This window comes from Trachinotus anak, unplaced genomic scaffold, assembly GCF_046630095.1.
Source record: "Trachinotus anak isolate AG129_WGS33_773 ecotype Australia unplaced genomic scaffold, CSIRO_AGI_Tana_v1 ptg000028l, whole genome shotgun sequence".
NCBI classification, from domain to species: Eukaryota; Metazoa; Chordata; class Actinopteri; order Carangiformes; family Carangidae; genus Trachinotus; species Trachinotus anak.
Window position 1 is genome coordinate 22746223 of NW_027273879.1, and position 221598 is coordinate 22967820.

The 221598-nt window shown below is 41.1% G+C and overlaps 5 protein-coding genes and 2 long non-coding RNA genes across 11 annotated transcripts; 4 read left to right on the forward strand and 3 right to left on the reverse strand.

Annotated features, from left to right (window-relative positions):
* The first annotated feature begins 2682 nt into the window (after positions 1-2682).
* LOC139611464 (rapamycin-insensitive companion of mTOR-like) lies at positions 2683-43048 on the forward strand. 3 transcript variants are annotated; one of them, XM_071466184.1, is made up of 39 exons: positions 2684-3165; positions 3245-3292; positions 5585-5670; positions 6487-6584; positions 7342-7406; positions 7510-7641; positions 8328-8391; positions 11285-11411; positions 11551-11720; positions 11818-11885; positions 11974-12041; positions 12220-12302; positions 15556-15643; positions 15736-15826; positions 15929-15995; positions 16067-16147; positions 16235-16335; positions 16409-16574; positions 17961-18062; positions 18246-18292; positions 18394-18529; positions 20148-20347; positions 20716-20842; positions 22078-22242; positions 22343-22419; positions 22805-22886; positions 22975-23084; positions 24039-24126; positions 26694-26786; positions 26879-26985; positions 29983-30218; positions 30292-31300; positions 32596-32773; positions 32853-32937; positions 35643-35837; positions 35963-36121; positions 36370-36493; positions 36598-36736; positions 37908-43048. In XM_071466184.1, exons 4-39 carry the CDS (start codon positions 6549-6551, stop codon positions 37977-37979), a joined length of 4938 nt encoding a protein of 1645 aa, XP_071322285.1. In that variant the 5' UTR covers positions 2684-3165; positions 3245-3292; positions 5585-5670; positions 6487-6548; the 3' UTR covers positions 37980-43048. The 3 variants fall into 3 exon arrangements, with proteins under 3 accessions (XP_071322283.1, XP_071322285.1, XP_071322284.1); XM_071466182.1 differs by lacking the exon at positions 5585-5670 and having other exon boundaries at positions 2683-3165; XM_071466183.1 differs by lacking the exon at positions 5585-5670 and having other exon boundaries at positions 22808-22886.
* Positions 22093-24389, reverse strand: LOC139611466 (uncharacterized). Its single transcript, XR_011686316.1, has 3 exons — positions 24260-24389; positions 24065-24161; positions 22093-22229 (listed from the first exon to the last, which is right to left on the reverse strand). It is a non-coding gene; the product is annotated as an uncharacterized lncRNA (long non-coding RNA).
* A 56-nt stretch (positions 43049-43104) lies between the features above and the next one.
* Positions 43105-48465, forward strand: LOC139611884 (uncharacterized). Its single transcript, XR_011686374.1, has 3 exons — positions 43105-46847; positions 47195-47259; positions 47990-48465. It is a non-coding gene; the product is annotated as an uncharacterized lncRNA (long non-coding RNA).
* An 820-nt stretch (positions 48466-49285) lies between these two features.
* Positions 49286-174945, forward strand: LOC139611858 (ras-specific guanine nucleotide-releasing factor RalGPS1-like). Of its 2 annotated transcripts, XM_071466806.1 has the most exons (20): positions 49287-49679; positions 55627-55766; positions 70388-70492; positions 72427-72477; positions 81289-81372; positions 82902-82991; positions 88110-88202; positions 96128-96254; positions 135661-135798; positions 138212-138305; positions 151314-151381; positions 162632-162758; positions 163977-164128; positions 164265-164313; positions 165404-165484; positions 166754-166859; positions 166966-167058; positions 167916-168021; positions 168115-168206; positions 168971-174945. In XM_071466806.1, the coding sequence occupies exons 2-20, from the start codon at positions 55710-55712 to the stop codon at positions 168998-169000; spliced, it is 1743 nt and encodes a 580-aa protein (XP_071322907.1). In that variant the 5' UTR covers positions 49287-49679; positions 55627-55709; the 3' UTR covers positions 169001-174945. The 2 variants fall into 2 exon arrangements, with proteins under 2 accessions (XP_071322908.1, XP_071322907.1); XM_071466807.1 differs by lacking the exon at positions 135661-135798 and having other exon boundaries at positions 49286-49679.
* LOC139611859 (angiopoietin-related protein 2-like) lies at positions 99360-122170 on the reverse strand. Its single transcript, XM_071466808.1, has 5 exons — positions 121688-122170; positions 113728-114657; positions 110275-110468; positions 105142-105412; positions 99360-101409 (listed from the first exon to the last, which is right to left on the reverse strand). The coding sequence occupies exons 2-5, from the start codon at positions 114650-114652 to the stop codon at positions 101210-101212; spliced, it is 1590 nt and encodes a 529-aa protein (XP_071322909.1). The 5' UTR covers positions 114653-114657; positions 121688-122170; the 3' UTR covers positions 99360-101209.
* Positions 174946-177679: 2734 nt separating the features above from the next.
* fbxw2 (F-box and WD repeat domain containing 2) lies at positions 177680-187332 on the reverse strand. Of its 2 annotated transcripts, none has more exons than XM_071466080.1 (8): positions 186992-187332; positions 185112-185395; positions 183705-183927; positions 181999-182193; positions 181521-181654; positions 181353-181439; positions 181099-181268; positions 177680-179363 (listed from the first exon to the last, which is right to left on the reverse strand). In XM_071466080.1, the coding sequence occupies exons 2-8, from the start codon at positions 185376-185378 to the stop codon at positions 179075-179077; spliced, it is 1365 nt and encodes a 454-aa protein (XP_071322181.1). In that variant the 5' UTR covers positions 185379-185395; positions 186992-187332; the 3' UTR covers positions 177680-179074. The 2 variants fall into 2 exon arrangements, with proteins under 2 accessions (XP_071322181.1, XP_071322182.1); XM_071466081.1 differs by having other exon boundaries at positions 186959-187330.
* A 223-nt stretch (positions 187333-187555) lies between these two features.
* crb2a (crumbs cell polarity complex component 2a) lies at positions 187556-218471 on the forward strand. Its single transcript, XM_071466079.1, has 13 exons — positions 187556-193198; positions 201979-202671; positions 204456-204651; positions 205894-206033; positions 206296-206466; positions 206541-206654; positions 208081-209034; positions 210585-211159; positions 211831-211996; positions 212935-213805; positions 213925-214041; positions 215657-215783; positions 216104-218471. The coding sequence occupies exons 1-13, from the start codon at positions 193132-193134 to the stop codon at positions 216323-216325; spliced, it is 4413 nt and encodes a 1470-aa protein (XP_071322180.1). The 5' UTR covers positions 187556-193131; the 3' UTR covers positions 216326-218471.
* The last annotated feature ends 3127 nt before the right edge of the window (positions 218472-221598 follow it).

Consider the following 221598-nt stretch of genomic DNA (forward strand, 5'->3'; position numbering starts at 1 on the left):
ATTATGGCTGAGATAAGTCTAGAACTTGATGGGGTCCACCTTTGGCAAATTGAATTGACTGGACGAAGTTTAGAAAGACACAATGTAAAGTATTGCTGGGTGTGTGAAGGGACTGGTTCCGGATTATGGTAGATCAACGCAATGAGTTGTTGGTTTAAAACAAGGTCACAAACACAGAGGATCCAGTTCATCTCATTTATTGTTTAGCTGGTTGATTCTGATGAAAAGGAAAACGAAAGAACAGCAAATATTAGTCCACACAACTCAGATATATTCAATTCAATTAACTATAAAATAAATTAAGAGTGTGTGGAACTTAAATGAATAACTCACATCAACTACGCAGCTCAACAATCAGGAATTGGGGAGGATGAGGATTAGGCAGCCAGCTCCTTTGTTCTCCAGGGCAGAAAGGCCTGCCCCAGCTGAGCTACCTGCCTAAATGAACTTCTCAGCTCCGCCCTCCAGTGACGTGAGGGGAAGGAGGAGGGGTAGAAGGAGTTGAGGTGAAGGAGGGATGTGGAAGGAGGTGGGGATTTTCTACACACAAAGATGTAAGGTCCACCCAGTTGCAACATCTGAATTCTTCCATTCAAGAAAATATTATGAATGATGTCATATGTAATCATCTTTAAATGGTATGGGTAATTAGCCAAGTCAAGTTGAGTCAACTTTATTTCTCAAGCACATTTAAACACAGCTTGAGCTGACCAAAGCGCTGTACAAAGGACAGTTACAATAAATAAGAGCAAACAGATGTAATTTTAATACGTTTGGTTGGTCTATTCCAAACGGTCTGAGCAACTGAGAGAAATGCAAAAAGTGTTGCACAGCCAGTTTTGTCCTTCAGCTCTGACACTAACAATCAAACATGTGAAGGGGGAGAATTGTTCTCCAGCAACTGCCCATTTGTTTAATCTGTAAAATCTGAGTTTGTCATTTAGATTCAGTTGGTTAGAGAAGGATGTTTTGGAAAGGGATTTAACTTTTGTCCAACTACCAGATAGATTACACCAGAGAAGCTCCATGTGCATCACTGGCATGTGAAACCATTGGACCATTTTCATTCTGAGGAAACAGGAGCAAACCCTTTTAGCCCTTTTTGATAACCATCACTCTGGAAACCTAAATCTACATCAACCTCTCTTACAGCTGAATAACCTCTGCAGGAAGAATTAAAGGCTTTTAAACAATTTTGACTCTTTACTAAATATAATACTAACTGAAGTGAGAGACTGGCACCGAACTTGCTGGAACCCAATCCTGATATTATTATTCTCTACCTTGCTCTCTTCAGCCTGAAACCCAGCTCATGATGCAAGCCAAAGTAACACAGTTGTATGAGGGGTGTATTACAGATAAACAGCAGGTCCTGACTGCACTGCTGCATGATTATTTAACTCGCTTCCTAACATGAAGCACCTGAACTGTGTTGCCCTCAAAATTCCCAGTGGTCATCTGATTGTATAGACAATTGTTTGAATCCTATCTCATAAACATGACAGTTATGTGAAGGACTCATTTGTCCAAAAATTTAAAAACATGACCAAGGTCAAGGTATTTTTGTTGCCTTATATAAATTTTATTTATTTATTTTTTTTTTCAAAATAATACCATCCTATTTATTTTTTTCTTTTGTAGATGCACTTTAATATATTTGGGACTGTTCCAAATATTTTTTATTGAGCAATACTAAATATACTGAAAATACACACAGAAAGGCGTATTTGCTCCAATTTCCATTATTTCCATTATGTGAACAATGAACAAGTGTGAGAGATAGATAGATAGATAGATAGAAACTTTAATGATCACAGAGGGAAATTCAAAATTCTAGTCCCTCACAGTAAAACATTAGAATAAAAATATATAGGCTATGTTAAGACTCTAGAAGGAGGATAGAGAGCTATTTAATAGATACAAATAAATAAAGATACAGTATAAGTATAATGTGCAGGCAAGTGCTGTTTATGGTAACTGTAATAAGTCTGTCTATCAGTCTGGAACTTGTTGCTCAGGCCTCCACTCCTCTGTCCTCCACCCTTGCCCCTTGCCCCCCAAACCCCTCCCTCCATAAATGGAGAATGCATTGCAGAAGGCAGAAAGAGAAAGGGAGAGAGAGAGAGATACGGATGGTACTAACTGATTCAAGTGGTAGAAAAAAAAACAGTAGTATTAGCAATATGGGTAGTAGTGATATGGTAGCGACAGTTAAGACTGCCACAATTGCACATATACATCCACACACATATATATGTGTTCATATCACATATTTACACATACACACATGCACATGCATGCATGTATACATACCACACCCATGTAATCAGAAGTGCACCCTTCTTTACCCATACTACATTTAAACCTATGTACATACCTACACACACATCTATAGATGCATAAACATATGTACTCACATTTACATGCATACAGAACTAAATGTCTTGTTAAGTGGTCATGTAATGGTTGGAAATAATGATGCCATTAGGGAATATTTGGGACTGTTAAATAAAAAGATGCAACTATTATCAAGATTAAGACCTCCGGCAGAACAGCTTCATAACTTTTAGAGGTATCATTTTAGTCCCCTAACCTGTCCAATCATCACTCTACATGCCTAAACCTAACACAGGGGGTGGTTTTCACAGCAGGGGGGCTTTAGTATAGCACCTATGGGTGAAAGGATGTTTGGTGAGTTTATCTGAATCAGGGGTCTAAGGACAGAGGTTGTTACAGTTAGCACAGATGGATTTATGCTATTGGGTTACATAAAAGTAACTAATTTGACCTGATCAGTTTGTCTTTAAGTATGAAAACAGTTTTAAAAAGTTTAAATTAATACACTGTATCTTCTGGCACAAGTGTTTGATGGATCAGTGGTTGTATACACCGTAAGTTAAAAATATTTAATGCTGTGTTTATGAAGATGGTTATTTGTCTATTTAATGGAGCTCATGAGTTTGTCACCCTCATCCTCAACCCTGTACGGAGCAGACTTTGCTGGCAGGGGGAGTCCACAGATGAGTCCGGGACTGTAGGATGAGACACCGCCAGGATGTGGATTCTCGCGATAGCACCGTGCTCCCACTTCACTCAGTGCGGCTTCGGTGAAGATGGCGGTTAGCAGCATCCGAGGACGGACGTCACGGAGCAGTCGGATGCGAGGTGAGACTCCGCTGTCAGCGGGACTTCAGGCCGCTCTGAGACCTGCTGGCCTCGGTCTAAACTCTGTTTGTGCCGACAGGTCGGAATGACAGCGGGGAGGAGAATGTGCCGCTGGATCTGTCCAGAGGTGGGTAGAACCAGTAGATAGAACCAGTAGGTAGAACCAGTAGGTAGAACCAGTAGATAGAACCAGTAGGTAGAACCAGTAGATAGAACCAGTAGGTAGAAGAAGGGGAGCAGCTGCTCGCACTCAGTGCTGGTCTCACCGTGGTGTGCAGGTGTGTGTCTGTGGCTCATGTCATGCTCAAACAAAGTTGAAAATAGTTCTACTTTACTGCCTCAGTGCGTGTTTGTCTGTTATTCTTTTCTTTTTATCCAAAGTCACCTGGCTCCTGACTCTTTGAATGAATCGGACCACAGACTTCAGGAATGTCAACGTTATGATTCAAATCATGGCTCCAGTTCTTCACGTACAGATTCATTCAGAGAAAGATGAGCGCTCATATAAACTGTTTTTTTAAATTTGTTGTTCTGTGCAGGTGAAAATTTTATAATAAGTTTTTTCTTCTCTCCCAAACAAACACTCTGGAGTCATCATAGGTCTTCCTATATTTGATTTCATCTCTCAGTGATCTACTTTGTCGTGGTAAAAAAATAAAATAAAATAAAATAAAAATGTAAAAAAAAAAAAAAAAAATCCCATGGTATCTTACATTGTTTTTATTATATTTGATCAGCTCTCTGTAGATCTCACTTTGAGTTTGATCTGTCTGAAAGCTACAAGATTGTAGGAATTAAGTGAATATTTTTATTTACTTTGGCACTAGGGCTGCAAGATATGCAACCCCCCCCCCAAAAAAACCATGTTGTGATTATTTTGGCAGATATTAAGATATGAGTCATAATTTAAGTTGCAATTTCAACAGTCCTTCCTTTACTTCTGGAGAATATGATTTGTAGGCCGGGGCGTCTCTGTAGCATCACAATGCTTATGTGGCAACATTGTTGTGACACATTTCACCTTTATCAAAAAAACTGCTGCACCTGCAATTTGTTTTTCTGCTCCTGCGATTTGGCTCAACACGATCAGCCGTAACATCATGACCACTGACTGGTGAAGTGAATAACACTGATTATCTCGTCACAGTGGCACCTGGCAGTGGGTGGGATATATTAGGCAGCAAGTGAACATTTTGTCCTTGAACTTGACAGAACACACAGTGCATTGCAGTGCCCATGCTGACCCGTGTCCACCACCAAAAGCGCCTACAACGGGCACGTGAGCATCAGAACTGGACCACGGAGCAATGGAAGAAGGTGGCCTGGTCTGATGAATCACGTTTCCTTTTACATCATGTGGATGGCCAGGTGTGTGGGTGTTGCTTACCTGGAGAAGACATAGCACCAGGATGCACTATGAGAAGAAGGCCAGCTGGCGGAGGCAGTATGATGCTTTGGGCAATGTTCTGCTTGGAAACCTTGGGTCCTGCCATTCATGTGGATGTTACTTTAACACGACCATCTGCCTAAACATTGTTGCTGACCAAGTCCACCCGTTCATAGAAACGGTATTCCCTGATTGCAGTGGCCTCTTTCAGCAAGATCCTGTCCACTGTAAAAATAATTCAGGAATGGTTTGATCAACACAACAACGAGTTTGAGGTGTTGACTTGGCCTCCAAATTCTCCAGATCTCAATCCAATGGAGCCCGATACAACAGCAGACCTTCAGAGGTCTAGTGGAGTCCATGCCTTGACGGGTCAGGGCTGTTTTGGCGGCGAAAGGGGGACCTACTCAACATTAGGCAGGTTGTCATAATGTGATGGTGGTGTATTGTGATTTTAATTTATATTTCGTTTAATGGTGCAGCTCTATTTGGCACCTATAACCTTTGCAATATCAGTCTTGTAGAGCCAGGAGGAGTATTTTGTCTGACAGCTGAGATGGGTAAAGGCTGTGCATGTGCAGCTGTAACAACAGTAGAGCTGCTGATGCTCTCACGACCACCTTCCTGCTGTCAGGACCAGAGCTGCTACCATCCGTGACACTGTTTAAAGAACTCTTGATATTTTGTTCTGACTTTCAGACGGTTGAGGTTGGGTTGTGATATTCGCTATTTTTCATTTCTTGATGCACAGTCTACCCTGCTGCTCAGTTGCTTAATAAAACGTTGAACTGCTGTCAGCTACAGCTAAAATATGAATATTACTAAACTGGAAGTCTCATTGTCCCCATGTCTCAAGAGGTGGCTCAGTGAGATGTTTTCTATTGCTAAGATGGAACAGATTTTTTTTATCAGACAAAATTCACAATTTTCTTCCTCAGGGTGTGGAAGCCATTTGTGACATTGCATGATGAGACCTAATTACAGTATATATCCATGAGTTTCACTGTTGTGTTGTCCTTATCCTGTATACAGACAGAGCAGTCTCATCTCTCCTGTGATTGGTTCGATACTTTGCTGTTGGGAGTTCTGGATATGAATCCTTTGTCTTTATTTACTGGGTAATTCATGTCTATTGTTTCTACTGTGTGTTTGTTCTAATGCAAAAATTTCACAAATAAAATGATCAAAAATAAAAGATTGTACACACTTTCTGAAATGTTATCACACTTACTGAAACCTGAAGAACTGCTACAGGAGCCTGTGTTAACTCACTGATTTTAATGTTTGTATGGTCGTAATAATGGATGCATGAAAAGAACAGCACCCACTGAGGCTGCTGATGGATGGGGCCAGGTTTTCAGGATGATTCTGACTATCAGGTCCGTTCAGCCTAAGCAAACATTGTAGATATAAGGCTATGGTCGCTGATTATCTGCTTCTTGCTTGAGTAGGAGAATGAGCATCTGAAGTCTCCTTAGGTCACCTGTTACCTGGGCTCAGCAGATTTATGGCAGCACAACCAAATACCCACTGCAGCTCAAACCATCATTGACATGAATACTGGACATCCACAGGAATACTTTCCCAACTCTGGCACATTTACTGCGTTGTGTACTGATAAATATTAGACTTTTAACAGATTATTACAGAGAGAGACCGTTTCACCACAGAAAGGAATATGTGGTACAGACAGTGGTAAATAATTCCTCTGGTGTGGGTACCAGTATTTATCCCCGCTGTATTTGTCGTTACAGTTTAATGTGTTCATTTTTCTTTGTTTGCTGGTAACACTAACACAATACTGTATGAGACTGTCAAATCTGACAGAGTAAGAATCATTCACTGTGTGAAGGGAATATTTCTAACATGAAGGTGTGGCGTTTGAAACGGGCTCACTTTGAACTAAAGGCTGTGCTGCTCTTCACTGATTTCAGATCCTGCAGAGAACCTTCGAGAAATCCTTCAAAATGTTGCAAAGCAGCAGGGAGTCTCCAACATGCGCAAGCTTGGTTACCTGAACAACTTTGTAAAGGTTTGTGAAAACACCAAAACGACAAAGCCACACTTAGACTTCCCTGGTGAGCATGAATCTGACCACAGAGTAAGGCGTTAGGGGGTTAGATACAAGCTCTTAAAGCTAAACATCAGCTCCCTGACATCAGACACAACCGGGCAGTTGAGGGCTACAGGTACAACAGATACAAGATGGTTAGAAATGGAGAGGTCAGGCTGTAGGTGGTATTCATTGATGAATCCCAGAGAGAAACTTAAGGCAGAGGATTGCAAACAATCATATCAGAATCAGAATCAGTTTTATTGCCAAGTATGTTTTCACATACAAGGAATTTTTTCTGGTGATTGGTGCAGTTGATCAGCAACAATATCATCGTATTAGTTAGTCAGCTTTCAATTTTTTAATGTGCATATATTTTTTATTCTCCACCTCTTCCTGTAGTTCCTCCAGAGACTGTTTCATGATGCTGTTTTGTTCACAAATACAACATTTATGGATGCCACCAGCTGTCAAACTAAAATAAGCAGCAGCTTTGGGCCTGTCTATTTTCTATTTATGCCACTTTACCAAAATTGTCTGCAATTTACCTAAATGGTTTACGACTGATTACAACAGGACAGCTTTCCTTTATGGTATATGGAGTTTGCAAACATTTTGAAATTAAGTTGAATGAATGTGGTTGTAGAGATGCTGGTGGATCAAATAAGATGCGCTAGACAACTATACATAGCTTGTATTAAAGTTATCACTTTCTCTGTGTTTCTTTGCCCCACAGCTTCTCTGCAGTGTTGGCCACTCAGAGGAGAAGCTTGGCTTCACATATGAGGAGATAATTATTTGGTGAGTATTTGGACATGTTAGCTAAAGCTTACAGTGTGTATCTTTTGACTTCTGTTTTGCAGTGTTATTGATTATGAGTCTGTCCTGACTTTCCTCTCCCAAGTCTTCGGTTAGCGTTGTTGAATGAGGCCAAGGAAGTCCGTGCAGCTGGATTACGAGCTCTGCGGTACTTGATCAGAGACAGCAGTGTACTGGAGAAGGTGCTTCGGCTGCAGGTGGACTATCTGATTGCGAGGTGAGTGAATACAACATGGTTGGAAGAGGCTGACAGTTTAAAAATTAGTATTCATGTAAAGTAACGTAGCGTTACAAAGTAGGAGGGGGCTGCTGGTTCCTGAAGTGTTTTAACATCTAAATTTCTAATTTTTACAACCTAACTGTTCCTAAATATCTCCCAGATAATTTAACGATCTGTAGGTTTATGTTATGGTCACCACTTTTAATTATTTCACCTTTGTTACTGAGAAATCATGTTTTTAGGAGACCCAGTCATAGATGTGAATCAGAATGGTTGTGAAGTCAAATACTACAAAGCACCATAGCAGATGAAATACACCAACTTTAACCCAGTATTTAAAAGTGAATTTATTTAAGCTGATGATTGAGTTTTCAGTTTTCTCACTACACTATTTTGATCTTCTTCCAGCCTTAAGCAATGCATGACGATTTTAAGTGTAATGATTGGATGTTTTTTGGTAAAATGCATCTTGGAGTCATAGTTTTTATGTAAATCAACTTCCACCTTCAAATGTTAATCAAAGAACCAATTATACTTGTTCATCTTTTGTACTGATGATTCAACCTGGAGAGTTCTATGCCTGTCCAAGTTGTAGAAGTTCTCTGTGAATCATTTAACTTTCTCCATCGGAAAAATGAAAGGGACATTTACTTCACGCACCTGTCCTCTCTGTTCTGCCCCAGGTGTATAGATATCCAGCAAAGTAATGAGGTTGAGAGGACGCAGGCACTCAGACTGGCACGCAAGGTGAGATCTACTTCCATCACATGCTCTTCCTATTGGCTATATAGGGTACTCATATAGTCACTGCTCATCATCAGAAACAGAGGTGCATCTAGCTTGACCGTTAATGCATTTATCACTCTGGTCATAAAAGTCAAGAAGATCATGATGTTTAGCAAAGTCCAAATGTAGTTTTAGGGCTGCACTCTTACCAGGAAACAGGCTGATTTATACAATTTAATAATATAATAATTAATAATTCTTTGTAACTGTGTCAAAAAACACTTGTTTGGAATGGCTTGCATTGTTAAGGAAGTTATTATGTTGTTTGTTATTTGGTGGCCCACCGCTACGCAATTATCAGCCGTGCTGCAATGCCATGAAGTTACAATCACACAATTCTGCAGAGTGCTGTTAATTTGAAACAAGTGGAGCTACGTGGTGACAGGAGAGGGAGAAAGGAAGATAACATTGACTGATTGCCAGCTTTGCTCCTCCAACACACACACACACACACACACACATCACCCACCAACAATAAAAATACTATAGAAAATGTTCATAGTCATAAACAATTCTTAAACCTATACTTACACCCCAAAAGCATCTGCCTGTGGACCACTTTTATTTAGTCTGTATTATAACGATCTGGCTTCTGTCTGTCTTAATGTAGAGATACAACGATATGCTGATGATACAGTGTTCTACACACATGGTTGCGCAAAACAGAAAGCTGCGCCAATCTTGCTAATGTAATTAGCAATACTACGGCTATACCCAGTTGTGTAAGAAAAACTTTATGTATGTTCTTCTCCGAAAAACAATATATCAAACATATATATGACTATATCCACCGATCAGCCACAACATTAAAATCACTTGCTTAATATCGTATAGGTACTTCTTGTGCTGGCAAAACAGCTCTGACCTGTTGAGGCAAGGACTTCACAAGACCTCTTAAAGTGTCTAAGATGTTAGCATCACATCCTTTAAGTCCATAAGTTGTGTGGTGGGACCTCCATGGATCGGTCATGATTTTCCGGCACATCTCACAGATGCTCCCACAGATTGATATCTGGGTAATTTGGTGGCCAATTCAACACACTTGAACTCTTTGTCATGTTCCTCAAACCATTCTAGAACATTTTTTTCTGTGTGACAGGATGAATATTGTGAAAATGTGTTTGGTAGTTGGTCCCTGGAATTCTCAGTATGTGGTACAAAGAGGTGTCACAGCAAGTGAAGGAGGCTATTATTAGGCTGAAAAAAACAAAACCAACTTGTCAGAAAGATAGCAGAAACTTAAGGAGTGCCCAAATCAACGATTTGGTACATTCTTAAAAAGCAGGAATGCACTGGCAAGCTCAACAACACCAAAAGGCCTGTGAGACCTCAGAGAACATTTAAAGTGGATGATAACAGAATTCTTTCCATGCTGAAGAAAAACCCCTTCGTAACATCTACTGAAATCAAAAATACAAGAATACAGATGAAACAAAGATAAACTTGTACCAGAATGATGGGAAGAGAAAAGTGTGGAGAAGGAAAGGAATGGTTCATGATCCAAAGCATACCACATCATCTGTCAAACATGGTGGAGGCAGTGTTGTGCCATGTGCATGTATGGCTGCCAATGGAACTGACTTACTTGTGTTTATTGATGATACGACTAATGATAGAAGTAGCAGAATGAATTCTGAATTTCTGCTCAGATTCAGCCAAATGCTGCAAAACTAATAGGTCGGCACAGATGGATAATGACCCAAAATATACTCCAAAAGCAACCCAAGAGCTTCTTAAGACAAAGAAATGGAATATTCTTAAATGGCCAAGTCAGTCACCTGATCTCAACCCAATGAAGCATGTCTTTCACTTACTGAAGAGAAAACTGAAGAAAGAAGGATCCATAAACAAATGGCAACTGAAGGAGGCTGCAGTAAAGGCCTGGCAAAGCATTTCAAGGGGGAAAACTCAGTGGTGTTTGATGATGTCTATGGGTGACAGACTTCACTGTTAAGGATTTTCCTCCAAATCTTAAAAATAATGCTTATATTTACAGTTTTGTTTGTTTATCTAATTACTTAATTAATTACTTAAGCCTCTGAAAATGTGAGTTTGGATAAAAGTAGTTATTTCTTAACAATTAGTGCAATATTTTGTTAAACACCTTGAGTTAAATCACATCTTGACTGCTTCATTTCAAATCTTACTATTGCAAAACTTTCTAATACTTATGGACCTGACTGTATCAAAGTAACCCACATGAAACCAGGACCAAGATTTCCTAGCAGAACATTACCCAGAACATCACACTGGCTCCGCCAGCTTGGCTTTTCTTCCCATAGTGCATCCCGGTGCCAAACTGTGCACATTCAGCCAGCTGTCCACAGGATGTAAAAGAAAATATGGTTCATCAGACCAGGCCACCTTCTGCCATTGCTCCATGGTTCACTTCTGACACTCGTGCCCATTGCAGGCACTATCAGTGGTGCACAGGGGTCTGCATGGGCACTCTGACTGGTCTGCAGGCTATGTAGCCTGAATGTATACTGTGTGTTCGGACAGCTTTCTATCATAGCCAGCTTGAAGGTTTTCAGCAAATTGTGCTACACTAGCTTTTTGTACACTGTACATGTTGGTACCAAAGTCAATGGCAATTCATGTAATAGCTGTAGAGACATTTGCTCAAAACCACAAATGTCAACCTCATTATGGTGTCATAGGAAAAGTCAGGATCATTTCATTAGGAGTCATCTTTGGGCTCCATGAATATCTGTCCCACATGACAGTCCATCAAACAGGTGTGGAGATGTTCCAGTCTAAACTAAAGTGGTGGACCTACAGACTCAGAGACTGACCAACGTCTCTCACTATCTTGGTAAAAGCTGACTGGATGGTATGTTTGTGCTCCATCCAGATGATCACTGTGAACGCTCTGCTTTTCCCTTCCTCTGTCACCAACTCTCTCATCGCCGTGGGCAACGACGGGCTGCATGAACGAGATCGTATGGTGCGGGCCTGCGTTGCCATAATCTGTGAGCTCTGTGAGTGAAAACAAAGTGTACACAGACACACACACACACACACACACACACGCACGCACGCAGACTCTCCCACTCTGACCTCTGACGTCAGCAGTGTAACAGTGTTGGCAGAACTCTGTGTGGCCCCTTTATTCTGCAGCCTTGAAGAACTCTGTTGTGGTAGCGCAGCGGGGCGGGCTCAGCACCATCCTGAGGAGCGTGACCGACTGTCAGCTGAGTCGCATCAATGAAGCTCTCATCACCACCGTCCTGCACCTCCTCAATCACCCTCACACCAGGCAGTACGTCCGCTCTGATGTTGAACTGGAGGTACTGACACATCTCACACTGAAGGTGTTCAGCATGCAACAACTCTTAAAGTGTGTGTGTGATGTTATTTATAAAACACAATGTCTGTGTTTCCCAGCAAATTCTGGCCCCCTACACTGACTTCCACTACAGACACACTGCTGACATAGCAGAGGGGCAGCTCAAGTGAGTTCCTCAAAGTCTGTAGCAGCAGGTGTCATAAATCTTGTAGGCTTTTTGTCATTGTTAATTTTATTTTTGCTGTTTCCTTCAGGGAGGACAGGAAGGCTCGATTCATGGCCAGTAAAATGTCTATAGTGGCCTCATTTCGTTCCTGGTCTGGTAAATGTTGAATTTCAAGTCTCCACTTTGAATCCTATGAAAACATTGTTCCCTCTGCACACTGTGTTCATCTCTGCATGCCTCATTAACATTTCATGGTTTACAGCATGCTCGGATATTTGACGGTACAGTACAGTTGGTGCTGTGTTCCTCTGACTAACTCCACTTCACCTTGCAGGCATCATTAACCTCTGCAAGTCAGGCAACTCTGGGATCGAGTCGCTCATTGGTTTACTCTGTATACCAAATATGGAAGTGCGGGTAGGTGCTCACTATAATGTAATGGTCACACTTGTTTGCTTTGTGGAAGGACACAACCTTCACCCACCAGCATGTGCTTCTGTAAAGACAGGACAGACAAGACATTATTGCATCAGTCTAAATATGAAACATGACTTCTAGTCTAGTCTCAAGTGTTTGGCTGCAGAGGAGATGTATAAATGTCTGAATGACCAGGGACCAAAAGACTTAGAGGCTTTTGAGAATTGTTATTATAGTAGGCAGAGTCAAAATTCAGTCAAAAAGTAATGTATTGGAGGGACGGGGGTCTGAAGCGGATCAGGGGCCTCTATAGGTTACCTGCTTCACTGAGCTTGGTATTGGTGATCCTGAATAATTGGTATCATGTTATCAAACTTGATTTGTCTAACACTTTTTATACAGGTTGGTGCTTCACAGATGACTGAAAAGCTTAAAAAAAAAAGGACACATCAATGAATAAAATAGATTTTAAAAGCTAATAACATTAACTAACAAAAAAACCTAACTGCTCTCAGGGAGACTGTTCCATCAGCTAAAAGCTCCTACGCCAAAGGTTTTAGTCATGCACTTCAAAACAATTAAGACTCGTGCCAGAGGACCTAAGGAGCCATACTGATTCATAGAATAAGCATGTGAGACATACATGCTGATGCAAGACAATGAAGTTTTTTAAAACGAGTAAAAGAATTCAAAAATCATTATGGAAGCTGACAGACAACCAATGTAGGGACTTTAAAACCGGTGTAATGTGCACTCTTCCTCTGGCCCTGGTCTGACTTCTGAATCAGCTGTAGATGATTAATAACATTTTTGGGTAGAACAAACAGGAGAGCATTATATATTTTATTATCATCCGTTAACTCTGGGTTTCCTTATTCAGCTACGAGCACATTCATGTGAAAGAGGCAGAATTCCTGATTGAAAGCAGCATCATCAGATGTTGAAATTAGATGATACTCATGGGGAAAATCAGTTATAGCAAAAAATTCAATTCAGTTCAATTTCCAGTTTTATTTGTATGGCATCAAATCATAATGTATATTATCTCAAGGCACTTTACAGGGTCAGGTCAGACCTGACATTACTATAGAGAAAATAGCAATAGATGGTTCTTGTCTTCTTCTATCAATGATGAATAATAGGATGTTCTGGCTTTATGGAGACTTTTTTTATACGCCAATAGGCTGTCTTTCCAAGCCTTTAGAGATTCTTCCAGGTTAGTAGAACGCCACCTTCTTTCTAGCTTCCTTGAACTTTGCTTTAAAGCTCGTGTTTCTGACTTGTACCATGGAGCTAGCCTTCTCTGACTCACTACCTTCTTCCTCAGAGGGGCCACAGTATCTAGAGTTGCACGCAGTGAGGCTACAGTACTGTCAACAAGATCATCAACCTGTGTGGATGTGAAGTTAAGAGAGCTGTCCCCTACTGCATTGATACATGGCAGTGGGCTAAGTACTGATGGGATTCTTTCTTTAAATTTGCTAATGGTATTGTCAGAGAGACACCTGCTGTAATGGACTTTTTCCCCAGATGCTGTGTAGTCCATGACTGAAAACTCAAATGTTAACAGAGAATGGTCAGATAAAAGAGGGTTTCTGGGAGAAACTGTTAGATATTCAATGTCAATCCCATAAGTCAGAACCAGATCAAGGGTATGGATAAAAGAGTGAGTGGGTTCATTAACATGCTGAGAGAAGCCAATTGAGTCTAATAATGAATTAAATGCAATACTCAGGCTGTCACTTTCAACATCTACATGAATGTTAAAATCACCCACCATGATAACTTTATCTGTGCTGAGAACTAACTCAGATAAAACTCTGAGAACTCAGATAAGAACTCAGAGTAAGGGGCAGAATAAGGCTTTCAAATGAATTATGATTAACCTTAGGTTTAGGATGTATTAATAAATTGGAGTGATAAATGGCTGGTGAACATTAACATGAGTGGCGGGTGTTGATTCATTCAGACTAACATATTCATCCTGCTGCAGCCAGGTTTCAGTCAGACAGAGCAGATCTACATGATGATCAGTTATCAGATCATTGATGAGAGTGATCTGATATTCAGTAATCCACATTTAATTATCCTGTTATTTGGTTCTGGAATAGTGCTTGTGTTCATTTTTATTAGGTTTTTATGTCTAACTCCTCCTCTGTTCACTTTTGATTTATTACATTTATGCTGAATGATATTCAGCGAGTTGTAATTTAAACGATATTATTATAAGATTAGAACAGAATAGGAAGTTGTTGCAACACTAGAAATGATATCCAAATATTAAAAGTAAGACTTAGCCTGTGAGCATGTGGGGATGATTTTGACCTGTTTTTCTGTGTTTATGGTTGTAAAATGTGATCTGATCTTCATCTGAGTCACAAGTACAGACACACAATGTGCTTCAGCTAATGTCATAGACTTAAAATTAAACAGTCACAGTGCTTGTGGAAAGAGAAGTTATACAATCCTTTGGATTGTGTTGTATTTATAATCATGGGAGCTAATGAACATGTTGAGGATTATTTTTCTCAAAGGACAGAGGGTCCTGTTTTTATTTCCAGTTATCGTGTTATCGTGTACGTGTTATTCTGACCTGCAGTGATGGAATTGGAATGTAAAAGCATCGACTCTTTATTCAGTGTGTTAAAGCGCTGGACCTGTTGTTTTTATTTGATAGACAATAGAGACAGACAGGAAATGCAGGGAGAGAGTAGGGAGTGACATGCAGTGAACAGCTTTTGTCACTTTATTTGTCCCTGTCAGGCTCTTTTAGGATCTATGACTCAGTTTTGTCAGTGAACTGATCAAGGACTGATTGGCATTCATTATCCACACCACATTGGTTTAGGGTCTCAGCTGACATTGGGTGGGGTCTACCCCACAGCGCTGACATATAGAGACAAACACCTGTTCATACTCAGTCACACCTGCAGGCAGTTTAAAGTTGCCAGTTAAGCTTCCCTGCCTCTCTCTCTCTCTCTCCTTCATAGTAAAGGCATATCATAATAAATGCCGATGCTTTTACACCAAAAAAAGAAAAAACAAGGTGAGCCACCTTCACGACACAAGAAAACCTGAGTGAAGCCCAGACGTAGCTGGGAACACAGCAGTATGTCTGTGGACCAGGCCTCTGCACCACTGTGGATCGGAGACGTGTGTGACTTGCTTCAGTTTTGTGCAGACCACTTTGTTTGTGTTGCCCCATTTGTCATGTTTGGATCATCAAGCTGACGTCATGTCTCCTCCCTCACAGAAAGGTTTGTTAGAGGTGCTGTATGATATCTTCCAGCTCGCCCTTCCTGTAGTGACTGCAGACTTCACTGAAGCTCTTACTAGTGTAGGTGGGTGTCGTGACATCACTGTGATCAGCTCCTGTCTTCTGGACTTACGTGAAGTCACATCAGAAGCTGAACTGAAACTGTTTCCTGTTCAGACCCCAGCAGGTTTCAGGACAGCTGGAGGTTCTCTGACGGGTTTGTGGCCTCTGAGGCTAAAACAATCCTCCCACATCGATCATGCTCAAGGTAAATACAGTGTGTAGCCAATAATATCATCTCTCCTATGTGTCATAAAGCATAAGGATTTAAACTGGTCTTTGTTTTAATCTGGGTCTGGTTCTGCTCCAGACTGGACCTGATGGACAACTATCTGGCTCTGGTGCTTTCTGCCTTCATCAAGAGTGGACTGTTAGAGGTACAATCATTCACCACAGAGGATTTACCACCCTGTCAGTGTTTGTATCTCACTGTGTCTGACCTCCACAGGGTCTGGTTGAGGTGATCACAAGCAGTGATGACGCCACATCCATCCGTGCCACCATCTTGGTGGGAGAAGTCCTCCATCTGGTGTGGTCCTCCTCTGCTCCCATGTACTAATCAGAACAGGAGACTCCTCAGATTCCTTTTGTGTGTAAATGTGATTTTCTCACACAGGCCAACACCATCCTCCCTCAGAGCCACAGCCACCACCTGCACTGTTTACCCACCCTCATCAACATGGCCGCCTCTTTTGACATTGCTCCGGAGAAGAGACTGTGAGTACCTTGGGTTCGGTGGAGAGAGTCACTGATGAAAAGTGATGTCTGATGTCAGGTGCTTTTTTTGCAGGAGGGCGAGTGCTGCAGTCAACCACCTGAAGTACTTTCATGAGAAGAAGAAGAGAGGATTCAGACCTCAGAGTCTCTACCTAGACCACATCCTCCGCACATCAGGAGCACTGCACTACTGTCGAGACCAGACCGTCAGACCTCAGAGAGACATGTTCATTGTCAAGGTGCACACACCTCACATCAAAGGCTGTGGTGTAACCACACAGACCTCTACACATGTAAAACTAGTCAGTTATAACTCCATACTCATCCAGTTACCAGGCCTCATCGCAGGGTCTTTGTCTTCAGCAGAAGTAACTTCTCATGTTGTGTCCTTGAAACAAACTGTAGTGCAAACATTATTGACTGAACAATGTTACCATATATGAGGTGAGCTACATTAGAATTATTGCTGAAATAGCTTCAGTCCACAACAGCAGACAGGTTCTATCAGGGGGTGTTTACAACTGCAATGTTGCTAACTCAGCTCATTGTCTCTAGATTTAGAGACTTTTTTTCAAACAGTCTGGGTATAAACCTGGTCCAGGTCTGGACCATGTATCGAAGCTGACTGGGGGCTCAGGTCCACACCTCTTGTTACAGACAGTCTACTGAGCAGCTCTGGTTTCATGTCTGCTCAGGAACTGCAGGAAGAGGAGGAGCTTCAATACATGGAAGAACTAAACATAAGACCCACCGAGCAGAGAGCATTCTGCATATCAAACAGGGGGAGTTAGACAAAGACCTACCTCTAATGAAAGTCTCTTACGCTCTGGAGTTGGAAGTAAATAAAAGCTAAACTATTGTGGATCCCAGACGGACACACAATATGTGGGAGACAAATTAAGAAAGATAGCCTGTTGGTGACAGTGTGCCCTGGTGGCTCACCTGGTAGAGTGCATAACTTTTGGGCTTGGTTCTTGCTGCGGCGGCTCAGGTTCAAGTCCGACCTGTGGCCCTTTGCTGTGTGTCACCTCTCTTTTTCTCTCTCTCCCACTGAGACTGTAATAAAGGCAAAACCCTGAAAAAATAACTTAAAATGGAAAGATAGTCTGTCTCTTCTTTCTCTCTGAGTGATCATTTTATAAGTAAATTCAGCTGAAAGTCAGCTCAGTCTTTGTCTTTATGTTATAGATGTGTTTGGTGGTCAACCCCACCAAAGAAAAATGGAGGGAAATGATCTCACATGGACTCAGCACCACCAGCTTTCTCCACACCTCTTATGTTGTATATATGCTGTCACATGTTTGAAGGTCATATATGATGTATGCTGTGGCCCTGTGTTTATTTACTCATTTCTAATTATTATTTATGCGCTGATGTTGATGGACTCTTTCTGTTACTGTACTGTACTTCACTAATGTGAATTAAAATATATTGTGGCCATAGATGACCATAATTTATGTACAAACCAACTTAACCTTCTTGTTTGAATAATGAACATTGGCTCATTGCATCTAAAAATCACAAGAAAAGAAACCAAATCCATCTCTTACTTAATAAATCAGTCATTGAAAAGCACAGCAAGTCCTTTCTGCTGTGTAACACCAGTGTCTTTTTTTGTCCTGTAGGACACTGAGGACGTGCTGATGACCAACATGAGAGACAGTTACATCCTCAACCACAAGGAGAACCTGGACTGGAACTGGTGCCTGATTGGAACCATTTTAAAGGTGAAACACAGATGACCATGTAGCTTTGAGATCTGGAGCTAAAGATGATTTCTGTCTCCAGCAGCCACTGATGCATGTTGCTGTTGTAAGTCATGGTGGATGATTGTCTCCTGCCACAGCTGTTCATATAGTATTACTGTTAAATGAAAGAAAATGTTCATGATGTTATATTCTTGTCTCTAGTGGCCAAACATTAGCCTACGTAGCAATAAGGATGAACAGATGCATAAGTAAGTATTTCTGCCCTCACATGTTCTCTTAGCTCTCATTTGACTTTCATATACTCGCTTTGTATGTATGTAAGTGTGTGTATGTACTATTGTGTGTACAGATTTGTGCAGAGGCTGCTCTTCTTCTACAAGCCCAGCAGTAAGCTGTATGGCAGCCTGGAGCTGGAGCATCCCAAGGCCAGGCAGCTCACTGTGGTCGGCTGTCAGTTCATAGAGTTCTTGCTGGCATCTGAGGAGGTGAAAGGAACTCTCTCTCTCAGCTCTCTGGAACTAGTAGCAACTCTTTGTTTCTGAGGTTTAGTTAATGTGTAGCAGCATCAGAAATCTGTTCAGGTCTGAACACAAGAGGCACGAGGAGCTCCAAGAAAATCTGTATCTAAACTGCATTATAATAAGGACCCAGAAGATGAATCCGTATGGAAGTGAGAAGATAAACCGGAGGGAAGTTTATGATTGTAGAGGATTTAAGAGATTTATGAGTTATAAGAAATGAAGACAATCAAATCAGCCACACATAAAGGCCAGAGACAAAGATAACAAAGGATAAGGAGACGACTGATAAGCAGTTAAATGAGAAAATGATATGATATCAGCTGAAGATAAATTAAATCTGTTAAAACTTAAGTCAAATCACTTGACAAGAAAATTGAATCTATTGTCTCTGATGTGCACAATCAAGCCGTGCAGATTGATTTACAAGAAAAGAGAATCAATTCTTTGGAAAAACAGCTGTAATACTGAGTTGGATTCACAAGAAAACAACAGAATGAGTAGAAACAACATTCAAGTCTTGATCATCTGATTGTCTTCGGTGACCTTTTTGTTTTAAGTATTTGAAAAATGTGATTTTCTGGCTGAGATCATACATTTTGTAAAATGGAGAATTGACATTAGAGAGGGATAGTAGACAGGGTTGTCCACTCTCCCCTCTTCTTTCTTCTCTAGCAACAGTTACAGGTGCCAGTACAGGTGAACAATAATATAAAGTTAATTTATTTGCAGATGATCTTTTAATGTACTTGACTAACTTTGAAACACGGAACAAGGAAGCTCCTCACAACGTATGTAGGGTTTCACCCCAAGTCCACCATCCTGAGACTGAGGACTAGTGAGTGTAAGGACCACTGTCCAGGATGAAGCAACCAAGATCCAGAAGTACATCAGGAAGATGGCCCCCAAAGATGAACTGCTAAGTGAATACCTCAGGCAGCAGAAACCCGATGATGATGATGAGGAGGAAGATGAACCATCAAGGAGAGACAAGCCCCTGCACGGCATGTACCACCAACAAGAGATTAATGGTACCCTCGAGATGTGCAAGCTACCTAAGCCATGGGCACTAATGCCCCCCCCCCCCACACGATCACAGATGCCGGCTTTTGAACTGTGCACTGATAACAAGCTGGATGGTCCCTCTCCTCTGTAGCCCGGAGGACAGTGTCCATGATTTCCAAAAAGAATTAGAAATTTTGATTCCTCAGACCACAGGACAGTTTTCCATTTCACCTCAGACCATCTTAAATGAGCTCAGGCCCAGAGAAGTCGGAGACGTTTCTGGATCATGTTTAGATTTGGTTTCTTCTTTGCATGGTAGAGTTTCAACCTGCATTTGTGGATAAAACAACAAACTGTGTTCACAGACAGTGGTTTTCAGAAGTGTTCCCGAGCACATGCAGTGATAGAATGGATGGTGATAGATGGTTTTCAGCCTTGTCCCTTGTGAATAGAGATTTCTCCAGATTCTCTGAATCATTTAATGATATTATGAACCATAGATGCTGAAATTTCCAAATCCTTTGCAATTTTACATTACATATGTATGTAATGTAAAAGCATGTCTTGATTTGTTTGTTAGGAAGGCCTGGGTTACTTGGAAGACTTGGTGAAGGACATTGCCCAGTGGCTGTTTGCTTCTCCTGGGCTCAAACCTGACCGCAGTCTGCAGGGCAATGGGCTGCTAACCACACTCAGCCACTACTACTTCCTCTTCCTGGGCACCCTGTCAGCCCACCCACATGGTGTCAAGATGCTGGAGAAATGCAGCGTCTTCCAGTGGTGAGTAGCTGTTGTAGAGTCTGACACCTTTACTCTTAGATTAGCACTCTCTAAGGTAATTGGGAGCTGTAGCGTAATTATATTTGGCCCCGGTGCAAATATTTCTTCTTGCTGTGCATTTACCAACATATGAGGGGTAACAATAACATTGTCATAGATTTAAATCCCTTACCCCGCTCCATAAACAGAGAATCTAGTACTCACCTGTGAAGTTCGTCTGTGGGTTCTTGTGCTTAGCAAAGTCATTAAAAACACTTCAATTCAAATGCTGTGACTGAAATTACAACCTGACCAGCCAGCTGGCTCAGTTTCACAGGGTTCACCCTTCTGTCCTTAATCAGCTGCTTTTTCCCCATTTGCTCTGTCAGTCTGTTGAACCTGTGTAGTCTGAAGAACCAAGAGCACCTGCTGAAGCTGACGGTCACCACACTGGATTACAGTCGAGACGGTTTGGCTCGAGTCATTCTGTCCAAAATCCTCACGGCTGCCACTGATGTAAGAGTCAGTTAGAGGTGCACTGATATGACATATGAGTCAATATTATGAATCAATCTCAAATATGTTTTTTGTCATATCAGCTGTTCTAAGCAGGAGTAAAAAATGTCTCCCATCCTAATCTAACTCACTGAGGAAACACTCACTGAGATTCCAGTTATTAAATAAATGAATAAACCTTGTAGGCTCCATGCTACATAGTTTTAATAATCAGTGCATGATGGGATTAAATATACAGACAAATGAAACTGATTCACTTCTTAAAAATAAGAAAATGTAAGGTAATATAATTGACTGTAATCAAGCAGCTTTGATTTCTGTTCATACAGTGAGGTCCAAAAGTCTGAGTCCCTGATGTTTTACGATTATTAACATGAAATTTCGCAGACATGTTATACAAGCAACATGTGGTATGTTTTTTGATATGTAAGGTGTGACCTGTGTGTGGATTTGTGAATGTGTGTGTTCCCTTCAATAATAGATTCACAATAATACAGTTACTCTACAGGAATTAACATTTGGAAACATTTGAAAAACATTGTTTTTGTACAGGTAAATTGGTCTCACCAGAATCACCTCTCTGACATATTTTATGACAACTTGTATTTCTGACCTGAGGATCACTGGAGATAATGTCCCAGTGTTTTTTGACCAGGTTATTAATATCACCAGAGTCTGAGCTGTAAGTGTTTACAAAAGTGACACTTTGAAATGAATACCCTTTTATTCTGAGATAATAACATCACACCAAACAGACAGAGAAATATCCAGGCCCTGCATTTTAATGATGTGAGCCACCTGAGATTCATGGGCAGGGGAGTGTTGTCACTATATGTAGGCAAAGACAGGCTGATGCTTCAGAGAGAGGCTTTTTGGATTCATACTCTCACACCTAATGGTTTAAATTAGCATTTTCCTTGACTTGTTTTTTTTTTGTATAAATCCACATGTATTGTTAACTTCCTTCTGCTGTTATATTGATATTATCATCACCTACGTGTAGTCTGATGTCCAACAGTTAGCATGCTGAGGAGGAGCTCAGCCCAAATGGTTTGTAGACTTAATAATATTTTCTGCATCAGTCACAGTGTGCCAACTTTTCAGTTTGACTTCATGCACTAAATAATCTTGGTATGAGCATAACTCTGCAGGTTAGTCCTATAGAGATTATTTCTGATGATACTGAGAGTCAAACTAATCTAATAACTCTTCTGTCTTGTCTGGGTTGAACGTAGACCTGCAGGCTGTATGCCACGAAGCACCTGCGGGTCCTGCTGCGTGCAAGTGTGGAGTTCTTCAGTAACTGGGGCATTGAACTTCTGGTGACTCAGCTTCATGACCGCAACAAGACCATTTCCATGGAGGCGCTGGACATCCTGGATGAAGCCTGTGAAGACAAGGTCAGAGAGCAAACACACACACACACACACACACACACACACAGTGCATAGAGCATTTGTTTAAATCACTGGCTCCTGATCAGCTTTTTTCCCACCCCAGGCCAACCTTCACGCACTGATAGAGATGAAACCTGCCGTCACACACCTGGGAGACAAAGGTGTGCTACTGCTGCTAAGGTAAAACATCTACCCATCTGTGGCTATGCCCCTATTCAGCCTGGGTGTATATCTCTGGGGGTGGGGTGATGCTGGTCAGTGATGCTAATCTTATCCTGAGCACACATGCGGGTAATTTTTCACCTGTGGCTCAGTAATAATTACAGCTGTGATTACTTCCTGTTTGCCAGTGACCTGGCTGGTCTTCCTGCTGGAGGGATGTTCTTGACTTTTAATGTGAATCCCCACTTCTATCTATCCTTGACTGTCCTTCAATTCTTTTCTCTTTAAATCCTCTTCATGTGTGTTCCATATTGCCTTGTGTTTGTGTTCTATTTTTTCATGTATGTTTTTGAACTGTTGTTGCTGAAAGATGCTATAACAATAACCTTGTCTGTGTTGTCAGCAGGTTTTTATCTATTCCAAAGGGTTTCTCCTATCTCAGTGACAGAGGATACATCTCTAAACAGATGGAGAAATGGCAGAAGGTACATTTCACCCAGCATTATTCTACATTTTTCTTCTGACATTAACAAAACTTTAATGACCTCTCCATGTTCATGTGTGTTCCTGCAGGAGTATAACTTGAAGTATGTGGACATGATAGAGGAGCAGCTGAATGAGGCCCTGACCACATACCGCAAGCCTGTTAATGGAGACAACTATGTACGCCGCAGCAACCAAAGGTGACTCCCCCAGTGCCGTTGACTCTTTATGAAGCAGTTTTAATGGTCTAGCAGCTTCCACTCCTGGTACTTCATCATGATAAGAACCATTATTATAGTTTTTTTGATTTTCCTTCAATATCACACTAATGCACGAGCATCACAATCATCAATTATGCACTGTTCACCATGGTTTCCAACTCTGTTCACTGACATCTTTCCAATAGATCTTAATGCAGATGGTACTCTAGTCACTGTTCCTATGGAAACACCAGCTAGTTTAGCATCTTTGAGATGCTAAACTTAGATCTTTTCCCCTTGATACAAAGTTAGAATCAACTCGGCCTGCTCAGCATTTTTATGCTTACACATCAGCAACGGCTGTGGCCTGAGGCATTAAGTTTTTAGGTTGTCTGTCTGTCCGTCCCATTCTTGTGAGCACAACATCTCAGTAACACTTTGATGGAATTTCTTCAAATTGGTAAAAAACATTCACCTGGACTCGAGGACGAACTGATCAGAATTTGGTGGTCAAAGGTCGAAGGTGATCTCACAAATCCCATTTTTGACCATAACTCAAGAATTCATATGCTACTTATGACACTATTTAACTCAAAAGGATAAAATGATGAAGTGATGAACTTTTATGTCCAAAAGGTCAAAGGTCAACTTCACTATGACATCATAATGTTCTGCAAAAACAATTCTGGCCATGATTCAGTGCTGTAACTCAGCTTGACTGGTTGGTGGAGGCATATAACCACAATGCAGTAGTTCTGGTTATACATACCACAGAGCATGTCTGGCAGGTAATTGCTTAATTGTGCCTCTGCAGTGCATCTGTGAGGAAACATCTGCATTTGTTATGTTTCTCCACTCATGTATTCGTACTTCTCCTTTTTCACCTGTCCGTATAAAACATTGTTGTAACTTTAATGGAACTTCTTACGTCTTTACTCATGTGTTCTATGGCAGGTCACAGAGGCCAAATGTTTACCTACCTGTACACTTGTATGGTCAACTGGTCCATGATAAGACTGGCTGCCAGCTGCTTGAAGCCCAGGTGAGTTAATCTGTTGGTCATTCCTCATCTGCAGACTGGAGTAATAAATGGCCACATAAAGCATATGACTCACCAGGTTCATTCATTCATCGGCACTGCTTGCAGCAGGAATGTAAATTCAGACAAATCATACCTTGTTGTGCCAGAGGCGTATTGTTTTCAGGTTGTCCATCTGTCCATCCGATTCCTTTGGACATACAGTGCATCCGGAGAGTATTCACAGCGCTTCACTTTTTCCACATTTTTTTTATGTTACAGCCTTATTCTAAAATGGAATAAATTCATTTTTTTTACCTCAAAATTCTACAGACAATACCCCATAATGACAAAGTGAAAAAAGTTTGCTTGAAACTTTTGCAAATCTATTAAAAATAAAAAACAAAAAAAATCACATGCACATAAGTATTCACAGCCTTTGCCATGAAACTCAGAATTGAGCTCAGGTGCATCCTGTTTCCACTGATCATCCTTCAGATGTTTCTACAACTTGATTGGAGTCCAGCTGTGGTAAAGTCAGTTGATTGGACATGATTTGGAAAGGCACACACCTGTCGATATAAGGTCTCATAGTTGACAGTGCATGTCAGAGCACAAACCAAGCCATGAAATCCAAGGAATTGTCTGTAGACCTCTGAGACAGGATTGTATGGAGGCACAGATCTGGGGAAGGGGACAGAAACATTTCTGCAGCCAATGAGCACAGTGGCCTCCATCATCCATACATGGAAGAAGTTTGGAACCACCAGGACTCTTCCTAGAGCTGGCCGCCCGGTCAATCTGAGCGATCAGGGCAGAAGGGCCTTAGTCAGGGAGGTGGCCAAGAACCCGATGGTCACTCTGACAGTGCTCCAGCGTTGCTCTGTGGAGAGAGGAGAACCTTCCAGAAGGACAACCATTTCTGCAGCACTCCACCAATCAGGCCTGTATAGTAGAGTGGCCAGACAGAAGCCACTCCTCAGTAAAAGGCACATGACAGCCCGCCTGGAGTTTGCCAAAAGGCACCTGAAGGACTCTCAGACCATGAGAAACAAAATTCTCTGGTCTGATGAAACAAAGATTGAACTCTTTGGCCTGAATGCCAAGTGTCATGTCTGGAGGAAACCAGGCACCACTCATCACCTGGCCAATACCATCCCTACAGTGAAGCATGGTGGGTGCAGCATCATGCTGTGGGGATGTTTTTCGGCAGCAGGAACTGGGAGACTAGTCAGGGTGCTTTCACAGAACTTCTTTAAATGTGGTACATTCACTTGAATCAAGGATGAATTGTTTAGATTTTGGTGGTCAAAGGTCAAGGTCAGTGTGACCTCACAAAACACTGTTAAGCCATTAATCAAGATTTCACAGAAATTATGACAAAGTTTCACACAAATAGTTAGTAATTTATATGACTCTGGATTAACAGGGATGTAATCTGAAACTAGTGTGAGTGGCAGAGGCAGACAACTGTGAGGCGGTAATTGTAGTTCTATAATTCTAAAATACAGCAAATAAGATATATTTTAAAATAATTAAAAAAGAAAATAAATAGGGAATTAAGTTGAAAACCTATCCTAGTCCTCAGGGTCCATCAGAGCGGGATATTTGATATTTAGACAGTACCGTTATCCTTGCAGAGTATGCCTAATTTTTTCTAACCTCAACAAACCTCTATTTCAGTAGAATTAGGTGACGGGCGAGCAGCAAACAGAATGCCAAGAAGTCACACTGGGGCTTGTTCAAAGAATAGATATCAGAGGGTATTCCAAAGAGAGCTATAACCAGGACAGGGGTCTATAGTGACTTCAAGGACTTCTGAAAGTGTCTTAAACACTGTAGTACCCGATATGTGCCCTGCACATATAGAGGAGGTGTGGACTTATTTTAATGTAATATCCCAAGTTTTCTGTATGCACTTTAAAATTAAAATGAAACCCTAATTAATAACTGGTAAAATGATTTCTGAAATTATTTAGGTGCTTATTAAAACTCAGCTTATCATATAAAATGTTAGTTCATCATTCTTATTTATGGGAGTTCATTTTTATTTGTAAATGCCCAAAAGTTTGTGTTCCCCTTTCTAAAAATAGCAAGCTCAACAACTGCTACCAGATTTAGCCCGTTAGCTCCTGTTAACCAAAGCAACAAGAATGTTAAAGTAACTGTAAATCAACCAGCTAGAGGCTGCTGCTGTGAATAAACACAGTCACAGAAAGTAACATCACCTTTTATTTCTTTAGCTTAACAAGGATGCTAACTACCTAGCTGGCTAACTAGCTGGATGCAGGTTTGGAGCTTTGTTTATTACTCAATATCAAAGTTAAGAGACAGTGTTAATGGGAGCAGCTAACATCAGCTGGTTAATTCAGAGTTAACTCAGCAGCGTTATGTTCCTCACAGAAAGACACAACTCTGCAAAGAGCGAAAACACAGCTGCTCTGAGGTAGTTCAAACCAACAGGAGCTAGCTAACACTGCTCACACTGTCTCTTCACTTTGATTACCGATTATAAACCAAGCTTGTTTATATATTTTAGGAGGGAAAGATCAAAGATGTCAGTATGGTGTCAGTTCTTCTTCTTCCCTCAGAACGTGGTTCCTGATTTAAGCCTCAGTGTTCGATCTCCAGTCCTGGACAAATGGGCGGGAATCAAACAGTTGAAGGCAGCTCTCTGGGCTTTAGTAAGTTCCAATTTCTAGATATCTAAAGAAAATATGCAATTTGAAGTGAGAGAAATCAACAGTTGGTTTTCACAAGTTATCTTTTCTTACAGGGGAACATAGGCTCATCAAACTGGGGTCTGAACCTGCTGCTGGAGGAGAGGGTGATCCCTGACATCGTGGCTCTGGCTCATGACTGTGAGGTTCTGTCCATCCGAGGGTAGGACTCAGCTCACTGCACAAAAACAAAGAAGCTTCTCCAAACCTCGTAAAGTTGTTGCACTGAGTGGGGTCAAAAAGACCTTCAGATGCTGTTATTATAGTAATATATCAGAATCAGCCTCGCAGCAGCAGATTTCAGCTGTGTCCTTACATATTATTTACAGTCAGCCTCAACATCTGCTGTCATGCTTTGTCTTGTGCTCCCACAGTGTAAAACAAATATCATGGTTAACAGAGGAAGCCATAAAGCCACTTACTTGATGAAAAATAATGCTACGTATTGTGTGGCTGAGTGTAATGTAAACCAGGGTGCACAGCAGCAGGATCAATACGTTTCATACACAGCACCTCTCTTCATTGATTATTCAAATCTCTGCACATGGCGACAGTGAGTAATTATTAAAGCTGAGTCTTTCTAAACGGCAGATAGGTAAGCTGTTACACACAGGTTCCTCAGGAGCTGTCCTCAGGATGAGTCCTGACCTCATTAGTCTACAATGTCTCCCACATAAAAAGGTTCTAACTGACTAGTCTGATGTGTGTGGAGATGAGTGTACTCTATATTGAGAAATCTGCAACTTGCAATGCTTTCACACCTGCACTGCAACTATGAGTGTATCTAGACTTTACCTGGAGGAGCAGAATGTGAAAACATATCCAGTCCATCTGAATCAGATGGAACAGACTTTAAACAGACTTCACCTTGCCAGCTCTAGACCACAGAGTCAGTGTGATGTCCGATTGAGCCCATCAGTGAATAGAAGAGGCCATTGTCTGGAGAGTTCACAGCGAGTGAGCATATTGGTGACGTTTCTATCATTTCTCCTGCACGCTCTACCCAGGCACCGCCCCTCGCTTAAATCATACAGGGTATTATCTGTAGACGAGAATGCGTCTGACACAGACTATCTCCTGTTGTATGCTACATGTGTGAAGGGGCAATGTCTCTTCTGTGGACATATGGGAAAATGGCTCTACAGGTGCTGGTCATATAATTAGAATATCATGAAAAAGTTGATTTATTTCAGTAATTCCATTCAAAAAGTGAAACTTGTATAATGTATACATTCATTCCACACAGACTGATATATTTCAAGTGTTTATTTCTTTTAATTAACTGACAACTAATGAAAACCACAAATTCAGTATCTCAGAAAATTAGAATATTGTAAAAAGGTTCAATATTGAAGACACCTGGTGCCACACTCTAATCAGCTAATTAACTCAAAACACCTGCAAAGGCCTTTAAATGGTCTCTCAGTCTAGTTCTGTAGCTACACAATCATGGGGAAGACGGCTGACCTGACAGTTGTCCAAAAGACGACCATCGACACCTTGCACAAGGAGGGCAAGACACAAAAGGTCATTGCTAAAGAGGCTGGCTGTTCACGAGGCTCTGTGTCCAAGCACATTAATAGAGAGGCGAAAGGAAGGAAAAGATGTGGTAGAAAAAAGTGTACAAGCAATAGGGATAACCACACCCTGGAGAGGATTGTGAAACAAAACCCATTCAAAAATGTGGGGGAGATTCACAAAGAGTGGACTGCAGCTGGAGTCAGCGCTTCAAGAACCACCACGCACAGACGTATGCAAGACATGGGTTTCAGCTGTCGCATTCCTTGTGTCAAGCCACTCTTGAACAAGAGACAGTGTCAGAAGCGTCTCGCCTGGGCTAAAGACAAAAAGGACTGGACTGCTGCTGAGTGGTCCAAAGTTATGTCCTCTGATGAAAGTAAATTTGGCATTTCCTTTGGAAATCAAGGTCCCAGAGTCTGGAGGAAGAGAGGAGAGGCACAGAATCCATGTTGCTCGAGGTCCAGTGTAAAGTTTCCACAGTCAGTGACGGTTTGGGGTGCCATGTCATCTGCTGGTGTTGGTCCACTGTGTTTTCTGAGGTCCAAGGTCAACGCAGCCGTCTACCAAGAAGTTTTAGAGCACTTCATGCTTCCTGCTGCTAACCAACTTTATGGAGATGCAGAGTTCATTTTCCAACAGGACTTGGCACCTGCACACAGTGCCAAAGCTACCAGTACCTGGTTTAAGGACCATGGTATCCCTGTTCTTAATTGGGCTGGGCTCTCATAACACCTGAGCAGTGCCACAGACTGATCGACTCCATGCCACACCGCATTGCTGCAGTAATTCAGGCAAAAGGAGCCCCAACCAAGTATTGAGTGCTGTACATGCTCATACTTTTCATGTTCATACTTTTCAGTTGGCCAACATTTCTAAAAATCCTTTTTTTGTATTGGTCTTAAGTAATATTCTAATTTTCTGAGATACTGAATTTGGGATTTTCATTAGTTGTCAGTTATAATCATCAAAATTAAAAGAAATAAACATTTGAAATATATCAGTCTGTGTGTAATGAATGAATATAAAATACAAGTTTCTCTTTTTGAATGGAATTACTGAAATAAATCAACTTTTTCATGATATTCTAATTATATGACCAGCACCTGTACAGTTTGTGTCCTGCTACCTTCAGATGGCTGCAGTATTTTAATCAAGTGCAGAAGCTTTTCATACAGTATGAAGCAGCTGTGAACAACAGATTAGATTCATTTATAAACACAGACTGATTTAACCACATTCAATGTTACTTCTTGATGCTGATATATAAACGAATCTGCTGGTTGGAAAAAGAAGAAGCTGGCTATCTATTTAGTTTAGTTTGTTTGTGTGAAAGTCGATTTCAGGGTCAGGAAAATAAACTTTCATAGCCCTGCTGGTGCTCACTGCTCCACCACCCCAAAATTAGGCCCATTAACTAATGAATATGAAGGAAAAGATTTGAAAATTAGAATAAACATTACTGTCTAATTTAGTATCTGCAGCTCTGTGATTAAAATCTAATTAAATTTATGCAGGGATTGTGGTATATTTCAGGGCAGCAGTAACGTTAAAATCACAGGAAATCCTTCAGCCGTAGTTGTGATGGAATGAGATGCCACCAGTGTGACTGTGGGTTGAAGCTGTCTGTGTTTCTGTGCAGGACATGTCTATATGTGCTGGGTCTCATCAGTAAGACAAGGCAGGGCTGCGACACGTTGAAGCTGCTGGGCTGGGACGCTGTGAGGCACGGCCATGGTGCACTGTGGCCTGTGGTACTGGAGGAGCTAGAGCCACAGTCCAAACCCCACAACCTGCTGCCCTCTGTCCCCGGAGTCTTCAGGGTCAATGAGCCCACCAGTCCCAGGCACAACATTGAGACAACCAACTTACAACCCAGTGAGTCCAGACCCTCCACTTAAGCCAAAGAGTAATCTGATTCCTTTGATAACTGCCTCTGTGTTATTTACAGGTGTGTGTAATCTAGATGATGAGAAGTTTGAAGGCTGTGACTTCCCAGAGGAGTTGTCTTTGTACATGTGTCCCAAACTCATGAAGGACCTAGGTCCTCTTAACATACTGGCCTCTAGTCACTTCCGCAACCGCCTTCTCCACTCACTGTCTCTATCTGGGAAGAAGCCTCGCCCCAGCCCTTACAAAGGCAGCAGCCAAGGAGGAGGGCAGGATGGAAAACAGGGGCTGAAACCTCCCAGCTTCTCATTTGCAGCAGCAGATATTCTCCCTATTTACAACACCAGTCACCTGTCTCAAAGCCCATCAGGAGGGAGGGAGAAAAAGGCCACTGAGGATGGTGGGAGCACACTCAGCATTGGAGAGGGAGAACTGGATGTGTCAGAGGTGCGGACATGTGAGAACCAGCAGGAGAGCAGGTATGAGCGTCTTGCCGAGGAAGGACCTTCGGGAGGCGGTGGCCCCCACTTCAAAAGCCGTAGCCAGAGCTTTAACACAGACACCACCACCAGCGGCATCAGCTCCATGAGCTCCAGCCCCTCCAGGGAGATTCTGCCATCTACCACAGACCCAGACTGTGTCAGCCTCAACACTGTGATAAATGCCCAAACCATCCAGAACATGCATGCATTGACACCCCAGCCCTGCTCCACACCAATCTCAATTCCCAAGTCCTGCTCTACCTCGCTCATACCTCCTGGCTCCTCCCACACCTTGCCCTGCCGAACCCAGTCCCTCAGGTCTCCTTCAGCCACCGCCCTGAGCAGCTTAGCCGACTGCAGCATCATGTGCTCCGGCTCCAGAGAGGCGCTGGGATATTCCACTCACAACAGCTACGCAAGTCCTCGGGACGCTCTGGGCTACGCCACGCTCAGGCGGCTGCAGCACCAACGCATTCAGCCATCCCTGTCCCACAGTGAAGCCCTGGCTTCCCCAGCCAAAGACATACTGTTCACTGATGCCATCACCATGAACACAAACAGCCTAGACTCCAGACTCACTTCACGAAGGTACCTTGATTTCTACAGCACAATAATGATTTACAATGATGATGATGATATAAGTTTATTCTTTAGGATAAACCCTTTGAGATGAACCATCCACCACGTTTTGAGGGGGTCCTAACACACAATATAATTACACATGAAAACAAAACAAAATAACAATTTGAAACACGTGCAATCAAATAAACACACATACATCAAAAAATAAGTACAATGGTAAGCACAACCACCAGATGGCCATAGAGAGCCCATGAACAAATGCCTGCCCAGCAAAACTCATATATTGTGCATACATAAAATTTACTAAACACAGAAATTAAAATAAAATAAAATAAAACAAAACAATTATTCTCAAGAAATGGAGACACACTATATTTAAACACGTGGAGTGATGTTATGTTTAAAGGCAAGTTATTCCAGTCAGAGGGAGCCTAAAACATAAAAGGTCTTTTTCCAATTGCTTTTCTGACTAACGGGATGGAGAACTGTTGTGTTGAATGCCTTGTATTATATACTGACGAATGTGGTTTCAGAAACTGCTCTAAGTAATGAGGATAGTTGAAATGTACACATTTAAATATTAACTGAAGCCAATGAATGTGTCTTCTTATATTGGGTGGAGGCCATTTAAGAGAGTTGTACATTAAACAGTGATCAGTGCTATAGGGACAACCAAGGACAAATCTACAAAGATAATTGTATGCTGTATTAAACATTAGGAAGTTAGTTTTGGATGTGTTTTGATAAACAACGTCAGCATAGTCAAAAATGGTAGTATAAGTTCCTCTGGGCACTAAGTGTAAAACAGTTTCTGGACTGAAATAGAGCACTGGTTCCAAAATAAACTTTACATAAAACATGATCAATGTGATGTTTAAGCCTCCTTCAAGTCAATAAAAATGGCTCCTGTAAGATTTTCTGAATCAGAAACACATCATTAGTTAGTTTTAAGAGAGCAGTTGCTGTGGAGGTGTAAATCCTGATTGAAATGGTGGTCCGATGTTGTTAGTATGAAGATACTGTGATAACTCATTAAAGATTAGTTTTGCAAATACTTTAGCGAAAGGACAAATAATTGAAATGTGTCCATAATTATTTGGATCAAGAAAGTCAGAACTTTTGTAAATTGGAGTAATATGTGAATGCTTCCAGATAGATATTTACAAGCTGATAGTAATTTTATTTACACACCCTGAGTGAAAAAATATTCAAATCAAGAAAATATTGATATTGATATGTTGAATAAAGCCTTTTTTAGTACACGTAATTGATCCTGTGAAACCTGGCTCCTGTACCTTCAGGTTTCTGAAAGCTCTGAGCTTTGCATCCCTGGATAAGGAAGACCTGCTGAGCCCAATCAACCAGACCACACTGCAGCGCTCCTCCTCCCTGCGCTCCATCGTGTCCACTGCCACCTGTGGCTCCTATGTTGACTACATAGGCCTCGCCTTGCCTGTCAACATCAATAACATGTTCAAGGTATGGCTGATAAACTATTGGAGTGCATATTATTAAGTTTTCCTGAACTGAGGGACGATTTTTTCTTGGATTCCTTCAGATTAAAGAAACAATGTATTTCCAAAAGAAGATGAGTCCGCCATCTGAGGACCCCACTGCTGAAGTCTCCTCTGGAGACTCTGATGGTGAGAATTACCACCTACACTCAGCTCTTTCGGATTAACAGGCAACTTGATCGTTTTCTTTCTACTATGTTATTCAATTCAATTCAATTCAATTTTATTTGTAAAGCGCCAAATCATAATATACATTATCTCAAGGCACTTTACAGGGTCAGGTCAAGACCTTACTTTGTTACAGAGAAAAACCCAACAGTTCCCACAAAGAGCAAGCGCTTGGCGACAGGGGGGAGGAAAAACTGCTTTTAACAGGAAGAAACCTCCAACAGAACCGGGCTCAGGGTGGGGGGGTCTGCCTCGACCGGTTGGGTTTAGGAGAAGATAGATAGAGGGGGAGGGGGGAGGAGAGAGGAGAAAAGAGAGAGAGAGACCAGGAACAGTTGTGTAGGTAATGGTGTTATCAATAATGATGACAGATAACAGTGGTTAATAGTAATGATGAGTAGTGGTGGATCTGGATCCTGCTGCTCCAGAGGCAGAGATAACTGCAGAATGAGGACAAAGAGAGGGAGAGAGAGGAGAAGCACAAACTATGGGGGAGAAAAAAAATACAAAGTTAATGGCATAAAGTAATCGAGAGAGAGAGAGAGAGAGAGAGAGAGAGAGAGAGAGAGAGAGAGAGAGAGAGAGAGAGAGAGAGAGAGAGAGAGAGAGAGAGAGAGAGAGAGAGAGAGAGAGAGAGAGAGAGAGAGAGAGAGAGAGAGAGAGAGAGAGAGAGAGAGAGAGACCCCAGTGCATCATGGGAATCCCACAGCAGTCTAGCTCTATAGCAGCATAACTAAGGGATGGGTCAGGACATACCTGAGCCAGCCCTAACTATAAGCTTTACTAAACAGGACAGTTTGAAGCCTGATCTTAAAGGTAGAGAGGGTGTCTGCCTCCTGAACCCACACTGGGAGCTGGTTCCACAGGAGAGGAGCCTGATTGCTGAAGGCTCTGCCCCCCATTCTACTCTTACAAACTCTGGGAACCACAAGTACACCTGCATTTAGAGAGCGAAGTGTCCTATTGGGAAAATAGGGAACTATAAGCTCTCCAAGGTACGATGGTGCCTGACCATTGATGGCTTTGTAGGTGAGGAGGAGGATTTTAAATTCTATCCTGGATTTTACAGGGAGCCAATGCAGAGAGGCTAACATAGGAGAGATGTGATCCCGTTTCCTAGTTCCTGTCAGTACTCGTGCTGCCGGATTTTGGATCAATTGGAGGCTTTTTACTGAATTTTTGGGACATCCTGACAATAAAGAGTTACAGTAGTCCAGTCTTGAGGTAACAAATGCATGAACTAGTTTTTCAGCATCCTTTAGACACAGAATGGGTCTGATTTTTGCAATATTGCGCAGGTGGAAGAAGGCTGTCCTAGAGACTTGCTTTATATTTGAAGTAAAGGACAAGTCCTGGTCAAAAATGACACCAAGGTTTCTGACTGTTATGATTTCAGTATGATACACAGTGCAATGCAGTTGTATGATGGAGGGTCTAATCTGGATCCACTAAATAGCAGCTGCTCAGAGGATTTGTTGAACAGATTTAGCTCTTCCCTCAAGGTTTTCTTGAACTTCACCTAGAAGAATCTCAATTCAGGTAAGACTGTACCTGCACATTGACTCAGGGTGGTGTGCAGTCCAAGCCACTTACAACAGCCACCTGAAGCTCTTTGGACTAAGTCAATTCACTGGGGTAAAGCACATAAATAGATAAACTAATAACACAAACTAATAACAGATGCACTTGACTGCCTGTCTGTTGCAGGGAACGTTAGCCAGCTGATGAAACCCAGCCCCTTACAAAACCTTTTTTTATTTGATTTAAGGTTTTTTTCCTCTTCTTTTATTATGCATATGTGTAACCACTCCCTCCCACCCTCACACCTACCCTCATACATAGTTGTGCTATACATACTGTATAGCACAGCATACACATCACTTCCTGTAAACCTGCCAAGTCCTCCACTCGCAGCCACTCAGCTTCTGTTTATAACCACATTGTATCACAGTATCACAGTCTTGTCTTATTGTATTCATGTCATGTATTAATGTCTTGCTTTGTGTCTTCTCGCTCTGATGATGTTTCTCATTTATTGTATCATGTTGCTTATGACCTGTTTCACTGATGTGGGTTTTTTAACAACTTCAGTTCGTTATCATAAGAAACTGTCTCATCTGTAGATATATCTATATCTCTCTATAAAGGTCTTTGGAAGCATAAACTCATGTCTTATTTTGCCTCTGCGCCAGTGACAGCCAGAGGCATATTGTTCTTGGGTTGTCCCTCCGTCTGTCCGTCCATCCCATTCTCATTGACACATTATCTCATTAATGCTTTAATGGAACTTCTTCAAATTTGGACTCAAGGAGGAACTCATTAGATTTTGGTGGTAAAGGTCAAAGTTCAAGGTTAGTGTGACCTCATAAAACACTTTTTATCCATACTCAAGACTTCACACAGCAGTTATGACAAAATGTCACACAAATGGTTAGTATTGATCTGACTCTGGATAAACAGGGATGTAATCTGAAACTAGTCTGAGTCACGGAGGCAGACGAACATGAGGCGGTAATTCCAGTTGTTCCAGTTGTCGAATAACATGAGTTGACCATTGAATATTTGATGTACTGTCCATGTTCAGACGTACATCTGTTTGGGATGGCACTTCAGATAGTCTGTACTAGCTTCAGCATCTCTTCAGCGTCTGCTGTGTGTGTGCTCAGGCCCCAGTGATGGGCAACGGCCAGAAAGGCTCCCATCTCAACTCAGCATCACTGAGCTGATGGCGGTGAGCCGGGAGGAACAACAGCTGATGCTGGGCTCAGAGGAGACGGGTCTGCAGGAGCACACTGATAACAACTGTCTGTACTGTGCTGGACTGTGTGTGCTCGGCTACAACTCTCAACACAGCAACTCAGGTGATTTCCTGTTTCTGGCTGAATGAAACACACGACAGCTAGTAGACGCTACAGTATCTGAATGAGCTGCAAACAGCGTGGTTTTTGTTATGAACTAGTGGAACTGTTTTCACCCTCTTCCTCAGATCTAACAGAGGTGAGCCCGATATCTGATTGGTGCAGTCCACCTCCAGGAAACCATCTGGAGGTCGTGGTCCAAGCCAAGCTGTCAGGGGTGTCTGGATTCAGTGACACTGTGTCCCAGGGATCTGGGGGAAGTGGACACAGCACAGAACTTGTTTTGGGTAGGTGCTTGGAAATAATGTGACAGTAGATAATTCTGTCATGTTTCAGATACTGTTCCTGTCCATCCTGTCTGTCCTCAGAATCAACAGTAACTGCTGCCAAAGGAGCTTCTACAAAGAACTGAATTAAGGCTCTGAATAAATTCCATATTGATAATTAGAGATATTTGATTGGAGATATATCAATTCCATATTGATATATCTCTAATTTCAGATCATTGTTTCATATTCTTTTTGTACTTTTGCAGAGGTGAAGTCCATCCCAGAGGACGCGCCGGCCGGCAGGGTCCTGCTGAGGAAGGAGGTGCTTCGTCTGATCATCAACCTCAGCTCCTCTGTGGGGACCAAAAACCATGAGGCCAGCCTGTTGACGTGAGGCTGAAGCTGTCTTTGTACCTCTTGCTGCTGCTGTATATTGTTTTCATCCATCCAGCCTGTTCTGATCTGTAAAACATTCTGTAAACGTTCTCTTGTAGGATCAAGGAGAAGTTCCCCTATGCATTTGATGACATCTGTCTATATTCAGAGGTGTCCCACCTTTTGGCTCAGTGTATGTTCCGCCTGCCCTCACGCCGCTTCATTCAGGAGCTCTTCCAAGATGTGCCCTTTATGCCAGTAAGCAGTTCCTATACATATATACAGCTTTTACACAGTCACATACATTTGAAAAGGAAACATTTGTAATGCTGCTGCCCAGCATATTTTATTCAGCCCAAAACCATTTTTCTGCATAAAGTGAGTTTTAATCAGTAGATGTTTCAGATGACATTTAGCTGCGATGAGCCCTTCAAACAGTGCCACAGGCTGGGCTACTAACTTTTCACTTTGGCTTAACCTCCGTCTGCAAGCAACATAGCATTGTCTGCTGTAAGATCCTAATAATGCTAAACTGTTGCACACTGTTGAACATGATCCAGCGCAGCAGAGAAACAGATTTGAATTACATGTTTGTTTGAAAAAGAAAAACAGTGTATGTAAGTTGCTCTTTTTTTTCTTCAACAAAAATAAATATTTTGAGAGATTTTTGTTTTATAAAGTCGAACAAAATCATCATATTTAATATTTAATGGAAAATCCTTTGCAGCCAGTGATGGCCTCAAGTTATCTTTATTGGTCCCAGATAATCAAACTTGGAAGCTGATGTTGTCAAAATGTTTTATTGATCTCTGTGGTGTGTAATCTAGGTGAGTCACCAGCAGTAACATCAGCTCTGTAGCCAGTGGTTTCCCTGGCTGTTGTGTCTGTGGTCGCCTGGTCACAAGTTGAAAAAGTTGAGACGTAGTGATGATGTTCTAATGTTTTTCACAATGTAAAACTTGAAATTAAAAGAGGAAAATAAAAATCAAGTGTTTTCAGAACATATTTACTCTAAATAAATTCAGATGATTAAATCATTTGTGAAATTGCAACAGGAGGCAGGAACAAGGGCGTCAGGAGAAATCAGTGTAGCTACAAAAATGACTGAAATAGATTTCCTAAAAAGCACTACAGTGATTTAGCTTTGCACCTCCACAAAGTTCAACACATTTTAAACAGTATTTAGCTTTGTGTAGTTTGAATTTCCATTGTTATTTGTGTGTAATTTGTCTGATTTTAACCTGTGCATCAAACTCAATTCAAGAGCAAAAGAGATTTGAAAACAGAACAATGACTGACTGAAGTTTCAGCACCTGATACAAACCTCACAACATGAAATGCAGTTATACAGATTAGTCACCATGACTTTTACTGCAAAGTACACACAAAGAACACACACATGCTGATTAACTGCCTGTGTGTTTGTCAGCTGTATGAAGAGGCAGAGAGCATCCTGTCCTTGTCACCACAGAAGGCTTCGGCTCACCGCTCTGAGCCCTGACCCTGATCTTCTCCAGCTGCTCTGTCTGCTCTTTCCTCATCGACAGCTCATGACACAGCAGAGAGGAAGTGACAACTTTCTAAAGGTTATTCTACTCACAGTGACCCAGCAAAGTCGGTTTATGCTAAAGTTGGTTTTCCTCATGGTCCTCTCACCCTGTGATGCTGGTTGTCAGTGTGAGTGTGTGTCTGCTTCTCACTTCACTGCTTTGAAAGAAAAGAGAAGAAAAAACAGAAAAAGAAGCTCAGCTTTCTCACAGTGGGTCGTTTAACTTTAACATGATGCTGATGATGATGTGCCAACACAGTTTCTGTGCTTTTGATGTAACACTAAACTTTTCCTGATTGTGAGAGGACTCGTTTGTGGTGGATGTTGATCAGTCTGATGTTTGCACACCATCGGCAATCATCAAGTTTCCTCTTCTCTTTTTTGTTTAAGTTATTATCAAATTATTATCAAATTTTAATCATACAAAATAAAAGTTTGAGCTCAGTTAATTTTTTTTCATCTGTACAACCTCTCCTCTCAGAAGCTAGCAGGTACTGAGTGTACTTAAGTTCAGCTTTGCCTGATAAATATTTGAATGACCATGCAATGGTATATGCACATTGTTGAATATGTAGTGATTGTTTTATTTATTCGTGGGGCATATACAGCATAATCAGTGCAAAATTTAGCTTTTCACTATTTTGTTGCTATAAAGAAATTTTCAACCGCAGTTATGTGGATTAATTTGCTTTTTCACTTGAGATTTGCACAAAGAGCTTCATTATGTCAAAGAATGTTAAGAATCTGAACATAATTTCTATACCTACTGTTTGATATCAGGTTGAGGTAAAGGTTTTATTCTGAGGTTTTGACACAGTTTTTATCCAGAATTGTTATAATCTTGACCTTTGGCCACTTTTTGTGTCACTGAATACAAATGTTTGGAATTGAATACAGAAATGATCTAGACTGAAGGATGTCTACGAATGTTAGGTTGAAGGCAACTGGACTTGCTGTTTTGGAGACTTGATGCCTTTCAGTTATGAGGCTGTATCAGTTCAACAGACTAGTGGAGAGTCCCAGGTGTCCCCGTGAGCCAAAAGTCACCTGGCACTGGATTCACCTGTGTCTCCTATACTTGCTTCTTGGATGTGTAAAATCCAGGAAGAACGAGCTTTGAGAGATCGAATGAGCAAACTGGACAGAAACATCAGATTTACACAGGAGACACATTAGACTGGCTGTACTGGAGTGTGCAGTACACACCAGGCATGACAGGGGAGTCACAGTAAACCTTCTCACACTGGTTTTTGACCCCCACCAGCAACTAGAACACAACATTTCAAGCAAAAGCTGCAGCAAAAATTATGATTATTTGCATAGGAATGGTACATGTGGAGCCTCATTCAAATAATTCACTCAGGCTCTGTCCAGCTACAGTTAGTGGGCTAACTGTTTAAGACAAACAGGTAACAGATCCTTAATGGGACAGGACGCTGTTCTGAGATCAGATGTAAGGAGAGATATCACTTCACGCACTGCTTGCCTTGCTTGCCCTGACGGCACACCACTGCTAGATATAAAAGCTTTTAATGACACGATCTGTATGATTCACCTGAAGTGTAGATCATATGCCACAGTAAGCTCGTCCACCCACAGTCACATGTTTGACTGACTCACTGAACTGGTGTTCTTTATCTTCATATCACACGTTGTATTCCTCCATCCACATCTGCTGTGTCAGAGGTTTGTCAAGCAAGCAACAGGATCTTTGGAACATCCTTCCAGAACTCCAAAAAAACAAAACAAAATGAAGTTTGTCACACTTTTATTTTCTTTTTTTTGTAATTTCCTTTTTTCATTGACATTCAGCATCAATCAAACATTTCCATACAGTGTGTTTCAGGTTTTAAACCGAATTTATATGACATATTTGTGTTTGTCACAGATCTCAAAGTACTTCTTTACATGCATATAAGAAAGAAGGAAAAAAAAAAGAAAAAAACCATGAACGAGTAGGGAGTGACCTTTTCTCTTTAACACAATTAACGATATGTGAAAATGTATGCCATACATTTTTCCAATTTATGATTGACAAAAGCTGTTATCTTCTCCATTTTATAAATGTCCATTGTAATTTCCATCCAATATCTGAATTGTATGCTTTTCTAAACAGTTCTGTCGGACATGTACTTGGTTTGGTTACATTTATCACTTGGTTACATTTGTCGTTTTCATATTAACATAGCATTGTGATCGCAAGTATCAATAGAAATCTTCAAAATTTCAAAACTGAGCAGTGTTCCTTCTGTAATTATTTTGCATAAAGCTGTTATTCCTTTAGCTGTCCAATCCTGAAATCTAGTATCCAATCTATTTGGTGTAAAATCTGAGTCATGTGCACACCATTTAAGAATTACAATATCTCCCTCCAACTTAAATTCATTTAGAACATTGTTTCATATTGTAAGAGTCCATTTCACCCATGGATTATCAATAGTATTTATGTAGTTCTGTAAGTTGTTGGCTAAAATTGCTTGTATGGGAGTGGGGGATATCCTCTCCTCAATATTTTTCCATTGAGCAGTGTATGGTGGGTTGAACCAGCATATCATTGCTCTCATCTGTGCTGCAAAATGATTATCTCTAAGAGGGGGCTAGTGTCAGGGCTGAACAATGGCTCGGACTCAGATGCAGATTGACACAGTAGCGAGTTCACAATGTCCTTTAATCAGGCAAAAGTCGGTACACTGGAGATCAGTCCGCGGAGCAAAGGTATCAAAATCGGTGGGCAAAGGCAGGGTCAAAAACCAAAAACTAGACAAGATACGAGTAAGGCACACGGGGAATAAAGGCTGGAACGTAGTCATACAGAACTAGACGAACTGGCACAGAAGGGAGGGAACAGTGAGACTAAATACTCAGGGAGAGGGAAGACAATGAGACACAGGTGCAGCACATTAGGGCAGGGCAGGTAATCACACAAGGGGAGGACACATGAGGGCAGGAAGTGAGGAACCTGAAACGAGAAAAGAGGTGAGTCTCAAAATAAAACAGGAAGTACAAGACAACACACTAGGGGAAACAAAAAAGGGAACTCAGCTATCCAGCTGAGGCATGACAGCTAGCCCCGCCCCCCTTTTCTTTTGTTAACTGCAAGGTTTAGAGGCGGACCCTAGGTCTTTAACCTTGCCATATATATCTTGATAACATTTTGTCCCATTCATTAAATTGGTTTTGGTTAACCTCAATTGGCAGAGTCTGGAATAGATATAACAGTCTAGTAATATATTCATTTTTATAGACTCAATCCTTGAGATGAGGCTAAAGAAAGGAATTAGGTTCCACTGATAGTTTTCTTACATCTTTTGGCATATTAATGCCCAAATATTTAAAAGAATCTGTTTGCCATTTCAATGGGTATCTGCTTTCAATTTCTCTTGTTAGGCTATATTTATATGAAAACAGCTGGGTTTTGCCTATGTTGATCTTGTATCTGGATATTTGACCATATTGTTCAAATGACTGCATTAATTCAGGTAAAGATGATGATGGTTGTCCTAGATCAAAATATCATCTGCGTAATAGGCCAATTTATGCTCTGTCCCTTCAATATTAATTCTTCTAATATCATTTTGTCTGATGTATTGAGCTAATGGTTCCAAATTTAAGCAAAGTAGTGGTAGTAGTAGTCCCCAGAGTAGTTGGGACCATGCACAGCCTGTCTTGTCTTGAGCCTGTCTCTTGTCCATTTATATTAATCCTTGCAGTGGGATTGGTATATAATGCCTGTATAGTTTTAATAATTGTATCATCTAAACCAAATCTATGTAGGACCCTGTAAAGAAAAATCCAATTAACTGAATCAAATGCCTTTACGGCGTCCATACTTATCACTACTGCTTCAATTTTATTTCTTAGTATATGATCCATAACATGCAGTGTCCTTCGTATATTGTCTTGTGTTTGCTGTTGATAAATTCTGTCTGGTCATCATGTATCAATGTGGGAAGGAACTCTTCTAATGGTTTGGCCATGATGGAAGTCAATAGTCTTTAGTCTACTTTGAGAACAGATATTTATCCTTGCCTTCTTTTGGTATGGCTCAGATTATTGCTTGTCTCCAGCTGGGAGCTGTCTCTTTATACCACTCTGCTGTATGACCATCTGATCCTGGTGATTTATTCAAATTAAGTCTACTTACTACAGTTTTTAATTCACCTTCAGTTATGGCGGTAATCATCTTTCTATTTTGTTCCTCATTTAAGGTGGGTAATTTTAGGGAATTTAAATCACACCTCCACCAGGAACTTTTGAATACAGAGTTTTATAAAAAACTTCCAAAGCTTCCTGGATTTCACTAAGCTTATTTTTCACAACTTTTGTTCATGGATCCCTAATTCTATGGATTGTATTCTCTGCTGTCTTTTTTTTCAGTTTCCACGCTAGTGCTTTCAGAGATTTAGATCAACTTTCAGTATGTAATTCCTGTAATGTTTTATTCCTTACCTTTTTGTTATATGAAGATATTGCTATAATTTTCCCTCTCAAGACAGCCTTCAGGGCATCCCATAAAGTCGAGGTTAGACCTCTCCATTGTCGTTGAATTCTAGGCAAAGTTTAATTTCTTTTTTAATCTCTTCCTTAAAAAGTGGATCATTTAGTAGATTTGAATTGAGTTTCCATGTAGTGTTCTTTGGTTGCAAGTTTAAGTCAAGTCTTTTCTTGTGTATAAAGAATGAGGATCAGAGTAGTAAGTATAATCTCTCTCCTGCTGTCTGCTTCCTCCCACTGCCCCCCAGGCGGACGGGACAGCTGCTGACCTAGGCTCTCCCTCGGTGTGATCACGTTAATAGGCAGCCCTCTATCTTTCATGTCTGCGGTCGCCTCCTGCAGCTGCACTCCGTCCTAATAGTAAACTTGTAGTTTGGCTGGGATTTTGAAAGTGGATATTTTTTTGCTTTAACACCCACTTGGCTTCAGAGTATTCCTTGCGTTTCTGCAGGACTGCTGGGGGATAATCTTGATCAAAGCATATCAGTCTTTTGTCCAAAAAGACCAACGTCCTTCCCCAGGCCTTGCGTGGAAACTCCTCTTTGGGTGTTTTTTTTTTTTGGGGGGGGGACTGACAGGAAGGGGGGTAGAGAGAGGGGAATGACATGCAGGAAAGAGTGGGACCGGTCGGGAGTCGAACCGGTGACTGCTGCTAAGAGCGTCTTGCGTTCAACATGGTACGCGCCCTAACCACTCGACTACCGGGCCGCCCCGTCCTCTTTGGTTTTATATCTTAAAACTCGGACTATTATAGATCATGGTCTGTCCTCCCTCTCTCCGGAGGGTCTCAGGCAAGCGCCCCATGTGCTCTCTCAACGTCAAGCTCTATAGGCGGGGAAATCTCCAATGCGTCCTGCAGTAACTTCTCCACAAACTCCACCATAGATGACCCCTCTGCTCCTGCGGGAACATGATAGATTATTATATTCTCCCGTCTTGGTGAAGTTTCTTTCCTGCTGGTTCATCACTTGAGCTTTGCCATCTTGTTTCTGTGTCGGAGCTGTTCTCTGCATTTTCTTCGTTTGCAGGTGCCTCAGTGGTGCTTTTTTTGTTTCCATCCTTTTTCCCCATTCTTGCCCCACTTTTGAATTAAGCGTACTCAGAATATAATTTATATCTGATGGTTTAATGGGGCAAAAATATTTTTTTTCAGAGGAGCTGTTAGAATAATAAGATGACATCGCCGGAACCGTCTTTCATACTTTTATTTTGAAGGCAAAATAATGAAATGAAGGCGGTGTGTTATACATTTTCAAAACTGCCCCAGACTGCCGGCCTGAACACATGCCCATATTTGGTTCTGCTCATAACACCACAAAATGGCTCCACAAAACATCATGTTTTACTGTTTGATGTATTCCTCCTACCAGGTCCGATAAAACCACCTCAAACATGGTCACAAAATACTTTACATACACAAGACATTGATGATGCTTCATGGCAAAAATTCTTCGTTTTCATTTAAGGGCGTGGCTCTGGCGGCACAGGAGTCATTCTAACTATTATATTTTGTCCAATCTGTTCCACTCTTGGTCAGTAGATGCATAACACATTGGTGATGCTTCCCTGTGAAAATTGTTAGTTCTCATTTAATGGTCTGGTTCTTGTGTTGGGGCCAATTTCAATGTTGCCATAAAACAGGAAGTTGTTATGACTCAAATATACAGTACATTGTCCAATCTGCTCCAAACTTGGCATGTTTGATGACAGTCTCACACTGAAGACTGAAAATGAAATGAAATGAAATTTTCATGGTCTGGTTTACACTTGATATAAAGGGACGTGATGCATGGCTGCATCACATGGCCTCCTGGCAGTGGCCCCAAGGTTGCAGTTTTGATTATATTATTTGCCGCTATACACCGGCAAACTTACTGACTGCTACTAGATTTCACTAATTATTTCCTGTTAGCTACAGCAACAACAATGTCAAAGTAATTCTGAAGCAAGATGCTGTTGCTGCAACTGAGCACAGTGCATAGACGTAGTTACTTAACCTTAATAGCTATAAGCCCTAGCTGAACAAGGCTGCTAATGCTAATGCTACCTACCTGGCTGGCTGAAGAGCCAGTGTTAGCTAGAATTAGATAAATTAAAAAACAGACAATAGACAATCATATTAATAACTTGCTTGAGATATTTTCTATTTGATTTTTATTTTAGATTTAAAATGTTTTTTTTAAATATCCATTTTTCAAACATCTGTTTGTTGTTGTTGTTGTTGTTGTTTTAACCAATTACACTGATTTTCTGTCTAGTTTTATTTCATAATCACTTTTCATGACAGTTGCATAAAGATAGCAAGCTGAAGAACTGCTACCAGATTTAGCCCTGTTTGTCCCTGTTAGCCAGAGCAACAACAGTGCCAAAGTAACTCTGAATCAAGATGTTGTTGCTGTAACTAAGCACAGTGCGCAGGCACAGTAACTAAACCTCATTAGCTTTACAGCCTTAGCTGAGCAAAGCTGCTAATGGTGCCTACTTAGCTGGCTAATCACATTAACACAGTCAGCTTGAAAGTGAAGAGCCAATGTTAGCTGCACTAGCTAGCTCCTGTCAGCTAGAGTGACCACAGAAATCAAAAGTAATATTATGAAATAAAACCGGACTGAAAATGTAATTTTAAAGTAAAATATTATGAACATGAGATTAAGCTGAAATCCAATAAAACTGTTATTATGAGTAATATTTTATAATAATTTGTTCAATTCTACATTTTAAATTATAAATTATTTTACAAATGACTGCTTCCTTACATGTTAATTAACTTATTTGACATTGAACACTTTTGGCTTCTGTACTGTGTGAGTGTGTAGTTTTTGTTTACAGCTGTTAATGGTTGCGTCACTCATGTTCTTGTTACAAGTGTTGTTATTGCTATGCAATATACCTGATTATATTTCTGATGTAATGACTGCTATGAGCTAAGAATGGACTGTTTGTAATTATGTTCAGTTTATTCAGCTGGAACTACTTTATGCATTATTTTAAAGAAACACATGGACAAGAAGTTTATTTGACTAAGAAGTTAAGTCTTTATGGGAGGAGGAATTATGAAGATACAGTTTATTATGTGATGTTGTGCCACTACTAATTAAATTACAATTAGCACTTCCCACTGATAACTTTTCTTGTTTTGTGATCTTTGTTTTGTGCTTTGTCATATTTTTACCCTCCTCTGATAAACTGCACACTGGTGAACCAATTTCAGGGAACATCTTTAAGTAAACTAATGTAAATCTGACATTTTAATAAGACAGAAAAGGTTTGGAATATTTAATTTTTGTTTACATCAGAAAAGCTCATGAGGATAATATTGTGTTATAATAAGTGTTTTACTTATGTAAAGCAGTTTGGATCATGGAGATCTATTCTGTATTGTAAATGATTTTTCCTCATTTCTCTTTACGGTACAGGAAACAAATTTCATGACTGTTTTGAAGAAGGCCCACCACACTGAGAAAAACACAAGTTTTCATAAAGTCATTTTTAAAGTCATCTGATCCATAAAGCCAACTCTGGTCAAGTCTGGTTTATTTCATTATTTGAAACACAGGCATTAATGGAGGAAAGAGCAAAATGAAAATCTGCTGACAGTTTGTTTGCTCTCTTCAAAACAGGTCTCGTATCAGGGCCTATTCCACCCTGAGCTCATTTTCAAAAATAAGAACATGTTTCATATTTCATCAATATTTGATATCTTCTGCTGCTATGTATAAACATTTCTTTAAGTTTAATTATATTGAATAGTCTTGTCTCCTTTTCAGGTTGTAGCAGCAGGTTGTGAACATTAATAGCTGCCACACAAAACGTTTCGTCTTCACCTACAAATTTTGAGTAAATCTTTTGAGTTTTCTATATTTAGAATTTCAGTAACCTTCAAAAACACAAACATGAAGATTCACTTAGATGTTTGAAAGGTTCAATAGACAGGTTTTACACTGGATTTTGGCTAAAATGCTAAAACCTCAAATGTAATTTCAAAGCCTTAACAGAGTTAATAAACACTATGCTGTTTGAGAGGGGATATATTGATGACCCACAATGCATTTCTCAGGTCCCATTTTATGCTTTGATTTGTGTTTGTTTTAAAGAAAATGATGCATATGTAAAAATAATATGATAATCTAACACTGACAGTCTGCTGCATATTGATTATGCCTCTGTGCCAGCGACAGCCAGAGCTGGAGGCATGATGTTTTCAGGTTGTCAATCCGTCCATTTTTCGTGAACATGGCATCTCAGTAACGCCTCAAGAGAACTTCTTCAAATTTCAAACGTTCACTTGGACTAAAGGATGAGAAGATTAGAATTTGATACTCAAAGGTCAGTGTGAACTCACAAAACATGCTTTTGGCCATAACTCACAAATTCATTATGACACAATTTCACACGAATGCCTGGCCATTATTCAACCCTGTAACTCAGGAAGGGGAGATTGTGACCGTATTTCCTTCATTTTGGCTGGTTGGTGGAGGCAAACAACCTTGAGGCAGTAATCCTACTTTTGTTTTTAATTTGTTGCTCTGCATGAATTACTTTGTAACTTGCTTTAGGTTATTATTATTGTTATATGAGTTTACTTTTGATAGTTAAAGTATGTTTTGATGTTAATAGTTCATTTACCTTATGGTTCAGAATCTAAATATTTCTTTCACCTTTGGAAATTGCAGGAAAAACGTATGTGAGTACTTCTCACCTGAACCTGTGAGTTCATTTGACTGACAACAATCAAAAGGTATGTTTCCTTAATGGCTTCAGCTGAGAGATGGAACAACAGATACAGAGTTTGTATAACAGTACATTTTCAGTTTCAGTTGATCATATAGACTCTATCTCTAAATTAACAAATGTTTGAAAACTTAAGATGTAACTACTGCCAGTAATCGATCATTTATTGAGCCTGTTTTAGACTTTAGAGCAATAGTACAATCTGATAAAGGGATCCACTGTAGTGGATTCTATGGACATAAATCACTATAATTGGTAGTGTGCTGTGCTGTATGTTCCCTGCACACAGTTATTTTGTGTGCCTTTCTGTGTTAGGTCTATGGATAGGGTGAATACTGCTCTTTTGTTTTTTGGGAGTTAAAAAAAACATACATTTGTAGCAACAGAAAGAAACTGTCTGTCACTATTTTCCTGTAATTTCTACACCAGTCAGATTATCAGTGAGCAGCTGTCAGCACCTTCAGACATTTCAATACAAGAGTTTGACAAAAGGCCAGAGATACTTAGTTCTCTTTAGACAGAGTCTGAGCTGCTTTTCGGAAAACCTCTACGCATTCTCAGTCAAATTTAATCTACCTGAAAAATCACGTATTTTACCTTTGAAGTTCATGTTGCAAAAATCCTGTTTTCAACATCTCTCACTTTGGATTAGGAGAAATTGTTCATTTGCAGATATGAAAGGCTGTGTATTGTGAGCTTCACAAACACAATGAATGTCCTTCACACTGTCCTCTCAGGTCAGCTTGGACCCCTCCACCATACACAATCACTGTGGGCACTGGCCGAGGCCACTAGAGGGTGCACGGGAGCACACATGAAACAGCACATGTAAACCAGGAGAATCTACAATCCACAAGGACGTCCTACTGAAGTCTGGATCCCATCCTGTTCTCCACATCATCTAGGAGTGACCTGACTCAGAGAAGTGGTGACACGTGTAGTAAAACACAATAAAGACGCTATTATCACTTTCTTTTTTATAGTGGTTTGTTCATGTCAAGGCTGTTAATTGTCAATTAGCAGTAAAGATCTGCAGAATCTAAATGTATTTGATCTAATCTGAGCACATATCTAAACAGAAGTGCTTTGGAGAGTTGCACATTATTCACAGTATAAGTTAACATGGTTTCCAGTCTGCTGTTCAGCACTTGATGTGGCTACTTTAACTGCAGTGCATTTGTGTTGCAACAACAACCATGAAGGTGTAAAATTGACTTAGAAAAAAGGCATTTTGTTGTGTAGCTCCTTCATTTGTGAGTCACATATATATTGTTATTTTTGTTATTTTTAGAGTTCATAATAACACATGGGTGGACATGTGCGACTTCACATGCCTTACATGACATGCATATTCAGTCACAGCTATGAGGAACAGAGACTGTTTTAAAAAACAAGTGAAAAAATGGATGTTGAGTGAGTTAGCATTGTGAGACTGGTGTTTGACCTTGTGTATGTTTTTATTATTTGTATGGCTATGTAATTTTGATGTTAGATGCATGTAAAATGGGATATCACATGCACACGTCAAAAAAGACAGGGGTGTGGACATGTGTGCACCAAACCACACACTTTCTTTCTTTCTTATATTGTAGCATGTGCAGAGTGTAACTAAAGAATAATATAATTCAACTTATTTGTAATTAAGACCTTATGGATCCTTTCTTTTTCAAGGGTAATATTTTCTACTAAATTATCACAGTAGAATCACAAGGCCTGAATCCAGAGCTCTTTTAGTTTATTTTGACTCAGGAGAATTTTTTCTTCAGGCATCTGGATGTCCATGTGTTTATGTTTCCTCATTTAACCTGAATGACTGAATGAATGAAGTGCACAGCGGATATTTTTAATCTGTAAAATTACAATCCCTGCTGATTTTTGCAGTTTTAGGATCAGATGGTTGTTGTGACAGTCAAACCTTCTGCATGCCACAGAGAAACTGTAGTGTACGAGCTCATAGGTAGCTCGTGAAGGCATCACAGATGCACCTGCGTCTGAAGGACGCTGGTTTAGAGCCGCTCTCTGATTGGCCAGTTGTCACGAGAGGCGGGCGCGCTGTGCGGGGCCGAGCGGGTGATTAGGCAGCACACCTGGCTGTCAGGGTGAGCGCGCCTACCTGTCACTTCCTGCTGTCGCTATTTATTCATTTTCGTGTCTTTTCTCGGCTGGAGATGGTCTGGCACGTCACTGCCATGGTTGTATGATTTCGTCTAATGTATCCCGCGCGGTTTGTGAATCCCGCGGACCAGACGTTACGACCTTGGCTTCATGTTCGGCTCAAAGGAGGAGTAACCTCCACAGACGCTGCGGGGAAAACACCGTTCGCTCTTAATCACCCACCGCAGCTGGACTGGATTTAATGTGGACTCATACTTTCTGTATCCAGAGCAGCAGCGGCGGCGGCAGCGGGGGACTCTGCCTGGAGGAGAGGTAAGCACCACAGAGGCGTTAGCACGCTGTGACCGTAGCTGCAGTGCTGATGCTCACAGCGGCAGCAGCAGGCCCGGCTCTGGGGCTCCATCGGGGCTCTAACAACCGCCGTGTCTCACGGAGCTGCTGTCGTGACAGGACGATGTTGGTGTGCGGACAGATGCTTTGTGATTCACGGACTCGGCTGATGTGTTTACGGCCGTCGTTTAGGCGCAGCTGTGTCTCTCTGCGACACTTGACGTGAATCTCAGGTGTCAAAACATGTTTGTGTGGCGCAGGGCCGGCTCCAGCTTTTATTGGGCCTTACGCAGAGTATGACCCTCCCACCCTCCACCCTCACTACACCGCCCCTGTGAGAGCTGCAACTGCAACATGTTAGCATACAGTGTTTTATATTATAAGTCCCGAAAGATCACATTAGTGACAGAGAATGTGAGAGTACAGATGATCTGTGAACAGCTGCATTATCACAGTTGTGGATTGACCACATATCCCTGATTTTTCTTTGCTGCAGCTAACTGTCCTTTACATTATGTAGCTGTCGGTTGATTATTTATTTTTAGATTAAACAGTCATCATTCTCTCTTTTTCTCTGTAAAATATTAGAAATTAGATATATGTCTATAAAAAAATGTTCCCACACAAAAGTTTTGAGTCCAGCACGTCCTCACACTGGAGAACAGGGTTGAACAATTACCTGAAATATTATTGAAAAAAGTACAATAACCAAATTGCAGGAGATGCAGTTTTTTGATTAAGGCAAAATACGTCACAACAAGCATTGTGGTGCTACAGAGATGCACCGGCCTAAAAATCATATTTTCCAGACATAAGGGAACCTGCTTGTTTGGTACAGACCCCAACAAAAATCACATCATTATTTTCATATATTTGTCCAGTGAAAATGAAAATGACCATTCCATCTTAAAGTGACTCATCACAATTGCAATATGTGTCAATATAATCTCGATATGATTTTTTTGAACATGTTCATCTCTACAGGAGAAGCTAGAACCATTTTTGCATTTTTGCTTGATGCATTAATTAAACACGTCAACATGACTGAGACATATCAGATAGATCACTGAGTAACGGTGTCTTTTATACAACCTGTTCAAGGTGGGAATGCTGTGCCCTTGTTCTGTAGGTATGAACACATAATGGGGGGCACTGTTGTTCCACCTTTATGCCGGCAGCTGTGGTAGAGCCGGATTGATGTCTGTGTAAAGGAGAGAGCTGGTACCGAGAGACTGACACTGATGCTGTTACACTTCACACCTCTGATTCCTGAACATACATACATATAACAAGGGGTTTTCTTAACTGGAATATAGAAGAGGTGAGGTGACAGTGAACACATGATGCACTCATGCACTTATTCACCTTGATTTTTATTACTTTCTACAAGTGTTTTAATCTCAGACACCATAAGACCCACAGACACCAAACGTGGCAGATAGATTCAAATTGTTAGTCACTACCCAAACCCCTTGTCCACTGACCACACTGCTGATATATTCTGAATTGCATCTAGGAACAACATAAATTCTCCCTGTGTTCTGTGGATGATTATGTATCATTGAGGAACGGGTCCACCCTCTTTGTCCATGTGATTTTCTGCCATTTTGATTTATGTCTGAAACATTTAAAAGTTTTCACAGCCTTCACTTTGGTTTTAATCTTCACCAGACTTCACACATGAAGAGTCTAGACTGCATTGTGAAAAGAAGAAACTGAAGTGAGTTTTTAAGACTTTCAGCAGTACAGGAATCAAAACTTAAAACAAGTCAAACACCAGAGACTTTGTTCTTTTTGCACCACATCACCACATGTGACAAAATTAGCATAATGTGTTAAAAAAAAACTTCACGGACTCCTTAAAACACTTTGCTGATCACAGTTGTGTGATTTCTCTTTCACCTCTGTATTCATTCCCTGTGGCCTCTTACTGAACCTCCCTGTCTTCTGACCTCACCATGACAGACTGATCACAGCACAATCGTTCATAATGGTTAGGTTTTTATAGGTCATTAGGTTATTGACACTCTTTGACTTAAATGCAATACTGTACTGACTGAGTGTCGAACTCGGTGTAATCTGATTGGTCCTGTTGATCCAGTGATCCAGACAAATGTTCTGTCATGTCCTGTCACAGCAAGGTGACAGGACATGATTCATATCCAGAATTGATCTTCCTGTTTCTGTCAACTGTTTGTTGTGACACAGTGTTGCAGTGTCTTTTTTGTTCTTGCACATATGTCAGACAGTGTGCCTGGATCCAGCTCACTGTCACTTACAGCTGTTTCTTTTTAATTATGACAAAGATACACACAGAATGGGACTTGTCAGTACTCTGGACTGGACAAACTATCTAAATGGAGTCTGACCTTCATTTCCATGCTTTGCTTACTGTACGTTGTACCTTGGTTTATGACAAATAACACTTTGAACTGTGGCAGCATTGTTTATACCTGAAACATTAAATACAGTAATATAATTCTAAATATTATTAAAAAAACCCTGAAATATTAAATATAATATTAAAATTACATATTATTAGAAAAACTGGTGAAACATAAAATTCAATAAAAATGCAATTTAAAAAAAAAAAAAAAAAAAAAAAAAAAAAAAAATATATATATATATATATATATATATTTATTTACCTACTATCTTATCATTATGAAGCCACCAAGCAAATCCCGCTTATATGAAAACCTACTTGGTAATAAACCTGATTGTGATTCTAATTCTGACTGTTTGAGAAATAAAATTTTGGATATCGCCCAAGATTCATTTAAATGCAGAACTTTCCGGCTTATCAGTTGACATATACACTGACACTGAAGCTAATATCCGCCAACTAAACAGGAACCACCATGACACTTATGAACTGAGACAGCAGCAAAAACACACAAAATCCCAATACTGTTTTCTCAAATGACTGTGATTTCTAATATTGATGTATACCCAGGTTTTTAACCCTGGTGCAAAACACATCATGTAAAGTAGAATATTTCAGTATATTAATGTTGAACAGTGAGTCTAGATCCTTCCTGCGGCTGACAAAATATAATGTACACAAGTCAGCTACACTGTAGGACTGTGTCCCAATTCCATATTAGATGCTAACTGTATAAAGTAGGTACAATGTATTAATATTTATAATACAATTATAAGTTGTATATACAATTTCAGCATTTAGGAAAAAAAGATTGACTTTTTTTTAAATTATTTTTTTTGGCCTTTATGCCTTCATTGATAGGGCAGTTGAGAGAAACAGGAAACGGGGAGGCAGAGAGAGGGGGAATGACACGCAGGAAAGGGCCGCTCAGAGTGGGATTCAAACCAGGGCCACCTGCAGCGAGGGCTATAGCCTCAACACATGGGGTGGGTGCTCTACCCACTGAGCTAAACACCACCCTGAAAGATTGGCTTTTTGACTGTTACAGGCAGGAACAGGCATATAATATGTAGTCTCTTTGCATTTATTTAATTTAATTTTTTCAGTATCTTGGTGTAAAGATCCACCACCTTTTCCAAATAATTAGGATTTTTTTTGCAGGTGTCAGTAATTTTTCAATTTCTTGCTTGTTCCTCCTGCATTGCATTGTGGGTAAGTAGTTTCCAGCAAAAGCTTGCTCACTGCCATTGTAAGGTCGACCCAAGATTACTTGAGCACAAACTTCAACAGTTAGCGGATTTGTCAAAAACAATACGTACTGTGTTATTAGATAAATACTAAATAGATAAATAAAATCATAATGACCCAAAAATGATGTAAAAAAGCTGTTTTTAGTAAAACAACATCAGTCTTCATCAAATACCAAAAATAAACGACCGCCCTCCCCACCACCCATTAAAATCTTTCTCCATTTGCTGTTTTACCAGCACCCGTCAGTTGTTTTCATGTTCCAGCTGTGAGAAGCTTTGTGCATTGCATCATGGGACATTGTGTCCATCAACAGCCTGCTCAGAAATGCATAGTGGTTGTTTGTGTGTTTTGTCACTTTAACAGTGTGAACACACAACCTGTGCACTGTGAACTGGATTCTGTGTAGGTTTAATGCAGTGGCTGGTAGATTAATGTTGGTGTGCACTGCCATCCAGTGGTCACATGTGTGTGTCAGTGTTGAGGGAACTCTGCTCTCATGTGTCTGTATTCATGTATTCTACTGTTTTTGCAGATATTATATGAATTTAAATATTGTAGGTGTCTGTGATCAGGAACATAAAAAATAATAGATTCATTATTATTGATTATATGTTCAAATTGAGGAAGTATCTACCCACAATGCTGATGTGTATGATGTAATAGTTTCAGTTTGTGACGCAGGCTGTGAAGCTGAGAAGAAGACATCATGATGACATCATCAGGGTTCATTTTTTTCAGACTGACACAGCAGACATTAGACATCAGGTTGGATGGTATCATGCTTGACTATGTGGTCCTGTACATGTGCAGGATATCAGCTGCACATTAGAGGGCGTCTCAGCACTGAAAACAGCCCCTCTGTTTGTGCTGCTGCTCATATCATGTCTGCCTTGTACTGTACAGGAAGTCCAGGTTTTGCACACTGTAACTCCTTGTTTGATTTTATCTGCTTCAGTATAACTGAGGCAGTCTAAATTTCTGTACTGGTGTCTAGACCTTGAAATAAAACAATATGCACCCTGTTTGCAGATCGTCATCATGATAAAGAAAAAAACAAAAATTTGACATATGTTCATGTTGGTGTCTCAAATCAGCCTGCTCTCATTCCTCAGTGAGTGGATGTGGATGTCTTTCTCTTTGTATCCTCACGACTGGGACTCTAGGCTAAACTGAAGCTTTAGATCATGTGACAAACTACATGCACATATTTCTTGGCCTCATCGTTGTTCTTCACATGTTATCTTGTCAGGCAGTCAGACTGACTCTGTTCTCTGTGTTAGAATGCATGCAGAGTCCCCTTGAGGCCCAGGGGTAAAGGCTACATCCACACTAATACATTTTAATTTTAAAACTGCGTTTTAAAGCTCCATACAATCTACAGGTGGATGTCCACGTGTTTCTGATTATAAAGTAGGTCTAGGTTCTATATTAATACTGTGAAAGTATGAAAGCCTCAGTCCACAGAAAAATGCACACAGCCTGTATTCAGACACTGAGCCTTAAAACCAGCCGTCAGGACTTCTGGAACTTTGTGATGTCACAACAAAGCCAAAGTTCACCGACCTGTTGCTGGAGCTTTTTGTTCTGAAAACCACAAATATATCAACAGTTCAAATAAAACACAAGAGAAATGAAAAATATGGGACCTTTTTTTAAAAAAAAGAAAAAAAAATCTGAAAGTGAAATAATCTCCACCAATATTATATTATATTATATTATATTTCTTACTGATGTAGCAGCGCAGTCAGAAAACATGTCACAGGATCTTGGGTGTAAATATTTGAGTCAACATAAACCTTACATTCAATTCAGTTCAATTCAAAGCCTTTATTGTCATTTCAAGGTGTACAACAAAACCTTCCAGTCTATATAAAGATATAAAAAAACCATAAGACTAAGAATATAGATATAAAATGAACAATAAATGGTTTAAGAATGGAGGATGTAAAAGCAGAATAAGTACATGTTATATTACACATAGGTACACTGCACATGATAATAAAGCACATAGGTATAAGTGCACGTGTACAGGATACCCTTTGAGTAATGAACTTATTATAGCCTGATTATTAGTCTAATAGCACTTGGATAAAAACTTTGTGTGCAAGTTTTCAAGGACCTGTTGCAGCAGGATGAAATACTTAATTTCGTCAAGTGCTAATACAAGCACATGAAGAAGAAATGTTCATAACTGTCAAACAGTGTGGAAAATCCGTTTTTATAACTGTAAAGCTAAGGAACGGAAAATGAAAACATGTGTTGGAAGTCAAAGACCATATCCTCTGTCCCCAGGTATGGATGAGAGGTTATGTGTGCCCCCCAGCTAAAGGCCCTCGTCGCCCTGACTTGTGCATCCCACCAGTCCCTCTGTGAGCATGTATCGCAGGAACGGGCTCTCGGATGGCACCAGCATCAACTCAGTCACCTCAGAGGTAAGACAAGCTCCATTGGCTCAGTGCTGTCGTTTGTGATAAACATACTATATTTAAAGTCTCGTGCTGTGTCTTAGTTCGTTTACTTCCAGACTCACACTTGCTGTTTTGAGAGCATAAGTGCGTTCACATTGATAAGTGTGGCAACATGGAGTATAAGTACTCATGTGAGTCACTCAAAATGGGCCGATTAAGTGTAAAATGATGGACACTTCTTACCCTCAACGGTCGCCATCTTTACTATGTAGCAGAAGGGGAGGCAGTGTTTGATTTGGGACAACGCTGTCCTGTTGATATTCATGTACTAAGCCAGTGAGTATACTGTGTACACAATGTATGTGTGAGTGTAGTGACTGAAGTATCTGATTGGACACACCGCATCAGTGTTCCGTGGTGAGCTGTCCTGAAGCCTAGTGTGCAAAGGCTGAATCAAGATGAGGGGACTTCACCGGGATTTAACAGGCATCTTCCTGGGAAGTCTGTTAGTGCTCAAGCAGATTCTCCTCCTAACAAAGTCTGGTTGGGCTGCAGACTTCACCAGACTTCACTTGGAAAATGGTAAAAAGAAAAATATGATTATAATACTAATGTCTAAATATACTAATATCTGTTTGTCTCCATGGAATCACTTGAAGCCCTGTCTCATAGAGCATTTCTTCCCCTAAACACACTGACTTGAGACTTGAATCATTATGAGACTTGCTTGCATGTGTGACTTACTCCCACCTCTGATCTAAGGAAAAGCAATATTCCAGCTTTTGTCCAAAAGTCTGGAGGAGCAGCAGCTTCTTTTGGACCAAGCTGTGTGCTGTTGTGTTTTTATTGAGCAGCTAACGTCCTGACATGTTATCCTTGTTGCTGAATAGTCGACAGCCTGACATTGTGTCATATTCAGGAACAACATTGGGCTTCTGTACAGCAGGTTAATGTTACTGTGAGTAATTCGAACAGAAGGCAACGTCATGATGTGCCTGTTCCTGTTCTAGCTGCAGTGCTGTTCATCCTTTACAGTCACTGCTGTAGAGTTCAGCTGTTTCTGTTGTGATGTTAGAATCAAACCAAACTGAACTGGATGCTGAACTGAAGCTGGGTTTTTTTTTCCAATGGAACATAGTGAATGACTCATTAGCAGTTAATTAATGGTCAGGCATTTGTAGTTGGTTCTGTTTAGACGTTTTAGACGTGTTTCTGTCATTCCAGGCAGGTGAAGGGTCCCATCTCTGCAGCTACCACAACATAGTTGATAACTGCCACATGGCCCTGATATGTTTTTCCCCAAGGGCCGAAATGATTAAATTAATTTTTTTTAAGCAAGCGTTGCCAAATGTGCTCTGGTTCCAAGATCTGCCGTCATCCTCTTACATATATCTACAGTCAACATCTTTGGCTGTTTGGTCAAAACAAAGACATCTGAAGATGTTAAAGATTTTTCCCCTGGGAGTTGGTTTTAGGTATTTTTGACAAAATCTTGACATTTATCAAATATCATCATTAATCAAATAATAGCAAAAATAACCATAAGTAATTATGGCCAATATTGATAATGATTCCAATTAATGATTCCACTGACACTTGACTCTGCGAGTCTAGAGGCAGACCACAGGCACATTCATAGATGAACCATTAAATAAAGATGGACATAGCCTTCGTAACATCATCCACAGGTTTCTGAAGAGTGTCTCTGAAGCTCAGAGTGAGCTGCTCTGCTGTCACCGTCTTGGCAGTGCCTGACTCTGCCCCTAATCCCAGCTAATCCATAAATGGACAAAGAGGTGGAGCAAGTGTGGAGCCACTGTGAATTTGGACATTTTAACGTGGGAGTCTCACACAATTGACTCACTGGTGGAGCCAGAGCACTCGTGGTCATCAGAGGAACTGCAGTTTGTAGCCCTTCAGTTTTAGCTTAATTTTTCAGCCCCGGGTTTTGATTCTTGAGGTGAACCCTTACATTTTAATTACAATACAGCTGTAGCTGAGAGAATTAAGATATAAATAAGACATAATTGATGAAAAATTAAAATGTATCTCATTATTTTTTCTTTTTGTATATTCTGTCAGTTTTTATTTCAAAATCAAATTTTTAAACATCTGTGGTTTAATCTAAAGTATCATAAGGAAATAATATTTGTTTTCATGATGGTACTGTTCAACTCAGAGAAATCTAATGTGATTGGTCGGAATAACCCTGTTAAAAAAAACCCTGTTTAACCCTGTTAAAAGGTGGAACAAAACAACATTCTAGACCTATGAGATAAATTTGAAAGTTTATTGGATAATTTTATTGTTTTACTGTAGAAATTGCAGGAAAATAGTCAGACTATTTCCTTTTGCTGCATGAATGTGTGTGAAAATTGGCGTTGCCCCAAACCAAAACAAAAGTAGAGAGAAATTCACCCTGAAAAAACGTTTTTCTTAAGAGACAGGGTCACCCCCTATCCACAGACCTGACACAGAAATGCACAATGAATAACTTGCGTGTCGAGAACACACAGCACAGCATGCTGCCAATTAGGGTGAATTATGTCCATAGAGTCCGCTACAATATATTATATTATATTTATTTCATTATTCCATCCTTTTGGATGAAATTAGCTTTATGTTTGGTTTTCAGACAAAAACAGAAATGTTCTTCTCACATGCATTAGCATCACAATCAATCAGTGATATAGATATTCAATAAATTCAATAGAATTCAATAAATCAAAGGGTTTGATGGTTCTTACTCCTGGATATAAGCTACATTAATGTTAGATATCTGAATTATATCTAGACATAGTTAATTGTGTATGTATTAAATGAGCTGGGTATTACTAATTTTTATAAATCTGTCAATGAAAAACAGTAGCTAATTACCATGTAATTATTGGTACAAAAGGCAATTGGCTGTAGTTAATACAATGACCTTCTCCTAATAGTATTGTGTATAGATCACAGTGTTGGTGTCTCCACATTATGGCCTGACGATCATGTCAGATGATACAGACGATATGTAAGGGATATCCATGTTAATATTTAAGGTAATCTGACCTGTGGTTGAGCACAATTCTGTACTTATCCGGGTAAAAAAGCAGCATATTTTCCATGTGTACATCATCATCTAACAATGACTTGAGCATGTGTCATCTTGTACATCTATTGTTCTCATTTTTCCAAGTAATATTTTAATAAAAAAAAAGGCTTTCCATTTGGTTTTGTTGATTAAAATGTCATAGCTGTGCCTCAGTAACTCTGGAAGGATGAAAGGTCAGATTCAGATCAGGCTAAATAAACAGACTCAGGGAAACATCAGAGCATTTATGCTGTATTATCATAATTTGAAATGGGTAATATGCCCGGAACATAGCATCTGTTTTTACTTGGTGGAAGCACTGATTCACTATAATAACACAGCGAATCACATAATGAAAGTCATTTTATTTTCAAGTGTGTGCTGATGTGGTTTATCCACATTTAAAATGCTCAGTATTTGCATTTTGGGTCATAATGTATGTGCAGTGATGAGTCCTCCAGTCTCCCCTTCTTTTCCTCCTGTCTGTATGTGACATTATTAAAGATAATAATGAGTGTGTCTCACCTGGGGCCTCACGTAGAAATGTTTCATACGCACAAAAATGTTGGTACGCCATCTTTCACACTCATGGTCTGATATATCAAGATTAAAATGAATATAGGAGGTAGTATTCCTCCAGGCCACCTTCATGTCTGGCATACGCACGTTTCTAATGGTTTCAGTCTACTGGTGACAGTTAGAGGTGATGCAGTGAAACTATGGACATTAGGAACTGGGGTGGGTGGCTTCTTGATAAGTAGTTAATTCATAAGTTGAATAAATTTAAAATCATTCCTCTGATGCACGCGGGAGTGCATACATCATTAATGGCTACAGACCTGCTATTTTTTTTTCTATTAAACTGGAGAACCAAGCACTCGTTTGTTTGTGTGAGTCGATTCTTCTCATTCATAAGTACTCCACCTTTAACCGAAATCATATTTAACGGTGCAGAAAAATGTCTTTAGATTGCAGCCACCTGAAATGAAATGAAAATTCCTGCACAGGTTCACACTGGAAGAAAATATGCTCTACAGTCTCACTATCCCTCTCACAAAATCCACGTGTTGTTGTTCAAATTTAATTTTACATGGAGGAAGTGACTGGATGGATAGATGTCATTCAAACTTTTAAACATTATTTCTTTGGTCTTAGGCAGGACTCGATAGGATAAATAACGTTATTTTTCTTTGCCTCTTCATCACTGTATTCTTGGTTACATCTTGAATTCCTCTCATCCATCAAATGGGTTACAGCCCATAGAATCCATGTTCCCAGAAACAACATTTTCCTGTTAGTCAGAATATACCTGTTGTTCCACAAAGGTGTATTACGTGGTATAAAAGTATGCATATATAATACGTTCCAATAAAGGAGAATTTCCTATTGGAAATCTGATTTAGTTTTTCAGTTTTACAGGCAGTTTGCATAGACCAACCAAAAAGAGTTTTTGTGCAGAATAAAGGTCTTCAGCCAATTCAATTTTAGAACTCCATTCATAACAGAGAAATCTATTCAAACCACCCTCTGCGACAGACTTCACAATGTCAGCTTTCATAATGTAATGACATTTATTTTTCGGAGTAGAATTGAAATTTATATTATTTATTAATCAAGTCATTTCATCTGAAATTTCTAGTCAAAAGGTGGGATGAATAGCTCTTGACAGAATTTCCGTCTTGCATAGTAAGACCCTTCTGAATATAGTGGTGTCTCTCTGTGAACATGAGTTCAAAATTGTTTTACATTTATCAATATTCTTATGAATGTTTTCTATCTCCTTCATTTCTTTATTTCTGGTGACAGTGACCAAGAACTTGAATTCTGATTTAACCTTTATGTTTCAAATGGAATGTTCTGTTTGATCACCTAAGGCAAATCATTTCCGTCCAAAACCAAATTGCTTCAACAATTCTAAAATAAAATGATGTTCCACTGCATCAGTGGAGGCTTTATACAAATACAAAAATATAAAAAAAATGTATTACTGTAATCAATCAAATCTAGAACCAATGTTGTTGTGAATGGATCATCTACAAAGAAAACAACATTGAGTTTCATTTACTGTCTTGGTCAGGACTTTTTTCTATTCTAGCTGCAATACATCCCAAGAACAATTTATAATCAGTGTTGAGTAATGTAATTGTTCTTACATTGACTAGTAACCTTTTATCTTTGCCATGCTTGGGAATATGTGTGATTACACCTAGCTTCATGCTTGGCATTAGTTCATTTTTCTCTATGCATTCTTGCATTGCCTTGACCAATACATTTCTGACATCTTTCCAAAAGAATTTATAAAAATCAGCTGTGAATCCATCAGAGCCAGGGGATTTGTTTAATGATAATTTTAAGATAATGCTGTCCAATTCTTCTACTCTTAGATCTGACTCACAAATTTCTTTGAAAGCGAAGCGAAGTATGCAGATGTATAAAGCTTACTATAAAATGTGAAAATGTACTTTTCAATAATTCTAACCTAATTACATTCTCATCCATTTATCAATAATGGGTTAGTCACTGTCTTATTTTTTTTATTTTCTCTCCTCCAGATTGCTGAATATGAAGTATTCTGTTCTCCCTCCTCTATTCTTTTTGCTCTTGATCTCACAAATGCACCCTGGGCCCTTTTGAGATAAGTGCAATCCAACAGAGCGCACACACAGATGCAGTGGAGAGAGAGTGACTGATATGAGGAGTGAGATAAAGCGTTGGTGCTCCTGTAGAAGTGCTGGGGCCTTTCGATCCAGCGTTTGCGTGTTTTTAAAACTTAATTTTGAAGCTGCGCTCAACTCTTTCATCCCAGTGCACAGAGTAGCCATGGTGTTTCTTGTTTGACAGTATAGTGCTGGACAGGTGACAGGTCTGTCTATTTTGACTGTGTCTGAAATATTGTGTATAACCAGAGAAACTACATAGACACAACGCTTTTTGTTTTGAAATCACTCTTTTATTTTATGTGTCCTTTTTTGACGTGTTGCTTGTACACTAGGCAAGTCCAATAAATGTGTAGTGTTTTCAAAGTCAATGAGTAATTGTGTTCAATAATGGTGATCTTAATGTCAATCAAAATAATCCTTATTATGCTTTTTGCCACAATTGAGCAGCCCAACAATATCATTAGTCTTTCTTTGTCCTCACTAATAAATTCTGGTTTTCCACAAAACTGTCTGATACCAAGAAACAAGCTGGTTCTTCTTTTATTTTTTCCTTACCAATTTTCTTACCTCCAAATTCCCATTTATTACAGAAATTGTCAATTCTATCAGTACTTTCAATTTCAGTTATGATTTCTCTTATCTTTGTGCAGAATCCCTCTTTAAAAAAAAAAAAATCAAATTAGAGTTAAGTTTCCACATTTTATGAACAGAATTTTATTTTATTTCTATTATACAATGATCTGTTAAAAGGGCTTCGGAAATGGAGGAGTCTGGGACAAGCCTCAAGACTGAATCAGCAGCAAGAAGACAATCAGTTCTGGATTTGCGGGCACTAATAGGTTTATACCAGGACTATTGTTTTTTTTCCCTGGATTTAAACTTCTCCATACATCTACCACTCAATTCCTACTAATTAATTCTTCAATTGTATCATTATAATTATGAACTTTAAATTTTGAGGACCATCTATTTTCCCATTCATCTGGTATCATGTTCCAGTCATCTACCATTAAATTAAAGTTTGTAAGATAGTGTGATCCAAGCTCTGATATTATTGTAACATTTGTTTGCTTTGTGCAATAGTTCTATGTCCACACACATTAATTAATATGAAGAAATGACTTTCAACTTTCAAGACAGCCATTAACCAGTTACCTTCGTCATCTGTCCTGTGTGTGATAATATCACCTGGAAGTCTGTTGAAACGGATTGTGACACCAGCAGATCTGTTGGTTCTATGACTAAATAAAATTTGATCATCGCACTGGTTAGTCCAAAAGTTCACATCCAGATTGGAATGAGTTTCTTGTAATAAAAGACAGTGTGATTGTCACCCTTTGCAAAATAAAAGTAAAGCCTTTCTTTTTGTCAGGTCTTTAAGACTTACATTTAACAAAGCAAGCAAAAGTTTACAAGTGAAATTAGAATAAGAGTCCAACAACAATAAAAGTGCAATTAGTTTTACGCTGATAACAATAATTAAAAAGCCCCATGTTCTTATGTTACACTCCTTTTCATAGACTGACTGTAGATCAAACCTTCACCCCATTTGTCTAATTTGCCGACCATCTATGTAACCACGTGGTCCTCGGTAGTAGGCTTGTTTCCCAGCTTGATGAGTGTCTTTGATCTGTGGCCACAGGTTTTTCCTTGCCTTTCTATCCTCCAGTGGCTGCATCTCGGTGAAGCAAATGCCTCTCTCCCAGCACACAGGTGACCGTCATATTCCCTCCTTGACAAGGCTCTGGGCAAATAATAGGACTACATGTTCCTTTTGTCTACCTTTTGGCCAACTTAGTGCACAATGTCTATGGCTTCTTCATGGTGGCGCACTTCCATGTCAGGGGTGAACTTGTTTCACAATCTCTCATCTCTGCCCTGATGTTTTGTCACTCTTCTCTGACAAACCTTTAAGTTTCAGGGCAGGGGGTAGGCCAACCCTGGAAAGGAAAAGGGCTGTAATTCAGTCATTCACTTGCCTTCAGCATCAAAAGCCAGGGTGTCAATATATTCTGGAAAAGGTTACCAGGTTTTCTGGAAAGGCTGCAGTGAACCTTTCAGGGAGAACCTCATTTTCTCAAGTCTAATGCACTGCAGGATTTCTTGAATCCATGTATTATGGGTAGGTTGGGATGAGTGAGACCATTTAAGAAGAATAAGCTTTCTAGCAAGCTTTGGGCCAGTTGGGGACAGGAAGTAGGCCAAAGAGGGCTATAAGGGGATCTGGGCCTACCATTTTACAGAGGACCTTACTGAGTGTATTGAAAATAGCATACCAAAATTCTAGTAGCCGGGTGCATGACCAGAACATTTGCAAATAATCAGCAGGTGAGTGTTTGCATCTGTTATATGCGTCAGCTCTATCAGGATACATCCTGGCAAGTCATGCGCTGGTGAAGTGGAAGATCTTACATTGCAGGAGTTTGTGTCTCGCATATACAGAGGAGGTGTGAACAAGCCTAAGCATATGTTCCCATTGTTTGTCTAAAATAGTAATGCTGAGGTCCTGGCCCCAGACTGCCCTCAGAGAGTCCAGGGAAGTCAGGTGTAGCTCAAAGATGTGCTCTATGTGTTGTACTCAATGAAAGGAGGGAATTCATCAGAGTTTTGGGAGGGCGATTGGAAAAATTAGGGAACTGAGTCTGCACAAAGTGTCAAATCTGGAAGAAACAGAATAGCTGGGAGTTTGGGAAACAAAATTTTTTTGATAAATCCACAAATGATGGAAAAAGGGTTAGGGTTAAATGCCATCAACCTAAAGGTTGTCGATGGTTAGTAGACCTTTAGTTGACAAAGACCGAAAGTCTGGGTCAGAGCAGGATGGTGAGAATGTAATGTTAATGTAAACAGGAGCTAGCTTTGGTGGGGTTTGTAGACCAAAATGTCTCATAAATTGGTTCCAAATTTTCAAAGTATCTGTTATAATTGGTTATAACACTTATCTACTTAAGTAGGAGAGGTAACTGGGAGCAAACCATAGACCACAAGGAAATGTGACAGGAGGCTAGATCCATCTAGGCCCAAAAAGGGCAGTCCTCCTGGGTGATCTTGACATTCCAGAAAAGGATTTTACTAATGTTACATGCCCAATAATATATGCGTTATAGGCAGTACCAAACCTCCCTCTAATTTGGGGAATTGCAGGATTGATTTCCTAATACGAGCTCACTTGTTGCTCCATAAGATAGAGTTTGTTAATTGGTCAAGAGCGAAAAGAAAGATTTATGAATGAATATGGGTATATATTGAAAAACATAAAGAAATTGAGAAAGAATCACCGTTTTTATAAGATTAAGATGCCCCAATAATGAGAGGGGGATGGAGGACAACCTAGCTAGGTCTGCTGTACATCGCTCCAATAAGAAATGAACAGTTTTAGCAAGTAGTTGTGTAAAAGATTTTGTAATAAAAATGCCAAGTACCTAAATCCCTCTGTCACTTTCCTAAAAGGAAAAAGAGTCGTGGCAAACGCCTCTGCGGAAGGGTTGAAAGGGAGATACTCGCTTTTGTGTAAATTGATATTGTAGCCAGATAACACCTTAAATTGTTATAACATAGTCATTATTATAGGAAGGGAGGATGTTGGGTCGGCATCATAGAGCAGAAGGTTGTCTGCATATAAAGAAAGTTTATAAGATAGGCCAAAGTGTGAAATTCCCTCTTGCTGCCATTCATATGGCTAAAGGTTTGATGGCAAGGACAAACAATGACGGTGACAGAGGACAATCCTGACAAGTACGACGAAATGACGAGTGTCAGACTTGGTGCCATTAATATTAACAGTAGCTACTGGAGATGTGTAAAGAAGCTAAATCCATGATATAAATTCGGGGCTAAAACTTAATTTTTTCAAGACATAGAACAAGTACATCCACTCCACCCGGTTGAATACCTTTTTGGCATCTAAAGAGAGTATGATTTCAGCAGTGCTATAATTCGGTGGAGAGAAAAGAATGTTGAATAGCCTTCTGGTATTGTAAAAGCATTGTCTTCCGGGAATAAAGCCAGTCCGGTCAGGGTCAATAAGACCTTCTGGAGGCGACATGACAGCACTTTAATTAGAATCTTACAGTCAACGTTTAGAAGGGAAATGGGCCTATAACTAGCACAGTGAAGTGGGTCCTTGTCTTTCTTTAGCAGTAGAGTTCTGACATAGAAGGTGGCCATCACCCTCTCACAAATGCATCATTGAAAACCAAAATCGGAGCTAAGACATTGGGGAAGGCTTTAAAAAATTCTGCCGAATAGCCGTCTGGTCCAGGTGCTTTGGAACTTTGTAAAGATTTAATTGCTGCATTTACCTCTGCAACTGTTGTGGGGGCTCCCAAGTCATGAGAAAGGTTTCTGTCAACCTGAGCGTATATTAAATGATCAAAGGGATTTGGATCTGGCCAGTCAAGCAGGGAGATCTCAGAAGAGTAGAGTGCCAAATAATAACGTGCAAAGATATTACTAATTTCCTGGGGATCAGTGATCACCTCGGCTGCCGGAGACATTGCTCTGGGGATCAGCGAGACGCAGATACCGCTTGTGCCTGGTATGACAGAAGTTTGACACCATGTTCAAAGAAATGCTGCTTAGTTTGCAACAGCTGTCTCGCAGTTTTGCCCGTGGTTCACAAAACATATTGGGACTGGAGCTGAAGTTGCCTTTTATATAAAATGGCAGAGGGATTCGTGGAATATTGACAGTCCAATGACCTAATTTCATCTGACAATTCTCTCAGCTTGGAGTGTTCCAATTTCTTAAAATGGGAGACAAAGGAAATAATCTGCCCTCGCAGGTAGGCCTTAAAGGCTTCCCAAAGAATGTCACTGCTGACATCCAATGTATCATTAACCTGAAAGTAAAAGTGGATTTGTGCCGCAAAAAATCTTTGAATTTAGGTTTGTTGCAATAGTTGTGAGGTAAATCTCCAATTAGTATGAGTATGTCCACAGATGTGGGGGCATGGTCAGAGATAACTATGCTATGATAGTCACAAGCAGCAGTATTACATAGCAACCTACCCAGTAGGGAAAAGTGTATGCACGAGTAGGTATGGTGCACATATGAAAAGAATTTTCCTTCTTTTCACTTCTTTTTACTTAGTGGACGGGAACTTGTCTCTCCAAGGATCTGATGAACCTAAGTTGTCTGCTTGAAATTTTAAGACAGCAGCTGATTTCGTGACAGCAGTATGCTTAGTGGATGGTCTATCAAGTCAAGTGTCCTGGACTTGGTTAAAATCACCCCCAATAATGACGAGATGGTCTGTAAGATTAGGAAATGAAGAGAAAAATTTGGATATAAATTTGTCATTGTCCCACGTAGGAGCATACACTGAGGCCAGGACCATAGGAGAATCTCCAATTTGCCTGAAACCATGACCGACCTTTTGGGTCCAATGCAGTGGCGGCTGGTTCAAAAGCCAGGTCTCTGTGTATGATAATTGCGGCACCCCTTGTCCTCTTTGAGAACTTTGAATGAAATAAGTGGCCCATCCATGATCTTTTGATACAAGAAATTTTGGATGTGCACAGGTATGTTTTCTGTTTGAAACAGTGGTCTCCCTTAAGATGCCGTAAGTGTGAAATTACCTTGTTGGTCTTGACAACATTGTTCATCCCTTTAATGTTCCAAGAGAGGAAACGAATATGCCAACCAGTCATTCGTACTTAGTAGCAGTGGATACCTGGGCTGCAATGAAAGGGCAAAGAGGAGAAAGGGGGGAAAAGAAAGGGGATTCACACATTCAACACAAAAATACCCCTCAGGGAAAAGTTTTTTGTATCTTACCGGATACCATCCCATAGATCTTCCGGGTCCACCCATCTCAATAAACCTTCCATTACTGTAGAAAAGTCGAAAACCCCTAGTATAATGTGCAGTACCACTTGAACCAGCAATAGGGAACCAAATCAACATCCTAGAATCTAGGCACCAGGTGTTATGGTAATAAAAATTTATTAAAGAACTACATTGATGCACGGAGGCCAATTAAAAACTGCTGTACTGCGATTAAGGGAGCAATAAAAGTGGCCTTCTTTAGGTTAGTTTCGTATCTTGAACATCAGGAGTTGTGGGTTTGTTTACAGGCCCAAAACGGCCAGAAAGAAAGAACTTTCTTTGTAAACATGCCAGTCTATTGTTGTGCTTAGACATGAAGGCTATTCAATGCAAGAAATTGCAAGGAAACTTAAAATATCTTACCATGCTGTGAACTGCTGATAAAACGGCCTGACTGATTATATTGTAACCATAACATTAACATACTAACCGTATGGTAGAATTGGGGCAGAAATTATGGCCCTAGTCATACTAAGTACTGCCGGACTAAGTATACTATTTTATTTGAGTATAGACTCAAATAAAATGTTGAATTTTAAAGTTACAATTATGTAGCTACCAAGGCTAAACGGTTAGGGTGAACTCGCCAGATTTTTAGGCATGTTACTTTTTTTTAGGCAGACACTTTTTAGTGTGGTCCACCGATGAAAATCATAGATTCTCTCCATTCTACGTCGTTATCTGTAGCCTGGCTGGGTATAAGAGCACGGGCTTAAGACCAAGTTTATACAGTTGTTACATAACCTTGAGGTAGGCCGCCTGTTGCTCCGTAACTTCGGGGGTGTAGTCCTTGTGGGAGACGATCAGTTTACCCAGATACTGCAGCTCTGCTCTTCTCTTCCAAGCCTTGCAGATAACTTTTTCCTTGGTCTTGAAGTGGTGTGAACGGGCAATGACAGGCCTCAGTCATTTGCCCTGCCTTAGTTTTGCAGCTAGCAACCTGTGAGCACAGTCCAAGTTCTTCGCCTAGGAGCTGCCAAAAAAAGTGGTTGGCTGTGGGCCTTCAATTACTCTGGCAGCCCTATGATGTGGATGTTATTGCGACGGCTACGAGCTTTTAAGTGACATGAGGTGGTCGCTTACCGAGTCTATATTAGATTCCAGTGAGGAGATGTGCTACCCATGACGGGTCAGAGTGGACTGCACTAAGACAAGTTTTGACTCAAGTGTGGAGATCATCTTGAGTTCCTCTGACAAAGCAGCTTTGTGGCTTTCCATCAAATTGTTTAATCCAGCCATGCTAAAATCATTGCTAGTTATGCTGTCCTCTTGGACTGTTTTGCTGGTTTTGCAGCCATTCCGACGAGATATTAAATGTTACTGTAATGGATACAGGCAATGCTGTTTAGTGGAAAAGGGGAGTTCAAAAGTAGAACTTGTAAAAGTTTGAGAGCGGGGAGTACCCGTGTCTACTCTCCATCTGCCATCACCGGAAGTCTATGATTCATTTTTGATAGGAAATGTCTCTAAAACACATCTGTCTCCAAATGCAGCTGCTAAAATGGTGTGTGTATGTATGTGTATATATATATATATATATATATATATATACACATATACACATATACACATATATACATATATACATACACATATACACATATATACATATACACACTTCAGATTCAGCCTAGACATAGAGACTATAATGGAAAGTGTGAGTTTTGTGCAATATTGCTGGTATGATGTCAAAATGACACCAACATGTCTTTTCTGTCTACTAGTTACTGGGGACAGAAGTTGAGAATTAGCAATAGCTATAAACTGTTTGTGCAGCTCATTAGTTTCATGATCCAAAAATATTTTGGCTTCAAGACGTGCATGTCAAGTGTGAAAAATAGGTGAGTCACCAAACTTCTAGATTTCGCAACGCAGCCACGATGCCTGTGAGACGCAGTCTCTAGCAGGCCATGTGTCCGCTCTAATCCGCTGAAGCGAAAACCAAGATGTTCTCCAGTGGCCACGCATTCATGACACATCCAGTGTGTCTCTGGCCTGAGACATTTATTTTCAATAAAGATGTTGGGGAAAAAGAGATGATGAGATCCAGAAGTGGCCAATGGTATGCCATCTGTGCAAAAGCGGCTTATGCCAATCCCCTCAGTGGCATATGCCGATCTCTCCCGTTTTCCAACTGCGGGTGCTGCTTGACAGCGGTCGGTCACTGTCAGTCTGTCACTGATAAGTTTGTCTCGTCTTTTCTGTTGTTGGGACGTGTAATGATTCTGAAATGACAGTAAAATAATTTCTTATGCTGTTACTGACTCTAACTGAGTGCAGGTACAGTAGCCTTTGGCCGCGTTCAGACTGCAGGCGAATCTGATTCAAATTAGATTCCTACTCAAATCCAATTTTTAGGGCTGACTGTCCACACTGTTTTTAGCAAGTGTCCAAATTGGTTATGGCTCTGTTCAGACTGTGCCACATTATTGACTGATCTGACAGGTTGCTGTAGTAATGGAGCGTCTGACGTCATAAAATTGCGACAGCAACAACAACAACAACAACAACAAACATGATGGAGGCAGGTCACCTCCGCTGCTGACAGGAAGAGACTGAACAGGCTGATCAGGAAGACCAGTTCTGTTCTGGGATGTCCCCTTGACCCAGTGGGGGTAGTGGGCGACAGGAGAATGGTGGCTAAGCTATCGAGAGAACATCTCCCACCCCATGCAGGACGCTCTGACAGCACTGAGCAGCTCTCCCAGTGTCAAGTTGCTGCACCCACACTGTGTGAAGGAGAGATACTGCAGATCTGGCCTTCCAGCTGCTGTCAGACTGTACAACAAACTGCACTCTATAGACCACACTCACACCAAAGACTGACGACTCACCATGCGCCATAACTTCACACACCAACCGTGCAATTTCCATTATCTGCTGCTATTGTTATATATTTTGTAAATATCTAATTGTACATATTATATTATCTGTCTTTTTCTTAAGTATTTGATACTGACATTTGCAGGTTTGTTTTCTCCTCTACTGTCCACTTTGCTGCTGTGATACAGCAAATGTCCCCACTGTTGGACTAATAAAGGCTGTCTTAATCTTAATGGCAGTTGAATGTGTGTGTGTCTCAGGCCAGCAGCAGCTCTGACTCTCTGGATGGACCCTGTGTGGACTACGCCAAGAGCTACGATGCAGTCGTCTTTGATGTGCTGAAGGTGACGCCTGAGGAATTTGCTGTGAGTACGCTTCAAATGTTTGTGCAGTGTATCGGACAGATCAGATCTCACCTGAAAGTTACTGCTACCTGATTATACTACTTATATGGCAAAGGTTCAGAGGGGGCTTGAGGTTGGCTCAGTGATAAAGCTCCTAGATGCCGGTAGCTCAGAGGTATTAACAGCTGCTGTTCTGTTTTTGGCTGAATTACCACACAGCTGCAAAAAGACATGGAGCTGATGTGTGATGTCCAAAAGCAAGCAGTTTTGGTGTACTGCAGGAAAGAACTGAACTAGAGTTTTCCCAATACCGATACTAGTATTACAAATGTGTCTGGCCCTTCCTGGAATATTGGATCAGGTATCAGCAAATACACGAGTCTATGTCCTGATCTGTTTCCATGTAATTTATTAATTATGTTTTTTTTCACTCCTGGATAAAACTACAGTTTTCCCAGAAATCAATTCCTCTTCGCTGCTGTAAGACAGTAACCTACAGAGAAGGTTGTGCTGCGCAACCACTGGCAGCTACTGTTTTAGAGCAGTGAAGAAGAATTGATTTCTGGGAAAACTGCAGTAGATAATTAATGTAACTTGAATCCACTGGAAAGTTCCACCAGTAAAAAGGCAACGTGTTCATTATGTAAGGCTTTAATTTGGAGGCATGGCACTTGTGGTGGGAGTGTTATATATTCTTACATTTAATTTTTAGGTAATGAAAGATCTGTTCATGTTTAGCCCGAGACATGTCCTACAACTATGATAGCATATCACATCCAGGGTTAGTAGTATACAGCTGGTAAAATGATTATTTAATCCATTGGTATTAGATTAGTACTCAGTAGTAGTTCAGATATCAGTGTTGGTACCAGGAGGGAAAAATGGTATCAGAGCATCACCTAGACAGATAAAAACAATAAGAAGATCAACACTCATTTAGTATTATTGAGTATTTTAAAATCAGATGTTCTTACATGTAATTCAGAATGTGTTATTTTAACACTAGAGATGGGATTTATGGCTCTTTGGAGGGAGCCGGATCTTTGGGATCCGTTCATTTCAAAGAGCCATTGAAAAGACTGGCTCATTTGGCTCATTTGGCTCATTTGGCTCATTTTTATATTTATTCACTTTTAAGAAGCCAGCTTGGGGTTAATTCATTTTATCCATGAGTTGTTGCGCTTATTTCATATGCAATGTATATGAAATAAGCGTTCCTCCCCATGCTCCTCCCCATGCTCTCTCCGTCTCACAAAGTGGAGGAGCAAGGAGAAGCTTGTGTGAGCATCTGTGTGAACCATAGGTGTGAACTCAGGGAGAGAGAAAAAAAAAGAACGGCTCCCAACCAAACGCGACTCGGTTCCCATCGTTCATGTTAATGAGCCGGTCAAAAGATTCGGTTCGTTCGTGAACGTCACAACTCTAATTAACACTGAGTCAAACAGCTGTTATGTAACAGGGGTCCAAACACACACTGAAGTCTCTGCTGCTCAGTGTTTTGGTTTAAGGACAGATTTACTCTCTGTCCCCATCATCCCCATTTCCAATCACATCACTGGCCTCATGGTTCTGAAACAGTAAATTCTCACATCACATTGTAATTGATATGACAGCAGGACTTGCACTGAAATGCATTTTAAGAATAGAACATGAAAATGTAAGTGAGAGATTTCAGTTCTTGGTTTTTAATAAGCTTGTAAACATTTATTAAAACCTGTTTTCACTTTATTATTTCTGATTATTGAGGGTTATTGATGACAATTTTATCCATTTGAAATTAAGGATCAGTGAAGGGCTCTGAGGACTTTCTGAAGACTGTGTGTGTGTGTGTGTGTGTGTGTGTGTGTATATGTGTGTGTATTCTTCCTCCATCATGATGTCATAACGGTATATCTAACCTCCTTTATGTTGACAGATAATATGAATTTCTGTCTATGTATTTCTGTGTATTTCAGAGTCAAATCACGCTGATGGATGCACCAGTATTCAAAGCGATACAGCCAGAGGTAAGAGACTCATGTAGTCAGGTGGTTGGCCTCTTATTAGGAAATTCTAGCTGTGGTGTTGTTAACCCTTCAGATGACTAATAGAGTGGTTTCCGTACTTTGTCAGTAATTATGTTTGCAGTGTTTGTGTTGAATTCTTACCAGGAAACAGAAATTCTTCTGCAGAAAATCCCTGAGAAATGCCTCCTCCCCCCTCCACGCCATGATTCCAGTGCCCTTTCTGTTTCAAATACTTCTGATGCAGCCATGATTACCTTCACAGCTGTTGCCTCTGAGCTGAACCCAGACTGGTCCTAGTGGTTGAACTCTCCACTGGAAACCCTGCTTTAGCCTCAGTTAGTCAATGAAATCCCAGTCAGTGCTCTGCCCTGTAGGATTTCCTTCCCTTAACGCAGACTGTCTGCAGGACAGCAGAGAGGGCAGAGACTTTATTGACTGATACTTAGAAATGAAATAAAGACAACAACCTCACAGACACTTGGTGTAGAGTTCAGTTCACTCATCCAACATGGTCTTCCAAGTCTTTTAATTTTTCCAAATGTGTATAAACACAGCAACACAGCCATGAACTTAATATTTCCCATTTATTCCTAAGACTGGTCGTGTCTATGAGCATGCATCCAAAACCTAGTCCATTTCAAGTGGTCAGACATGCAGTTTGGGGTATTCACAAAGTACCTCACTTACCACTAGAAGTCTTCCTACTGTGAACAACACTAAAAGTTGCAGCCAAGAGTTAAAAACCTAGTAAAACCTAATCTTCTTGATGAGAGAAACTTACTATGGATCAGTGATGTGCAGTGACTTTTACAGAGGCAATCAGAACCAAGCAACCGACTAACTCTCTTGCCCGCAACACACACAGCCCACGTACTGATCTATTCGTGAAAGGAGCTGCTCTACTCTTGTAACAATGTTTTGTCTCAAACTTCTCTTCCTGCAGATCTTTCACAGAGATGATGAATCACAGTGTATTGCCTTGAAAGACTGTTGAAGTAATTTTATGATGTGCAAGTTCAGTTTCCAACCATCTGCACATGCGTATAATGCTGTAATATCATAAATGATCAAAAAACAGTAGAATATAGCTAGTAGGCTATAGCTAATCACCCGTCAAAGATCCCAGGACACAAGACAAACGTCAGAAAGAATCTGGTCCCATTTCTGTTTGACAAGATCCAGCCTTTGTCAACAGGACACAGTCACACCCACGAAAAAGACAGAAACGATAGCTACAGGCTGGAAGTCGAAGTTGCTTCAGAGACAATACCCTGCTGCCACCAGCAGAGGGCAGTAAATTACATGATGAATGAAACAGGCATCAGATCCTTTATGGGACAGAAAGCTGTTCTGAGATCAGGTGTAAGGAGAGAAATCACTTCAACTTTAGTATCGTTCTAATTTATGTCTATTTTTAGTTTTAACTGTTCAAACACTGCTCGTCTTGTCCTGTCTTGTCCGATCCATGGTGATTAGGTGACAGAAAACCAGTCTGTGTCAGGGAATGTGGAATAAAAGATTCATCAACAGATATGAGTGTGAAGAGCACACTCCTCACACTTTTTTTTTGTACTTTATTTTTATAGAAAGAACATAAACAACATTCAGAAAAACATAGAACAAACAGTTGGTCACCTACACATTCATACAGACGTTATATTGATGGTGATACAAGTCAGTTCATACAGTGATGGCTCAGTGAGCATCTCTTGTGGTCACAAACACAATCCATTTTTCCCAGTATTGCAAATACTTATCCATCCGTAGGCTTAGCGAAAAGGTCATTCGTTCCATATTTTGAATATTAGTCACAATATCAATCCAGTCTGTCTCTGTTGGAGGTGTGGCCTGCAACCACTTTCGGGTTACAGCTTTCGTGCTGGCTACTAATAATATTTTTAAAAGATATTTGTCCCGCACCAGTAAATGGGGTGCAATATTGCCCAAATAGATTGTAGAAAAAGAGCAGTAAATTTCATTTCAGCCAAAAATATTTTGTATTACCCGTATAATCTCTTGCCAGTATGGCTGAATAGCTGTGCAGCTCCAAAACATATGAAAATGGTCTGCTAGCTGTTCTCCACAGTTCCTCCAAAATAGACCTCTGACTGTCTCCCCTGTCTGCACACATTTTAACTTAGGAGTTATGAAATATCGAACCAGATTCCGCCCGCAAAAATCTCTCCAAAGACCAGAGCTAGTGTAAGTTGACTGCACAGAGCATATATTCAACCACTCTTCTTCTGTGATGACAGTTCCAGATTCTTTCTCCCATTTTAATCTAACCTTATCTGTTGAGTGTTTCTTATTAGATTGAATACGGGAGTACAGTGTTGAAACAAGTTTCTTATTGTTCTTATTTTTGTACATGTCAATAAATATGTCAATTAAGTTGGGATCACATTCCTCTGTTGGTTTTATCTCATCATTAAAATAAGACCTGATTTGAAGATACTTAAAGAAATCAAGTTTTTCCAACCCATATGTATCTGAAATTTTCTGAAAACTATCAAATTCTCCCTTCGATGAAATTGAACAGTAAGAGGTGATTCCCCTTCTATACCAATGTTTAAACGTCAATCCTTGTGGGCTTGAATTCGGGGTCAAAAGCAACCCATCTCAGCAGTTTAGACTGTCTTTAGAATAGTGGTGATTTACATTCCTTGAACCAAATTCGAAGTCAAACTTTAGACCATTGATTCAGGCCACTAGAATGCTGCTCATACAGTATTTTACTACCCAGTATAGATTGTAACGGTATATCTAATTGTGAAATTTCCAAATCCTTCCATGTTGCTGTATAATTTGGGTTACAGCAGCATGCCAGTGGTCTTAATTGTGCTGCCTTGTAGTAGTCTGCTAAGCATGGAAGTGATCTACCCCCTTTCTCTTAGGCAGTTGCAGTGTTTTGAATTGAATTCTTGGCCTTATACCCCCCCATATGAATCTTGAGATCCACTTATCCCATTCGTTAAATTGCATTGGTGTAACCATTACTGGCAGGGATTGAAAAAGATATAAGAGTCGGGGAAGTAGGTTCATTTTTATTGTTTCTATCCTATTGTGCATATCTAAGGGCAGTTGAAACTATCTGTCAATATCTGACTTGATATTTTTACTTATGGGACCATAGTTGCTTTCATATATCTTGGATAGATCTTTAGGTATTCAAACCCCCAGGTACTTAATTTCCTTTGAGTTCCATTTAAAATCAAATTTAGCATGTCTTGTCAGGAGTGTAGTTAGAGCTTAAATTTTGTTTTTTTGCACATTTAATTTATATCCTGAGTAGGTTCCAAAGTCTTTTAGTATAGATGTCAACCTAGGGATGCTAACCTCTGGCGCTGTTATAAGCAGTAACACGTCATCTGCATATAGACAAATCTTTTGCTCCAAGCCTCTGACCATTATTCCTTTTATTACCGGGTCATCTCTAATTGACTGTGCTAAGGGTTTGATAAATAGGGAGAAAAGAGCTGGGCTGAGAGGACAACCTTGACGGCAGCCTCGCTCCAACTCAGTGGGCTGTGAGTGATGTTCGTTAATTTTTATTCTGGCATCCGGAGAGAGATACAGGGTTTTAAAACATCTAATAGAGTCATCTTTAAATCCAAATCTTCTCAGCGTCAGATATAGGTACTCCCAGCGAACCGAGTCAAATGCCTTTTCGGCATCTAGACTGAGTACTACAGCTCTGTTATTCCCCTTAGTCACATGATCAAGTACATGCAGCACTCGTCTAAAATTGTCTTGCATCTGTCTATCACACACAAAGCCTGTTTGATGTGGATCCACTAGTTCTGCTATTTTATGTTCTAGTCTTTTAGCCAGTATTGACACATACACCTAATAATCAATATTCAGTACAGAAATTGGTCTAAATGCACTACACTCTTTTCTATCCTTCCCCTCCTTATGAATAACTGAAATTATTGCTTCCCTCCATGTTCTTGGTGGATCACCTTTTGTAAGTGTGTGGTTAAAACAGTCCAAAAGTATGGGTATTATTTGCTCTTTAAAGGCCTTATACCATTCGGCCGGAAAGCCGTCCGTTGCGGGTGCTTTATTGGCCTTCAACTTAGAAATTGCCTTTTCTGTTTCCTCCTTTGTGATATCTGCCGTTAGGGCTTTATTCTGTTCTTCACCTATGGAGGGTAAATCTAGTGATTCCAGAAATATATTTATTTCCTGAGGGCTAGTTGTATTTGGTTCGCAATATAGATCTCTGTAATAGTTTTCAAAAATGTGTTGTACAGTATGTCCTCTAATTTGTGGCACACTTTTTTAGTTCTAGGGTCTCTAATTTCAAATATGGAGCTCTCTGCCTGTTGCTTCATTAGCCTCCATGCCATGAGTTTCAGGGCCCTGGGGCCATTCTCATATCTCTGCTTAACAGACTTGGCTTTTTTCTCTAATTCTCAGTTTTTGCCTAGATGCAGGGTAAGATAAACAGGCGAATGGTCAGAGACATCTTGAATCCCTATACTGCATTCTTTGAGTCTGTGTCTGTCTGAGTTATATGTAAAAAAAATAGTCGATTCTTGAGTGCACTCTGTGACTTGCTGAATAAAATGTGTACTGTCTTTCTGTTAGGTGGAGCTCCCTCCATACATCAATCATCCCGAGCTCTGTCAGCATATTCTGAATTACTCTAGCGTTGGGAGCAGATCTCTTTAATGTGTTAGAGGAGTCTAGCTTACATTGTAGCTGGAAATTCCAGTCTCCTCCACATATTAAAACCCCAGTGGCTTCAGAAGCAATCAGATCAAAAATTTCTCTAATAAAGGAATAATCCTGTCCAGGTGGTATACAGGTGCTGGTCATATAATTAGAATATCATGAAAAAGTTGATTTATTTCAGTAATTCCATTCAAAAAGTGAAACTTGTATATTATATTCATTCATTACACACAGACTGATATATTTCAAATGTTTATTTCTTTTAATTTTGATGATTATAACTGACAACTAATGAAAATCCCAAATTCAGTATCTCAGAAAATTAGAATATTACTTAAGACCAATACAAAAAAGGATTTTTAGAAATGTTGGCCAACTGAAAAGTATGAACATGAAAAATATGAGCATGTACAGCACTCAATACTTGGTTGGGGCTCCTTTTGCCTGAATTACTGCAGCAATGCGGTGTGGCATGGAGTCGATCAGTCTGTGGCACTGCTCAGGTGTTATGAGAGCCCAGCCCAATTAAGAACAGGGATACCATGGTCCTTAAACCAGGTACTGGTAGCTTTGGCACTGTGTGCAGGTGCCAAGTCCTGTTGGAAAATGAACTCTGCATCTCCATAAAGTTGGTTAGCAGCAGGAAGCATGAAGTGCTCTAAAACTTCTTGGTAGACGGCTGCTTTGACCTTGGACCTCAGAAAACACAGTGGACCAACACCAGCAGATGACATGGCACCCCAAACCATCACTGACTGTGGAAACTTTACACTGGACCTCGAGCAACATGGATTCTGTGCCTCTCCTCTCTTCCTCCAGACTCTGGGACCTTGATTTCCAAAGGAAATGCCAAATTTACTTTCATCAGAGGACATAACTTTGGACCACTCAGCAGCAGTCCAGTCCTTTTTGTCTTTAGCCCAGGCGAGACGCTTCTGACGCTGTCTCTTGTTCAAGAGTGGCTTGACACAAGGAATGCGACAGCTGAAACCCATGTCTTGCATACGTCTGTGCGTGGTGGTTCTTGAAGCGCTGACTCCAGCTGCAGTCCACTCTTTGTGAATCTCCCCCACATTTTTGAATGGGTTTTGTTTCACAATCCTCTCCAGGGTGTGGTTATCCCTATTGCTTGTACACTTTTTTCTACCACATCTTTTCCTTCCTTTCGCCTCTCTATTAATGTGCTTGGACACAGAGTCCTGTGAACAGCCAGCCTCTTTAGCAATGACCTTTTGTGTCTTGCCCTCCTTGTGCAAGGTGTCAATGGTTGTCTTTTGGACAACTGTCAGGTCAGCCGTCTTCCCCATGATTGTGTAGCTAGAGAACTAGACTGAGAGACCATTTAAAGGCCTTTGCAGGTGTTTTGAGTTAATTAGCTGATTAGAGTGTGGCACCAGGTGACTTCAATATTGAACCTTTTCACAATATTCTAATTTTCTGAGATACTGAATTTGTGGTTTTCATTAGTTGTCAGTTATAATCATCAAAATTAAAAGAAATAAACACTTGAAATATATCAGTCTGTGTGGAATGAATGTATACATTATACAAGTTTCACTTTTTGAATGGAATTACTGAAATAAATCAACTTATTCTAATTATATAACCAGCACCTGTATACACATTAACTAGTGTAACTTGTTCCTGTTCAAGGAACCCCTTAACAAATACATACCGACCCTCTTTGTCATAGGGTTCAGAGACCAATTGGAATTTCATTCTATTAGGAATCAGTATTGCTACCCCTCTTTTTCTCCCTTTCTTATAGCATGAGTAAAATGTATTTCTAAAACTATATATTTTTAACTTTTCATGTTCAATTCGGTTGAGATGGGTCTCCTGCCAGAATATTACATGCAGTTTCTCCCTTTTCATCTTTGCAATAACCTTGCCCCTCTTAATCAGATTGTGTAAGCCATTTACATTAAGGGTAACTACCCTATATTCCTGACATTGCATTTAAATCCACAGTTAACACAGGTAGGTGAATGATCTGTTATTGGTGACCAAACTTGAACTTGGTATACGCCTTTCTTTTTGCCAGTGTTTCTGCAGGGTCGTCATGGTTGAAAATAAATCCTCCTGTCGCTATAGTAGATCTCCCTCTTCTTCCACGCAGAATGCAGCACCAGTTCTTTGGTTTTAAACTCCTGAAAATATACAACCACCGACCTAGGTTGTGCCGCTTCTGGGGGTTTAGGGCCGAGCGCTCTGTGACACCGTTGTATTCCAAGTTTGACTTCAGTGAGGGGCTGCAGCTCTTTTTTGATAATATTGTCAATAAATTGCTGGATGTTGTTTTCTTCAGCTCCCTCTGAGATGCCATAAGTGCATATGTTATTACTCCTTGAACGTGCTTCCAGGTCTGTTAGCTTCATCTGTAATCTATCTTGGGCCTGCAGTGACTGGCTTAGTACCTCTTTGAAGTCCACGGTCCACTCCTCAATGTCGGCTATATGGTCTTCTGCTTCGCACACTCTTTCGATTGTAGCTTTAAGGTTGGTCGCTACTTCACCTATCTAATGTTGAATTTCCTCTCTTACGTCGGCTAGCTCCTTTTTTAAATCTTCTCTGATTCTGTCTCGAAAATTACCCAACTCTGTCTTCATCTCCATGTCCACAGTCTTTAAGTCTGCACGGATGATGGCGATGCTAGCTTCCATATCCACTGCTGCTAGCTCAGTGTGTTGTCCTTGTCCGCCATTATCGTCTCCATGTTCCTCGACTATGGCCCCTTCTGTCGCCGATTTGTCGCCCCTCTCCGCTTTCCCGGGTTGTTTACCCTTGCCCTTCTTGTGTTTTCCCCCCCTCCATCGTTGATTAGAGCAAAGTTATGCGGCCATCCGCTTCAGTCGCTCCACCGGAAGTTTCTCTTTGATGTAACTCCACAATAATATGGTAATCCAGTCATTAGCTTTATAGATTTATTTATATATTGTCGTAGTTTCCAAGCTGCAGGTAGTTGCCCTGTATACAGATGGTAATATTCACTGTATGACTGCACTCAAAATGATGGCTGGAGACAAGAATCATATAAGCCACATGTGTGATGTCACCAGCATTTTTATTAAAATGACTGTGGTCAAAATACAATGCCAAGACAGGGTTTCTCTCCCTGTTTGAAATTATACAGCTGCAAAACATGCAAATGAAATAGTATATCAAATAAATAGACCATACTAAATAAAAGTAGGCCTATTTCTTCAGTTTTTTTTTAACGATAATAACAGACAAAGAGAACAATAACAGGTTTAACAAAATGCACAGCTGTGCAAACAGACAAAAGAACTCTTTTAAATCAAAACCATCTGCAAATAATTGAAGTATTCAGCAGAGTGGACCAGCACTGGTGCTTCCTTAATGTTACAGGAGAACTTCACTTATCATTTTTCCTGATGCTTAATAAACTGGACATAACATCTTATAGTCATTGCTCCTGACAGTGGAGGCGGTCTTTATCTCAGGTGAGACAGGCCACCTCAACCACAGAACATTGTGGGAACTAACAGCCCTGTATATAGAAGACGATAGAATGCTGATGTTAGCATTTAGCTCAAAACACCATACATCCTCACAGTGCCTGGTCTTAGTCATGTTTCTCTTCTTTTGATTTATTTGATATTCATTTGCCTGATATTTAAAATAATACATACTTTATCGTTTTAGTTCTTTTACAGACTTCAGTTAACCTAAAGTCTATTAAAGTCACCTAATTTAGCTGCTCAGACTGTCCCTGCTATGTTGGGGGATAACTTTTATGTAAAATACTCTGCACGTAGCTTAAAAATAATTTGTGGTTGGTTTGAATTACCTAACATTTTTTTATCCATCTGGGTGTGAGAATCTCTGAAAGTCTGCTTCCTGATGGCTTCTCACTAGAATTCCCCCACATGGGATTTACACTTGTATTCCTGCCCACACTGTCAGACAACAGCTCTGATAGGATATGTAATGGTTTTTCATGGCTCTGTTCTAACATGAGGTTACAGTCCAGAAAGGTGTTCTCATTGGTCATCAGTTGTGTAAAACTCAAGTTAACTGTTTCAGTCTCAGTCTACGCACTCATGGTGGCGTTGGTTATTGTCACATATTTCTCACATCTGTTGGTTCATGTGATTTTCTGACTGGCAGGAGCTGGCCAGCTGTGGATGGAACGGGAAAGAGAAACACAGTTTGGCCCCGAATGTGGTCGCATTCACACGCAGGTTCAACCAGGTTTGTCTCACATGATTTCTACAGCAAATATTTCATCATTTCATCATCACAAATAATTACTCTTAACAAATAAGAGACATTAGTTATGTTTAATATTTGACTGTACAGTTTAAAATAACTTTAAACTGTACAGAGCACTATTCATAGAGATGTATTGTGAAGTGCTTTACAATGAAAATAAAGGATCAGATTAAAACAAGGGTGAATAGAAGGACAATGAAATTGGACAATGAAAAACAGTAGATGATGAAATATATAAATGAAAATAAAAACAAAGCAGTAAGAATGATAAAAATGTAATTAATAGGCAAATTGAATGTATAGGTTTTCAGGTGTTTAAAAATGTGGGAGGGTGTTCCATAGTTTTGGAGAATAGTTAAAATAAAGCCGCGCTGCCTGTTTTCTTGTGCGTATAATTTTGTGTATTTAAAAGCTAGACAGTAGAAGATCTAAGAGCTCGTAAACGATAATAAAATTACAGAGAGTCTGCAATGTCCAGTTTGTTAAAGAAAATATACTGAGTACAAAGTATTTTGGTTCGAAGCTCCTCCAGTAAGCTGATATCTTCATCCCATCTTCCTCCAATTTGGGATCATGGGCATGAATCCTGGCAACCAAACAGCACATTTCTTAAAATCGTTGACCATAATTTGAAAAGTTCATTTATGGAAGCTGTTGCTGTTGGGTTCAACCCCATCTTCACCTTTTTAGAGCGTAATTCAAATTCTTCATGCCCACAAACATTTAGCGCATTTAGAGTTTCTTTGGCCATAATTGTTGCATGTGGAGAATAACAGTGAGCCCTGTATCCCTATTTTATTATTAATCGATATTAAGGTGGTATTAATGTGGTACCTCCATGGATATTTTTCCCCTTGAGGTAGGAGAAGTAAAGATTTAATACAGTTTGTTCATCTTTAAAGCTCAATCAAAATTTTATGTGAACCAAAAATCACATTTGTAATGTGAAAGGGGAGAGATGAAGCTACAAGGATTACCAACAACTCCACAACTCCACTCAACTCCATGGAGCTTTTTAATCTCTTTCAGCCCATTTTTTTTTGGTTTTATAATCCAGAACTTTGCAGTTTGGTTGAGTGACCAGCAGCAAACAGCAGACAGATTCAGTCAGAGAGCAGCTGATGAACAAAGTGGAGCATTTAGCAGCTAAAGAGCCAGATGTTTCCCTCAGTAGCTGGTGGAGGCCAAACACAGAGCTAAAAGGAGAGTGAATATTAGACTTAGAGTCAGGAGTGGGACACATTCCACTCCAAAGCTGAGATACCTATTTAAAAGGAGCCTAATTAAAGGAGTGCTCTACCAACATGCACATTAAACTCTGTTCACTAGTCTCTTGTGTTGATATAATCCAGTGTGACACAGGATGTCTTAGCCTGTGTTACTTCGCTCACAACCATCCTGGTTTTAATCTGCCACTTGCAAGTCTCTGACTTTATTAAAGTGCAGGACTAAATCAGAGGAGTGATCATTACATCTGGACTTCTGTGTCTTTGTGTGTTGTGTTTCAGGTGAGCTTCTGGCTGGTGAGGGAAATCTTAACTGCCCAGACACTGAAGATCCGTGCAGAAATACTGAGCCATTTTGTTAAGATCGCAAAGGTGAGTTCAGATGACTGAATAGATGCTTCTTAACAAGATGAGAAATATTTATTTGCTCCTAACTTATTCATTACTTCTTCCTGATTTTATAACCATGACACTGTCTGACAAAATCACCAAACACATCAGTTAAGGACAAAGATTTCAGATATATTTATAGTGTTTCTGGCAGAGTAATTCTAGCAGGACGGTACGTGTGGAACTGAGTTAAAATAGTGTGTGTTTGTGTTAAAAAGGAATATGCCACCCAGTGCAACAGTATAACTACCTGATGTGTTTTTCAGAGGAATGACCTGAACCCAGAATACAGGGGTCTCTGTGTCAGTTTGATAGGAAAAGGATAGGAGCATGTGCCATACCTTAAAGGTTTCAAAATACCTTGTTATACTTAAATACTGTGATACTGTCCAATCATGGAGAGAGGTGCAACAAAGGTTGCTGGGTTTATGGTCGGTGTGGCGTGAACCAGCTCTGTGGTAACTTGAGTGCGCGCCCAGACCAGTCAGCAGAGGGCGCTGCTAGAATGTTTGTTCTGCTGTCATCCACGTCTTCTTCGGTGAATAATAAAAAAGTACCTAGTTGATGCTAAGTCAAGCTGGCCTCCCTCCTTACCTGAAAAGCAATACACTACACTTCACGTGGTGTCAGAAGTGAACACGCAGCGCTCTTGGAACAGTTTGTCGGAGATTAGCAGCTGGAGATGGCAAAGTTTTTGGCGCCGGAGCAGTTCGATTTTGCCAAACCGGAGGAAAGCAACGAAGCTCGCTAACGAGTCTGCCGACATCCAAGAGAGGGCGCTGATATACTCCCTGGGCCCAGGAGCGGAGCAAGCGCACAAGTCATTCAACTTGACGGAGGACGGAGGGGCTGAGGATTTTGACCAGGTACTGTGTCTTTTTGAGGAGCACTTCGTGCCGAAGCGAAACGTTTCCACTCGCGGACCCAAGGGGCAGACGAGACTATTGAACAATACCTGAGGCATCTGTGTGAGCTCGCTGCTCACTGTGCTTTTCATGAGAAAGAAGAGGAGAGACGCGACAGGCTTGTCATAGGAATCAAAGACAAAGATCTTTCACTCAAACTGCAGATGACCAGATCTCACATTAAAGGAGGCTGCGGATATGGCCAGGCATGAGTGAGTGAAGCTCCAGAACAGCGAGACCGGTGCAGCAGGGAATGTTGATGAAGTGAAGACAAAGCCATATAAAAGTAAGTGGAAAAACAAAGTCACAGAGGCTAAAGGTGGGCACAAGGCAAACGACAGAAGAAAATGTGGCAGGTGTGGTCGCACTCATAAAAGGGGCCAGTGCCCAGCAAAAGACAAAGAATGTAATAAATGCCACAAAATTGGCCATTTTGCTGCCCAATGCAGAACCAAACAAATCCAAGAAGTGACTGAGGAGATCGACAGCTTATTCCTAGGCTCCATAAATGAGACTGTTAATCAGAGTAGAACAGCAGTGGACGAAGTCATCACCGACACAGAGCCACCATGGCGAACCACGAGGTCATGTGTAGGATGCAGTCAACTTTACGATAGATTCTGGTGCAGACACTACCATAATAAATGAAGCAACATATAACCGACTTTGTGAAAGGCCAAGGGTGAGACCAGTCACATCAAAAATGGACAGTCCAGGAGGAAAAGTGGACCATGAGGCACAGTTTCTGGCCAAAATAAAGGTAACAAAAGGAAGAGGAACTAAAGACTGTTATTTCAGAGTGAAAAGTCAACATGTGACAATTTGCTGAGCAGATCAGTGGCAGCTTACTTGGGCTTGATACAGCACATTGGAGAAGTAGGTGTGTATGGAGAGTTGGGACTGCGTAAAGGGGATCTGGTCAAGATAGTCCTTAAAGAAAACGCAAAGCCATACAGTGTTGCAGCACCCCGCCGTATACCCATTCCACTCCTTCCATGAGTTGAGGAGGAGTTAAAGCGGATGGAGGAGAATGGCATTATTGAGCGTGTGACGGAGCCAACAGAATGGGTTTCACCTATGGTGCCAGTGGAAAAGTAAGGATTTGTGTAGGACTCACTAAGCTGAATGAAAATGTAAAAAGAGAAAAGTTTGTCCTACCCACTGTTGACAGCATTCTGCACAAATTAGCTGGAAGCTCAGTCTACACCATGCTGGATGCAGCCAGTGGATTTTGGTAAATAGCCCTGGATGAAGAAAGTTCAAAGTTGACCACATTCATAACGCCAAAAGGTCGCTATTGCTTCAAACGGCTCCCTATTGGAATAACGTCCGCGTCAGAGATATTCCAGAGGAAAATGCAAGAGCTGTTGCAGAACCCTGAAGGAACAGTGGTCTATATGGACGATATTCTAGTATTCGGAGCCTCAATGGAAGACCATGACCGCAATCTTGGGAAAGTTATGGAAACCAACCGCAGGTCAGGTTTGAAGCTTAACCGGCAGAAGTGTAAGATAAGACAGAGCTCACTTCACTTTTTAGGCCACGTTATCAGCCAGGATGGCATTGCTCCATGCCCACAGAGAGTTTCCGCCATCACCGCCCTGGAAACACCCAACAATGTGTCTGAATTGAAACGTATACTTGGTATGGTAAACTACGTGGGCAGATAAATACCTCATTTGTCAGACACCCTGCATCCTCTTAATGAACTGTTGAAAAAAAGGGTGACATGGATGTGGGGCCCTCAGCAAGAGGAAGCTTTCAGGAAGGTTAAAATATTGATATCTTCCGCTCCTGTGCTCCAGTACTTCGACCCAAAGCGGCCCACTGTAGTAGGTGCTGACGCATCCAGTTATGGACTTGGCGGTGTTCTGCTACAGGATCATGGAGGTACGCTCAAACCTGTAGCTTACTGCTCTCCAACACTCACTGAAGCAGAAAAGAAATACGCACAGATAGAGAAGGAATGTCTCGCTGGTGTGTGGGCTTCAAAGAGATTCTATCTTTATTTGTGTGGCCTAGAGAGCTATAGACTGTTGACTGATCATAAACCTCTGGTGACGCTTATCAACCACAGAGACCTTGATAGAGCACCCTTAAGATGTCAACAACTTCTTATTCGTCTCATGAAGTTTAACCCCGTCGCCGAGTATGTTTCAGGCAAGAACCTGATTGTGCCTGACACCCTCTCGAGGCACCCGCAGTCCAAAGTGGATGACAATGGACTAATGAGGATGTCCAAGCATATGTGGATGCTGTTGAAAAGCAGGAGAGACACAAACCAGTGTTAGAGCGCATAAAAGTTGAAACTGAAAAAGATGACTTGTTAGACAATACATCATGACAGATCTGCCACAGCATGAAAGAAATGTCTCCAAGCTTGCCACAGACTATTTCAGGGAGAGAGGTAGTTTAAGTGAACAAAATGGATTGCTAAAGAGAGCAAACCAGATGGTGATTCCTTAAGATCCGAGATGCTGGAAAGGATCCCCCACGGGCATCTAGGTCTGAACAAGTGTTGAGAGAGATACAGAGATGCCATTTGGTGGCCGAAGATCAGCCAAGCAGTGAAGGATAAAGGTGCTGTCATGCTCTCATTGCAACGAACACAAACCAAGCCACCACCGTGAACCACTCATCACCACACCACTGCCTGAGCACCCTTGGCAAAAACTTGCAGCTGACTTGTGTGAGTTTAAAGGAAAGAACTTCCTAGTAGTTATGGACTACTACTCGAGGTGGCTGGAGATACCGAGCCTCACAAGGACCACAAGTGAAGCTGTGGTGAGCAAGCTACTGAGCATATTCACACAGTTTGGAATTCCAGAAGAACTGATTACTGATAATTGCCCACAGTTTGTCTCTCAGCAGTTCAAGGATTTTATGTCCAAATATGACATACAGCACACAACATCAAGCCTGTACTACCCTCAGGCTAACGGACTCGCCGAGCGTGCAGTTTGCACAGCCAAAAGCATCATGAAACAACCAGACCCTCAGCTGGCTCTTCTGAGTTACAGAGACACAGCCACTGAACCAACCAAAGAGAGTCCAGTTAGACTTCTTATGGGAAGGAGACTACGGACCACCGTCCCTAAGCTCAACCACCTGTTGAGGCCAGCTTGACCTGATTTGTCGATTGTAAAGCAGAACGACGCCAAGGCCAAAAGAGCCTATGAAAGAACCTACAACAGGAGATATTCAGCAAAGCCACTTCCTGCTGTGGATGTGGGGGACAGAGTACGTCTCAAAACTGACATTGAGAAGGAATAGAGCCAGACTGGGGTCATACAGGCTGCGAGTTCGACACCACGGTCATTTGTTGTGAAAATGCCAGGAGGAGAAACCATCAGATGAAACTGCAGGCAATTGCAGTGAACAAAGAACTTAATGAGACTCAACCAGGGACAAACTCAACATCACCAGACAGCAGTGTTATCACTCAGGATGTCCCTGGTCCTACTGGTTTTGAATCAGAGACTGCTACAGGGACACAGACACCCAGAGTCAAAGTGACACGCTCTGGACGGGTTGTGAAACCTGTTGTCAAGTTGACTCTTTAGTTAGTTGGAAGGGAAGCAAGATGGGGCAGAATAAACCCCCTTTCCCATTCCACCAGGGAGTGGTAGTCCACCCACTACCCTGTAGCTTACAAATGTTTCTTTCTATTCTATGTATATTTGTGTTGCTGATTTGTTCTTGTTAAAGCATGTCAGATGTGAGAAAGAAAGAGAAGGATTGATAAAATTGCATATGTTTATCACCTGAAAAGGGGAAGTTGTTAATGTAATGGACTAGAAATGCAAAGTTACTCTTTACATGTTTTGACAGTAAGTAGTAAAGTTCAAAATTCATGATATAGCTAAGGTTACTCCTGGGGAGATGTGGCGTGAACCAGCTTTGTGGTAACTTGAGTGCACGCCCAGACCAGTCAGCAGAGGGCGCTGCTAGAATGTTTGTTCTGCTGTCATCCACGTCTTTTTCGGTAAATAATAAAAAAGTACCTAGTTGATGCTAAGTCAAGCTGGCCTCCCTCCTTACCTGAAAAGCAATACACTACACTTCACAGTCAGCATCTTGACCCTTAAGCCACGGGGTGCTTCACCTGTTGTTTATGAAGATAATCATGTTTTTTGGCACTGTGAGTTTTGGTTGTACTTTGTATTTTGTTTATAACATCTGTGTTTGTTCCCAGAAACTGCTGGAGTTGAACAACCTTCATTCTCTGGTGTCGGTGGTGTCTGCTCTGCAGAGTGCTCCCATCTTCAGACTCAGCAAGACCTGGGCGGTAAGACATCAGGCTCATGCACCGCTTCAAGTGAATAAATAAAGTGTCAGTACTTCCTCTTGTAAATGAGTGTGTGAATCAGCCGGTAGCAGCAAATCCTAGGGACCACATTTTAAATTTCAACAGTCTCTGTGTCTGTGCTCTTTTGGAGCTGGGACTACACTAATGTAACATTATCTACAGACAGCTCTTCACTGAAAGAGAGAATGAGGCAGACAAGAGCAGAAACACATGAGCTGACTTGTTTCATACAGTGATCCCTGGGAATTGTAGTTTAGTTAAGTCTAACAGAAATCAGAAAACCTGACTGGCAGTGGACCACACCTGTAAATAAATATGCAGTTTGCCAGACGCCTTCGCTGTTCTGGTCAGGTGACCAAGAAGCCAACAGTCTCTCTAATCCCAGGTTCAGACAACACAGTTTCAGTGCAGTAATAGTCTGACCTGATGTCAGGCTTCAGGGGTGAAGGTTGACCAACTGACCAATAGGAATAGAGATCGCTCTACTGCACACACTTGTAAACATGGAGAAACCTGCTGGGAGTTTGACAAGAGTTCAACGCACTGCAGCTTAAGAAAATGCATGCAAGCAGACAAAACGCAACCAAATGAACACACTGCAAATACAACACAACGGAAGTGTTCACAGTGGACACAAAAAAGTGATGGGGAGTGCCGCGGTGGCTCACCTGGTAGAGCGCACACCATGAAGGTATAGTCGCAACCGCAGCGGCCCGAGTTCAAGTCCAGCCTGAGGCCCTTTGTTACAAGTCCCTCTCTCTCTCACTCCCCGACTTTTCTGTCTCCCTTAATCACTGTTGCTATCAGAATAAAGGCCAGAAAATGCACAAAAATATAACTTTTAAAAAAAGACACTCTCACATGGATGTATGATAATATTGTCAAATTGATGATATTTTCTGAATTTGTGTTTCGTCTGTTTGCATTCCAGACTGCATTTAAAGGACTCTATGAATGGGATAAACTGCCCAAATCCAGGTGTGCTAAGCTTGTAGAGACTTAGGCCGGATACACATTGGATGCGTAACGTGTGTGTGTGGCGGCTGCGGAACGTCTTGGTTTAATTTTTGGTGCTGATGGTAACGGAATCTTGAAGTTTGGTGTCTCGCCTATTTTTCATGCGTGACAGGTGTGTCTTGCAACAAAAACAGACGGAGAAAAGACCTGTTGATGTTATTCTGACATCATACCAGTAATATTACACAAAACTGACACCTTCCATTACACTCTCTATGTTTAGGCTGAATCTGAATATGTTATAGACATGAAAAAAATAAAGATATTTTTTAACCATTTTAGCAGCTGCATGAGGAGACAGTGGTATTTTAGAGATATTTTCTGTCAAAACTAAATCAGAAATTACTAAAAAATGAAGAGAATCCAACATTCAAGTATCCTGCAAACTCTATGTAAACAGATAGAGCTGCAGTAGCAGTCATGCAGCAGACACACAGCCGGTGTGAACACATGTTTTTCTGCAGCAGATCAGCAACAGCAAATGCAGATTGTTGGTGCAGTTTCTTCATACAGTGGCAAGAAAAAGCCAGTGAACCTCTGAATGACCTTTTTTCTACATTAACTGGTCATAAACTGTAACCTGATCTTCATCCAAGTCACAGATGGAGACAAACACTGTGTGATAATATCACACAAACAATTATAATCTTTTTATCGTTAATAAACTCAGTCATTAAAACCTTCTCAGGGCTGGTGGAAACAGTCAGTAAACCTTGGATTTAATAACTTTAACCTGAAACCAGCTGTTCAGTAGGTGCTGATCAGACCTGCTCCATGTTCAGGAGGAAGTTTGGACCATTCTTCTTATAGAGCTGCTTCAGCTCAGACACATTCTCCGGGTGTCTGGTGTGAGCGGCTCTCTGAGCTCAGCCCACAGCAGCTCTACTGAAGAGATGTGAACCAGCTTCAATGATTCCTTTAAGCCTTCAGCTGAGACTCTCAATAAGATAAGAAATACTTTATTTATTCCTATAGGGAAAGTCACAATTATCCAGGAGCTTATTCATGTATTTAGTTAAATTAAGATTCAGTCACTTCCTTTGTCTGAGTTGTTAAATAATCTGTTGGTAGTGGGAACAAAGGATTTCCTGAACCTCTCAGTCCTGCAGCAGAGAGATGAGACGTTGGCTGCTGCTGTAGCTGCTTCTCTGGCCTGAAGGATATTGTGGAGAGGGTGGTTGGTATTGTCCATGATGCACTTCATATTACAGAGCATATCAACAGTCTTCAGTGAGTCCAGACTCCTACCAAGCACAGACCCAGCCTTTTTAACTTGCCTCTCTTTGAGTTGATAAAACATGTGCAGCATTTCACTGCAAATGTCAAAGGACCTGAGCTTCCTGAGGAAAAAGAGCCAGCTCTTTGGAGGTGGTGATGGAGGTGTTCAGAAGGAGGCAGTTCTTGTTGCTTCATTCACTGAAGGCCATCGTCAGACCCCTGTTCTCTCCTTCCTGCCCATTCCTGATACACACCACAATAGCTGTGTCATCAAGGTATTTCTGGATGTAGCAAGACTCAGAGTTGTATTTAAAGTCTGCTGTATACAGGGTGAACAGGAACAGAGCCAGAACAGTCCCCTCTGGAGCCCCATGTGCTGCTCCCCACTGTCCCTGAGACACAGTTACCAGCCTGATGTACTGTGGTCGTCTTGTGAGGTAATCCACAATCCAGGACGTGAAGGAGGGATCCACACCCATCCCTTCTAGCTTGTCTTTGAGAATGGAGAATGTGCTTGAAAAATCAAAGAACATAATCCTCACATAACCACCTGACTCATCCAAGCATCCAAGATCAGACAGATCATCCACTCCAATATGTTCCTTGTAAGTAAACTGTAGGGGTCTAGTGCTGTTCAACCTGTGGACTCAGAAGGTGAAGAAGCAGCTGCTCCAGGGTCTTCATGATGTTGGATGTGAGGGTCACTGGTCTATAGTCATTTATCTGAGCCAGGCGTCCTACTTAAGGTACCACAGGACTGGGACTCTCACTGTTTGCAGACTTAGGTTGTAGATCTTCTGGAGAGGCTCAGCCAGTTGAGCTGCACAGTCCTGAAGCAGCCCACTGTAAGGGACAGGAGACATGACCCCAGGGTGGAAGTTGCAGCTGCAGTGTCAAGGTTGCAGCAGTGTGAAGGGGATGTTGCAGGATAAGCTGCAGCTGAAGCAATGGGAGAGAGAACAGGTGAAGCTGTCTCACCTGTTCTAGAACAGATTCAACTCATTGACCTTGTCCACATCACTTGATGTTGCCTGGTTGATCTTCTCTTTATAGCTAGTGATGGTCCTCATCCCTTTCCACACCTCTCTGGTGTTGTGCTGCAGTTTCCTCTCTACTTTCCTTTTGTCATTCTCCTTCGCCTTTAATCTTCTCTTCAGATCATGTTGCACACACCTACGCTTCTCCCTGTCTTGACTGACTGCCAACAGTTCAGTATCCCGACAGCAGATCTTCTCGTTCACTGTATGACCAGGGTTGTACCATCTGTTGTTCACAAGCATAAACAGACCTCCACCTTTATTCTTTCCACATGCTCTGGCATCTCTGTCTGCCCTCACTGCAGTGAAGCCGGGAACTTCCACACAACGGTCGGGAGTGTTGTCATTTAACCAGGTCTCCATGAAATGCATGAGACTATACTCATGATGTGCTCGTTGGTTCATCAGAAGTACCTCCAGTTAATCACACTTGTTAGCCAGGGAGTTGACATTCCCCATGAGGATCGATGGTAGAAAAGGTTTCTATCTCCATCTGCTAGTCTTTTGCTTGGCCTTTAGCTTAGCACCTCTGAGCTTCTTTGTCACTGATCGTCTTTGTTGAGCTGTTGGAGTCATCTCAGCTGGACTTAGTCCTCTTCTAGAACTGAATCATCTCCATCTGTAGACAGCCTGACTGTGGACTGATGAAGCTGTAAACACTGTGACCCTTTCAGCTTCACCCTCATCAACTCTTCATCCTCAGTCTCTGAGGTCTGTGTTGTGAGGCCTGGTTCACATCAGCTGATGTTTGTCTTTATTAGTCAAAGTGTCTCTGACCCACAACCTCCAGTCTGGTTTCAGTGACTGACTCCAGCTCTGACAAATCCTGACTCCAGTCAGCTTCTTTTCATTTCATTAGTTCACATTCGTTCACATTCACATTGGTGCCGGTGACGGTCAGGGCCGGAGACGTTATGTTTTCAGGTTTTCCATCCATTCGTTCATCCCCTTCTCGTGAATGTGATATCTCAGTAACTCTTTGAGGGAACTTCTTCAAACCTGTTTTTTTGCACTCAAGGATGAACTGATTAGAATTCTGTGGTCAAAGGTGAAAGGTCAAGGTCACTGTGACATCACAAAACACGTTTTTGGCCATAACTCATAAATTCATTCACCAATTATGACAGAATTTAACTCAAATGTCTATAAGGATAAAATGAAGTGACGGCATTTAATATCCAAAAGGTAAACTTCATTGTGACATCACAATGTTCTGCAGAAACACCTGTGGTCATTATTCATTGCTGTAACTGGTTGGTCGGTGGAGGAAACAACCTCGAGGCAGGAATTCTAGTTACAACTCTACACTGTGAATGTTTGATCTTTTCAATATGGACAAGAACAACACAATGATTTGTGTGTTGCTGCTATAAAACAAAACTAAACTGAACTGAGGCTGAAGTTGTTGTGTAGGAAGAAAGAAAATGGCTGGAACCCAAAACCTAATGCTTCATTCAGGTAACAGACCTTCAAACACAGACTCACACCCTGTTTGACCTTTCTCAGCTAAATATGAGTAGATTTGTTTTGTGAATCATTCCTTGTGTTTGAAACTTTCCAGCCAGACAAATATATTGTTTATAATACTAGAATGATGGATTTCAGAAAGTCTCCTGGACCTTAGGGTTGAGTTTATTATGATGTCCTGCTGGACAGATCACGAGGTTTTAGGTGGATCAGATGTTGGTGGACGTTTCTTCGCTGTCATGGATGACCACCCCTCAGAGAAAATGGAGACAGCATGTGGTGCTTGGCTGTCATTGTAAAATGATTTTCACCACTACAAACAGATCAGATTCTGTGTGTTTATGAGCACTAACATGTGGCTGGCTGCCGCCTTTTTTCCAAACAGGGTGTTTGAGTGATTAGTTCCACCTCACAGGCAGCTGTTTCTCCTCCAGGCCGTTAAAGTGCAGACCGTTTGGTCCTGGTTTTAATGTTTGAACATGAATTCGGCTTTGATGGTGCTGGACCTAAGACCATGACAAGTGGATGCATTAGTGCCAAGACACATGGAGAAACTGTATGTTGAACAGGAAGGCTGGCTTCTGTTGATGGGGTTTTATAAGCAGTTCAGAGAGGATCTTATTGTGCCAGCGACGAGCAAGAGGACTTTCATTACACATGTTACAGATTTAGTGTGAAGAACAGGGTTTTATTTGCAGGTTCCCAACTGAGGAGACACTAGAATAAGTCTTTTCAACAGCTGTGGTACTTGATCCAATTACTGAAGGAGCTGATTCAGAACTATTATGCTTTGATTATTGTTCTGAAATCCATTACAAGGGGTGCAACTAACAATCATTTCAGTTGATTCTTCCAGAGTTTTGCTGGATAAAATGGATTCCTCACTGCCCTGGATGACGTCTGTACATTGTTTGTTTTCTCTGACCGACAGTTCAGGACCCAAAATATTCAGTTTATGATTTCATCAGACAAAGAAATCTTCAGTTTTCAGATGCAGGAACTAAGGAATGTTTAAGAATGAATTCATGACCATAATAGCTGCTGATTAATCCAGTGTTAAATAACTGACCAGTTGTGAACTATGGATGGACTCAATCCGCTGGGACTAACCACACTGTTTGTGTTGTTGTACTACAAAAACATACAAACCTCTCCTGATTATACACCGCTGTTGTACAGTGATGTTAGAGAGTCTTTCTCTGTCAAATGGTCTATAGAAACAAAAAGCACATTAACCAAGCTACAGCCAATGTTTATGGCATTAAGGTTAATTAGCAACAGCTGATTTAATCTGCCACCCTCATTTTAAGCAGTGAAAACTATGGAGAGCATAGCTCTGCACCACTCTGTCAAAAACAGATAAAAGTTGGATAAGAGAGTTGTTGCTTTGGAGCTTTGTGTGTTTTGCCAGGAGCCAGATCCAAACTGGAACCACCTCTGGCAGTGACAAAGCTGTGGCGGTCTCTCTCTGTAGTACATATTTTTACAGTCTGAAGAAGGGATTAGGGAGTATGGAGTATCATAGCCTTATTGGTCTGGTATTTTTTCCATACTCTTCCAGTTGTTTTTTTATTACCATGCAAAAACAATAATAAAGAACTTGATCAGAGTTATTTGTGTTTATGAAACAGTGATGGTTACAGAAGCTGCATCACTGTATAAGACAAATTGCTGCTGTCTCAGCTTGAAAGTCTATAAGAATTTAACAAATATAAAATATGTGACTTATTCTAAATAATGAGCACAGTCAGCTTTTGTTTTAACTCTTCTGTTGCCTAAAGGACACACTACATGGCTGAAACAGCAGCAGTGGACAGGATACAATTAGCGAAGCAGCTGGAAATATTTTTCTGCAGATACATTTTTGTTAAACACGTGTTTTAGATACATTATTTCTCATTACTTATATTTTTATTACACTTTCAGTAACAAGCAGGAAACCTTGAGTAAGTGTGAACAGATCTTTATCACTGTTGTTACCGACCACAGAGAACAAATTGTCACCTAACCGACGGCATGAAATTCACTTTGGCGTTTCGCTCCTCTCTCTTTCTCTCTGGCAGAAAACACACTCCCCCACCCATCCAGAAAACTTCCATGTGTGTGTGTGTGTGTGTGTTTTGTATCTGGAGTGGAGGGAACCGGAGAGAGTGGGAGAAGTGAGGGATTCTTGGTGATGCTCTTTTTTGTTGCCTTAAGCTCTTGTTTTTTTTAAAGGTCAAATTTAACCTTTAAATTTCAATAAAATTTAAAGGTCAATTTCCCCCCCTTTTGCAAATGTAAAATTGTTCCTACAGAAACCACTGATGAATAAACAGTAAACAAGAATGTTTGAATGCAGACAGATACTTCAGGGACTGGACTCACTTTACTGCTGAGATTTTAGGCATCAAGTGTTAAATTGCACATTTACAAATGCTTTAGATAAGATTTCAGAGTATCCAGACATCTATTATACATCCTAATAAAACCTAAAAATATTGCAACATTATTTTAAAGTATATCGCCCTATGACCATGTTAGAGGCAGCATTCACTGGTGCCTGTGATCACTATCGTCAGCTCAGGTTCACACTACTTTACTGCCTCATTAAAAACTCATTAAAAGGTTTTATTAATTGTGACATTTGTGTCAGCTTTAGACTGTGGGACAGACTGAAACCAGTCTCTGTCCTTGTTTCTGAACACAGGTCTGATTGAGCCTCCAGCATCTTCTCAGTCTTTTGTTTTGTTCCTTGATGGAGTCAGCACCACTCAAAAAAACCTCCCAGTCACTTGTGCCGGAGCAAAAGTATTGGGTCGCACATTGGCAACAAATGAAACTAGTCTTTGCCAAATTTGTCCGAATCACTCAGGATGATGCACAACAAGCCTCCTCTACCTCACTGTGCATGAGCAGTGCCTAATGAGCTGGCTGCTGCAGCCTTCAGCAGGCAAGGGAAAAACCAGAGAGATGTGTTTGTTGAGAAATTATTGTTGAGTATAATCCATTGTAAATAATCCTTGAGCTTCAGCAGTCAAAGCAGTGTAATTTTTAACAGTGTAGTTATGTGTGTTGGAACACAACACTCTGTATTCTGGCTCATATCAGGTATGGTTGGTGTTAGTTAATTCCCACTCAGGTAAAAGACTGTGAATCAAACGTGTTTTTTCTTCTCTGTTGTAGCTGATCAGTCGGAAAGACAAGGCCACGTTTGAGAAGCTGAACTATCTGACGTCCAAGGAAGAGAATTACACTCGCATGAGAGAATACATCCGCTCCCTGAAGATGGTGCCCTGTATTCCTTACCTCGGTGAGTCCTCCACCTAGGTCTCTGTATTACTTCAACATGGTCTACTTCAGTCCTTTCACGAGTTTGAACTCCAGTCATACACACACATATAGTGCGTTTTTTATTTAATTTGGAATTCCATTCAGCAAGTCAAAACCATCAAGCAGAATACACCATCAGAGGGCAGGTAGACTGCATTTGTAAGGATTTAAACATTTCTTCTATTCTATTTCTAACTCACCATGGCAGAGTCCTCCTTAAGATTTCATCTTCAAGGGTTGTTGAAGCCTTAGCTCTGAATGTTTAGCTGCATGGTCCAAGATACAAGTGTTCACCTATAGTTCTGTTGCCCAAATGCCCTCTGTTCATTTTCTTCCATCATGAAAATATACAGTTCTCCGATCACGTTGCATCTGTCTCCTGGTTGTGCCGCTTTGCTCTATACATCGGAAAAATCAGGTCTTACATGACTCAATATGTCACCCAGCTTGGTCCAGGCCATGGTTCACTCTTAGCTCGACTACTTCAGTGCTCTTCTGGTGGGGCTCCCTTCACGCACAGTGAAACCCTTACAGATGGTGCAGACCTCAACTAACTACCCTTGGCCCCTGAATCAAATACAATCTCTAATGCTGCCTTCAGAGAGACTTCTGGGTCTGAACTCAGTCATTCAGCCTGACGCTCCTTCTCCTCCACTGTGTTCCTCTAATGAATATGGTCTGTCATCACCACCCCTGCACACAGAGAGTCTCAGTCCAGGCTGTTCCGGTCTGTGGTTCCCCGATGGTGGAACCAACTCCTGAAGTCTATCAGAGCAGGGGTGTCCCTCTCTATCTTCAGAGAGTTAGGGAGGAGGACTCTGACTGTTCACTTTCAGTGCACTTTTTTACTTGATCTTCTTCATTTATTAAATACATGTAGTAATTAGTCCTTTCACCTTCTTCTTCTACCTGCAGTTGTGTTCAAAATATTAGCAGTGTGTTTAAAAAAGTTAGTGAAGCTCAAAATCCTTATAATAGCTTTTATTTCCATACACGCAAACGCATTGGGAACACTGCACATTCTTTTCCAAATCAAAACATGAAGAAAATCTTATCAAATTTGTTATTACTTTATAGCAAGTGAAGAAAAAGGAATATTAGGCTGTTCAGAAAATAGCAGTGTCTGCATTTTTCCTTACAAACTCAAACATTTACTGTATAAACTGAAAATTGCTTGAAGATTTAGCTTTCCTGTGAATCACTGAACCAATATTTAGTTGTATAACCACTGTTTCTGAGAACTGCTTCACATCTGTGTTGCATGGAGTTGACCAACTTCTGGCACCTGTGAACAGGTATTCCAACCCAGGACAATTGGACTACATTCCACAATTCCTCTGCATTTCTTGGTTTTGCCTCAGAAACAGCATTTGTGATGTCACCCCACACGTTTTCAATTGGATTAAGGTCCGGGGATTGGGCTGGCCACTCCATAATGTTAATCTTGTTGGTCTGGAATCAAGATGCTGCTCCCTTACTGGTGTGTTTGGGGTCGTTGTCTTGTTGAAACTCCCATTTTAAGGGCATTTCCTCTTTGGCATAAGGCAACTTGACCTCTTCAAGTATTTTGATGTATTCAAACTGATCCATGATCCCTGGTATGTGATAAATAGGCCCAACACCATAGTATGAGAAACATCCCAAGATCATGATGCTTGGGCCACCATGCTTCACTGTCTTCGCAGTGTACTGTGGTTTGAATTCAGTGTTTAGGGGTCATCTGACAAACTGTCTGCGGCCCCTAGACCCAAAAAGAACAATCTTGCTTTCATCAGTCCACAAAATATTGTGCCATTTCTCTTTAGGCCAGTCAGTGTGTTCTTTTGCAAATTGTAACTTCTTCAGCACGTGTCTTTTTTTCAACAATGCGACTTTGAGGGGGCTTTTTGCCGATAGCTTGGCTTCCACAGGTAACAAAAAAGTTAACTCACAGGTAACTTTAGACCTTCTGTGATCACCCTGGAGCTCATCATTGGCTGAGTCTTTGCCATTTTGGCTGTTCTTTGATCCATCCGAAGGGTAGTTTTCAGTTTTCTTCCACGTCTTTCTGGTTTTGGTTGCCATTTTAAAGCATTTGAGATCGTTTTAGCTGAGCAGCTGATCATTTTCTGCGCTTCTTTATATGTTTTCCCCTCTCCAATCAACTTTTTAATCAAAGTACGCTGTTCTTCTGAACAATGTCTGGAACGACCCATTTTACTCAGATTTTCAGAGAGAAACGCACTACAACCAGCAGGTACAACATTTGCTGCCTTTGTCCTTAAATAAGGGCCACCTGTTTGACACCTGTTTTTTCACGGAATAAATGACCTCACTGCACTCCACACTGCTATTATTTTGAACACGCCCCTTTCAATTAATGATTCAATTACACAGAACCAGCAGCATGCATGTCATGACTGTTGGGTTTGTTGGTTTTTTTATTACTCTACTACACCTACTAGTAAATTATTGGCCATGTGGAAATGTAATTTCTACCAAAAACTGTGATTGATCTGGTGAGTGATGTTGGACTGCTATTATTTTGAACACAACTGTACTTCTCACAGGGCTCACAGGCAGTGCTATGGAGAGCTGTCCTGACCTCCCTGTCATGGATAAGTCCATAAAAGTCTGATTTCCTACCAGTATAGAATTTACATGACATATCTGACCACATTGTGAGTTTCCTGATGTTTAAAGTGAGATTTTAAAAAATGATTGTCGTAGTTAACATATTCAGTCCTCTAACAGACTGGCAGAGAACATCATACAACACCCCCCACTCAGTGAATACTTAGTGGATCAAAAGAACAGCCTGTTGACATTAACGCTACTTGGATGAATTGATTTGAGAGCTAATGAGTCGCTGTAGAGTGTTTGTAAATTTAAGGTGACTCTGCTCTTTCATTCTGACTCAGTGATTTATTCTTCGTTCTCATGTCTCACCAGTGTTTCTGTTTCACTGGTTGTTTTTCTGGGTTTATGTGATGTCAGAGCAAATTCTCCTCTCTCTTAATTAAATCTGTGATTGCAGTCCAGATGAAAGAAGAGAGATCTCTGAAATCAATCAGGAGAGAGTGGAGCTGATCACTGAAGACACAAGCAGGGCTGTACATAGTTTATTGCAAGATCGATAACAGACTATAAAAAATAATCTTAATGTAAGAGCATATATATACACAGAGTACCTGGTACATTCTGTACTGTATCTGCACACTAATACAGTGACTGAAACCTTTGGTGCATAGAGGGAACAATACTGAACTGTTTGTTTGTGTGCTGTAGCTACTTCCACCTGCAATGAAACTGTATTTGCGCATTTCATTGTTATTTTTAAAAATGTTTGTGTCCACATTTAAAGGCTTTAATCTAATTCACAATGTCCACACTAGGTAGATGTGGTGGCATTAATTACTGGTCACTTTAAAGAATAATTCAAGGAGTATGGAACTGTTGTCAGGGCGTGGTTAGCCTATCTTAGCAGAAAGACCGGAAACAACGGGGAAACTGCTAGCTCTGTCCAAAGTTAGAAAATCCACTCACTTCCACCTCTAAAGCGAATGAACCCACGGTATCTGTGGACAAACTGAACTTTTGGTTTTAGGTGGAGTAATGTGCTTGAATTTCTTCTGCTCTGGGGCTAAAGGGGCTATTTGTAAGTTTTTTCTGCTGCTGAATGTGGTTTCTAGCAGGGAGCAGGTGGTGGTGATTGTTGCTTGACCAGAGCTTCAGCTTTTATAGCAGCTTTATACAAGAAGTTATAATACGTCCATCTTGGGGGCAGAATGGATGCTACAGTGAGTTGCTTTCAGAAAGTGATGAGATGGGTGGGGGCTAGCTGGTTAGCATGCTAACTTAGTGATAGAGACAAGAGTTAACACTGGTGTTTGTTTCCCACATCTGGAGACAGATGTTGGTGAGTAAAGGAATGAAGTTTGATGTGGAAATCACAACGTAGCACTAGAAAAACATACAAATAGCCCCTTTAATCAGTGAGGTTGAGACATGTTGGAAGGTGTATTTTTGACTCGCTGTTTCCTCCTGCTTCCTGTCTGTATGCTACGTCAACCATGTCTCCAGCTGACCAACCAAATAAGTTTATATTGGAGGATTTTAGTGTCCTGTTGTGATTTCACCTTTGTGAGCATAAAATAGTTAAATGTAAAGTTGGTACCAGAATCTTCAGTAACCAAAATGTTGGCAGATTCTTAATTTAACAGTGGTCCCATCTGGCTACTTCATAACTTACTATAAGGACACATTAGGCATTATAGACTCATTACAATCCACATATGCAGTTCAGTTCAAGAATCATGCATGGTTGCATGTAGTGACAAAAGTGGACGTATTGAACTCTGTTCACATTCTGTCAGAAAATCAGTTGTTTTACTAACTATTGTCAAATTCAAATATTAGATTACATTAAAAGGAAAAAGACTTGGAAAGGAAATTTCCCAAGAAATGAGACAGATTTATCTCTAGAAAATTATATCAAAATAAATAACCAGACTTCTTTCCTTTAGGATCATATACATACACAGCAGATTTGTAATACAAGCACCAATAATATTTTTAAGTATCAGTTTATTGCCAGCAGTCATTTTCTGTCACTATTTTACAGAGATATAAAATTAAAGTTGTAAGGTTTGTATTGTGTTTCAACAGATCAACAAAATCAACAAAAGCCCAACCAGAGCACAGATGAGATGGTACAGCCACTTAATGTTTGCTTGTGTGTGCTTTTGTTGATTTGTGTGTAATGTTGATTCATGAAACTAAACTAGATAAGTAAAATCTATACCATGAGCGGGAATAAAACAAAAAACATGAGCACTTTGAAGCTACGTTATGAATGTGAAGCAACCAACAGGAAAAAGAGCAGGAGGAAGTTGTGATACTGAAACAAAATCCCTTTGGAAGAAACTGTCTGTTCAGTTCTGATTAACTGAAGTGTTAGTGGAAGGTGTTTGCACTGGGTCGTATCATCATGGTCACTTTCTTCAGAGAATAAGCTCCTCCTCTGAACTCGGCCCAGTAGACCCCGTCCTGGTAACGGCTGCGGTAATGTCCGCCACGATACCACACACCATTCAGGTTAGAGTGAGCGCAGGCATTATACCACCATCCTCCCTTCTGGTAGTGGGCACAGTTACCTGGAGACGCAATGAGTAAAATCAGAGCAAACATTAAGACAGTATGAAACTGTAGAGGGCTGCATGGACAAATCTACAGCACAGATGACTGTTGGAGAGGAAGACATTAAAAACCACAAGTGATGGATATTAGTTAAGTGGCAGCTGTACAGTATGTGTGCTGTTTTCTACTTGTCATTGTTCTTGTCTTCATAAATACATTCATTATCTGATTACTGGTGTGATTTGAATGGAAGGAGGTGGATAAGACAGTGATTGGGCTGGGTGGCCTGCAGACCAATAAACTGCATGCATTCAGCAAGCATGCACTTGGTTCTGCATGTAGGCCTCAATCTCACAATGGTTGAGGATTACAGTTTCATGTATATCTTTGTGGAGTCTAACGCAGGAAGCCTGCAGTAGACCTTTTCCCATTAATACAATTCTTCTGTAATATAACACCTCAGCAACTCTCTCATCTTCTCTTCATACACTCTGACAGTGACAATGATGGTATGATGGTACACTTATTGAGTTGAGAAGAGATGTTGAATATTACAAGATTAATCGTATTGGGGTGATTGCAGAATTCCAATTTATTTAATCCATCTTAAATAAGTTCAAATAAGTGAACAAGCAGAGGTTATACATGTTCAGATGTGTGTGTGTGTGGGCTCAGTTGATTTATGGGTTACACATGCAGATTATTGACAGTAACCAGATACTACCTGGGTGACTTGGTTACCAAATCTAAATCTCCAAAATCCACATGTTTATTTTCTGGTTTATAATTGCCAGATTCAGTTTGCTTATTTGCTGCTTTGATGTTCTAAAAGTAGATTGAGCTGATTTGTTCTGCACAATCATCAACATCAACATTATTTATTTTTCTCAAAAAACATAACAGTAAGAGACACAAAGTCACACTTTGCTTCCAAACTGCTTCAACACAATAAAATGTCCTTGGAGAGACTGGACAAAGTTAGTCATCTGCTGAGCAGAGACTGATGAATCCTAACATGTCTTGTGTTTCCTATATTCAGCAATATTAAATAACTCAAGACATGACCTTTTTTCTGTTTTGAGAAAACTCTATTAAATACTGGTTGTGCCATGTACTGTCTACTGTGACTTCAGAGAGTATTCTACGGTGGCCCTGAAGGTCAAAACACAACATTTCACAAAACACAACAACAATTCACAAAACAAAATGACATTTCAGATTATGGAAAAGGCGGGACAACACCTCTTGCTTGTGATTGGACAGAGTCCCTGGTGACAATTGCATGTGATTTCCTGTTCTTCTGCGTACTCTCAACAGTGTTTTTGCACTGATTTCAAACAGAGTTTGAATCAATGGAGGAGGAGAGTGAAATTATAGGTGAATATTTTAACAAAGGACATACATATGATGTAATTCTTGATATGCTGTCAACGTATCATGACATAAAAATGTCAGGGAGGCTACTGAGTTAGCTTCCGATTTGTAGCTTCCGATTCAGCAATTAAGGGGAAAGTTAAGGGAAACTTGACTTACTCAGCTGAACGACAGATCCTCCGTTTATTGCACCTCCTACTGTTATGAATGTGTGTTGTAGTGTGTGTTAATTTGATTTCAGACACCCCTAAAGTGGACCGTACCATATGTTAACCTTGACGTTAGTTGAACATCTTTTCTCTGTGCCTCACTCCATCAGTGCCTCACAGGGTTAAATGGGTTGGGAGCCAGTCAGAATTGAGCTCTGTCTCCTAGAATAGGGTTCAGACAACTGTAAAGGTTTATCTTAAATGTCAACAACACACTTTCATAACAGTAAGAGGTGCAATAAACTTAATTAGTTAAGTAAGTTTCTCTTACCTTTCCCCTTAATTGCAAACTGAGTAGCCTCCCTGACATTTTAATGTCATGATATGTTGACAGCATATCAAGAATTACATCATATGCATGTCCTTTGTTAAAATATCCCCCTGTAATTTCACTCTCCTCCTCCATTGTTTCAAAATTCGTTCAGAAACACTACAGAAACAGGAAATGACATGCAATTGTCACCAGAGACTCTATCCAATCACAAACAAGAGGTGTTGTCCCACCCTTTCTGTAATCTGAAATGCTACTCAGGATATAAAAGCGTTTCAAAGCTTTGATTGTTCCCTGAAAAACAGTGGCCTCAGTGGTTGTAACATGGGAGAAGTTAGGAACCACCAGGAGTCTTCCTTGAGTTAGCCATCCAGCCAAACTGAGTAACCAGGCAAGAGGAGTTCAGGGAGGAGACCAAGAACCCAAAAGATACTCTAATAGTGCTTCAGGAGTCCTCTGCAGAGATGGAGAACCTGCTGGAAGGTCAACCATCTCAGTAGCTCTCCATCAGTCGAGTCTTTATGGTAGAGAGACTGGACAGAAGAGGCTGTGTGTAAAAGACATGAGACAGCCTGCTGGAGTTTGACTAACAGCATTTAAGGACTCCGTGAGCAGGAGGAACAAGTCTCTCTGGTCTGATGAGACAAAAACTGAACCCTTGGAGCCTGTGAATATTCTCATTTGTCCAGGTCATAGTATCTCAAAAGGAGTTTTAAATCGAAAGCAACTGGACTTGGTTATTTGTCAAGGAAGACGTTTCACCTCTCATCCAAAAGGCTTCATCAGTTCTTTCTCGCACCTGACCAGGCTGGGACTGGTCCAACTATCTGGTGTGGAGACCCAGGTATTTAACCTCTGGGAGGGGTTTCACAAGGCTGATGATGTCATTGGTTCCCTTTGTGCTCCATGTGCCAACGACAGTCGTTAGAGTGACTGTCTTGGTGGAGAGTTGGTTTCCACTTCGTTAGAGCCCTATTGTGTTATAATGACAGTCGTTGGAGTCACATGCCACTTGTGAACAGTTGTTTCTCTTAGAGGTTAAATTGTTGAATTTCCTGGGAAGGGATGAAAGGGCAGCATTGTAAATTGGAGATAGGTGGTGTCTAAGGCCTCCTCCCCTGTTGAGGGATGGTTTCTCTACTTTCACATAGATGGCTTCTTTCACTCCTCTTTCGAACCACCTGTCCTCTCTGTCCAGGATGTGAACCTTGCTGTCCTCAAAGGAGTGGGCTTTCTCCTTAAGATGTAAGTGGACAGCAGAGTCCAAGCCTGAGGAGTTAGCTCTCCTGTGTTGGGCCATGCATTTATGCAGTGGTTGTTTCGTTTCTCCAATGTAGAGGTCTTTGCATTCCTCATTGCATTGGACTGCATACACCAGGTTGCTTTTTCGGGTGTGTGGTGTTCTGTCCTTGGGGTGTACCAGTCTCTGTCTGAGTGTGTTGCTGGGTTTGAAATACACGGGGATACAGTGTTTGTTGAAGATCCTCCTGAGTTTTTCTGATAACTGTAGCTTGAAGCTTATGATATACTGTATATGCTGTTTTCTGTATCCATCCATCACACCCATTTGTCCTGTGCAGGGTGGCGGGGGACAGGAACTAATCCCAGGACACTGTGTGAGAGGCAGCTCATACGCTCACAGCAGTCTATCACATCTGTCTGTATCTGTCTGTCAGCTTGTCATGGGCACATAACTCAACCCTGAGTACAGACAGTTATGATTTACTTACCCTCATTCAGTGCAAAGAGTGGCATATGTAGTTTGTGGCTGGAACTGCTGTAGAGACTGACTGTGTGTGTGCTGTATTGAATCAGATTCCAATATGTTAGAAGGTCTTTCAAGTGGAAGCCCTCCTCAAGTTATCATTGCCCTCTCTTACACTATATCCACTCACCTGTGTAGACATCATGATCTTTGTCCAGTGTGGTAAACTGCTTGCTATTGTGCCAGGTAAGAGAGTCTCCAGCATTGCCATGGTATCGGCCCACCCGCAGCCTGTAGGAGTCGGCCTCTGACTCAACACGGAAACTGGCATACTCTGCAAAGGTCTTACGTCCAGTCCAGTCTTCCAGGGTCACCAGCAGCTTGTAGGTGCCCTGGTTTGTCAGCCAGTAGATGTTCTCTAGGCCTAACCAGTATTCACCATCAATGTTTCCAAAGCCTTGCTGTGAAAGGAGAAATACATTTCAATCAGGAATAATCGATCCCTACTCTTGCTAATACATGAATTAATCAGAAATGCCACAGCCATTCTCTTATTTTAAGATTTACAAGAAAGAAGCTGTTTTTTCTCCCCTTGGACACAACCGTGGACTTTGTCAAGAGTTGACCCATGTTTTCCAAGCGTCTATAAAACACTGGTATGATGTCAAAATGAGAGGCCAAGAGCAGTGGCATAATGGCAGGACGTTTTGACTTCCTCTCCATCAGACCTCACTGTGCGTCTGATTCCCTGGCTTCAATTATTCAACACATGGATTCAATCAGCAGGGAGTCCTTATCCCTGCCAAATGTGAGCGTGTAATTGGCTTAAAGTGCCTTGTTGAGTCATTGAGGGTGGGTTGGGGAATGATTGGGTTGGAGGAACAATTTGGAAGAACTCCGTTGTGCTTTGGTCTTGAGATTAAAGTACTGAAAAGAGTATCCAGATTGGGAAGTCCTCAATTTAGGTCACAGAATGTTAATCTTTGAAAACTAAATGCTTCACCCTGTGCACCCAAATTTACCTAACATTGGGTTCCACCAGTAGTAACTGGGAAATACAGTATGTTTATGAAGTCCTCAGATCACTGTGCTGGCTGCAAAACTGAGAGCATGTTTAGGTCATTGAAATTGATTTCAGCTCTGCTGTGGTGATCTCACAGATTATGTTCTGTTGAGTTTTTCTTGCATGTTACACAATGAGCTGGGTTGGCCAAACAGTTTGTTTTGTTAAAGAGATTTTTGCTGTGGGAGCTAAATGGCAGTTTAATTATTTTATCACAACAAGCAAGCAAGCAAAGTTTATTTATATAGCACTTTTCACAGACACTAGTCACAAAGAATAAAATCAAATGAAAGAATTAAAATCAAATAGGAGCAAAAATAAAAATGTTATAGACATACAAGAAGATATACATGAGGAAAACAGATGAACAAATTAAGAGCGTAAAATTCCACATGCTAACTAAAAGCCTGTCTGAGCAGATGGGTTTTTAGTTGCTTTTTAAAAGAGTCAATTGAATCCAGGTTTCTCAAACTCAAACTTAGTGGAAGACTGTTCCAGAGCTTAGGAGCTGTTGACTGGAAGGTTCAATCACTCCGGGTCTTCAAGCGTATCTGTGGTATGCTTAGAAGACACAGGGTGAAGGACCTAAGAGCTTGTCTCGTGGCTTGGGGTGAAGGAGCTCTGTGATATTTTCTGGGGCCTGGCAATGTAGAGCTCTAAAAGTGAGAACAAAAATGTGGATTCTAAAAATTAATGGGAAGCCAGTGCAGAGGACTAATAATGAGGACTTAAGGTTTTTTTTGTATTTATCTGTAGGAATTTATTTGACATCCAGTTCTTAATGGCATTTAAACAGTTGGTCAGTATGGAGAGTTTGTGCAACTCATAAGGTTTGAATGAGAAATACAACTGTATGTCAACTGCAAAAAATGGTAGGGGAGGTTGCTAAAAGCACTGATAATTTGTCCTAGAGGCAGCATGTAAGTGAAAGATAGAATGGTTCCCCACAAGTCACTGGAGTAGTATCAGATGAGAGTTCTCCTACAGACACTGAGAAGGACCTATCAGTGAGGTAGGAGGAGAGCCACTCCAGTGCAGTTCCCAAAATGCCCACTAGATGCCTCAACCTGTGGATTAAAATACGGTGGTCAACAGTGTCAAATGCTGAGCTAAGATCTAGTAAAACCAAAAAAGTGCAATCACCTGCATCTGCAGCCATTAAAAATGTCATTCGAGACTCTTAGGAGAGAGAGAGCATTTTACGGAACTGAAAATGATCACCCTGTGCAGTTCCAGTGTTTGGAGAAGTTGCTTTTCATTGGTCTTTTCTAAAATTTTGGATAAGAAAGGTAATTTGGAAATAGACCTGTAATTTTCTGGCAAGGAGGGATCCAGGTTTGATTTCTTTAATTAAGGTACAACAGTGGCATGATTAAAATAACTGGGGACACCCCCTGACAAAAGAGAATGATTTAAAATGTCAACTATGCAGTGGCCAATGGAGTTAAAAACCTTTAAAAACAGAGAGGTTGGGCTTGAGGAGGGCTTCATTTGTCCTATCACGGCTGAAACATCATCTATGGATACAGGATGGAAGGACCTCAGGATCGATGGTTTTGGGGTGCCTTTAGGGATTTCAGTAGGTAAAGGTGAAAAAATTTGCCCTGACATTTTCCACCTTCTGTAAAAAAATATTTAAGAATGGTATTGCAGTCATTGTTAGAGAAGATTGGCAGGTTAGTTGTGCTGGGTGAGACAATGCGGTTTATGGTGTCAAACAGGACTTTAGGGTTTCTCATAGTGGAGGATATAAGATTTGAAAAATAAGCAGTTCTTTCAGCCTTCACCGCATGAGTTCTCTAAGGTGTGAACCTCAAATTTTGTGGCTTTCCACAAGCGCTCAGACCTTCCGCATTTTTGTCTGAAAGTCCAGATGGTGTCATTTATCCATGGGGGAGGAACTTTGGAGGAAGTCCTCTTGACTTTATAGGGAGCCACTTTGTCCAGCATGGTGGAGCAGTGTGTATTAAATGATTGGGATTGGACCATAGTGTCGACATCTTCATCTTTTAAAACAGTTTTGCCATCAAATGCCAGGACAAAATTGACAGCTGCAGCCTTGATTATTATACAGGTGCGCTTCGTGCGGAGGTAATGCTGAGGCTCTATTGTAGGGCAAATGACAAATAAAATACATTTGTGGTTGCTCACATAAATCTCTTTAGGATTGTGTGTGTCCACTCAGTAAGGCTAAGGGACTCAGTAAGGTTAAGAAATGCAGAGGCAAGGTTACATGTAGGGTCATCTGCGTGAATATGATAAAATCTCCAAGCATTAGGACCTCCAACATTTTTATTGATGATGATCTGTTAAAAAGGAGCCAATTGGTCCTGGTCGTCTGCGGAAGAAGAAAGTGGCTTCTGGGAGGGGGTGTGGGATGTAAACAGTCAGTCCCGTGAAGCAGACTGGACAACGTGCTGCATGTTTGCTTGCTTGCAGCACAGGAAGAGGGCCAGGCACAGGTAGAAGGGTCCCACATAGCTGTGTCCTGGAGAGCTGTGCTGAGCAAGACTAACTTTTTGGATTGTTTGTGAGCCACGGAACATGAAGCTTGACAGTAATGACTCTTTCTGCTGTAGTTCATCGGAGAGTCGTCGGATGTCCTCCTTAAGGTTGGGGATCTTTTTGTTTGCTCTCTCCAATGTTTTATAGAGGTTTCTTCCACCTCAGAATAACAAAACCAGTATTTTGTACTGGTAAAAATATTAAAATGCAAACTGTTGCAAGTCGGTTTTCTAAGCTCTGTTTTATACAAATTCCATTTTTCTTTAAGGGACAGTGGTATTTCATAAGATTACTGTTTAGGACAGTGTCTGTCTTATAACATCCAACCCCCCCTTTACCCTCACCCTCTTATAGCCATGGTCATGTTAATTCTGAATTGGCCAACTATCTGGCACTGACAAATGTTGGTGCTGTTTTCCACAAAGGACACAACCAATCAACATGTCTGTAGGTTGTAGACTACCTCAAATAACTCTTACGCTCAACACAGCCTTTTTTGCGCTGTAGTTGCTCAATGCTTACTATAATGACAACGTTTCCATATTTTGATAACAAGTTTTTCAGTAATAGATTTCCATTTAGCTGAGAATGTGAACTTAAGTGCCAAAATCATGTCTCAGCTTTGAGAAACATTGAAGTAGGAAACGACATACGACAAGTGGAACTGAGACTAGTCTCTGGAAGTAGCTACCACCATCCATGCCATTAAACCAGTGGAAGGCTTAAAGACTGTCTCGACAGGAGGGCATATATCTAACATGCATTTATCAAACATGTAAACATAAGTTTCAATCAATAAAGCTGTCCGACGGGCTCATACTTCACTCATGTAGCTGCAACCCAAAGCATATTTTCTTCCAACTAACGCACAATAAAGCAATAATGCAACTCTCTAAGTACTGTGAGTTCTTAAAAACACATGTAGCAGTTCTGTGGCTCTGTGAATCTTCTGAACAGCATTAGCACAGTAGAAGCGTTCTAGTCTGATTACTGAGTTAAAGATTGGGTGACAGATTACTGGGGAAATCTTAAAAATGAGTTAAGAAACAGGATGACAATTCTTCATCCACAGGCCATGAGGGCTCACTGATGGTTTGATGAATATGAAAATGACGTGAATCTACACTATGGCCTTCGCAATCACCAGCTCTCAACCCAATTGAACGCAAATGGGAGATTTTGGAGCATGTGTTAGACACCTTATGTTGGTTTTTCCTTTAATTTGTCACCCATCTGTAACTCTGAAATAACTCAATAATAAGTGAATGTGACATTTGACATCTGACGTTTTAATTGACAGATATAATGGCATTCATCCAAGAAGATTTTTTGCACTGTTCTATCATATATATATGTTCCTTCTTGGTAACATCATCCAACATCACAGTCTCAGTTACCACTGACCCTGTTATGCAGATGATACACAATTGTAGTTTTTTTTTTGTTTGCTTTGGAGTGATTTTAGACTCCAGTGTAAATTTGGATCCTCATTTAAACAAGGTCTTGAAAACATTCATTCTTTACTTGGGAACTCACTTACGTTCTCTTAACTGTAGCCTCACAGAGCTACTTGTGTTGCTATAAATTCTTAGCATTGTTTAAAAGAATGATTCTGAGCCTGTAATTTGTAACATGTAACATGTAACTATCTCCATTTAATACAACTGATGCTGACATCTTTGCAGCCCAATATCTCAGAACTATCTTGAAGCCATACAGAAACGTAAAATTCTAAGCTGAGATCTTCATTGTTACCTTGTACGTCTCCCAGTTCCTAAAGAAGTTGACAGAGCCATCCTGACGCCTCTGAATGACAGTCCAGCCACCAGGGTCGTGTTTCTGGTCACACCAAACCTGCATGAGTCTGTTGCCGTTGTCTGGTTTTAGGAGGTACATACCGCTGGTGGTGTAGCCGCCCTCCAGAGCATCCAGACAGTCTTTGAAAGGACCTGCAGGAGAGAGGGAGCACTGACTAACAGAGCTTTGTACTGCATGTTGATCCACCAAGGCTTCAATGACTGCCATTCATTTTCACTGACATGCAGGCTGTCATCATTATTCTATTACATGTATACAGCAGGATCAGGATTGCTCAAAGGCATCTTGAGTTATGAGTAAATATATGTTAGGTCAGGTGTTGAAGTGCACATTTTTTGATATTTGTGGCGTCCACTATGGGTCAGGCTCAGTTATTGTTAATAGTTATTGGTCAAATTTGTCCAATGTGGAGTCATAGAAAGCTTTGTGTTTTGCAGCATTACTGTAAAACCCATAGCTCATAGTGTATGTGTGTCTGTGTTTTCGTAAGGGATAAACACTAGAGGGGTTCAAGTATGTGCATAGGTCAGGGTGAGGATGTTGAGTGGTGCGTACCAAAGACCATGTGGCCTGGCATCCACGTCTCCGCGTTTACTAAAAATCTGAATTTATATTTACCAGGTGCAACAGTGAAATCAAAGTGAAGGGTGTGTTTGAATGTGGGTGTAGTCCAACCCATGAGCACCAAATACTCACGTCATAATGTTGTAATGACCATTCATGGGTCAGAACGTCAACATGCTGATAGGTGTGGTAGCTCAGATAAGAGTTTTCTTATTTGAAATTTATAAAATCAATATGTGGTGGGCTGCCACAAATAAATCAATATCTGGAAAATACTACGATTAGGATAAAGTTTAATGTAGAAGTCATAAGATAAAATCTGAAAACCCAGACCCGGCTCAGTCCTAACTGCAGCAGCCAGGGGTTCAAATCCTGTGGCCCTTTGCTGCATGTCATCCACTCTCTCTCTCCCTGACTTTCCTATCACTCTTTCACTGTACCTATCTAATAAAGGCATTAAAAGCCCAAAAAAATGACTTAAAAAAAGTAATATGGTGTAATGTGTGATGCACATGAGTGTAAATTATGATAAATTTACAAAAACTGCAAACTTTTACATTTTAGTGACATCACAACTTTGATAAATCTTTCTCACATGATGAAAATTACTAGACTCCCTTCAAATATCAGGCTGTTTAATTTTGACCTTGTTATTTTGTTGACAACAATATATTTATTGTAAATGTCCTCTGGAAAATTTGTCATTGAAAGTCATATGTCCAAACTCAGTTTTTATTCAAGAAATATATATCATAAAAATGTTGGCTCCTTCACAGCCCATTTCCTCCCCACTTACTTCAAATGTCAGAAAATTGTGAAAAAAAGAAAAAGAAAATCACAGTTTTCACAGTCACAGTTTCCTTAGACACAAGCTGATGCAAGAGGCTTAGAGCCTCTCTTCTGATTGGATGACAGTTTTCTGAGTGATGCGTGGTAAAGTTTAATAGGAACCTCTTATATGGTTTGACCAAGGCTGTTATATCTTCCTGTATTCTGACATCTCCATGTTTTTTTTCTCATATGTAACTAGTCTGCCACATGCACTTTTTCCATAATCATCACATGATGATCATAAGACACCACATTTAGTGTATATGTGTTAAAAAAGGTCATTTTCAGTAAAATCAGAAGAAACAAATTCTAACTTGTGTAGTTCCAATTGATGCAAGACCCTTCATCACGCTTTTCATTTTCATTCTCTAAAACAGACGCTGCCGCCTCAAATGAAAAAAAAAAATTATATATGTGTATAATGTCTTAGCTTACTTTAAGGTTCCCTGTGGACTTTTTGACCCCTTCCAGTCCTATGGCTTCTTCATGTGTACAGAGACACATATACATGTTATACACAATCTGCCACTGATTCCACACTATTCTACTAAAACTTCACTCTGTGCTGCTACATACAGAATCACCAAGATCTCTTGAAGATGGAGCAGATACAGACACATGGTTATAAGGGGAAGATATTATGTTTATGGTCCAGAATTCAGCAGCTCATCTGGTTTTCAATAAGCCTAAAAGGTCACATGTCACTCCAGTTTACTCAGCAACCTGCCCTGGCTGCCCATGGCCCCTGAATCAAATTCTGTCTCTAATTCTGCCTTCAGAGTGAATTCTCACCTCAGTCATTCAGCCTGATGCTCCTTCTCCTCCACTGTGTTCCTCTGCATGGCCAGAACCTGCAGATCTTACGCTCACACTCTGATTGAACACATAAAGTGGTCTACAGGGCTTAACTGTTGAGTCTGACTCTGAGGTGTAGAGTTTTAAATCTGGTGTAATATTTACAGAGGTTTGTCAAACCAATCATGATCTCACATCAGATGAGATGATTTCAAAACATTTTGCTCAGTTCAAAATGCATTTGATTCTGATACATTAACACCAATGAGTCATGAGTCATGCATTTTTTAAACTAACTACCACAGGTCCACCATAAACTTCTGAAGACATATTATAAGGATATTATTGGGACTTGGATATCATTTGGAGCTACAGTAATCGATGCATTTTCTCAGTGAGGTTTGTCATTGTAGACCAGGTGTTGGCAAGTAAGTTTGACCTCAGGCCAATTTTTTCCTGATCCATTAGATGGTGGCCAGGACATAATCGAAGGCTAATTTAAGAAATTGATTGATTAAAAATGCTGTTCACGTGTGGCACCGCGGCCCACAGTCACATATTTTACATTTGACTGACTCACTTGAAAGGGGTTATTTTTTTCATATCACACATCACCTCTGTTATTTCAGAGATCTGTCAAGCAGCAACAGAACCTTTGGAATGTCCTGTAAGAACTTTTCAGAATAAAATCTCACAAAAGCTTTAACTATAGCATTGTTGAAAAAAAAAACGAACTTTCTTGCACTTTTATTTTGTTGGAAAAATCGCTAAAGAGGAAGTCATCATGTGGGTAACTGTTGCTGCCATCATGGAGCAGTTTTAACACCAGCCGCTGTGCACTGATTACAGTGCAGCCCATCGCCTGATATGAATGTTTGTGTCCGTTTTTCACTCTCAACATGAAAAAAGTATATAAGCATCTTCAGGTGGGGGGAGATTCTCTGTATGGACATTATAACTAAATGTGGAACTGTCAATCCAATATTGTAAGATAAAAAAAGATCTGACTATCAAAATAATTGGGGGAGACGGATACAATTGCTGGCAGGCTGAAGGCCGCAGGTCGCCAGTTGCTGTTAATTGCTGTAGAGGAAATATTCCCCTCAGCTTTGTAAAGTATTGGACAATGTGTGGCCAGTGTCTGTTAAATGACAGACTTCAGAGGAAGACATGAAATTGTCAGTGTGGGCAACTACTTACCTGAGGGTTTGTTTGTGAAGCTGTACGTGCCGCTTGGCATTGTGGGCAGTGGAGGTGGTAGTGCTTTGGAGTTCTGGTCACTCTGTATCTCATTAGTCATGGGGTTGCTGGTGTGGCGGGTGTAGGTTGGTGGATGGAAGGGTCTGTAGCCTCCAGGAGACAAGACAGGTCTCTGTAGAGGAGGCTGGGGGATCACATGAGGCTGTGGACGTAGAGGACGGCTCCTCTCCTGCACCACGCCGTACGAGTATCCTCCCCGCTTACAGTGCTCCTCCAGCTGCACCAGGAGAGCGCTCTGGTTGCTGGCGAGTGCCGACAGATGCTGGTACTTGTGTTCTAAGTCACGATAGCGGGTGGCTAGCCTCCCCATCTCGTTGGTGTGGTTGAGCACACGGGTCTCCAGCTGTGAGACCTCCAGAGCATTGTCCCGTTTGCGGATGATCTCGTGCAGCAGCTGCATGTACAGCTGTGTGACTCTAGAGTTCATGTTACGGCTCTCTTTGCGCAGTAGCTTGACTTCATTGATCACACCTCCATCGACTTCTACCAGCTGCTGCAGCGCTTCGATCTGCAGTCTCTGCTTCTGTAGTTCACTGTTGAGCAGCTCCAGCTCCTGCTTGTTGACCCGATTCTCCAGCAAGGCCTCGGGCTCCTTGGAGTTCACACAGATGGCCCCGGTGTTTTTCTGCTGAGGGACAATAAAGGTGTAAGAGCATTTGTCTGTCTGATGTGTGCTGTAGTCAACCACCGCGCGTTTTTGCCGGTTTGGTGCATAGATGAACTCTCCCTCTGGGAGCTCTTCACTGTTCCCAATTTCCTGAGTGTCTCCCTGGAGAGAGGACTCTGGTCCACAGAGCAACAGGAGCACCAGCAGAACCCCTACAGGCAGAATCATAGCACAGTCCTGCTGCACCCGAACCAGCATGATACCTGGAACAGATAAGGCACAGATGATCCGTTAATATTCATTCTCTCTCATCATCCGTGGAAGTCATTTGTTTCTAAAGCCAGTATTACCTGCATATTGCATATTTTTTGAGGTAACCCCCAGACCCTACTCTGTTGGCATGAGACTCCAGACTCTGCACCCATTTGCACCCATTTTTCTATTCACCTAGTGTGTATTTATTATTATGACTGTTTCATGGTAGTAACCTGACCCCACGTACTTCCATACTCGCACTTGCTATTTTGAATGCATTCACATTGACAACTACAGTAACATGGAGTGCACTGAAATGAAACGATGTAAAACAATGAACACTTTTCACCCTCAACGGTCCCCGTTGTGGCTACGTGGCAAAAGGGGAGGAACCATCAATGTATTTTCAAACATTGTGAAAATAGCGGTAGAGGAAGGAGGACACATTGTTGGTGTTGATGGGTTGCAGAACACGGGGCACACACAGGAAAGTCAGGTGAGCAAAGACGGCAGATATTTTGGCGGGTGCAGTCACTCCAGAAACACCATTTGTTGTGTTAAACAGGGTTTATCCTAACAGGTAGATGAGCTAAAGATAAACTTCAGACCCCCACTTGGCTTTTGCTCCATGCATGTCTATCAAAACAATTTAATTGTTTTCTGGATTGCATACTGTCTTGTTAACTGCCAAGTTTGATTGCTCCATATTGCTATCATTTGTGAACTACAGGAGATTTAAACAACAGACACCCACAAAGTAAAAAGTGTGGCTCAAAGTGAACTTAACTTGATCCCGTACTATGGAAACATTGCTCCTCTCCTTTAAAATATATGACTAAGAGAACTTGCTCAAACATTCTCCAGTCTTGGCTTGGAGCTTGTGTGGTGGCACGCTGTGTTTTGATGTTTCTCTTGGTCTTAGGATAAAAAATTCATCACAGCTTTGGAATGTTCAGTAACACAAAACACAAAGGAGAATCTCCCCTGACAATATGAGTGTTATCCTCTGTTGCTGGAGATGCTCGTTTCTACATCATAACATGTTCTGCCAACTCCTGCCTCAGCCAGGCCAGTTTGGTCTGGACCTCATCCATTTTCCCATCATACAGTGGGGTCTGTAAATGTCTAATTGAGGTTTTTCTCACGTTGTAAGGTTGAAAGTCAAATTCATGACTCACACAAGTGGACCATGAATGAGTTCAACATACATAGTAATACATTTTTTTAGTATGTTCATATTTCTGGCATAAGGGCTCAAAGCTTTTGTACTGCTCCCTGATTTGGGCTAAATGTCAGCCACAGGATGTTGTGTCCTGTCTTTGTTCCTCCTCAACAATTAACAAAAACAACAACAAAAAGAAGATCCTTTCTTCCCACATTTGTACTTCTCTCTCTGAACACTGATGCATATGGTTCTGTTTATACAACTGTAGGTGTTTGGTGACGTGTTGTAGATATGGGGTAATAAATTTTGGGCTGCACGTGAACTAACATTTAAACAATAGGTTGATTAATTGATCGGCAGAAAAATAATCAGGATTTGTTGTGACAATTCATGAGTCACTTAGTTCCCTTCCTCTGTTTAATGACATTGTAAACTGAATGTCCTGATCTGCAGGTGGATGGATAATGAAAAGATGTTAGTTCCAGACGTCCACAATGATGTGTTTGTGGTCATTTAAAAACAATGTCTTCATCATTTGTCCTGCTCACCATGTAGCTTGGTCACCAGTTTAATAAATTAAATTAAATATATTCATTAAAAAGTTAAGTTATCTTAGTTAATTAAAAAACAAATATCACCACATAGATCATCATTGGCCTTTTAACTTGAGAATATTCCCTTTAATACTATAGATATATTTTTTTTGTATTAGTCAGCATTGTGGTTCCATAATGTTGGGACATTAAAGAAAACAATTATAAGGCTGAAAGCAGCAGGAGTGTGTGTCCAGCAGGTCCTACATTTCCCATAATGCAACTTGCTTGCATGTCCAGTCAGATCCTCCCTGCCTGGTAAAAACCCACACCTTTCATACTGCACACCTTCAGTGTGTAATGCAGGCTCTCTGACACACACTCGTCATCTCCATGTCCAAGCTGAGGAAACATTACTGACCTCATCAGGGTTATTTCCTCTGAATTTACAAAGCCCCTTCGTTTTCACAGTAGAACTACCCAGAAGGAGTCATTTGATCTTTATGTGTTAAAAATCCCCCTTTTAAAAATCCAGTATCCAGTGTGTTCTAAAGCACCATCCATCCATCCAGCCAGCCATTCAGCCAGCCAGCAACATTTTCCAGCTCCTTCTTTGGATCCTGCGGCATTCCCAGGCCAGATGAGATTTATAGTCTCTTCAGTGTGTTCTGGGTCCATCCCGAGGCCTTCTACCAGTTGGACATATCTAGACGATCTCCAACAGAAGGCGCCCAAGGATGCACCCTAACCGACTCCTTTCAGCATGAAGGAGCAGTGGCTGTACTCTGAGCCCAGACACCCTACAGAGGAAACATGTTTCAGCTGCTTGTATCCATGATCTCATTCTTTCAGTCACTACCCAGAGCTCATAACCTCACATAAGGGTCAAAACGTAGTTTGACTCGTGAATCGAGAGCTTTGCCTTCCAGCTCAGCTCCCTCTCACCACAATGGTCTGGTACAACGTCTGCTTTACCACAGATCTGCCTTTGGATCTCCCGCTCCATCCAACCCTCACTCATGAAAGGGTCCCTAAGATACTTAAAAATTTCTTCAATCGGGGCAGAACCTCCATCTCAATATGAAGAGAGCAAAGCATCGTTTTCCAGCAGAGAACCGTGGCCTCAGATCGGAGGTGCTGACCCTCACCCCAACTGCTTAAAGGCTCAATTCACTGGTTGACCTACTTGAATGCAGACTGACCAATTAGTCCCAATATCTCTGGTGCTTTTAGTTTACAGAGATATTCAAGGATAACGTCATTGTTTCAGTGACCTCAGTAAACATAACAAAATGTAATTTATTTGTCTTCCAATCAGTTTTGAACATAAGTTTAGTTTTGCTGCATGTAACACCACCACAAAAACAACTTGTTTTTATCAAATTGATATTGAAAAGAGATTGATTGCAGTGGTGCTCAAGCACATGCTTACCTTTATTCACATGCATGTGTGTCTGTGTGTGCATGCTTATTGTTGGTCATTGCATGGCTAGACGCCAAGCAGCCAACAAGGCTTAAAACCAGAGACTGCATGCCTCTGCAGGGATGATAGTATTCTGTTTGTAGCCACAGTGTATCTGTGTGTCTGTCAGGTCTCTGGTCAGTGGGAAAGGCATCATGGTCCCATAAAACCAGTCCAAAGCAGCAGACACAAGTCACCATCTGTCAGGCAAATTTCTGAAAGGTGTCAGTGGACACGTATACGACCACAAAGAGAACAAATGCTGTCCTCTGCTGTAGACGTCACAATCATTCAGCAGCCACAGAAGTGATAAATCAATTTGTCACGCGCGCGTTATCTCCTCCTTCTCTCTTTCTGTCTGTGTCGCTGTCTCAGTTTCTGGCACCCAAAGCCACACACAATTCACACACAGCAGGAGCAGTTGCTGTTGGCTGGGACTTGTCTGTGCCACGAAGGCACGTCAGCGTCTACACCCAAAGGCATGACAGGCCTGGGGAGGGGGGCTCTCCTCATTCAGCAGATCTGGTTTAAGCGTTGGCTGACTAATGAACTTAAAGAAGCAACTGCTTAGATTATTGCAGTTTGTGTTGCTCTGTGTTTACCTGCAGCTGAGTGGATTGAAGCAGCAGAGTTCTTCTGTCATTAGTCTCTGTTACCTCAACAAGCTGCTGGTGGTTCAGCAGGCACTGAAAAGGTTTATTCAGTCTTTGGTTTGTTGTGTGTCGAAGCCACAACATCATCATGATACAGTTTCGTTCTTCACACAGTTGCACCATTATGCATTTATTTGTATATTATTGGAAGAAATGAGCTAATCAATCATCTCAAATGGTCAAGAAAAGAAAAGAATATAATTTATTACTTCATATCCCAGAGGGTTTGTTCCCTATCCCTATTCTTTATTTTTTTGCACATGGGTCCTGGTTTTGGTTGTCTCATGAACACCCTTATGAATGACGTCATGCACAGTCCTGCCAAGAGTTTGAAACTGACTCACTGATCTTCAGGAAACACAGTCACGCACCAACAAACAGGAGAGCGGGGAGAGTGGCTGCAACAATCCTGCATGTAAACAATGCAGGATGTAACATACTTAAAAAGATGACTTGAGAACTTGTGAATGTTTCATGAGGAAGGAAATGAATTCAGCTAATTTGTCAGACCTAATACAGACCATACAGTGGGGTACAAAAGCCTAAGACCACATTGAAATCTCATTTAAAAACACAAGAAGTTATATCAGATAAAATAAAGAAATGTTGAAGATTCTGCTCTGATTCTAGATCAGCAAATCAAACTGAACTTCTGTGAACAAAAGCTCAGATTTCACTGAGATGTATCCAAGTGGCAACCCACCGTGACGTCACCCATTGGAATTGCCGTTTTGAAGCCTCGAGTTTGCAATTTGGCCGCCGCCATCTTGATTTTTTTGAAACCAGAAGAAACCATATTTGGAGAAGAGGGTGGAGCTGAGGAGGAGCGAGGGGTGTTGCTGACCTGAGAGCCGAGGTCACTGTGCCCGCCCACCTAAACTGTTGACCTGACAACGGCATCAATCTTTCGGCTATGCAGTGCTGCTGAATCCGAAGTCATTTTCCATAAGTCGAGGTAAACTTTATTACGAAGTGTTAAAGTACTTTTAATAGTTAATAGTTAAAAGGTACTGCTCTAGATTGACAAGCCAAAATGTGTCAATCATACGTTAGCCACGCCCCAATGCATACCCTACTTTATCGTCTATTTTAAATTAACCCTTTTACAACCATGGGGATCACCAGTGACACCGCGGCGCATCTGCATTTAAAATTACCGTAACTCCTCCTGAATTAGATTTTTGCAATCTCAGAAATGTTCAATCTGCACTTTTCAAGAATTTATAAAAAGAAAGTTGAAGAAAATTCAATTCCGTTTTTGTCCTTTTCTTCTCATAACACACAGCTTTAGGTATTTAATTACATACGAATGGTAAATACTTGACAGATTTTGTTCTACTTCTCCTGGAAAAAGGGTTATGTACACATTTTTTGACACAATTATTGACAAAAATAGACAAAAAAGACCAGGCGTTTTAATAAATATATCTATTATTATGGTGCTTAAAGGGTTAAATGGGTAACTCAAACTGCAGCCAGTTTTCACCTGTTATAAATGAGGCTGTGCCTCAAGTTTCCAGCAGATCTTTGCCAAAATTGTTATTTTAATCACAGAGGGGCTTTCTCACAGTTGGCTCATGGACTAAAGCTTACTAAAGGGGCAGTATATGAGCTCTAAAATGCTTTGCAGAAACTGAATCGGTTGTATCCAAAGCGCGATCAGTCAGAACAAAAGTGACCACACCAATTAGAGGATCAATACATCCAGCTCAGTTCCCTGAGAGGTAGAAAAGCTGTTTCATCACAGATACAGAATTGGCTAAATGAAGAGCTCAAGAGAGAAAGATACCACGGTTAATCAAACCCACAGTGAAATATGGTGGGGGGGACCAACCTGATTCCATTCATACTGCAGCAGGACATTGACACAAACACCTGAAGACCAGAGAAGAACAAGGACTCCTGACTGTCATGGACTTTTCCTTCACAGTCACCTCACCTCACCCTCACTGAGCATTTATAAGGGCACCTGAAGACTGAGGAAGACGAGCATTTTGTGACATTACAGGAAGCTCTTGGGACCATTATCAGATCACACTGGGAGAACATGAGTCATCATGTTTTGTCCATCGGTAAAGCAAAAGGGGGACAAAGCAAATACTAAGATTCTGAAATTCATGGAACATTTTCAAAGATTCAGCTTGCTTATAATATAGGTGAATATGGTTTTGGACCCCACTGTACAGTCAGTTACATACATATAAACATATATCTTATATCTTATCTTATATATATTTCCTTTGAACTTGTTTGCAAACCGTTTTCTATTTACACAACCAGCAGAGGAACAGTAGCATTAATGTAGAAACATGTCTGTGTCACCTGATGAATCTAAGTGCAGTGTTCCCTCCCTGTGTTTGGTCTCCACCAACCCTCCGAAAATATCTGGCTCTTTAGCTGCTAAATGCATCACATGTTCATGTCCGCGATATATATATATATGTATATATATATATATGTATATATATATATATATATATATATATATATATATATATATATATATATATGTATATATATATGTATGTGTGTATAGGCAAGATTTTTTCATCAGTAAAGCAGTGTCAAATACCTACCTATAGTTTTAGCTGGGTTGCAAGTGGCATCAATTGAAAGAGGATCAGTGCTGATCCTTTGACATGAAATCTTTTCTTTCAAGAGCAGAGTGGATGGATTTTCATCATGGCTTCGTTGTTGATGACTTACATGTAACCCTAACCCTAACCCTGACCCTACTAATAAACGTTAAGCTGATCTAAGTAAATTGATGGTGAAGTTTTACAGTGCAGGTTCATACTGAATTAATTAGAAAGGAACGTCCTCTTCAGCTGAGCTGTTCCACACCACTGTCACAACCAGCTGTGCAAAAACACTAGAGAAACCCACTATGTATTTATGTGAAGTCTCTTTACTCGACCAGTCAAATATTCACTAATGGGAGGATAGTGACTGTAAGTTTAACACTTTAAAACTCAGCAACACAACAGTGTGTCAGGCAGAACAAAGTCACGCTGTGCAGCAAAAACCCACAGTGATATTAAGTCTGTGATGCAGAGAAATGATGCACTAGAATAAAAAATCAGTTTTAAATATTTTGCTCAGAGTAGTCAAAATGTGGCTTAAATAAAGGATTGGAATACAAAATACTTTATGTGGCAAACTGTCAGATTCTAGTATCCTGAAAGCTCCTTGAACATGACACCGAGAAGTAAACTGTAAACTCACCTCCTCTCGTCTGTTTCCTTATATCCCTTGCCCTTGTGGCAGGTTTGACTCGAGGTCCTCACCAGTCTGAGTCATTCCACATTCCCTCTGTTTGTCCTTTATTGTGTTACTGGAACTTTTTCATATTATTTCATAACTTGCTGTCAGAATCAACTTTCTGTGAAGACCATATGGAAACTCTTCCAGCTGTGATGATTTCTCTTCAGAGGAAGACGCTCTCTAAGTGTCCAATCAGGCACCAGGATCAAACTTCATTCATCTGCAGCACTAGTCTTTTTTCACTTTTGTGAAGTGATGAGTCCTGAGCTGAACGATCTTACTGTTTCCCCTCACACACTCTGCTTCTCCTCTTCCCAGAGACTCAGCCTCCCTCTGTCTTCCTGCCATCACAAATGAGATACTTATTGTTGCTTGAGGTAATTAAGCTGTGAGCCGTGGCAACTCCCCTTTCCCCTCCCCTTGACAACAGGGAGATCATTGAGGCAGAGCCTCCCAGTCCCCCACCTAAGCCCTTGTCCCCTGCACCCCCCCCACCCGCACCCCCCCACCCCCACATCTTTCACCCCCACAGACCTATTTTTCCACTGCTCCCCTTCTGTGGAGGAGTCCAGGGAAGCTGACCAGCAGCTGCAAGAAGGTCACAGGTTTGGAGCATGTGGATCGTGGTCTGTTCTGACTGAGGGAAGCGAGAGGTTTTTTTTTTTTGGTTTTTTTTTTTACTGTTTGCTGCTAAAGCAAGAGGAAAACAGATCCATTGACCATAGGAACTGCCAGAACCTGTATTTACACAGAGAAGCTAATCAGATAATTTCACCTGCACAGCTGCTCATATTACTGCTGTTACTTCAGTACTTTTTGTGTTATCCTGCTGAAAAATAAACAGACACAGGCTTGGGGAAGGTAATAATAATAATAATATGACTAATGATAATAATTGTAGCAGTGTGTGTGGCTGCAGGCACAGATCTGGACTTTACATCACCACAGAATGTCAAATATCAGTCAGATTTATAAGCAGCTGCAGCAAATGCAAACACTAAAGAATTACAGCTCTGTGCAAAAGTGTTAGGCTCTAAAAGTGAAGTGAGGATGCTTAAAAAAATAGAATAAAAATGAACATTATCCAAAGTGCAGTAAAGAGAAAAAGTATGACCCCCATTTGCCCTGAGACCAGCTCCAGTTCTCCTGAGTTCACCTGCTCTCAGTTCTTCGGGTTCTTGTCAGGTAGGTTGTTCCAGTGTCTTGGAGAACCTGCCTCAGTTCTTCTGTCTCAGTGTCTCTGTCTCTTCATGTGATCCCAGACTGACTCCATGATGCTGAGATCAGGACTCTGTGGGGGCCAGACCATCTGCTGCAGGACTCCTTGTTCTGCACGTCTCTTATGACTCTGAGGACATGTGACAGGGCTGTGTATGTGCTGATGAAATGAATTTCAGTTTCTTAGGGAGTTACTTAAGGTTGTGGCACAGAATAACTTAAAAAGTTTCCTTAGTTAAGAAAAGACATTAAGGCATTTGCAGCAATAAAAGAGATTTTACAGCAGTAAAATTCTATAGTTTCCGTGGTGACAAAGTTCAAGAAAAAAATGGCAAGAAAACCAAATTTATCAGAGGAGGGAAACTCATCGTGGAAAGTAAATTTGATCCTCAAATAACATCCAACAGAAAACAAAAAATGTGGAAGGAAATTGAGACAAATATAAATTCAATAAGTCAGGTGAAGAGGTCCATCCAAGAGGTACAGAGCTCACCATTAACAGAAAGATAAGAATAACTTTACTTAAAATTAACTTACAGCTTAGTACCTGTTAAGATTAGGCTACACTAACTGTTGTAACGTTTGATCAGCTAAATAGGAAATATGGCTGAAAAAGAAGCGATCCAGCTCTAGACGGTTAGACAAATCATAAATGACCTGTCGATCAAATCTATAGAGCAAGATCAATTCCTCGTCATTGAGGGTGTCCATCAGGTTCTTCAGGATGTGGAAAAATCTTCTTGGGGTGTGTTAATCCTCTTCCTTAATCACCATAAATATAGACATGTTACAGTTAAGATACAGTCAGAGGTACCTAAAGTTTTTTTCCTTAGTTTGGTCTTCTGTGCAACGGTTTAACTGAATTTAAGTGATTCCTCAAGTATAAGTATATATTTAATATCTTAAATACTTAGTGACCATTTTAAGGAAACCTTAAGGAGAAGACTTAGGGGTTATTTGTGCAACAGTTTTTATTTTAAGGAAATCTTAAGTTGGACTTAAAGGAAAATCTTAACTTAAGGTGCTTTGTGCAACTGGCCCCTGGACTTTAATAGGAACAGAGAGATGTAGTCCTCCGGCTGGAACTGGGTATTTTACTGTATTTCCCGCCTCTGAGGTGACTCAGATATGTGTATCTGTGAACCAGGCAGAGACCATCCATTCTGACAGTCTGCCAGAAGCAGAGGTGGAAGAGTTTGGATACAGTTTGTTATGTTGTCATAGTAATTACTGGTTGCATAACACCTCGACTCAACAAACACAAATATTCAGTGACTCATTGTATTTGTTTCTAATTGCACAAGATGCTCAGGCTGGAGATGTACCAGAGATAAAATCCTGCCGCGTGTCTCAGAGAGGTCAGAGTGGTGAGGACGATGGTTATCATGTCAGACATTTGGTGAAACTCGACTCTCTGGGAGGAGAAGCTCGTGCTGACTGGTACTTTTTTTCTGGGTCCAAAATCTTCAGCAGGGAAATGTTAAGATGGTTTAATGTTGTAGGCTGAATGAGCTGTGTTCTTATCAGAACATGACAGATGGAGGAGAACTGTAGAAGCATTAGTGCCAAGTCAAATCCCTAAAGGAAATATTATGATACTCATTTGTGCCTTCAGGTGAAATTGCAACATGCAGCAGAGCAAAAAAAAAGATTTTTCTTTTCTTGTCCTCTTTGTCGTGATCCTTCCTGCATGTGAGTTTTGACAAACAGGAATTCTTCAGACTCCTCCAGCGGCTTTTGTACATCACGCAGTCCCGCGTCTGTTCCCTTCCTGTGCTTTATAAAAGACAACGTGCCCTGGCCTGTGACTGCTCTCCATTCTCTGTCCTCTCTGTTCATGCACGCAGCCTGCTGCTCTGATGGGTCTGGTAATGATCTACAGCAGAGCCAGGCAGCGAGTGGTCAGGAAGAGGCAGTGGGCTGTGAAGCATCTCTGCTGCTGCAGCTCACTCTCCATTCAGATCCAGATCACAGCAGCACAGATTCATGATTATTCACTGCTTCTAGGCTGCCTTTAGGTTTCCTTCACACGCACAAATGTCTGCTCAGCAGCAAGTGACCAAGGAAGAGAGAGAGAGAGATTGATTCATGTTTTTAGCGCTAAAGTTAAGACACAACACAAACATAAACCTCAAAGATCAACCAACAGGCCAGAAAAACAGCAGCCAGCTACAATATTCTGTTATGTAATATATTGAATCTCCCAGAGAAACATGCAGTAAAAGTTGGCATTCAACAGGAAATGGATTGTGTCATTTAGCTAAATAAACAAAATCAAACAAAAAATGTAGCACAGTGCCTACAGCATGACAGCTGCTGGTGCCCGGGGTAAGTGGAGAAGCAAACAGAGTGAGAGAGGAGAGAAGTCTCCTTTCATCAGAACTTAGCTTAGAGAAACGCATACAGATATTTCATCAGCATTTTACCTGCCGCCAGCTTCACAGTCAGAGTAATTTCCTGTAGCTTCCACTTAGTGATAAAAACCTCAGTACTATGTACAACCACATATGTACATTGTGGGCGGCTGTGGCTGTGCAGAGCGGGTCAGTGGTTTAGTTCCTGACTCCTCATGTCAAAGTGTCCTGGGGTAAGATACTGAACCCCAATTGCCCCTGATGTATAACTGGTGTGTGAGTGTGTGTGAATGGTAGAACAAGTGGTATATATGTAGAAAAAGTGTGTGTGTGTGTGTGTGTGTGTGTGTGTGTGTGTGTGTGTGTGGTGAATGCTTTGATTGGTTGATAAGATGAGAAAAGTGTTACAGAAGTACGTTTACCATTTTACTTGGACATATCTAAAAAAAAATTACTTTGGTTATTAAAATCATTACATTCAAGTGCTGTATCATTACATCTATTGGTATTAAGTTTTCACTCATAATGTCAGTGTCGTTTTAAAGCTGAAGGCATTAGGTCTCACACTCACTTTGGTTCAGGTGTGAACTCAGACACTGAGCCATGAGCATGAGCAGTTACCATGGTAAAAGACTCACAGAGACACAGACAGGGAACATTAACACCTGTCTGTCCAGACAATGAACACAGGAGGAGGTGGACACAGAAAACAACAAGTTAAAGGAAAAACATTCAAATTAAAGCCACAACAGAACCTCTCCATGAGTAAGTTAAAGAGCACAGTTTACACAGACACGTATAAAGTTATGACTTCAGTTCTGATCTCCCCCTTCAATTACTGATATGTTATTTATCAAAGCTAATCATAAATAAAATAGGTTTTATGAAACCTACTGTCACAGTTAAACTTTGTAAATGACTTGTGTTAACATCACCTGATGACGAACAGGCTCAGATGAAATGTTTGGGGGGGGGGGGGGGGGCACAGCTCAGCCTAAGCCCCTGTTCAGACCTGGTATTAACATCCGTCCTGGACAGCTGTAAGTTCAGGTGTGAACGCACCCAAGATGCATTCAGGACGCATCTGAGAGCCGATCACTCAGACCACATTCAGAGGTGGTCGGGGCCACATGTGGCCGCAGTCTTTCAGCAGTGTGAATGCAGATGCGTCCTGGCCACACTGAAGGAGGGCCTCCTCTACTGACGTCCTGATGTCTGATTGGTCCTGTCACAGTTTCATAATGAACTGCAAATATTAAACTCTTTCTAATGGATAAAACCTTTTTGCACTGTAGAGCTGAGACCAGCGCATTGATTCACTCAACATCGCCATACTCCTCGCTCTCTCTCGCTCACTTACTCTCTCTCTCACTCACACACATACACACACATACATGGAAGCATGTTGACGATGGACCCGTCTGTTGGATTGGCTAAAAACAGCACCACATACCTGTGTATTTGCATATGTAAGGAGGAAGTGAGATCTGATCACAGTTGACCCCCACTGTACGTGATGGTTTCCCCCAGCACCCAGTGACCAACCTGTACTCTAGAGCTAAACTGATGGCAGAAAATTAATTGGAATCTATTTTGATAATTGATAATTTATTGATCATTTTAATTCTATATATTTATCTTTTTTATTTAAACTAAAAATTAATTGACAATGATGTTGAGTAGATACAAAATAAAAAAGGTAAAAGAAGTGAGTTCCAGGTGCTTGGTCCAAAGAGGCCAAAAGCAGCTCTTCCAAGCTCATTATGAACCAAACCATGGTTTTGTGCTCTGAGTGACGTCCACCATTAAAAAAAAATCATCCAAAGGAGCAGCAAAATGATTGGACTGGAGCAGGAACCGTGAAGCAGCATCTACAGCAGATGGACTAAGATGAAAGGGCCACAGATGGCTTCAGATACTACACACATACTACACAACAATACTCACCTACCACTATTTTAAACTGTTTTACACCAAACAAGCTGTACGTGTTTGTTTTGAGTTTGCACTAATGCTTTTACACAAACTGATAAATAAGATGTCGAGTTTGAGTTGAGTTGAACTCCATGGACATGGAGTGTAGGTCAGTCATTAGTCCTGGTGTCATGTGGTCCAATGGACCAAACTAACATGGAAGTAAGATATGAAAGCAGCTGTCTAATAAAGGCCTTGTAAATAAACAAATATTCAAATCATACATTATAATCATATTTATTTAGCATCAATTACAAACCTTTATTGATCCCAGCTTCTCAAATGTGACTCTTTGATAATTTCCCAGTTTTCTATGACAGTAAACTCAGCATCTTTGGGTGAATAAGTTAAGTCAGGGCTCCTCGGGGCCCGGCTCGTAGTCCAGTAATGACTGTATCTTGCAGAGTGAGGGTCTGACTGGTGTGATGGGCTGTTGGACACTCTGTGTCCAGGTTCTTCTGAGCCTCAGTGAAGCAGGGAGACAGAGCACAGCTGAAACACATTACACCCCGCACTGCGTCTGTCAGTATGACACAATCGGCAAATATTTGTTAAGCATTTGGTGTTGTGTTATGCAGATGTAATATTTAGGCTGGAGCTGCCAGCACAGCTGATATCATGGACAGCCAGTATCTCGAAGGGGTTTGGGTGTAGCATGGAGAAGAATGTAGCTGGAAGGGTTTTCAGCCTGGAGAGGAGAAAGGAGTTGTAGTTCCTGCTGGTTCAAACATTACTGTCTTCTCCTGGATCTGGACTCATTTGTCTTCTTGATGCCTTTGATAAGATTATTTTCACTGTCGGCAACATATCTCAACAGCTACAGAAAAAAGTCCAAAGATATTATGAGGTGTGATGAACACTGCGATCACAGTCATGAGGCTTCAGACTCTGAGGCTTGTTTCTTTCATTATTACAAACCCAACTAAAATGCTGAGCTGTCAACCGCTGCCAAGCACTGCCTGAGGTGCTGCCCAGTATTTCCACTGTTTTCCATCTCACACTCATCAATTGAGCTTTTAAACTTCTCCATGTTGGCGCTGACACAGTCTGCACACATCTTGTAAACTCAGTGTGTGATCGTTAGTGATGAAGACTCTCCCTGCTGCTTCAACCTCTGTTTGTCAAACGTTTAAAGATGAAATCATAACTTTCCACATGAAATTGGTGAGATGATTTTTTTCTCACACTGACTCAGGACATTGTTGTGTGTGAACAGCTGAATGAAAATGTCCTTAAACTGGGTCAGGCAAAAATTATGGAGCTGGCAGCGACTACAGGAACTATGTAAATGTCAATTTAAGTTTACCGTGAAGCAGGGTTTTGCTGCTAACATTCATTCATTTTATTTAATTTCACACAAATCAGAATAAAGTGCAAGTAAAAGCACTGAAAGCATGATAATAACAATGCGTGAAAACGAGGCTCCAGAAGCTTGCGAATAGGGTACTCACTGTATGTACAAATACAGTTACAGCCACAGAATTCATAGATACATAAATCCTAATACCTAGAAGCCTAAAAAGAGCGCAATGGGGAGGATACACAATCAGAAATAAATGGTAAATGAAATGGCTATGATTCATATCTTATTTAACATGGTTTTCCCACCATAAAAATAAAAATTTTGATAGGGGCTGTTCAGGCCTTGGCCCCGCCCACTACCTGCTGGCAGAGGTAGAGCAGAGAGGATGAAGATGTCAGAGGAGGAAACATCAGAGACTCAGCTTCATGTTGGAGCCTCAGTCAGACCCAGACTCAGATGAGGAGTCTGTTGAGACCAGAATCAGAGACTAGCAGACGGATCAGAGCGGTTAGCATCTTTTATCTGTTTATGTTGTTTGTTAGCTTGTAACTGGCAGTGGCTGACACAGTGTTAGTGGTTGTGCTAATAACTCTGGCTCTCTGTACTGACAAGGTTTCAGGTGTATTTAGCCCCGCCCCCGTCCCCACAAGTTGACATGATTGGTTCCTTAGGTTCTATGATGTATGAATCCCTGGCTGTCTGGATCTTTTTTTATGAGACTGTCATTGGTTCACTGCAGGTGAAACACTCAGTCATGGTGTTTATTTCACTCATATTTGAAGATAGATAGATAGATAGATAGATAGATAAAAAGAAATACTATATTAATCCCTAGGGGAAATTCAGATTGTCCAGTAGTTTATTAATGTATTAGGTTCTACACCCCAGCATTAAACACACACATATAAAGTCTATGTTGTAATAGAGATGTTGAAACAGTGACACAGAGACATTGTATGTGGTGAGAGCAGACTGAGATGTGATTGGATTGTTTTCAGCAGGGTTTTCCACAGCCTGTATTACTGATAAAAGTTATTGGACATTTAGAAGTACCTCTCACAAACACACTGATAATGAACCTGTGTATGAATGAATGAACCTGTTACAGTTGGACTAAAAACAGATGGATGTTAACGCAGGACTGAACAGGACCTGAGTGTGTTTGTGCTGATGTGTTGTATTTTCTTTGTGTTAAGGGCCTCTTTTAAAATGAGCTGGTCAATCTCTAAGACTGAAGCAGAGGTGCTGAGCTGTTGTGACTGTAACTCTGAGGTTGTGTTCTGGTCTCCACCCTGAGCTGAGCTGAAGAGATAAATCAGCAGCAGCAACTTTTGACCCTGAAGAGAAAACATGTAACAGCATCACACATCCAACAACAGAGCCAACACAAACACTGATGGCCTCTGCTGCAGGCCGGCTGTCTCTGCTGCAGAGTTGTGAAAGGCCATCCCTCGGCTCTCTGCTGTGGCCAGTGTCCCCTGTGCTCCAGTTGAAAAGGCTCTGGCCCTCTCCAGCTCAGCGATCACAGCTCTGTCCGGCCCCTGTGAGCAGGTGGCTGGACCACACACTGAGCTGATGTAGCACATGGTCAGCACAGCAAATGGACACCATCAGACAACATCAGACAACAAACAGACATATAGAAAATGACAACTGAGTCCTTAAGGTTGATCTGAGCAGAGCAGAGACAGGTAAACTGCTGTGTGTTTGTGTCCTGGTGCAGGAGGCCTGACCTCTGCTCCATGACCTCTGACCCCTGTGTGTGTGTGTGTGTGTGTGTGTGTGTGTGTGTGTGTGTGTGTGTGTGTGTGTGTGTGTGAGAGAGAGAGAGAGAGAGAGAGAGAGAGTAAAACACTGCTCATGGCACCAGATTTTATCTTGAGACTGATTCCAGTGTTTTAACATGAGACAGTGTAACTCCACATGGGTGTTTGTGTGGTGGTGTGCATAGTTAGTTTTCACTTGCTTTCATCTATCTAAGTTGGAGCTTCTGGCTCCATCAGGTTCTATCAGGATGTGTTTACAGCTGCAGTGTTACTAACTCAGCTCATTGTCTCTAGATTTAGAGACTTTTTTCAAACAGTCTGGGTATAAACCTGGTCCAGGTCTGGACAGTGTATGGATGCTGACAGTGGGCTTAGGGCTACTCTTGTTACAGACAGTCTACTGAGCCGCTCTGGTTTCCCATCTACTCAGGAACTGCAGGAAGAGGAGGAGCTTCAGTACTCTGAGCCTCACTTCAAACGGTTCCAGGAAGTGTTGAGTTTGTATTAACATGTAAGTCAGTAACTTTAACACAGTAAACAGGAGTGACTGAAAACAAGGCTTCATACTAAAATACAGCTGTGACTAGTTCTACACATAGTTAGACATAGAGACCTGCCTCTAATAAAGGTCTGTTACTTTCTGGAGTTGAGGTAAATAGAGACTAAACTATTGCAGATCTAGACAGAAGCTGTGTGAGAGACAAAATAAGTAATACTGTCTTGGGGCACGGGTTTGAATCTGACCTGTGGCCTTTGCTGCGTGTCATCCCCTCTCTCTCTCCCCAACTTTCCTGTCCCTCACTCTCTCTCTCTTACTATGACTGTAATAAAAGCAAAAGTCTGAAAAACCACCTAAAAAAGAAAAGATAGTCTGTCTCCTCTAACTTTCTCTCTGAGTGATCATTTTATAAGTAAAAACAGCTGAAATCACAGCTCAGTCTTTGTCTTTAATTTATGCCTTCAGTGAGTTTGTCTAATGACGTTGCAGTTATAGAATCAGGATTTGACCATAGGCTGTCCAGACTCTTGTAAAAAAAAAAAAAAAAACTCAATTTGACCCTGTTATCACTTTCCAAAATACCCTCTATAAAAGTTCATTATTACAGACACTGCAACATGTGCTGAGTGTCTGAAGAAAGTTTCCATACAGTTTCCAAAATGACTAACCTGAAACGACACAGTTTAAACACAGTTCAGTAAACCATGATCTTCAAAAAGACGTCCTCACACAATTAAAATAAAAAAAGAAATCCACTGACGCTCATGTACTTGAGCACACAGTGGAGTCCACACTGCTTACTGAATCACTGCACTGCAACTATACACTCCATGTATATGTCAGCGAGAACCATCATAGCAACATTACCAAGGCAAAAGATAAAGAAAAATATTGCAACTTTTTTCAAATTGTATTTTACAATATCAATCACACAGTTCTCAGTACCCCCTGAAAAGCTGATCTTATTCTGAAAATAACCACATACAGTACATTGGATCCTAAGATGAGTAATGATGATGTCTAAGCCTGAAATTGACAGAGAAAACATGTTAAATGGTCTCTACGTTTGAAAAACGACAGCATGATAATATTTTTAATGTTAATATTTTCAGGAAACCTGCTATTTCCAATGTAAACCTGCTCCTGGGATTTTCCAGATGAGAATAAGTGATAAAAATAAATAGAATAAAAATAAGTGTAAATCTAGGTTTTCAGTTTTTCAAATATTTAGTTTTCCTGCCAGTGGAAATGATACTGAGCTCTGGCAGTAAATCTCTTCCAATGAATTGTACTAACAACATTAATGAATATATTATTTAACCTTGTATTTCAAAGTTTCGCCACAAAGGAACAGTCTGCACAGGTGTGTCTGCTCCTCAGTTTATTGGAGCCCTGTAACTTTTATGAATGCGCATTCCCCAATGTGTCCACCTGTGCCCTCTAGTCTTTTCAAAGACCTATAAAATACTGCGTCTGCCCCTATTTTCCACATCATGTCTCAGCCACACAGCAGACTTATCTACAAAAAGTTTCCAGTTTCCAGTAAACAAAAAAAAGTCTGGACCGTGTGCTAAATCCCAGCCAAGGTTTGTAGTCAAAGGACAAAACATGGATGTTAATCTTCCTGTTAAATCTTCAGTAAAACTAACTTCAAGTTACATCGGCCTTGTGCACATTGGTAAATGTTACATTAGAAGCCATGTTGGTCTGTTTTTTCTGGTTTCAATAATCCTGGAGAAGCCTGTATGTAATACATCATGTGCCACAGGATGTACTGCTGTACATCCTATGGCACTTAAAAAGCCTCAGCTGCTTGGTGTGTAGTAGTGACATAGCTTGTTCCATGTGGAGATGATAAACCGCAAATGTGGTTCTGTGGAGCCTCACATCTGTTCTCCATTGATGAAACTGCATGCACACAGTTAGAGGAGATTCCCACAGGAAAACAGACAGTGTGAGAATCTACTGATTTTATGATCAACAGGAGCTCAAACGCTCAATGATCAACAGTCAACCAGAAACCAGAGCTAAAACATATGCATCAGTTAGTAGATACTTGGATTTCAACAGGACTAGACAAAGAGGTCAAGGTGAGACCTAAGCTGGAAAGAGGTGCCTGAGGAAATGGAGTTTATATCCAATAAGCTGTTGATAGTGCCATAGTACCATTTTTCACTGTGAGATTTATGTTTACAGTCTGTACAAAAAGGAAAATAGATGGAAGCTATTCATGTCTACTAATCAGTCTGCTAATGAACTCCAGCTGCAGTGATTTTCCAGTATAATGTTTAAAGCCTAGTCAGGCAGAGCAGTCAGGGGTTATGAGACACTACAGGTTGCATATTACACCACTGCTACAGGAGCTCTCACATCAGAGTGTAAGCACAGTGTAGTGATGGTGAGATGGACTCCTGCAACCTTTCAGTGTCTTCAACACAAGGATTAGCATCACAGGGGGAGATAAAAAATGTGTGCTCCTCAGTAATTCAATCAAGCACTAGCTAACCCAGCATTGCTAGTAGCATTCATGTATTTATTAGATTTCAAATTACAATCCCTCACCATGCTTGTTACTAAAAAAGTAATCAGATTACCGTAAAGTTTACAGTTGACTTCAAGCTATCATTAGCATTGTTAACATGTTGTGCATGACATACAGTTTTCCAAGAATAAGATCGTCCCAGTTCTAACTGTAGTTTGATTTCAATTATTTGATGGCTTAGAATAAAATGATTAGCATGGTAAAGCAAACTAGGTCTGTGTTTTCTATATTTGCGTATTTCTAGATACATTGTGTATAGTATAGTGTGTATATATTGCCAAACTGTGTGTTAAATCGATTGATTTGTACTTTGGTGGGCTTTCCTGGCCACCAGGAATATTTAACTTATTACGTTATATAACTTCACAATTTATTGTAAATGGTTATTAAAGTCACAAGGAAACCAGAATTAGGAGTTCTTCTTCCGTCTTGGTTTTATGGCGGGTTGTGTTATTTATAAATTGAAGGAAAGATGCTGCCAGCGCAGATTAATGTGAGCAACATGTGGCCAGTGTCAAAGAGAAGATTTGTCACTTGTAAAGAAAAGTGCCAGCATTGTGCTGGTATAGATAGAAAATGTGGAAAACACTTTCATCTGGTGCATAGTAATTATACTTTCCCATAATACCATCAGAAGTTCAGGAGAATGAAAATAAAGCAGCCAGTCAAACATTAACCACCACAACAGATATAAGACCACTCCTGATATGATGACGGATCCTATCATTAATTATTCTATTTATCTATTTATTGCATTTACATTAAACAAAATGTGCAAGAGAGGTAGGAAGCTGCAAGCTTGTACATATTTCCCCTAAGAACTTTCTGAACTGGGTATATGAATGTATACAATATATAGCAACATCGTACTGAACAGTTGAACCCCTTCACTCACATATGGAAGCCATGAACTGAAAGTAATCTAATCTAATCTAATGCAAAAAGGCCATATCAGATGTTTAATACATAATATTATTTTTTTTAAATAAAATGTGCCATAATTATCAATTTCCAGTGTCCCTTGTTGATCTCTATTATGTAATATATTAATTTGAATACGCTATATTCTGTCAAGTGTGTATACAATGTAGATTTTACGGCATATTGCATTGCAGGCTCTATAATTGTGTGTAACAACTCTTATCTCTAATTATTAATATTAGGTCAGTACTGGGTATAGCTCTACTGAAGCATTTTGAGCCCAAACCATAGGGTAAGTGGACAGATTTAAGCCAGTTTAGCTAAGCATGCTCTGTGGGCAAGTATTAACCAGAATCTGAAGCGCCATATTGATGGGTGCAAGTGGGCCTATCATATATTTGCTCATAATTCAAGATGCCTTTTTGATTGGGGGGGGGGGGTCAACAGATGGTGGAACATTGGTGCATACTTATTGAATTGATTGGTATCACTCCTTTAAACAGAATTAAACTATCTACAGTGACTTTGTTTAGCTTTGTGAAGACTTGCAGGTTTAAGTTTGGCTGATTGAGCGTCTTCAATCTGTTGAGCACAAGGCTTGAATCCAAAATTGCTGCTTGCAGCTATATTTATCATTATTTTTATCATTTTTCTGACGTGATCTGGAACAAGCTAGAAACATGAATTGAAACTCTGCCCAATCAGTGGAAATAGTGTGCAAGGCTTCTCAAGAAATATGAGCCCAATTAGTCAGATAGTGGTGCTGAAATTTGGGCCATTAACTTTAGCCATTAACTTAACTTGACATCGCTGAGGGCATTGTTATAACAACATGTATTGTTTTTGGCAGTTTCCAAACTGCTTCAGGTGTATTAACACCACCCTCTGCACTGGCATAGACACAACCCTAATTTACATGTAGCTTGGGTTTGTGTCTTAAAGCACGAGGACGAGTTCAGTCTCCTTCCATTGACCCAAAAAATCTTGTTTCTGGAGGTTTTCAGACTTGACTACAGTTCTGGAGCAACACTGAGAATCTGTTTGGCCTGGAAAGCTGCAATTTGTTGAAATATTAGCCTAATCACCTGTTAGAGCTGGGCAGCCTGAAGATTTGTTTGTTACACAACTGGAAACATTCCTGGTTGAAACAGTAATATGCTGGAGATTTTACAGAATGATGCGGAAAAGAATGTCATCATTTGGCAAATATAAATATCTCATTGTTGTGTGTGCATCTATCTGTTTGGCTGTCTACCTAGGTGGAGGCTATGAACTGAAGTCCATAAGTAAGCTTTTAGTAAACTTTTCATTGTTGGGTTTCACTAATTGATTTACGGTCTTGTGTCGTCTCATCCAGGTATCTACCTGTTGGACATGATCTACATTGACTCAGCCTATCCTGCATCAGACAGTATCATAGAGACAGAGCAACGGACCAATCAGATGAACAACCTTCTGAGGGTCATCTCCGACCTGCAGATGTCATGTAACTATGGTAGGAAACAAATGATAACATCTACATTATCCAGTGGAAAAAGTAGACTATGTAATGAGCTGGTTGGTTCTTTACCAATTAAAATAAATTTTCTGGTATAGGACAAAATTGTTTTTCCAAACACCCTCCCCCCAGCCACCACTACCCAGAACATTTATTGTTCACCATTATTAATTTCTCTTTTTTTTTCAATTGCTCCTATAGTAGTGGGCTAAAACAATAATTGAGGCTGGGAATTTGACTCTAAACAAAACCTTAGGCAAACCACAAGACTGGCAATTTTGTGGGCTAACCCTTGTCTAATATAACAGGGTACCAGACTAGATCTATTTTGAAGACTATCACGACAGTCTTCACCTCGAATGATGCCATCCTTCCACCTATCCTTGAGACCTTATGTCAGGAAACTCATGTGACTGACCATCAGGGGCTTGGCACGCCATCTAGCATCTGGGTCAACATGCCTCTTCCTCTTCCATTCATGCTATAGCTGCGGTCCGCTTCAGTCTAGCATTGGATACCTGAGCATTTCCTGACTCACACTCCATTCCAGTTGGTGGCGATAATGCACTACAAAGTTGTTCACCGACTGGTATGAAAATCAAGAAGTAGAAGAATAGAACAAGAGGAAGCCATCAAGAGAAAATGCAATGTGCAACCTCATAATGAGATACGAGAATAGGACCAGGAGTTCAACACCTTTGCATCCACTGATGCAAGGATGAGTAAGGTATGAATCAGCCTTTCCTTGTCTCATCAGAGACTGAGAGTACCTTAACTGTGTTTCTAGACTCCACTGCAATTAATTTGTCACTCAACCTCCCCTGATGTATTCACACAGTGAGTTGGAGGTGTTAGACTTTATTCATATGATTATGTTAAAATGTACTGATTGGTAGACTGTGGCCAGCTGAGCACAATCAAATCTTGTCTCCTTGGTTCTGCTATTCATAGACTCATAAACAATTTAACAGAAACTTGATTTCAAAGAAGACTTAACTAAAGACATGACCTCAAAAAAAAACATCCATCTTCAATTAAAAAATACCAGGATAGCGAGCTAAAAACATTCATCCGATAAAGTATCTATGTCAGTCAAGCAAACAATGGAAACGGAGATGAAATCCCTGCAAAAAAACGAACGATATCCCACATACTAAAGGACACACTGGAAAACCTCTCAACCCCATAGAGAAGCACATCGCAGAGAATGGCAACATTCTTCGGCCTTTAAAGCAGCAAGCGGACATTCATGCTAAGAATGTTAGCTATATCTTCAACAATAGAAAACATTCAGATTAGCTTGTGCAAGAACTGGAAAGATACTAGCTCTTGTCTTGCGTACGTGACTAACCTATGGGAGAAAATGGATGAACTTGGAGGACAGATTCAGGAGAAACTTAGCAACAGGCGCTGTGGGAAACAATCTGAGAGGCTACCTCCAGATGATGCTAACTGGATCCCAGCACTCAAGAACTCCGGCAATAGAGCACATCTGTTTTTTTCTAACAACAACTGAAGATCGCGGACCATGTTTTTCAGGCTTCTATGCTATACCAACTGGCAGGGTGTCCTGGAGGGCACGAGGGAAGCTAACCCCACTCTCCCTGATGACACCCAGCTGCAGTTCTTTGCTGACTACAGCCCTGGGACAATGCAGAAATATAATTAAGTCCTGTGATTTTGAGAGTGAATCACAAGGGCATAAAGATGTCATTGAACTAGACAGAGTAGGCAAAAGAAGTTGTGAAATCTGTTGTGCTGGGAGGTATGGAAGAAGACCCTGAGCACTGTGCACATGCTCCCCTGGAGGAGATGGAACTGCAGTAAGAGCTTTGACCAGGATGTATGAGTAGTACTCAGTTAACTTGTTAGTACAAAGATAACATGATAATGAGACGTAAGTTGGTCTAGAATATATCTAGTGTGTTGATACTCAGCACACTAAATGTTATATTTAATCAAGAATGAAGCTGAAAAAACAACTGGTTTTGATTAACTTTAGTTGTACATGTTCTTTTCAGGTTATGTCTTTAGTAGACTTAACAGCAACAGTTTCCCACAAGAGAGCATTATACTGTTTATGTGTTACACTATACATGAGACTGGAATGGTTTTAACCATATAGATTAATGATATGTTTGGCTCTTGATACGATGCAGTTTCCAAGAATGTATGAAAAAATCACATATTTGTATATTATTTGCATTTGTATATCCGTTGTCTGCTACCTGTCTTTAATGTAGGTGGACAGTCTAAGCAATAATCAGTGAGTCAGCATCTTAAAGTATAGATTTATATTTTGTTTAATTTCTGTTTCCTTTAGCCAAAATCATTGAAAGCAAAACTGTACACAGAGTAGAGTGTGAGGTGTTTTATCTTAAGTGACTCCCTCAAACCTTTCTGTCTTCAGATCATCTTGTGACCCTGCCACATGTCCAGAAGTATCTGTTGTCAGTTCGGTACATAGAGGAACTCCAAAAGTTTGTGGAGGACGACAACTTCAAGTAAGTTTTGTCTTAATGACTGGCACTGCAGGGACAGCAGTCAACATTTACAATTAGGGAATTTTCCGTGGTTATTCAAGCTCCCTGGAGCATGGCTCCTTTCCATTGTGGACACTCCTCAAGGTTTTCTTTTAGCTCTCTAAGGACCAGAAGACATTCACTTTGGTCATGACACAAGCTTTTTTCTAGCACATGGAAACATGGAAGTGGGTGTGAAATTGACGGGGGTCAGTGCACAGGAAACAGGATGTAAAACGACAGGCAACGGATTTTATCTTTCTCCACAGGGAGTTCATTCATCCAGCAGGCACTGATGACTTTCTCAGGCACCAGGCAGAGTCTCAGATCCTCCCCTCAGGAATAGGGTTGGCTCTCTGCCAGGGCTTGTGACACTTTGTTTTTATTTAGCACTTGATTTTTGGGGGCGGGATGTCATTTCGGGGCTCTGGTCTGTTTATTTCATAGGTTTACTTTAGTCAGACTACAGTTTTAGATGGGGAGTGTACTCAAATGAAACATCAGGCTTATAAATGAGTCATAATTAAGAGATCTTCATTTGGATAATAAATGTAATTATAACTTTATTGAAAGGTTTGATCTGTGTTGGAAGATGTAACTCACTGCTACAGCCTCTGTCTTATTGTCCGATTCTTATTCTTAAGAACTAATACAACCCTGTTTCTGAAAAAGTTGGGAGACTGTGTAAAATGTAAATAAAAACAGAATGTGATGATTTGCAAATCATGTAAACCCATATTTAACTGAAAATAGAACAAAGACAACATATCAAATGTTGAAATGTGAAATTGTATTGTTTTGATGCCAGCAACACATTTCAAAAAGTTGGGACAGGGTCATATTTACCACTGTGTTCATCACCTCTTCTTTTAACAACACTCTGTAAACATTTTGGAGCTGAGGAGAACAGTTGCTGGACAACAACTTTTCCAGTCTTTTGTTGCCCCATCAAATTCAAATTGATCAAATATTTTCCATAAAACAATACAATTTCAGTATCTGATATGTTGTCTTTGTTCTATTTTCAGTTAAATGTGAGTTTACTTGATATTAAATTAAATTAAATTAAATTAAATTTTACACAGTGTCCCAACTTTTTTTGAAACAGGGTTGTATATAACATGAATCAGTGCTACACACCACAACTTGTATAGTCTAAGATATTTGCTGTGTCTTTCCCCAGATAAAATACATAAAACTCAACCATAAAATACAAGGAAGTCCACACAGTGGGGCCCAAAAGACTGAGACCACTCAGTCTCATTCAAGTGAATGGGAAAATGTGAAAACAAGAGACAGACCATTTTCCAAAATCAATCAAAATTGTACAATGTAAAATGACAAGCACCAGATTCATGAGGACTGAGGGCACTTTGCAGTCCCCCGTAGAAACACCTGAAAGGTTCTTAGGCACCTGGTTATTTGGTCTTTATGAATGAGTTTAATATTTTAATTAAATAAAATTTTAATTAAATGATCATGAACATATCTAATTTCCTGAGAACATGGTGTTGATGTGACCTTATCAGATCTCATCTGATGGTTGTTGTACTGAGCTGAGGCTCTGTTACTATCCAGTATTTCACAAGAAGAAAGCAAACAATTGAGAAACATTGTACAGTTAAGAATAAACAGGATTTTGGCCCTTAGTTTCAATTGTTGACCCCTTGATGGTCCCAGAACTCAGGTTGGAGACCACTGTGTGAGGCTGTGCTATATGAAACAGTACAATATACTGTAAGAACCTGATGAGACTCTTTCAGGACACTGTGACAGCAGAGTTCTCATCCTGATTTCCTAGAGACATTTTACAATAGGTTTTGGCCTCAAACACAGCGGTTCAGAAAACATCTGCAGAAATGACACAGTGAGACAGTAGAGAAAAGCTGATGATGACATTGGCCATCCTAACACAGACTTCTCCAAACAACCAGCTAATTGTCCTAAGCTCTCCTCAGTATGTTCGAGCTGTTTTCATCGAGTTCATTGTGATTTTATTACTTATGCTGGTGAAACTACAATAAAATGCAAAATATGAAAGGAAGTAATTATTTTACTCAACAGTGATATTTTAAAGTTGCATTAATAGATGTTTTGACCTCCAATCAATACATCCAGCAGACAGAGAGCAGCATAATTATGCCGTTGGGGTCATCTTGATGAATCTGTCCAATATGGTCTCCACCAACCCTCGAGAAAAATATCTGTCTCTTTGGCTGCTAAACGTTCCACTTTGTTCTCCAACTAATGCTAGCCTTGTGTACCTAAAAACAGCTGTCTGCTGGGGCTGTGGGTTGATTGAAGTACAGTCCCTGACAAAAGTCTTGTCACTTATCCATTTTGTTGAAACAACAGCTTATAACCTGACTTTTAATTAATCCATTGGTTTTAGAAATGGCTCATATGAAAGCTAAAACCCTCCCAAATTATGTTTAATATGCTAAAATAAATTTGCTTCACTGAAGAAAGATTGATCATTTCATGAACACAGAAATGTCAGATTTTGGCAAGACAAAAGTTTTGTCGCCTACAGAGAGTAATGTGAAAATTGAACAAATAATTTACTTCAAATACAAAAATATGTTGCATAACATCAGTGAATGCTGTGGTGCTGTGAGATACATATTTAATATCTTGTATGACTTCCATGAGTTTGAAGGACTGCATCCATGCGGTTTGACAATGATTCATACAATTTATTGATGAAGTCATCAGGAATAGCAAAGAAAGCAGTCTTACATGCCTCCCAGAGTTCATCAGGATTCTTTGGTTTCGTCTTCCATGCTTCCTCTTTCATTCTACCCCAGACATGCTCAATGATGTTCATGTCTGGTGACTGGGCTGGCCAGTCCTGGAGCACCTTGATCTTCTTCACCTTGAGGAACTTTGATGTAGAGATGGAAGTATGCGATGGAGCACCATCCTGCAGCAAAATTTGACCCCTTTTATGGTCGGGAATGTAAGAGGTAGCTAATACTTCTTGATATTTTAGGCTATTGATATTGCCTTCCACCCTGCAAATCTCTCGCACACCCCCATACTGGATGTAACCCCAGACCATGATTTTTCCGCCACCAAACTTAACTGTTTTCTGGGTGAATCTCGGATCCATGCGGGCTCCAGTAGGTCTCCTGCAATATTTGCGGCGGCTGTGATGTAATTCAATCAATCTGAGAAATCCACCTCCTGCCACTTTTCCAGCGTCCATCCTTTTAGCAGGCTGTGGGCCTTGGCAAATGCCACACGTTTTTTTAATTGCCTTTTGTTTAGTGCTGGTTTCTGGGCACTGATTTGACCATGGAGGCCATTTCGAGACAGAATTCTATAAACTGTTCTGGTTGACACGGGGACTTGAGGTGACCAGGCCTGGTGGAGCTCTGCTGCAGTGGACAAGGGGCTGGCCTTGGATTTTCAAGCCAACAAACGGTCCTCCCGAGCAGTTGTCTTGCGGGGTCTGCCGGACCTGGGCTTGTCCAAAACATCTCCAGTCTCTTCAGATCTTTTTCTTATTCTTTGTACTTGACGCTGAGACACGTTGAAGGTGTCAGCCACCTCAGGAGTGGATCTGGTCTTCAGCCTCTTGATAATCAACGCTTTTGTCTCAGGGTGAATCTTAGGCATGTTGTCAGAGGTCAAGTTGCAGTTGATGTGAAGGTCTGGTGTGCTGGGGTTCTTTTTATACACACCCACTAATTGATTGATCAATTATTGATCACAGGTGAGGCTGTAATCTAGGATTGGGTGCATCATATGACAAGGCGACAAGACTTTTGTCTTTGCAAAAACTGACTCAGTGGGCTTTACCAAGCTGTGAACGTTAGAATGCTTTTCAGCGGTTTCGTTTGGCACCAAAACATTATTTCAAAAGCTGTTGGGATTGAAATTAGCCATTTCTTGTAAAAAAAAAATTGATTAGACATATATTTGAGGGGCACTTAAGGTCAGCTTGTACCCAAGCGACAAGACTTTTGTCAGGGACTGTAGTTTGCAGGCTGTAGAACCAAAACGATAAGCTAAACAACCATCATTCTAATACCATTTAACTTTTCTGAAGAATTTCCTCACAGTCATCAACAATGATACAGTCCGTTTAACAACTCACCTAGCTGTAATGCCTGTCTAAATGTTTGCTGCAGCAGTCTAAAGTGTGCGAGTGGAGAAAGACAAACATCCCATGGGAAGCTGCAGAATGACCTTTCAGAGATCACCATTAACCTGCACATAAACACTGACGTCAGTCAGAGAGGAAATACACTTTCCAGACCTGTGCATTTGAATTGAAGTTGAAATGTGAGAGGAGCTTTTCTGCAGAGCATATGTGTAGGCGTCCTCTGAGCCTGCTGTCTGCTCTGTAAGTCAATAATGTGTTAAATCCAGAGTCACTCCAGGGTCAGCTGGCTACGTCCAGCATGATAGAGGCACTGCTGAGAGGCAGTAAATTATTATCTGCTCCACCAGTTTCCATTCTTAGAGATGATGAAATGGAAAACAATAGGCCTGCATCAATAGGATTATTTACAAGCCACATGAATGTGGCATTAATTTGTATTCTTATCTCGCATCAGTTTTAAATCCATAAAGAACTAAACACCTAAGATTGGTGCTGATACTACTTATTGTGAACAGTTCAGTGCTGTGCTGTGGTCTGGAGATCACATTAAACCAAAGCCTGACACAGTGAGTTTTCAAAGTCTGACATTGTGAGCCCCCCTCAGATTAAACAGGGACAACTGTGACCTCTCACACCTCTCCAGACAGCTGACCCTCCCCACCAATATGTGTCACAACAATGTTGTTGAGGCATTTTTAACCTTAATGTCAAAAAATACTGATAGTGCAACATGAATTCTTTTTTTTAAATGTATTTTTTAAACCTTTTTTACAAAGCAGAAATACAAAATGCAATGTCCAGACACAGCAAACTAACACAAAATACAGACATACAAACTAAAATAAGGGAGACAAAACAGCTGAAATAAAAAAGAGCCAGTTCTATAAGTCATGGCTATATCCTTTGAGATTTAGTGGCTCTCAGGTATTCAGAGAAGGGGTCCCAGGTCCAGCAGAATAAAAAGGGTTTATCCATCAGGGCTGTGGAAAAGGCTACGAAAGAAGTGATACTTGTTACAGTACACAGCCACTTTGCATGACTAGGATACATTTTGTTAAGTTGTTGAACAATTGTAATCTAATACTACCAGACATGAGGGCAGCTCCACAAACAATGAAAAAATGAACCAATGGCATATTGACATTTAGTACAAAGATCTGATAGCTCTGGATTCATTCTATGTCTGGCCTCAGTAGAGGTATAAAGCTTGTGTAAAATCTTAAATTGCCCCTCCCAGGCTGAATTAGATGCTTGGACACCAGAGGGATGGCTGCACAAGGTATTCCAGGCTACTGGTTCTGATAGATCAGATTCCCACTTGCCTTTAACTTTACCAGAGCCGACTACCTTGATGCTACAAGGTTTTACATAGCTGTTAGGTAATGAATGTAAACTACAGTTGTATGAAAAAGTTTGGGCACCCCTCTAAGATTTCATGATAATTTGCTCTAACTTTATAAAAGAAGATCACAGCAACAAGATTTGATTTCCTACAGAGATGTAGACATTTAAGTGTTTTCCAGACCAAAATTCTCAGAGTAGCATTACATAGTTTTATTATGATAAATTAAAATGTAAAAAATGGTATGTGCAAAAGTTTGGGCACCCTTCTAATCACATTGATTTCAAAACCTGTAGGGATTTATAGCTGACAGGTTGCAGCACAGAATTGCTTTGACTAGCTTGTGAGACCTTCAATTACAAAGACAGGTGGAACCAATCATGAAAAAGGCTATTTAACAGAGGCAATTGCTGGTTGTGCTTGTCCTTTTTTAGAGTGTGGCAACATGGGGGCATCGAAACAACTCTCCACTGACCAGAAAACTAAGATAATTCATTATCATGAATTAGGAGAAGGGTACAAGAAATTATCAAGAAGGTTTGGACTGTCTGTCTCCACAGTCAGAAATGTGGTGCAGAAATGGAAGGCCACAAGAACAGTCCTTGTGAAGGAAAGATGTGGTAGGCCAAAAAAAATACTGGAAAGGCACAGGCGAAGGATGGTTAGAATGGTCACAGACAAGCCACAGACCACCTCCAGAGAACTACAAGAACATCTGGCTACTGATGGTGTAGTTGTTCATCGTTCCACAATCCAGCGTACTTTGCACCAGGAAAAGCTCTTTGGAAGGCTGATGCGCAAAAAGCCTTTCCTGAGTGTTCGTCACAAGACGAGTCGCATGAGGTATGCAAAAGCACATCTGGACAAGCCAGAAGCATTTTGGAAAGAATTACCGTGGTCAGATGAGACTAAGATAGAGTTATTTGGTCAGAACAAGAGGAGGTATGCATGGCGAAAAAAACACACTGAATTCCATGAGAAGAACTTATTGCCTACTGTGAAATTTGGTGGAGGGTCCATCAGGTTATGGGGCTGTGTGGCTAGCACAGGGACTGGAAACCTTGTTAAAGTTGAGGGCCACATGAATTCCTCTCAGTATCAGCAGATTCTTGACAAGAATGTTCAAGAATCTGTCACAAAGTTGAAGCTACGCCGGGGTTGGATCTTTCAGCAGGACAATGATCCTAAGCACTGTTCAAAATCCACCAAGGAATTCATGCAGAAGAACAAGTACAATCTTCTGGAATGGCCATCCCAGTCCCCAGACCTTAACATCATTGAAAATGTATGGATTGATTTGAAGCAGGCTGTTTACGCACAGAAACCAAGAAACCTGACTGAACTGGAGGCGTTTTGTATGGAGGAATGGGCCAAACTACCACCTGCCAGACCTCAGGGACTTGTCTGTAGCTATAGGAGGCGTCTACAGGCTGTTCCTGCAGCAAAAGTAGGCTCTACTAAATATTAATGGAATTATTTCTTTGGGGTACCCAAATTTATGCACATGCCTATTTTTGTTTAAATACACATAAAAATGTTTCTGTTGGACCAATGAGAATGATTTCACTACTGAGATGTTTCTGCTTCCATAAGGTATAACATATGTTAAAATAAAGTTGCTGCTTCAAAAGCTCAGCAAGTGACAAACTGATGCAATGATTTTCCTAAGGGGTGCCCAAACTTTTTACATCTCTTATCATGAAATCTTAGAGGGGTGCCCAAACTTTTTCATACAACTGTATTATTGATGTCTTTATTATTATGTGTGGCCTTTGAATCTGTGGTATGTGAAATAGACTGTAAGATGGACCACAATTACGGTTGGACGATACAGCAATAAAATGACTCACAGGCAGGTTTGGCATGTGTAACAGATGAGGCCTTTTATTCATCCCTCTTCAGGAGCAAGCATCACCCAGCATCAGACCAGCAACACACAAGTTGTTAAAATGGCGCCTTTTTATACTGTGTAGTTTTTCTTACAACCACACACACACACACACACACACATACATATCCTCACACCCCCATACACACATTCACCTCCTCGCTACCAAACGAAACAAAACCCCACATTACATCTACTACAATAAAATACACATCTCTAAACCACCCCACACCAATTTACTCTTGGTTTACCCCGGAGCTATAAAACATGGGGTCGGTTGTCTGGGGAAGCCTTTCGCCCGAACACCCTGAAGACAAAGAGACTGGTGAGTAGTTAACACACTTTATGCTCCCTCATTGCACCTTCATACACTTATCGCACATACTACACATTACATCAACCATTACATTCTTTTGGCTTAACTCTAAGCTCATTGTTTTATTCCTGAAAACATGGCTGCACATTTACTCCCATGTCCCTCTCTTTCAGGTGGAGCTGCGTGGCCTACACAGCACCCGCCATCCAATCACAATTAAAAAGGACAATAACCATGGAGACAAATATTCCAATCATCAATAGTGCAAAGTCTAGCCATACAAATGTGCAAAATGCAGTGTTATCAAATGTATTGTGCAAATCTTCAATAAAGTGCTGTTGCTCCTATTAAAGTGCTTGTGCAATTATTGAAGTGCATGTGTTTCCATACCCCTAACAGTCAAAAGTGCATGGTGCCATATTTACAACGTCAGGTGATGAAGCGCTCTTCGTCACATAGACATTAGCCAAATAGCAGTTAGGTTTGTTAACCAGACTTTCCCCCATAAAGAACTGGATTTTTCAGCTATCTTTGTAAGGTCTCTGATCATCTGCATGTAATTTCTGAATTCATCAGATGGGGAAGAGTTATATTTGATATAAAGTTCCGGCTCCAATATTTATTGCTCCTTCCTACTTCTCTTTTTAAGCCCCTGTCAAGCCAAGTTATTTACAATGAAGTGAAAATGCAAAATAAAGAGACATGGAATCTAACATTAAACAAATAGCCAACTTCAAAGAGCTTCATTCATTATAATCATTATTTTCTGTTTACACAGTAAAAACAATTTGACAATTCATAAGCGGAAATAATTGTGTTTGTCTGATCAATGTTTCCTTTAGCATTGTTTAATATTATATCCTCATTATTTATTATGAGTCATTGTATAAACTGTTTCAATACTATTTTAATACTTGTACATGTTTGTAATCTGACCAACCAATCAGTCAAATTGTGTTTCTCTTTTCATTCTTTTCTGTGCCTGATAACTTGTGGCACTGTCAGTGTTGTTGTCTGCAGACTGATGGATTAAGGGAGTGTCTTCATCCATTTATGAATGACTGTGGGAGTGGAAATGAGGCTTGTGCACATCCTCCCAATTTCTCAATGAGTGAGATTTATAGAATGGAATCATGCTACACAAGCCTTTATAACTCTGACCAAAAGAATGTGTACCCCTATTTCTGGTTTTGTGCTTACACATAGTTTTAGTCATGAATCTACACAAAGTTGTGTGCATCTGACCCCTGGGCTCTTATTTTCTTTAAAGAAATAATTCAGTTGTTCTGGTAGAAATTTTTCAAAATTAGGGTGGTGATTTAGAAAAGGGCTGTATCTCCAAGGTTCAATCTGCTTAGACCTATAAAAATGGGAACATGATCTGATATAATGACATCCCCAACACTACAGCACTTTATGGTATTTTAGGAATCAGAACAAAGTCCATTCTACTACTTGTTTTATGTGCAGTCAAGTGATATGTGAATTCCTCATCATTAGGCTATAAAGTGCACCAGGCATCAACTAAGCCAAGTTCACTGCAGGTTTCTGAAATAGCTTTAGCTCTTTTAGACATGGGCTTGGCACTAGTGGAGATCTATCCATCCCTGGAGAATAATGACAATTAAAGTGATAGTTTGGGTTATTTGTTTTTGGGCTGTATGAGTCACTCATCCATAGTCAGTGTGTAACCTGCAGTAGGTCTGGGTCAGCGCCCTCCCAGGTTGGGAGAAGCAGCCAGGAGCACTGGCACAAAAGCTAAGTGATGTGCTTCAGTGGATGAGGACAGCAGGAAAAACATACTGTAGATACCTAAAAAGCCAATAAGTGTATGCGCCAGTTTCAGTGCACATTATATCTTGAATATTTTCACTGCTTGAGCTTTATGGCCCTTTAGGACTCAATCAGCTGTTCTGCAGTGTAGGTATGCTTTTAAATAATAATAATAATGATAATAATCTGCTTGACAAAGACACCAAAAATATTTTGAGTTTTTAGTCTTGTCATTGGTGAACAAAACCATTGACATTTTAGTCAAAACCAAGAATGAGTGTTTGATTCAAACTTCAGAAACGTTTTAATTTTTAGGTTTAAAATAAGATTTTATCCATCCAGTGCAGTGTTGCAGAGACTGCATCTGCTTTGTGTATGGTCAATTTGCATTTGCGAATAGGTCCGGAACTTCTTATCAAAGGGTGTTATCGCAAACCTACCAATCAGAACAATGAAACCTGTGATGTAATGCAAACCAACAGGAAGTGCAAAGAGAAAATACCCCGCCCACTTTGTTCAATACTGTCGTGAAAGCAGATTCTTTCTCCACATCAGCAGCAACCAGCTTGGTTGGTAGTGAATGCGTCCGTGGCGCTTCTGTGTCAGTCATCGCATCAAACCTGAGCAGTTTCTGATTGGATTTAATTCAGTAGTGCTGTACCACACTGTGTTCAACTGTGTTATATAACTGTGTGGATTTGTAATGGTTTACATGACTATTTACATAGCATTGTTTTTGTGTACACTAATAACTGGCATCAATAAGACCACACTATCAAATGTGCAGTGATTAATTTGTGCATGCTTTAGCGTGGATAGCATGTCTAACACGATGCAAGAGGTTATTCAGTTTAGCTGGCCAGGCTGTTGGCTTTTCACTTTGACTAAACTCCCAGCAAGTGCTGAGCAGCACTGGGGCTCCACAGGGGACTGCTCTGGCTCCGTTCCTGTTTGAACGGAATTAAGGAACGGAACGGATTTAAATTGCTGTGAGAGGCTAATAATGTTTTAACTTATGTTAATATCAGTTAAAAAGTAACTTAACGTCATTAAACATAAGTAACATTACCTCAGTTTCTGTGCGGTGCACCTTGAGGATCTTCCATCATGTACTTTACCCATCACTGTCTGAGGCTGTCCTAACTTACCCTCGCCTCCTTTTCACCAGCGATACTATATGGAGATTCAGGCACAATTATTGTGCTTATTGTGGTTGTTCACAAATATATTTCAACTCAGTTTTCATAAACAAAATGAACACACCATCTCTCATACCTACTGCAAATGCAATGTAATAATACATGTAAACTGTGGTCCACAGGAACAATAACTCACTAACACAGCAGTTAAAGTGCAAAGTGCCAGTGAAGGTTTCTAACATGAATCAGTTGAGTTGTAAATGAGTAAAGTCTGTGTATCGTGCAGCTCTGTTGGAAGCTGTTGAGCCTGTTCCCGGGGCTGAGATGTTGAGATGGTCACAGAGCATTACTAATGACAGCGGTGACGAGAGAGAAAACAGATGCGCAGATGAAACCAGACTGATTGTATGATGTAATGTGGACATTACACATGACAGCTCATGTTTGAATTTTGTGTGGCACTCCCCTTGTGTTTTTCTTTGGAGCTAGCACAGTCATTTAAACAGTCATTCATAAACACAACCAAAGCCACTCTCAATAATTAATGACTATTTTACCCACAGTTCCTTCCACCCAATGTTTCAAGAAATACTTTCCTAATGTGGTGATGAGGGGCAGAATCCCATTTCCCAAAGAATAACATTTATTTGGACTGTTCCCTGTATATAGACCACACTGCCTCTGTTCATTTTCACTTTTATATATATTTATATATCACTGGCCATTTTATCTGGTGCACGTGTTCAACTGCTCGTGAACACAAATATCTAATCAGATATCACATCACATGGCAGCAACTCAAAGCATTTAGTCATGTAGACATGGTCAAGACGACCTGCTGAAGTTCAAACCCAGCATCAGAATGAGGAAGAAAGGTGATTTAAGTGACTTTGAACGTAGCATGGTTGTTGGTGCCAGACGGGCTGGTCTGAGTATTTCACAAACTGCTGATCTACTGGGATTTTCCTGCACAACCATCTCTAGTGTTTACAGAGAATGGTCTGAAAAAGAGGAAATATCCAGTGAGCAGCAGTTCTCTAGGAGAAAATGCTTTGTTGATGCCAGAGGTCAGAGGAGAATGGCCAGACTGCTTCAAGCTGATAGGAAGGCAACAGTAACTCAAATAACCACTGCTTACAACCAAGGTCTGCAGAGGAGCATCTCTGAACGCACAACACGTCGAACCATGAAGCAGATGAGCTACAGCAGCAGAAGACCACACCAGGTACCACTCCGGTCAGCTAAGAACAGGAAACTGAGGCTACAGTTCACACAGGCTCAACAAAACTGGACAATAGAAGACTGGAAAAACGTTGCCTGGTCTGATGAGTCTTGGTCTCCAACATTCAGATGAAAGGGTCAGAGGTCAACAACATGAATGCATGGATCCATCCTGCCTTGTATCAACTGTTCAGGCTGGTGGTGGTGGTGTAATGGTGTTGGGGACATTTTCTTGCACACTTTGGGCCCCTTAGTACCAACTGAGCATCGTTTAAACGCCACAGCCTACCTGAGTATTGTTGCTGACCATGTCCATCCCTTTATGACCACAGTGAACCATCTTCTGATGCTGCTTCCAGCAGGATAACGCACCATGTCACAAAGCTCAGATCATCTCAAACTGGTTTCTTGAACATGACATGAGTTCACTGTACTCAAATGGCCTCTACAGCCACCAGATCTCAGTCCAACAGAGAACCTTTGGGATGTGTTGGAACGAGAGATTCACATCATGGATGTGCAGCTGACAGATCTGTAGCAACTGTGTGATGCTGTCACGTCAACATGGACCAAAATCTCTGAGGAATGTTTCCAGCACCTTGTTGAATCTATGCCATGAAGACTTGAGGCAGTTCTGAAGGCAAAAGGGGTCCAACCCGTTCTGAGCAAGGTGTACCTAATAAAGCGTATATATAAAATGAATATATATATATATATATAGTCATTACTGTGTTATTACCTGAGTACTCAGTAGTTAATACTACATTATTATGTGAGGACTCAGTACCATAATATGCTTCAGGTCACAATAACATGTGCATCATGATTGAAACACGAGCAGCTGAAACACTTCCTGTGTGGACGGGCTGTTAGAGGCTGTACTCTCTGACTGGCTTGAAGCCAGAGTTAAACCAGTGAATCTCATCTTTCTATTCGCATGCAGCACTTTATAGCTGTGAATCTTATAAATCCAAGTCATGACTAAGTGAGATGCACTGGAGCCTGGTACAGATTTTTCTTTAATTATCTTTGGGTGAATAAATTGAAGCTGCAGTAAAAAGGCTTGTAACTTAGCACATAATTTTCTGGCTAATTAACTCATATAACAGCGGTGAGTGTGTTTCTTCACAGTAGTAACCATCAGCTGATCAGGGAGCAGTGCTTGGGCTTGCTTGTCTGATGGAACCATTTGTGTTGCAGGTTGTCTCTGAAGATTGAACCCGGCAACAGTTCCCCTCGCATCGCCTCCTCTAAAGAAGACCTGGCAGGTAAGACACACGTGGCCGAGTCTCAGGGAGTCAGGGCTTTCTCCTACATTTTAATAACATTGTTAGGTTTTCTTTTAACATGTCAGAGGAACAACATGAACTGTTTCCACCATCATCACAATCACTGAAGGGGCGGTAACTCTTTATGTGGCTTCACATGATCACAAGTGTAGTTCTAGAAAAGAAAAAAGGAGATGTTGGCAGAGGAGGGAAAACAACTGCAGTTTGAATGACTTTATGATACAGTGAGTTGATCTTATTAGAGGCAAAGGATCTTGGTGCTAATGGTATACAATCACAACCTGATAATCAGACTGAAGAGCAGCTTTGTTTTCACTTTATTCATTTCACATTATTCACTATGACACTCAGTCAGATGTTTTCCCATGGATATGACATGGATATGTCAGTCAACGTGGAAGCTTTAGGAGCACATCATGTTTCCTGAGTCAGAAAAAGTGGATTTAAAGGAGCAGTTGGAGAAATATAGCAGATTATATCACTTCCATCAGAGGTTGTGTTAGACTTTCTCATTGTCAGTTGGGGTTGTAAAAAATCTGTCATAATCAATCAATCAATCAATCAGTCAAAGTACTTTAATGATCCCAAACTGGGAAATTGTTGCATTGCAGCAGCAGCATAACTTACAATATGTACAATACGATACAGAAAGTAACAAAAAAGAATGTACAATATTTCAATAAGGGCACAATATCTAATCTAATATTACTCGCATTTTACTTTTCCTTTTTAACAATAATGAGACATTGCCTATTTAATTGCATTTAATTTTCAAAAACAAGTCAGATTATACATTTATGAGGCCATTGAGGGAAGGGACTAACAGAGTCACCGACCGTAGTGATTTCTTATGTAAACACCACACAAAGCAGGTGAAGTATATGTTTTTCCTGCAGTGACAGCATACGATGCTAAAACACCACAACTGTTGAGCCTGTACAGGCAAATATGAACAATGCAATTTTACAGAATTAGAAAATTACAATTAAAATATGAACAAATCCATCGAGAAGAAATGAAATTGAACTCAGTTGTAGCCTGAACTCAGACCTTCCTCCATGATTGAAGCTGGGTGCAGGCATCAAGGCAGACTGCTGCAGAGCTGATTGTCATCCTCAGACAGATGACTTCTCATGGCTGTAATTTTGTTCTGAAGGCTGAACTCGCACTCTGCTGCCACGGGAGACTGGAATTATCAGCACCACTTCAGCCATACCTTTGAAGTTGGGCAATATTTCTCCAGGGAAGTGATCAGAAGTTGACAAGTCTCTCCAAGCCTTCTGTCCATAACGTGCTGGATAGAAAGACGCGTTGCTCTGAGGGGAATTTAGTCACCTCCATGATGTACTTTGTGCACAAAATGGAAAAGGATTGTGTGTCTGCCTGCATGAGTGTGACGCCACAGAACCTGCCATCTAACTCTGCTCTGATCTGTCAAAATGACAAACCCCTGACTCTCGTGTCTGTGCACTAATTATATAGCTGCAGTTACCAGGTGATTAGCTTAGCACAAGAACATATTAATGGGGTGTGCCTTGTTTGTTTAATCTATACAATTAATTAATGCATTTAATCTGTTGTTACCCACTGAAACTGCAGTGACCTCATGATGACAACAGGATTTTAGGCTCACATGGACCCAACCCAAAAAATAAGTTCAAAACAGTTAAATTCTATGCACAGATTGAACAGATGAGATGGAGGAGATGGAGCAGCATTTCATCTTCATATGAGTGAAAGTTATGATCACGTCTCATATCTCACTGCCCTCACTTCTTTCTTCAACATTGTCCCCATGTGTGTATCTCACTTAATGACTCCAGTCATGATGATTCGCTGACCAGCATCACGTGCTCAGTGGCGTGAAAAGTTCTGAGTGAAATAAGGACATGTTGCAGTGGGCCAGTCCACTTCCCTTATTTTCCTCTCTTGTGTTGTGGCGGGATTTGGAGGGTTGTTTGGTGCAGGCTGAGATGATGTAATACTGCAGGAGCAGTCCAAGAGCTGGATATAGGTCAGGGTAATAAAGAGGGATGAACCCAGAGCCACATCAAAGACAGCACAGTGTTCTGTGGCTGCCTTAGTGAGAGCAATATACAATACAATAAAATCAGTGAGGACATTTGATCATGAGCATGATGTCTTAAAGTGGTGACGCCACTGTCCAGTCAGAGTGGACTTTGTGAAGGTCCAACAACAAGTATTTAGACCCCTTGACTTGCCCCACACTTTGTTGTAGATTTCATGTTTTCATAGGCAACAGTCTCCAGTGAGCAGCACTTCTGTGTTGATGAGACAGGACAGAGGAGAAAGGTCAGGCTGGCTGGAGCTGACAGAAAGCCATGTTACCACATTTTGGCATATTTAATGTGGTACAAGGGCGGGCCATACTCATGTGAAAACTTGAATTTAAAGGAAATCCTAACATGAGGGGTGTCTAAATGATGTATTTTTTAATGAGGAATTCAAATATGAGTTTATTTTTTTAATTGGATGACTCTAACCTACATCAATTTTGTATTTAAATAACTTATTCTACCCTTTCGAAACCCTTTGTAAGATATAAGAAGATGTTTGGGAAATTAATGGACAAATCCAATTCAGATTTCCATATTTATTAACAGGTTAATGCATGAACATTGTCAGGTTGCACAAGTCCTGCTTTGATTCATTTTTGGACATCAGTCTCCTGCTGGTTTCTTGGGCCCTGATCCCTCCATCCCTCTTTCCCTGCGAGAAGTATTTGGCAGAAGCCTCAGTCACCATTTTCACAACCCTCTCAATGCTCTGTGTGTGGCAAGGCCAGTTGGGCACCTTCATGGGGATGTTGATGAAGTTCTTCACCTCTGAAGTGCTTAGGGAGCAAGTGAGAGGTGGTTCTGATACACCCTCTGACCAGCTGATCAAGTCACCAATGGTGGAAGCATCACAGTTGATGTCCGGTGTCCTTCTGGTCCTGACAGAGGAGTCCCCCAACTGAGTGTCTGGGTCCCCGTCTCCCCTGATAGCCAGGATTCTCTCCACCCCCTCAATCTTCTCCTTCTGATCCTCAGAGCACAACAGTGTCTGGATGAGGGCTTCGCTGTGGGCATACCAAGCAGATCTTTTCACAGTTGGCATCACAATGTCCAGCACCTCCTTCCTCTGGGACTTGAGGCAGTCCAGCTGAAACAGGATGTGCCTAGGCCCTTCGATCCAGGAGTGATTGACCTTCACATTGAACCAACATGGATAGTACACTCCAATGATAAATTCCACAATGAATCGCAGATTCTTCAGGTTCTTTCCTTTAAGTCCGTGCTTTGACACCCAGAGCCTGAGAAGTCTGTTCGCTGTGGTGAGCCAACGGCTGTGGTTCACTGGTCCTATCTCCAACAGAGCCATCCTTGCAGGAAGCACTCCATCATAGATGTCACCCACCAGTTGATCCACTGGGTAGTTCCTCCAGTCATCTTCACTTTGTTCCCTCAAGTAGATGCCATACATCAGGATATCCCTCACAGTTGGCAGTTCAGACACCAACAGCTCCTGGCCGTTGCCAACAAGAATACTCAAATGTGAGCTTGATTTCGTCCTTGTCTTAACATGAGCCATTTCACTACTGCACAACTCAACACAATATGAAACCCGGACCCGTCTGCGCAAAGCTCAATTTTTACGACCGCGCGGACTCCACATATGTGTACTCAGTGTCACGCAATAGACTATTTGGTGAGAAACCTTCACATCGACCTGTTTTTAATGTGACACCGTATGCTCGACTATGAAACCTCAAACTTGCACGGACAGTGCGTGTGGAGTCTGCGCAGTACGTGCACAGTCCACCTGACTAAGTGGGAGCCTTAACTGTCAGGTGGCTCTTATGAGGTAGAAGACTTTCACTCCAGAATATCCTCTAATCATATAAAATTTAATGTTTCACTTGATAAACCTCCTCAAAATAGTAATTTTCTTACCATTTCTGAGCTAGATGGTATCACAAATACAATTCAAATCATTCCAGAAGAATAGCAAAATAACCCAAAATTTAAAAATAATCAACTGCAAATTGATGTAGGTTAGGGTCTCGCACCAAAATACATGATTTGAACACCCCTCTTAATTGATTTAAAAAAAAAAATTGAGTATGGCCCGCCCTAATGTGGTACCAGCATTTTCATACTTCAATGCATGATTTACTCTACCTGACAAATCCCATAATAATTGAAACACCGATGGCATTGTCTCTATTACTGTCTGATATATAAACTCTCCAACAACCATCTGTTGTGTTTTGGATGATTAGAGAAAATCAATTCAATTCAATTCAATTCAATTCAATTCAATTCAATTTTATTTGTATAGCGCCAAATCATAATATACATTATCTCAAGGCACTTTACAGGGTCAGGTCAAGACCTTACTTTGTTACAGAATAAACCCAACAGTTCCCACAAAGAGCAAACGCTTGGCGACAGGGGGGAGGAAAAACTCCCTTTTAACAGGAAGAAACCTCCAACAGAACCGGGCTCAGGGTGGGCGGCCGTCTGCCTCGACCGGTTGGGTTTAGGAGAAGATAGAAAGAGGGGGAGGGGGAGGAGAGGGGAGAGAAGAGAGAGAGAGAGAGACCAGGACCAGCTGTGTCGGTAATGGTGTTATCAATAATAATGACAGGTAACAGTGGTTAATAGTAATGATGAGTAGTGGTGGATCTGGATCCTGCTGCTCCAGAGGCAGAGAGACCTGCAGAATGAGGACAGAGAGAGGGAGAGAGAGGAGAAGCACAAACTACGGGAGAGAAAAAATACAAAGTTAATGGCATGAAGTTATCGAGAGAGAGAGGGGGAGAGAGACAGAAATAGAGAGAGAGCGCCCAGTGCATCATGGGAATCCCCCAGCAGTCTAGCTCTATAGCAGCATAACTAAGGGATGGTTCAGGACATACCCGAGCCAGCCCTAACTATAAGCTTTACTAAACAGGACAGTTTTAAGCCTGATCTTAAAGGTAGAGAGGGGGTCTGCCTCCTGAACCCACACTGGGAGCTGGTTCCACAGGAGAGGAGCCTGATAGCTGAAGGCTCTGCCCCCCATTCTACTCTTACAAACTCAGCAACAGTTTCTGATCCTGACTGGTTTTGTTCAGCAGGATCATCTTCACTAATGACTCCCCTTCATGATGTTTGAAGCCTAAATACAATCAGCAGCAGTAAAAAGCTCATGTTAGGCTATAACTCAACTACACTACAGTCACATGACTTCACCATCACCACCACTAAACTTCAGCCTTTTCTCCGACAAAGTTAGTAACAGTTTGTAAGAGCGAGTAGAAACAAAACGAGGCTGTAAAGGTGGACTGGTGAGGAGATCAGTTTTCATGTTGGACTGATGACGTTTAACATCCCCGACAACCTCTGTCGTCTCATTTAGACACTTGTTAGCAACCAGTCCTTTTTAACAGACGGAGAAGCTTTAAGAAATCAGGACTGAGGGATTTACTGACGGATCTGATGTCAGAGAATCAAACCTGAAAATGTCTTGAGCTGCTGTTAAACACAGACCTGATTTCAGTCATCAACCAGAAACACATTCAAACACCCAGAGACTACAGGACCAGGGAAATGCTAACTAATGTCTGGGTATTAGGACTCATTCCTGCAGCGCTCTGTAGTGATGCTATCTACATTACTCAGTGACATTAAATACCTGTCACTGCCTCAAACCATAGAGTGTATTTTTTGTAATTATGAGCTTTCACATAATTATTAGAACTGGATCCTGATATTATCCGGTAGAAAGTTTTAAATGATGATGGAGGTCGTCCTTTATTTTTTGGTGAATGCTGTGTAGTTCTGTACCTTGTTGTCCTCCACGGAGAGAAACGTGTCAGCTGCCTGTGCTTCTCGTCCACATGATGACAAACAAAAAAAAAACACTGCAGATGAACAGTCCAGATGTAAACCTCCTCAGGTTGTGTACAGTCATGCACCTGAAGCAGCTGGTTGCTCTTCATAAGCTGTTGACGGCTCTGTGTGTGATTATGTTCGTTATGAGTTCTGTTCTTATGTAGTTTGATTTCTAAGGATTTGTCTGATGAAAGGCACACAGCTGAGGAGTAGACCTTTCAGAGGTGTGCGACACTGTGGCCTCACTGTTCAGTGTAATTAATACAGTGATCACGGACTGACTGAATCTGCTTTGTTTTCAGATGAATGAGCTCATTTCTTCACATCCAGTTAGACCAGTTAGTTCTTTGCTGTAAGTCACGTACAGCCTGCAGCTGACTAAAACCTTCCCTGAGCCAGTTAACGATGTAGCTAATAGCTGCAGCTAACAGCAGCAACATGTCAGCCGACCCACAGCGGCGTCCTGAGCACAGCCGTCTTTTTCCATAGACTCATGTCTCACAGTCTGGCCAGCCACATGCTGGGATTTGTTTGCAACGGTTACCATAGTAACTACCCCTTTCTCTCTCACTTATCTCACAATTTAGTGTAATTACCATTCAGAGGATTTAGTCGTATTTTTCTTTATAGAGTCATTATGTGCTTGTCACTGGACTGACCGGAGGGGATTGTACAGTGACGGAGGAAAGGTTTCAATTTCAGTGCGCAGTAATTACAAAAGCGTTTTCTGTGCCAAGACTGTAACGTGCTGCAGTCGCTATAATAATAACACACAGGACACCAGTGTAGGAAGGAAGCATGTGTCTGAGCGGCTACATGGAAAAGTTTGGCTGGAAACATCGTGAAGCCTCAGGGGGACGTTTGGTTTCCATCACCATGACAAAAAAATGTTCAGTTATTTGTTATCATTAAGATATTTATATAGAGAAAGACTTGTTTTCATCGTCATTATGACACACCAGGTTGTCTGGTTATACATTTTTTCCATTACGCTACGGTCATATTAAATAATCAGAAGGTGTGACATGTTATAGAGAAGAGTTATTTTGGCTTCGGAGTCAGAGACACGCTGCTTCAATTTGAAACTTGACTTTTTTAAATCTGTCTCATGCGTCAACAACTTTATGGAAGCCTGATACTAAATCACCAGAGGAACTTTTGGAAAGTTTAAGCACTCACCAACAGACCCCTGTTCTTGAAAGCCTTGCCTTTTCTTCATGTTCCGTCTCTCTCAGCGTGCTTACACACTTTTTATGCAGATATATAGAATATGTATAAATACAGTGCAGAGAGATACAGTACAGTGGTGGCGGTGTGTGGCTGCAGAGCTTCCTCCCAGCCCTGACTTCAGCCTCCTGCAGGTACCACCAATCAGATGGTTCAGTTTCAGTTAAGCTTTTGTCTCATCAGGCTCAGAGTCTGTTTAGAAACAGTTTCATCAGTGATATCAGTCACTCGTTGGTCTCACAGAACAGATTTGCTTCTGTTGTATTAAATGTATCAGTCCACTCTGACTTCAAGACACGTGTGTGAGACACACAACACCACAGGACCTCGCAGGTCTACTCTTACATTTCGACATATTCAGACAAAACCAACAAGTACAACCGACTTATCATGGTCCTTACATCCTCAGTCAGTGTTGTCACAGATTAGAAAGATAACGGAGGATAACGTTAGTGACGGTGGCTTCCAAACATTTGCTCTTATGTAATGTTATAGTTCCCTCAAACATAATAACAAAGCACTAGTCTGTGAGACACCACTGGGCTTTGGTTGTGTATGGATGGACAGAACTGTAATGTCCCCAAACATACACATGTTGCCTTGTTTTCCTATAAAGAAACACTAGTTTTTACCCAGTGGACTGAAACTGTAGTTTACCCTCTGCAGACATGAACATAACTGATAGAAAGTTTTATTCACCACTCAGTGTGTAGATATCAGACAGGAAGCTGCTGTTCTGAATGAAGGTGTCCTGGTCTGAGTGATATGTGACTGTCATGGATCAGGAGCATCTCAGGACCTTTAATGACTGCTGTGGTATTCTCATGCTCATGCTGGTCAGATGATCATTTGCAGTTATATAACATGGCAGAAAAGGGCTGGTCTGGCTGTGTCCACTGCCTTGTTGGCTCATCCAGCATAAACAAGCCTCATACACCTCACATGCTGCCAAACAGAGAAATCTGGTTTACTCACTCTCTCCATGTTACAGCAAGATGATGGCAAGATGGTGGACTGAGAGGAACACGTGCAAGAACAAAAAGGAGGGATCACACGTGACACCAGTTCACATACTCCAGCTGTCTGTATGAACAGGGAGGAAACCCCTCAGACCGCAGTACTGTATGTGACCATCCTGACAATATTAGCTCATTCAAATGAGGGTCCATCATAAATCATCTATTTCGGGAAACTCGTGACTGTGTCAGCTCACAGTCTGGCTAATTCATTCAAGCTGTTTGGTAATGTCTTAGCAGCGGTTCAAGTAGCTGAGTAAGCATGAGAGCACATGTCCTTAGGGAGGAGCTGATAAGTAACATCAATCAACTGGAATATTGTGGGTTTTTTGGACATGTAAAGTTCCTGTTGTGAGACCACAGCTGGCCTGTGTGGAACCTGCCATCAACCAGCCTCATTTTTGGCAGAATGAAAATAATTATATCAGCATGAATTAACCAAAAACTAACACAATTGTTACTGAAAATACAGATGGAAGACACGTGAAAGTAAAACCCAACTGTTAGTAAGGTGTTGTTGAGCCTCTAGAGCAGAGTCAGTGCTACTTGTCCTGTGGAGAGATGACAGCATTTCTTCTAATAATTCCCATATGTGATGTTTTGATGATGATGATGGTGCTGGAGAGCACTGAACATAATTATCCAGCTGGTTAAGATGTGGTGACTGAAGAGGTGATATCATATGATTCAAACCATTCAGTGAACCCTAGCATGCAGGGACGACTGGTATAAATGGGCTGAGTATCTTTTACAATTCAGATGAGAAAATGATTGTCGATAAACCGAACAGATTCATGGTGGGTGTTGGCATGAACGAGGTGGATTATTTACTTTCACATCCATTCGATGTCTTTGGAGGAAAAAGTGAAGAGACCGAGCACACATTGTCCCCATTTCCTGTCTCTCTCGACTGCCCTATCAATAATAAAGGCATAAAGGCCAAAAAAATAATAATAATAAAAAAATGGTTGATAATGGTTTTGGTGAACTCATCACTGTGTGAACAGGAAGAATAACTTCTGTGTAGTTGAAGTGAGTTTTCATGCATCCTGCTGAGTGTGCAGGTCTCTAGACACAAGCTGCAGGGCCCAGACCAGGACCATTCTACAGACTAAGGGAAGAGTAATCAAGGTAGGATGAGGCAGCCTCTATCCCTCAGGGATCACATTATCCTGCCACATTACATGGACTCCTTTAATTCTAATTTTACCACATTGTTACTGATGATTAGAAAATTTGAGATGAGTAAAAAAATCCTCTTGTTGGTAAGAATGAGTCTAATTTGAACAAATTCCACAGTACATCATCAGTGGAAATGTATCAGCACAATCACATGCAGCTGTCTGTGTGTCCTCGGCAGCAGCTTCTACTTTTCACCAGCACTTAGCACCACAGCACACCTCATACAAAGCCCATGTGTTCCAGTCTGAACATGTTGAAGACAGACTGCCCTGCTGGGGCTGAACTGGTCACGTATATTTGATTAAATGGCCCCAGTAGGTCTCCAGTGGGAGGAACCAGAGTGACTCAAAGGTTCCACGAACTGCAACACGGCATCAACTAACCAATCTAACACAGTCCTGTCGGAAGGCGGAGCTGTGGTCAGGCTAATGACAGGATTATATAGGCAGACCTACACATTTACACAATGGCTGCTGGAGTCACTACATCAAATGAAGGCACTGGTTCCTGATCCAATAATGGTTTTCATGTTCAGCCTAATTCTTTGCGTCACTGGCTCCATCTAGTGGATTTGATAGAAATCATCTTTAATGAGGGGGTGATTTAAAATGTATTATATTTCCCCATGATAAGGAATCTCAAACACAACAACAGGCACGATCATAGCCCCCAGAATTCCCCACTCTCCTGTGTAGCAGGATTACTTAAGCATTTAAGTACGATATCAACCACTGTGGATCTTGTATTATTTCATTGTATTGAAGGCCTGACTTGTAGAGGGACCATGTGTCAAAACTGAGTTTTCTGACTTTTGTCTGATTATTTTAGTGCATATTGTTCTTTCACAGCGAGTTTCCAAAGGAAAGCTGTGTTTAATTTAAATTACAATTTGTATTTATTGTGCTTATAATTTTAATTCATTATTTATTCACCTAATTTGCAAATAACATATTTATCCAAAATATTGTTTGTATAGCAAAGCTTAGAAAGGTTGTTAGAACATTAATCCGTCTCAAAATAATTTTTTGTTTCTTCGATTGACTATGAACTGTAGATATACAGTAGATTAAGTCCTGTTTAGTGTCCTCAGATATTTCTTTCAGACTGCAGACACACCCAACAACCTCTATCAATAATGTAGGACTGACCAAATGTCGTCTAAGAGACAAGATACAGGGGAAACAGGGATCTGAAAAAAGCTCCTCTCTAAAACTTACAGTGTTAATTGTTCATGGTGAGAACTGAAGGAGACTCGAATGATCGGCAGCGTATGCATCAACTCCTCTCTCATCTGGACGATGGTGTTTGGACAGGAGGAGAAAACTGCTCAGAGAAGAAATGTAACCTGAAATTAACAATAAAGTCAGAAACGAGGGAAAAAAAGGTACAGAAAACATCCAGAAAGGATGAGCACATACATTAAAGGACCAGTGTGTAGGATTTAGGGGCTCTATTGGCAGAAATGGAATATAATATTCATAATTATGTAAAAATAGTTGTGTTAGTGTTAGCTTTGAATGAGCCCTTCATATCTGCATAGGCAGTGGGTCGTCTTCCATGGTGCCCACCTGTTGCACCACCATGTTTCTATAGTAGCCCAGAAAGCACAAACCAAACACTGACTCCAAAGAGGGCCTTTCATGTTTTTACCTGAGGGCCACCATGTGAAAGGGAGGGGTGAGGGGAGGGGTATTCATTTGATTGCAATCTGCAACCTCACCACTAGATGCCACAAAATGCTCCACATTGGTCATTTGAAAGGCCTGAAGGCCATCAGTTGTATCAGAGCAACAACACAAACATTGACTGATTCTTACTCTAACAACCACACACCTGACACCAAATAGAAGCCTTCACCCACCACCTTCATTGACCTCTGGATGTTGTAGCACTTAGCGGTGATGATGTGTTCACTGTTTCAGGTCTGTCTGAGGTATCTGCCTCTATGAGGTATAACCGACGGCCTACCTGCCCCGATGCCTCTGTGGGGGTTCACATTCCCACCCCTCCCCCCTCCCACCACAGGAAGAGCCATAGTCTGGGAAATAAGTGAGTACAACAAGGTTAAATACAGCACAAATGAAATCTGTCAAAATCAACTCCCAGTGCTTTTAGTTGTTAAAAAAACAGTATTGTTAGTTGAAATTCCATTTTTAAATGTCAGGCTTAGTTTCAGTTTGTCACAGAACAGAGTGTACTAGAGAAAATACCTTCATAACAGTGTTTACTGCGCCTCCCCAACATTTCTACATTGTATAAGTGTGCACACCTTGACAAGTTCTTAAAACTGTTGCATTACAAAGCAGAATAAGACTGCAGCTAGGTGCCTGAAAAATAGTGACAGAGTGTAACAGCATGTCTGAAGCTTGTTGAGCTCCGTACCATTGGTATAGGCAGCTAACAGCTACAGCACATAAAGCCAGTGTCACATCAGCAGCAGTGGCTGTATTTGCGCTATTTGGATGTATAGTGTAAAAACACTGTTAAGTCCTACAGTGAAAACATTACATAAACTGTTCTCATCATTATGATTATTAAATTGTTATTATTATGTGTACTATCAAAAATATAAATATCTGCTTCTGCAGAGAGAACTCTGTCACTGTTATATTTTTATATATTTTTTACTATTTTGGCATGTTTTAATGGCGTAGCTGTTCCAGGTGGAGCAAAATCTGACTAGTTATTTAACTGTTTTGTTGTTTCATCACCATTAATGGATAATATTTTATAACGTGATGACACATTTTGTCTGTAAAATCCTTTCAGGGAGATTAATCAACATTTCTGTAAATTTCCCAGTGTTCACCAGCTGGTTGTTTTTCAGCAGCTGCAGACTTGGTGATGAAACCAGTGGACAACGAGATGTTAATGAGTTAGCCAATAATAGTTGGCCAATAATAATAATAATAGTAATCATAATAATAATAATAATAACTGTTGATCTCTGTTTAGGATGATGTGGGCGTGTACAGACTGTCCCTGAGTGACAGATAAATTGTCAAAATTGTACTAGAATACCGAGTTGAGTAAAAATGTACTTGAAGCTCTGGTCACCTACAACTTCACGCTACGTTTCCTGAAGCCATGATTCCTGATGTGTGAATATTTGTGTGCGGAAAGAGTTCAAAGGCTTAGAACCTGTCTGAGCACCTGCACTTCTTGCTTGTTGTACTGGGCACCACTGTGTCTATGAAGTGCACTGTAACATCTATAGGCGCCACCTGTATGGTTCTGTTGTTGTCTCTGGCTGATGTGTTTCCACAGTATGATGTGTCAGTACGGCATGTCAGAGAGTAGGAGCGCCACGTTTCCCATAGAGAAAGCACGACACCTGCTGGACGACAGCTTCTTAGAGTCTCAGAGTCCTGTCAGAAACGATCCACACAGCACGTCTGTGTCCAACGGCCTGTCGTTAGGTATGTTTACACTGTATGATACATCATCCTGGTGAGGACCATGACATTTAGGGTCATTCTGTTTAGAATACTTCTCATGAATCTAATCAGCCTTTCTCACATACTTGAAGATTCTTATTGTTATTTTTCTTAATAGGCAGCAGTGAAAGCTCTTTTGGGGAGGAGCTGTCACCTGGAATGGAGAGGTGAGAGCCAATCATCACACATAATGTATCATTTCATCTTTAAGAGTTTTAAACTAAAGTATTAAACAGCATTTAACAGCATTAAAGTCATTTATTTAACAATATAAGAACAGACACAGCGAGGGCAGAAAAAACTGCTTCTTGTGCAACTTCAATAAACTTCAGTCTCAATGCAGTGATTATGAACCAACACCTTTGTTTCTCAGACTTCATGCATGTGGTGCTGTGTTCTTTACACTGTGACAGTTTTCCTAAAATATGATTAAAAGAATTCAGTACATCACCTTTCTTACATCATCACAATATTACAACATATTGAATTATAATCTCAGTATCATGATACATATCGTTGCACTAAATTCTTGCCCTACTATTTTTCTATTTGTCATCAAATCCCATAAGCAGACCAACACCAACAACATGTCTACTCTACTTTCTGACTTCCCTGCCCTGTCTGTGGCTCTCAGTAACTTGCTAAAACAGCTGGACATTGTTATTTTTTTATCAAATATTACTCAAACAAGAGAAAATGCTGCAGTTGCTTGGACTATTTTCAGCAGCATATGAATACGCTTTTGGTATGGGGTCATGGTGATGATAGAACATATCACTCATTGGAGCTCTGTGCCTCAGAGGAAGAAGATAGATCAATCTTTAGATACACACAGCACTTGTTTGTAGGAATCATTAATTGTTGGTTTATTCTGCAAACCAACAATGAAAAATATTTAAAAAAGACAAATAATAGACGAGAGCTGTGACACTGTTTGCACAAAGATTTGTTGACATTATGAAAATATAGAAGCGTTATCCTTTGAACTTTGTCGTAGAAATGTACTGGTATGTCACCAAGTTGTATCTGTGCCTGTAGCATATTCATTGTGTTTATGATATCAATGTATCTGAATGTTCTTACGTCAATTTAATCATATTGTATTTTTGTGTTTGTCCAAGCAACAAGATAAAAGGATCTCATTTATATGTACAAGTGGCAGATTAAAAACAGGCCATGACTGTAAATGTAAAGAGTTTGAATTGTCTTTGGTTTACACACACATTCAGACTGACTGTGACAATGTGTGACAAACAGGGGCCGCATGTATGCAACACTGGGCCCCAACTGGAGGGTTCCACTTCGCAACTCCCCCCGGAGCCGCAGCTATGTTTACAGGTACAGTGAAGTGGGAGGAGTCAATACCAGTTTAATATGAGTGAATTCATCTTTACTGGGGAGATGATGTGTTGTATCACACAGCCTGGGTGCTCATGTGATAGATGGAACAACCAAATAGAGGGATGCAGTGGTTTTCAGAGGGTTTGCAGTCATCTCATCAGCACGACTCTACTGTGTTTACTGGTTTTAACTGGTTCATTCAGAGCTGAAAGTTAAGGCATACAGATGAGTTTTAAAGGCTTTTAAAGGCTCTGCAGCCAGCAGACGTCTTTTTAACTCTGGGGACAGACACGAGAACACAGTGTGAGATGGAAATCAAGGAGATCAGGGTCCATTTAGAACTTTGTCGATCAAAGCTCCTTAAAGTCTGATCAGACGTGAACATGGAGCCAATGAAAAGAAGATAAAATTGATGTCATGTGGTCACATTTTCTGAGTTTAGTTCAAATTGTAGCTGCAGCTGCATCTGAACTAACTGGAGACTAGAGGTGAGAACATATGATGGTTTTCATTATTAATTTATCCTACATCTGTAGTTGTAGCCATTGGCAACACAGGTCCACACTGTGTGTACCACATGCATCAGCTGTCACCAGGAAAAAATACACACACTCCACAGAGAGAATAATGAAGAGGGGAAGTGCTGTTTTCCTGCTGTAACGGGCTCATTAAGGCTCTGGCATTAGCAAAATGTCCCGATATTCCTTCTGAATGACCGTTCACTGGGGTCAGTGATGAGACCAGACCAGGTCTTTGGCCTCCTTCTCTTCACTGCTGCAGTCTGTGACAGTCGCTGTGCTGAGCTCCATGTTTGTCTTGTCTCAGTCATCTCACCTTAAAAAAAGCTCTGGGAACCACAGTGTGAGTGTTGGTGTCCTGCATGCTGTCTCCATGAGGAGATGATTCACTGTGACTGACAAACACTGTAGTGTGAACACATTATGATAGGACGGTAGTGGCAGAGTGTCAGGCCACACTCAGTCTATTCTATAGATTTATACCTATGTCATTGTTGAACAGAGTAAATAGATTTTCCACTGTCAAACTCTAAAGAGTCTCATGCAGATAAATTGAATATCCACCACCCAGAAACACTCTGTGCAGTTACTCCTTTATAATAGCATGGAGTCAGTGTAGAAATGAAAACCACTCATTGTCCTCACAGAGAACCACGTCGGGTCAAACACACTGGTCTCTGAATGCTGAGCAGAGACCTGTTTCAGTCAATCATAATGTTTTTGTGTGTGAATCTTGCAACATTCTCAGCTCCTCTGCTGCCACCTCCTGCTATGGATGCAGCGAGGCCGGTGGTGTGACCATTGAAGGGCCCCTGAGAAGGAAAACTATGCTGAAGGAAGGACGGAAGCCCAAGGTGAGCTCACTTTTGGTCTCAGACAGTGTGGATTAAGCCGGAAAGGCCTTATCTGAAGAGAGAGAGGGAGGTGTTTTCAGTATATCCAATATTTGTTGCCTTGCAGTTGTCATCATGGACCAGGTTCTGGATCAGTCTGTCTGGATCAACACTGACGTTCTATGGGGCGAAAGCTCTGAGGGCCTCTGAGAGGAAACATGTGAGTTTGATGCCCAAGACTGTTTCTACTGTTTACCTCACAAAACTTTGCACCCCCGTCGTCTCTATGGTGCCCCCTAATTACCTCTAGCATTTTTGCCACTCACAAAACTTTTTACATGCGTCAGAGGTGGCAATACATCAAAATGACTGTGTGGTTTTAACTTGATTTTCTTCATTATACAGCTGCAGTGCATTCAGAAAGTCTTCAGACCCCTTCAGTCATTTCACATTTTGTTATGTTACAGTTTTATGCTAAAAGTAATAATAAAAAAATCTCTCATCAGTCACCCCACAATGACAAAGTGAAAACATTTTATGCAAATTCATTAAAAAGTTAAAACAAAATTATGACATTGACAGAAGTATTCAGACACTCTGCTGTGACTCTTGAAGTTCAGGTTCCTCCGTTTCTCTGGATCATCTCTGAGATTTTTCTACACCTGGACTGGAGTCCACCTGTGGTAAACTCAGCTGATTGGACACACACCTGTCTATACTGTATAAGGTCTCACAGCTGACGATGCAGATCAGAGCAGAAACCGTGAGGAGGAAGGAGCTGCTGCAGATCTCAGAGACAGGACTGTGTCGAGGTTCAGTGAAGGTTCAGGGGCTCACAGACTTCTTCTGATATGCAGAAGTCTGGAACAACCAGGACTCTTCTAGAGCTGGACCCGGACTAACTGAGCAATTAGGAGAGAAGGGTCCTGGTAAGAGAGGAGACCAAGAATCCAGTGGTCACTGTGGCTGAGCTCCAGAGATCCAGTGTGGAGATGGGAGAATTGTGTTATTGAGATTATGACGGCTTCAGCCTGTAGTTTTCACATCTCTGCTGTTCTAATCCTCTGTATGCCACAGTACAAGTCCAACCCCTGTAAGAAGGTATGTGTGACTGGATGGATGGTGGTGCTGCCAGACGACCCAGCCAGACCCAACATCTTCCAGCTCAACGACCCAGACAAAGGTGAGTTTCACATCGCTGGCAGAGCTGCTGCCGTTTTCTTTTTCCCTCCAGTTCAGTTCAGATAATCACACACAGTGATCTGTGTCACTTCAGGCAATGTTTACAAGTTCCAGACTGGATCCAGGTTTTCAGCCATCATCTGGCACAAAAACCTGGAGGAGGCTTGTAGGAGCAGCAGACCTCAGGTTTGTCCAGCACACACACTCAACTGGTCAGAGGAAACATTTTCCTCAAGAGATGGATGAATAGTGATAGAAATATACAGGACACGACAGTAAGCAGAGTTCAAAACATAAATACTTGAGTCATCAGCAGAAATTCTTACTTTGATGCTCATCAGACTGTTGAATAGAACAACAGAAATTATTATTTCGGCAATAATATTTGGGTGGGCTGTCCACAAGTATAAATTACAAATATAAATATAAAATGGTACTGAACACTGATTTTGTAAAATGTTAGATGATTCACTCATAGTGAGAATTTTCACCCAACTCTAAAGTTCCCATCAGCTTTTAAAAATAGGTCATAGCTCATTGTTTTGGTTTCACAGCCCACAGCTTTACCATCTTAGCTCACTCTCAGCATATTGATGTTGTTTCCAGCAACAGCAGGCAACTGTGAAAAGGCAGAAAGCCACTGTCTGCTCCCTGCCCAGAATCACACAGCAAACACACAGAGTCAGAGAGCTGGTGAATAGTGGAGCATTTAGCAGCTAAACAGCCAGATACTTCCCTCAGCAGCTGATGGACACCAAATGTTTAAATAGCTTTGCTAACACATTAAAAAAGGTAATAATACATCAATGTTGGACAGCCTCCAAGTGGTCAGATAAAATCAGTGAAAACTGCTGCACACAGACACAGAGCAGCCTCTACATGGGTCAGGGTTTCCTTTTTTGATACAACTAGCATCTCTCACTGTTTCTAATATTCTGTTCTCTCAACAGATACCAGCAAACCTCATGTCATTTGAATGAGAGCAGATGGGGGGGGGGGGGGCATCATTGTGCCAAACCCATTTGTTTGGGAAGTATAAAGTGACTACAGTAGATAATGAGAGAGCATCTGAGGAAGCTCCTGCAGCTCCTGTGGTCTGCGGTCCTGGAGAGGGCCCGTCAGTGGACCTGGTGAGGCTGTCCCTTGTTTCTTTCTCTCTGCTTCCTTGTTCACTGTCATTTGTTACGCTGCTATAAACATGTGAGCAAGCACATCATTTTTTTGGCCCATGTTGGGTTTCTGCTTGGGTGAAAAGATGCATCAGCGCACAAACATGGACAACAGTGTTAGCTAAGTGATGTTGAGCTTCGGTTCACAGACCAGTGTTAAACGGCCTTCAGATGGAGCTCAGGTTTTCCATATGGAGAGCTGAAAAAGACACATCCCAACTCGTGATCTTGGACCTTGGATCCACAGAGTGGTGAGCATGGAAAACATGACCCCATTTCAAGGCTTCATTATTACTATGAAAGAGCACTGTTTCAGCACTGCAGCAGGAAGGACAGACAATGACTCTTCATCACGTTCAGCCCTGTGACAAACAGCTGGATCCACTTTGTAGTCTTACAAAAACTATCTAGAGCCACGAGCTGGTGTTGACTTGTGGGTAAAATGAGGAAGCAGCCCTGGATCAGTTCACCTGTTCACCCCTCGCTACCTCAGTGGGTAGTCCTCCTGTAAAAGGTGTCTGCTGGTGTACATAGCAAAGGTTTACAAATAGCAACAATCAATATTTTCTACAGAACAAATCAAACACCATGGAAACGAACTGAACAAGGTGAAAACAATAATCAATAACGCAGAGAGCAGCCAGCTGTTGTCCACACCGAGGCCCAGGCAGCTGGATGAGCGAATTTAAAGCAATTTAAGATGAAGTACGGAGCTTTCAACAATCATGTGTGTGACGTGTGTAAATACTGTATTTATTTGTAAAAGAGTTTATTTTTGACAATTGGCCAACAAAGGGAAATTCACCACCTGCTGAAGGAAGCAGCTCCTCAGAGACTGTTGGTGGGAGGCCACCTTAAAACCTAGTTCTCCTGATCTCACACCGAAGAGCGCTGGGAGAAGGGAAGACTCCATCAGCATTGGTACTGTTCAATAATCTGCTTCAAAAGCTTAATGTTAAGTTGAATTTAAAGGATAATTCTGCTTCAGTACAACTTGTATCGTATTTGTAATAAGAATAAGAATAAGCTGCTGGTTTCTTTGTCAGATTTTGCTGTAGAGATGTAATGTTCTTTCTTCTGTAGCTACAGTGTTATCGTAACTGATGGAAACAAAGGTAAAAGCTCTCAGAATGAAATCCAAGCTGTAATAACCCAGAATTATCCTTTAATGTAAATGAAGTTAAATATTTACTAATGGATGTCATATTATTTCTAATGTCTCCCTGTTGTTGTAAATCATGGTAACTCTGTCATTAATGGAATCAACCATCATGGTGGCAAAAAATATTGAACAACAATAATGAAATCATCACTTGAGTAACCACATTGTTAAAAATCTAACAGGTTTAATATTCTTTTTGTTCTTCAGGAGTAGCTCATGAACCATCCGCCACCAAAATTAGAGAGGACGAAGAGATTTCTCCAACCAGTCGTTTTATTCTCCAGTATTATTGTCTGTCTGCAGATGAAGTCATGCAGACACTGGTTTAATGCCTGTTTATTTACTACAAATCAGATTTACTTTATTCATTCATTCTGCTGCTGCGTTTTAGAGACTGGAATTGACTCTTTCTACCATTCCAGACATTTTCAACAATCAGCAGACTCCTGAACCTGTCATTCAGTCCATCACAGTGAATATTAGAGCACACTGGCTTTAGACTGTATGCTGGCCAATATTAACTTCTCTCATTATTGGTGTACACTGCATGTCAGTCATTCGTCATCATTTAAAAACTGTGCACACTTCGTCCAGCAGGGGCACTGACCGGTTGATCGCTAGTCTTCAGGCTCTAGGGATGGCGATGTCAGACAGTTTACTGCTCTGGTCCAGACTGGAATATCTCTACAACTATGAGGTGAAGTGCCATGGTCATGGAGACATTCATGGTCCCGAGAGAATGAGTCCTACTGACTTTGTTGAACTTCTGTCTTTTCCTCTAGCACCACCAGCGGGTCAAAAATTCTGTTTATGCAGTACTTTATTTTGGTGGATATATTCTGATAAGATTTTTGTATATTTAGAGGACTAATTTAAAAACAACAAATGTTGACCAATGTGCGTCACAGAGAGATGACAATTACCCTCAAATAAAAACACAACAATTCTTATGAGGATCAATATGAACATCCAGAAAAGTGTAAGAAACAATAGTGTTGATTAAAATTATGAAAACAAATTAGGTGTGTAGCATAGAGGACAAATAAATACAACAAAATAGTGTTTTGACCCCACCTGTAGTTTCTGGTGGCAACAGCAGATGCTGTTTAATACAACCGGTAACACAACTCTGTCAGGAGCAAAACAAACTGTTGTTTTTGGTAAAAATTCAGGCCAAATTTCCATAATTCTATGAGCAACCATGATCTGATTTGATGCTGCACAGGGCCTGAAGTTACCTGGTTGAGAGGCTGGGGTGTGCAGCCTGTCATCTTGTCCTGTCGCTCCCTGCAATATTTCAAACTGATCTGTGGTCAGAAGATGCCAAAAATCTCACAGCAGGTGTCAACGTTTACAACAAAAAACACAACAAAGTTTGATGTCAGCAAATATGTATGTAACGTCAGGCTAATGTTACAGTGCGTCTCTCACTAGTCCAGACAATGGATGGACGTGTTGACTCCTCACAGGTGCACGAGTCAAGGTTTAGTTCCAGCTCTGGACTAATGCAGCATGGAAAACAATGGATTGACATTGGTTAAATACAGAGTTGAAAATTGGTTAATATGGCTCACAGGTCAGGAGGCCAATAGCTGTACAGACTAAAACATAGATGCCACAGTGTTGGCCCCACCCACTGACATCTCTGTCACCTTTCTCACCTTTGATGAGTCTGCGCCCCTGGAGTTTTTCCTGTAAGGAGCTGTGCTGCTTGTGTAACAATATTCTGCCTCCAACCTCTCAGACTTACTGCAGATCTCACCTACAGATGATAAATCAGTGTCATCTGCGTGTTTACTGGCTCCTGCTGCCTGTTAGGGAGCTATTTTACACCAGCCTCAAACTTCATTCCTTTACTCACCAACAGCTGTTTCCACAGGTGGAGACAAACACCACTGTTGACTCTATCACGTCTTTTCTTCTGCTGAAGCTAGCATGCTAACCAGCTAGCCCCAGCCTGTGTTGTCACTTTCCTCAGTGTGGCCTCCAGTCTATCCTGAAGACGCAGCTGTTCAGAGGACGTATTATAACCTCTTGTCTTGTAAACACAGCGACGGCTGAAGCTGTTGTCAAGTGACAATCAATGCTGCCAATGCCAAACAACAAATGCTGCCCACCTCTCTTTGTTGACGGGACATGGCCACGCTCACAAAGATGTCAGAAATGATAGTCAGCAGCAGTCAGTCTAGCTTCCAGAGATAATACCCTGCTGCTGCCACAAGAGATGAACGCAAACAAGCGTCAGATCCTTTATGAGACAGAGCGCTGTTTTGAAATTGAAGCGGAGACATCACTTCCACTTCAGTATCATTCTAATTATCATCTACTTTGAGCTTTAACTGGAAGCACTGCTTGTCCTGACGACACACCACTGCTTCAGCTACATTATGATGCAGTAATATTGTAATGTTTACAGAAATTATTGCAGATTTCCTGTATTGGGATACACCAACCAAGCAAGTTTCAAGAGCCTACATTGAGATTTGAGAATCAGAATCAAGGGAATTCAATGGCTGCCTGGCATGATAACTCTCATGGTCCATTAATACAGACCTAAACACATTTCCTCATGTTGTAATGGTAGAGATGTGGCTATACTCCTCTCACCAAGCATCACCTGTGAATGACTGAGCCCGAGTTCTTGTGTATTTATTCTTCTCTTGATAGTGCGGTTCATCTGAAAAAGGTTTTCTGCACTGTTGATTGATGCATCGCATTTTAGATTTTGTGTGGAAACAGATATTTTGCAGTCATGTCCTGCTTTGTGTACAGTATATTATTTTACACGGTATTTGAAGGATAAAACTCCAGTAACGAGGACCAGTGATATCTGTACTGGACGAACAAATGTGAAACTGATACTGATCTTTTTGTCTGAATTTCATAAAGCAGGGGTGAACAATCTGTGATATAACAAGATAAGGTGATATAATTTCATACCGGAAAAAGTTTTATCTTAAAACAGAGTAGTTTGGCATCAAGATGATATGTCATAATATCTTGTGATAACACCAGAAGCATCACATAACAGGAAACAGAGTAAATATTCTCGTCATGGCAGCAATTCACCAAGTTTTTGGTTAAAATAGCAATTTAAATATTTGACAAATCAACTATTCACCCAAAAATCATACAAAATCCAAAATTGTGATAAAGCAGTCCAGCCTATCGATTGCAACACTGTGGCTACAATGGCAAGTTCTCCCAGAGATACAGTGGCAATCTCGAAGATTTTCATTTTAAGTCACTATCTATCACTGAATGAGGTAATGCAATGGTGATTGACCCACTGAGGAAATTATATAGAAGGTATTTAACAGTTTTATGACCTGGGTGTCTGGTAGCCCCAAAAATTTATTTTTTATTTATTTATTTTTTATTTATTTATTTTATTTGACAAAACACACTTGTCAATGTTCTGTGTTTCCATTGAGGGATATTATGTGAATAAAGTGCTCTCGCGATATCAGAGGCAGAGTTCCAGCATCTCCCTCTAGGTTGAAACTGGCTCCCTGAATGTGAAAAAAGTGTTTCTGTTTCCATGTTATGCAAGCATTTACTTTTTTTTTTGGCAACGTTTGAAAGTTTTTTCAAAATTCACGTTTCCATTACTTTTAAGTCACCAAAGATAATGAAACAGAGATCTTCGAGATTGCTACTAAGGTACAAATGGTGCTGCAGAATCTTAAGTTGCTGACAAATTTTTGTTTTTTAATTTTTCTTGTCATATCACTTTGTCTCAAACCAGTTAGGTTTGAGACAAACCTAACTTGATTTCCCATTGCTGTTTGATCAGTTTACTGCTGACCTGACTTCACATCATCGGATCTGACGTACTGCTTCATGACATCTCGCTGGATAACATTGTAAAGGGATCTAGGATATTGGTGGAAGCCATCATGGACACACAATCAACAGCCAAAGCAAATTCTCCAAAATGTCAAACAAATACTTTGCCATAATTTAGCTTGGATTGTTAAATACGTGTGTGCCACCACAGTAAGTTGTTGTACTAAATGTAATTTTTTTTATAACCAATGCTGATGGAACTTTGAGTGACTGATCAAAACAGCATGAAAGTCTAACTGCACTTAATCAGTTTAAAAATCTTTTTTTTTTTGTTCCCCGTCTACTGAACACGTCAGCATGTGAAACGTAGCCTTCGTTAGTTCAGATGCAGAATGACTCCAGCAGCAGTTTACCTGTGATTTTTTAAAATAACTGGTTATCCAAATACATTTAATCCAAATGTAGTGTGCGTTAGTTTGTACATAATTACATCACTTCCTGGTTGTTTTCATGAAGTATTTCAATGAGTATTGCTTTACTCCTCTCTTTCAATTCTTTTTATATCTTGGTCAGATTTCTGTTATTATTCAGTTCCACTGATGAATAACTGATTGTGTTTTATGCGACATTGCATGTATTTTTGTGTACATGGTTTCTAGAGTTGCACCTAAAAAAGATAACCACTGGGTTGTGATTATCAGTCTGTGATTATTTTGCTAAGTTATTTCTTATCATGACATTGCTATATGTTGCTGTACTTTTCAGCTTCAGACACTGAATTGGAAATAAACTTTCTGTGCAGAAAGTTGTTGATTCTGTGTTGCTTCTGTGTTTCATCTCTACGACTTTCTGTGTGAACATTCAGATTGTGCACTGGCCCGACTGGCCCCAGATCTGCTTTGTAATAATTTTGAGCAAACACATCCATTTAGGGATATGCAGCAAAGACAGTAAACCCAAAACTGAAAAACGATTTGACGATAAATTAATAAAGGTCACAGACAGACCATGGAGACCAGGTAGTAAAGCAACATTCATGTTCATGCCCAATTCCTGATATTTTCCCATATTTTCAGTCAAATTTGCAGAAATCAGTTGACCCACTATAAGCCTGGAGCTTCAGGTTTCAGGTGTTGCCCACTTGGCCGGTAGTAAACCAACCTACCTGCAGATTTCATTTTATTACCCAAGCAGAGTAGGAGAGAAGCAAACAGGTAAAGAGTTGAACCCTAACTAAGCTGGTTTAAGTCATATTTGTCAGATAGACTCCAGTTTGTTCATGTTAATAATGACTCTTCTATCATCACTAAAGTCAGTCATGGAGTTCCACAAGGTTCTGTGCTAGGACCAATACTTTTCACTCTATATATGCTTCCTCTAGGAAACATTATTAGGAGGCACCAGATAAATTTCCATTGTTACGCAGATGACACCCAGCTGTACTTATCCTTGAAGCCAGGTGAGACTAACCAGGTAGCCAAGCTTCAGGTGTGTCTTAAGGACATAAAAACCTGGATGACCAGTAATTTCTTACTCTTAAATTCAGAACTGAAGTTATTGTAATTGGCCCAAACCACCTCAGAGATACACTATGTGATAATATACTGACTCTGGATGACATCACCTTGGCCTCCAGTGCTACAGTCAGAAACCTTGGTGTCATTTTTGACCAGGACTTGTCCTTTACTTCACATATAAAGCAAGTCTCTAGGACAGCCTTCTCCCACCTGTGCAATATTGCTAAAATCAGACCCATTCTATGTCTAAAGGATGCTGAAAAACTAGTTCATGCATTTGTTACCTCAAGACTGGACTACTGTAACTCTTTATTGTCAGGATGTCCCAAAAATTCAGTAAAAAGCCTCCAATTGATCCAAAATCCGGCAGCACGAGTACTGACAGGAACTAGGAAACGAGATCACATCTCTCCTGTGTTAGCCTCTCTGCATTGGCTCCCTGTAAAATCCAGGATAGAATTTAAAATCCTCCTCCTCACCTACAAAGCCATTAATGGTCAGGCACCATCGTACCTTGGAGAGCTTATAGTTCCCTATTTTCCCAATAGGACACTTCGCTCTCTAAATGTAGGTCAACTTGTGGTTCCCAGAGTTTGTAAGAGTAGAATGGGGGGCAGAGCCTTCAGCTATCAGGCTCCTCTCCTGTGGAACCAGCTCCCAGTGTGGGTTCGGGAGGCAGACACCCTCTCTACCTTTAAGATCAGGCTTAAAACTGTCCTGTTTAGTAAAGCTTATAGTTAGGGCTGGCTCAGGTATGTCCTGACCCATCCCTTAGCTATGCTGCTATAGAGCTAGACTGCTGGGGGATTCCCATGATGCACTGGGCGTGCTCTCTCTCTCTCTCTCTCTCTCTCCCTCTCTCTGTCCTCATTCTGCAGGTCTCTCTCGCTCTCTCTCTCTCTGTCCTCATTCTGCAGGTCTCTCTGCCTCTGGAGCAGCAGGATCCAGATCCACCACTACTCATCTTTACTATTAACCACTGTTATCTGTCATTATTATTGATAACACCATTACCTACACAGCTGTTCCTGGTCTCTCTCTCTTTTCTCCTCTCTCTCCCTGCACCCCCCCAAAGAGCACTTGCTCTTTGTGGGAACTGTTGGGTTTTTCTCTGTAACAAAGTAAGGTCTTGACCTGACCCTGTAAAGTGCCTTGAGATAATGTATATTATGATTTGGCGCTTTACAAATAAAATTGAATTGAATTGAATTGAAACCAGCTGACACTAGACTGAATGATGATGCGACACAATCTTGTCAGTTGTTTACAGTGAGTCCACAACAGTTTTCAACTACATCCTCAGTTTACATGGTCCAAACATACAGTAGGTTTTGATCTGGTCTTGTATTTGGTCTTTGGAATTCATGTAACAATGAAAAACAGCTTCTAGTTATTAAAAACAAAAGGCCTTTATCTCCAGGAAACAGATGATGCAAAACAGTAGACATGTGTAAAGGATGTTGCTGCGACAGTAACGAGACGTCGCACTAACCACGCTGCCAATAAGCTGCCGCGTATCTGTACTTCACAGATGTGAAGAAGAGAAAACATGTTGATGCACAAACTCTCACAGTCAGAGTTCACGTTCTCATTGCTGTGATTCATGTGATGGGAAAGACGGTTTCTACTGTTTTCTGCATAACATTATCATTGGATAAATGAACATTTTAAACTGACTCATTTTAAAATACTGGAATGACCAAATACAGACACAACAAAGGTGCATTTGCTACGTTGATTTATTTGAAAGAGTGTAATATTGAAGCAGACTGTGGGTGGTTGCAGGTGACCAAAGAGCTGTGGAGTAGAAGACTTCATGAAATAACACTGTACAGTGCTCGGAAGCAGTGGCAGTTACTATAAAGAGACTCATTAATAGAAACTTCTATGCCCCACATTTCTCCTTTTTTCTAATCACTTTATGTACAAATCATGTAACTGTAGTTTAAATTGTAACTGAGCTGCTGGGTGGGTGAGGGGGGGGGGTGCTGTGGTGCAGTGGTCAGACAACAGTACAGAATACAGTATTTTGGTGGTGTTTTAATTAGATTTGAAAAACCTAAACTAAGAACAGTCTATACATCTGCAGGGTACAATTATCTGTGTGAGAAACAGGTTACAGTCTGTATAGAAGAAAAACTTGTGTCATACAGTCTGATCCATTGTGATCTGTGGCCTGCCAAAGTGAAGGCAGATATGAGTGAAAAGTCTGGGTTAAAGTTTCAGTTTTGCAGACATGACGTTGAAACTGATGCACAGAATCAGGTGACAGCAGAAAAACCATCTGTTCAAATTCAAAATTCAAATAGTAAATTTACACAGACCCAACTATGTGTCGAGTCACTTCTTCTGCTGTGCAATGCATTGAGGCCTTTAGAAAAATAAACCTGATGTTTAACACAGTCAATGATTCATAAAAAGCAATTGCACTGAGCAAGTCAAGTCAGGTAGATAGCTAAAAAATTACAGACATCTCAGACTGTTAGAGCACAGTAAATATGGAAAATTCAACATAAAAGTCTGATTTACAACGGAGTCATTGCCTCGCTGCAACGTGCCGAGTTATCAGGGAATTCTAGTCTGCAACATCAAACGAACTGAAAAGGCACATCACATTTCTCAAGCTGACATTTAAACCAGACATCCCTTAGTGGAATCACATGAAACCTCACAATGTTTTACATGGTACACAACAATGTACCACACCACTTTTTAACATATGCTTCAGTGTACAGCTTCCTGTAAAAACCTTGGGGAACATCTCCCTTGAAGTCAGAGGAGATGTTCTCCATTATTTACAGCGACTGTGTTTAAGGCAACCCTGCTTTTCTACCAGGAAAACAATGTTTCTGCAAATCGGCTCAGTGACCGGCCTCACAGCACATCTGACATACAGTCTCATCCTGGTAATAAAAGGTCAATAGCCAAAGTTGGCACCTAATGACTGGACTGGATTAAAGTTTGGCTACAAATATTCTCACTGCACATTTATAAACTGATCAAAGAGCAGATTTGCCAAAAACATTTTCACTTCCATGTTTAAGTCTGTTACAGGAGACTTCATATGGTCGTTTACTTTGTTGTTGCTGACACATCTCAGACTTTCTTCCTGTCTGTCTGTGTCCAGGATCAGAAGAGCAGTGAGAGGTTTTTAAGGTTTCTGCAGAGATCAGGATGTGCTGATCTGAAAAAAGCACATCAGTGACAGTTTCATCATCATCTGTCTCAGTTTGCCTCCCATTTCCATCTCTGAGTGTTCGTGTGTGTGTGTCCAGAGGAGGACTCTGAGGAAGAAACAGAATAAAATGCTTTGGTCCATGCATGATCTATCTTGGCTGTTAAGGTTCATATACTCCAGAGCACACATGATGGCGACTCAGATCCTCGCAGTCTGCTGTTTGGAGTCCTCGCTTGCATCTACCCGTTCTCCTTCCACAGTACTAGGTGAATGCTATGGTCGGGCATGCTGGTGGCAAAAACCAGTCCAGAGTCATTTCCCCCGTCTAGCCCATTGAGCCAGGAGGTCACGCCAGCCAGGAAGCTGGATCCTCGTTTGGATTTTCTGTAGGCTGGTAGAGGCCAGCGGCCCGAGATGGCCTCTGTCCTCAGGTCCATCACATACAGGAAGTGGTTGTCAAAAAGAAGCGCAAACACCTCTCCAAAGCTGAGCAAGGACAGGTTGGCAGGGTCCTGTGTTTTTATCACCCTGGGAATGGCAGAGCATGTTGGATTAGGACCAGGATGATTACACACACACACACACACACACACACACACACACATTATTGGTAAGATAATATGAGACAGTTTTCCTGTACTAACTCCCCCTCAACTCACTCAAGCCCCTTTTCCACTGGTCAAAAAACTTGCAAAAACCCACTAAGACCCGCAAACATCAGCATTCCCATCCAGGTTAAATGTCTCTGCAGCAGACGTGGGGATTTATCGGCTCCAATCAGCAGTGATGTTAACACACCACCCAAGTGAATCCGTGAATTTTCTCCCCTTTTCCAAGCTGTGACATCTTTAAGAGCAAACACTGTAGACACACTGTAGACACACCAGCACGGTGCTAAAACCACAAACACTGTAGCTTCACTGTGCTCTGGGATGAAAGAGTGAGCTGCAGCCCTGAAATAAGTTTTCAAAAAAAACACACAATCACTGATTGAAGCATCTCATTTGGGTCTGCAAAGCAGCTAACAGCTCACTCTTTCTCATCTGTGTCTGTGCTGTGTAGCTGCATGTGATGATATTGGTCCCTGCACTTTGTGTGTGTCCTCTCAAGCAAACTCGGCTGGCAATGTAAACGGATTTGCCAGAGTCGCCTCTTTTTAGCAGGTTTAACACATTCAAAAAAACTTGCCAATACCTGTTAATTTGGTGTGAAATAGGCATCACTCACTTGTGACCCAAACACTACTGGTCATACACTCACTTACTCACACAATCACTTTTCAAATTACAGCTCCAAATGAGAACTGGGTGTATAACTGATGCTGTGAAGTCTGGATGAGCATTACAAACAACACAGTGTGTAATGGTGAGTTCTAGCTGGAAATTTCAACTGGAACTCCTCCTGAAACTGGATTCCTGTCTCGGAAAGTCGGAGGAACTTCATCAACCCTGACCTCAAAATCCAAGAACACACACGATTGTTCAACTTCAAACAAATCAGTGGGCATGTTGCTACAGTGTTTGTGTGCACAAAATACCGCATCATCAACTGGTACTGCTAACAGCAACAACAACAAGCTTCTGACTTGTTGTACTGGAACTCAGTCAACTCGGGTGTGACGTCATTCCCATCTCCAACAGCTGACTTCCAAGGTAAATGGAATGCACCATAACAGCGAGATTTCTCCTGTGTCTGTGTGTCAGGAGGAATGAGACACTGTCTCTGCTCAGACTGCAGTGGATGTGACCCTGCCTTGCACTAAAGGGATGGTCAACAATGGTCTAGACGACATAATGACTTTTTTTCTGGAAAAAGCCAAAGAACTATTAGAACTCAAAAATTAGAAAATAAATACAGTTTCTAGCTTAAAAAAGAATTTACTGTCAGTGAAGTCTGAAGTGAAGGACTACATTAGGTCTTCAGTTAGCAAGTTTGAGAACAAAAGGGCCACCATACGGACATCTGGGGGAAAAAATACCAAGTTCTTTTTTGGCTGGTTGACCAATGTAGTTTCCAAAAATCTGTACAACACCTTAGCAAAAGCTAAATATCAGGACCTGGCCCACCTGTGGACACATTTTTCTATTGTGTCTGTTGTTTTGTCCTCATGCTGGTTTAATCTCTTTCATTTAATTAATTAATGCTATTAAATGTGACATCTGCCACAGGTGCCACATAAATAAACTGACATTTAATACACACTACAGAAGAGTTTCATTACTTGATCACAAAGAGACACATTTTGTCATGGCAATCATTTTACCTGAGAATCTTAAAACTGGCAAAGTCCCACTGATAAACTCCGAGGTCAGAGCTGCAGACGATGTAGCGTCCGTCAAACTGCAGGCGAGGCTGGAGGCTGATGCTGCGGTCCTCCGACACCGACAGCGTCTTCAGACATTTACAGTTGATCTCTCTCCCTAAAGGCCAGACCTGCAGGAAAAACAGTGATTGCTCCATCTTCTGGATCCTTATGGTGTAGCAGCTCATACATGAGCACAAAAACGTCTGCATTACCTTAATCTCATACTTATCCGCACTTAAGAGGATGTGGTCACCAGGACTGTGCATCATGGACTCTACTTCGCTTTTCTGTAGTATCACCTGTGGAGGAGATAACATCGAGCATTTCAAGGCTGAACTCTGATCAGACGTTAAAACCTCGACAGGATAAAGTGAGCTGACCTTGGTGACCCACTCAGTGTGACCAGTCAGAGTGTTGAGACAAGCACCAGCAGACAGAGCCCAGACCTTCACAGAGAAGTCTGCAGAACCGCTGACCAGCACATCCAGCTCATCATTGTAGTCCACGCTGAAGACTGAACACACACAAAACCCAGTGTTTTTAAAACCAGCAGCAAATATCATTACAAAGGTCAGAACATCCAATGAACTCATGTAGTTTTTAAATATTGGGAAAAGGCTGTTTCACACATTTATACTATACTATTCAATCATACGCCCTCAAATGTTACTGAAATGATCCAGTGTAACTTTTAGCAGATATGATTTATACCCATAAAAGCAGAGTTTGTAAAGTTTATGGTCAGAGCTGCAGGAAAAGTCCTGACAGGTTCCACTTCGTTATATCAAACACTGTACATCCCTGAATGAAATGAACCCAGAACAGAAATATCTACTGTAGCTCCACATTTAAACTGACCTGCTCCTGTGTGACCACGGAACTGTTGGATTTTAGCCCCTGTGCTCCACTCCCAGCATGCAATAGTGTTGTCGAAGGACCCAGTCACCAGCTTCTGTTCATCAAATTTGACTGTGGCACAGGTGTGTGTCTGAATTCCATAAATGCACTGCCCCGTGCGCACGTCCCATAGTTTGGCAGAGAGGTCATCAGATCCTGGAAAACAGGAAGACGTCCATGTTGTTGCTGCAAACTCTGACTGTAACACCTGCTCCAGACTGACACAGTGACACAGTGGTGTGAGTCAGAACAGTGTCAGAGCTCAGAGGACATTAGACAGCCCTCCGTCACATTTTAAGAGTTCAGGTAAAGGAGGTGTATCCATGCCTCAGTGCAGGTGTGTTTAACTGCAAAAATCTATCTATGTATGTATGTAGGGTTAGAATGACTTATGATGACAGTGCTGAACACACAAGAGTGATAATGGCTTTAATTTAAATGTAGAAGGTCACAGCTATTAAGAAATGTTGAGTGCCATCAACATCCACACAAGTGTTCTCAGTTGTTCGGTTCATCCCGCCAGTTCTGCTTACCAAAAGTGGCCCACTGGGCGGCTCGCATTCCACGCCCGGCTACAAGCCAGCGAGCCGGGCTTCTTACCCATTTAAAGTTTGAGAATAGGGTTAGAATGACTTATGTCTTGAACAGCACATGATGACAGTGCTGAACACACAAGAGTGATAATGGCTGGAAAAGAACAGATGGAATGAACTCATATAATCATGCCAGTCAGACATTCAAGTACTGCCTGATGTCATCAGGCAGATAGTCTGTGCTCTCCACCAAGGTGAGTCGATCATAATAATGATTCACTGAAGTGTGTAGGTGAACCACATGTGAGGAGGCCCATCTGAGCACCGATTATAAATATACTGAGCTTCCACACCTTATTATGCAACAGTGGACATAGAATTAAAATCTGCTGTGCAGACAAAGCTCCATATGTTTGCTCCATCTTTACTCTGTGCACCACACGTGTGCACGTCCACAGCATCCGGCTGCGTCACACTCCAGCTGGTGTGTGTGTCACTGGATCCATGAGTTACACATGACCTCGGTCTCTTTCCCCATTCTGATGTTTTTATGCAGTGGGATAATTTTGTCAGACAGCCTCAAAATATATTTATGCCTCTGTGCCAGTGACAGCCAGAGGCAGAGGAATTTTGTTCTTGGGCTCTCCATCTGTACGTATGATGTCATTTCCGTGGACACAATATCTCAGTAAAACCTTCTTCAAATCTGGTATGAAAGTTCACTTGAACTCAAGGACTAACTGGAAAAGAGTGCACACACACACACCTGGGTCAAATGACTCTGCAGTAGTGGCGGTTATTTGGCTCAGTACTACCCCCCCCACAGTCTGAACAGAAAGGCAAACTCAACTGGCAGTGGAAACAAGGTCAATCAGCTTTTATTAGTGGGTTTATCCGCATTTAAAAAACCCACTTACACCTGATAATTTCAGTGGAAAAAGGGTCTGACATTTAAACTGTCACAGAGAAGTAGAAGTAGATGGATTCAACCCTGTGGTCATTGTGTCAAGATGAGATGAAAAGATTTTCAACACTTCAGCAGTGGAAAGTTGTCCCAGACTTTTTGGCCCCATTGTATTGTACTCAAGGCTGATTCCAACTCAGTGTTTCCCAAATTGAAAACAGGCAGTGTACCTGTGCAGAGGAGGCCGTCCTTATAGTAGAGGGCATATACTCGAGCACTGTGGCCGATGAGGGACGACGTTTCAAAGGCCTCCTGGTCCTTCAGCTGCATCATGCGCAGTTTAGCCTTCAGGTAGACCCCCTTCCAGTGTGATGCATCCTGAATGGACTCATCAATCCTCCAGCCCAGCTCCCGACACACACCCTGCCACACCTCCGTGCACGAGCTTATCACCTATAAGGAGACAGACATGGAGGCGCTTTCAGTCCACAGAAGGTCAGCTGCTGCACAGTTCTTGTTGGTTTCTTTGCATTCTTTCTTTTGAAGTTACCCAGAAAATCTTGCCCTTTACAAGCATAGATAGGAATTTTATTTGCACCGATGGAGCCAGTGTGAGTAGAAAGTCCTTCACGCAGCAGCATCACTGATAACTGACATCATGTGTAGGGAGTTCTTCCTCCCCCCGTCGCCAAGTGCTTGCTCTTTGTGGGAACTGTTGGTTTCTCTCTATAATAACGTAAAGTCTCGACCTTACCCTATAAAGTGCCTTGAGATAATGTATATTGACATTTGGTACGATACAAGTACAACTGAATTGAATTGAATGTGTAGTGATGGTCAAAGAATACCACAACTGTCTATGCTCCGTGACCCCCACCATCCCTCTGAATTATCATGGGTGATTTTTATTAGCCTTATTTCATGTAATGACCATCCTTTGTGGAAATATTCTATAGGAAAGTCAGTGACTGGATGCTGCTAGTTCTTCTCCAATTCAAAAGAGCGCACCTGTGTTAAGATTAACAAATAATAAAGCATGGAATTACTTTTATGTTCTTTTTAGCTGATCATTCATGGACATTTTTCATTTAAAATTCTTTATAACCTAACTTGTTATTGCTTCTTGTTGTCTTTTAGTAATAGCCACATCTGTGTCATTTTCATCCAGTCATGCATGTCAGTGTTAATCAATCAATGTATGTCTAGTTCACTCTATCCTGATTTTTGTTTGCATTTCCTTACAGTGTTTAGTTACTTTTTTTTAGTTATTTAGTTATGGAACATATGGGTCCATACCTAGATATATTTACAAGCTAAATATCACACATTCAAACCTGTTGACTGATCTGTACACAGTCTGAATATAGATTTTATCTTGCATGCCACATAACAACACAGAACAATTAAAGTGCACTAACAGGTGATCAAGCTTGCCACCTTTATCAGAAAATGATGTCGCTTCAATATGATGCCTGTGAGGGAGTAACATTATAAAAGTTTTCTTGATTTCTCTGTCCTGACAACTTTTCCTCGCATCTTACATAGAAGGGATTAAGACCAGAGGAAATGACACAAGTGAGGGAAACAAGAAAAGCACCCTGTCAACACTACCAGTCATCAGGGAGCATGATATTTACCTTATTCCACTGCTTGCAGACAAGGCAGCAGGTGAGCAGGGTCTGAGGGTCCAGCCAGCGCAGCAGGTAGAAGGCCAGCTCCAGAGGAAGGAGGCGCAGGAAATCACGCTTGAGCAGTGTCTCCAGCCCATTTGACAGGTGACGGAGCTGGGTAGCACCACTTAAAGATATGAGGTGGTCCAGAGACTGGTTGCGCTGCTGGTCATTTAAAGTAAGGAAAGTGGCAGAGACTGACTCCAGCCACCCCTCAAAGGCTGCCTTCTCCATGGGCACATGAGAGCAACCTGCAAGAACAATGCCACGTCTCACTTCATCTCATTTTGTACGTTAAACATAAAGACATAAGTATCTCCAGCATCCAGAATAGGTGTCTGATAAATATTATACCCAAAATGATGTCTTCAAATATACTGTTCTTTCCTGACCAATAAAAAATCCCTAAGATATTCAATTTGCAATAATACAAAAAACAGTGGTTATAACTAGAGCTGGGTATCAGTGAAAAATTTAAATATGAGTACTGATACCGAGACCTTGACTTCTTCTTAATGATACTTTTTTGGATACCAATTTTATCAAATTCCATTTTAAGATTACAATATGCATTACAACATAAACATTTCCCTTCGGTTTTATCTTTAATTCTGGTCTCTTTACACACTAAAACATCTTTGTGTAGATAAACAATCACCAGCATTACTAGATCTTGGTTTGGCTTACTGATACTGATGAGATTTACTCCTTAGGTACCAAACCATATGGAATTTTTCAATCCTCAATAGTAATAAACCAATTTGGTTGGTCCATAAAAGTATCAACATTGAATACCAGCTCTGGTTATATCAAATGTATTATAGTTTGTAAGTTTGTAAATGTGTTGTTTGACATACAAAATATAATATAGATACATTATATTACAAAATGTGAAAATCTTGCAATTGTAGATTAATAAATAGCAATTCCATCAGAGTATTGTTATTTAAATCCTCCATCAATTACATTTTCCAAACATTAGCTGGTAACAGATTTTAGAATAAGAGAATTTCAGTCTTTCAGTTTTCTTCTGTTTCACATCATTACATATTTTACTGCTTTGAGCTTTTTTCACAGCTCATAATCAAAATAAAGCAAAATAAATATCTATACTATTTTGCTAATATATGAGTGATCATATATCAGATTGGTCACCGCACTGACCAAAATAAAGTACTTTCATAAAGCAGAACAGTAGATAGAAAAATATTTTCGTTGGATAATAGCAGATACAGTAGCTCAAGGTTTTCTGAAAAATGCCATAAATAGCTGTGGTAAACTACTTTATGTTGGAGAACATTTTCTATTTATGAGCCAGCAATATCACCCGGGTGAAATGTCCATTAATCTGCGACAATACATTTGTATTTGGGCTTTTAAAAACAGAAATAGCTGAAGGCTTTAGCAGCAGGCTTCAGACAGCTCACCTAGCTATGGATGATCTATAAAAACACTGCGGGGCCTGTTAGGTAACCCGTGTGTCTATCTGGTACATGTTTCATTTCATAGCATAACTAATTTAGAGCTAATTAACTGCACGGGTAACTGTATCTCCTTATGTATTCATGTCTAAGTTAGCTACTTGGTCAGTTAGCAACTTCTGCAGCTAACGTTGGCTAAGTAACATAACTACAATTTAATAGCAAGTTAGCTACGACTGGTAAACCCCCCCCCCCCCCCCCCCCACACACACACACACACACAAACACATACACACATATACACTCAGACACACACACAGACACACAACACACACTCCCCCCCCAAAAAAACAGAAAAATCAATGAACAGCATTTACTAGTAAATAAAATTACATTTCCAAATGTCAACTCAGAATGTCCACCAACCAGAGAGTTGCAGGGAGTTTCTTTATCGCCACTTTCCTGGCTTAGTGAGTTCACATATCGAAGTTAGCTGTCCTAAGCTAACCTGTCAGCAAGCAAGTTGGAAGGATTGTCCAAGTAACCTAGCTTCGTAGCTAACGTTAGCCAACGTTAGCTAACCACCATGATGAGATGACTTGATTCTGTTAATTCTGAACTACATAATGTCTCTAATGGGATACTTTCTATACATTGCGAAATAAGATAGTTTTTAGGCTAGCTAGTGGGATACAACGATTGCAGGTTTTGACAGCTTGAAAACCAAAAGATAATGGAAACGGTATCCTGGTCTGAGCGTTAAGTATGCCCTTCACTCTGTCTTACAGGAGGCAGCGTTGAGTGTTTTCTGCCCCGGAAACAACATGCATGAACTGAGCACGTCCAGAGAGTAAAGTCAAGTATCATACCCCAACATACACACATTCATTTATTTTAGCTTAGCATTTTTCTCTTCAAATGACTTGAGTTGCCTGTGAGACATAACTGCGGGAAACATTGTCTCACCCACAGGTAAAGTAGTTTCCGGTGTCGCGCACAATGTGGGACGGTGGAATCTGTGACTGAGGCTGGTTACCCATGTCTCACACTGTCAGTGGTTCCGTCATGTGTGCACAGCGGCGGCGTCAGTAGCCTACTCGATGGTGGGTTATTGTGAAGTGCGGTGGAGCCACAACATCAAACACTGGATTTAATACAAGGACGACTTTCTTCTGACAGTCGGTGCGCTTATTAAATCATGTGCGATAAGAAGGTGCCAGGTACAGTAGTTACTGAAATGCGCTGAGGAATAATTACCACCAGAGGGCAAACACATACCGAGTTTGATATGATTTTGATCCCAAAGCCAGTCAATATGTATTGATATATTATATGTAGTAGGTTCCAAAAGTAAGAAATGAGAAATTAATAAGAAAAAAAATATAAACTTTGAATTTATGGTTACAGAATTTTTATATGTATGTTGTTTTAGTAACCTTACCCATAAATTAGATATATATTGTTAACATATATGGTCACAACATGTTATACCATATAAAAGGTTATTATATAGATATTTTTAATATATGTGCATATACACATGTTACTATAGGCATGGGCAAACTTATATTTTATAAACTTATATCTTCATATATCCAGAGGATGTATATGATAATATATCCCCTTATAGGTGACATATAGCTATGGCAACATCACTCTTATATAGGGACATGTATGTCAAATATTACAGTTTTGTATGGGAAAGGTAGTATTTTCTGCACTGAAACCTTAACCATATAATTTAGACTGAATGAAAATAAAAGCTGAAACGTGTGGTTTCCTATCTATCTCCTGAAGCATGTATGATGCAGAGGCTTGGGTCTGGTCTTTTGTTTCCCCAAGAATTCACATTTCTTGTCTTGCGTCCAAATCTAATCCCTAATACTGGAATTCTTGTGAAGCGGGTAACTGCTCTGGCACCCTCCTAACACTTCTTTATATCTGCCAAGTCATAGAACTACAACCTGGCAAAGCCATCTAACAATTTTCTCTTTCTCGCTGGGCATCAATGGACATTTGTTTGGAAGTCATTCTAATAAACTGCACTTTTCAATAGATGATTGACAGTTCTCTCCTTAACTGTCACATTAACGTGAACTCTTATACCAAGGGTCAGATTAACCTGCTTGTAGGCTGTGGTCAAAAATGTGTTTTTAACACCACCCAAAACCTAAATCCATTTATTTTGCAAGTGCTTCCTGTAAATACAGAATAGGTGGAAATAATTAGCATCTTACCACTAGATTTTGACATAAGTCTAAAGATCAGGAAGTAAAGCAGGATTCATTTAAAAAAACATTTTATGTGTGTAACAGGCTGTCAACCATTGACAGAGTCAGTATGTCTATAACTTACACTTTAAGTGGAGGTTCAGTATGTTCACTAGTTTAAAAAGGTGGCAGTCACATCAACATCTAAACAGTCTGCATAATTCATGACTGATAGATTTAAGCTGGTGCTGCCACTTTTATGGAAAGCACGAAAAAACTGAAGAGTCAGCTAAGCTCAATAATAATATAGTGTTCTCCTTGCTTACAGTCATGTCTGACACAGAGTGGCATGTCCTGATCAGCTCATTGTGGTAAACAGGAAACTTATTTGTAAAGCTGACAACAAAAAGTAGAACTGGGCTAAATAGATCATGACCTCACAGATGCAAGGAGCACTGTCTTTCAGAAGGATGACTAATAGTTGGTGATAACCAACATTTGTCATTTTTGTTACTGACTCCTTGTGTGGTTTACTCCATTTTTATCTTGTGCTGATTAGGAGAGAGGCTCCCAAGGACAGAACAGCAGATCTGCTGTAGGTCGTTCCCTATGTAGAGATGTATCATGCTGTATTTTAGCACAGCTTGCATTTATATTACGTTATGTAGGGATACTAAAAGAACATCTGGTGAAATGCAATGTGTAACCCTGGTGTGAGTCAATTTAAGCTGGTGTGTTTAATCACTCCTGGATTTACAGAATACTAGGTCACTTAACTGGAAGTTCTTCAGTGATAAAACAGTGATAAATGGATTAAAGTATTGGCCTGTGTACCGTCGGGAGTGGTGTCATGTTCTAGAGAACACTTTTAAACACCATGAGACGGATCATGTCAGGTTGAGGCTTATCCCACACACTGGCCTGCCTCCTCATACAGTTTCTTCAGTGCACACACAAACTGTGAATCATGAACCATGAACATATCCCTCCATCCCTCCATCCATCCATCCATCCATCCATCCATTCATTCCATCATTCATTCATTCATTCATTCATTCATTCATTCATTCATTTCCTGGCCTTTCCTATGGTCTGGTCAGCAAGTCAAGCAAAGTAGTTGTTAGCTGGTGTTAGTGCTGTAGTTAGAACTATACTCTTGCAGAGCAAGATACCAGGGCAGGTACTAGTTTTGCTGTAGATACTGTATTGATGGTCCACAGAGGACGATCACATAAACCAGGGCTGTACACATTCAACTCTATACTTAGGCCAGTTGCAGGATTCAGCAAAGGAAAAAGCTGAGAACCCACACTCAAAATTAACGTTCCCCCTTTGCCCACCTGTTGTGGCTGTGTGTCATTTCAACACTGTCATTAAAATGAGGAAAGTATATGTACTACTGCTGTAAATATATGTTACCACATTAATCATAAATGGAAACTTGTTTTTGATTTACAATGGGGTCCAAAAGTCTGAGACCACTACTGGGCCTCAACTTTAGAACTGCATCAATAAACGCAGTAGAACCGTCCACACAAAACAACGTGATCCAGCAAATATCTGAGTCGGCCAAATGAATGTATGTTCCTGACACTATCCTGTAATGTGAACACTGTTAATTATTGTTGATAACTAATGCTGTGCAGTGTTTTTGCATTTGATTGCCCCTCCAAATCATGGCTCTACAGTTTCACACTAACTCATCTTGTACTGTGTTTCATTTTCTCACTGGCACCTAAAGCAACACACCAACCTGCAGTTTTTAATCCAGACAAGCTGAACAGTCTGCAGTTTAAGTCTGGACATTAGTCACACAAGTGTGCCCATATGCACAATGCACAATATACCGATCATGTGCCAGTTACTGTAAGTGACGCAAAGTTCATGGGTGTAGATCTGTCCACTCAGCCACGGGGTGTCAGGCACAGCTGGTGTTTAGGGAGGGGTGGGGGGTGGAGGGAGTAAATGGAGTACCAAGTCTCTTATAGGCTAAGTGATGGATGTCTGACTGCTAAGCTCCATGCTACAAAGGAGCCACTAAAGCTGTTGAAGACACTAGTGAGCCAGTGACTAAAACCTGGCCTGGATTCACTGGACTGCACAGGGTGAAGACAGCACAGCACTACAAGCTGACTGGGTCACACAAGGACATCCTGTGGGTTTAGGGTTCCTAATCCAATATACACTCAGTTCAATGATTATATGTGAATATAAAGGCAATTTATCCATCAAATCTTTCATGTTCTTGGACAAGCAAGTACTCCTTCATTCTATTAAGGCTCATTGGGGTCTGGAGCCTTCTCCAACTCACTGTGGGCAGGAACCTGGACAGGGGGGACACACGCAGACAGAAAGTATTCACAGTTTAAACTACATGAAATCATGAGGGTTTGGAGGGAAACTGGGTTTTAATAAGTTAGATTTGCTTGAAATGACCATGCCAGTGTTTGAAATGGTTGTAGCCTACAAAGCACACACACTTTACACACATCATTTGACTGATTTTCATCTCTCTACCTATTGATTAGTCATTGGTTTCTATTTATATCTGTATAGTATGAAAGTAACTTGCAGGGATACAAACCACTGTATGATTGAACTGAGGCGTTATCACTGTAAAACCACCTATTAGTTTTTTAAGATACATTTTTGAGACATTTTTGCCTTCATTAGAGTGTTGTCAGTTTAGCGACACAAAGAGAGCAAGGGTGCCACCTGAAAATAGGTCCCCAGCTGCACTTAAATATTATACACCACTTGTTTTATTCTGAATGACATGTTGTCATTCAAAAATATAATAAAACCAAATGTACAAGTTTAGTTTGAGTTTAGCTGTTAGTTGCTTTAGATAACTGAAAACAGTAAAAGTAGTCATGATGATGAAACACACAAAACACACAAAACATATGAACAGCTGAGCGACAATCGAACAAGAAAAAAAGTGATTAAAACAATCAAATCTTTGGATCACCTGGAGGACAAGCTTCAGCTACACACTGATTAATGTGTTCTTCATCTAAATTTACTTCATTCCAGAACAAACTGTCCTAACTGTTTTTGTTTTAAAATGTCTTTCAATTAGTTCACATTTGAGAGAGGCATGTTTTGTCCTCACTATGTTTAGTGCAGCACATTTTAAGTTGTAATATGTTGTTGAAGCATTAGTTTTGGTATTCAGAGCCCAGGTGGGCTCCAGGTAGACTGGTACCATATAGTTTTTGATTAATCGTTTATTGTTTGTTTTTCTAGTTATTCTTATATCTTTCAGACGGGAATTCACCTCATCATTCTGATCATTGATCAATTTCATTGATCATCATCATTGATCGAGTCTGTGTGGGCAGAAGAAGAAACACCCAAACAGCTGTTCTGCACCAAACACAGATGAGCTGGTTGATCTGGTTCTACAGACACCAAACTGCATATTATATCATATCATATTATTTTCTTATTTTTATTTGACCCTTACTCACGTTTTTGTTTTATTACGTTTTTATTGATCTCAAAGGAGTTTTAAATTGACAGCAACTGGACTTGGTTATTTGTCTAGGAAGACGTTTCACCTCTCATCCAAGAGGCTTCATCAGTTCTTTCTCGCACCTGACCAGGCTGGGACTGCTTTCGATTTAAAACTCCTTTGAGATACTATGACCTGGACAAATGAGAATATTCACAGGCTTGTTTTTATTGATGCTCTTATCTACAAAAACACACGTGTAATTTAAATTAAAAATTCACAAACAAATTAAAAGTGGACTTCTACTGTAAATGGATGTGTGTGTCATTCAGTTCAAGCTCAGAAACTATGAAGTCAGTTGAAAAATAATAATTAACTTTAGTTGTTTGTGCCAACAGGAACTAAAACAATAATTATTATGATTTCTGTTCATTTACACTAAAACTGAAATTACAGTAATTTAACTTATGAACCTTCAGTTTAAAGTAATAACAGCTTATCTGATTCTTCTTTTTATCTTGGTTCTTTAACAGTTGATGATATGCACGTTTTTCTTTGGATAAACCTCTTTTCCTTTTATCTTTCTCCACGTACAGCTTCACTCTTCAGTGGGAGTTGGAGAGTCAGCGTCAGTATCAGCAGGTGTCAATCCAGCTCATGTTTTGCTGTTGTCTCTCTGCTCTCATGGCTGATTACACTCTGTGAGTCCGGAGCAGTTTGAGTCCAGTGCTGCACTCATTACTAACCAAGCATGAGCAGTGTCAGTGTGTAGCATACCAGCCTCTAAACTCAGGGCAACAGCAACACAGTGAAGAGCTTCTGCATCACACAGCAACATGCCACTGCTGTAGGACTTCTCATTTCTTCTTTTCTAGTCTGATACAGATCAAGTTTTGACCATGGAGCTGAGGAAAGTTCATCTGAATCTGAAGACAGTGCTGCTGACGATGATGATGTTCAAATGGGGTGAGTAGAGATGACGCTTGTGCTGTTTGAGGACAATTTGTGTAACTGGAAGTGAGGTTGTGATTCCTGAGGATAAACTTGTGTGTGGTCACTTGCTTGTTGTTTGAAGTTAGTATTTAATCCTTTGTCACATAACCCGGTTCTTTAGCAACAGGTTTGAAAACCTTTTTACTGTTTGCTTTAGACCAATAAAACACATTTTAGTGTGAGCATTTTCTCACTGAGAGGAGCCTGACAGTTAACAGGCACAGGTTTCAGGAATGTGACCAGTGCTCTCAGAGATGCTGCTTCATGAAGAGGAGGTGCTTGTTGGGCTGATGTGGGCTCCAACTATATTAAGAGACTCAGGAGACTGAGACAGAGTCTCAGCCAGGTTGGGGTTGGTTTGTCATGTAGAACAGTGATGAGGGGATTGTTTGGTTAGTTTCACCAGCAGTTATTTCAATGTTTGATGCTGTTGGACTTTGTTTGGCAAAGAGAATCTTCAACATGAGCAACTGATGTGTGATTGGATGATTTATTGTAGAAGGTGGGGCTTCAGAGACACAAACTGTGTATTTGTGGTGTAGTTTTTAGTAGCTCGTTCTCTCCATCAGATTTGACACATGACTGGTTCAGAATCAGAGGCAGTGCTCCCCAGTCATGCATACTCAAACAGAGCAGTTGAGAGGGGCTCATTCACAGAAGCCTGTGTATGAATGGGGTCACAAAACGTCCACAGTTTAGATTCTGTTATTTGCCAAGTTTGATTCATTAATACTGAAGAAACATCAGGTGTTCCGCTTGCTGGGCTTCACTGTTCAGAAATAGACATTTTATTTAAAATTGCTCAATTGAAATTGCTTAATTAACAATTTTTTGTTTTTTCTCACTTTTAAAACTTGAAAGCAGAGAAATGAGACACTGCTCCTTCAGATACTGTGAGGAGTTTAGCACTCAGGCTGATCTCACAGGACATTTGTCCATTAATGAATATGTTTAAACATTAATTTATGATGTTAATAATACGTTCATAAATAATGTAGTAGCACTCAGCTAAAAGTGTTTATATTAACCTATAAAGTTAAAGTCAAAAACAAACTGAAACTAAAAACTTAAAACACACACACACACACACACATACACACACACATATATATATATCTCACTGTATATGTATATATACATGTTTACACAGTGCTTATAAATGCTAGAGCTACATTTTACATACATACATATACATTTTAAAACCAGAGCTTTGACAGGGAAAACAGAAATGTATTTGTGTAATTGTCTTCATTTCATTTTTGGAAAATAAAAGATAGATTAGCTGCTAATCTGTGTAAGAGAGAGGTCAGAGAAAAAACACAGTCAGATTAATACAGATTAAGGGATGACAGCAGAGGGGGATTGTGATTTACAGACATGATGAAGAGAAAGGTGTGTGTGTGTGTGTGTGTGTGTCTATGTCCATATGATGGGGTGAGTGGTAGATGAGCTCTGACATGTGTGGGCCAGGTTGAAGCTGATGTTCAATGTTTTCTAAAACTCTGGGGGATTGGTTGCCTTTGTTGGACAGTAGTAGCAGACAGTAACCATGAAGACAGAGAGGTGTGTGTGTGTGTGTGTGTGTTGTGTGTCTTAAAGGCTCAGCTCCCAGGACATGACAAGTGTGACTGTATTAATTGGAGGTGCGTCAGGTAAATGAGACATATGTCCTCCTGGCTGTCACTGTCTGATCTGCCTCCTCTGTGACATGTCTGATCAGTTCAGGTGTCTGAACAGTCAGGATCAACCTTGTGTGTCTTCTGTGGATTACTGTGAATGGTGAACAACTGTTGTGTGTGACTGTCTGCATGTGTTTCTGGGTTTGTGCTCTGGAATTAAGAGAACAGCAAGCACATAATAAGCAGAGTGTAAACTGGAAATATAATAGTTAGAGGACTCGCTTGACTCCTAGACTATAATTAGTTTTTTCTAAATACCATCTGATAACCACAGCAGGTTTTATAGGAGCAAAAGAATAAGATAATAAATAAAACATTTATCAGCTGCAGCCACTCCAACACGAGTAAACTGTTTGTTTAACACTGTAACTATAGCGCCACTTAGAAGATGTGGGAGGCTGGTGAGAGGTGAGGTCAAGGGGACAGAGGAGGAAAATGAAAGAAGAGAATATGGTGACAGAGTAGGTGACAGAGGGGACACATGCTGGAGGGCGAAGCTTGAAGCTGTAATCTGTGCAGGTATCTGGCACCAGGAGATTAGAGGAGCAAGGGGATTGGCCCAAAGAGGCCAGGGGGATTACAACATGGAAAGGCTCTGGAGGTCAGGGAGGCCATCAAACCTACTCAGCTCAGAGAGGGGGAGGGAAAGTACAGGATGAAGAGTAGAAGTGGAGGGTGGATAAGGAGAAGGTGGTGAAGATGGGGATCAGCAAAGAGGGAAAACCAATGTCCTAACTCATCTAAACACATACAAAACCAGGAAATACAGAGAATAATACATTACTGTAGAAAACTATCATTTCATGACACACATGATTTTAATATTTTATTTTTATTTGCTTTGGTCTTGAAAAATGGAGCCTCGTGCTCAGGCTCAAACATGATGCAGCAGATTTAACATCTTGAGTGAACAGATCATGGACATTTATCCAGAACAAGTGTGCAGTCACACCATAAATTCATTTGCTCTTCGTGACATAGTAGCTGTGTGTCACTTCAGGGACCACATCCTTCTGATGATGCAGTCCGTACAGTCGCGGCCTCTGAAGGCTGAACTGAAATGAGACAGTCTGGTCTACAGAGGGTTTCCTGTTTGTTCTTGGCCGCTGTTTTATTTGCAGAGTTCACCTTACTCTCTTTTTGAAAAATAATTTATCCATAGACTGTATAGCATGCAATGAATCTTGGGATAGGTTGGGCTGCGAAGGATCTACCTGCTGGATCGGCCACTGAATCAGACTCCAAATGCAGCTTTCAAATGATGTGACCCTGAATTAAGACACAGCCTATGAGTCCTTCCACAAACAGCAGTAAATGAAAGTTGATTTAGAGATGAAAACTCTTGATGTTGCCTCTCATTCTGCAGAGCAGGCTTATACAAAATTGGATGAAGATGTAACTAATATGAGAGCTTTACTCAGTGGTCTGTATTCATGTGTCAGTATTCACTAAAGGATAAATGATTATAGTTAAGGTTAGTTTGCCACCCGCTCATAACAATTCCATTGAAATGAACTGATTGTGATCAAAGATTTGTGATAAATTCTGGTGTGATTGTTTCCCAAGGTAGATTTGTATCTAAACTTAAAGCAGTGTTGGGACTGTCTGAGCAGCTCAGTATTCTTTGGAATTACATCCATACAGGACTCACAGTTTACATCCAGCACCAGCATTCAGTGCCAGAGCAGACAGTCTTTTTATTAACTGTAAGCACAAACCTTCCATAACCTTAACCACATATTTTTGTTGCCGGACCCTGACCATACCCTAACCCTGATTTGATCATAGTTTACTTGCCACAACCACAATCTTTACCTAATCTTAACCATACCATAATTCCCATGCACAGATATTGCACAAAGTGAATTTTAAAAAATATCCAAGGCTCCCGACATTTAGAAACAAGAGCTGACAATCAAACATGATGATCAGTACTTTCTAAAAGTTAAAACCTAGTACACAAGCTTCTGGATATTCACACTCACAGTCTGAACTCAAGTAGCAAATGCATCAAGTAAATGCATACTTCTGTGCAGACTGGCTCCATATCAATATAAATAAGTGAAGATAGGGATAAATCATCTGTAATCAGTTAAATCCAGTGGAATATGGTTAGAATAAATGTCTGAACAAACATGACTGGACAGTATTTCTCTCCCCATGTTTGTCTCAACAGCACGTAAGTTTCTTATCAAGCAAGCAAAGGATCATCTCTTCCCTCAGTTAACATGTTTATCCTGGTTTCCCTCTTACATCAAGACAACTTGAACCTAATCTCGAAACCCTTGACAGCCAGCTGGGACTCTGCTGGTCTACAGGTGGCTAACACTCTCCTGCAGCCCACTGTAATCTGTGAAGCTCAAACACGGTTAGTGTCTTCAGTTCAGGCTGAGGAGAGGATGCACCTCAGCCATAATTAGAAATGACAACAACCTTCTGCTTCAGAAGGTGGAGGCTGGGTCACAGGTGCAGGGCCGGCTTCACCTGGCAAGTCAGAGACCAGCTGATAAAGAACGTATTAAATATATGTAAAATGAATGATGTGTCATGTGGGTCATATGTTACAGCACAGGACAAATAGACAGACAGATAGATGGATGGATAGATGGATGGATGGATGGATGGATAGATAGATAGATAAATAATGAAAAGTCTCCTGACTGACAGGTGTCATTGCTCATGGTTACATCAAACCTGTTCTTATATGAGCCTCAAATAATGTGACTAAATTAGAGATTGAATTAATATTTTAAACTTCAGTAGGAATTATCACCACAGTTATAATATAGTGAAAATAACATGAATAGAATAATATACAACATTATTCAGGACCAATTCTTTAACTAAATTTGAGACAAAAACATAAATATCAGGACATGAAAATGTATTGTTTTAACAAGATATTTTACTCATCATAACAAGTATTTTTCATGTTAAAGAGACATTTCTTAACCCTTGTTATAACAACAAAAATTTGGTAAAATCAGAAATCACCAAGAATAAGAACTGTGTCAAACTGGAACATGATTCCTGAATAAAAGCAAAGCTTTTAGGTGTGTAGATTAAAACACTACTACACCACTGAGGTGAAATAACTCTACACAGACTCCGATTACATACAGCACTGACTATACTTCAGTTTTGAAGTCTGGTCTTTGTCTCCAGTTTTTCTCAGACAATTTGTCCTTCACATTTCAGTATTTGATCCTGTATATTTTTGTTCTACATTGTCCCATTATCCTGTGACAGACTGGCGTCCTGTCCAAGGTGTACTCTGTCCTCGCCCACTGTCAGCTTGTGTATGTAGGGCAGCAGGACAGTGTCTGTGGGATATAAGTGGTGGTGCGACTTAAAAAGTTGAGTCCAGGCAACTTTATGGTAATGAGGTTTGACATTATTCATGGTAATGAAGAAGTGCTCCGCTCTAGAGAACACTGGAGAAAAACAACAATTTTGTTCCAATCAAACATTTGTTCCCAGAAACTGATAACTGTGGTGGCAAGTTTCCCCGTCCTTTACCTGACCCTGTTTGCTTACAAGAAGATACCAGCTGACATGTCTGTTTGCTTTGTGGGTCCTTTAAATAAAGTTAGCAAAATTTCTATTTCATCTGCGTCATCTATGTCAGAGTACCGACGGACTATGTAGGCCTGTCATAGGAGAAATCCAGTTTTATGGCTTTCAGTAGGTCTTCTGATTTTATCTGCCTCTTGTTCTTGGAAAAAGTGATGACCAGCATTTGCGACAAATGAGAGTGGCCATCATTCTTACTACTCATCTCATTAAATATGCTTCCTCTCTCTGCCCCCCTTCGCCCCCTCCATAACTCCTGTCACTGTTAATATCTTCCACTTCAGTGAGAATTTGAAAACAGGACACTGATCAAAATGTTGGGGGCAGGGAGGCTGGGAGTGGTGGATGGGGGTATTTTGCACAGGGAGTGGAGATTGGCCCAATAAAAGGAATGCAGGCTGATTCCACAGAGACCTCTTGGTATTGGCTAGTGAGGGGAGACAGTGTATTGTGAATCTTCACTGAATACCCCCCCACCCCCCCAAGTTTTCACATGCACTTTGTGAACTGACATACAGAACAGCCCCACATGCAAAGAGAATAGCTATTCATATAGGAGGATGTACAGTACAGTTATTATTTGAACCGGCTACAAGATAATAGTGACAGAAAAACCCCCACAGTCAGAGCTAAATAGTGAAACAGCCTGATGGGGTGTGTGTGAGTGTGTGTGTGTGTGTGTGTGTGTGTGTGTGTGTGTGTGTGTGTGTGTGTGTAAATAATAGGCCCCAAAGCATGGATATTTAAAATGAATATATATTTATTTATTTCAGATAATATGTTGCAGAATATTTATGTCACTTGGGTTTGGACGTGGGGGGCGGGTTAGGGTTACTGGGCCTGATGATCCACTGAGCCCTTTTGACTATGCGCTGCAGGCGCTACACAACATCTGCAAAAGTTAGGCAACTGTTTTTTATACATATTGGATATCGTCTTTTTAATACCCAGACCACTGGAGGGATCACAACGTTCCCTTTTTGCTGTTAATATTATTCATCATAATATTAACAGCAATGAGATATTCTCCAAAAATTGACATGATTGTCAATTACTATGTGTATTCTGCTGCACTTCTGTATCCAGATGCAAGATTTTAAACTTTTATCAGTTTCCTTTGTCATGAACAGTACAGGCTTGTGGAGGTTCATTCTTTATAGCCAATGTATTAAGGTTATATGAATTCACTAGTTATAGAGACTTAACAGTGTAGTTAAAGAGGAGCCAGTGACCTGAAGCTTAGTTCAAGTTTACATCTATTTCCTATCATGTCTATGCTCATGGGGGGAAATTAAAAACAGAGACCTGAAAGCCCTAATCAGTCTCTCTGCATGTTAACGTTCAGTAAAGAGAATATCTTGGCCAATAGAAAGTTTTTTTCAAATCGTTATCAACTCATTCGGAGTTGTAGGAAAAGGCTGGAATGGCAAGAGTTTATACCTAAAACTAAATGAACTCTGTGGGAGGGTTCAGCTATATGATTTTACTCTTCTGCCAGAAGTCTCCCACACACAAAATCTGTCTTTTCAAATGAAGTGAAGGTGAATTAGACAACAGCAGCTCCTGTTTGGATTGATTCAATATGTTTGCGTGTGAGTGCCTCCCTGGATACAATGGTTCCATCTGTGAAACTAATGTACGTCTCTTACATTTTTCTTCTTTGTTATTATACTGGTCAAAAACACAGTGGTGCAGTGGTGCTGTTGCCTCACAGCAAGAAAGTTCTTGGTTCGAAACCCCAGGCCTGGGGCGTTTCAGTGTAGTTTGCATGTTCTCCCCATGTCTGTGTGGGTTCCCTCCAGGTACTCTGGCTTCCTTCCACAGTCGAAAGACTTGCACGTTAGGTTAATTGAGAGAAGTACAAAAGGTCTTGCAGGTGAAACTCTTATAACCTTGAGAGGAAGTTGTGCATTCATAACTCCATCTCTCATCAGAAGTGGCTGAGAAAATATATTTTCAGGACCTTTAAACACAGAGGTTATGACTTGATATTGTCATTGACATTGTAAGGATTTTACTCTTCTGCCAGAACACTCCCACACACAAAATCTGTCAAATGCCTCAGCCTCACTGTCAAATGAAGTGAGGGCGATTTAGAGGAAATGTCAGGATAAATAAGTGTGACAGGGAGTGACCCATTTTGGTCACACTTGATCATTTTAGTTAATGTACTCGTTTTGTTCATGTTGATTGCATATATTGTTATTTAAATTTAAGTTATTTAAATTTATTTAATGAGCAGGCCAGCTCATGCCCTCACAGCGTCCCAACAGAAACACTGTTAGTTATGTGACTGACCGGCCATGAACCAAAGTCTTATTATGTCTGCAGTGTCTAGTCTCACAACAGTCTAGGCCCCCTGTAGGCTGTAGGCCAGACAGGAAAAGTTAACTGCTGGAAGGAGCCATTAGTCAATGGTGAACTGTGGCCATAAAGGGATGAACATGGACAACAAGAATACTCAGACTGTGGCATTCAGACCAAGATTGATTGGTATTTAGGCCCAAGGTGAGTCAAGAAAACATCCCCACACCATCACACCACCACCACCACCACCAGTCTGGACTGTTGACACAAGGCTGGGTCCATGGATCCAGACTCTGACTCTACCATCTGCTGCCTCAGCAGAAATCCAGATCTATCAGACCAAGTATTCACCTGTCCAGTGTTGGTGAGATTGAGTCCACTGCAGCCTCAGGTTCTTGTTCTTGGTTACAGGAAGTGGAACCTGACATGGTCCGCTGTTGTAGTCCATCCACCTCAAGGTTAGACATGTTGTTCACTCTGAAGCTTTTCTGCTCACCACAGTTGTTGCGGTTTCAGAAGTATTCAAACCAGCTGTCTGACACCACGTCCTGCCACATTCAAAGTCACAGAGATCACATTTTCCCCTCACTCTGATGTTTGATGTGAACATTAACTGAAGCTCCTGGCCTATATCTGCAGGGTTTTATGTTCTGCTGTACTGCTGCCACATGATTGGGTGATTGGATAAGTGCAGGATTAAGCAGGTGTGTGGGTGTTCCTTGTAAAGTATATAGAGTATATACAGTATATATCATCAGGTCCCATGTTGCACATTGTTGTTGCAGGTGCTGTGGTTCTTAAAGAACCTGTTGCCGGCAGATCTTTATCAGACGTGTCACTGTGTTTCTTCTTGTTCAATTTCTCCATGCTCCAATCCACCAACAAAAACACGCCTGCATTCTGAGCTCCGTCTCCTCAGTATCATATCATCATATCACACTTGCATTTATTTAATCTCTCAATAAGCCTAGTAGCCTATGAGTGAGCTACACAGTCTGCAGGAACAGCAGAGTTCTTCAGACCGTCAGAGCAAAGTGAGAACCATGCTGCTGCTGTCACACCGTGGGCACGCAGACAGGTGTGTTAGTGGGTTACTATGGTTACGCCAACGCTCGGTGTGGTCATCCTGGCTAAAAAGTTGTGTTTGTATATTTCGCACTCTGACCTCAGCATAACTTTTACTTTGTGTGTCAGGAATCTTCTGCAGCGCCACAGCAGTCAAATGTTTGTCTGCACCCTGCCACAATGGAGCCACCTGTGTGGACACCATGGACGACTACGCCTGCATCTGCGCCAGAGACGGGGTCCGATACATGGGCAAAAACTGCGACGAACTCTACGATGCCTGCTCCTTTGCACCCTGCGAGGACTGCACCAGCACCCCTGGTGCCACAGAGTACCACTGCACCTGCCCGGACGGACTCACAGGTGATAACTGCACAGAGGAGGTGGATGAGTGTCAGAGCAGCCCCTGCTCTGAACCCCGTTCGATGTGTGTGGACCAGCTGAACGGATACTTCTGCAGATGTCCTGCCGGGTTCGGAGGACAGGACTGCAGGACACATGTGACTGACTGCATTGATCGACCCTGCAGGAATAATGGGACCTGCGAATTACAACCAGAGGGCTTCGAATGCCACTGTGCACCAGGGTTCAAGGGGAAGACCTGTGAGGAAGATGTAAACGAGTGTTTGTCAGGGCCCTGTCAGAATGGAGCCATCTGTATAGACGGATTGGCGGAGTTCCACTGCTTCTGTGTTCCCGGGTTTCAGGGCTACAACTGTGAGATCGACATCAACGAGTGTGCGTCAAGGCCCTGCGAGAACAACGCAACCTGCATCAACGAGAAGGACCACTACGAGTGTGAGTGCCTGGCCGGCTTTGCAGGTACATGTCTCACTCACTCATACATGCGCACACACACACACACACACACACACAGAATTCCCATAATTTGGGGCCTCTGGAGGATGTAAACAGGAAGTAGTTTATGCTGCTGCCATGGAACCAGTGAGTTATCAATGGGCTTCAATTTGAGCTCAGTATTTTTGGCCTGTATTTGTTCACATGTTGACTAATTGGTACCCTGAACATTATGCCAAATGAGCTCTTAGCAGTTCCTGTTTGCATCGTACCAACATATGTAGTGACAGTTATCACTGGATTACTGTGATAATGAAAAAACACAATGGACCTCAAGTATAAAGGATAATAATAATATAATATTAACCACACTAAATCTAAAGATATGGGTATTATCCCGTGTGTTCAGATTTGAAGCTATGTCTTCATAAAGAATGCATTTTTTGATGATGTGAAGCTGAAAATCACAGTGTCGGGTGGAAATATACAGCAGTACAAAACATTATAAAACAAGCCTGTATTACGGAATGATACATTTGCAAACAGAACATCAACATTTTGTACTGTGTGCAGCTGTTTGTCGACCATTTGAAACAAACCAGTGGTGAGTGTGCGCTCTTGTTAGTGTTAGGACAGTGTGTGCAAATGAGGTTAGTGCAAGTCTGGCTTACCAAAGAGGCGATGCCCAGACTCTCAGGGAGGTTATCAGGTTTATCCTGTGGCAGTTCCTTTGTAGTAATCTGATTAATTTAGATATTTGATGATAAGCACCACTGAAGCATAACTGAACTGTTATGAATAATAATAAGAGCCTTGAGGTGGCTTCTGTGCCTGACTCTAGCTTTACTGCCATCATTATTTCAGTTGGTATTTTGCTTACATGGCACATATTCCTTAATAAAAGTGTCATTTATCAAATGATCACAAACTAACCGACACCTGTTCAAACTATTAAATTGTGGGGGACTGGTTGGTTTCAGAGGATCTGGGTTACTGTACATACAGAGAGGAAGGTTTTGATTTATTTTCACTAAAACTGAAGTATAGAAGAACAGACTCACAGACCTGAAAGTTGTTGTGTTGCAGGGTGCTGTGAAATGGAGAATGAAGCTCAGCCTCCTGCATGTGTGCTTGCTTTTGTTTAAATCTATGAATGAAGATGTTCAACAATTTTCCAGTTTGGGATCATTAAAGTACTTTGATTTGATCTGATATTCATCATGTCATCATTAACCATCTCCTCAAAGAAGAAGCACAGAGACAAGGACTTTCTGCTTTTATTTGTTCTTCTGGAGGTTTCTCTCCATCTTGTTCTTTTGCCATCATTTGTCATTTCCAAAGTGTTTTGTTTGTTCCTGATAAACTGGGCACGAGGAGTATTTTAAGTGCACAGTAAGATGTTTTTAGTCAGGCATCTTATCTGCGGCTCAGATAAAGGCTCTGGGCGGAGTGAGGGAAAACACTTTCATCTTGCTTTTCTTACATGGCTTTCTTTCTCCGTGAGCCTGCTCTGTGTCAGAGGAGCTTTGTATTATCTGTGAGTGGTGCACCGCTACATTCCCCTGTCACTCTCACAGGTTGTTTGGAGACTGTAAAGAAAGGATATCTGCAGACCAGAATAGACATGTTGATTTAGGATAATTTAGGACGTTGATAATTTCAATGTAAACAACAGCTACATTTACCAGATAGGTAACGAGTTACAAGTTGCATTTCATCGTCACTATCATCATTATCATCATCGTCACTGTTTGCATATTTCTCTCCCAATGTTCTCTACTCACATCCTGACTTTCCTTCTCCACCAGGAGTCAACTGCGAAATTGAAATAGATGAGTGTGAGTCCAGCCCTTGCCGCAATGGGGCCAGCTGTAACGACCTGATCGGCATGTACTTGTGTGAATGTCCACCTGGGTTCGATGGCACCGACTGTGAGGTGGACATTGATGAGTGTGCCAGTGAGCCCTGTCAGAATGGAGCTGTCTGTCATGACATGGTGAACAGGTAAGCCAGTCATTACTGACTGTAGGAGCAGTGAGGCAGTGGTGGACAAACTAGATCTCTGTGAGCAGCCTGACCTTTGGGGACAATGAGAGGCATCGTACCGAATCGTTCCGTAGCGTATCATATCATAATGTATCATACTGTACCATATTATATCATATCGTATCGTATCGTATCGTACCATATTGTATCATATTGTATCATATCGTATCGTATCGTATCGTATCGTATCATATTGTATCTGTATCGTATCTGTATCGTATCGTATCATACCATATTCTATCACATGGTATTGTATCGTACCATATTGTATCATATGGTATCATATTGTACTGTATTGTATTGTATCGTACCATATTGTATCATATCGTACCGTATCGTACCGTACCGTATCATATAATGTATAGTACTGTATCATATCGTACCGTATTGTATCGTATTGTATTGCATCATATTGTATCGTATCGTATTTATCTTATCTTACAAGTCATTATTGGTACTTCATCTAAAGCAACTTCTGCATTAAGGAAGGATGCTGCACAAACAACTGCATATAATGGACAATAATTCACATCCTCTACACAATTTACTTCTCAAGCAACAGAGTATTTTAGTTGGAGGGTACAGCAACTAAAATGCAAAAAGGACAGATACAGAAAGTCTTTTTAACCCACTGCTATAACACTTTATAATGACTTCCCCATGCGCAAGGAGAGAAGAATAATCTTTTAACCTGGAGTTGCAATGCACTTTTTACACCTGTATTGCACACCCTAATAGTAATTAATGGCAAATGACAGCCACCTTTTACTTCCCTTTTTCTGTTTTTATTCTGTGTTTTATTGCTTTCAATCAACTGACAGCACCAGGCAAGTCACACTTTGATACCATGTAGGTCTTGTTTCCTACCTCAGGCTGTGTCCTGTGGAGCTCACAGACATGTATCTGTGTGTGTTGTGCTATGTTTCGATGGCTGCTGGAAGACTGTTTCCCTTTGGGGGTGAATAAAGTCTATCTATCTATCTATCTGCCTATCTATCTATCTATCTATCTATCTATCTATCTATCTATCTATCTATCTATCTATCTATCTATCTGTCTATCTATCTATCTATCTATCTATCTATCTATCTATCTATCTATCTATCTGTCTGTCTGTCTCTTAGGGCGAGGCCAACTACATCGTTCATTGTTTGAATTTTGAGAACTTGCTGTATAAAAAGCCACTTGTGTCTGTTTCAGCTATGAATGTGACTGCAGTGATACAGGATTCGAGGGTGACCACTGTGAGGTGGACATTGCTGAGTGTGCATCTGACCCCTGTCAGCATGGGGCCACATGTCTGGAGGGAGTCAGAGGATACACCTGCCTGTGCTGGCCAGGTACTGAACCACATCCTACACAACAAACATTTCAGTACCAGCACAAGGACAAGCAATGAACTGAGTTGACTGGGTCAATGTCCATGTGCCTCTAAGCCCACAGCACCTCTTACTGAAGGTTTTCTACCACTGAGACATAAAGAGGAAATCATCCTGCAATCATCTGACCTCTTTTCTCTGAGAGTTTCAAAGAAGACATTTCATGTATTAGCATGGTCAGTGTGTGTAATATAAGACTGCACACTGTGTTTTGTATCTCCAGGGTATGAAGGACCGAACTGTGAGACCGACATAGATGAATGTGCTGAGCAGCCTTGTGAGAATGGAGGGGAGTGTTTCGAGCGCTCAGACCCATCTCACTGGGAGCTGGACTGGGAGCTCAGCTTCGCAGATGCAGCTGGATACATCTGCCAATGTCAGCCCGGATTTGCAGGTGAGTAAAAAAATAAATAAATAAAGAAACCAATCAGCAAAAACCTCACATCTCACACTTTTTAAACGTTACAGGAGAGAACTGCTCTGTCAACATCGATGAGTGTGAGTCTGAGCCCTGCCAGAACGGAGGCACCTGTGAGGATAAGATCGCTGGCTACACCTGCACATGCCCTGATGGGTTTCTTGGTGAGCAGTAATGGATCAAACCAATATTAGAGTATGGCCCACCCGACCTACACTACAACAATCAAATCTTATCAGGATTCCCTGGTATTTAAGGTGTTTCACAGATGTAATATTTCCATTTGTTCGAATGGTGCAGCCATAAAAACTTTGAGTTTTTATATTTGTATATTTTGTATAACATCATATCCATGTTGTAATTGCCACCTGCAAAGTTTTCTGACGACTCTGCAGTTGTTGGCCCAATAAACTGGACTGCACTCACAATACAAGTGCACTTTATAAAAAAGGACAGAGCAGGCTGTATCTGCTGCAGAGACTCAGGTCTTTTGGGGTGCAGGGGGAGCTCCTGAGGACCTTCTATGACTCCGTGGCGGCATCAGCCATCTTCTACGATGTGGTCTGCTGCGGCAGCAGCAACTCCGCTGCTGACAGGAAGAGACTGAACAGGCTGATCAGGAAGACCAGTTCTGTTCTGGGATGTCCCCTTGACCCAGTGGGGGTAGTGGGCGACAGGAGAATGGTGGCTAAGCTATCGAGAGAACATCTCCCACCCCATGCAGGACGCTCTGACAGCACTGAGCAGCTCTCCCAGTGTCAAGTTGCTGCACCCACACTGTGTGAAGGAGAGATACTGCAGATCTGGCCTTCCAGCTGCTGTCAGACTGTACAACAAACTGCACTCTATAGACCACACTCACACCAAAGACTGACGACTCACCATGTGCCATAACTTCACACACCAATCGTGCAGTTTCCATTATCTGCTGCTATTGTTGTCATATATTTTGTAAATATCCAATTGTACATATTACATTATTATCTATTATTTATCTTTTTATTTTAAAGTATTTGACATTGACATTTGCAGGTTTGTTTTCTCCTCTACTGGTCACGTTGCTGCTGTGATACAGCAAATGTCCCCACTGTTGGACTAATAAAGGCTGTCTTAATCTTAATCTTAACATCAGGGAAATGACAGGAAAGAGGACTCAGAAACAGCCACTGACAGTAGAGCAAGCAAACAAATCCAGCAAGGAGTAAGAAGAGGTCAGAGGTCAGAGTGAACTTGCATTAATCAAAACACCAGGAGAAATGCTGGAATGCTTCACACTGGGGATGAAGACTTTGTTGAATAGTCTGAAAAACCACCTCATTCGAGCATCTAATTTATTTTTTTTGCAACATTTGAGAGATGTTCCTGGCGAGAAACCACATTCGTCAGCAGAGAAAACTTACAAATAGCTCCTTTTAAAGATTTTACATCTTCAGAAAGACAAATCAGTGGGATTGGAGCTACAGACAGAGTAGGGAAGTCAGAAAGACTGATGGAGAGGCACATAAGAAAAATACATACAAAACAAAATATCTCTTATCAATCAGTAGTGAGACACCAACATATCTAACTACCAGTGTTATCTACTTCCAGGTGAGCTCTGTGAGGTGAACATCGATGAATGTGAGAGCCAGCCCTGTCAGAACGGTGGCTGGTGTGAGGACGGCAGGGCATCATACACTTGCCACTGTCCCGAGGCAGAGCCGGGTGAACTTCCTTGGGGAGGAGATCACTGCAACATTAAACTCTATGGCTGTGTGGACCATGAATGCCAGAACGGAGCCACCTGCCACCCGTGGCTGGAGGGTGGCGAACACGGCCACACGTGCTTGTGCCCTCATGGCTTCTATGATGAGCAGTGCTCCACAAGAACAACATTCTCCTTCTCCACCCCTGGATTCATTCTTATCCAGGTGGTTCTAGAAGAAAGGACCCGAAGGGAGGTTGAGCACCGTGTTCACCAAGGTGTTGGGGTACAGCTGCGCTTCAGGACCACCATACCCAATATGTTGCTTGTCTACAGAGGGGATGTGGACAACCACCTTCTCCTGGAGATTGTGAATGGTGGTCTTCATGCAAAAGCCTTTTCTGAAGAGTCTGAACTAGATGTAACATTTCCCGGCTCGGTTGCTGATGGAGACTGGCGGGATGCTCATGTGTTTGTAGATAAAGAAGGTCTGGTTTTGATTCTGAAAGGCCCTGGCTGTGACAAGGATGGGTGCAGAGTTATGGATAGTGGTACAGATGAATCACCTTTCCAGCCCTCTGATGCCTTCACTAATATTTATATAGGTGGGGCACCAGAGGAGCTTTTGGAGTACTCTGTAAGTGGCGCAGGCTTCATAGGTTGTATGGAAGACCTAATGATAGACTCTAAGCCTATCCTACCCCAGACACTTCCAGAGGACCAAGGCCATGAACTGGGATGCAGTAAGACTGAATGGTGTTACCCTGACCCCTGCCATGGACATGGGCGCTGTGTGGACCTGTGGACCAGCTACCAGTGTGACTGCTACCGTCCCTTCCACAGGGAGAGCTGCTCTGAAGGTAAACACTAGCAGGTTCTTATATTTTGGTGTGATCACATATGTACACAAATATTTTGTATTTAAAATCTTAAAGACCCACCACCTCCCGGCTAATCCAAAAATGGGCAAAGAGGTGGCGCATATGTGGAGCTGAGACTTCTGTGTTTAGTAACTGTGGCAAGCATGCACTCCTGTTAGCATGAGTGGTACAACTGAACATCTGGGCTGCATTCTGTTAGTCAGTTAACTGCACAACAAGCTGAATTATCTGTCTGATATTTGTATGAAAAATCAAAACAAACACAACACAAAAATGGCAGAGAAGTCACATTCAGTGAGGTCACATTCAGTAACTGAGGTGACACAGCACCTTAGTGTTGGCTTCATTTTCTAGCCCCGGAGGTTGCTACCTAGTTTTCACTTAGGTTGACTCATTAGACCTCTTGTCAGGACTCCCTCACCCTCCCCTTGCCTTTGTTGCACCTGTGAGGGCGAGACAACTTGTGCAACTCATCATCTGTGTAATTTATAAATGATCTTATGAATTGACAGAATTTCCAACCAAAACTCCATCCATCATACACCTGACAGGAGCCTTCAATCTGCAACCTAACCAGTAACTATAGCTGGGAAATAAATGTAGTGGAGTCAGAAGGACAATAGTAGGATAACATAGAAATACTTCAGCAAAAATGAAATCTTCTTACATTCCACATCTTCACAAATGTAATTAACGTTATAGGTAGGCACAGCATAGTTTTTTTTTTGTTTTTTTTATAATTGCTTTTTATAATTACTTTGGCAGTTCTTGGCAGATCATTGCCATTTGGCAGAAACGGTAATGATCCTTCCACAGGTTCACCTACGGAAACCTTGTTACGACTTTTACTTCCTCTAGATAGTCAAGTTTGAGCGCCTCCTCGGTAGTCAGTATTTCCATTACTTGAAAATGTAAACTTTCAAAGCAGCAACTTCACGGGCAGAAAAATGAAGCCAACACTCAAGCGCAAAAACTCTAATGACCACTAGAGTCTGGCTCCAACAGTGAGTCAGTCCCCAGAGACTCCTATGTTCAAATGTCCAACTTTACAGCAGAAAGAAACACGTTTACAGCCTTGTACAAAACTGTTCTGGTCTCCAGAGCTATCTTCCTCCTTCATGACAACTGTAGCACCAGGTTATTTTATAGAACTCAGCTGTTTACATTTTATTAAGGCTTGAAGTTATGCATAACTGAGGGCGTGACCACTTTGAGTGACAGGTAGGTGAGCGTATGCTTGCCACAAACCGGTGGCAAGCTCCACTTGGCTTGGCTCCACTTTCTCATCCTTTTGGATTCGCTGGGAATTAGGGGCGGGGTCAGGCACTGCCAAGATGGTGACAGCAGAGCAGCTCACTCTGAGCTTCAAAACCACTCTTCAGAAAGAAATGGCCGGAAGCTACATCCATCTTTATTTGCAGTCTATGGTTTGACATCATGCAGTGACATTAACTGATACTGAAGTCCTTTTGCTAAATGTTCTGAACTTATTTTTTTCATGTGAAAAACTTCCATTTCTTCCTGGACAGAATTCCCGTCATGGACATACAGCCATGAGGACACAGTGAGTTTCAGTGCCTACGATGTGGGTAAGAGCCTCGGGAGCAGCTTTAACGTGTCCTTCTTCCTGAGGTCATTAAAGCCAGATGGGCTGCTGTTCCAGCTGAGGAGGCCCATGGAGGAAGAGGGAGGAGAGGTCTACTTCTCAGTTTACCTGGGGATGGGGAGGGTTTTGGTCAGCTCTCTGCCCAACAGTGCCCCATTGACAGCACCAATATTTGTGACTACTGGTGAAAAGCAGCTTCTGCAGGTGGAGGTCCAGCGCAGACAGGTGATCTTTGAGCACTCAGGCCTTCGCTATGGAATCGGAGAGATCCCTGAAGTGAATATTGAGAGTGGAGATCAGGCCTACGTAGGAGGACTTCCAGGAGACTGGGGCTCAGATATGTGGGGAGGCCATTACAAGGGTTGCCTGCAAGACTTTCGTTTAGACTCAGTGCATCTAGATGTGGATGCCTGGAACAGCTCAGATAAGGAGGAAGTGTATTTACCAAGTGATGCTGAAAATGTGAAGGAGGGCTGTATCAGCGATGATACCTGCAAGGTGGGAAACACTTTCATCCTCTTTGTTCTGCAGTTGTGTGTTCCAATTCAAAGGCTGCCTCCTTCAAGGCTCGTGCTGCATTCACACAGTACAGACCATAGTTACAGCCACCACACATGAACATTAAATCTCAATTTAATCAACAACACCAAAGGCTTATCACCTTGGGTGGAAAGTCAGGTGATAGAGGGAGCAACAGCAGCATGAGTACCAACAAAACTGAAAACTGTTAGGACATAATAACTGGACACCTGATACCATTCAGCTAATGCAACTATTCTTCATAAAATACACTAAGAATATCTATTTTAGGCTTAATGTCCATTATCTGGTTGGATTATAAGGCTAGCAGTGCGTGGAACCATCTTGGTCATAATAATGTGGTTCCTCCACAAGGTATGAATGCAGCAACAGTGTCCATAGAAATGTGTTGTGTGAGGGACTAGAAGCACCTCCTGCACCTTCTCCTAAATAAGACCAGGTAAGGTTTGTTGCCAGTTTCACTGTGAATAAGAGTCCAGTAGGCTGGACTGTGAGGCTGGACTGTGAGGCAGCCCCAAAATTGCACAAATAATTGAACCCTTGACAGTTATGGGTACGTGTCAACATACCATAGTATCAAGCTTTCCTTTTGCATGGATGATATAAAACCTCAGTGCTTCCCTCTGCAGATGGAGCCTTGTCAGAACGGAGGAGAGTGCACCATCACATTCAATGATTTTACATGCTCCTGTCTGGAGGAATATACTGGAAAGACCTGTGAGAGGCGTGTGTGGTGTGTTAGTGATCCTTGTGTCAATGGCGGCCATTGTGTGGACCTCGATGATGGATATGAATGTAAGAACATTTGCATAATTTTATGACTCTCATATTTTTCGGACAATACCAGGCCCCTATGTAAAGAAAGCATTCACACCCCTTCCCTTTTCTGCACACTGTTGTGTTGTAGATTTAATTGTAAGGGGATAACTGACACTTTTGCCCATCGAGCAACTTACCTTGATGAATCTCTAAGAATCAGTGGAAAATTGCTGAAGCTCTATCAAATAAGCAGCATGTACTCCTATTCAGTGACACTGCAACCAAGACACAGAATTATGCAAAACGAATCCCAGTTTCTTAAACATTCAGACTTAAATCCGTACTTCAGTTTGATAACTGATCAGGTAGGATAAAGTTCAGTCTAATATTTGGGGTCAAATCTGTTCATTCATTGACCTCCCTGAAGTCTATGATAGTAAGTGTATGTCCCTTGATGATGCTCTGCCAGGCTTCAACTTTAGTCTGATTTTCAGTGAGTGACACACCTGCCCAGCTGGACTGAGATCAGGTGACTGACTTTGCAAGTGAAGATCCCATAGCAGGGCCATAAAAAGTCTTGCAGCGTTATCAATAGCATTAGCAGTATTAGCTATGTGTTATATGTTTAAAATTGTCATCCAGTACCACCCTAAACTGGACAGAATATGTAAAAAAACAGGAGGCACTTGCTCCTTTGTCGACCAAGTATGGCTGAGAATGATAAAGGACATGTTAAAAATGCTAACCTCTCACAGGTGTTCTCAGGTAAAGGGTGAGAACTCCTGCTAAGAGGTGGGAATCTCAATCAGTGAGGTTTACAAATTTGACATTAGATCAATGCTCTGAATCGGCAAGTACCCCAAGCTGAGCTCTTGGTATTGGGGGAGAAAATTCAGTTTTTCAAGCTGTTCCTTTAATAACAATATCAAAACAATGCAATGATAATACAGATATTTCTCCCCGTTGACCCTCAGGTGTGTACAATGCCACATTTGAGAACAACCCTGTGCAGTACAGCACTGAAGGCTCCCTGGCTGAACCCATCTCTAACATATACATGGAGCTGCGGACCCGATCAGAGAATGCTGTGCTCCTGAGGGCCTCCTGGGGCTCTGACCTGCTGATGGTGGGTCTGCTGGACTCCTCAGTACGGGTAGAGATCCATACAGGCAACAGTGTTGAGATGCTGACCTTTACGGGAGTTCGTCGAGTGGCTGACGGGAGCTGGCATCGCGTGAACATCTCGATGGCTGAGCAGGAGCATGAAGCCTCTCCCTGGGTCATCACTGTGGATGGAATCACAGACGCCAGCAGCGTGCCGGAGCACACAGGGAGCCTCCATTTTCTCAATAAGGAGGGGGCTGCAGTGGCCATTGCAGAGAGCTTCACCGGCTGCCTAGGTGCAGTGAGAGTTGGTGGGGTGTACCTTCCCTTTATGGATGACCATAAAGCCCCGCAGTCATCTCAGTTCCATTTAGTTGGAAAACCAAAGATTCGTTTGGGTTGTACCAGTGCCCCTGTCTGTGCTTCAGGTCCTTGTCTAAATGGAGCCACATGTGAGGACCTCTTTAATAAGTTTGGCTGTGTGTGTGACTCTGGCTGGGAGGGAGAACAGTGTGAGACAGACACTGATGACTGTGTGTCTCAGCCCTGTGTCCACGGAAGCTGTAAGGACTACTTAGCTGGTTTCGAGTGCCACTGCGACCAAGGATTTGCTGGCACGCTCTGCGATGAAGACCTCGACGAGTGTGAACATCACTCCTGTGAACATGGAGGCACTTGTCAGGATGGCCCCAACATGTACACCTGTGTATGTCCGAAGGACTACAGCGGCCCCCTCTGCCAGTGAGCACTCATCCATCTGGTTATTCAGCGCACAAAGCAGCAAAGAATTCTGGCATTTCATTCATTTATTCATTCATTCATTCATTCATTAAAGCAACGTTTCATATGTTTTCCAACAGGTGGGACTATCCTCCAATACAGTGTGGTAAAGATGTCCAGTGTGAAAATGATGGTATCTGCAGTGACGGGCTGTGGGGAGCTAACTGTACATGCATGCCAGGTTTCACAGGCAGCAGGTAAGTTCAGAGGTTTTCTGTTCTCTGCTTTACCCCCAGCCATGTCGATCATTTTGGTGAAATTTCTGCCACTCTGCCAAATTAATGGAGGTGAGTGGAACTTTGTTTGGGATGGTGCAATGATAAATGAAATAATGAAAAATAAAAGAAACAATCATACAGATGGCAAATTTTTGGCAGGTGATTAAATATAGCTTTTTCGAACACTTTGCGGTAGTTTCCATATATACTGCGTTGGCTTTTTGTGTGTATGTGTTTCTGCAGACATTGTATTATAAAGTTCTCAAAATATGGGAGACTGGGGCAGTTTTTACATTTCTCTCAGTTACTCAGACTATTTGGACTAAACTTTTATATATTAAACTAACATCTGTCTGCTAGTTACCCATACTGTGTAAAGGTGGCTGCCTATGACATATTATTTGTAATATTTATTTGAATGGAAAAATTCAGATGTCGCAACTGACCCCAACCCTAGGAACAGTTAAGTAATAATACTTGTCAAAGAACATCTATTATTGTTTTGTGCAGAACGTAGAACCTACTTTGAGTCGAATGAGGCACAATTTATCTATTTGATCACTTATGACAGTGGCAGACAGCCTGTCGGGAGAACCAGCACATTTCCCAGTGGTCTGAGGGTGGTTTTGACTGCTGTCAGCCCTGTCTTTCTGCACTCTGTTTGCCTTTGATAATGGCCATAAGTACTATTAAAAATACAGTGTCGGAAAAGTGAAGAGCTCAGGAAGCAGTCACATGATTTTTGTTAGTTTTTTTTTTGTTAAGAGCAAGAGACAAAGAACGAGAGAGCGTGCACTGGAAAACTACTGCCCTTCACCCAGTGTTCAGTTTCAGCCTACAGAATAGGCGGTCTGATGGGTTGTGAGGGTGGCCTGGGATGGAGTCAGATTCCTAGCCTGAACTATTGTATCCGTCTGCCCTTGACAGGCAAACATATTACAAGACCATGAGAGGCTAACAAAATAATCCCCAAACTGTTGTTTTCTGTTTGTTGAGCAATTATTGTTGCATGTGCTGCACTATGGGAAAAAAATTAGCTGCATATTTTGTCTATTTTGCAATAAAAATGTTTGATAGTTACAATAACTTATTGCCACCCTTAGAAGTCAACAAAACAATGTCCAGACAAAAGGAAACAAAGGAAAGGGAAAAAAAAATACTGTCATTGCTCTAAAACCTGTTTTTCAATTAATGCAGCAGCAGATGTTGAATGAGTCTCTTCCTGGTGGGGGGAAGGTCTAACGGAGCATGTGCAGTATGAGTGTCATCATCACATTTGAGGAATAAGACTTGTTGCAACCGTTGCAACATATCCAGTGGAAACTCTTCTGTGACTCATGCTGTGATAGAGACTGAGTACTCATGTATCTTTGTTCTTGAAATATTTCAGACGAATGAGATTCCAGCTGGAGCAGAGCCAGAAATCTGAGAGACACATATCTTAACACCTGGACAAATAAAATCAAAATGGACTTTTTGAGCAGCAAACGATTAGTGCTTATATAATTGTCCTGTTGTCCAGGTGGTTTGCACAGTGCTGCATGTCTGTGTTTATGTTCTGTTAGTATGACTTCATGTATTTCTTGTCTTGCAGCTGTGAAACAGAGATCAATGAGTGTGAGTCCAACCCCTGTCGAAACGGTGGCTCCTGTTTGGATCGATTCAACATGTTTGTGTGTGAATGCCCACCTGGATACAACGGTCCCATCTGTGACACTAATGTACGTCTCTTACACTTTTCTTCTTTATTATTATACTGGTCAAAAACAGGGGCAGCACGGTGGTACAGTGGTGCTGTCGCCTCACAGCAAGAAGGTCCTGGGTTTGAACCCCGGATACTCCGGCTTCCTCCCACAGTCCAAAGACATGCTTTGTTTTAATAATGAAATTTTGAAAAGTCCATGTGATTTATATATTTAGGTTGTATTTTCACTGAAGCGTCAAATTTCATACCACAAATGGAGCAATGACAATAGCTTTTTGGCCATGTTAGAGATGGATGGATGTAGATCAGTAAGGCATAATCTCTGTTCCTTTGCAGAAACAAGCTCATAAACAGGGCATCCCGTGGCTGGTGGTTGCCATCCCACTGCTCTGCTTCTGCGTGTTGATACTGATCATCAGCTTGACCTTCATGGTGCTAACGGCGAGAAAGAAGCGCCAGTCGGAGGGTGCGTACAGCCCCAGTGCTCAGGAGCTGGCCGGAGCTCGGCTGGAGATGGACAGCATGCTCAAAGTACCGCCAGAGGAAAGACTCATCTGACACAGGAGGGGGTCGGAGGTGATCCAAGCACCGCCGGCAGGTGCATGACTAACTGTGAAAACGTAGTGAGTTCCTGGGCCGACCTGAAGGAGAGATACTGTAGGACACAGCCCCCTGCTGATGGAGACTAGGTGCTGACCTAGTGCTGCTGTCATTAAAGAAACGTGCTCAGCCTTGTTCCGCAGGTGATGTGAACAAGGAAGTACAATCTACTGTATAACCCTGTCTGTCAATGGCAGCCTCAGCCTGCTGTAATAGTGCACAGACGACAATTTAAGGGCTTTACTAAGAATCATGCACAGTCAACAGCTATAAACACAAAATGGTGACCTCTGGTGTTTCCATAGTCACAGCATCAGGGCACAGCTACGGTGCTGCTGGAGACTGGACTGTATTTATTGGGACCCCCATCATCAGTATATGTTAGAAGCCCCACCAGCATCCAGTACAGTCCAGCCTCTAGATGCTGGTCCAAGAAAACTCAGAGTGACCCCCAATTTATTTGTCTAGATTTACGTGTGACAAATACCGTCCCACTCAAAAGATGTGGTGTCTTAAACAGAGTTCATTACACCAATGAGTGTATTTGTTTAATTAAGAGAGAGCACAATGGAAACAGACTGATGCACATGAAGAATGTGACTTAACGTCACTCGTCTCTTCCAGTGAAGAGATCAGGTCTGTTAGGAGGAGGCTGGAACCTTCCTCACATTACCCATGAACAGACAGAAATGTTTGCCACCTGGTTTTCCATTGTTTCTTTTATTGACCTCATCTTCTGCAATGGTTTATTGGAGAATCAGCTCCACTTGCTGTTTAACTTCATGAAACCAACTCCTGACATGAACAGAACAGTATTGGTCGTGGAACTTTGGAAACAGCTAAACATGTGGTGGCTCTAACAGCTGCACAGACTGCATCTTAAGAAAACACATGCAAGCATGCAAAACAAACACATTCAGAAAACATGTTCATCAGTTTGACAACACAGGCACTGCAAATACTCAAAACACAATTAAATACACAAACATGTCACAAGTAGCACAGATGCTGTATATCATAGTACTATAATACTATAACACATGGATTATAATACATCCATGCAAGTGCGTCCCAGCCAAGTTCATCCGTTTTTTATGTCCCCTGGAAACACTTGTGTGTATTTGCAGCACGTGTTATTAAATTGATAAGGGTGTTTCCTGAATGTGTTTATGTCTTGTCTGTTTACATGTGTAAGTTGCAGTGTGTTGAGCTCTCAGGGCCGCAGTATACACAGGATACTACAAGGTACATTGGTATGTAGGGTCAAAGAGGGCAGTCTGTCCCCATCCCTGAAAAGCTGTCGCAACCACATAACCTATGCGGTGTCAAGACTTACACTTTCTCATCCCGACAACAGAGACAAGGGAACACACAATGTTTTGGACTCATGAAATAAATGGCAGCATGTGGTGAATTTGTGTGCATCAGAGGAGGCACAAAAAACAGAGTGAGGATGGTTGTGTAAGGGAAGGAAGTAAACTGGAGAGCAGAAGTGAAAAAATGTATACAAAAACAGACAAAACATCTAATGCATATTTTAAAATGTTCTTTTATTTTCAGTTGAAGCGCAAGTTGTTGTGTTAGGAACACAGAACAAAACCTGACATTCTCGTAGCCTGTGCAGTGTGAATGTTTTTCTGACTTTTACCTTTGGCTGTTTTGGAGTTTTAGCGCCTCGCCTGCACAAATGGAGAGTCTGCTCATGTTTTTCTCGGCCTCTTCAGAAGCAACTTCACATGTGTTTACAATCAATGTAGACCATATGAAACCCAGAGATGAAGATGAAACAAACTGCTTCTGTGGATGTGACGTTGTCAGTATGTTGGAGAGACTGCACCAAATTAAATGAGGAATTAATGACTTACTGTATCCTCAACTGTATGTTTAGGAGGAAAAAACATGAGATAGCCTGTAACACACTTTAATGTGAAAAATGCAATGTACAGTATTAGTTTTTTTCATTCATAGCGCATTTAATAAGAATTTAGGTCTTGGCTGCACAGAGTGTCACTGTTTTCTTGTTTTCTTTTTTAATGTACAAAATCCAGGATGTTTTATTAATGATGTATTATAAAGATGCAATAAAGTGAAATGTTCTTAAGGGTCTCATCTTCAAACACGTCCAAACCTACAGCCTCATGTATTCAGTCCATGTGAGGAAACTGAAACCATGCAGACTGCACAAAGAAGAGTCTGTGCTATCTTAGAAATATAATAATAATTTGAAAGACTTTGAGAAAATATGCACGTTTTCTCACAGCCAGTGTATAAGATGTATTAATTCATTTGGGGTAACCCGGGGATATTATTCCATTATAACTAAAGAAAAGAAATGTAGAAAGATTAACTAGGAAAACATGCAATACTTGGTATTTGTGATTCTTTAGTGTCAGGGGTCTCAAACTGGTCCAGGGTCCTGATCTGACTTCACACAGACTTTGACTTACACTCATTTCCTGGAGATTAACCTTAACCAGAACTACTAGTTGCCTAACCCTAACTTTTACCTAAACCTTAGAGTTCCTCTACAGACATGTTTTAAGTATAAAAATACTGTGATTAATATTTTATTTAACATGGTTTTACCACATAAAAAAGAAAAAAAGAAAAAAAAACTCTGATAGGGGCTGTTCAGGCCTTGGCCCCGCGCACCACCTGCTGGAGCAGGTGTCCAGGTGACAGAGCAGAGAGGATGAAGATGTTAGAGGAGGAAACATCAGAGACTCAGCTTCATGTTGGAGCCTCAGTCAGACCCAGACTCAGATGAGGAGTCTGTTGAGACCAGAATCAGAGACTAGCAGACGGATCAGAGCGGTTAGCATCTTTTATCTGTTTATGTTGTTTGTTAGCTTGTAACTGGCAGTGGCTGACACAGTGTCAGTGGTTGTGCTAGTGCTAACTCTGGCTCTCTGTACTGACAAGGTTTCAGGTTTATTTGGCCCCGTCCCTACAAGTTGACAGGATTGGTTCCTTAGGTTCTATGACATATGAATCCCTGAATCTGTTTTTATGAGACTGTCATTGCTTCACTGCAGTTCAAGGTGGAAACACTCAGTCATGGTGTTGACTGGTTATTTCACTCATCATGTCTTTATTTTATTAAACACACCTTATGGACATGTTAACAAAGGGGGTCTTTAACCAAAGGAAGACAAGTCCCCATATGGTAACTGTGTAAATAGATGTAGGTCCCAGTGTGTGTGTGTGTATGTATACGTATATATATATATATATATATATATATATATATATATATATATATATATAGACAGCAAATGGGTTGGACAAGACCCTCCCCCAAAATAGGGCATGGTTATAGTGCATCCAGAAAGTATTCACAGCGCTTCACTTTTTCCACATTTTGTTATGTTACAGCCTTATTCCAAAATGGAATAAATTCATTTTTTACCTCAAAATTCTACACACAATACCCCCATAATGACAAAGTGAAAAAAGTTTGCTTAAAACTTTTGCAAATTTACTAAAAATAAAAAAACAAAACTATAACATGTACATAAGTATTCACAGCCTTTGCTCAATACTTTGTTGAAGGACCTTTGGCAGCAATTACAGCCTTAAGTCTTTTTGAGTATGATGCTACAAGCTTGGCACACCTGTTTTGGGCAGTTTCTCCCAGTCTTCTTTGCAGAACCTCTCAAGCTCCATCAGGTTGGATGGGGAGCGTCGGTGCACAGTCATTTTCAGATCTCTCCAGAGATGTTCAGGTTCAAGTCTGGGCTCTGGCTGGGCCACTCCAGGACATTCACAGAGTTGTCCCGAAGCCACTCCTTTGTTATCTTGGCTGTGTGCTTAGGGTCGTTGTCCTGTTGGAAGATGAACCTTCGCACCAGTCCGAGGTCCAGAGCGCTCTGGAGCAGGTTATCATCAAGGATGTCTCTGTACATTGCTGCAGTCATCTTTATCTCGACCCTGACTAGTCTCCCAGTACCTGCTGCCGAAAAACATCCCCATCATGCTGCACCCACCATGCTTCACTGTAGGGATGGTACTGGCCAGGTGATGAGCGGTGCCTGGTTTCCTCCAGACATGACACTTGGCATTCAGGCCAAAGAGTTCAATCTTTGTTTCATCAGACCAGAGAATTTTGTTTCTCATGGTCTGAGAGTCCTTCAGGTGCCTTTTGGCAAACTCCAGACGGGCTGTCATGTGCCTTTCACTGAGGAGTGGCTTCCGTCTGGCCACTCTACCATACAGGCCTGATTGGTGGAGTGCTGCAGAAATGGTTGTCCTTCTGGAAGGTTCTCCTCTCTCCACAGAGCAATGCTGGAGCACTGTCAGAGTGACTATCGGGTTCTTGGCCACCTCCCTGACTAAGGCCCTTCTGCCCTGATCGCTCAGATTGACCGGGCGGCCAGCTCTAGGAAGAGTCCTGGTGGTTCCAAACTTCTTCCATGTATGGATGATGGAGGCCACTGTGCTCATTGGCTGCAGAAATGTTTCTGTGCCCTTCCCCAGATCTGTGCCTCCATACAATCCTGTCTCAGAGGTCTACAGACAATTCCTTGGATTTCATGGCTTGGTTTGTGCTCTGACATGCACTGTCAACTATGAGACCTTATATCGACAGGTGTGTGCCTTTCCAAATCATGTCCAATCAACTGACTTTACCACAGCTGGACTCCAATCAAGTTGTAGAAACATCTGAAGGATGATCAGTGGAAACAGGATGCACCTGAGCTCAATTCTGTTTCATGGCAAAGGCTGTGAATACTTATGTACATGTGATTTTTTTTGTTTTTTATTTTTAGCAAATTTGCAAAAGTTTCAAGCAAGTTTTTTTCACTTTGTCATTATGGGGTATTGTCTGTAGAATTTTGAGGTCAAAAATGAATTTATTCCATTTTGGAATAATGCTGTAACATTAAAAAAATGTGGAAAAAGTGAAGCGCTGTGAATACTTTCCGGATGCACTGTATGTGTAAGCATGCTAATCATGTACTACCACAGACAACCCGTTTACACCTAACATTAAACTTCAAGTTTGCATTGCGATTGGATCTCTGCCAGGTGTAAATGCAATCTATACAGCGTGACCACATTCTTAAGAAAAAAAATCTGCCCAGGAAGCTGAAAGGTCACCTAACTTCACCTCTTTCTGCCAGTTTAAGCAAAGACCTAGTAAAAGCTACAAAAAGTGATTTTAAAATCAACATGTATTGGTGTTTCTTTCCTTCATCTGGGATGTCTAATGTCCACTGACATGTCTGCCT

Coding starts and splice junctions, on each gene's coding strand:
- LOC139611464 (XM_071466182.1), top strand. CDS start 3,114: ATGGCGGTTAGCAGCATCCGAGGACGGACGTCACGGAGCAGTCGGATG. Junction 8,392..11,284: donor CACTCAGACTGGCACGCAAG/GTGAGATCTACT, acceptor TGCTCCATCCAG/ATGATCACTGTGAACGCTCT. Junction 30,219..30,291: donor GACAACCAACTTACAACCCA/GTGAGTCCAGAC, acceptor TGTTATTTACAG/GTGTGTGTAATCTAGATGAT.
- fbxw2 (XM_071466080.1), bottom strand. CDS start 185,378: ATGGAGAAGGCAGCCTTTGAGGGGTGGCTGGAGTCAGTCTCTGCCACT. Junction 181,440..181,520: donor ACACTGAGTGGGTCACCAAG/GTCAGCTCACTT, acceptor TCTCCTCCACAG/GTGATACTACAGAAAAGCGA. Junction 179,364..181,098: donor GCCAGTTTTAAGATTCTCAG/GTAAAATGATTG, acceptor TGCCATTCCCAG/GGTGATAAAAACACAGGACC.
- LOC139611858 (XM_071466806.1), top strand. CDS start 55,710: ATGTATCGCAGGAACGGGCTCTCGGATGGCACCAGCATCAACTCAGTC. Junction 81,373..82,901: donor TCACACGCAGGTTCAACCAG/GTTTGTCTCACA, acceptor GTTGTGTTTCAG/GTGAGCTTCTGGCTGGTGAG. Junction 166,860..166,965: donor AGGAAGGACGGAAGCCCAAG/GTGAGCTCACTT, acceptor GTTGCCTTGCAG/TTGTCATCATGGACCAGGTT.
- LOC139611859 (XM_071466808.1), bottom strand. CDS start 114,652: ATGCTGGTTCGGGTGCAGCAGGACTGTGCTATGATTCTGCCTGTAGGG. Junction 105,413..110,274: donor GGAACTGGGAGACGTACAAG/GTAACAATGAAG, acceptor CTCCTTTCACAG/CAAGGCTTTGGAAACATTGA. Junction 101,410..105,141: donor AGATCATGATGTCTACACAG/GTGAGTGGATAT, acceptor TTGCGTCTCCAG/GTAACTGTGCCCACTACCAG.
- crb2a (XM_071466079.1), top strand. CDS start 193,132: ATGGAGCTGAGGAAAGTTCATCTGAATCTGAAGACAGTGCTGCTGACG. Junction 202,672..204,455: donor GTGCCTGGCCGGCTTTGCAG/GTACATGTCTCA, acceptor CTTCTCCACCAG/GAGTCAACTGCGAAATTGAA. Junction 209,035..210,584: donor CAGGGAGAGCTGCTCTGAAG/GTAAACACTAGC, acceptor CTTCCTGGACAG/AATTCCCGTCATGGACATAC.